This window comes from Dipodomys merriami, unplaced genomic scaffold, assembly GCF_024711535.1.
Source record: "Dipodomys merriami isolate MVZ:Mamm:240054 unplaced genomic scaffold, mDipMer1.0.p SCAF_10, whole genome shotgun sequence".
NCBI lineage: Eukaryota > Metazoa > Chordata > Mammalia > Rodentia > Heteromyidae > Dipodomys > Dipodomys merriami.
In genome coordinates, this window is record NW_027202271.1 from 31414708 (window position 1) to 31703065 (window position 288358).

The 288358-nt window shown below is 38.3% G+C and overlaps 2 protein-coding genes and 2 pseudogenes across 3 annotated transcripts; 2 read left to right on the plus strand and 2 right to left on the minus strand.

The window, feature by feature from the left end:
* Positions 1 to 32681: 32681 nt before the first annotated feature.
* On the plus strand, positions 32682 to 95370 carry Tbc1d15 (TBC1 domain family member 15). Of its 2 annotated transcripts, XM_069988725.1 has the most exons (18): positions 32682 to 32769; positions 41273 to 41371; positions 42301 to 42375; positions 48662 to 48800; positions 55175 to 55385; positions 64336 to 64438; positions 65820 to 65870; positions 66147 to 66344; positions 67586 to 67714; positions 68175 to 68278; positions 70366 to 70460; positions 76719 to 76835; positions 82224 to 82324; positions 87383 to 87482; positions 87825 to 87922; positions 92230 to 92346; positions 92860 to 92946; positions 94061 to 95370. In XM_069988725.1, the coding sequence occupies exons 1-18, from the start codon at positions 32740 to 32742 to the stop codon at positions 94277 to 94279; spliced, it is 2073 nt and encodes a 690-aa protein (XP_069844826.1). In that variant the 5' UTR covers positions 32682 to 32739; the 3' UTR covers positions 94280 to 95370. The 2 variants fall into 2 exon arrangements, with proteins under 2 accessions (XP_069844826.1, XP_069844832.1); XM_069988731.1 differs by lacking the exon at positions 65820 to 65870.
* Positions 45887 to 45986, minus strand: LOC138806620 (U6 spliceosomal RNA; annotated as a pseudogene).
* Positions 95371 to 107755: 12385 nt separating the features above from the next.
* On the plus strand, positions 107756 to 201261 carry Tph2 (tryptophan hydroxylase 2). The gene is made up of 11 exons (XM_070036803.1): positions 107756 to 107860; positions 110249 to 110401; positions 113212 to 113395; positions 113506 to 113606; positions 118109 to 118176; positions 138499 to 138695; positions 142223 to 142358; positions 162351 to 162477; positions 191875 to 191970; positions 200825 to 200958; positions 201087 to 201261. The coding sequence occupies exons 1-11, from the start codon at positions 107756 to 107758 to the stop codon at positions 201259 to 201261; spliced, it is 1476 nt and encodes a 491-aa protein (XP_069892904.1).
* On the minus strand, positions 146412 to 149192 carry LOC138835907 (small ribosomal subunit protein uS7m pseudogene; annotated as a pseudogene).
* Positions 201262 to 288358: the final 87097 nt, after the last annotated feature.

Genomic DNA, 288358 nt, shown 5'->3' on the forward strand with positions numbered 1-288358 from the left:
AGATGTTTATACTCTGGAGTTTCTTTAATTTTGGGGGGGAGGGTGTAGTATGTGTTGATAAGTTTTGGAATTGGAGTCACTTTGGTACCCAGACCTATCTGTACTGGGTTTTTTTCTGAGATCTTATCTTAGTGCTTGCTAAGTTCTTGCTTGCATTCTACTATTTGAGCTACATTTTTCTTTAATTATTTTTCATGTAGGGTCTCAGTTTTTAAAAAGGGATTTATTCAAGTAATTCTACAAAAGTATAGAGCATCAATGTCACTCCTTACATCATTCTCTCCCATCTTGTGGGTCTCAAGTTGTTGCCTGAGGTAGGCCTCACACTGCAATCTTAGACAGTAATCTTTCTACCTATACCTCCAGCCTTGCTAGGATTGGAAGTGTATGCTACCACATCCAGCTTAGTTAAATAGGCATTAATTTCTTCCTTGTTAGTGGTTTGTTGTTTATACTGTTTCCTAAGCTTCATTTGTTTTTTTAGCTAGTCAGACATTTTATACTGTATTTCCAGTTTTTCAGTGCTCATGATTTTTTTTTTTTTTTTGGGGGGGGTCATAGGCCTGGGCGCTGTCCCTGCGCTCTTCAGCTCAAGGCAAGCTCTCTACCACTTGAGCCACAGCGCCACTTCCAGTTTTCTAGTGGTTTATTGGAGATAAGAGTCTCATAGACTTTTCCTGCCTGGGCTGGCTTTGAACTGGGATTCTCAGATCTCAGCCTTCTGAGTAGATAGGATTACAGGCTTGAGCCGCCGGTGCCCAGCATGAATTTCTTTAGTTTATACTTAACATAGAAGGTCTTTATTTCTCTAAATTTAAAGGAAACATTACAAGACATAAAATTTTTGAGTCAGCAGTTTCTTTCTTTCAGAATTGGGAATACTTTAGCCTGCATTCTAACATTTAGGGTTTCTGCTTAGAGGTCCACTGTTGTTCTGAAAGGATTGCCTCTGTAAATAACTTGACATCTCAGTCTTACAACTTTTAGTATTCTTTATTCTTTATTCTCTGTATTTTAAGTATAATATGACATGGAGAAGTTCTCTGCTCCTCTGGGATTTTAGGTGTGTCATGTACCTGGATGTCCATTTCTTTCCCTAGATTTGAGATTTTTTCTGCTATGACTTATTTATTTATTTATTTATTTATTTATTTATTTATTTATTTATTTTATTTTATTTTTTGGGGTCCGGTCATGGGGCCTGAACTCTGGGCCTGGGCGCTGTCCCTCAGCTCTTCAGTTCAAGGCTAGTGCTCTTGAGCCACAGCACCACTTCCGGCTTTTTTCTTTTTGCTTATGTGGTGCTGAGGAATCAAACCCAGGGCCTCAGGCATGCAAGGCAAGTACTCTACCACTGAGCCACCTTCCCAGCCCCTCTGCTATGATTTATTGAATAAATTTTCCATGACTTTAGTATGTATTCATTTCCTCTTCTGTATTGTGAATTCATTAATTTGTTCTTATAATTATGTCCAAGAGATCTTGATTCTGCAGTTATAATTGCCTTTTCTTTTTTCTTTATGTCTATTCTCTGATACTCTTTTTTTCTCTCCGGTCTAATCTATCTGTGTTGCTTTCTATAGAGTTTAAATTTTTTAACTTATTGAGCTTTTTCAAAATTTCTGTTTGGTCATATGCCCTTTAGAATCTAACTCTTACGAATTTCTCATCCAAAATGTTTAATTTTCTTTTCCATTTCTTGAACTGAGTTCTTTAATACATCTGTATTCAGTCCTCTTTATAGTCATTGATCATTTTTAAGACTAGACTTTTGAATTCTTTGGCATCTCAACCCTTTCAATATCTTTGGGTTCAGTTACCGAAGGGTTATAAACTTTTAGGGTTGTGTTGCCTTTTTCCTATTTGTTGTGTATGTTGTACTGTGCATGTTTGTTGAGAGGTATCTCTTCTGGTTTTATGTGGGGATTTTCTTAGAGTCTTCTTGAGAGTTTAATCCCTAGTACTCTTCAAAGAGAAAACAACTTGCCATAACAGCAATGACACCAAAGAAGCCAGCTATTAAGATACAATAAAAATCAGATTTAAAGACAACTACAGTTACTATCTGCAACCATAGAAAGTCCCAAAAATAATGTAATACATGAAGTTAAAAGTTAATAAAGGAGCAGGTGTCAGTGGTTCATGCCTTTACCCTAGCTACTCATGAGGCTGACATATGAGGATCACGGTGCAAAGCCAACCAGGCAGGAAAGGCCATGAAATTCATCTCCAGTAAACCACCAGAAAAGAAGTGGCAATATGGCTCAACTGGTAGAGCTCTAGCCTTGAGCTGAAGAGCTAAGGGACAGCACTCAGGCCCTGAGTTCAAGCCTCACAACCACCAAAAAAGAAAAGGTAAAAGTAATAATAAAAGTGAAATAAAGAAGGGGGGGGCAGGGAAAGGGAAAAGAAAAGTTTAACTGAAATATGAGGAGAAAGACTGACTAAGAATAATGCAGCTGGGCATGGTGGCGTGCATCTGTAATCCCAGCTACTCGGAAGGCTGAGCCCAGAGGATCGCTTGAGTCCAGGAGTTCTGGGCTGCAGTGTGCTATGCCGATCGGGTGTCCTCACTAAGTTCGGCATCAATATGGTGACCTCCCAGGAGCCGGGGAACACCAGGTTGCCTAAGAAGGGGTGAAGCGGCCCAGGTTGGAAACGGAGCAGGTCAAAACGCCCATGCTGATCAGTAGAAAAATGCATATATTTGAAAATGTAAGAACGAAAAAGATAGCATTAAAGTAAAAAAAAAAAGTATTTAAAAAAATAAAAATAGTCTGGAAAAAAATAATTGGCAAAACTTCTCCCTAGGTGTTCTAATCATGGACTCTGCCAAGTCCAGGGTGGAAGTGCTGGGTGATGTCTGAAGTCTACTGTAGATCCTCTCTTTGCACTCTACCTACCGTTCATGCCACATATTGCCAGAGGACCCAGCAGACCAAAGAGTTCAGGCTGCACTCAGTTTAAATCTTGCTTTCTTTGCATATAGGAACCCCTGTTGGTGCCAATTAACTTGGCAGTCTGTGGGCCACTCAGATTCTTACTCCAGAGACCCGAAATATGTGTACAGATGGGCAGCAAATGTCCAAGGCACGGGGTGTCCCCTGAGTTGGAGAGTGGGTAAAAGAAAACAGTTTACCTCTGCACTGGAGGATAAGTCCTGTAAGAACCTGGCTCTCTGTTTATCTCAGCAGTTGCATATCCCACCATAGCTGACCTGTGTATGATTAACTATTGATTCCCAATGCTCTTCCTCTCTCCTTGGAATATAGCTTCAATTATTACCCCTTCTCATTCCCATAGGAAAGTTCTAGCCTGCCATCTTACCCTGGAAGTCTGACACTTTTTCATGGATAATATTTGTGATTTAGTCTATTGAAAGTTAAGGATCCAGGCTGGGAAGGCGGCTAAGTGATAGAGTGCTTGCCTAGCATACATGAAGCCCTGGGTTCAATTTCAGTACCACATACACAGAAAAAGCTGGAAGCCACACTGGGCTCAAGTGGTAGAGTACTAGTCGAGTAAAAGAAGCTCAGTGCCCAGCCCGAGTTCAAGCCCCAGGACTGGCAAAAACAAAAACAAAAACAAAAAAACTATACTGTTCTACTGTTATACTAAACAGGATTTATAAATGGTACTAAAAAAAATAGCTCTTCCCACAAATTACCCCCTAAACCAAGTACTTCTTTTTTTTAAAAAAAAGAAAATAACAAAAGAAAACAAACTCTTGGACTTAGTGAAAATGGAGAAGTTTGGGAATGTCACTACCCTAGTTCTGACATAAATCTGCTTAGATCACTGGGGAAGGTTAAGATTGATTCTATGACCTCTGGTCACTTGAGATTTAACTAATATCTTTCTGTACTCAGTAAATTAGGAGCTTTTTTAATCCATATTTTTTCTAGTGCTGTTGTTCTTCGATTTCCTAACCATCTCTGCTTTAAAAATACCTTAACATGAATTGAGCACTGGTAGCTCAAGTCTATAATCCTAGCTACTCAGGAGGCTGAGATGAGAGGGTTGTGGTTTGAAGCCAGCTTAGGCAAGAATGTTTGACTCATCTCCAATTAATCACAAAATGAAAGTAGAGCTATGTAACTGAAGTGGCAGAGTGTAGCTTTGATAAAAAAAGCTGGACAGCACCCAGAACTAGCAAAGGAAACTCTTAATGTGATGCTTGATGTTTCTATACTATTTCGTAGACTTTGAAAGAAGAGTAACATTGACTTGAGGATGAAGTAGGGATTAAAAGGAGCACATACACACCCGCCCCCCCATATATGTGGGTGTGGGTGTGTGCACTCAAAGATTTGTTGAACATTCAATTTGACAATCTATTTTCCTCTCCTATATAAGTCTGGGAACTTCATTAAAACTGGAACATTATCCTATCTCCTGGCTAGCATCTGTCCTGCCATTTCCATCCAGCAGATACTAGGGTGATAGATGAAATGTCCATCCAGTGAGATCTCATATTTAACATTTTAAAATTAAATAATACCAATACCACCATCAATCGAGGAATGAGTTTAATCAACAGACATGATTAAACAAAAAAATGTCTTCTCCATCTATTGCTTTTATAGTCAGATGTCCTACAGCTAGCTTAAGGGAATTATTGGAACAAATCAAAAGGCATATTCCAAGAGGTACCGTAATAGGGTATCAGGAGCAGTAAGATAAGTAGTTTTGGTAAGAGATGCAGGGTACTAGGAAGCAGTAAAATAAGTACACAGAGGAACTGATTCCTCTGTTTTGACAGGATTACTGTGGTGTCAAACACTTTGAGCCTAAGCAACCACACAACCTGCGGTTTTCCACTGGCATCAAATATTCTCTATGTATACTAATCATAGTTCCACAGGGCCCTAGGGACACACACTTACCCACTGTGTGTGTCAGTGAGTGATGCTGAGTATATGAGGAGTCACGTGTTACCAATATTTTTTGAAGACTTGAAGGCCTTGAAGAGTGATTTTTAAAATTCTGTGCAACTGAGTCTGGGAAGGTGGCTCAGTGGTAGAGCGCTTGCCTTGCATGCATGAGGCCCTGGGTTCAATTCCTCAGCACCACATAAGCAAAAAGAAAAAAGCTGGAAGTGGCCCTGTGGCCCAAGTGGTAGAGTGCTAGCCTTGAGCTGAAGAGCTGAGGGACAGTGCCCAGGCCCAGAGTTCAGGCCTCACGACCGGATCCCCCCCCCCAAAAAAAAACAACCCTCTGTGCAACTCCAGAGCTCAATAGAATTTTGTAAATGAGAAACATCTACATTGCCGAAATAAACAATTATTTATTATTCCATTATTTATAGAATTTCTTCGAACACGCTCTAATGCTGAAATGAATTTGAATTGCTAGTTTAGACCAAAGATATATGGAAAGAAGTACACAGACAGGTGATGTATTTCTCAACCCAGAGTGCACATCAAGATCATTCTATACTGATACTTAGACCCCACTCCCAGCAATATTGATCATGTCTAGAAACTGAACATATTTATATTTTTAAAAACTCATCAGATGATCTTTTTTTTTTTTTTTTTTTTGTCAGTGGTGGGGCTTGAACTCTGGGCTTGGGCTCTGCCCCTTTGCTCTTCAGCTCAAGGCGAGCTCTCTACCACTTGAGCCACAGCGCCACTTCTGGTTTTCTATTGGTTTATTGGAGATAAGAGTCTCACAGACTCTTTCCTGGGCTGGCTGTGATACTCAGATCTTAGCCTCTTGAGTAGCTAGGATTACAGGCGTGAGCCAACGATGCCCGGCTTCATCAGATGATCTTAACATGCAGCCAGGCTTGGGAAATATCCAAGTAACCAACATGTGAGAAATGGAGCAGGTTTCAAGAAATGACAAAAGTGAATCTGGTAAGAGAAGCAAAATGCCTTCAGTAATTGCTTACGGTCTTCATTAGTAATACTGGGGACAGTCATTGTTACTGGTTTTTGTAGGCATGATTAGTAATTGGATCCAGACACTTAAGGGGACATGAGAGTAAGACCACCTGCTTAATAGTTAGTCTATGGGACATTATTAACAACTAAAAATATTAAAAGAATTCTTCTTGAAGCTTTCTAAAAAGGTTAATAATTATTACCCAGTTCTTTCAACCTTTAAATTACTTTTTGAAAATGAAGTAGAAATAAGGCACGAATTCTATTAGAAGATTGTGCTACTAGTGTAGATTAATTCTACTTATTAAATGCTTCCCTGGCGTCCATTTTTCACCACAAAAAAGGCTAACTTAATCCTTGTTCTGAGCTTGCGTATTGAGCAATTCTGGACATTTGTGTGTAGAGTGATAAGCCTTTTCACAGGCGTAGTCCAATATAGAATAAAAATTCATTCTTGGAAAGCAATTTCAAATTCATAAAGTGAATCTTAGTATCTTGAAAAGACAGCATATGAGTTTGTGGTGTCACAGAATTATTATTCCTAAGGGAAATTTCCAATATTCTCTGATTCAATAAAGATGCAGGATAAACATTGATGCTGACATGACCTGAGGCATACTAACAAATCTAGTTCTATTTGACCTGTTTGAAGATAAGTATGGTTAATCAAGAGCTACATAGTTTTAGTCACAGATATTTTATTCTTTATGAAGAATAAATTTAATTACAGCCGGGCGCTGGTGGCTCATGCCTGTAATCCTAGCTACTCAGGAGGCTGAGATCTGAGGATCGCGGTTCAAAGCCAGTCCGGGCAGGAGAGACCGTGAGACTCCTATCTCCAATAAACCACCAGAAAACCGGAAGTGGCGCTGTGGCTCAAGTGGTAGAGCACTCGCCTTGAGCTGAAGAGCTGAGGGACAGCGCCCAGGCCCAGAGTTCAAGCCCCACGACCGACAAAAAAAGAAAAAAGAAAAAAAAGAATAAATTTAATTACAAAAATTCTCCATGTAAAGTAGGACATGCTATAATTCAGAGTTTTGTTTTTGTTTTTTTTTTGGGGGGGGGAGGTCTGGTCGTGGGGCCTGAACTCTGGGCCTGGGCGCTGTCCCTCAGCTCTTCAGCTCAAGGCTAGTGCTCTACCACTTGAGCCACAGCACCACTTCCAGCTTTTTCTGCTTATGTGGTGCTGAGGAATCGAACCCAGGGCCTCATGCATGCAAGGCAAGCGCTCTACCACTGAGCCACCTTTCCAGCCATATTCAGGGTTTTTGTAAAGAATATTTTCATAGGATGGGTTGGAACTATTTTTTCCTTCAAATTATCTGGTTTTTGTGAGTAAATAGTTTACCACAAAAATTGCTTTGTAAAATTTCAAAACAAAATCATTAAATGAAAGTTAACTTTAATAGAAATGTTCATTGCTTTATTTCTTCCACAAGTTCCTGTACTTTTTTTGTCATGATTTATATTCTCCAATATGCTTTATCTCATGCTTGACTGAATACAAATGTGAAGGGGGATTAAATGTGTTCACCATTGCAATTTGGCATTAATTGTAATACTCTGTAATTCACATTACAATATGTCATTTCCAGTCAAATTGTGAGAGACTGTAATTGTATTTTAGAGTCCTACTGCCATTGCTTATAGCTACTTCATTTGTGTTTTAATATACCATGACAAATTTGTGAATGGAAATACAATCTCATAACAATCCAAGAAACAAATATTGACCTTTTCCTCTAGTAAAATGGCAAGAAAATTATTTCTTAACAAATGAAGAGAAAGTGATGATAAGACAGTGCAAAGAATTCATTTAAGAATGAAAAATACACAAACACTACAATTTTCTAGCAATCCATAAAAAGATCTGAACCTACATTGTGGTGTATGAGTGGGAGCTCCTGTTTGCCTGAGTGCACACTGGTCCTGGGGCTTGAACTCAGGGTCTAGGCCCTGTCTCTAAGCTTTTTGCACTCACAGCATTTTACCCCTTTAACCACAGCTCTGCTTCCAGCTTTTTGGTGTTTAATTGGAGATAAGAATCACACAAACTTTGCAGCCTGGCCTTGCTTTGAACTGTGATCCTCAGCTCTCAGCCTCTTGAGTAGCTAGGATTACAGGTGTAAGCACTGGCCTGGCAAACTATAGATTAAAAAAAAACATTTAATTTTAGTGTAAAGATTATGTACAGAGGGGTTACAGTTACATAAGGTAATGAGTACATTTTTTGTCAACATTGTTATCCCCTCCCTTGTTTTTCTCCCGTTTTCCCACCCCAAGTTGTAAAGTTCATTTCCAACATAGTGTCTTGTGAGTATCGCTGTTACATTGGTTCACCCTTTATCCTTTGTCTCATCATTTTGTTATTTCCCTTCTCTTCTCCAAATCAGATGGATGTATACAAGACACAGAGTACCAAAATCAGAAACAGTGACAACAAAAAACATTTTAAACAAAACATTACAAGATATTGTCTAAATTGACATTATTTTTGTAATCTACCAATACTCATACATGTTTCCCATATAGCATTCTGCAGTTTACGTATCCAATTCCTGTCATAGTAGCCATTCAAGCTGTTTTTAAAGTTTATGCTATGACAGATAATGCTGCCATGAACATTGTTGTGTAAGATTCTTCATAGAGGCAGAGAATTCATTAGGAAGCATACTGAGAACTGGGATTTCTAGGTTGTGGAATATGCACATCTTCCATTTTAAATATTGCCAATTTCCTCCTCAAAATGTTTAAACCTACTTACATTCCCAGTAGAAGTATAATTCATTTCTCCATCTCCTTGTGTCAGATTTAAACAGTTTGCCTATTTGGTGGATGAAAAATGTATCATTTAGGGTTTAATTTTTCTTTGCCTAGTTAGTGTTTGAACATATTTCCATGTGTTTACTGGCTATTTGGGCCTGCTGTTTTGTGAATTGCATATTTACATTATTTTCCAATCTTTCTTGTTGAGTTGCTTGTTCTTTTGCTCATGAGAGTCTCTTATGAGTTCTACATTCTAGAACTCTGTTGGTTATTGTACCTCAGATATATTCATTGATTCAAATAACTTACTGTACTATCTTCTAGGCACCGATTTAGATATTGGGGACACAGAAGTTAGCACAAAACAGACAAAATCCCTGCTTGTATACATGGTTTTTTTTTTCAGTCTAATTGGAGTGGAAGACTAGGCAAATAAAATATGTGAGATAAATAAGGCATACAAGTACTGTGAGAATTGGAAAGTGGTTATTTGATTTGGCAATACATGTTATTTTTAAAATAAATTCAACAAGAATGATGTAAAAGTTACAGGTTGGACGAGTGAATGCATGGTAAATTCAAGGTTTAATATCAGACAAATAGGTTTTCTCAATTCCCGATGTTCAGATTTTATTAATAAAAACAGATCTCCAGTGGTCATAACCTCAGTTTTCTGTCTGAAGTAGGCTGCAATCTTTGATTTGCTCTAAATCCAACCATTGCCTTGCTTCATATTCTATCACAGCGACTATTTGGTACAGCCATTTCAGAGATGTGACAGTCATACTGTGAATTCAGACAATCTAAAACATTAAATCCTGACTGATCTGTCTCAGTGTTTAAGACATATTTAAGGGTGAGCTAGGAAATGGTAAAAAATGAAAACACTGTACCCTATTCTTCATATTCACCAGATGTACAGATGAACAGAGGAGCCTCCTGTTCTAAGTAAAACTAAAGATCTTTCAAAAGGATGTTAGTATCTCTTTTCCTTATCCTCTCTTTCTTTCTCTTTTTCTCTTTCTCTCCCTTCCCCTCCCTTATTTTCTTCCTTTTGTTCTCTCTCTCCCTCTTCGTCCTTTCCTCCCTCTCCTCCCACTCTCATTTATTGTTATAAAGGGCCTTCCTGTGTAGTTCAAGTTGCTTTCAATTTCATGATCCTCTTGCTTTAGCTTCTCAGGAATGTTTCTGAGATAACAGGTGTGCCACCAAGTCTGGCCCCATCTCTTCGCCTTTAAAAAACCTAGAGGTAAATAAACATGTTGCTATATTAGTGTTTATCTCAATGAGTAACTTTCATCAAGTTTTACCAAGCTTTATTATGGTGATAAAATATACTTAGATTCCAAGGAAATGATTACCAAAGTGCAGGAAATGAAAGAATGTAATTTTTCAAATAGCATATTAGCTGAATGATAGCTTCCTTTTGGTATGAATGATATACAAAAACCTATATGGGACTAAGATTACCACCTTATTATTACATACCCCAAAACTCTGATTTCCTTATTTTATTTATTTATTTTTGGCCGGTCATTGGGCCTGAACGCTAGGCCTGGGCACTGTCCCTCAGCTCTTCAGCTCAAGGCTAGCATTCTACCACTTGAGCCACAACACTACTTCTGGCTTTTTTTCTGCTTATGGAATGCTGAGGAATCAAGTCGAGGGCCTCATGCATGCAAGGCAAGCGCTCTACCACTGAGCCACCTTCCCAGCCCCTCCGTATTACTTTTTATGACTAGAATTATGAAACTATCCAGAATGTGTCTGCTTTAACTAGGTTTTAATCAGTTCTATAAAAAAGTCAATACAACCAGTTAAACAAGAAACATGGCTGATGATTAATAGGTATGTTTTACATTAGTGTTATGCAAAGGTCGCAGGACCCCCACCAAGAAGACCACCGAGAGTCAGACTCTACAGCTGTTTTATTTAAAGGGGCTGCAGCTTGGGCCTCACAGCGGAGCCCAGGAGGAGAGCCCCTAGCTAAGGATTTGCAGGTCTTATAAAGGCAGGTGGTTTAGCACCACGTGTTGCTCTGCTACAAACAAGCAACAAGTGGTCACTGCCTCAAAACTTTAACCCTTCATTTCCCCCCTTGACTTATGGTCCTGAGACACAATCTTGTGGCTCTGGCCCAAAACTAAACTCCAACAGCTCTTGATCTTGAATGGGTATAGTCCCTCTCTGACCTTAACCATACTATTAAACAACAATACCAATAATAATCAGTCCATTTTTCTTTTCTTGAGGCGTATGCGGAGTGGTTGGGTAGGATGCTTGGAAATTTCCTATGTTTCCCCACGGTCATCCAGGGCAAAAGGGTCAGCTGGTCTGGTGTGGGAGCAGTGGATCCAAGCAGCAATGCCATCCACCTTAAGGTCAGTGGGTGTAGCCAGTAGCACCATGTAAGCTCCCTTCCACTGTGGTTCCAGAGATCTCAAGTTGTGCCTTCGAACAAACACCCAGTCCCCTAGTTTAAACGAATGGGGCATAGGAATAGAAGCAGAATCATATAATGCTCTAAGCTGGGACCACATACTCTTATGCACCAGCTGTAAATAGTCAAGCTTACACAGAAATTCAGTATCATCCAAATCAGCAAGCAATTCAGTCTGAAGGCTAAGGATAATGGGTGGAGGGTGTCCATACATTATTTCAAAAGGAGTAGAGCCAAGCTGATAGGGTGAATTTCTTACTCTAAACAGGGCAAAAGGAAGGAGCGATACCCACTCTGTGCCAGTCTCCAAGACCAATTTAGTTAAGGTCTCTTTTAGAGTCCGATTCATTCTTTCTACCTGCCCTGAACTCTGGGGTCTATAAGCACAGTGCAATTTCCAATCCGGCCCCAGTGCCATGGCTATTCCCTGACTTATTTTTGAGACAAAGATTGGTCCATTGTCTGACCTAATGGTGGATGGGAAGCCATACCTGGGTAGGATTTCTTCCAGGATCTTCTTAGCCACGACGTTCGTGTCTCATGCTTTGTTGGGTAGGCTTCAACCCATCCTGAAAAAGTGTCTACAAAAAGTAGCAAATATTTATATCCAAATTTTCCAGTTTTAATTTCTGTGAAGTCTACTTCCCAATACACACCTGGCCTATCTCCTCGGAGGCGAGCTCCTTTTGTAACCGGTTGATTGGGAGCATTGGTGAGCTGACAGGCTTTACAATTTTTAACAATGTCCTCAATGAGTTGATTTCCTTGCCTAATTTTTACTTCTGAGTGTCAGAGCAAGTCCTGCATTCTTCAGGTTCCCACGTGAGAGACCCGATGGATTCTCTTAAGAATCCCCTTGCCCAATCTTTGTGGCAAGATGTTTCCCTTCACCAGTTTTCCACCAGTCTTTGTTTCCTTCTCTGTCTGGGGGGTTTATAGGCCATGGGAATTTTCATTATCCACTCCAAGTCTTCTTGGGAGTACTGAGGCTCTGGAGGCAAAACTCGTGGCCCTGGGACTACTAGAGTCAGTACTACCGCTCTGGGCTGGAGGGCCGCCTCCTTAGCTGCCTGATCGGCCAAGTTATTTCCTTTGGTTATAGAATCAGATCCCTTTTGATGGCCATGGCAGTGCATAATGGCAATATTTGCTGGTTCCCATATGACCCAGATGAGGCTTAAAATTTCTTGTTTTTTTTTCTGTTTTGTTTTTTTTTGGGGGGGGGGTCCGGTTGTAGGGCCTGAACTCTGGGCCTGGGCACTGTCCCTCAGCTCTTCAGCTCAAGGCTAGCGCTCTAGCACTTGAGCCACAGTGCCACTTCCGGATTTTTTTTTTCTTTTTGCTTATGTGGTGCTGAGGAATCGAACCCAGGGCCTCATGCATGCGAGGCAAGCACTCTACCACTGAACCACCTTCCCAGCCCCTTCTTGTTTGTTTTTAATAGTCTTTCCCTCAGCTGTCAGCAGCCCCCTCTCTTGGTAAATGGCTCCATGGACATGCATGGGGCAAAAGCATACTGACTGTCCATGTAAATGTTTAGTCTCTTCCCATTTCCCATTTGTAGGGCTTTTGTTAGTGCCACTAGTTCTGCTCTTTGTGCAGACGTTCCCTGGGGGAGTGCTTCTGCCCACACTATGTCAGTGTCCGTGGTGACTGCTGCACCCGTGCACCTTTTTCCATCTCGAATGAAACTGTTGCCGTCTGTGAACCAGGTATGCTTGACATGTGATAGTGGAGAGTCCAACAAGTCTGGCCTCTTTTCCTTGGCCCGGTCTCTCTTTTCACGCTCAATTTCACGTTCTCTGTCCTTCCTTTCCTGTCTTTGCTCCTCTGTCTCTCTCTTACTGTAAACCTTTTCCACCGTGGCTACTAGATCCCTAATAGACTTTTCACCAAGTCTGTCTAGAGCCTGCAACTTTTGCTTTATGTCTGGTGCAGCTTGATTTATATAGGCAAACAAAATCATCTGAGCTGACTCCTGGGTCTCAAGATCATACAGGGTATATTGACTAAAAGCTTCCATGAGCCGCTCAAGATATGCTGCCGGATGTTCACTTCCTCCCTGTCTAACATCATAAACCTTGGCCATATTAGTAGGTTGGCGAGCCACCGCCTTGAGACCTGGCAGTAGACGAGGAGTTGCTCCCTACCTTCAACCGTATTGTAGTCCCATAAAAGTTAACTGCAATCATCCCAAGTGGGCTGATGAGTAAAGAGAATAGTTTCAAGCAAACAACTTAAATCCTAGAGTTTCTCAGAAAAGGGGGCATTTTGAGTGCACCAATTGTATAGATCACTGGTAGAAAATGGCCAATATTGGAGTTGCTGTTGACCATCTGCATCCACAGGACCTACGGCGCGTAAGGGAAAAACAGCTGCACTAGAAGGGGGGCTGATTCCATGGCAACATCAAGAGACTGGCCCCTCAGAAACTATAAGGGCAGGTGCCCAGGGTTCGGCTGCTGGTTCTATAGCTCCCTCCTCCTCTTGATCATTCTTAGGCTCTTCAGAAGGAACCTGGGAAGGGGATTTGGGGGAGGAAACATTTCTTCTTCCAAGTTATCTCCCTGAAAAACCGGGGGGGGTACAATTTCTTTTCCTCTTTCTTAGTTTCTTTTTGTAAGTCTAGGGGGCTGGATGGAGTGGTGCCCATGGTTTCCAGTCCAGTAAGTCATACAGTCCAAAAAACAATAAACAAAACACATGCAGGCCTGACAGTTACGAAAAAAAGCTTAGGAAGTGGAGAGCTCCTGAATTGGTCTGCTGACTCCTGTCATGGCGGGGTTCCACACCCACGCCCCACAGCAGAAGGAGCGGACCCACAGTGGGCGAGTTGGGCCTTGGTTAGGAGGCCCTCTTGGTCAGTTCTGGCCCAACACTGAACCGACCCCCGCCCCACAATTCACAGGGCGGGGTTCGAAGGACCCCCACCCCACACGGTGGGGTTCCAACTCCTGCCCCACAAAGCGGGATTCCAAGGACACCTGCTCCACACGGCAGGATTACCCCCATCCCACAAGAGGATCTGGAATGTCTCCCAGTTCCTACAGGGTTGTAGGGCAAGCGTGTCCGCTTCAACAACTAATCGGAGAGGCTGTCCTCACAAAGGAAAACGAAAGTAAAACAGACAAACAGGACAAGACAAATTAACAAAGACAGAGCTGTTTTTACCTTTGGAGTCTGAGGTTCTTGGGGGTCTTTGGGGGGATCCCGGACGAGCCCCCACTAATAAGTTATGCCAAGGTCGCAGGACCCCCACCAAGAAGACCACCGAGAGTCAGACTCTACAGCTATTTTATTTAAACGGGCTACAGCTCGGGCCTCATCCTACACTCCGACACAGCGGAGCCCAGGAGGAGAGCCCCGAGCTAAGGATTTGCAGGTCTTATAAAGGCACACAACCAGGTGGTTTAGCACGTGTTGCTCTGCTACATACAAGCAACAAGTGGTCACTGCCTCAAAACTTTAACCCTTCAATTAGTGTATCTATTCAAAACCTAAACTAAAAACAGAAAATTTGTGCAAGTCTCATTTTCTATGAATAACAATAAATTAATAAGTAAATGATAATAGTAAAAATAATTAGATATTAAGAGCCATTTGAAGAGACAAATTTAGAGCACACCATCATTAATGAGACATGACCAAAAAATAATGAAAACATATTCAATTTATTGAAAGTCCTAGTGAGAGAACATTTGCTGAGTGCTATGTAGATATAAAGCTAAGCACTAATGGCAGCGATCTTTTTTGTAGTATAGAATAAGATAAACTGGATAAAATGAAATAATTCTATCCAGGCATATATTACTTCCTACAGCCTGGGATAACACAACAGAACGGAGCTAAGGAAATGAGGGGTGGGGCGGAGACCAACAAGGCTCACTGTGTACATAGTATATAACTGACTCCTTTATTGTTTGGGGGCAGAGGGAAGCTGTGAATATTCCAAATCTACAACTGTAGCTAAGATATCTTACCCCACTGTCTCAAGCTTCACAGGGTCCAGTCAACTATAACTTAGACATCATAGGGTCCATTAAATGGAACTTATTTATCTTGCCTTGTCTGTTTTGATCTTTTTAGGGTGACTTCTCAGCCTTCTGACAAAGCAGCATTCCAACCTTTTTGACCCTTTCCTGGTCTTATAACTCGGCGTCAGAGTTCCGTACAAACATGTATTTCATTTCACAACTATAATAACACTAAAATGAACTGAGAAAAATTATGGTTTTTTCCCTCAGCAAGGTTTTTGTTTTTGGGTATTTTTTTTGGGGGGGGAGGCTGAACTCTGGACCTGGGCACTGTCCCTCAGCTCTTCAGCTTAAGGCTAGCACTCTACCACTTAAGTCATAGTGCCACTTCCAGCTTTTTCTGCTTATGTGGTACTGAGGAATCGAACCCAGGGCCTCATGCATGCAAGGCAAGCACTCTACCACTGAGCCACCTTCCTAGCCCCAGCAAGGTTTTATTAGTGTCAGGACAAACTAGAATAATAATTTCTCTCCTTATGATACTAACAGAGCAACCTAACAAGAATTTAACTGAAATTTAATAGTCTGTATGAGCACTAATTCTATCTATAGCTGTGGTGTGTTCTCCAGGATACATAAGTTAAAAAAAAAAAGTATTTCAGAATATTTCAAGTTCAGCTCACTCTGTGTTACACATTCTTATTTTAAAAAATAGAAGAACAAAGGAAAGACAGTGTATGAGAGGTAATGTACTCATTACCTGACATGTCATTGTAATCAGTACATCACTTTTTTTTTTTTTTTTTTTGGGTCCGGTTGTGGGGCCTGAACTCTGGGCCTGGGCGCTGTCCCTCAGCTCTTCAGCTCAAGGCTAGAGCTCTACCACTTGAGTCACAGCTCCACTTCCGGCTTTTTTTTTTTCATTTTGCTTATGTGGTGCTGAGGAAACAAACCCAGGGCCTCAGGCATGCAAGGCAAGCGCTCTACCACTGAGCCATCTTCCCAGCCCCAGTACATCACTTTTATAATAACAATGAAGCAAATAAATAATAAAACAAACCCCCAAAATTTAAATGTTTGTTAAATTTAAATCTTTGTTGATATTAATTCAGAACCAAATTAATGGTTCATCTAATCATTAAACAAAAAGATGAAAAATATAACACCCAAATCAAAAGCAACACAAATGAATGTTCAACACAAATGAATATTCAACTAATTCAATTTTACCTGCCTAATGGAATAATTCAAAGACAAACCAAACTGATATTGTCTTCTGAAATTATTATATATTTCAAAGGATAAATAATAAAGTATATGTTCAACCACTTTGGAAAGCAGTATGGAGGTTCCTCAAAAGACTTCACATAGATCTCCCCTATGATCCAGCAATCCCACTTTTGGGCATTTACCCAAATGTTTACAAACAAGACCACACTAAAGCTACCAGCACAACTATGTTTATTGCAGCATTATTTACCATAGCTAAGATATGGAACCAACCCAGATGCCCCTCAGTAGATGAATGGATCAAGAAAATGTGGTATATATACACAATGGAATTCTATGCCTCCATCAGAAAGAATGACATTTCCCCATTTGTTAGGAAATGGAAAGGTTTGGAAAAAATTATATTAAGTGAAGTAAGCCAGGCCCAAAGAAACATAGGTCCCATGGTTTCCCTTATTTGCAATATCTAGTATAGGTATGAGTCAAGCGGAAAAGGTCAGATAATGTGATGTTAGGAAAATTAACCCTTAAATATGTATTTTAATGTTTTCGTTTCTTTCATGCATGTGTTTCTAACGCATTTACAAGATTATTTCTTTGTTGCTTTGTATGTCCCTCCCCCACAGTGTAACCCCCGCTTTCACTATATTTGATGTCAGTATAACATGTGGAGGAGATGGGGACAAACAAGTCGTTTAAGGATTCAGGTGGACCTGTTGCAACAATGAGAAGTACAAAATGTCATGTCAAAACCAGCTTTACAATGTCGGTGTGGGGGGGGGAGGGGGGTATAATTGGGTGGGGGGAGGGGGGTAAAATTGGGTGGGGGGAGGGGGGAGGCGGGGAAGGGAAGTGAAGGGTAAACAAAGGAGGAGGCTGCAATGCTTGGTAAGAAATGTATGCATTATCCTGCCCATGTAATTGTAGCCCCTCTGTACAGTATGTTCCCAAATAAAATAAAATACAATTAAAAAAAAAAAAAAAAAAAAAGAGACCGTATCTCCAAAATAACCAACCCAAAAAGAGGCTGGAGCTTGAGTGACAGAACATCTGTCTACCAAGCATGAGGCCCTGAGTTTAAGCCCCAGTACCACAAGAAAAGAATTACTTGGTAGTAAGTAATACAGTACTTGTTTTCCTTTAGGACTAACAGATCTATTTTGCTACTTTTTAGCCAATTATTTTTATCAATTATTTACTTGCTCAAGTAATGTAGTTGCTTGCCTGCTACTAAGGACTAAGACCTATATCAAAATACCCTACCTTTAAAATAAAGAGATTATTTCACTGGTAAAAAAAAAATAAATAAATAAAGTATAAAGTAACTTGCCTGCCTTCCTAGCTACTCAGGAAGCTGAGGTCTGAAAATTACAGTTCAAAACCCACCCAGACAGAAAAGTGCGTGAGGTTCTTCAATTAACCAGCAAAAAGCTGTAAGTGGAGCTGCACTTCAAGTGACAGAGCTCTAGTTTTGAGTACAGAAAGCTCATGGACAACACCCAGACCCTGAGTTCAAGCTGCAGAACTAGCAACCCCCCGCTCCCCACCCCACCACACAAAGTAATCACATGGAACAAAGATTTCTAGAATAGGGAAAAGACAAAAAAAGAAATTAGAAGCAGAAACTTTATAATCCTAAATTTAAATGGGAAATATCAATGTGAAATCATGTTGTTCTTATGATTGATGGATATGTCTTAGAAATGATGTTTTCCAAATTTGTCTTCTTAAAAATGTATCCTTAATACTTAGTCATTGTTGCTATTTTTTTCTTTTATTGATTTCTCTATAGGAAAGGGGACATCCTCAATACTCTTTTAGGTTAGGTTTTGGATAAATGACACTAATGTGGCAAAATATAATAAAGCATGGTAGCTCACACCTGTAATCCTGACATGAGAAGGACTGCTGCTTGAAACCAATCTGGGCAAAAAGTTAGCAAGACCCTCATCCAATAAAAGCTAGCTTTGTGATGTCTTAAAGTTATGAGGGAATTATAAATTGGAGGATTGTAATCTAGGACATAACTATAACAAAAAGTGGCTGGGGGTATGGCTCAATTAGAACTCCTGCCTAGCAAGCACCACGCTCAGAGTTCACCCATTAGTTGTCAAAGCATCTAAGTAATCAGCAAGGGAATGTTTTAACTTGAAGAGTTCCAACTCTTAAATGATGAAGGAATGCAAATTATGCCAGCACCAATTTCGGATCAGTAATGAAATAGTAGCTTTAGGGTATCATCAATGGCTGCTACAACTAATAGATGCAAGCTAATGGAAAGCATTATAATGGATGATGTTGCCAACAATGGCTGAAACCAGCAGTTGATCCTAATCTCAAGAAACAGAAATAACTAGACATATGTGTCTCCTGGTGAAAGTATAGACAAAACTACTTCTGGTATATTCTTTTAAAAAATTAAGATCTAAATCTGATCAAACCTCTTTATATATCCAACAGTTAGGCCAGATTTAGTTGATAAATATACAAAAAGAAACATCTAGAAAGTGGAAATTACTGAGCAGATGTCTTGGTTTCTTCAACAAATAAATATCAAGAAAAAGTCAGAAGCATGTACAGATTAAAAGATAATTATGCACTATACCAAACATAGAATAAATGATTTACAATTGGGATATTTATAAGTCAAGTGGATATTTGATAATGTTAATAATATAGTGTTAGTGTTTAGGTGTGACAATATTATAGTTGTGTTAATATAATCATTAAAATGCTTTAAATTACTAAAAGCACACAAAAATTTTCTAGTAACTAGAAATGTCATAGAGGAAATGCCATAGCATTTTTGTGTCTAAACAAAGTGGCTGTTATAAATTAATTAATTTTACACTTGTTCACATTGTACAACTTTAATTAACAGTCAAAACCAGAGGTTGGGCATAGCCAGAAATGTCTGTAATCCTAGCACTCAGGAAGCTTGTGCAAGAGGAACTCAAGTTTGAGGCCAGCTCCAGCTACAGGGAGACTCTGTCTTTAAAAAAAGTATTAAGTGGGGCTGGGAAGGTGGCTCAGTGGTAGAGTGCTTGCCTTGCATGCATGAGGCCCTGGGTTCAATTCCTCAGCACCACATAGGCAAAAAGAAAAAAGCTGGAAGTGGCGCTGTGGCTCAAGTGGTAGAGTGCTAGCCTTGAGCTGAAGAGCTGAGGGACAGCGCCCAGGCCCAGAGTTCAGGCCCCACCACTGGACCCCCCCAAAAAACAAAAAAGTATTAAGTGGCCAGGCACTGTGGCTCACGTCTATAATCCTAGTTACTCACATTTCAAAGCCATCCCAGGCAGGAAAGTCTGTGAGATTCTTATCTCCAATTAACCAGCAAAAAGCTGGAAGTGGAGCTCAAATGATATAGTGCTAGCCTTGAGCAAAACACCCTGAGGGACAAGTACTCAGGTCCTGAGTTCAAGCCCCAGGACTGGCACAGACACACAGACAGACACACAGACACAGACACAGACACACAGACACACAGACACACAGACACACACACACACACACACACACACCAATTCTAATGTGGAAACACAGAATTTAATGAGTGAACATAATAACTAATTTCAAAGTACAATAAGTTCTGGGAAATGATAGGGAAAGAGTTTAATTAAGTATAGAAAGGGAAGAAGGCATTGTTCTTTGAGATAAGAGTGGTCAGGAAAAGACTTTTTGAGAGGATTAGCATTGAAGCTGAAGTTTTCATTGTGAGAGCAAACTAGGCAGGACCATGAGCTAGAGACTGACAGCCAGAGACAATAGGAACTTCAAGGTATGCATAAGAAACTGAAGAATGTTGATGTTTTAGAGAATCTTTTTTTTTTTATAGTTCTAACAGTTTTTATTTCTTTTTTTTATTGTTAAAATACCGTACAGAGGGGTTGGAGAATCTTGAGAAAAGAGAGCAAAGTGGGAAGGGATAAGAAAAATTGCAACTGTAATAGTAAGCAAATTTAACTTATTTTGAGTGGAGTACAAAGCCACTGGAGGATTTTAAATAGAACATCACCAATCTCACACAGTTTTGAACGATTCGCTTTGTAGCTCTGTGAGAAATGAACTGAATGGACATAAGGAAACATGTCAAAGAAAGAGAAATTTGCAATTTTCATGCAAGAATTGAGTAGCTTCCAATAGGATGATGGCAGCACTGGAGAAGCAGAAAAGTAGGTACAGGTACGTTATATATGGAACTAGAAGTGGCATGAACTGATGATGGATTTGATTAGGGGATGAGAAGGAATATGGATCCTCTATTTACTAAATAACTGCTATACTTTATTTTTGCTAGTCGTGGGGCTTGAATTTAGGGCCTGGGCACTGTTCCTGAGCTTCTTTTTTTTTTTTTGGGTCCGGTTGTGGGGCCTGAACTCTGGGCCTGGGCGCTGTCCCTCAGCTCTTCAGCTCAAGGCTAGCGCTCTACCACTTGAGCCACAGCGCCACTTCCGGCTTTTTTCTTTTTGCTTATATGGTGCTGAGGAATCGAACCCAGGGCCTCAGGCTTGCAAGGCAAGCGCTCTACCACTGAGCCACCTTCCCAGCCCCTCCTGAGCTTCTTTTGCTCAAGGCTAGCACTCTACCATTTAAGCCACAGAGCCACTTCTGGCTTTTTCTGTTTACGTGGTACTGAGGAATCTATCCCAGGGCTTCATGCATGCTAGGCAAGCATTCTACCACTAAGCCACATTCCCAGCCAACTTCTACACTTTAAATTGAGGTACAGTAACATCTGGCACATGGAATTTTATGCTTTAGCTTTTCATAGCTGTTTTGTTGATGGTTGTGGGGCTTGAACTCTGGGCTTGGGCCCTGTCCCTGCACTCTTCAGCCCAAGGCGAGCACTCTACCACTTGAGCCACAGCGCCACTTCCGGCTTTTTTTCTTTTTGCTTATGTGGTGCTGAGGAATCGAACCCAGGGCCTCAGGCATGCAAGGCAAGCGCTCTACCACTGAGCCACCTTCCCAACCCTCATCTTATCTTTCTTTACATCACTTTGATTTTAGAGATCAGAAAGTAAGCATGCTAATTGCCGATAAAGTAAGAAAGACACGAGAATGGATAGGAGAAAAAAGGGAACGTTTCCCTTCCCCCCAGCAACTTTTACATTAGAGAAAGCTAGAAGGACACTTGAAACTTCAAAGCTGTTTTAAACAATAATTTAAAAGCTTATCACACACACACATGATGTGTACAGAACATAGAGTAGCAAAGTTTTACATTATTGTCACCTCCTGGGCATCTGACAGGTATAAACTTACAGTTTTCTGCAAGCATTTTTGTTCTAAGAAAAATGGCATTTCGGGGGCTGGGAAGGTGGCTCAGTGGTAGAGCGCTTGCCTTGTATGCATGAGGCCCTGGGTTCGATTCCTCAGCACCACATGAGCAAAAAGAAAAAAGCCAGAAATGGCGCTGTGGCTCAAGTGGTAGAGCGCTAGCCTTGAGCTGAAGAGCTGAGGGACAGTGCCCAGGCCCAGAGTTCAGGCCCCATGACCACCCCCCCCCAAAAAAAAAAAAAAGAAAAAAAGAAAAATGGCATTTCAGTTCAAATGCCAGTGTATAAAATGAAGTTTTGCTATGATTTATCTGGTAAAAATCTTAGAAATGCTAAGTATATCTTACAGCAAAACAGAGCACTCAGCAACTGAATAACTGCTTTATGAAGGAAATCATAGAACAATATAGTTTAGTATTCTCATCTTACAAAAGAAAGAACAAAGACCATGGACAATTGAATTCTTTGATCTAAGTATATTGTTTTGGCATTTTTTTTGGGAATGAAATATAAAACCTTTCACTAGCATCCCATAAGGAGGTAGCAGAAATAGGTCTAGGATTCAGATTACCCAATCACCCCTCTGTAAACCTCTGCACAGTGTCACATAAAGATATTACCTTGAAAATAGCCCCACAGGAGCTGGATGTGTGGGTTCAAATGGTAGGGGCACCTTAGTAGCAAGTATGAAACCCTGACTTCAATCCCCCAAACAACAACAAGAAGAATGTTTTTCATGCATACATTATTTGCAGCATGTATACTTTGTGAGGTGATGACCACAATCAAGTTAAACTCGTTCATCTCATCACACATAGTTCATGGTCAGTTATATATCTGTATGTAATATATCTCATGTAATCAGTGTTTCAAGTACACCATAGAATATTGTTAGTTGTAGTGACAATATTGCACATTAAATTAACACTATCCTCTGTAACTTAAAGTTTGCAGCCTTTGATCCAACATCTCTCCAACCCAACTCTGCACCATCCCAAAGCCACTGTGAGTCACCATTATATTCTCTAACTACATGAAGTAAATGTTTTATAAAGAGTGCAGACACTTAAGTTGTTTCTGTATTTTGAATACTCCTACAACAAACATGGGAGGGGGAAGGGTAACAGATATCTCTTTGAGATACTGATTTTATTTCATTTGGTTATATACTGGACATGGTTATATGCTGGACATGTAGAACTTCTAAAATTCTTTTTTCAAAATTGTTATTATAAAGATGATGTACAGAGGGGTTACAATTATGCAAGTCAGGTAATGAGTATATTTCTTTTTGGACAATATCACCGCTTCCCTCGCTTTCTCCTAGTTCCCCCCCCCAGCCCCCCATAAGTTGTATAGTTCATTTTCAACAGTATCTAATGAGTACTACCATTGTTGAATTTGTTCACGCTTTGTCCTAAAAGTTTGTGATGACTCTCCACTCTGTTTTCTATATTGATTTTACCAATCTACAATCTTAACAATAGTGTATTAAAGGGAAAAGAAGATTAAAAAAAACAAGCTACCTACTTCACATATTTGTGGAATTTAGTCCTAATATATACACATATGTGTATGTATACATATATGCATGTTTATATGTGTATATGTGTGACCTCTTTCAATTCATTGTGTTAGGAACCTGATTATGAAATAGATGATTTTGCTTTTCCTGACAAACTCTCCCACGCTCTTGATTTCAGTCATCCTATGCTTTTCAGTTTTGATTCTATAAAAATAAAAAAGGATGGGTACGTAGGATAAATTCCCATGTTAGAAATGGAAGACAAGCTAAAATTCTATCTTACTACAAAGAACTAATATATGACTCTATCATATAAATACTCTATCATATAAATACTCTATCATATAAATACTGTTTATCTCTGGATGATTTTATTTTTTTGTATCTTTTTCTATACTTCCCAAAATTTATGCAATTAATATGCATTACATTACCAATAGAAACAAATTAACCAAAGAAAATTGTTATTTCTTATCAAGTTTATGTGTTCACAAAGTTTCATAAAGATTGATTTCTTTTTCTGTTGTAATTACATGTTCTGAGTGGTTACATATTTTAACTGCAAAGACATTTAGATAATGGAGTTTGGAAAAAATTAACTTTCAAAACTGAAGACAATTTATTTCCTTCTCATATCTTTCTCATTACTATTGTTACCAAACACAATATATATAAAGCAAGAGATGGATTTAAAAACAAGTAAATGGATCAAAATAAATAAATCCTTATTCCAACTTTACCCTTGGACTGTTCCAGAGATGGTAACAGAGGAATGAGAAAAAAAATTATGGGGAATGAGATGTCCTCTGGAGGTAAATCTTTAAAAATACTTGCCTATTATTTGGATTTTGCTCATTGTAGGTAACATACATAATGAATCTTTGAAAAGCATTCTTACAGAATAAAAAGACCAGATGGTTACAAAGGAGTAGTCTCACCATACTTCTCATTTGTTCTGCTTGAGCTATTTGTTCCGCTTCGTTTCATTTGTTCTGCTTGAACTATTCACTTTACGCTAGAAGACTTGCCAAGAAAAACTAACTTCCAGTGACTCATACCTGTACGCTTGGTTACTCTGGAGGTGATCTGCGAATCTTGATTCAAAGCCAATCTGCAGAGGGAGTCCATGAGATTCTTATCTCCTATATACTGTGGAAATGGAGGTGTGGCTTAGGTAGTAGAGTATTTCCCTTGATTGAAAAAGCTAAACAAGAGTGTAAAGCCCTAAGTTCAAGTCCCAGTAACACACACACACAAACACAAACACAAACACACACACAACACTAACTTAATTTAGCTTAGCAACAGCATATTTTATTAGCCACATAATATATGTTCTTCATTTTTCATTCATACTGATATTTCCTAAAGTGTATTCATGGAACACTTGTTCTATGAGACACTGAGGAAACTGAACAATATTTCATAAAGCATTTTATAGTAGGATTCAAGAAATAATGCTCTAATTTACATAGTAAATAACTAGAAGGTAGCATTGTAATAAGAATCCCCAAATTTATTTGGCCACTAAACACTAGTGTTGGTGAAACCCATTATGGAGAAACGTGTTTTTCTGAGCTATAGATAAAGACCCATTTTTAAAATTTAGTCACTGTTTAATATTTAATGCTCAACATAATTCTGTTTATACAATCATCATTTTTCTATTACTCCAGCTAATTCAATTTTGTCGATGGGTATTGAGAAGAAAATTAATTAAGGACTCAAAAGCACTAGAACTGGGCCTAGAATTATCAGGCAGAAAATAGCCATTCAGGTTTTTTTTTTTTTCTTAAATCACTAGCTTTAGTTAACATCAAGTTTCTTTAAACCTTAGACAGTTAACATTCAAACAACTAATAGCAAGCAGTTTTTAGGACACAAAGAAATATCAGATATTTCATTATAAACTTTAAAATAAGATTTGAAGCTGGGTGATTGAGAATTCAAGTGCTAGGAACAGGATTAGAAGGTATGATTCCTGGATCTATCAGCTAATTGAATCTAGTTCTATATGTGCTGTATATCCTATCAGCTAATTGAATTGGATTCCATGTGTATTTTATGTCTTTTCTCAACATTGGGGGAACATACTAATTATGTATGAAATACTACCTTGTCAAACTTTGGATGTAGTGATTAGATTAGAACAGCTGTTATTGTCAAATGTTCAATTTATGCAAATACTTGAATTTCCTAGCTTTATTTTCCATTAGTATCATCACAGGAAAAATGCTGTGGATCTGTGCCAATGTAATGTTGCAGTGACATTCTCTTTTCTTCTCCAATAGCTTATAAATTTCCTCTTTTCCTTCTTCATTTTATAAAGAGCAAAAAACACTTAACAGAAAGCTTCATGACATTAAAAGAGAAAAATGTAAGTGGTTCAGCAGTGAAAGTAAATAAAATGATATTGGCAAATATGTGCTTGATAGAAGAAAATAAAAGTATCTCCTCAGGCTTCAACAACAATCCCATCTCTCCACAGCTATGTTATGATCCAGAGATAAATAGAAATAATTAGCAATTTGGGAAGCTATTTTTTGTTATTTGCTGTTCATTTGCATCAAGGAAAAATATATGTATAGGCTATAACTGAGACACAAACACTTTCCCTTAAAGATTCCTGTATATATAACCATACCTCAAGTTTGAACTTAAAATTCTTTTTTAATGATTCTTTATTGCTTTATCTGATAACTTATAATTTTATCACTAGAGACTCTTTTACAACTATCACTACTAGGATGAAAAAAACCTGCAAAATGAATTTCTTTCTTTTGGGAGGAATAGGACACAGAGATTTTTTTTCTTGCAAACTCATTCCTAGTTTGTGTACATTATTCCATTTTCTCTTCATTTGTAGAACAGCTATTGGGTATTTATTGTGTAGTTTGCATCAGGATAAGAATTTCTACCCTGAAGGAGATCAGTATCTATGCAACTTTGGATCAGTTGAACATACCAGACTGTCACTGGGGAATTAGAGGTTTGCATTTATAAATATAATTTTTAAAATGATCTTTCTTCCTCTCTCCCACCCTCCCTCCCTTCCTTTCTTCCACCCACTCTCCCTCCCACCCTCCCACCCTCCCTCCCTCTCTCTTTCTTTCTTTCTTTCTTTCTTTCTTTCTTTCTTTCTTTCTTTCTTTCTTTCTTCTCCCTCTCTTTCTTTCTTTCTTTCTTCTCCCTCTCTTTCTTTCTTAATTTCTCTCGACATTATACTGGGATTTGAACTAAAGGTCTTTGCATGTGGTACTGCATGCCTGATCCCTAAAATTATTGTTCCTTCAAAAATTTGATGCAAAAGTTGGGGTGTGATTGAAATGGTAGGTTGCTTACCTAGCAAATGCAAAACCTTCAGTTCAAATCATAACCTTTCTCCCCAACACAAAAAGAAAAACAGTGGTTTATGGCAATATTGGAATATCTAGAAACTCTTATTTATTTGCAGTATAAAATATTCATTCAAAAATGTAAAAGAGAAAATATTCACTTTCTGGAGATATAGCAAATATACTGGATATTATTTAAACAGCCTCAGAGCATGATATAGCTCTCAGGAGAAGCAACCAAATATTTGAGAACATGGTCTTCATAGACCAGAAAAAAAATTCAGTGTCTCAGCTAATTCTTAAAAGACAGGAAACATTTCCAAGTTGAAAAGGATGGATTTCAGAAGGAAAAACTAGGATGTTGCAGCATGAAAGGACCCTGCATATGCACAAGAATAAAAAGCATTGACTATAGAGAACATTAAACAGTTTGGGGTCATTAAAATATCAAATGTGTAAAATACATTGAAGAGTTAGACCAAGAAGGAGGAGACTGGACTTCATCCCAGCCCTGTTGATTGAGAAGTGGTGAATGATCTTCAGTCGTCAGATTTGGGATTTATAAATGATTTAAATAAGTTTTAAAAACCTCAAAACAATCACTGTTCTCCACTGTAGAGGAAAAATAGAAGGGAGCAATAGTTTTGGAAGGATTGCAAGGAAGCTATAGCAGTTTTTCATGGGAGAGATGACCATGTTTCAATTGCTTTAAGTGTTGAAGAAACTTGTGAACCTTAGCTGATCATATTGTTTGTGGACATATAGATTATTTACTCAGTAAATAATCTAGGTGAGTTTTTCCTCCTAACTGCTCCTTGGTATTGAATGACCATTTGCTTTAAGAGAGACTGGATACCCTCTCTAGCCACAGTAGGGTAAGTCTGGATTAGTTGAAACAGTACATGTCTTGTACTTCTACAGACAGACTAAATATAGGAATGAGATGCAATTCTATCCAATAAGAAAACAAGTAACATGACTAAGAAAGAGAAAAGGCCCTGAAAAAATATTTCTCAAAAGACGATATGAGTAGATAGCATTGGCAAGGCTCTGGGTTCAATCCCCAGCACCAGAAGAAAGAAAATAGTTGACATTGCTAATCAGTAGAGTAATATGTTAAACTACAAAGAAGTATCCCCTCATACCTATTGGAAAGAGAAAAGGTTCATAACTGTGGAGAAAAGGGAACCCTCCCTTTTACACTAGTGGTGAGAATGTAAATTAGTATGGCTTAATGGAAAGCTGTGGAGGTTCTTCAGAAAACTAAAAACAGAATTGCTATAAGATCCATCAAGCTTTCTTCTGGTATTTATATCCTTGCTTCTCAAGAATTTCTAAATTTGGTCATAGTGTATCATCCTTCTATTTTTGCTGCTAGTGTTTTGTGGAAGAGTTATGTACTAATGTCTCTATGTGTCTCATGGTAGCAATTTGAGACTTCTTTCCTTTTTCTTTTCTAAATCTACCTAAAAGTTTATCAATTTTGTTGATCTTTTTGGAGAACCAACTTTTAGCTCCATTGATTTTCCTTATTGTTTTTCTATCAGTGCTCTAATCTTTATTTAATTCCATCTGCTATCTGTTTAATTTGCTTCTCTTTTTTTCTGGTTCTATAAAGTCTAAGGTGAATTGGTTTAATCTTCTTTTAAAATTGAATTTTGATCTTTATCAATTTGTGTATGTATGGGTAAGAGTTCTAATGATTTTAGGATCTACACTTTCATGTATTATACTTTCTGAAGTTGGGATGTGCTTTACAATTAAAGTGAAAGACAACAGGTCTTAATTTAACTGGTACATTAAATAATATAGTTTAATTATGTCTTAGATGTGAGAAATGTAATTGTCATATAAAGATTATTATATAAGATAATTCCTAGTCCCTTCCTTTCTGTCATTATTTCTGTTCCTCAAAAGGCACAATTTCCAACTTCTGTTGTTACCTCTGCTTATCTCCAGATTTCTAAATTATACCATCATACTGTTATTTCTTGACTTTTTACCTATTTGTTGACTGAAAGCTCTTTTACATTTACAACCCCAGTATGTAGATATACCATCATTTCTAGTGTTTTTGTTATATAATTTTATTAGACAAAAGTTTGGTATTTATGCTATTGGGATTATGGTGATGTTGTTCACAGTTGAGCCATGTGAGCTGTTGAAGATTTCTTTCCTGTGTTGGAATTAAACTTGTCCTGGTTTTGTTTTGATAAGTTTTCAGCACCATCAATTTATTTCTATAAAGTCCTTGGAAGGGTAAATATTTCAGCACACTCACTACCTTGTGCTTGTTAAAGAGAGCTCTATTGCTTGAACCCAGGTCCAAGCCCTCAAGTAATGTTTCTTCTGAAGTTGAGGTTGAGACAAGGTCTTGCTATGTGTATATTCCAGGAAGGTCCTAGAACATATCATCTATTTCAAGGTGGCCTTAAACTTTGTTCCTTCTGCCTCAACCTTCCACGTGCTGTTATTATAGGCAAGTGTTTCTCATCAAGTAATCTTTGTCTTTCCCCGATCCTTTTGTGATAATCCTCTCCAAAGCTTTCATTGTTTCTGATTCAATTTTGATTTGGCTGTTTCACAACTGTCACCTAGAGATTCCCTTTTTTGCTATTGTCCTTTATGCAGAGGAAAGTTTTAACTTAATTCAGTAACTTTACTTTTATACCTTATTTCCGTATTTTTGTCTTTTTGGCATTCATTTCTTGGTATTTTCCTCATTTTATTTTGCAATCTACTTTTGGATTTATTCATTTATTTTTACTATGTTTTTAATTCTTGATAATTCATTCTGCTTCCCTGGATATTCTTATTTCATGGATGCAAACTCTCTTTTCCTCTAAAGACGTTTATTATTGTTAAAACTTTCCCCCCTCTTTTTCTGTGCATTTCTCTGTTTGCTTGAATAGCCTTTTTGGTTGGGTTTGTTTGATCCCTGCATTTCAAATGAAAGCTTCCTGCAAGTGTGAAATGACCATGCTTATCTGTTCATACTTATGAAATAAGCATTAAAAGCTGACTGAAATTTTGCATGTAAAAGAGGGGCAATTCTTGAACCTTAATGTTCCCTATAGGATAATATGCTTGGTTCATTTTCAATAGGAACTCCAAACTGTTAATACCTATAGGTCTGATTCATCTGTTAATTTTTCCAAAGAGGAATCTTGTCATCTCTTGAGTGTCAGCAAAATCCATGAAGCTACTTTGATTAATTAAGTACTAATACAGTTGCACTAAGCATGTTGTAATGATTAAGAAGAGGCAGAGATCAATGAGTGGAAATACTGTGAGAAGCTAAATAGGTTATTTTATGACAAAGAATAAGCTCTGGAAGACAAATAAGAGAATCAGAAACTGAGGTAAGAGAATTCAATGGAACGGAAATTAAATGCTGTAATTCAGAGAATGGATGACCATTTTCAGCTGATACTATTAACATATGTGGTTAAGATGTATATGTGGAATAAAGTGACTAGTCATAGTAACTTGTGACTTTGGCAGTTCACTAATGTCTAAGAGACTCATCTCTGAAAATGGTGGGGAGAGTATCTTTAAAGTCACTCCCAAGTCTAAAGTTTCTTTACGATACTTACCATTAAAACTTTTCCATAAAAAAAAACTTTTACACCATATGAGTTTCTGAGTGATGTATTATAACTAGGGAATGATTATGTAGTTCATCAAAGTGGCATGAGGAACTTTGAAAATGCTCACTCGAGAAAACAGGGATTGTTTTAAGTTACACAGAACTCAATTATTATTGTCATTAAATTAAAATTAAACAATCTCTTCACTTGTATGTGCATTGCATGATTTTTTTCCTTCTAATTTAGTAAAAAGCTAAAGCATGTAACAAACCACCATAGAATAGTTGTATTTCTTCTTGTTACATGAAGACAGAAGACATCATTGGAGAAAGAAAAATAGGTCTTTTTACTCCATGCAACATATAATTTATCCCATTCCTAAATGAGCAATTTAATTTAAAATGAATTTGTTAAACATTTTGTGTCACCAATATCACTATATTTTACTTCTCATATTTTATTTCTACAACCACCAAATGTTTTGCACAGAAAAACGGGGTTTCTATAATTGATGTTTGTTTTACATCGGCCAACATCACTCTTTTTTTTCCTAACAGAAATTCATACATTTTTTTCCCCCTGGGAATCACCCCTCCTCCTCTTTTTTCCCACTACCTTGAGTGGATCTGTGGGCATATGCTTAAAACCTGGCTAGTTAGAATGCCAAATACTTTGTGTCACATTGATTGACTCAAGGAAAGTTCCATGATCCAAGCCAAGCCAGTTAGGTACAGTCAGCAGCGATCTTGTAACCACAACACAGTATATTCAGGGGTTCTCAGATCTTGAGATATAGTTAGAAAATTAGGTATGGGGCTGGGAAGGTGGATCAGTGGTAAAGTGCTTGCCTTGCATGCTTGGGGCCCTGGGTTCGATTCCTCAGCACCCCATAAGCAGGAAAATAAAAAGCCAGAAATGGCGCTGTGGCTCAAGTGGTAGAGCGCTAGCCTTGAGCTGAAGAGCTGAGGGACAGTGCCCAGGCCCAGAGTTTAGGCCCCATGACCGGACCCCCACCACCCCCCCAAAAAAAAAGAAAATTAGGTAAACAGGAGGATTTAAGTAAAAATGATAAAAGCAAAAATGGTAGGCAAGAATAATTTGTGAAAGTCCAAATATACCATGCTGAAGAATTTGGATTTGTTCCTGAAGGTATTAGGAAACCATTAGAAGGATTTTAATTCACAGGAACACTTAAGAAAGGTTAGTATGGCGGGGGTGTGAATGATGAGCTAGGGGGAAGATGATGCAGAAAGCAAGGACTGAAGATGGCATAGTAATCCAAGGGATCTGGATATGATGTCAATAGTGGCAACAGGGAGAAGGGGCGTACTGTGAGTGCTTTCATCAGCTCTTCAGAAGACATTTCTGAAAAGGGTAACAAGTCGCATTTCCCCTGAAAAATTGGCTGCATCTTAATTTTAGGAGACAAAAACCACTTTTAATTCTGGAGTGATTCTATGCTAGCCTGGGCAGAAAATTGTCTGAGACTCTTATTTCCAATTAACCAGCAAAATGCTGAACTGGTGGAAAATTCAAGTTCAGTTAGCTTAGACCTTTACTCTACACCCAAGATGATATGAAAGTTTTAGGGAATTTTAGTCCAATAAAATTGGGGGAAAGTACTGTAGTTTTTCCCACAGTGCTGGTTACTAACTAGTAATACGGTTTTTTTCAACCTCATTAATTCCTTCCAGGTGAGCCCCTGTCTCCATTCCATGTCAAGCCTGGTTTTTAGGTCTCAGTGTTGGCTGGAATCTCTGCTGTCTAGTGTTCAGCTTCCCTAATGGCATACTCATTCTCATCTAAAGTCCAGCGGCTTTCATTACTGATCAGGTTTCTGAGATTCACTGAATCTGCAAGTCCGTTTTCTATAGTTGCCACTCGTCTCAAATATCTTCAGAAACTCTACTTTCCACTCAGTTACTGCAGTGGACTCAGGTGAACTTAACTGAATAAGAGGGCTTTTGATTCTTTCCCGGGCGGGCGAACTTTCAGATCTCGTACCAGAGCTCTCATTCATTCTCTGCACTCTCTTACAGCACTGAGAACGATGACTTTAATATCCTTACAAATCTATCACCAAGTGAAAGACAACTCCAAGCGTCATTCTCCGTTTACATACTCAGCTATTACATGACGATGCAGGAGGTCTCAACTGCGTGCGGGTCCTGTAAAAATAGATGCCTTGAAGATGCTGTTTGAGCAGACTTCAATGGAAGAACCTCGCACGCAAAGGAAGTTAGCTCCTGTGGGCTTCGGTTGGGGGACTTGGGATTTCTTTCATCTTCACAACGGTATACTGATGTTATAATGAAAATGAAAAAAAACCCCAAGTTCCTAGCATCTTGATAAACTTGCGTAGGACCACAGATCAGGGCCTCGTTTGCCGGCTCGCAATCTGTTGCACTTTCATTCACATCATACGATATGCTAAGCACTAAGCTCCTAGTAGAGCCTCCAAACAAAAAGCTCCATTGGCGCATGCGCACTTCGGAGTCGGAGCGAGCGCCCACTCAGGCAGCCCGAATCCCACTCAACACGCATGCGCCGGGAGGCTCCTCCCACCATCACCCCGCCCCCTCGCACTATTCCCGCCAGTCACCGCCCGCCCGTTTCCGGCCCCGGATGTTATTTTTGTCTCGCCGGATGTTGTTGTGAAGCTGAGAGACACGTGAGCTACTGCTACGTCATCACCAGGCCGGCGCAGCAAACATGGCGGCGGCGGGCGCTGTGAGCGGGAAGGTAAGTAACGGCCCCGGGTAGCACCCCTGGGTTTCTCCGAGACTGGGGTTTCTCTGCTCGCTGAGGGGGGCAGCCGGGGAGGGAAGCAGGTGTCCATGAGCATGGGGAGCAGCCCTCCGCGGGCGTCCGCTGTTTCGCCGAGCCTGCCGGTGTAGCCCGGGAGCTGGGAGACCGGGTCCCTGCCCCGACGCGGCCAGGGCTCGGCTCCCGTCGGCTCCGATTTGCCCCAGATACGGACGCCTTTTGACGCCTGTCTTTCTTTTGCGAAGGGCCAGGCGGTTTCCTGGCTCTAGTGTGAACTAGACACGGCAGTCCCGGCGGTAGGCCTCGGCCCGCCCTCCCGGCTACAATGGCTTCCCTGGCTTGGAGGCGCGAATCTCCCCGGCCGCTCTCGTGACGGCGCCGGGGACACCCGGCCTGGGGAGGAGCCGCCCCGCTGGCCGGCGTCCGCGGCGGGCCCCGCGGACCGACTGGTGTCTGCCGTGCGGACGGCTGCAGGTTGTCAGCGGCCAGGCCTCCGCCTCCCCCAGAGCAGCCGTCGGAAGGGATTTGTGGACACGTTTATTCCCTCGACGTCAACGAGGCGCTTCCGCGGGGGTCATCTCTCGCGGTGGTCAGGGTTCGGCCAGGTTACCCACGCCCCATTTCGTTAGGAGCGAGCGGTGGGTTGCGGAGGAGATTTCGTTTGAGTGTTTCCCAGGCTTGTGCTTGTGGCGCCCCCGCCCCCGCCCTTCCCCTCCCCCGCCCCCGCCCTTCCCCTCCCCCGCCCCCGCCCTTCCCCTCCCCCGCCCCTCCCTTCCCCTCCCCCTCCCCCTCCCCTCCCCCCCACCTCTGCTGTGTGATCGACCTTTGGCAGCTGCTCCCGCGGCGTGGGTATATCGTAAAGAGGGAGGGCTGACTGCTGATAATAGCTCCCTCTGTTCCTTGTTTGTTTGTTTGTTTGTTTGTTTTCCACTCAGGTTTCCCCCGTCGCTTTCCACTCCATTTTGAGTCCTTGGACGGCCTTTGTGGTTCGGTGTGTAAACTTCTTAGGCTGCAGAGTAACCAATATGGTCTTGTTTTTTTTTTTTTTTTTTCTTTCAGTTGACCTGAAGTTGAGCTTTGGGACATTGAGCAGTTAGGACTGCTTCATATTCTTTCTCTATAGGATAGATGCGCTATCAAGTCGTTTCTTGTAGGGGAGCGCGTAAGAATACAGGAAACTAGAAAAAAAAATTGCACTTATTTTTACTTTTTGAAATGATAAGTTGGACATTCTGTTTCAGATTATTAAATTTTTTTGTCTTTTTACAACAGTGAGTAGAGTTATCCTGTTTAATTCCCCCCCTCCCCCCAATTTGGACTGATCCAGTCTACCACTTTCCAAGAAGAAATCCTTTTCTTTTTTTTTTATCCAGTCGTGGGTCTAAACTCTGGGCCTGGGCGCTGTCCCTCAGCTCTTCAGCTCAAGGCTAGCACTCTACCACTTGAGCTACAGCACCACTTCCGGCTTTTTTCTTTTTGCTTATGTGGTGCTGAGGAATCGAACCCAGGGCCTCAGGCATGCAAGGCAAGCGCTCTACCACTGAGCCAACTTCCCAGCCCCTTCTTTTGCTTCTTTTGCTCAAGCACTCTACCACTTGAGCCACAGCGCCACTTCCGGCTTTTACTGTTTATGTGGTACTTCGGGATCGAACCCAAGGCTTCAGGCATATTAGGCAAGCACTCTATCACTATGCCACATTCCCAGCCCTAGAAGTAGTTTTTGACATTATACTATGCTAGTTATAGTTACATTAATTTACTCTCCAAATACTTCTTAAGCATGTGATTTGTTCCACACCATGTTAGATATTGGAGATATGTGTAACATATTCCTGGCCCTTGGAATTTATAGACTTCAGTTTTCAAAATCACTCCCTTACTTGTCTAAATAAGAAAGACAATATGAATTTCAACCCCTTTATGTGGATGCAGTTTTTATTGTTCATATTCTGGTAATGTGTAGATTGGCTTGTCATGTGGTTAAACCTTGAAATGTTTCTACTTTACCTAGCTCAGATCCTGTTACACAGAAGGTATTCAGTGAAGGGGAAAAATCAGGAAGTAAGAACAAACAAGCGGATTAGAATAAGAGAGATGGTTCCATTATTATTTTCTTGTTTTAGAATTGTAAAATCCTGTTGTGGAATATTTTCTTTCACTTTAGTTTTTTTGCTATGATTTTATTCTAATAAAGTAACTTGAAATAATTGGGAAAAATCATTGGTTAATTAATTTTTTTTTTGCTGGTCCTGGGGCTTGAACTCAGGACCTAAACCCTGTCCTTGAGCCTCTTTGTGCTCTAGGCTGATGGTCTACCACTTGAGCCACAGCACCACTTCTGGCTTTTTCTAAGTGGTTTATTGTATGTATGACTTTTCTTGCTAGGCACTGTAATCCTAGCTACTGAAGGAAGCTGAGATCTGAGGATCGCAGTTCAAAGCCAGCCTGTGAGACTCTTAGCGCCAATTAACCACCTGAAAACTAGAAGTGGCACTGTGGCTCAAGTGGTAGAGTGCTCCCCCTTGAGCTGGAGAGCTCAGGAACAGCACCCAAGCCCAGAGTTCAAGTCCCACGACCAACAACAACAACAAAGACTTTTTTGCCTGGGCTGGCAAAAACATGATCCTCAGCTCTCAGCCTTCTGAATAGATAGGATTACAGGTGTGAGCCATCAGTGCCAGGCTCATTGGTTATTTTTCACAATTAGGATTTGATGACTTTTTAGTAAGGGTTAGTAAGAATTTATTTTGTAACTTAAAAACTTGGTTCCGTCTATTTCCTTTTAGATATATTATAATCTTAATGCTTTAGAAAGATAAAAAATAGGGGGTGGGGTGGGGCGGGGCGGTGGGTGATGGGAAGGGGAAACAAAGAAGGAGGCAACAATGCTTGATAAATGTACTCATTACCTTGCCCATGTAATTGTAACCCCTCTGTACGGTATTTTCACAATTTAAAAAAATGTGAAAATTATCTGGAATAACTCACAAACTTGACTTTTAAAAGCTGTGTAATTTAAATATTCCTCTATCAAATCCAGCCATAATTAAATTAATATAGCAGATTTTAGTTGTTGATGCTTTTTTACTTAATTTAAAATAAATAGCAAATGACTTAAAATAATGATAGTACATTAAAATAAAGAGCAAAAGATTTTTCTCTTACACAGTTTAGAAACAGTGCCTTCACTTTTGGCTTAGTACTTTTTTTCTTTTTATCTTTAAGTTGTTTCTTGAAGGAGTTGCCGTTTAATAAAGTAGTTTATGTGCTTTTTTTTTTGGGGGGGGGGTCCGGTCGTGGGGCCTGAACTCTGGGCCTGGGCGCTGTCCCTCAGCTCTTCAGCTCAAGGCTAGCACTCTACCACTTGAGCCACAGTGCCACTTCTGGCTTTTTTCTTTTTGCTTATGTGGTGCTGAGGAATTGAACCCAGGGCCTCAGGCATGCAAAGCAAGCGCTCTACCACTGAGCCACCTTCCCAGCCCCAGGTATGAATATTTCATAAGGTTTTCTACCAGTAAAAAGTGAAATAAACTTTGAACTTAATCTTAGCACCTATGTCTTATCAAAACTAAGACATAATAACTTCATACTTTTTCCATTTAAAAGTCATGTTTTTACTAACTCACAAAATGAAATGTCTTAAAACTGAAAACTACTATACTGTGTAAAAAATTTTTTAAAAAACAAAAAAATTGGGGGCTGGGAAGTTGGCTCAGTGGTAAAGCGCTTTGCCTTGCATGCTGGAGGCCCTGGGTTTGATTCCTCAGCACCACATAAGAAAAAAGAAAAAAGCCGGAAGTAGCACTGTGGCTCAAGTGGTAGAGTGCTAGCGTTGAGCTGAAGAGCTGAGGGACAGCACCCGGGCCCAGAGTTCAGGCCCCACACCTGGAGAAAAAAAAAAAATTAAGTCTGGCTCATGCCTGTGATCCTACCTACTCAACAGTCAGCCTAGGCAGACAAATCTGTGTGACTGTCTTCTCCAATTAACCTGCAAAAAGTTAGAAGTGGAGATGTGGCTCAAGTGGCAGAACTCGAACGTTGAGTGAAATAGCCAAACAAGAATGCAAGGCTCTGAGTTCAAGCCCCAATGCCAGCACTAAAAGTCTGGGTCTGGGAAGGTGGCTCAGTGGTAAAGTGCTTGCCTTACATGAATGAGGCCCTGGGTTCGATTCCTCAGCACTACATAAGCAGAAAAAGCCGGAAGTGGTGCCTGGCTCAAGTGCTGGGGGGACAGCATCCAGGCCCAGAGTTCAGGCCCACAACAGACCAAAAAAAAAAACAAACATTAAAGTCTATTCAACAGCCCTATTATCAAAAAACTCAGCAATAAAGAATGCCATAAAATAAAGAAAACATCTGAATTATTTTCTGGTTATGTAACATGTTACAAGAACTACTCTAAAGAAAAGAGAAACTCCCCAGTATACCAGGAATATTTTTTATCTTTCTTTTTTTCTTTTTTTTGTATTCATAAACTACTTTGGGCTGGGAAGGTGGCTCAGTTGTAGAGCGCTTGCTTTGCATGCCTGAGGCCCTGGGTTCGATTCCTCAGTACCACATAACAAAAAGAAAAAAGCCGGAAGTGGTGCTGTGGCTCAAGTGGTAGAGTGCTAGCCTTGAGCTGAAGAGCTGAGGGACAGCGCCCAGGCCCAGAGTTCAGGCCCCACGACCGGACCCCCCCCCCTCCAAAAAAAAGAAATATTCATACCTTTTTATTGTTTTAGTCATTGGTATAAAAGAAGTTATTTTAAAATTTTCATAGATTTCTAAGTATGTCCAGATTCTTACATTGTTTCACACACTGATGACTTTAAGCAGTATACCTACCATTCATCAAGATGTGTACCATCTTATTTATATCGAAGATTCAGTCTTCTCTCAGAATTTCTGTGGTATGGTACCTTTATAATACATTTTCTTTTATTTCCATTGACATGACTAATAATTTGTCCCAAATAAATCCCATGGTTTACTTTTTTCCTTCTGTATTCCGTCTCAATAAATAATTTCTCAATTTTCAGTTTTGTACTTGAGTTCTCTCTCCTTTACCACCTCCCACATGTAGTCACAAAGTCTTGTCATTTTGACCTAAATATCTTTTTAAGCCTACTGCTTTTCCTCATCCCCACTTTCACTGCCTGAATTCAAGCTATCTTGAATCTTTCCTTGAATTATTACAGCTGTTCATTCTTGGCCCTGTAGCCAGCATGTTGACTTACAGAAGTTAAGTTTGAAGTGTCATTCCCTGCTAGAACTCTAGTGGCTTTTGTCTTCAGGATAAATTCCAATATCTTGAGTTCTTTTTTTTTTTGGTCCGGTCATGGGCCCTGAACTCTGGGCCTGGGCGTTGTCCCTCAGCTCTTCAGCTCAAGGCTAGCGCTCTACCAGTTGAGCCACAGCGCCACTTCCGGCTTTTTTCTTTTTGCTTATGTGGTGCTGAGGAATCAAACCCAGGGCCTCATGCATGCAAGGCAAACGCTCTACCACTAAGCCACCTTCCCAGCCCCTCTTGAGTTCTTTATGGCTAATAAAACTCTGTTCTGAACTGGTTGTAATTTTACCACTTGATATTGAGTTTCAGCTATATATTGAACAACTCTTTGTTTAGTATGTATGTTCTGTTTAGTATGTACCCTTTGCTAGGAACATACACCCTCTTCCTCCCTGCATGCTCTTAGTTAAAATTGCCATTACTAAGGTCTTAGCTTATAGGTAGCCAGTCTTCCTGATTCTCACTGCCTGACCCATCTGAGTCTGGTTAAGATACCATATTAAAGGCCTGCTGAATCAGCTTATTAGTTACTTAGATTATATGCTGTAATTGTTTTCTTGTCCTTACCCACAATTAGACTGTAAGTACTAAAGGCAGTCACTGAGTCTGGTTTATTGGCATCTAGGAATTACCTTCATGGCACATTATTGGCATTTTCTGTTATTCATTGAGGAATCAACTAGAAATGTCTTCTCTTTTCAGATTGGACACTTGTAAATCAGATTAAGTGGGTAGAAGAGTTTGGACAGGAAGGATTTCTTCTTTCAGTAGAAAGGAGTAGAGGATGTTTCAGGCAGAGGGAACAGTATTTGCAAAGAAAAGACACAAGGTTTTTAGGGACTGTGTAAGCTCAGCATGGCCCTAGGCAGGAAGAGTATGTGTGTTGGAAAGTGTTAGGAGATATAAGTCACAAGATGGTTGGCTGTGATTATTCTTATTTATATCTTTGTACATATATGACTATATCTATATGCTTTAAGAGTTTTCATCTTTATATAAACAACATAAAATTGTCCCATTTTGTCCATTTTCCAACTCATACTATACCATCTTTGTCTTTTGCTTAGATACTAATCTGGTGTTAAACAAATATTCCAGAGAAGTCCAGCTTAGGTTTTTTGTAACTTCCCTTGTGATCTTGATTAATAGAACTATTGACCTAGGTGATATAAATCCATATTACAATTGACTAACATCCCAAACATGAGAAAGTAGTAAAAATAATGTGACAACTTAGTGTAATTTTGTTATTCAAAAGACTAATATGATTATACCAATAAAAGGTTTACATAAATAAAAAATTCTCTGTTCCAAACTTAATATGTCAAAAATACTGAGGGTTATTATTTTATTTTCCTTATAGCAATAGAAATATTTATACTTAGGAATTAACTTGTCTTTACTATATGCTCATAAGATGCTGTTCAAGGATCATGTCTTAAATCTTCATGTACTGATTGTTTTTTAAAAACAGGGTTTTACTTATAGAAACAGTAATATTGCAAAATTCATTTCCTTTATACTCATTTCCAGAAGTTCTCTTCACTAATTTTAAAATTCCGTATGGTTACCTAAATTTCTAGATCATTTTGTTACAAAATGATCTTTTATAAACTAGGCTATTGTGGGAATATATAAAAAGCATCAGTTTTTTTATTATAATTCATGTGTTCTTATTTTTGGATAGTTTCCAGTTAAAATCTAGTATTTTATTATTATTACTATTAGTTTGTGGACTTTGCACTTGGTAGACAAGTACTGTACTACCAACTTATACCCTACTAATCTATGTGCCCCAAATATAAATTTTTTTTTTTTGTCCTGGGGTTTGAACTCTGGGCTTCGGTGCTATCCCTGAGCTTTTCAGCTCAAGGCCAGCGCTCTACCGCTTGAGCCCGTAGTGCCACTTCCAGTTTTCTAGTGTTTTCTTGGAGATAAGAGTCTCTCGGACTTTTCTGCCCGGGCTGGCTTTTTTTGGGGGAGGGAAGGGGGTCCGGTCGTGGGGCCTGAACTCTGGGCCTGGGCGCTGTCCCTCAGCTCTTCAGTTCAAGGCTAGCGCTCTACCACTTGAGCCACAGGGCCACTTCTGGCTTTTTTCTTATTGCTTATGTGGTGCTGAGGAATCGAACCCAGGGCCTCATGCATGCAAGGCAAGCACTCTACCACTGAGCCACCTTCCTAGCCCTGCCCGGGCTGGCTTTTGTCCGTGATCCTCAGATCCTCAGCCTCCTGGGTAGCTAGGATTACAGGCATGAGCCATCAGCATCTGGCTTAATTATTTTATTTTATTTTATTTTATTGTAGAGGTGGGGTACAGAGGGGCTATAGTTATATCAGTCAGGTCATGAGTACATTTCTTTTTGACTACATTTCTTTTCCCTCATTTTCTCCTATTTCTCCCCCTATTTCCCTACCCTTCCTCCCCCAAGTTGTAAAGTTCATTGTCCCTGATCTTCTGCTCAAGGCTGGCACTCTACCACTTGAGCCACAGTGCCACTTTCGGCTTTCTCTGTGTATGTGGCACTGAGGAATCGAACCCAGGGCTTCATGCATGCTAGGCGAGCACTCTACCACTGAGCCACCTTCCCAGCCCTCCCCAAATATAAATTTTAAGTGGAATTTATATATTGAGGAACATCACAATTTGTCTGACATTTGATTTTTCACTAATGAGCAACAAATCAAACTAACTTTCAGTTTACATTTGTTTGAAGTTTCTTTAAATCTGGTATGTATTTTTTAATAAAGATTGAACATTCCTAATCTGAGAATCTAGAATTTGAAATATTCTAAAAATCTAAAAAAATTGTTTAGTGCTGACATGATATTAGAAGTAGAAATTCCCCACTTGACCTCATGTGAACAGTTACAATCAGAATGCAGCCACACTAAGTATAGTGTACAAACTTACCTTCAGATTAGTTCTTGGCCATTTAGTTAACATCAAATGTAAAACAGCCCTCAGGCTATGTGTAGAAGGTGTGTATAAATTGTATTTAGACTTGGGTGCCATCCTCAAAACAAATATATATGTATGCATATGTATATGTATATAATGTGTATACAATTATATACATATATAGTTATATATAAATATGTATATATATGGTAATCATATACTTGGATAGTCATTATAAGAAAACATCTCAATATTTTAAACAAATACTGAAATAAAAACAATGATTATTCTTATTTTTGTTGTTCCAGATTATATATGAACAGGAAGGGGTATATATTCATTCATCTTGTGGTAAGACCAATGATCAAGACAGCTTAATTTCAGGGATATTACGTGTTTTTGAAAAGGTAAGTTTTTTGTAAATGATTTTATTTAGTAATAGTTTATAGTATTTTTTTTTTTTTTTGGGTGCTGGGGATGGTGCTGGTGCTTGAACTCGGGGCCTATGTGCCATCCCTGAGCTTTTTTGTGCTGAAGGCTAATGCTCTATCACTTCAGCCACAGCTCCACTTGCAGTTTTTTTTGATAGTTAATTGGAGATAAGAGTCTCATGGGCTTTTCTGCCTGGGCTGTCTTTGAACTGCAAACCTCAGATCTCATCTGTTTGAGTAGCTAGGATTACAGGCCTAAACTACTGGTGCCCAGCAGTGGGGGTTCTTTTAGGGAGCTTTATCAGTAAGTTTGAATTTTATATGTAAGATACAATTACATGATAGAACAGTTAAAAATTTAACATGGGAAAGAATAATGATAGAAGTAAAATACTTTAGGTAAACCAGTAAAATAACATGGAATACACACACACACACACACACACACACGTGTGTATATGTGTATATGCATACACATAAACACATATATTTACTTGTTTTTGTGTTGGTACTGGGGCAGCGTGCTGTCCCTTAGCTTTTTCACTAAGGCTTGCACTGTTTCACTGGAGCAGTGCCTTCATTTCTGGCTTTTTGCTGCTTAATTGGAGATAAGACTTTCATGGACTTTTCTTTCTAGGATGGCTTTGAGTGATAGTCCTTAGATCTTAGACTCCTGAGTAGTTAGGATTATAGTTTTGAATGTACCATATAAAAATTGTATTTGTACAATTTTCATAATGAAAAGTAAACAGAATTAAACTACATAATATTTTGTTAACAGTTAATGCATGATATAGGCATTGAGGCTGATATATAAGGGGATAAACTTTTAGGTTCAGAGAATTAAATAAGTGAATTAAGAATATACCTTATTACTAAATTCTAAATATAATTTCTTTCTTAAGGATACTGAAGTAATAGTGGATTGGAGACCATTGGATGATGCATTGGATTCTTCTAGTATTCTCTGTGCTGGAAAGGTATTTTTAAGATAAAGAAGTATGATTAAGGGAATAGCAATTTTTTCATGTGGTAACACAGGCATGTAATCCCAGCATTTTAGAGGTGAGACTGGAGGCTGGCCTTGAACCCATACATAGTGATATCTATGTAGTGAGATCTTGTCTAAGAAAAAAGGAAACCAAAGAAAATATTTTTAAAATTTTGTTTTTGCTATTTATTTATTTATTTATTTATTTATTTGTTGGTTGGTCATGGGGTCTGAACTCTGGACCTGGGCACTATCCCTCAGCTCTTCAGCTCAAGGCTAGCATTCTACCACTCGAGCCACAGGGCCACTTCTGCCTTTTTCTGCTTATGTGGTGCTGAGGAATTGAGCCCAGGGCCTCATGCATGCAAGGCAAGCACCCTACCACTGAGCCACCTTCCCTGCCCCAGCTATTTTTGAGACAGTCTTACTATGTAGCCCAGGCTTGATCTCTGCTCCTGTTTCTACTCTGGAGTGATGGGATTATAGGTACAATGCATTAGATTTTCATTTTTAAAATAGCAGATTTATTGAGATAATTCACATACCATAAAGCTCATTCTTTCAGAGTACGAAGTTTTATGATGTTTAGTTGTATTTACAGAACATACAACTCTTACCAGTATCTATTTTAGACATTTTCATCAACCTTCTTTCTGACTCTAAAGAAACTGTTCTGCTTATTCCTAGCCCATAGCAATCTCTCATCTACATTAAATATCTAAGGATGTATCTGTTCTAGACATATCAGGTAAAAGCTTTCAGATGTTATATATAAAGGCTGTTTCTTTTGTGTTTGTGTGTGTGAGTGTGAGTGAATGCATGCGTGTATGCGTACTAGTCGTGGGGCTTGATACTGCTCCTGAGCTTTTTTGCTCAAGTAGTGCCTCTACCACTTGAGCCACAGCTTCACTTTTGGCTCTTTGGTGGTTAATAAAGTGATAAAAATCTCATGGACTGGGGCTGGGAAGGTGGCTAAGTGGTAGAGTGCTTGCCTTGCATGCATGAGGCCCTGGGTTCAATTCCTCAGCACCACATAAGCAAAAAGAAAAAAGCCAAAAGTGGTGCTGTGGCTCAAGTAGTGTAGCGCTAGCCTTAAACTGAAGAGCTGAGGGACAGCGCCCAGCCCAGAGTTCAGGCCCCACAACCGGACCCCCCCCAAAAAAAAAAAAATCTCATGGACTTTACTATGAAGGCTGGCTTTGAACTTTGATCCTCATATCTCAGTCTGTTTAGTAGCTAAGATTATAGGTAGGAGTCACTTGTGCCCATCTAGTCTTGTAATTTAAAAATATTTCCTTTCATGTTTTCTAATTCCTTTAATCATTTTTTCTGAATTTTGAGAACATTTTTTCTATTCTTCCAAATTCTCATTCCTTTTTTCATTTCTGCTCTTTTTTTTTTGGCCAGTCCTGAGCTTGAACTCAGGGCCTAGGCACTGCTCTTTTTTTTTTTTTTGGCCAGTCCTGAGCTTGAACTCAGGGCCTAGGCACTGCCCCTCAGCTTCTTTTGCTCAAGGATAGCATTCTACCACTTGAACCACAGTGTCACTTCCAGCTTTTTCTGTTTATGTGATACTGAAGAATCAAACTGAGGGCTTCATGCATGCTAGGCAAGTGGTCCACTAAGTCACATTTCTAGCCCCTTTGCTCCATTTTTTCCTAGACTTTTTTTCTTTAGACTTGTGATTTCCATCTATGATTCATTTTGAGATAAATTTTGTGTAACAATGCTATTAAAAGTAGCATTCTGGGGTTGCTGGTGGCTCAATCTGTAATACTAACTACTTAGGAAGCTGAGGTCTGAGAATTGTAGGTCAAGGTCAGCCTGGGCAGGAAAATATGTCATATTCCTATCTCCAATTAAGCACCAAATGAAGCCAGAAGAACTGTGACTCACATGGTTTAGTGAAAGCCTTGAGCAAAAGAAGATCAGGTATAGGGCCCAGTCCCTGAGTTCAAGCCCCAGGACTGGCAGAAAAAAAAAGTAGCATTCTATTCTTTATGGATATAATGTTCTTGTTTCTGAACAGTTGAAAATTACTAAAGTTTTCATTTCCCTAAATAGTCTCTTTCATTTATATTCTCTTTTGTGTAGACTCTTTTTTTTTTTAATTTAATTTTATTTTATTTGAGAACATACTGTACAGAGGGGTTACAATTACATGGGCAGGATAATGCATACATTTCTTACCAAGCATTGCAGCCTCCTCCTTTGTTTACCCTTCACCTCCCTTCCCAGCCTCCCCCCTCCCCCCCACCCAATCATACCCCCCTCCCCCCCCCACACCGACATTGTAAAGCTGGTTTTGAGATGACATTTTGTACTTCTCATTGTTGCAACAGGTCCACCTGAATCCTTAAACGACTTGTTTGTCCCCATCTCCTTCACATGTTATACTGACATCAAATATAGTGAAAGCGGGGGTTACACTGTGGGGGAGGGACATACAAAGCAACAAAGAAATAATCTTATAAATGCGTTAGAAACACATGCATGAAAGAAACGAAAACATTAAAATACATATTTAAGGGTTAATTTTCCTAACATCACATTATCTGACCTTTTCCGCTTGACTCATACCTATACTAGATATTGCAAATAAGGGAAACCATGGGACCTATGTTTCTTTGGGCCTGGCTTACTTCACTTAATATAATTTTTTCCAAACCTTTCCATTTCCTAACAAATGGGGAAATGTCATTTTGTGTAGACTCTTGCCTTTGATGTTTTGAGATTTTTTTTTTCCTTTGGTTGTGGGGCTTGAGCTCTGGGCTTGGGCCCTGTACCTCAGCTCTTCAGCTCAAGGCTAGCACTCTACCACTTGAGCTACAGCACCACTTCCTGCTTATGTGGTGTTGAGGAATCGAACCCAGGGCATCATGCATGCAAGGCAAGCACTCTACCACTGAGCCACCTTCCCAGCCTTCTTTTTTTTGTTTTTTGGATTTTATTTTTGATACCACTTCTGGAGCTTGAACTCAGAGTTTGGGCACTGCCTCTGTACTTTTTTGCTCAAGGCTAGCACTAGAGCCACAGCTCTATTTCGGGAGCTGTAATGAATTGGAGAGAAGTCTCACAGACTTTCATGCCTGGGCTGACTTTGAACTGGGATCCTCAGATCTCAGCCTCCTGAGTTAGAATTAAAGGCATGAACCACTGACACCTGGCTGATGTTGTGAGATTTTTTGTGTGGAGGAGCTCAGATTTAATAACAAGTATCCTAAAAGATTGTCTGGAAGTATGGGTATGTACAAATACACAAATATTTTGCAAAAATTCAAATAATAGAAGATTGAAGTTCTGCTGGACCAGAATATTTTTTTTTATTTGTTCTTTAGTTAGTATATATCTTTCCAGACCTTTATCTCTTATGTATTTCATATCTTTGTAAATATGTGTATAGAAAACCTGTATTATGTTTCTCATTATATATGCTACATACATTAATCTACACACACAGCTTTGCAATTTCCTTATCGTATTTACTTTTTACTGCATCGAACTATATGGAAAACTTCACAAATATATATGTTATGGTTGCACAGGGGCGATGCTAATCTCTGTTTTGTTCTGATTTTAATATGTGTGCTGCCAAAGCATTGTATTTACTTATTTATGTATTTAACATATAGTAATACGTTACTTAACAGTGGCAACGTGTTCTGAGAAATATGCTTTAGGTAACTTCAGAGCAACTGTACTTACACATATCTAGATTGTATATGTCACTCATGCCATGTGCCATCTTGGTAAAATCAAGAGACATTAAATAAATTTTAACATATATGAGTCTTTAATCTGTTGCTTGTTATTTTATAACTACTTATTTTTTGCTGGTGGATGTCAGGATATTGTCAGGTTTTTTTTTACCCCCTGGCTGTAATGAAGTTTTAAATTCAGGACCTGGAGCTTATTAGACCTGTACCCTACCAATTGAAGCATACCTCAAGTCCTTCTTTTTTTTTTTTTTTTTGTCGGTTGTGGGGTTTGAACTTCGGGGGCCTGAGTGCTGTCCCTCAGCTCTTCAGCTCAAGGCGAGCACTCTACCACTTGAGCTATAGCGCCACTTTCGGTTTTCTGGTAGTTTATTGGAGATACGAGTTTCAAGGACTTTTCTGCCCGGGCTGGCTTTGAACCGTGATCCTCAGATCTCAGCCTCCTGAGTAGCTAGGATTACAAGTGTGAGCTACCAGCTCCCAGCAAGTCCTTTTTTTCTTTAGCTAGGTTTTGAAATAGGGTCTTGATTTTTGCCCAGGCTGCTGTGGTCCCAAATCCTTCTATTTATGCTTGCTGTATAGCTGAGATGACAGGTACAAATCACCAGCTTTGTTGTTGTTGTAATGATGTCTCACAATTTTTTTGCCCAAGCTGGCCTTTAACAATTCTCCAGATCTCAGCCTCCTAATTAGCTAGGATTATAGACCTGTGCTACCTACCATTCCTTGCACTGTTTCATTACTGCAGATATTACGGAAAAATTATTATTTTTAAATTCAAAATCTTGAATTTATTTAGTGTAGCTTAAAAATCTAAACTGTAGCCAGGCGCTGGTGGCTCAGGCCTGTAATCCTGGCTACCTAGGAGGCTGAGATCTGAAGATTGCTATTCAAAGCTAGTCTTGGCAGGAAAGTCCATGAGACTTTTTTTTTGTGTGTGTGGGTATGTTGGTCATGGGCCTGAACTCTGGGCCTGGGCACTGTCCCTCAGCTCTTCAGCTCAAGGCTAGCGCCCTACCACTTGAGCCAGCACCACTTCCAGCTTCTTCTGCTTATGTGGTGCTGAGGAATCAAACCCAGGGCCTCATGCATGCAAGGCAAGCACTCTACCACTGAGCCACCCTCCATGAGACTTTTATCTCCAATAAACTACTCAGAAAAAGCTGGAAGCAGTGTTGTGGTTCAAGTAGTAAAGCCCTAGCCTTGAGCACAGAGAGTCCCAGGGACAGAGCCCAGGCCCTGAGTTCAAGCTCTAGGGCCAGCAAAAAAAAAAAAAGAAAAAAAAAGTCTAAATTGCATAGCACTGACTCTGGCCAAGAACCTTTTTGATTATATTGCTTCATGGTATATAACATGCAAAGATAATTATTGTTTGTGCCGTCAGTTTCATTTTTTTGTTTCCATTAATTAGATAATGAAAAACAGTTATGACCAAATATATACATAGTTTGAATTTCAATAAATAGGGCTAAATTACTCTCTTACAGTCAATACCAATAAGTAGTCATTCATGGTGTAAGTCTGTTTTCTTGTCTTCCATATTTAATATTATCTTTTTTTAGTTGAATGAGGCAACAATTAGAAATCTTATTTTTAAATTACTTGCTTGGTTGCTACTGAAGTTGGACATTTTGGTATTTGTCACTTTATATTTTTCTATTTCTTTCTCGAATTGTAGTTTGGATATTTCTCTTTTGTCAGCCATATATTTTAGAATGTTTCTCTTTTGTCTGTCATATTTTTTTGTATTCCATTCTACATATCTTTAATTTATATATAATTTGTCTTATACAGAAAGAAAACTTGATTTAGTCAAATTATTGTTACATCTTAGACTTTTGAACTTTCTTAGACCTATACATCTTGATATGTACATCTTTGAGCTAATTTTGGTTGCCAGTAAGAAAATACACATTCAATACTGTTTTAAAGTCATAATAGCTATTTTCTGTAAATAATTCCCAGTGTCTGAAGATTAGATGTTTTTTGCACTGGCATATTTGCCTTCTCTTTTCATAAGATGGGTGCCATATATTTAGACATCAGAACTTTGCCATGACAATGAAGGAATGATCCTTTTATTATGAAACTAAAGCATTTCTAGAAACCCCTAGTTTACTTAGTATATCTATATCTATATATTTATAGACTAAAATACTCTACTTATTTATTAAACATGCTTCTATTCTACTACCTGGTGTAGACAATGTAGGTTTGGGTGTACATACAGTATTTGGAGTTTGGTTGTTGATCCCTTTCTGTATAAATGACATTTTAATATAACATGCAATGTCTATATAGAATTTCTTTCTTTCTTTTTTCCCCCCTGCCCCTCCTCTTATCTCTCTTTTTTTAGTAGATTTTATTGGCAACTTTAATTGCCAGGAAGTCTAGACAAACTTTTCTTGGTTATTTTGTAAAGATCAACATGGGAGAAAAGGACAGGGAAAAATACTCACTTGTCTGATATAATTTACAAACTTAATAGAAATTGAGATGTTATGGGTTAAAATTTAATTGTAGTTTCAGACTTTAAATATTGATATGTTGTTATTTTAGGACTCCAGTTCGGTTGTAGAATGGACCCAGGCTCCCAAAGAAAGATCTCATCGAGGATCGGAACATGTAAACAGTTATGAAACAGAGTGGGATATGGTTAATACTGTTTCATTTAAAAAGAAACCACATACCAATGGAGGTATGAATTAAATCTTTTGAAAACTGTAAGCTTGTTTGGTAATGTATATTATACTAGTAAGAGTTCAAAAAATTCTTTAATGCTCCTCAGGAGGGATCCTTACATATGAAGCTCTCATACTTAACTATATTGTGTTCTTGATTTGTTGTTTGTGACCTTGAATTAGATTTTAAAATACTTATTCTTTTACTTATTAACTATAAAAGATACTTTAAACATTATTTTAAAAGTTACGTTTCATACCATGAAAATTTAAAAATCATGTTATTTCATCTTAAAGCACAAGGGGGAGATGTAGTATTCTAGTAAACCAGGCCATTCTAATTTCAGCTCATTTCAGTATCCTTTTGGTACTAATCTTTCAGTTAATTTTCCCCCTTTCTATAAATATACTTTTGCTAGTTTCCTATATTTAAATTTATTTTTTTTACAATATAGTGATTTTAGTTTTTAGTTAACGAAAAAAGCCAAATAGCTCATATACCATAGAAATTGCATACTACCAAATATCTAACTAGCCCATCTGTATAGTGTGGCCAGTCTACCTAAGATCCCTTTTTAAACTATTAAATACTTGTATAGCACTGAAATGTTTTAATGTTAAAAATATTGATTTCTTTGTGTTTTATAATGGGAAGAATATTTTCTTTGAATAATTTTGGCCTAAATTGAGTTTTGCATGTTTATCAATTCACAGGATGGCCAGATCTTTTTTTTTTTTGTCGGTCGTGGGGCTTGAACTCTGGGCCTGGGCGCTGTCCCTCAGCTCTTCAGCTCAAGGCGAGCGCTCTACCACTTGAGCTACAGCGCCACTTTGGTTTTCTGGTGGTTTATTGGAGATAGGTCTCTCCTGCTTGGGCTGGCTTTGAACCGCGATCCTCAGATCTCAGCCTCCTGAGTAGCTAGGATTACAGGCGTGAGCCACCAGCGCCCGGCGGATGGCCAGATCTTATAGGAAATGTATTGCTATATTTATATGGCATTGCTATTAAACAAAATTGATTTGAATCAGCTGTCATACAGTAGCTTGCTTTTCAATTTTTCATGTGTAGGAAGCTGTGGCAATTAAGGAAATATTATTTCACAAGTTTTTGGTAAAATTCGAGCATGCTTGGATTTTTTTTTTTGTCACTGTGGGGCTTGAACTCTGCATCTGAACACTGTCCCTCAGCTCTTCAGCTGAGGTAGGCTAGCGCTCTACCACTTGAGCCACTGTGCCACTTCCTGTTTTCTGAGTGGTTTACTGGAGATAAGAGTCTTATGGACTTTCCTGCCCAGGCTGGCTTTGAACCGAGATCCTCTGGTCTCAGCCTCTTGAGTAGCTAGGATTACAGGTGTGAGCCACCGGCGCCCCGCTTGGGTGTATTTTTTTGGTGGGATGGTTTTCAGTGGTGGCATTTGGGCATTTCCTTTCTATCAGAAAGACAAGTGCTTAATGGGATCTGAATGCAAAGTGTCAAGGGAAGATGAAAAACTCTGATTTTAGAATATGGGACATGAGGTGGTACTTGACTACACTAGACTATAGCATCAGGCCTGGTATGTGTGAAATAATATGTTTGTTGTTGCTTAATATTGTTAGATTCTTGAAGGTGAAAAAATGACTGCCCACAAAAATGAGCAAAAGGAATGACTTTCAGAATTTCATTGTAAAGAAAAAGCATTAATGAAAGAAATATCTGACAATTAAGATCTGTAAAATTAATGGATCTTATTGGTGACTCCTTAAAGTTGCCTGGGATTTAGACAAAGAAAATTAAATAAAAATCAGACTCTGGAAATGGAGCCTGCTTTTAATGGAGCCTGATTTTAATATGTGGACAGAGTTGAAACTTTTGTGTAACTGTGAAGCTTAGTTAGAAACTGCAGATGCAAATAAATGCTGCTTATGCAAGTGACTTACTGTGTTCACAATTACTTTGTAGTTGTTAAAGATTTGGGAAATAATGTGTTATTACTATATAATTAACTATACAAAATAATGGGCTTTATTATGATATTTTTGTATGTGCACATATGTTTTGGTTGTATTTATCCTCCCCTATTCTCTTTTTTTTTTTTTATCCTCCCCTATTCTCTTTTTCCTCATTCCCCACCACTTGCACCTTTTGTTGTCCAAAGGAAGTAATTTTTTTGTTGTTGTCAGTTGTGGGGATTGAAGTCAGGGCCTGGGTGCCGTACCTGAGCTCTTTTGCTTAAGGCTAGAGCTTTACTATTTTGAGCCACAGCACCACTTCTGGTGTTTGAGTGGTTAGTTGGGAAGAAGAGTCTCATGGGGACTTTTCTGCCTGGACTGGCTTTGAATTGTAATCATCAAATCTCAGCCTCCTGAATAACTCCTGGCTAGGAAATAATTTTTAAGAATTTAATTTCTTGAGTATCTTACTTTTTGGAGTTTTTGCAAGTTCTCAGAGAAAAATGTTTATTTTTTTTTCACCTTTCCAGTTTCCCATTTTTTACTATGAATTTTCTTTTTTCTATGAGGCACAAAGGGAACTTGAGACAAACTGTAAAAATAGGATATAAACCTTCAAAAAATGGGCTACAAAGACTTAACTTTGTATTTCTTTTTTTAAATTTCATGTTTCACAAGTGCATTTAATATGTTTCATAACTTTCTATTGTTCAAACCTTTATCAGATTAAATATTTTAAAAATGTTCTTTCTTAGAGCAATAAATTGTCATCATATTCTTGCTGGAAACCCAATGTAATAACACGTCATGTTCTTGATGTTAATTCTCTCCAAGACATATGGAAAGTTACCGAACTGTTACTCGACTTTTCCATTCAGTTTTCTCATTTCCATGTTGAAGATAATCTTTACATGTGTTTACTGATAGTAAGTTCATTAGAGTTAATTTTGCTTACTTTCATTTTAAAGGATATTTTGAATTAACTCTTGGCTTCCCTTAGTTTTTCTTTGTAACTATTTCTATTTTCATTTATCTTTTGTAGGCAGACTAACTTGCAGACTACTTTTATGCCGACTTGGCATACGAAGTTATCAACTCATTTTTTGTTTTTGTTTTTGTTAGTCATGGAGCTTGAACTCTGGGCTTGGGCGCTGTCCCTCAGCTCTTCAGCTCAAGGCGAGTGCTCTGCCACTTGAGCCACAGTGCCACTTCTGGTTTTCTGGTGGTTATTTGGAGATAAGAGTCTCACAAGAGTTTCCTGCTCGGGCTGGCTTTGAACCATGATCCTCAGATCTCAGCCTTCTAAGTAGCTAGGATTACAGGTGTAAGCCACTGGAGCCTGGTTTCAACTAATTTTTTAAAATTAATTTACTTCTTTACACAAAACTGAAAGTGATACATAAGTTATTTACAACTGTGCAGTAATGTGTTGCAAAATAAATTATCTAGAAAGCAACAAAAGTACATTGTGAATGTATATAAAACTGTACAGCATTTGCAGATTCACTCAGGACTATTTTTAAGTATATCTTTGAGTATATCCCTACTGTATGCTAGCCACTTTCTAGCACTAGGTAAATACTATTAAACAAAAAATGTTATCTTCTTATGAGGCTTGTAGTGGAAGGACTCGTAGAATAGATTTGTAATGTTTCACCTTTTTTGAAATTTTAAGTGAGGAAATGTGAGTCATTTTCTTTCATATGTAGTATATGTCTTTCATTAATAAGGGAAAATTCTATGTGAAATCTTCATTTCTTTTTCTTTTTTGGGGAGGAGGGGGGAAGTCTGGTTGTGGAGCCTGGACTCTGGGCCTGGGTGCTGTCCCTCAGCTCTTCAGCTCAGGGCTAGCGCTCTACCACTTGAGCCACAGCGCCACTTCTGGCTTTTTTCTTTTTGCTTATGTTGTGCTGAGGAATCGAACCCAGGGCTTCATGCATGCAAGGCAAGCGCTCTACCACTGAGCCACCTTCCCAGCCCCTGAAATCTTTATTTTTAATGTACTATTTAGTGTTTTTCTTCTGGTTTTCTTGCATAATTTAGATTTAATACTCTGTACAAGTAAGGGGTTTAAAAATATTCTCTAGTTTTCATTGCTGTTTTTCTATGAAAATATTTTTAGTCTTTGCAAATAAACTAGTAGTATATACTGTTTGTAGGTAGTTCACCTACAGTCACTTTTTTTTTTTTTTTTTTTTTGCCGACTAGTCCTAGGGCTTAAACTCAGGGTCTGGGCACTGTCCCTGAGCTTCTTTCGCTCAAGGGTAGCACTCTACCTCTTGAACCACAGTGCCGTTTCTGGCCTTTTCTGTTTATGTGGTACTGAGAAATGGAATCCAGGGCTTCATGCATGCCTAGGGAAGCACTCTACCACCAAGCCGCACTCCCAGGCACTATACATTTAAATCATTCATAAATAAGTTAGCATTCTAGAAATGTTCTCACTTTGATATGTCTCACACACACACACACACACACACACACACACACACACACACACACACACACACACACACACATCACATCACACACATATATGTATTACAGCCCTATACTAGTGAAGCATTAGGTGGTCAAGTGGGTAAAATATAAATATAAGTTCATTCAAACTAGTGTGGATGTGAGACAGATGAGAGTATATAGATAAGTTACATTCATTTTTCTTTATCTTTCAAATGATACTTTTAAAATGTCCATGAAAATAGTGATGGTCCCTGTATTTCTTAGAGATAGAAGTTTCTGATTTTTCTGCCCTTTTTTTTTTTTTTTTTTTTCTGGTTCTGGGCTTGAACTCAGAGCCTTGAGCTCACTTGGCTTGCTTGTTTGGCTAGCATTTTACCACTTGGGCATGTCTCCAGCCTGGCTTTTTGCTAGTTATTTTTGGAGATGGAATCTTGAGGACACTATTTGGCCTTGGCTGCCTTTGAGCTGGTGGTTTCTGGATATCAGTCTCCTCAGTAGGTGTGAGACACTGGCCTGGCTACAGTTTAGGATATATTGTTGGAGATGATAGAGCTGTGGTATTTCTAAATTTAGAGGAAAATGTCCCACATACAGGTCAACACTGATTGGTCTTTTGATCACGTCTTTGTAAGAATCTATCTCCTATGTCATTTTCCTTGTGGAATTCATTCTATGGAATGGAAAAAGGCTGTCAGATAGAAGATAGTATAAGGGTTCTTCTTTTTTTTTTTGTCAGTCATGGGACTTTAAACTCTGTGCCTGGGCACTGTACATCAGCTCTTCAGCTCAAGGCAAGCGTTCTACCACTTGAGCCACAGTGCCACTTCTGGTTTTCAGGTGGTTTATTGGTGATAAAAGTCTCATAGACTTTTCTGCCCAGGCTGGCTTTGAACCATGATCCTCAGATCTCGGCCTCCTGAGTAGCTAGCTAGGATTATAGGCCTGAGCCATCAGTTCCTGGTTTGTATGAGAGTTTTTATGAATTAACATAAATGGCATTTAAAAAAGTCTTTTTTTGAAATTTCAGAGGTATTGTGTGCAATGTCTGAGTTAAATCAATTGATTGATTGATTGATTGCCAGTCCTGTTGCTTGAACTCAGGGCTTGGGCACTGTCCCTGAACTTTTTTTTTCTCAAGGCCAGCACCCTACCAATTGAGCCACAGCACCACTTTCGGCCTTTTCTTTGTATGTGGTACTGAGGAATTGAACCCAGGGCTTCATGCATGCTAGGCAAGCAGTTTACCACTAAGTCACATTCCCAGCCCTTAATTTATTATTTTTTAAAGTTATTTTTAGTTGTACAAAAGGGTTTGAATTCAATGTCAGTTAAAAATGAGTAATGCAATTTTGATCATTCCCTTCCATCATCTCCCTCATCTCTCCCAACCTTACCCATTCCCTCAGTTTACCTAGTTATAGGTTAAATTGTTATGATGGAATTTTAGATTAGAAATGAGTTATTAGTATTAGTCATTAGCAAGAAGAAAGATAAAGTTTTCATGTTTCATAAATTTTAATTTAGTAGCTAACCTTTATAACCTACTTAAAATTATGATAATGTTCATGGATCTAGGGTTTTAGCTTATATAAACACAATACAAACAAAAAATACTGAATTTTTTGTAATTGTACTTTGAACTGAGGTCTTGATAGAAATTGATTTAAATATACATTTCATTTTAATTTCTCTGTTCTTTTTATCGGGGGGGTGGGGCATGTTTGTATAGTCACTTCGGTGTTTTTTTTTATTGTGGGGCAAAGCTCATATTTTACACGGAAAATTTTTTCTTGAATTTGTATGTAGGAGGTAATTGTTTTAAAATCCATTCTTTTTAGGAAAATGTCATATTGCCATTTTTAATACAGGTGGAAGCCATACTGCTATACTGATCCCTTGGTTTCAACAAGTTTCTCTTAGGCAGTCATGAAGAGCATTGTTAGTACCTTTTAAAAAGGTGAACAAAAATATTTTGCCCCATTTTCTTGTTTTTAAGATGCTCCAAGTCATAGAAATGGGAAAAGCAAATGGTCATTCCTGTTCAGTTTGACAGACCTGAAATCAATCAAGCAAAACAAAGAGGGTATGGGCTGGTCCTATTTGGTATTCTGTCTAAAGGATGACGTCGTTCTCCCAGCTCTGCATTTTCACCAAGGAGATAGCAAACTACTGATTGAATCTCTTGAAAAATATGTGGTATTGTGTGAGTAAGTATTCGATTATTTTCTACTTATTAACACTGGATTGCTTTATTATTCCAAGGGTAAACTATATTGATCATCAGTGACCTATGTACAGAGTATGAGGGCATGAGCAGCTTTCCTTTTTTCTGGATCAATGATTGAGTAAAGTTTTGCCATTTTAGTATTTGAATCTGAGACTTTATTGATCTTATTTGAAGTTTGAAGAGTAGTCCAATATTTTTATACCATTAAATAAATAGTATTGCATTAGTAATTTATGAATTTTATGTTTACTGACTTACCTTTTATGTTATTTCTGTTAAGTATACAGTTTTATTTGTAAGGTTGGAACAGTAAGCCAGGAAAGTATGTTTCCCTTTATATAATTGCAAGTTGGGAGACAGACCTTCTCACCTTCCAAAAGTATTGTTTCACTTACTTACCTGTACATATTTATATACATATTCTCTTTCTTGCTCTCATGCTCCAAAAATACTTTCTGGGTATGTTTACTTTCCAAACACTGTTTTAGTTGTTGGATACTCAATTGTGATCAAAACAGGCATGTCCCAGAATTTTTAGAATTTATGATCTTTGAAGGAAACAAGCAACTCAAGAACTAAGATGAAGGAAGGTCAGTTTAGGTACTACTGGGGGCCCCCCAAAAGGAGGAGGAGTACCTAGTTTACTAGAAGACGGGAATGAAAGATGCTATTTCTGGAAGTAACATGAAGATTGAAAACTGAGAAATTGGTGTTAGAATGAAAGGGAAGAATATATTTCAAGAAAAATATATTTTATATGGAGGGAAGAGTACAAACATGATATGATTTACAGAACAAAATAGTTCCCTACTATAGGTCAGTAAAGTGTGGGGAAGGGTGAGTACCAAAATTAAAGATAAGGCCAAATACAGAAATGGAAGGATAGAGGCTGAAGAAATGCACCAGTGGTACTCACTAGACACTGTTGAAAATCAACTATACAACTTGTGGGTGAGAATGTGAGGGAATATCTAGAAGAAAGCAAAGGAAGGGGGTAACATTGTCCAAAAAGAAACACACTCATTACCTCACTTACGAAATTGTAACTCCTCTGTACATCATATTTATAATAACAATTAAAAAATATGAGACCTGGGGCTGGGAAGGTGGCTCAGTGGTAGAGCGCTTGCCTTGCATGCATGAGGCCCTGGGTTTGATTCCTCAGCACCCCATAAGCAAAAAGAAAAAAGCCGGAAGTGGCGCTGTGGCTCAAGTGGTAGAGCACTAGCCTTGAGCTGAAGAGCTGAGAGACAGCGCCCAGGCTGAGTTCCGGCCCCACCCCCACCCCCCAAAAAATAAATAAAATGAGACCAAAGAGCTGAGTAAAAGCTAGAGTATAAAGGATTCTGTCTGTCGTCTGTCTGTCTGTCTGTCTGTCTGTCTGTCTGTCTGTCTGTCTGTCTGTCGTCTGTCTGTCTGTCTGTCTGTCTGTCTGTCTGTCTGTCTGTCTGTCGTCTGTCTGTCTGTCGTCTGTCTGTCTGTCTGTCTGTCTGTCTGTCTGTCTGTCTGTCTATGGGGTGCTCTACCACTGAGCCACCTTCCCAGCCCTGAGTATAAGTCCTGGCAGAAGGAGGTTCTGGTCATTTAGATAAGATAAAAGTGTCCTGTACTAGGAGAGTGACAGCAAGGACAGTTGGTTGACAGTGAGTTTATTGAATATGTAGAGTTGACTATGGACTGGATGAAGTTTTTGATTTGAGAGAAGTGCAAGAAATGATGCTCACTTTAGTTAACACCTTGCCTACATTTAAATTATATAAGGTTGAGAGTGACCCAAAAACTTGGAAGATTTTGATGATTTATCTTCTGGCATGAAGTTCTTTATGATGTTGATCTTTGGCTGGTACTAAGCATGCTGTTTCATATCAGTAAGTGAAACAAAGTCAGGCCTCTTGGAGACATGTGAGTTTTTAATCTTAAAGCAAGAAACTGTGATAGGTGATTGTTGAAGTTAAGTGGATTTCAGGATATCAGTGTCATGCTGGAGTGGAAAGCTAAGGCTGTTGAATAGCAAGTGTAAGGATTGGGGGTTTTAGTACATGAGTAAGCCCAGTATTAATCAGTATTGTGACATAACTCAAGATCATTGAGGAAAACAGTGTTTAGGATAAGAGAAGTGTGGTCATCCCTATATACTCATTAGTGATGATGTTATAAGGCTTAGTTTGCAGTTCATTTTAAACATTCCAGACTAACTGTCCTGCACTTCAGTGTAAGGAATGAGATTGAAATGGTCTACTTGGAGGATGTGGGAGTGTAACCTGAAGCTGTCCCAAAGTTTTTTTTTGTTCAAGGCTGATGCTCTGCCACTTGAGTTACAACTTCAGTCCAGCATTTTGGTAGAGGTGAGAGATGAATCTCATGGACTTTTTGGTTCTGGCTAGCTTCAAACCTTGATCCTCAGATCTCAGTCTCTTGAGTTGCTAGGATTAGGATTTTAGGCATGAGCCACTAGGATTATAGGCATGAGCCACCAGTACCTAGCCTATTTTTTTTTTTTTTGTGAGTGAATAATTACAATCTTGTACTTTGAATAATTACAATCCTACAGCAATAAAGAACTGTGAATCATGAAAAATAAATCCCAACTTTATATGGTTAGTAAGGGCCTACCCTGTGTCAGACCTTTCTCTCTTTTTCTTTCTGTTTTTTCCCTCCTTCCTTCCTTCCCTCCCTCCCTCCTCCCTCTCTTCCTCCCCTCTCCCTCCCCCTCCATTTTTGGCGTTTGAACTCAAGGCTTGGTCATTGTCCCTGAAGTTTTTTGCTCATCATTTTACCATTTAAGCAGCTCCTTGTCTGGATTTTTGGTGGTTAATTGGAGACAAGTGCCCAGGTTGAACCCTCAGATCTTGGCCTCTTGAGTTGCTAGTATTATAGGCAGAACTGACACCAGTACCCAGCCTGTTTCTTTTACTTTTTTTTTTTTTTTTTGGTTGATTATGGGGCTTGAATTCGGCCTGGGTGCTGTCTCTCAGCTCTTCAGCTCAAGGCAAGTGCTCTACCACTTGAGCCACAGCGCCCACTTCCGGCTTTTTCCATGTATGTGGTGCTGAGGGATCAAACCCAGGGCCTCATGCATGCGTGGCAAGCACTCTACCACTGAGCCACCTTCCCAGCTCCAGCCTGTTTCTTTCTTTCTTTCTTTTTTTTTTTTTGGGTCCCGGAAACACTCTACCACTGAGCCACTTTCCCAGCCCTGCCTGTTTATTTCTTAAACCTCATCTCATACCACTTTTTTCTAACCACATGATTTCTTTGAGTTCCTAAAATCTCCTAAGCTTTTTTATGTCTCAAGGTCCTTTCACATCCTATTTTCCTGTTTGGAATTTTTTTTTCCTGTTCTGATATATAGGATTTCAGTTTAATATCATTTTCTCAGAAGTAATGATCTCCCCTGGATATGCCTTTCTCATCTAATGCAGATTTCTTTCTTCCTATCTCATTTCCTATTTGCTTGTTTCATGGTACATAGAAGCATAAAATAATTTTTTCTATTTTTTTGTGTGTTCTACTCTAGAAAATAAGCCTCCTAAGGACAAAAATTGATCATGTTTTTATTTTTTCCCTTGGGTCCTAGTCACAGTGTTAGGGATAATGGTACATAATAGTTGTAAAATAAATTTTTTATATGTTTTTTAATTGTAAAAATAACGTACAGAGGGGTTAGTTACATGAGTAAAGTAATGAGTACCGTTTCTGTCGAGCATTGTTACCTCCTCCTCTGTATTTCCCCTACCCTTCCTTCCTTCCTTCCTTCCCCTAAAATAAAATTTGAATGAATAAATGGCATGACAATTAACAATTAGATGGAAGTTATTTGTGAGAAATAAATTGTAGACATATTTTTTATTTTGTGAAACTCGAAAGAGAAACTAAGAGACATGTAAAATCCTAAGTGGTAGAATTTTAAATCCTAGATAGGTTAGTTGTTGACAGCTACTTAGACAGTTATAGGGTATGTGTACCTTGGTAGGTTTTTTTTTTTTTTTTTTGGTACCAGTCCTTGGGCTTGAACTCAGGGCCTACGCCCTGTCCTTGAGCATTTTTGCTCAAGGCTGGCACTCTTATCATTTGAGCCCCAGCTCCCCTTCTAGCTTTTTGTTGGTTAATTGGAAAGTAAGAGTCTCACAGACTGTCCTGCCTAGGCTGGTTTCAAATTGCAGTCTTCAGCTAGATTTACAGGTATGAGCCACCAGCATTCAGCCTTGATAGCTTTTTAATGAGGGTAGTAAGTGAAATCTAGTTTCCATTTTGAATTTATAAACAAGAAGTAAATATAAGAATTAAAGGTGGTGATAAAACACAGTGAGATTTAAACATGTGGTCTTATATGTCAAATTAGTTTTGAACTCAGTTCCTACTAAGGACAGACTACTTGCTATATGAATAAGAGCAGACTAGAAAGCATGTTGCAGGCACATGAGGAAGAGGGGGAAGAATGGGGGAGAGAGGGAAGGTGGGAAAGAGAGGTATGTGGCCAAGAGAGGGTTATGCCAAGCATGTATCTTACTCCTTCCTGGTCTCAACAGACAGATTCTTAGAAAGGAGAGTTTCTTTAGAAGTATTATTTCCACTTGGAAAAAAAATGAAGTCATGGAAATATTTCTTTACTCCTTTAAAATGTTTTTATTTAATATTTATGTACTTTTATTTCTTGAGGACCTGATGTGTCTTAGATGTTGCTACATCTTGGAGAAAACAGTGATCAAAAAAGATATGATCCTTGACTTCATAGGTTTTATATTGTTGTGGAGAGATTAACATCAGTGAGGCATATGTAAATCAGCTCTGATAAGTGCTCTGAATAAGACAGATTTGGTACTATAACATATTCCAAGATAAGGGGTGCGCTTGCATGCGTGCTTGCTTGTGTGTGTGTGTGTGTGTGTGTGTGTGTGTGTGTGTGTGTGTGTGTGTGTGTGTGTGTGTGTGCAAGCAATAGTAATTGGAACTCTGGGAGATTAAAATAAGGGGAGAATATAGTGGAGTGAGATTTGAGTATAAGTAACTCATTGCAACCTTTAGTGGTTCAAGAGAAAAGCTAGCAGAAGAGACTAACCTCTCTACACTTAGTTCTTTTCTCATTAGACTTACTCATTAAATTTGTAAAGCATTAGGATGTGTTGTTTTTGAGGGAGGAGATAGTTGTGTGAAGTGATTATTTCAAGAGTGACTCCCCTTTTTCTCGGCTCAAACTAAAAGAATTAGAGTAGATACAATTTTTCACCAAAATCAAGCTAAATTGACCAATATGGCTGTATCTCTGGCCATATTATGCCTCCTAATAATTAAATTTTCTTCCCTTCAGAAGAGGTCTTTGTTTTACAGATGAAGGCCCTTACTGTATGGATCATTAGCCTTACAAGAGCCAAGATGGGGCTATACTCACTGCATATAGTTTAAGTTAGCCTCAATAACCTGATTAATCAGTATAAAATAGCTCAGCTTTTTGAAGCTTAGTATTTCTTAAACTTGTCTTACCCCAAAAAGCAAAGTGCCATTGATATTTATAAGTGTTTACAATACTCACTTGGGTAAAAGAATGAGCCACAGTACATGAATTTCAATCTTTCTGGAAACAAGTTGGTTTTTCGGAGATAAATGAGGTTTGTTAATTCCATTTAATTATATTGCATATTGGGCCATTTTACAGTAATACGTTATTATCTGAGCAGTAAAATATTACCCTAAAAAACTAGATTGTATCATTATGTAGTGCCAACCATTTATAAGGTTCAGTTCTAGATATAAAAGTCTGTTACTGTCGAGCTTTACAATGTCGGTGGGGGGGGGGGAGGACGGGGGGAGGGGGAAGGGGGGGAAGGAGAAGGATTGGGATGGAGGGGAGGGGGGAGGCTGGGAAGGGATGTGAAGGGTAAACAAAGGAGGAGGCTGCAATGCTTGGTAAGAAATGTACGCATTATCCTGCCCATGTAATTGTAACTCCTCTGTACAGTATGTTCACAAATAAAATAAAATAAAATTAATAAAAAAAAGAATAAAAGAGATTAAATGAAGAAAAAAAGTCTGTTACTGTAAGTATTCTAAATCTTGCTATTTTTAAACTCACATTTTATGTTTTTTGTAATGTTTATTATAGCCTTGCTAAAAATGCTCAATATGGGTATTCTTAATAACAATATAAAATAGTATTGCTTTACTTCTAGTATATAAACATTGCTCAGATCATAGGTTTTGAATTTATTCTGTGGTCTTTGGCAGAGGCTTACTCAGACCTTCAAAGCATTTTAGAATTGATATGCTTCCATGGTTTTCTTTAAAGTATTTAGTAGGTATTGTTAGAATTATTAGTTGTTAGCATCATTAAAAGATCATCTTACTGTTGAAGTGAGTTTGACATTCTTAAATAATATTGGCAGGAGAGATCACCTCTTGGGATATATACATACATACATACATATGTATACATATATATGTATATACACATATAAAATCAGTGTGATAACTTGGCAGTTAGAAACATTGTACTGACATTCTGGGAACCAGTCCATTTGGAGTACAATTGCTTATCACTATACTCCTTATTCCTTGTTCCTTGACTGACATATATGTTTGCATTAACAAAGGTTTAAACTCAGGGTCTCACCCTTGCTCAGCTTGCTTGTTTGACTGGTGCTTTACCACTTGAGCCAGTCTCTAACCTGGATTTTTTTTTTTTTTTTTTTTTTTTTTTTTTGTTGTTGTTGGTCATGGAGCTTGAACTTTGGGCCTGGGCTTTATCCCTGAACTCTATAGCTCAAGGCGAGTTCTCAAGCCACTGTGCCATTTCCTTTGTGAGTTATTTTGAAGGTGGAGGTTTTGGACTTCTGCCTATGCGGGCTTTAAGCCATGATTCTCATGATCTTAAATTCCTTTAGCTAGGATTACAGGCATGAACCACCAGTCCCTGGCTGATGTGTATTTTAATGTTTGATGATTTCCACTAGGGCAATTGGGTCTTAAATTTCTCCATATTTTTCCTCCTAGAGCTCTCTCTACTCTCCACCACAGATTGTTAGGTTAATAAATGAAATATTTCAAATAAGGTTTTGTGGTTATTTGTTGATTTGGAAGTTGTCTTTAATTTAGTGGCCATTGTTGTAGATCAGTGGCCACTAAATTGATTTATGGAGCCATAGAGTTATCTGAGCCCAGGTATCTGGAAGTTGCATATTATGTTCCCCCACTACATTATATGAGTATTTTGACTTTCATGATCATTTTTTTTTTTTTTTTTGGGTCCGGTCGTGGGGCCTGAACTCTGGGACTGGGCGCTGTCCCTCAGCTCTTCAGCTCAAGGCTAGCGCTCTACCACTTGAGCCACAGTGCCACTTCCGGCTTTTTTCTTTTTGCTTATGTGGTGCTGAGGAATCGAACCCAGGGCCTCGAGCATGCAAGGCAAGCGCTCTACCACTGAGCCACCTTCCCAGCCCCATGATCATTTTTATTTTAGATTTTTAGAAATAATTTGATATGGGGCTGGGAAGGTGGCTCAGTGGTAGAGCGCTTGCCTTGCATGCATGAGGCCCTGGCTTCAATTCCCCAGCACCACATAAACAAAAAGAAAAAATGCTGAAAGTGGCGCTGTGGCTCAAGTGGTAGAGCGCTAGCCTTGAGCTGGAGAGCTGAGAGACAGTGCCCAGGCTGAGTTCAGGCCCCACGACCGGACTCCCCCCCCCCCCCCCCAAATTGATATAATTTACTGTTAGAAACAATCACAGCATCAGCAATGCTTTGGTAGGGACAATACTTGTTCCTATATTAGCTACTTTTGTTTTCTGAAAAAAACATTTAAAAAGTTGATCCCATTTAAAAAAATCTCTTAAGGGAATTTAGATCTTTATTTTTACAACCCTTAGAAATGTTCAAAACAATGTATTAAATGAAAATGGAATGTTTTCCTCTGTACTGAATGACTCAACCTTAGTTTCTTTTAAAAAGCCAACAGGCTTATTAACTACTATTGTCTCTTTAGCTTTAGATCCAGTGTTGTTTGTAACCATGTAAGAATAAGATCCTGTTTCGGATTTCATATCCTGTCTAGCATCACTGTTGCATCCTGCTATGTTAGAATTGAGAAGAGATAAATGTTATTAAAGATCTTGTCTCAAACATTTATAAGAAACTAGAGGTATAGAGCAGCAAAGTAACATTTAATTTTTATTTTAAGCAGAGAAAAGTTGTAGATTAATCAGAGCTGGCATACTGAGTCATAAAACTTACCAATTAGCAAAAAAGACTGGAAAATTTGTCTGATGACTTGAAATTTCCAAACCTGTATATCTGGAAAGCATGTTATTCTACTACTAAGAATTATGAATTAGAGTTTAAATAAACAAGAAAACAAAAGATACACCCTTATCTGAACTGCACATAGTAATTATGTTAGCAATGTTTACATTGTATGTATATAATTATGGTTAATGTGGTTAGTGATCGTTACCAAATAACTGTTGTATCTTCTATTTGTAACATTTAGTATTGTAATTCTACCAAGCTGTGGAATGAATTTGAAATCCATTTAAAAAGAAGACATAATTTCATGTCTATATTTTATGAATTGTACAAGTTTGATTTTATGTAATTTAATAAAGGCAAATATAAGACTTTCCTACTGTAATTCTACATAATTTAGTTTTATTCCAAATAAGCACCTTGGCTTTACCTAGAATAAAAATATATTTCATTTTTGTTTTTGTTACATAACTTTTTAAAATTTAGCATTTATTAACAGTGTTTCATGTTTTGTGTAGTTTTGGAGCCCATTTAAAATGGTTACTAAATATTTGCTAATAGTATATTGATGGGAAGTTTATAGAACTGGACATTAAGAAGTTTTGGTTAGTAATTAGGAATACTGTGCATTAGTAATTAAGTAGTTATGGATGCTTTGTGCTATTATTTTCTATAAATCCCTTTTGTATTTACAGATCTCCACAAGATAAAAGAACACTTCTTGTGAATTGTCAGAATAAGAGTCTTTCACAGTCTTTTGAAAATCTTCTTGATGAGCCAGCCTATGGCTTAATACAAGTATGTTTGTTAAATCTATCCTGTATTAATCTATTAATTTGACTTACTGTTTCCATACTCTCTACTCCTTGCTACCTCAGTGTAGACTATATGTATATGTAATCTTTTTTTTTTTTTTTTTTTTTTTTGCTGGTCATGGGGCCTAAACTCTGGGCCTGGGTGCTGTCCTCAGCTCTTCAGCTCAAGATTAGCACTCTACCACTTGAGCCACAGCGCCACTTCTGGCTTTTTCTGCTTATGTGGTGCTGAGGAATTAAACCCAGGGTTCATATGTGTGAGGCAAGCACTCTACCACTGAGCTGCCTTCCCAGCCCCTGTATATGTAATCTTTATGTCTCTATATTCTATAATTTTATAGAAATAATATATTTTATATTATTTTCAGGTCCTAGAAAATTCCTTTTTAATTCCTTTTTAATTACTGTAAAGGCAGGGTTTTTTTTTTCTCTCTGTATCATAATACTAGAATTAGCAGTAGATCTTCATTACATCTCATTTAGATGAAGAGTTGTGTGGGTAAAACACTGTGAATTAATTGATTAGGAAAAAATACCTGGTGGGTTGAGAATGTGACTTAGTGGTAGATTGCTTGCCTAGCATGCATGAAGCCCTGAATTCAATTCCTCAGTACCATTTAAAACAGAAAAAGCCAGAAGTGGCCCTATGTTTCAAGTAATAGAGTGCTATCTGAGCAAAAGAAGCTCAGGGACATTGGCCAGGACCTGAGCCCCAGGATTAGCCAAAAAAAAGGAAAACATATGATTCTATTTTTTATTTTCTATTTCAACAGGTTAAATAGGGTGAAGTTAGGATACATCTAATTTCCCTAGAAGTGCTTTAGTATGTTCTTGTATTTGGGTAAAATATGCACTGAATGTGAGCAGAATTTTACTCATATTACTATGTAAACTAGTGATACAGTTGTTTATTCATGTATTCATTTAACAAATGTTTGAGTACTTATGGTAGCTTAGGCTTTTTTCCCCCCTTAGTTTTGAAGATGTAAAAGATTAATCACATAAGGAGTTTTTTTAGTATGGAGGACAAGCAAGCTAAACACTTTAAAATAAATGTGGAGAAAATTTTTCTTAAAGAAACAGCTTATGCAGTAGTTATTTTTGTACTTATGAATGGACAGTCATTTTAGGCTTTAGAAATAATCCTAGGACTTAACTGTAGCAAAAACAAAAAAACTTGATGCTGCTTTCTAGAACAGCATTGTTCTAGAACAACTTATTTTGTTTGGAGTGTTTTTTTTACTATTAATATGACTGGTATGCCAGTTATTATTTAGATACTGCGTTTAAACTTAGCTATTAAATATTTTGTGTTAGATTAGTGTGGCAGTGCATACTTCAAAAAGTATTTCTTTTTTGTGAAGACAGGACTGTTTCACAGAAGAAAGCTGTTGTGGGCCATTCACCACTGGGAAGTAAGCACTGCACACATTTTTTGATGTATGCAGATTGAATGAAGCCTGCAAATCATTTGTTTATCTGCAATTCAATCAGTAGCATTAGCTTGCCATTTATTTTGCTGTTTTAAACAGAAAGGATTGGCTTTAAAAAATTAAATTTTCCTTCCAAGAGAAAATTTTATGATAATCTTAGAACATTCTGTTTTAGTTTTGATTCCTTTCCTTTTTAAAAGGCTTTGTTTTAGTCCACTTTGAGATATTAATAATGTTATTTGTCTTTCTACTACATAGAAAATTAAAAAGGATCCTTATACAGCAACTATGGTAGGATTTTCCAAAGTCACAAACTACATTTTTGACAGTTTGAGAGGCAGTGATCCTACTACGCAACAGCGACCAGCTTCAGAAATGGCTGATTTTCTTAGTGATGCTATTCCAGGTCTAAAGATAAATCAACAAGAAGAACCAGGATTTGAAGTCATCACAAGAGTGAGTGGAGATTTACTTTAGCATAGCTTTTGTAATTTAATACTGTAGAAATAGAAACTCAATTTTGGTCATATCTACCTATTTCACATAACATTCTTTACAGCTTTTCTTTGGTTAACATATTAACCATTACTGCCCATGACCAAATTCTTGGTATGCTTTCTTTTTATTGTTATTTTTATTTTCTTTGGTTACATTTTGATAATTATGAAAAAATTGTTTCATAGAGTGCCTAGGAGAGAATGGTGAGCTTTTTTGGCCTTATTACCTCTTAGTTGTATTATTTTGCAGGTTTTTTTCTTTAGGCTTTAGTAGACGTCATAATACTGCTTTAGGATTTTATTCTTATGTGAATCTTTTCCAAATAAGATAGATTTTGGCCTGATATTATGATAAATCTTTATGTATATTCAACAAGACTTTTGAAGCCTACAATTCTAGGCCTTTCCATGTTAGAAAATTTTAAATACCTAAATTGTGATACTGATTTGAAAGTTACCTTTTTTTTTTTTTTGGGTCCGGTCATGAGGCCTGAACTCTGGGCCTGGGCGCTGTCCCTCAGCGATTCAGCTCAAGGCTAGCGCTCTACCACTTGAGCCACAGTGCCACATCCGGCTTTTTTCTTTTTGCTTATGTGGTGCTGAGGAATCAAACCCAGGACCTCATGTATGCAAGGCAAGCACTCTACCACTGAGCCACCTTCCCAGCCCCTGAAAGTTATCTTCAAATGGTATTTTTAAATTAGCAATATCTATAGATTGAATAAAATAATTGTAGAAATTGCCAAGTAGAGCTAATAGATTTTGAATCCTTTTAACAAACTTTAGCTTGAAAGAGCAGATAATTTGGGAATATGATAAATGTAATAATTATATTCATTCTTTTTAATATACATTTGGTTTGAAGACACTCAAAATTTACATGTTGAATGCTTTGTACTTATGTAATTGAAACCCTGAATAGCAAAAATGTTTTTGTTTTATCAGATTTCTTTTCTCAGAATTTGTAATCGGGTTATTTTTGTGTTTGGTAGAAGAGAAAATGTATATAATGCTTACTAATATACTTCATAAATTAAACACTGGAAAATAAAGCTTTTAAGAGCTTCAGAACTCAACAAAAATAATATTTTAGAATATATATTTATGATTTTATATATATATATATAAAATATATATATTATATATATATATATATATATATATCTTGATTGTACTTCCATTGCTGTCTTCTCATTTTAGATTGATTTAGGAGAGCGACCTGTTGTTCAAAGGAGAGAGCCAGTCTCATTGGAAGAATGGACTAAGAACATTGATTCTGAAGGAAGAATTTTAAATGTAGATAACATGAAGGAGATGATATTTAGAGGGGTAATTTAAATTGTAATAACTCTAATACCAATTGTATTACCAGCTGCTAATATTCAGACTTCTATGGTTATTTTTATTTTTAGAAGAATGAACTCTGTTATCTGAAGAATGATTCCTTCAGATTTCTGTATTGAGTAGGACAGTATCCCTGTGAGTCAAGTATGTGTATACTCATGTCTAAAGGAAGATATTCATTCTTAATTGAAGTTCTGCAGGATATGTAAAGAGACTTATGCCCATTGACATTTGCCTGATCAGTAAGGACCACTCTACAGTGTACTAATAGTCCATTATTTAAGCTTTCTAGCAGCTGCTTATATAGCTTCAGATTCTAGAAGTAAAATATTTATACACAGAACTATCTCTTGAGTGTATTTTTTTATTATATGCAACTTTTATGAACTTAGATTATTATTATTTTTTTTTTTACTAATATGATTTTTATGAATGCTTTCTTCAGGGACTAAGTCATTCACTGAGAAAGCAAGCATGGAAATTTCTTCTGGGTTATTTTCCTTGGGATAGTACTAAGGAAGAAAGAACTAAATTACAAAAACAAAAAACGTGAGTAATGTTTTTGTGTATGTTCTTCAAAGAATGACAAGTAACCTAACCATACAAATGAGCTGTTAGTTTCTAGATTAGGATTTGGGGTAGATTAGGGAATGGAAATACTTCATTTCCTTGTTTCAATATAAAAATTATGAACATTGTAATTATTTCAAAGCAGAAACACTTAATAGAATGGTGGCTTTGCAGGTGTGTTTTGTAAAAATATGGAAGAAAATTCTAGACTTCGTAGTGATAACTTTGAACAAACTTTTTGCATAGTTACTGTTTAGCTAGGCTCTGATGATTCTTGACCATAATCTTTACTACTCAAAAGGCTAAGATCTGGAGGATAGAGGTTTGAAGTCAGCCTAGAAAAAAAAGTCAGTGAGACTCCTTTCTCCAAAATAGTTAGCATGACGTCGAGCTGGAGGCTGGCTCTAGAGATAAAGAACTAGCTGTGAGGGCTGGGAAGGTGGATCAGTGGTAGAGTAGCTTGCTTTGCATACATGAGATCCTGAGTTTGATTCCTCAGCACCACATAAGCAGAAAAAGTCGGAAGTGGCGCTGTGGCTCAAGTGGTAGAGTGCTAGCCTTGAGCTGAAGAGCTGAGGGACAGCGTCCAGGCCCAGAGTTCAGGCCCTACAACCAACCAAAACAAAAACAAAAACAAACAAAAAAAGAACTAGCTGTGATTTAGAAAGCCAGGTGAGGGCTGGGAAGGTGGTTCAGTGGTAGAGTGCTTGCCTTGCATGCAGTGAGGTCCTGGGTTCGGTTCCTCAGCACCACATAAACAGAAAAAGCCGGAATTGGTGCTGTGGATCAAAGTGATAGAGTACTAGCCTTGAGCTGAAGAGCTGAGGAACAGTGCCCAGAGTTCAGGCCCCCGACTGACAAAGAAAGCCAGGTGAGAGCATGAGGCCCTGAGGTCAACCTGTGGTACTGCCCCCCCCCCCGAAATATATTTAGATACATACTAAAAATATCTTTTCCTTAAAAAAATTATTTTTTGCCAGTCATGGGGCCTGAACTCTGGGCCTGGGCACTGTCCCTCAGCTTTTCAGTTCAAGGTTAACACTCTACCACTTGAGCCACAGCACCACTTCCAGCTTTTTCTGCTTATGTGGTGTTGAGGAATCGGACCCAGGGCCTCATGCATGCAAGGCAAGCACTCTCCCACTGAGACACCTTCCCAGCCCACCTAAAAATATCTTGCATCTTAAATCATTTTTGTAATATGATATTATAAAATTAGCTCATAGGTATGTATATTTGCTATTTAGGTTAGTTGCCTTCAAATTTATAATTTCATAATACTGAAACACTGAAGAGTTTATATTTTAGGTTATTTCTTACACTTGACATGAAACACAGATCATCTTTGCTAGGGCTTGAACTTGTGCTCTTGCTCTGCTTTTTCCTCTTCTCATGGCTAGTGTTCTACCATTCCTGTTCAGCTCTTGTGCTGATATTGGAGACAGGAGTCTCATGCACTTTTCTGCCCAAGTTAGCTTTCAATATGATTCTTAGTCCTCAGCCTCCTGAATAGCTAGGATTATAAGCATGAGCCACTGAACTGGCTTCATTTATACTTTTTAATTACCAGTTGTCAACTTAGCCTTTCATTTAAAGCTATTCTCAGTTTGTGCAAAATCAAATTCTCTGCCAGTCCTACTCCTAAGATATTTTACATTAACAAGTTTCTGCAGTAAAGTGGTTAGAAAACAGAACTCTCAGTGTCACATTAAAAAAATCATTTAGATTTATTTTTATTTGGAAGCTTTAATGACTAAAATACTTAATGACTAGAATAAATTTAGATATGATTTTAAGAAATGAGATGTTTAACCTTTTTTTCCTAAAATTATTCTAGTAGGTCAACAGTATCACGAAAACTTGGACATGTAGGAGGTTTTTTTTTTTTTCCTTTGATTTCATTTACTTACAAATATGTCATTATTATGTTTATAAATTTACATTCCAGCAGCAGCATCAGTACTTTGTACTATTTATTACAGTTTTAATGTTCTTTATATAAAAACTCAATTATGAAATGTTAAAAAAATTAAATAGCATTTTTTGGTGCTAATTGTTTTCTATAGTGATGAATACTTCAGGATGAAACTACAATGGAAATCTGTCAGTGAGGAACAAGAGAAGAGAAATTCAAGGTTAAGAGATTACAGAAGTCTTATCGGTAATTTTTTCTAAAGAACTTTGGAAATGCAAGCAGGGTTAACCTTAAATTCAGTGCACAGTAATGTATTAAGTTCAAAAGAATTCAGAATTGGGAAGTACATTAGAATGTGTGTTTATGTTCTTGGGTATTCCTTTTGCAGTAATCACATGAGCTCAATCATTGTATTAAGTACACAATACTTATTTTTGCTTCTATAATGGGACTTTAGAAAGCACTTCATTTTCCTGAGTTAATTTTATTTACTTTTTTTCACTGCTTTCTTCTTTACTATGAAAGTGGTTTGTGTTTCTTACAGAAAAATTAAAAACTACAGGTGAGTAGGCAAGAATATAGGATTGATTTTGCTTCTGCTACCCATAGATAATTAGAGTTAACAGGCTTTGGTGTGTGTATCTCAAGACTGTTTCCATCATGCATGTGTTTCATCATTTAAATTTAAAATTCTAAATAGAAAAATATTTTATTTGAAAATAAAATTTTAACTAGAGAATAACTACTAAGAAAAAATGCTTGATAGAATTTTATCATAAAACTACTAGATTTTATTCTAGGTACTCAGTACCGGATAATGTGGCTCTCATGATCAAGTGGGTATAAATTATTGAAAGATACGTAGTTGCTGCTTTGCATGTCTAGCTGACATGTTTTATGTAATAAACTATTTTATAGGTAAGAAAATGGAAAAATAAATGACTTGTCCAAATGTAGAGTCTTGACTGTTATTTTGGGGTAATATTAGAACTTATTTTTGAAATTCTTCTTTCTTTTTTTTTTTTTTTGGGTCCGGTTGTGGGGCCTGAACTCTGGGCCTGGGCGCGCTGTCCCTCAGCTCTTCAGCTCAGGGCTAGCGCTCTACCACTTGAGCCACAGTGCCACTTCCAGCATCAAACCCAGGGCTTCAGGCATGCAAGGCATGCGCTCTACCATGGAGCCACCTTCTCAGCCCCTGAAATTCTTACATCCTATTCAAATTTTAATATTTATGGTGTTTTAAGTATATAGGGATATATTACCATGAACCTACTCTCCAGTGGAAGAAAGAATTCTCTTAATTATATGAAGAAAGCTCAATATAACAGTGACTTTTAACAGTTACTAAGATCACTTTGGCAATTATGCTTTTGATTGAAAGAATTTTTTTTTCTCTGAAAGTAAATGATGCCAGTGCCAGAATATACTCTCCTTTCTCTGGCTTGGGGGTCCTGAGGCATGGAATAATCGAGAGAGAGAGAGGGGGGGGGAGGAGAGAGAGAGAGAGAGAGGAGAGAGGAGAGAGAGAGAGAGGAGAGAGAGAGAGAGAGAGAGAGTGAGTTCCTGGGGTTTGAACTCAGGACCTGGGTGCTATCCCTGAGCTTTATTGCTCAAAGCTAGCATTCTACCACTTGAACCATAGCACTACTTCTGTGTTTTGGTAGAGACAAGAGTGTCATGAATTTCTTTTGCCTGGCTTAGCTTCAAACCATGATTCTCCGATCTCAGGCTCTTGAGTAGCTAGAATTACATGCAGGAGGCACCAGTGCCCAGTTAAAGTTTTTAACTAGAATCCTCTGCTGTTTCCATTTTTAATAACAAAAGTAGTGATGGAGATGGTTTTTTAAAAGGGATTTTGACATTAACGAATTCAGTTTCTTTTTGTTTTTTGGGGGTCTGGTCATGGGGTCTGAACTCTGGGCCTGGGCGCTGTCCCTCAGCTCTTCAGCTCAAGGCTAGCGCTCTACCACTTGAGCCACAACGCCACTTCCGGCTTTTTTCTTTTTGCTTATGTGGTGCTAAGGAATCGAACCCAGGGCCTCATGCATGCAAGGCAAGTGCTCTACCACTGAGCCACCTTCCCAGCCCCTAACTAATTCAGTTTTTTAACCCTTTTCTGGTTATATTCAATATTATCTTTGATAAGCAGTAGTGATAATGACTCTCAGTTCAACTTTTCTTTTTTCCCATTCTCATTCTTTGAGAAGGCTGGGGAAAATGTACATATTTTAAATCTCCATGTTATGATTTGGATTTAAACATTTTCACACATTTTGCCCATTTTTAAAAGATAATAAAATTAAAGCCCAGAAAAGATTTGTTCATTGTAAGCCACCTATTTAAGCTAGGTAGTAAAGCTACACATTTGGATTTCTTTATATTCAGATATCTTCTTAATTAAGTGATTAAAAAAAACCTGTATCATGTTTTCCACTATATAACTAGTTTTTAAAAGCATTCTTTCCTCTCCCCCTTCTTTTCTTTTTCCCTTACTAGAGATTGAACTTAGGGCCTCACATGCTGAGCTTTCTTTCTCATGTCTGGCTGACACTTTACCACTTGAACCATACCTCCAAATCAGTATTTTTCTGGTTAATATTAGACTTTTCTGCTTGGGCTGGCTTTGAACCGCGATCCTTCAGGTCTCAGCTTCTTGAGTAGCCACTGACACTCAGCTTAGAGCATTCATTATCTATAATACTCTATTCAGTAGTATTTTTAAATTAATAATTAATAAATAACATAATAGTAATTAATAATAATTAAAACAATATAATAGTAATAAAAGAGTTTTGAGGCATATAAATTTATTTTATTAAAAGGAAAGCTACGCAGTAAGCTGTAGGCCTTATCAATGAGTTTTACTTTTTAAAAAATTACTTACATTAGTTATACAGAAGGAGTTTTCATTGTTAAATTTCCATATGTGCTTCCAATATATTCCTGTCAATCCCACCCCTCTGGATTTTGAGTATTATGAGAAGTTGTTGGAGCATTTTAGCCAACAGTATTTTGTTTACATTTTAAGATTATTTTTGGTTGTTGTGTAGAAATGGATTCTATCAAGATAAGAGTAAGAATGAGGAGACTAGTTAATAGGAAATAGAAGCCTAAGCAGGAGATGGTGGTAATGGAGATGTAGCCAGGCAGATTCTTGTTTCATTTTGGTGATAGAATTGATGACTTTCTAATACATTAGCTAGATGTAGGGTAATACCAAGGTGAAGATTCAGTTTCTTGACTTGAGAAATTGGGCTTTTAGTAGTGCTACTTATTGTGGAAGTAACAGGCATGGTGAAATTGAATTAGAGCTTAGGTATATATGTATGAAAGTATATACATCTTAAATGGATATAAATAGAACATCACATACCTAATTGAATGATCTGGAATTGTCTGATGGCAGATATAAATTTGGGTGTTAATAAATAGAAATATCTGTGAGCAAAAGATGTCACCTAGGAGAAAAAAGGGACACCGAAGGAGGCCTGGAAATCTCAGTGTTTATTCCATTGGCTTCTCAGTTTGGCTGTATGTTAGAATCATCAAGGATCTTTTGAATCACATTAGTTATTTTAAGCATTCATACAATCATTCAATAAAATAATTTACTTAGTGCCAGTTATGTACTAGACTTTCCTCTAGGCATTGGGGATTCAAGAGTCAACAAGGGGCTGGGAAGGTGGCTCAGTGGTAGGACGCTTGCCTTGCATGCATGAGGCCCTGGGTTTGATTCCTCAGCACCACATAACCAGAAAAATAGCCGGAAGTGGCGCTATGGCTCAAGTGGTAGAGTGCTAGCCTTGAACTGAAGAGCTGAGGGACAGTGTCCAGGCCCAGAGTTCAGGCCCATGACCAGACCCCCAAAAAAAACAAAAAACAAAAGAGTCAACAAAAAAGGCAAAATCTTGCCTCCAAGGAGCTTCCATTTCCTGTGGGAAAGTATAGACAGTAAACATGATAAGTATGTTAGTAGCAAGGTAGAAAAGTAAGGCAGGGAGGAGAGTAAGGATTTGTGTTATAGTGCAGTTTTAATCTGGCACTCCTATTTCTGTTCAAGGGAGTAAAGAAGTGAACTAGACAGGTAGATATGTAGGTAAAAAACATACACTGCAGAAAGAAATAACATGTATTAGAAGTATTTGTACCCAAGGACTTTTTTTATTTTTGAGGTACAGTGTGTAAGCAAGTGTGGTTGAAATGAGTTGAAGCAGAATATCAAAATAGATGAAGTAAGAGAGGAAATGGTAGAAGATTATATACAGATTATTGTAGACTTTCACTGATGTAAAGGCAGTAGAGAGTTTTGAGCAGAATAGATCTGACTTTTGTTTTAACAAGTCTCTGGTTGCTATCTGAAAAATAGCTGTTGGAGGGCAGAGAAGAAAGGAGAAAGACCATTTTGAATCTTTTGCTATAATCCAGGTGAGAGAGAATGTTTTGCTTGATCCAGGAAGCTAGAGTTGAGTGAGGTCCAATAGAAACTTGAAGATGCTGGGAATATAGCCTTGAAGCTATCTGAATGAAGACAATTTTAGTCAGAGGTAAACAGCAAGATCTAGACTTGGTTCTCCTTAGAACCTCTGCATGTTTGAAGAAGAGCAATAAGATCACTGTGTCAGGAATAGGGTTAGAGTGGGGAATGATTTGGCTTGGAGATCTCATACTGATTTCTATACGTATTGAAGATTTAACTGATCTTATCAGTGTGAATGACAAGGAAAGCAAGGATGATTATAAGGCATTTAGGGTGAGCAACTGCAGACATGGAGTCATGATGTTTTACTAAGGTGGGAAAAACTATGAGAGAAAAAAAGCTTGGAAGGGAGTATTTGGAATTCAGTTTTGGACATTAGTTTTTGGTTTTTGCCTATTGGATGTCCACAAGTTGATATGTAGAGTAGGAGGTAGACTATAAAGGAATTTGGGGACATTTTAGGGGATTGAAATAGGAGACTGTGTTAGGATGCTCAATAAAATTTCCAGGGAAGGATTATCACTAGCAAAGAAGTGGTTCAAGAACTCTTCCTCAGTGTACTTAAGTTTCCAAAAATAGTGTATGGAGAAAACAGTAAAGGAAACTGAAAATAGGGCCCTAGGAAAGTCAGAAAACATGAAAGTTTGATATCCTAGAAGACAAGTGACAAAAGTATTTCAAGAAAAGGTGATTGAGAGGCGAAGTAAGAGGAAGGCTTAGATTGACTATTCCAAAGAGTATTTAGATCATTGGAGATTTTTACTAAAAGGAAAGAAAGGAAACTATGAATTCACTTGCAGTTATGTGGCTAGAATAGTGGGAACCTGTAGAAGTTCTCTTTGAGTACATAAAATACTTTTCCAAGTTCTAGGATGTGGGAAAAGATGGAGCTTAAAGAGAAAGAAGATACAAACTAATTAGATGAATCAGGAAAATGAATAGGGAAATAGTGCAAGATTGCCAGGAAGCATAAAATAAAGTACCCACTTGAGGTTAGTGATAGTGAATGGCAAAGCTGTCAGCATGATGTTGTTTTTCTTCAGTCTTTTTTTTTTCTAATATCAAATGGAGAGGACTCAATTTGTTTCTAGAAATAACTTATGAAAGAACACATTTACATATCATTGAAAGTTTCTTTTGTTTTCTGTCTGTTTTATCAGTACTACACATCTATATATGAAGAAAGAAATACTGAAGAGTTTATAGGGGTGCAGACAACTTTTTACTGTGTTTAAATGTCTATTAAGAAATGGGAACCAATAGGGATATGAAAGAAAAAAGTGGGGAGATGGAGAGATAAGAAAGACTAATAGTGAATGTGATCAAAGTATAATTGTATGAAAATGTCAGTGCTTTGTACAGTTAAAAAAAAAGCATAAAACCCTGTACTGGCATGACCATATTAATTGTGCTTGAGTTAATAAAAACTATTTGTTTATTCCACAATTACAAAATGAGACAATTTTTGTTGTTGTTGTTGTTGGCCATGGGGCTTGAATTCTGGGTCTGAACGCTGTCCCTCAGCTCTTTGGCTCAAGGCTAGTAGTCTACCACTTGAGCCACTGCGCCACTTCTGGTTTTCTGAGTGGTTTATTGGAGATAAGAGTCTCATGGACTTTCCTGCCTGGGCTGGTTTTGAACCACAATCCTCAGATCTCAGCCTCCTGAGTAGCTAGGATTATAGGCGTGAGCCACTGGCGCCCGGCTATTTTGTCATTTTTAACCCTAAAATTTCATATTTATAGCATGATGGTTTTGGTGTTGCTTTTGCTTATTTAGAAATATAGCCAGTAAAAAAAAATCACGATGAAACCCCTTGAAAGTGTAAAGTGTTCAGTTTGGCCCCATAAAGTTTTTTAAAAAAAGAATATGCCCCCCCCTTCATCCTAAAAGCAACATATCCACAGTTGTATAGCAATAAGTGAAACTAATAATAAGAACATAAATTTTGTACTTGTAAGATGTAAGTTTTATACGAATATGTTTTTTGAGAAGTTTTAAAATGTGTGATTGTTTTCTTCTTTTAGAAAAAGATGTTAACAGAACAGATCGAACAAACAAATTTTATGAAGGTCAAGATAATCCAGGATTGATTTTGCTTCATGACATTTTGATGACCTATTGTATGTATGATTTTGATTTAGGTAAGTGATCCTCTCAAGCCTTACTTTGAAAAGATTTCTTTGTATTTTAGAATTTAGATTTATTAACCATTTAGTTTAAATAGGTAATAGCCTTCTCCTCTTCCCTCTTCTTTACATTTCTTGTGCTCTGTAGGTTTTCTGGCTAGTGCTCTGCAACTTGAGCCACACCCCCATTCTTTCTGGTTATTATTATTTTTTTTCTCTTGTGTCGGTTGTGGGGCCTCAACTCTGGGCCTGGGTACAGTCCCTCAGCTCTTCAGCTCAAGGCTAGCATTCTACCACTTGAGCCACAGCACTACTTCCAGCTTTTCTGCTTATGTGGTGTTGAAGAATCGAACTCAGGGCCCCATGCATGCAAGGCAAGCACTCTACTACTGAGCCACCTTCCCAGCTCCATTGCTGGTTATTTTTGATATGGAGTTTCAGACTTTCTACTTGAGGGTTGACTTTGAACTGTTATCCTTTAGGTGTTGACCTTTTGAGTAGCTAGAATTACAGGTGTGAGCCATTAACTCCTGGCCAGTGTTTTAAAGGACCAACAAAGTTTCTAAGCATTAGCCTTTAAATAAGCATGAAAAGAAAAGTGTTTTGATTTATTTGTGAATTGCTGCCAGCAAGGAAATAACAAAAATAGATGTTTTCCATATTACTTCAACAGAGCTTTGAACTCTTGGAGAAAATGATTGGATACTCAGCACTTTAACCCAAGTAATAATGGTGTATTTTCTTCATTGTTTATATCTGTGTAAATTCTCTTGCCTTTCTTTCTCTATGTTAGGGGAAGATACAAAGTTGGTTGTGGATTTTATCAGCCTCTTTGGTGATAACAAGCTTAAAAATCTCTTACATTCTCTTCAAAATATAGTCATATTTTATCATATATTCAGTAAACTTATTGAAAGCATATTGTTACAGTGACTTTTAGTCTTCAGAATGCTGTCATACTTGATTTTATTTTATTTTAATTTTAAAATTGAGAAAATAGTTAAATAAGCATCACCATTTTATGAGTTAGGTGATAATTCAGATAGTGACTTATGGTTGAAAAGAGTAAATAATAGATCTGAAGTTAGAGATCCAGGTATTTATTATAGGCTGACATTCTTACCTATATACTTTTAGCTCCCCAGTCCATTGCTGTTTTACTTTGTTATTAGTGTACAGCACAAGTCCATTGTCCTTGGGAGCAGGAGACATTGGCCATTCTCAGATGATAATTGAGATAGGAATTCATACACAGCTATGCACTGCTGCAGGAATACAACAATTTACCCTATCCATTTATCTACACAAATACCATTCTCTTTCTATTCAGACACTTCATTTATCTGAAACATAGTTAAGGTCCCACCAATTATGAGAAACCAAGATAGTTTTTATATAAGCAGTGGAACATATTTTTTGCCCTTAACTCATAGTAGAGCAACCTGTGCTATACATTTACTGTCTTATAGGGGATTCAGTCATGTTGAGTTGTTTTGCTTTTTAGCCCATTGAAGGGTGTATGTATTTACATTATCTTGTTAGTGAGGAGATAAAAAAATCAAAAGCAGAAAGAAAAACTTAAGAGTCATTTTTAGTTAGGAGGTGAAGATACTGTGCCTTCAGGAAGTGCCCAAAGGAAAAAGTGTATGTTCATACTGATGACACTGAATAGTCTATAAGAGTTTAAATAATACTCAGAATACTGTATGGAAGACAGGTGAGTGTCTAATTTTAGTTCGTAAAAAAATGATTTGTAATTCGTAAGTTGTTTTTCTTCCAGTATGATACCCTAGGGCTAAGCTTTAGTTATCTGGAAAATTGATTTGTATATAGGCTGTTTTTCTTTTCAACCCTAAGAAAGTATACATTAGGATGATAAGGGCTTATTTCTTACGCCTCTCTACTGAAACAGAATTGCTAAGAAAATAATTTTGGGAAACTACGGTAGAAAGTGTAGTAGGGCTGATTAAGATTTACACTAGTCAGCTGTAGTACAGGATCTGGCTACTACTGAATGCTAATTTAAATGACTTTAATCTTTTTTAATTAAAAAGAATTAGTACATAACTGTACTTTCACAACTGAGGACGTACCCAAAAGAACATCATGTATAAAATATAATAGTTTAAAGGCTACCAGAAGAGGATTCATTTGACTACTTGCTTCACAGCTAAGATGTGCCAAAGAAATGTGATAGTGATTGCATATGAAAGCTGAAGTGTTAAAGGATTAAATTAGTTTCTCAGAATTTTTGTTGTTGTTGTTGTGGTCGTGAGACCTGAACTCTGGGCCTGGGCGCTGTCCCTCAGCTCTTCAGCCCAAGCCATAGTGCCACTTCCAGCTTTTCTGCTTATGTGGTGCTGAGGAATCGAACCAAGGGCCTCTTGCATGTAAGGCAAGCACTCTTATCACTGAGCCACCTTCCTAGCCCCTCAGATTTTTTTTTTTTTTTTATATAACTTAATAGTAAAGCCCTTCCCCAGAAGAAAGGTGCTTTGTAAGTTTTTTGAGTAGCATACTTTGAAAAAAAATTTTTTTTTGGGTCCAGTCGTGGTGCCTGAACTCTGGGCCTGGGCACTGTCCCTCAGCTCTTTTAGCTCAAGGCTAGCACTCTACCACTTGAGCCACAGCTCCACTTCCGGCTTTTTTCTTTTTGCTTATGTGGTGCTGGGGAATCGAACCCAGGGCCTCATTTGCATGCAAGGCAAGCACTCTACCATTGAGCCACCTCCCCAGCCCCCATACTTTGAAAATTTTTATTATAGACCATACATAGTCAGACCCAGTAGAATAGTACTCTGCACTTTGTTGGATTCACATTAGAGTTCCTCCATGTGATGTGAAAACAATTTCTCATTGTCATTGTTTTTACTGTTAGTGATGGGTAGGAAAGTTCAAAAGATAGCACTTTAGTCTCCTTCCTAGCTTGGTCTTTTTGAACAAGTATACACTATTTTTAGAAACTATGTGCATAAATTTATGTAAATGCTTTATGTCTTATGCCATTTTTCTATTTCTTTTCTCTAAATGTCTGATAACTGTTGTCTGGAACAGTATTAATTGTTTGTCTTTCATGGGAACCCAGGTAGACTTTTTTTTTTGGGGTCCGGTCGTGGGGCCTGAACTCTGGGCCTGAGCACTGTCCCTCAGCTCTTCAGCTCAAGGCTAGCACTCTACCTCTTGAGCCACAGCACCACTTCCGGCTTTTATTCTTTTTGCTTATGTGGTGCTGAGGAATTGAACCCAGGGCCTCAGGCATGCAAGGCAAGCGCTCTACCACTGAGCCACCTTCCCAGCCCCCCAGGTAGACTTTTATGCTATGTGAATAGAGGCTTATATTCCCACAACGTTCAGTGTGGACATAACGAAGTTTTATAGTAGGCTACATGGAAAAGCGTAGCAATGGCTGATTGAGCAGGGCTCTGAGCACAGCAAATTTAGCTTCACTTATTTGTAAGGGGATCCTGAGGTGAACTGAGTACTAATTCTTTTTATTTCCTGTTTGGTTTGAATTTTCTCAAGAGGTATTTGGTTTAACTATTTTCTAGGGTCACTTAGGAACTTTTCTTCCAAAACAGAGTGATACATAGTTGTATATTGTTGCTAGAAGAACTTCCCCTATTTCTTTCTTTCTTTCTTTTTTTTTGGGGGGGGGTCCAGTCCTGGGGCCTGAACTCTGGGCCTGGGCGCTGTCCCTCAGCTCTTCAGCTCAAGGCTAGCGCTCTACCACTTGAGCCACAACACCACTTCTGGCTTTTTTCTTTTTTCTTATGTGGTGCTGAGGAATCGAACCCAGGGCTTCAGGCATGCAAGGCAAGCGCTCTACCACTGAGCCACCTTCCCAGCCCATCCCCTATTTCTTCTAAATAACATAGATGTTACTGAAAAAAAAGGTAAGCTTCTCTGAAATTGTAAAGCTGGGCTTCCCACTGTGGCAGCATGTAGTCAAGGAGCACGTAAGCTTTTGCTAGTTTGGCTTGAAACTGCTGTGAGTATGAATTGTAGATTAGCATAAAAAAGTGTAAAATGTTATTATCGTTTTATTTGACTGATAAGATTTTCTATATACTAGGCTGAATAAAAGCTATTACTAAAATTTAAAAAAAGTTTAAGCTTTTGATCTGCAAATGAAAGGTGGTTTGTTCCACAGACTTTCTAAGTTACAAATCAAGAAGTATATTTAGCTGGGTGCTGATGTCTCATGACTGTAATCCTAACTACTCAAGAGGCAGAAGTCTGAGGATTGCAGTTCAAAGCCAGCCCAGGCAGGAAAGTGTGAGACTCTTATCTCCAATTAATCACCAGAAAACCAGAAGTGGCACTGTGGCTCAAAGTGCTAGAGTGCTAGCCTTGAGCAAAAAGAGCTCAGGGACAGTGCATGGTCCTAAGTTCAAGCCCCAGATGGACCACCAAAAAAAAAAAAAAAAAAAGTGTATTTAATTTTAACACATGTACTAAAGTTACCAGAATTGACTGTTTAATTGTTGGCCTAGGAATTAGTGTTCAAAAATTAAGTTGCAAAACAAAACATTGAGTTTTTAGTAGAGTGGAAATATAAAAAGAAGCATGATACATCCACTTGGAAAGTATAGCAACACTTTTCATTTGTTTTAAAGCCAGGGACAAACTTTCCAGTTTGTCTTTTAATCATTGGGTGTTGAGTAATGGTTCAAAAATTATAACACTAGCAAAAGAAAGGTAATTAAATAATAACATTATCTAAAAAATGAGTGGACAAACCCAGTTGCTAGAATTGGTTGCATAAAAAGGAATAAGAATGAAGGACATGTTACTGCAACAACGTAGAAGAATTAAATACTTTTGTTTCTGATTTCTATTTTTTTTCCTTTTTTTCTTGTGAAAATACTGTACAGAGGGGTTACAATTACATGGGCAAGATAATGAGTACATTTCTTATCACGCATTGTAGCCTCCTCCTTTGTTTCCCCTTCCCATCCCTTCCCATCCTCCCCCTGCCCTTGTTTCTGATTTTTGTGGTTTCATCTATCAGTAATCAGTTTGTAAAGCATTTGAACCCCTTTTTACTTATTATCTTACTGAGCCAATTCATTGTTGATGGCTCCTTTTGGGTACACACTCATTTATATATGGTTATCCTCTATGTTCTTTCTTTATTCCTCATTTCTCACTGTTTTTAATATATTACTCTTCATTTTTTATATCCTAAGACACATTGTCAACTAAACACGAAGTTGACAACTCACACCAACTTATCTTTCTTACCTGGTTACCTGACCTCCTCTATTTTTACTTTTCTATCTTCACAAACACCCATGTCTTCTAGTTTTTAAATCAAAAGAGTAAACAGTTTTTAGTGAAATAGTGTCATCAAAAGGATTCATGAAGCTTAAGTTTTCAGAAACTTCTTATTCTCCTTTTTAGGATATGTGCAAGGAATGAGTGACTTACTTTCCCCTCTTTTATATGTGATGGAAAATGAAGTGGATGCTTTTTGGTGCTTTGCTTCTTACATGGACCAAATGGTAAGAATAAAGAGTTTTTTTAGTATCTTTACAATAAAAAAACATTTAAAAAAAATAGGAAAGATTTTTTTTCTTCAATCAAACTGATTGAAAGTTTTAGTTTTATAATCTTATTTATAAAAGTTTGATTTTTGTATTTAGCCAACAATGATGGAATTTTAAAAAATAACTCCATGCTTGATTTACTTCTTTTATTAGCCTTTGAAGAGGCTTGGAAATATTGGGATTATTTTTAATATAAAAAGGAGATAATATTGCCTATAATACAGAAATAATCAGGATTTAATATCGCTAAATACTTTTTGGTTCAGAAGAACTGATTCATACAGCATATTCATGAAATATATGAATTTAGTTTTGTGAGGTAAATTGAAGTAGTTGAACTTGCTAGTTTCAGAGATAAGGCTTGCTTATGCCAAGTATGTACCCTTACATTTTATGAATATCTTGGATTTTTGTCAAACATCTAATTTTTTTTTTTTTTTTTGGGTCCGGTTGTGGGCCTGAACTGTGGGCCTGAATGCTGTCCCTCAGCTCTTCAGCTCAAGGCTAACACTATACCACTTCTGTTTTTTTTTTTTCCTGCTTATGTGGTGCTGAGGAATTGAACCCAGGGCCTCATGCATGCAAGGCAAGTGCTCTACCGCTGAGCCACCTTCCTAGCCCAAACATCTGATTTTTTTTCACTATTTCTAACTCAGACATTTTCTTTGCAATGCATTGTTACTTTTCTAAAAAAATGTGATTATTAGATCTAAACTTTGTCTCCATATAAATATTAGTACAAATATTTTTATTATCAATATTCATTGAGACAGTACTAGAATAACAGAGAGCGCATTAGCAAAGATTAATATAAAAAGTCTTTTAGGGCTGGGAAGGTGGCTCAGCCGTAGAGCTGCTTGCCTTGCATGCATGAGGCCCTGGGTTTGATTCCTCAGCACCACATAAGCAAAAAGAAAAAAGCCAGAAGTGGCGCTGTGGCTCAAGTGGTAGAGCTCTAGCCTTGAGCTGAAGAGCTGAGGGACAGCGCCCAGGCCCAGAGTTCAGGCCCATGACCAGACCAAAAAAAAAAGTCTTTTAAAGCAATTTATAAGAAAGAAGAAGGCTGAGGGATATGAGTAGATAAAGGTGTGAAATCTAAAATTCTAACCATACATGTCACTATATATTTCTTTTCAAAATAGTGTTAATAAAATTGATGATAAGTCTTAATGTTGGATATTATTTGCAATAAGGTAAAAAGTGAATCTAATTATTTAACATATTCCTTGACAGAATGCTTCTAGGATAGGAATGTAAAATTTGAATGTTGTACTTCTTACTTCTTCTTTGTTTGACTGTTTTTCTTTTCTCTTCCAGTTTTTCCAAATTATTGTCAAGCTTATTTATACTTTGAACTCATCCTTGCTTCACTTAGTTCCTTCTTAGGTGTGAATTGATAAGATTTGATAGTTTTAAAGTGTCCTTTTACTATGAAGTTAGCAAATGTTCAAAAGAGTTTTTTGCCATAAATTAATGATTTTGGATTTTTTTGAAGTATTACCAATTGCAGTAACCTAGTAACATAGTTTGGGAGAATGACCAATTTCAGTAACCTAGTAATACCATAGCTTGTCTTCCTTACTCTTTTGATTGATTTGCTTACCTTCTTAGTTCCAATTTACTCTCAAGTACTCTAGAAACCTGAGGCATTTATTAGAAAGGTCTGTATAACAGTTACTGATTACATACAACTTTTGTTGCTTTCCTCATGGTTTTTTATAATTTGGTTTTACTAGAGCTTATATGTTCCTTTCTAAAGATTTCATGCCCTTGTTTCATTCGTAGTGTATCAGCATTTTCCTCCTGCCCTCTATGAGATGGCTCAAAAGATTTTTGTAGAAAAAAACATGAATCTTTGATTTGCTCAAACCTCCATGCACAGCAGCCATTCCCCCAATTAATGTGAACACACTGAGATTAATTTCTCATAATAGTTTTAAATAAAACTAAACCAATGTTGTCATGTTTAATTATATAGGCATATGATGTCACATACATGCATGCATGTATATGAATACATGTGTAGTCATATAAAGACCTACAGATTACCTTCTGAACAATTATCATGTACACTTTATAGTCAGATTACCTTCTGAACAATTATCATGTACACTTTATAGTCTGTTTATCTTTTTTTGTATATAAAGGAAGTTGCAGTGTCTTCATTTTATCTTTTTCAAAGTAAATGTCTATTTTTGCCTATTCTCTTGAGGAGGATGGTCTGGGGATATTTCTAGTCTTTATCTAAAAGATCTCTCTCTCTTTTCTCTCTTTTCTCTCTTTTCTCTCTCTCTCTCTCTCTCTCTCTCTCTCTCTCTCTCTCTCTCTCTCTCTCTCTCTCTCTCTCTCTCTCTCTCTCTCTCTCTCTTTCTCTCTCTCTTTTGGTCAGTCATGGGGCTTGAATTCTGGGCCTGAGGGCTGTCCCTCAGCTCTTCTGCTCAAGGAAAGGGCTCTACTACTTGAGCCACAGCATCACTCCCAGTTTTCCTGTGGTTAATTGGAGATAAGAGTTTCATGGCTTTTCCTGCCCAGCCTGGCTTTGAACTGTGATCCTCAGATCTCAGTCTCCTGAGTAGCTAGGATTACAGATCTCTTTTTAATAGATTGTCTGCTAAACCTTTTTTTCTTAACAAACACATTATTTGGTTAAAAGAACAATATGTGTCAATCAAAATAATCCCTATGGTTATTTGTCATTGCTACAGGGTTGTTTTGATGTTCTTAAATCTTTGCTGCTGCTTTTTGACCCCTTGTTTTTATTTTACAGCTTTACTTCATGTAAGTGTTTATTACTTTTGTGTTAGCTGAACCTAGTGTCCATAAATTTATGTTGACTGATGTTTATTCGCATCTAATACAGGTCTAGGCATAGACTGTCTAGATTATGGGAATGTTTCCAAAATGCAAATAATCTAATGTACTTTATGATATTCATCTACTGTTTTGCTATATACTTTTAGTTTCTTCCCTTTTTTCTCCCTGTGTACACACACACACACACACACACACACACACACACACACACACACACACACACACACACACACACACACACACACACACACACACATGCATACATACATACATACACAATACACAGTTTATAGATAAAATTGAAATCCTTATCCTTTGTATACACATTATTGATCATCCACTTTTCCAAGAATGAGTACTTTTTCACTATTATTTTGGGGATCCTTCATTTTTTTTTTGCCAGTCCTGGGGCTTGAACTCAGGGCCTGGGCACTTCTCTGAGCTTCTTTTGCTCAAGGCTAGCACTCTACCACTTGAGCTACAGTGGCACTTCTGGGTTTTTCTGTATGTGGTACTGAGGAATTGAACCCAGGGCTTCATGCATGCTAGGCAAGCACTCTACCACTAAGCCACCTTCCCAGCCCTTGGGAATGCTTTTATTGCTACAGTGGGTAGCAGTGGCCATGTTGCATTGGTATTCCAAACCAACTCTATAGTCTTTTTTCCACATCAGAATAAAAATTACTTTGCTGATCAGTGAATTAGTTCTGTCATTTCCTAATAGTTCCCACTGGTAATTATGGACAACCTATATCCTGGAGGCTTGACTTTTAGTCTTTTAAAGAGAAATAGCTCATTGAGAGTTAGTAGAGTTAGTAATCTTTGATTTTTTTTTTTTTGTCCCTGTTCTGGGGCCTGAACTCAGGTCCTGTGTGTTGTTTTTTAGTTTTAGTTTTTTTGCTCAAGACTAGCATTCTCCCACTTGAGCTGCAGCTCCACTTCTGGCTTAGTTTTTGTAGTTAATTAGATAAGAGTCTTACGGCCTTTCCTGCTCTAGTTGGCTTTGAACTGCCATCCTCAGATCTCAGCCTCCTGAATAGCTAAGATTATAGGTGTGAGCTATCAGTGTGCAGCTTGAATTTCTTTTTTTTTAATCAAGAAGAAATTGTTTTTGATCTGCTAGATAGCTCAACTAAATTACTTTTATTTATGCATTAAGGAAGAGATATAGTTCTGAGGCTTTTCACAAAAATTAGGATAGTAGGTCACTATGAGGTACTGGGGCACAAGAGTTAAAGGGGTCAGAATGATCTAAAAACCCTTTCAAAGCATTTGTTCTGGCACTTTCTGGCCCCTTCACTCAAGTGTTGCTAGTAATGTATTCACATTTGAAGACTGTTTAGGCATGTAAACAAACTCCAGCAGTTGTCAAACTTCATGACCTCATGGGCCCCTGATGCTTAATGTCATCTAGAAAAACCCAAGAAACTTTTGTTTATGTGAGCTATATGTGTTATGAAAAATTAATACTGATGAATTTTTAAATGCTTATTTAGTAATTCATTTAAAAATTACACTAATACAGCCTTACATATATTCTATTATTTTGGTGAAATATAACTTTTCCATATGAAAAAATTCACTGAGAAGAGGGATTGTTTTAAATTTTCCATTTAAAAAACCAGCTAGATTTCTATGTTGGCCCCTATATTAAATCTCTTGCTGTTTTACACATTATATATAGCCTTTGGGCCTATGAAAGTTTAAAAATGTGCAATTCAAGTAATGTTTTAGTATGATTTTGAAAATGTATTTGAACTCACAGACTCCATATTTTTATCAAATGTAAGAAGGAATTAGTTACTTAAATATACACATTAAAGTTAATTTTGTTTCCTGTGGTAATTTGAATAGAATATTTAACAATAGATATGATTTGATAAATGCTTATTTCCTAATTGTATTTCTTTTACCAAGTTTTTTATGCTGGGTAGGAAATAAACATACCAATTTGCTGCTGATGTTCTTGCATTCCTCTTTAAATCAAATGAATACAGGGAGAAAATACTAAGACCAAGGGTTTTGTTTTCTTCCATTTCTTTTTTTAGTGTTGTTTTAGCTTTCAAATTAGTTTAGTTTTGAAAATATAACCATTGTTGTAGCAGTCCAACCTGTGTCCTTAGACATTATGTTTTTAGTTATCAGTAACTTAAAAATATTTATTAAATATCTTATGTTAACCATTATTTCTTCTTAAAGCATCAAAACTTTGAAGAACAAATGCAAGGCATGAAGACTCAATTAATTCAGCTGAGTACCTTACTTCGATTATTGGACAGTGGTTTTTGTAGTTACTTAGGTAAGTTTAGGAAACTATAACTACCAAATTGGAAGACACACAGAAAAAAGTGTAAGAACCCTTTTAAAGATATAATGCTCTACTGCTATTGGAGAGTATATTAAGACCAAGCTATGTGTTTATTCCGCCTTAAAGCTTTTTATTCATTTGTTTTTGGTGAATTTAAAGGAAGTTTGTCTGCGTATTGATATTGTTGCCTTGAACTGATAGAATGAAATTAAATGTATCGGGCTTCTAGTCACCTAAGACTTAATAAAACAATTGAGTTTGAGAAAGGTACCACTGTTCTGACCTAATTAGCATAAGAGTAAGCTATATTCCCTCCTCCTCCTCTCTTTGTAGAATCTCAGGACTCTGGATACCTGTATTTTTGCTTCAGATGGCTTTTGATCAGATTTAAAAGGGAATTTAGTTTTCTAGATATTCTTCGATTATGGGAGGTAAGTTCTTAAATTATTATGCAAATACAGTAATTGTAGAAAGACAGTTTATTCTATATTGGGTATAAATAGATTCTCATAGTTTACCTGAGATTACTAAGGCAAGTAGGTTCTAAGATTCTAATAGATTTTACTCTGTTCTTAAAAGTTAATCATCTCAGGTCTAATATAGGGTATTTTCTCATCCTTTGAATAGCATATCTGTGAGATTTGAGACCAAGAGGTTTTCCAGAATGGGTATTATTTCTTTGAGAGACTTGCCTTTATTTGAGGCTCTGCCACATTCTAGTGTACATTGGTTTAATATTCCAGAATTTTTTTGCTTTTTTTATTTTTGCTGGTCCTAGGGCTTTGAACTCAGGGCCTGGGCACTGTCCCTTAGCCTCTTTGTGCTTAAGGCTAGCACTCTACCACTTCAGCCACAGTGCCATTCCCCACTTCTTCTGAGTAGTTCATTGGAAATAAGTCTCACAGACTTTCCTGCCTGGGCTGGCTTCAAACCACGATTCTCAGATCTCAGCCTCCCGAGCAGCTAGGATTACAGGTTTTGTTTTTTTTCTTTGTCAGTTGTGGGGCTTGAACTCTGGGTCTGGGCACTGTCCTTCAGCTCTTCAGCTCAAGGCAAGCGCTCTACCACTTGAGCTACAGTGCCACTTCCGGTTTTCTAGTGGTTTATTGGAGATAGGAGTCTCACAGTCTTTCCTACCCGGGCTGGCTTTGAACCGCGATCCTCAGATCTCAGCCTCCTGAGTAGCTAGGATTACAGGCATGAGCCACCAGCGCCCGGCTAGGATTACAGGTGTAAGCCACTGGCCCTGGCAAGTTTTTTGCTTCTTGAGTACAATGATTTGAATTTAGGACTTTGTATTCTACTCATTGAGCCACATCTTAATCCTAGGATTTAGGGTTCTGTGAACTTTTGGCGGCCAGTTGAGGTAGCATGTTAGTGTATAGCCTGAGGTTTTGGAGGGAGCTGATTTATATTTTGCTTTTTCAAAAACATTTAAGTTAAGCTGGGCATCTGTGGCTCACGCCTGTAATCCTAGCTACTCAGGAGGCTGAGATCTGAGGATTGTGATTCAAAGCCAGCCGGTGCAGGAAAGACCATGACAATCCTATTTCCAATAAACCACTAGAAAACCGGAAGTGGTGCTGTAGCTCAAGTGGTAGAGCGCTTGCCTTGAGCTAAAGAAAGAGCTGAGGGACAGCGCCCACGCCTAGAGTTCAAGCCGCACAACTGACAAAGAAAAACAAAACAAAACAAAAAAACATTTAAGTTATAACAAAGCAGTAAAAGGAAAACTATTACTTTTTCCAGATTTAAAATATGCAAATATTTTGCTGTATTTACTACTTGTTTTTTTTCTTTCCAAGAAAATAAAGTTATAGCTAAACTTTAATTACAACTCCAATTCCATTTTCCTTTTTCTGTTTCTGAGAAAAGTCATTGTTTTTGGTGTGCATCTTGCACCTAGAGCAACTTTCAATTAAAACAGATGACTACTCTTTTACTTTCAAGTGTTTTAAAAATATCAATGTGCTTTTTAGTAGAATATTGTAAGACTGATTATTATTTTGTCTTCATAAAAATTAAGGTAAGACAAACAAGGAAAAGAGTGGGGAGTTCAGACTTTTTTTTTTTTTTTTTTGGGTCCGGTCGTGGGGGCCTGAACTCTGGGCCTGGGCACTGTCCCTCAGCTCTTCAGCTCAAGGCTAGCACTCTACCACTTGAGCCACAGCGCCACTTCCGGCTTTTTTCTTTTTGCTTATGTGGTGCTGAGGAATCGAACCCAGGGCCTTGAGCATGCAAAGCAAGCGCTTTACCACTGAGCCACCTTCCCAGCCCCGAGTTCAGACATTTGGATAATAAAACTACATTGGAACTCTAATGCCCTCTGGGATTTTATTTAGAGTTGGAAATTGAATCCCATTCTATTGATGATTGCCTGTTAGGGAAAGAAGTGTGCTAATTGAAAGATCATTGCTTTATACTCTTGTTTTGAAATTAGAAGGAAAACATGCTCGCTCTGTGGAATCATACTTGAATGCTTGTCAGTTTTATTAAATTAGAATCTGAAATTTTTAAAGGATGAATTATTATTGTGACATAGCTACAGAACTTCTCAGTGAATTTACTAAATCAATTGAAGATTTCAATGAAACCTTTTAGGTTGCATTGTCTTTACACTTAATAAACTGAATTTAGTGTAAAAGGTATTCAACTTGATCACTTTTTTTTTTTTTTTTTTTGGTTGCTGGTCCTGGGTTTTGAACCCAGGGTCTGAGTTCAAATCACATTAATACATTTTAAGTACATTAAAAACAACAGCAAGAAAGTTAAAACCTCTTGTGTCCCTATCTTGGGGTTCATTTTGCTTAGCATCATCTTAGATGGTCATGTGTACATAACTTTTGACCTTTTCTGCTTGTCTTAGTCATATACTAGTTATTGCAGATAGGGGAAACCATGGGACCTTGTTTCTTTGGGCCTGGCTTACTTCACTTAATATAATTTTTATGAGCCTTTCCATTTCCTAACAAGTTGGGGGCGCTGTCATTCTTTCTGATGGAGGCATAGAATTTTATTTTATATATATATATATATATATATATATATATATATATATATATATATATATGTAGCACATTTTCTTCATCCATCCATCTACTGAGGGGCATCTGGGTTGGTTCCATATCTTAGCTATGGCAAATAATGCTGCAATAAACATAGTTGTGCTGGTAGCTTTAGTATGGCCTTGTTTGTGATCGTTTGGGTAAATGCCCAAAAGCAGGATTGCTGGGTCATAGGGGAGCTCTATGTGGAGTCTTTTGAGAAACTTCCATATTGCTTTCCAGAGTGGTTGAACAAGTTTACACTCCCACCAACAATGCAGTAGGGTTTCCTTTTGACCACATCCCCTCTAGCATCTGTTGTTTTTAGATTTCTTGATTCTAGCCATTCTAATTGAGGTGAGGTGGAATTTCGATGTTTTTGTTTTGTTTTGTTTTTACATTTTTTTATTATGAAAATACCTTACAGAGGGGTTACAATTACATGGGCAAGATAGTGAGTACATTTCTTTTTTAAAAAAATTATTATTATGAAAATATTATACAGAGGAATTACAATAACATGGGCAAGATACTAAGTACATTTCTCATCAAGCATTGTTGCCTTGTCCTTTGTTTCCCCATACCATCCCTTCCCCTCTTCTCTCCCCCACCCCCACACTCCCCTTCTCCCACCTCCCCTCACCCCTCCAACCTCCCACCCCGCCAAAGTTGTAAAGTTCGTTTTTCGACATAACATCTTGTACATCTCATTGGTGTAATGTTTTGATTTGCATTTCTTTTATGGCTAGAGAAGTTGAGCATTTCTTCATTTGTCTATTGGCCATTCTTATTTCCTCTTCAGAGAAGTCTCTCTTTAAGTCTTTAGCCCACTTATTAATTGGGTGGTTGTTTCTTTGAAGATTTGTTGTTGGGGGATTTAATTGAGTTCTAAGTGTATTTTAGATATGAGACCCTTATCTGTTGTATAGCTAGTGAAGATCTCCCGATCCATGGGCTTTGTGTTGATCTTGCTTGCTATGTCCTTTGCCATGCAGATGCTCTGTAGCTTCATTCAGTCCCATTTGTCCAACCTTTCTTTGATCTGTTGTGTTTCTTGGTCTTTATTAAGAAAATTTCAGCCTGTGCCAAAGAGACGTAGAGTTTCTTCTATTTCTTCCTGTAATGTTTTTGGGTGTCTGCTTTAAGTTCGAAGTCTTCGATCCATTTGGAGTTGATTCTGGTGCTGGGTGACATATAAGGATCTAGTTTTAGTTTTCTACAGGTATTTAACCAATTTTGCCAGCACCATTTACTGAAGAGGTTGTCTTCCAGTCTATTTTTTTAGCTCCCTTTTTAAACTTTTTTTCTAGGATTTAGTTTTTATTTTACCAAGGAGCTGAAGATTTATGTGGGAAAATGAAGGTTCCCAGAGTAATACCAAAAATGCATCTAATTCTTATATCTTAAATGTATCTTGTTACTGTACCTGATTAATAACATTAATATCATATTGGTTAGGCTCAGTTCATTTGTATATTATAGTTATCCAAAAAGCCACATTTCTAATATATCAGATGTCAAAGTTGGTTTAATTACTTGTTAGTTAATGGTAAGACCACTTCATTCATCAGTTGCTATCCAGAAAAACAGGGGACTATCTCAGACAATTCATTGCTTTAAAGTTTAGCACTGTATCTGTCAGGAAAATATTTCAGAACTGATACTGTTTATGAAATCACTTTTTTAAAAAATAGGTTATGTGGACTGAACTGCCATGTAAAAATTTCCATCTCCTTCTCTGTTGCGCTATTTTGGAATCAGAAAAACAGCAAATAATGGAAAAACATTATGGATTTAATGAAATACTTAAGGTACTCCTTTATTTTAGATTTTTAGCATGTTTTGGTTCTTTCCTCTGATTAGTCATCTTCATAAACATTTCCTTATAGTGTTAAGAATTGCTTGAGTAAGGTAAATTGTGTCACTAGCACCTGATGTTAGAACTGGCTTTCTGAGAATACCAGATTAGCAAGTATATATTTGATAGTTATTTTTTTTACACAGCTGGCTAGGAAGAAAAGGAAATTTAACAAGTTTTCTTTGTGGTTTAGCTTTTTAAAAATTGTCTTTTGTTTATAACTTTGAGTTTGGCAGACTTGGAACAGCTGCTAGATTTAATGTTCTGTAAATGTAATAGCTATTCTTTAATAAAACTTGGAATGATCTAATGAAAGTTATGTTGGATTTCTTATGTATTTGTAGTATATTTTTTATTCTAAAGGTTTTATTTGTAGTGGCATATATCTGGTAGTAAATTGTTTATATAGTAAAATATAATGTGCTTTCAAATTTGATTATCCTTTTATTTTATTGCTGTTTTTTAGCATATCAATGAATTGTCCATGAAAATTGATGTGGAAGATATACTTTGCAAGGCAGAAGCAATTTCTCTACAGATGTTAAAATGCAAGGTATACAGTGTTTCAAATAATTGCAAGATCACTTTTTGCTCTTTTCTGGGATCAAGGAAGATTTTCTTGTTTCAATTAAATGCCAGTGTTAGGAAATTAAGGGAAGATACAGAACATCAGCCAGTTTTTTTGTTTACCATTATTCATTTACAGCACTTAATTGAAAACAATTGACTAATCATGCAAGATGAGAAACATTTAATAATCTGGCAAAACGGTAAAAGTAATGAAAATATTTCTATAATTAATGAGGGTATAGAATTTAAGCCATGATACATTACCCAGTTTAATGAATACAGAACAGGATCTATTATTATATATACAGTATCTCCAAATAAAGACAGATGCTAATCAGAGATAATTAAATGAATAGTATTTAGCCTATGGCATTTATATGAAGTTTTTAATTATTTCTAGAAAGAAAGAAAATGTAATGAATTATCAGTATATTTCTGATATATTTTGGCGTGTCTGTTTTTGTTTTGTCTTGTTTTGATGCTGATCCTGGGGCTTGAACTCAATGAGGTATGGGTGCTGTCCTGGTGCTTCTTTTGCACCAGCTTGTGTTTGCTTACAGAAAGTTTGAAGAGAACTAGGAACCACATAGGAAAGAGAGAGCGAGAGTTAGAGAAAGAGGGGAAGAGAAGAAAGGAATCGAGAGGAAGTGATGATTAGGCCAGGCAGAAGTGGATCATACATGTAATCGCTGAGATCTGAGGTTCTCAGTTTGAAAAGTCTGTGAAATTCTTACCTTCAATTAACTGCCAAAAAGCCAGAAATGAAGCTGTGGCTCATTGAAGAGACAATGCTCAGGCCCTGATTTCTAGCCCTCCAGTATCAATATAGTAAATGATTATGAGTGAATGAATGAATGAATGTAGATAGCTAGCTAGCTAGCTAGCTAGATAGATAGATAGATGGATGGATGGATAGATGGATGATAGGGTTTCATTTGAAAGTGGAGAAGGATGGTGAGAGAAGGATGTGTTAATATTAGAATAAATGTTCAGCAAGTTTATATTCAGGAATCAAAATAGTCTTCAATAAGAGTGTTTTCTTTGTGATTGGTTTTCCTTGATGCTATTAAAGATCTTATGTGATTTTTCATACTTAGGAATTACCACAAGCAGTCTGTCAGATCTTGGGGCTTCAGGACAGTGAAGTTACAACACCAGATTCTGACACTGGTGAAGATGAAAGTACTGGCATGACTGATCCTACGTCTGCATTTCACAGTAGCACCTTGCCTGCCATTGATGCCAGTGGAGCTGTAGATGACAGCCTGACACAGCTATCAGTGCCCTCAAATGTCAGCAGATTAACACCTGCATGATCATTTGTCTTGCCTATTTTTTTTAAGAGACACTTTGTTGAAATTCTTTTTCAAGTACTTGAAAAGTGGATATTTAAAACCTTGGTATTGATCATGCTTTAAGATTTATGGAAAGACAGTGTACTGATGTTCTTGCATTAAAGCTTTACAAAGTTTTAAACTAATTATTTTTGTAGTTACTTCTACCAAATAGCCTTTCCCTTCAATAACATTCCTTACTATTTTTATAGCCAAGTACATTTATTTTCTTGCTGATAAACTGGAATTGGATAAATATTACAAGTGGATGAGTTGGAAATTATGCACTTTGAAAAACATTCTTTGTTTACTCTTTAGTGGGTTTGAATATGATTAAATGTTGACTATATAGTATTCTAAGATGAGAAGTAGATTGTTATCCAGCAATGAAATAAAAAAAATGAAAATTTTCTATTGTTTACAATAGTATTCAGCTAAAATATTTATGCTGGTTGAATGTGATTTAAATTGGGCATTCTCTTCAATGCAATTTAATGTATGGTCAAAGAACTATTTGGACCATGATAAGTGGATTGGCAGTATATTTTTTACATTGGATTTTTCTTCACTTGTATATAAAGACTATATAAATACTATTTATGAGTATAAGAAAGGATAGGCATATTTTATTTAAATAAACTTATTGATTTATATAACCCAATTCTTCAAAATTAATACGTGGCTTCAATATGAGATCTTTTTCAAAACTATTTTCTTAACTGAATATTAAATTCATGAGACTACAGTAGACCTTTTACCTGGTGTAATTTTAAAATTAACTGCTTGTAACCTCATTTTACTAGTGATGTTTATTACCTTTCCTAATAATGCATTAACTGATTAATCAGGTCTTTAAATTTTTATAAAATACTCTGAAAAGATGTGTCAAAAATTTAAGATACTATCATGAGTCTCAAAGTAATATTTTTTTTGTGTGTATGAAGCTGTTTTTTTTTTAACCATGCAGTATTGCATGATTTTAAGTTATGTGTAATTAACATAACTGATTCCGTTTTAATTGTAATTTGTTAACTCTTGTACATATCATTCAAATAAACTTGAAGTTGAAGTAATGTTTTCAGTTAAATTATACTTAAAAATAGTGTGCTAGTTCTTTACCAGAATCTCAAATACTCAAAATATGAGACTTCCATATGTCATATTTTTTGTTACTGATAAAAATCATTGGAATAAGTTGTAGTGAGTGATAAAGACACATGATAATTCTTTTTGTAATGGCAAATGTTTTCTTTTTTTATTTTTTTAATTTTTTGTGAACACACTGTACAGAGGGGTTACAATTACATGGGCAGGTTAATGCGTACATTTCTTATCAAGCATTGCAGCCTCCTCCTTTGTTTACCCTTCACGTCCCTTCCCAGCCTTCCCCCACCCAATCCTCCCCGATTGTAATGGCAAATATTTTCCATCAGCATGAAAATGGTTATAGTATGGCCTTGAAGGACATAATTACAGCATAGCAACTTACTATAATTGATGCTGAATGCAAAATAAAAGTTGTGGGATTCTAAAATGGCCCAGCAAATAGATCCTTCTCCCCCCCCTCCCCCCCCCCCCAAATTTAGACAACAAAGGAACTTTTTTTCTTGTGGAGTAGTAACTGACAATCGTAAGAGTAGAACCATTAGATTTTAGTTTTTAATATTGTGTTATCATTCATCAGTTAATAATGAGTAAGCCTATTCAGAGAAAATGTAAACTGATGGAAGACTCACCATCTCCAGCTTTTCATTTCCTGTTATTCAGGAAATTGCTTAGAACATCTTGATGTCCTCCTTGTTCTTCCTGGACAGTGGCATTTTGGGTTGTTTTCTACTACGTAATATGATGTCTACTTCAGATTTAGAAAAAAAAATCTTAATACATTTAATAAGCTAAACTTTTGTTAAGTTTTCATATAAAACTACTATTAAAACATAACATACACAAATGGTATGCATTTCTATCTAGTACATTTTTGAAATGGAAATGATAATATACTAAAGTCTTAGTCCACAAAGTCTAGTTAGAAAATGCTCTGTGAACTTGAGCTGCTGAGATTGCTAGAATACATAGTTCAAGTACATATCTTAGTTTATCTTTAAGTTTGCACACTCTTCTACTTGTACCCTTGTAATGTGTGTAAATGTGTGCTATACCCTGTGATATATAAAATTGTAAAACAGGGATTTCTAATATTTTGATAATTTCATATTTTATATTCTTCAACTCTTCATTTATAGACAATTTCAGACTTGGTTTTAGAGACTAAAACATTTTTTTTTTTTTTTTTTTTTTTGTCGGTCGTGGGGCTTGAACTCTGGGCTTGGGTGCTGTCCCTCAGCTCTTCAGCTCAAGGTAAGCGCTCTACCACTTGAGCTACAGCGCCACTTCCTAGACTAAAACATTTTTATTTTTACCTTTTTTTGGTCAGTTGTGGAGTTTGACTCTGGGCCTGGGCGCTGTCTCTGAGCTCTTCAGCTCAAGGCTAGTGCTCTACCACTTGAGCCACAGTGCCACTTCCAGTTTTCTGGTGGTTAACTGGAGATAAGAGTTTCACAGACTTTTCTGCCTGGGCTGGCTTTGAACTGTGATCCTCAGATCTCAGGCTCCTGAGTAGCTAGGATTACAGGCATGAGACACTGGTGCTCATCTAAAGCTATTTTAACAGTAAGGAAACAACCTTTATGGTAGTGAGTACTTCTTGAGCTTGACATTGCCTAAAGTTTTTCTGCATGCCAACTAACTCAAATGGGAGGTTCACATAATCATGCCTATTACTAAAGATAGATTATGTGAAGCAACCTAAAAATGTTTATCGAAGAACTTGGAACTTCATTTATATGCAGTTAATAGCAGGGTAGCATCATTCTAGTTTGGGCATCTTTGAGATTTTTCAGAGAAATGCACATACACACATACTATTGTGTATAGTGTCTTGTGTATATATGTACATATTTATGAGAGAAGTGTATTTTTTGTTTTTTGTGTTGGTCATGGGGGCTTCAACTCTACCTGGATGCTGTCCCTCAGCTCTTCAGCTCAAAGCAAGTGCTCTACCGCTTGAGCCACAACACCACTTCTGGTTTTCTGGCAGTTAATTGTAGATAAGAGTCTCATGGACTTTCCTATCTGGGCTGGCTTTGAACTGTAATCCTCATATACCAGCCTCCCGAGTAGCTAAGATTATAGGTATAAGCCTCCTGCACCCAGCGAGAAGAGTATTTTTTTAAGACCTGAGGACTGTGATAAATCATTTAGCATGAAGCTAGTAATTTTTTTTTAACTAATGGCAATGATTTTATGTGCTGAATCTCAGTTAAAATATCAAATACTCATTTCTAGGTCCTTGGTTGGGTCTTCCAAAATGCATGTTCTGGTTCTACTTCAGATCTACTAAATCAGAATCTTTGAAAGTATTATCAAACATCTTAGCTTTTAACAGGCTAATCTAGGCTAATCTTCAGAAGTTTGAGGACTATTAATACATGTTGTGTTTGTCATACGTTAACATTTTGATTTATGGTCAGACAAGTCTTAAAAGTTTTAAGCAGTAATTTAATTTTTTTTTGTCGGTCATGGGGCTTGAACTCTGTGCTTGGGTGCTGCCTGGGTGCTCTTCAGCTCAAGGCAAGCGCTCTACCACTTGAGCCACAGAGCCATTTCCGGTTTTCTAGTGGTTTATTGGATATAAGAGTCTCACGGAGTTTCCTGCCTGGGCTGGCTTTGAACTGTGATCCTCAGATCTCAGCCTCCTGAGTAGCTAGGATTACAGGCGTGAGCCACCAGTGCCTGGCCAGTTTCTTGAATTTCTAAGACCAATTTGTTCTGTTTGTCAGTCCACTTTAGACTGTCACTTTAATTCTAATGTTTTGAAGAAAACTGACTTTCAGGGCTGGGAAGGTGGCTCAGTGGTAGAGTGCTTGCCTTGCATGCATGAGGCCCTGGGTTCGATTCCCCAGCACCACATAAGCAAAAAAAAGAAAAAAAACCTGAAGTGGCACTGTGGCTCAAGTGGTAGAGCGCTAGGCTTGAGCTGAAGAGCTGAGGGACAGTGCCCAGGCCCAGAGTTCAGGCCCCACGATTGGACCCCAACAACAACAACAAAAAAACAAAAAAAACAAAACCAAAACAAAAACTAACTTTCAATGCCTTCTGAATATGAAACAAGGTTTGAAAGGTTCCTCTCAGTAGCTAGTGTCATGATACTAAACATCTACTTATTGGTACTTGTTATTAAATACATTACCTTTCAAATGATGCTTCTATTGAGATCTTAAAGGATTTTAAGTTATGTGGTTTTGAGCATTGTTCTAGTTATAAGTTTTTTCTTATTGCTTTGTAAGTAGACTCCTATTAGGCTGTCCATCTAGGCACAGCAAAAGAACTGTGTTGCTCTTAAGTGATAAGAGAGACATGGATAGTTTATATTGCACATATTTCTGAAACTCATGATACCTAAAGCACTTTGCACCTATGGGAAATTACCCTGTTTATTAACTCAATGTAAAGAAAAAATTGATAAAAAAATCTTTTTTCCAAGGTTTGTCAGGATCAAGAGTATCGTATTTGCGTAAAGATGAAATTGAAATGTTAGAATAATGAAAGGTCGGTTGGTAAATATACCTCTCTGAAATGTCTATATTACTCCTGATATCTTTCTGTGATAAAAAAAAAAAAAAAACAAAAGAATGAATTCTGGTAAGCTTAGCTGTGATCAATGAGCAATGGAATTTGAGTCAGCTTTTTTTCATTAAAAAGATTACTGACCTCAGTGATGGAGTTTTGCTATGAGAGTTGGAAATAGATATTTCCAACACCAAACTAATCTGCTTGAAGGCACAAGACCCAGGGAGTAGACCATTTAAAAAACAAATACAGCAGTGTATATAGATTCCATTAGAGGTTATATGGTCTCATTGTACAGGGACTAGAATCTTTTCTGTAGTTCAGATTGCAAAGCAAATTGTTTTCCAGTGTGGAGTCATGACAGCGCTTCTGAGTGCCCAGCATTTGAACTACATACAGTGGTCATTGCCTGTGGGACACGTGGAATATAGGCCAAAAAAATTTGGGTACATACTTTTTGCCAGTCAAGTATTAAATTATCTAGTGTATTTATAGTTAGTAGCATTTAATCCAAAGAGATGATATAAAATAAAATTTTCAGTTAATGAGTGAAGTTAAGTACTTGTATTTTTGTACTCTTAAAGGAAAGAACTAATGTTATTAGTTCCCCTCCTTGTAGAAAAAGACAAAATTTAAGATATGTTTGTTTACACCTGTCAGGATATAAAATAAGTCTGAAAATAAATTGACTAACTTGTTTAATTTAAGCTTCTGATTAGCTTTGAAACATATTATTCTGTTTTAGCTTCCCAGGATTCTTTATTAGGTTAGTAGATGCAAATGAAGAGAAACCTTCATGGTTCTCACTAGTTTCTTCATATCTTACTGCTTTCTAAACTTGTTTTGAGCTTTATTTAATGTGAATCATACCAAAGTTTTATTGACTGGTAAAGAAGAGAGAAAAGAATCTATTGATACAACTTCATAAATTCCAGCATATGGAGTTTGGTGGGCTGAGTTTCAGTGTTTCATTTCTTTAGGGAAGGGATCTAAGGAATAGTAATGCAGACAATGCAGAATCCTGGAGCCACCACTCAGAATAGATTCCTTTTCCTAACTTGTTCCTTTTGACCCCAGCAGGACTAGAATGGGCCCATTCCAGACATAAGAATACATCCTCCATTAAACCCAAGAAAAGGAGAAACACCTGTAGAAAAGCTCTTAGCTCTTAGCCCTGTCCAACTTCCCAATACCAATAGTGAAAGCCAATGTGAAGTTAGTGAGGGAGAGATGTGGGATGAGAACGAGGATACATCTGAAAGGGAAACACCAGTGTTTGGGGAGGGATTCAGTAAAAAGCCTGACTTACTTTTTCTTGAAAAACTTGTCTTCTTGGTTTTAAGCCAGTATTCCAGTCTACTACATTTGTGTTGTAAGCCTTTTTTGATTACCCACATGTTGAAGACAATAAAAAGGGATGAACTTCAAAATATACACCAACCTAATAGTTTGCTTGCATCTCCTCCCCCCATTGATACTCACTTCTGCAATTTATAATGTACTTTGGGTTCCTCAGCAAAAATTACTCAATATTACTAGCATCTACTCTTAATCTAACTTAACTACATAGTACACTAAAATAAGTTGTACCTTTTGTCTATAGTTTAAAACTATATAATTTATCAAGAGGAAGTAAGATTGCAGTGACACACTTATGACTAACCCAGACTTCTATGTAATGCTATTTTATTTGCAACGTGTTAACAAAACATTATATACATAGCTAATGAAGTTACTTAAACCTACACAACTGGACTTTAAAAAAGGCAACAATGCAAAGGGGAGATCAAAAATTCATTTGAGGCATTAGAAAATCCCACTCTCCTGACCCTGAGTGAAGTCTTTTTTTTTTTTTTTTTGCAGTTTATGAAAAGAATTTTTATTACTTTACTATATACCCTATTGGTGAATACACGAGATTGTATTTCTTCAAATGGAAAATAAAGAGCAGCATGATTCTCTCTTTCTCTCTCTCTGATTCTTCTTAGAACCTTGATATCGTCTATCTTTTGGAGGGTTCACTTTCTTAAGATGTCTGTGATACTGTCCACGAAGATACCAGCAACATTTTGCTAAATTGTTCTATCATGGGTCCTTGTTCAAGAGGTTGATTTTTTTTCTCCCAATCTGGTTTTCAGCACTTGATTGTGTGTTTCTTCATTATTATATACAGGATCTGGTCAAGGGATGGGTTTAGTGTGTTCATGTGGAATGTCTACAGAAGGGTGGTAACATACTATTGTCCTGCTATCAGAGGTCAAAGCAAGCTCCACTTCGCAATTATACTCATCAGGAAGAGAACAGGTGGATTTATAACAAACACAAGATAAAGCTCCATCACGGAACCTGCCATTTTGCTTTCCTGAGTGAAGTCTTTTTTTTTTTTGCCAGTCATGGGGCCTGAGCTCTGGGCCTGGGCGCTGTCCCTCAGCTCTTCAGCTCAAGGCTAGCACTCTACCACTTGAGCCACAGCGCCACTTCTGGCTTTTTCTGCTTATGTGGTGCTAAGGAATCGAACCCAGGGCCTCATGCATACAAGGCAAGCACTCTACCACTGAGCCACCTTCCCAGCCCCTGAGTGAAGTCTTTATAGCATTGTTGGTCATATTCAATAAGTGCCATACTGTGTTCCTATGAAAATTTGTGAGTGTTCATCCACTTCTATCCATATTGTAAATGGCTAGTGTTTATGACACCCAGAAATGTACTCATTCCTGTCCTCGCTCTTACATATTGTTTTGAGGGGAAAATATAAGCAAAGATAAAGTGAAGTTGATCTGTGAATGGAGACTATATTGACCATTCAGATATATAGATTATATAATCTGAAACTAAATCAAGAAAGGCAATTTGGTAACAATGCTACTGAAGTAACCTAATAACCCAAACCAGCAGCCTATATCTTTAATCATCAATTTGTTCCCTAATAAAATGCACATTGTCTTACACTGTGTTTTCTCACACCACAAACATGCCTGATGCAGACATGTCTAGGTTTTTAGTTTAGGGTACTTTTTCTGATTATTTGCTATATTGGCCAATAAGGTGGGTCTTAGACACAGATTTGATCAATTGTCAAAATATGAAATATTTAGAGTTGTCTTTTGTGTTTTTTAAAGCAACAAAGGAAGGATAGAATATTTAAGGCAAGACTATTTAATCCCATGTGAAGAAGATAAAACTGAAGTTAAGCGGAGAATGAGTTTATGTTAGAGTGAGACAGTGGTTCAGATGAAACCGGAATGCATGATTCAAATTTATGATCAACTGGCCTTAGAAGCAAAATAAAGGGTGCCCTAAGGCTGCAGCAGCAACATGGTATGGTTGGGAAAGAAAAACAGCTTTAAGCTTGTGTTAATGGCAATGTCTGTTTGGTTGCTGTATGGTAGCATTTGATGATGTTTTATCATTCCAGTAACATTAAAATTTTTATGTACTTCATTTACCCCTCATAAGTGAAGTAGGCAGCCCCTACCAATGGCTGTGTGTGTGTGTGTGTGTAATTAATGGTTTTGTAATAAGGTCATATACACATGATTTCCATAGGATTTGTTATGTGAAAACTGTCCCTTCTCTCTTTCTTCCATTTTTCTCTGCAGTGGCAAGACTTCTGACTTTCATCTCGTTATTTTATTGTTTGCTTCCCTGTCTCTCAAAGTCTTTGTTGAGATTCCCTAAAGAGAACCTTTTATATGGCTTGAGGGTGAATTCCTGGCTGTTCATCTTCTGAGACCTGGAACATTCAATAATTGATATTACCTAATTTTAATCATAGCCTCCTATATTTTCAACTAGACCTGATGCTTTCGAAGTACAGAGGCCTTTGTTTTATCCTTTCTAGAGAGTAACCTGCATTTATCTACCTGTGAGGCAGGAGAGGAAGAAGGGGAGTTGGTTTGGTTATCTAGAATAGAGAAGGGAAATAGGTTTTGATTTCTTATAAAAATCATCTTTATTGAGGTATAAGTCATGTGTCATAAAATTCACTTTTAATTTGTACAATTTGGTGAGGTTTAATGTATTCACGCAGTTGTACAACTATCCCCAATATTTAATCTTAGAAATTTTTCATCAATCTTAAACCGTATATCAATAATCCCTCTCTACTCCTGTCCTCTTGGTAGTCCCTGCCAACACATGTGCTTTTTTCCCTCAGTGTTGGGGATTGAACTTGGACCTACGCAAGCACACTACCATTTGAAGCATGCTCCCAGTTCTGCCTTTTTTTTTGCTAGTGTTTTTTAGATGGAGTCTGGTAATTTTTTTGGGGGGGGGCCTGGGATGGCCTTGAACCTCAGTCCTCTAGATCTCAGCCTCCCAAGTAATAGTAAGGATTGCAGGTCTGGGTTACCAGTACCTGGACTACCAATCTACTTTCTGTTTCTCTCTCTTTTTTTCTTTCTTTACATCTTCTAGACCTTTTTATAGAACTAAAACCATATAATACATGGAAAGTTTTTTGTGACTTTCACTTGTAATATTTTCAAGGTGGCTTCTCCAACATTGTAACATGTATCAGTATTTCTTTTTTTTTGTATTTCTTTTTTTTATAATGGCAAATAATACTTCATTGACAGCATTCAGCACTTTGTCTTTTCACCAGGTGAACATTTGAGTTATTTCCATTTTTTCACATATGAATAATACTACATTAGATGGTACCCTTTTTGTGTGGATAGCACTTTTGATTTTTCTGGTGGTATATACCTAGGAACAAAATTGCTGAACCCTATGCTAACTTTGTTTTATTATTTTGAGAACTATCTAATATATTTTCAAAGCAACTGTGTTCTTTTCCATATAGTAACTAAGAACCCTCAAATTGTTTTTCCAAAGTGATTGCACCATTTTATAATACCACCAGTATTGTAAGATGGCTCCAAATTTTCTGTTGCTTCACTAATACTTGTCATTATCTGTATTTCTATTTTAGTTATCCTAGTGGATCTGAAGTGGTATATCATTGTGTTTTGCTTGAATATTTCAATCAAAATTGTTTGATTATCATCATCACCAAATTGATGAATGATGTAAAGCATTATTTTTGTTCCACATGCATTTTGATTGTATCTTTGGGGAAATGTTTATCTAAACCTTTTACCCATTGAAAAATTGTCTCTTTTTTTTCTTCTCATTGATCAGTTGCAAGAGCTCTTCATTCTATGTTTTTCTATGACTCATGGGATTTACAAATATTTTGTTTTGCAATGTGGGATGTCTTTTTCATTTTCTTGAAGGTGTCCTTTGAACTACAGTTCTAAAATTTTTTAATGAAGTTCTATTTGTTTGTTTTCTTTGAATCTTTATGCTCTGGGTATGACCTGTAAGAATTGCCTAACTCAACAATACAAAGATTTATTATGTTTTCTAAGAGTGCTATAGTTTTTGCTCTGACATTTGTGTCATCTATGGTCCATTTTGACTTAACCTTTGTTTGTGATGTGAGGTAGAAGTCCACTTCATTCTTGTGCATGTGTAAATCCAAAGGTGTTCCAGAACCATTTAAGTAAGAGACAATTATTTCTCCTATTGAAGTGTCTTGGTGTATTTAATTTATATATATATATATATATATGTATATATGTATATATATGTGTATATCATAAGTATAAGGGTTTATTTCTAAATGATCAGTTCTCTTCCATTTACCTGTATTCCTATCCTTGTGAAGTACTACTCTCTTCTTGATTATAATTACTTGTTAGTTTTGTAATTGCCTAACTGCTTGGTAGGCCGGAACTATTGTTTTTCAGTCTTCTCTGTCTACTTCCATGCCCAGAGGTATTGAGTATTTAGGGGATTCTTTGGTGTAAAGTGAGTTGCCTTTTAATCTTCTTTATTGGTAGTTTGGCTTTTTTTTTTTTATGTCTGCTGTCTTTGATAATCCTTTCATTTCTCTCTAAAGCTGCAAGATTTTTGTTGCTGTTGTTTCCCAAGATGCTTTAGTAGGATTTTAGAGGGAACAAAAGGAGTTAAAACTTTAATAACATCAATAAATATCTTAAATAAATGTCTTTAAGTATTTTTTCTGCTTCCATATTGAAACAAGGACATTGTCCTATGGACTTTAACCCCTTTAATCTCTGGTTCTTTACATTGCATATTTTATGCTATTGCTTTAATTCAGATGATCACCTCCTGGCTACATTATTCCAAATTTTAGTGATTTCAGTCTTCTGGCTTTAAACCACAGCTAAAATGCTACTTTTCTAAAATATTAACATGTTTATGTAATTGCCCTGCATAAAGCCTTTGCAGTTGTTGACCTTTGCCTACAGAAAAAGATGATAAAATCTGTACAACGTTATTGAACGTTTATCATAATCTGGATCCTCCTTTCTTCCTTAATTATACTTTACTGGACAAACTTGCCCTGCACCTATACTCCATCACTGCTAAGCAAGAACAATTCTCTATATATTTAAAAAATGTTCTCTCTATCCTAAACTATCTCCTAACTATTCCCATTTCTTTATGTAACTAAGAAAACTCACTTTGTGATATTCTGTTTAGGCACTCCTTCCAGAAGCTTCTCCTCAGTATTTCAAGGTAGTGCTGAACACTACAGTATCTCTTGTTTCACCTAGTTATTCGTAAATAATTGTTTCTTCCCACTTGACTATAATATCCTTGAGGGAAGGCACTGTATCTCATTTACCTTTACATTGCTAGCATCCAGTGTCAATACTTAACACAAATGGAGTGTTTAACAAATGTTTGTTGTGTTACACATCTTCCCAAACTGGTACAGATAACATACCTTAGTTATGGTCTACAGAGTCTACTTCTGTTAATGTGTTTTTTCTTGTTACAGTACTAATGAAACTGTAAATGCAATGTTAAGTCCACAGATTCTAAAGGCAGACTGAATTTAAATACTGCTTTGGCCACCCTTTTCTTTAATTGTATAAACCTTTGCAACTTCTCTAAGCTTTTCTTGCCTCAGTTGATCTATTATATAAAATAGAAACAGCAATAATATTTGTATGTGGTGGGGTGGGAAGTCCTGGGGCTTGAAGTCAGGGCCTAGGTACTGTCCCTGGGCTTTTTTCTTCTCAAGGCTTGCACTGTACTCTACAGCCACAGTTCCACTTCTGACTCTTTGGTAGTTGAGATAAAAGTCTCACTGACTTTCTTTCCTGGGCTGGTTTCAAACTCCAATCTTCAGATCTCAGCCTCCTGAGTAGTAAGGCTTATAGGTGTGAGCCACCCATACCTGACTAGGAGTGATTATCTTATTAATGTTCTTGTGATGTATGATCATATTTTGACTTATAACAGTACATAGAAAGTACATAGAAGTTGGCAAATACTAAGTTCTTAACAGTTTTAGCTGTTTTTTTTATCATTACTTCAACTTATTTAAACTTGCCTTTCCTATTAGCTGATCAGAACTGATTATTAGAAGAAAATAAGCTACAGGAATATATCCAGAATTGGAACAGATAATAATATATGATCCAAAGATTCTGGAAACAATTAAAATCCTATTAATATTAGCTTATCTACTCTGGTTTTTGAAGAATTTTCCTCTTTTTTTTTTTTTTTGTCGTGGGGCTTGCACTCTAGGCCTGGGCACTGTCCCGGAGCTCTTCATCTCAAGGCTAGAGCTGTACCACATGAGCCACAGTGCCACTTCTGGCCTTTTCTGTTTTTGTGGTGCTGAGGAATCGAACCAAGGGCCTATGAATGCAAAGCAAACACTCTACCGCTGAGCCACCTTCCCGACCCCCTAATTTTCCTCTTTAAAAAATTAGTTTTCAACGGCAAGCTGAGCCACTACCAGATTTTGTTTACTTTTCCAATTAAACAAGAATAATTGGTTAGCATTTTTCCATTCATCAGAAGACTGGTAATGTTTTCCTATTGTTTACTCAAGTTTGAATAATAAGAACATCAATCTAAGCATATAAGATTGGTATATTTGATCTTGGTGTAAGTGCAGATGAAAAAATTCAGTGGCCATAAAAAGCATAAGGAATAATATATGCTTATGTACTGAATATTAAATAAACATGAATATTTATTAGCATATATAAATATATATTCATTTAGCCTCTCTATTTTCCATTTAGTGAAAATTATTCTAGAGTTAGTATCTGGGCTGTATTTACATGTTCCTTTCATGTCCTTTGAAATAGTATTGTCCAAACAATGATCTGCATGGAAAAATCACAGGATTCAGAAATAGCTCCTTTTATAAAAGTAGTATATATATATATATATATATATATATATATATATATATATGCACACAATTTGTTCACATGCAATAATAACACATCAGATCAGAAAAACATATCACATAAGGGTTTGGGAGTGATGATCTTTCCGAAACTATTTTCTTTCTTTTAGAAAGAAAGAAAAACATTTGGATTTATAGTTACCTAAATATTGAGGCTAACTTTCCTGTAGCAGGCTTGAACGATGAGTTAACATTAGAGGACAGATACTTTCTTGTATAAATAACACCCTCATATGTATTGTTCCTCACCACCTCCTCCCAAGTGGCTACTCGACCTAAGAAACAAAACAAAACAAAATCACATCATGAGCACAGATAACCCCAGGCTTCAGATCTGTAATCTGGCTGTGGCCATCAGCAACCAGAAATGAGTTTCTTTCTAATCAGCTTTCCATCAGTCCCCAGTCACTCATATAAAGGAGCCTAGGGAGAGGAAGATTCACATTGCTCCTCAGCACCAGGGTTGTGGACAGCGCCCCAAGCAGGCTAGAGAATCAGGCCTCTTTTCCTCTGTCTCTCTGCCAGCACTGCTTCTGTGCCTCTGGTCCCCCCTGCTGCTGAGAAAGAAAGTTACACTGGGATCCATGCAACCAGCAATGATGATGTTTTCCAGTAAATACTGGGCAAGGAGGGGGTTTTCCTTGGATTCAGCAGTGCCTGAAGAGCACCAGCTACTTGACAACTTAACAGTGAGTACCTGACTTGGTCTATGGTCTTCTGGGTACCTGACATGATCTATGGTCTTCTGGGTTATGTGGACCACTGGTACAGAGTAAGCACACATATCCTCCTTTATAATCTTGTTCCCTCATTATCCTTCTGTCTGCTTCTGCTGGCCATTTAGTAAAGTAAGTGTAGGGATGACTACGTGCAAAAGTTTCCTCAGAGTAAAATGTGAAGTTACTGAACACAAAGAACAAGAATTTATATAAATGTAACCAAAATAGAAGTATTGAATTTTCAATTTTCCATTTATTATAAGGAAGATTGGACAGATGAATTAAGTAGATTTTTGTGGTTTCCACAAGATCATGATGTCTCCTATACCCCTCCCCCAAGTCTACAAAGACCTATCGTTAAACACAAAATGAATATTTTGTATTGTTGGCTATAGATAAGTGTTTCGGAATAAAAAATGATCAGCTCCTTCCAAGTATAGTTCTGTGTGGCTGTACTTTCTTATTAATCAATTAACTATTCTCTATAAAAGCTTGGGTGTTTTAAGATAATATTATACTTCAGTTATTAAAAGGGAGTTTTATATTGAAAATATTAGAAAAATAAAAACAGTATCTATAAGACTTTAGACCCTAATTTGAGTACTAGTAATGGGATTTAATAAAAACAATAGTTTTTATTTCACTACTCTGAAATTAGAATGTATTTAGGTTCTTAATCATTAAAAATGTTAAATGACATTTCACTACTATATTATGAGTGTTTACTAATTCCCATTTTGTCACAGAAAAATTTGTTTTAATATCATAGCTCCAAGTGTGTGCCAGAGGGTTACATTGTACTGACATACTATTACTGCTAAAGTGTTGAAAAGTAATCACAGAACTTGTGAAGACTATTTAAATCAATTTGCAAAACCAAAACCAAAATGTAAATAGGTTTCCCCATATTTAAATATCATGAATATCTGGATGCAATATTGCACTGGAAGTTTGAAGTCATAATGAACTGCTAGAAGGAAAACAAAGAAAACTCAGAGTTATTGTTAATATATGACCCTTTTATATTAAAATGCTGATTAAATATATGGGGTCTGTGTGTTTGTGATGAGGAGAAGGCAGATAGTGAGAGTACATTTGAGCTTTTAATGACTAAACATACTGTCAAATGTCAATGTCTGCATTAACTTCTTCTCGCCCTCAAGTCATAAATAATAAAGTAGCCATTTTTATTACATATAAATCTAGTTAGTGTGGAAATGTGCAAAAATAAAGCCTACAGAGAAATCCAAGGAAGACAATAATAAATCACTAGTCACTAGGTTCCATACCCAGTGTACATTGCTCAATTTCCCCAGGACGTAATAGATTAGTGTGATTATAGTATATTTCCATTTGCTAGGGAGATAGTTCTCTACCCAACTCTGCATTTGCATATGAAGAATACAGAACAGACCATCATAATTTTGCATTGTATGTCAAGTGACCATTTTAAAAGATTTTACATTTCTGACAATGTGATCTAAGTTGTTAAAAACAGCCAATGTTATCTTTAGCCAGTGGGACTGGTAGTTATCACCCAATTTCAGCCTGCTCCTAATAATGAGTTAGTTGGTTTTCTTCCTTCCTTTTCTTTTCCTTTTTTTGTGGCTGAATTTTAACAGTCACTTTTCAGGTATAATATTCCTATAAAGTTGAATTGAGCTGAACACACTCCTCTGGGGTGAAGTTCTCAATGCAGAGGTAGATTTGTAGATTTGTGTTACAATTCATGTCACCAGTGTGGAACAAATTGCAGAATGTAAGTTTATCTATTTCAGGACACATTATGGCCAGTTTCATAATGAAATAAAGACTTTATGTTAAAAATTGAATTGTAATATACTCTCATCAAAAATACATGTTTGCCCTTATATTTGTTTTGTTTAATCAAGCTAAAATATCAGGTTTCTTGCTGTAAAATAAACTTACAAAGAAAGGTAGGGATTGTTCATATAAGATAGTTTATATTTAATGATGGCCAGATTTTGTGTGTGTGTGTGAGTGTGTGTGTGTGTGTGTGTGTGTGTGTGTGTGTGGCCACTAAAGTGAAGCACACCTATCTTCTTTAAATCTCAATCACTAGATGCTCTTTTAAAGTACTGGAAATCAGTATCTTACAGTAAATTAGACCAATATTTAGGACTGAAAGCTATAAGCACCAGGACAATCTCAGCTTGAGTTTGTGTGGTTAGTGGGACTTCTAGCCTGTGAAGGAAGGAATAGCTGAAGAAATGTGTAATTATGAAAACTGTGGAATCCTAACTCTGTGCGTGTGTGTGTGTGTGTGTGTGTGTGTGTGTGTGTGTGTGTGTGTGTGTGTGTGTGTGTGTGTGTGTGTGTGTGTGTACTTTCTTAAAGGCAAATAAAGCTAACTCGAACAGAAACGATGACAAGACAGGAAACAAAGGAAGCAGCCAAAGCGACACTGCTCCGGAGAGTGGCAGAACAGCAGTTGTATTCTCCTTGAAGAATGAAGCTGGGGGGTTGGTGAAGGCTCTGAGGCTCTTTCAGGTGAGTGCAAGGTGTCATTACATAACCTTAAACAACTCTGCCTGGCTACAGACCTGACATATATAAAGCGTTACTGAATCAAACTTCATGAGGTCTGCCAAATCATGTAATAAGCAGATCCACAGGAACTGTGATTTATTAATGGGGAATTAACCACTCAGGAATGCTGCAGACTGTGGCCAGATGAGAAGGTCTATAAAACTGTGAGCCTCACACTTGAAAATGAAAACACAAAAATGCCAAACAGGCATAAATATCAAGAGCCTGTAGCTTCCTTTGATTTGCTAAAACTGGAATTGTACCGGTGTCATGAGAGCATATTCATTACATTAAGTGGGACACAAGAGCATAGGAATGTGTTATTCTCTTCAGCTTCATTGTTTCAAGAACATTATGTGTGTTTTGCCAAGATGACTTATTCTCATATATGAGCTAGGGCTAACACTCCCGTTATCTTATAGAAATGTAGTTATATATTCCCAGGTTTAAATCTGTGGTTTTAACCCTCAAAAAAGGAAAATACCCTGTTAGGGGATGGGGCACCAAAGTCCAGAAGGGCTGTTGCCTTCTTATGAATCTACACGGACAGCTCCTTTGACTTTTTTGTTTGTTTTGGTGCCAGTCCTGTTGCTCAACTCAGGGCCTGGGCTTTGTCCCTGAGCTTTTTTTGTTCAAGGCTAGCCCTCTTCACTTGAACCACAGGTCCACTTCTGGCTTTTTTGATAGTTAATTGGAGAAAAGAGTCTCAGATTTTCCTGCCCAGACTACCTTTGAACCATGATCCTCAGATCTCAGCCTCCTAGGTAGCTAGAATTACAAGTGTGAGCTATCACCACCCAGCTCTTTCCACTTTTAATGAATACCCTCTCTTACAAATCATTTTGTTTGGGGGTACTGTTGACTGGAGCTGTAAGACAAGGGGCCTAGTTTTGCATGGTGCCTTGGACAGCTGTGAAGTACATAGGTAGTTCTAAGTGCAATGAGAGGATTTGCATTTGTATTCTGGTTTGGCTAACGACCAGCTACTTCCTGGGATCCATGTTTTTATTTGTTAAGTTGCAATCATAATTCCTGCTTAACTGGATCATTGGGATAAAATAATATGAGCAAAAGTGCTCATACATATTTGAGGTTTTATTATGATACCGTGATGATAATTATAGAATGGGAATTAGCAGCCTAATATTTCCTTGTTTTCTTTGACCTCGAAAGGATCAGGTACCATAAACAGTGGTAATGGAAATCTGGCGTAGTATTTTACATGTAATTATTTCATCTAGGGCTGTGTCCATTCAGTGCCCAAAGGCGAGCCAATTCAATTAGACAGCTGGGTGCAGTGGAAAACTCCCTAGAGAAAGAATTTTCAGCTCTGAATTTTCCATTGGCCATCAGTTAGTCAGGACCCTTTAGCTAAACCACTTAATTCATCTGGATCTCAGTTTCCCAGTCTAAAAATGCTTCAAACAAAGAACATTAAAAGCCCAAAGTGATACAATACTTGGGAAGTCTCATGAAGCTTAATATTTATTATATGTTCGTTATCAGCCAATCTAGAAAACACATTGTAAGGGTTAATAAAAACAGAAATAGAACATTTCGTTTTCTGGTCACAATGCTTTTTTTACACAGGAGAGGATGCAGTTTGATTTGATCCTATTCTGACATTGAAGACTACTTACACTGATCCTGTGTTGAAAACCCTGAGGTTGATGAATTGTATCAGAAATTGTGCTGGTAATCACAGTGTACCATCTGCAGCCATAGGGAGGGACCAGCTTATGGGGGGCAGGATAGGGTTAGAGGGAAACTTAGTCCTCAATTAATTTAAGAAAAAGGAAAAATAGCTACTGAAGATATTTTAACCTGATATATGTATATGTATATGTATATATTCTTCAGTATTTGTGATTATATTCAGGGCCTTGTACTTGTTAGGAAAGCACTCTATTATTTGAGCCACAACCCTAAGTTCTAAACTTGATTTTAAACACTTACCCTTCACCTTGGAACTGCTCATTGTAGGAGATTCTGAGATCCATCCCAGCTAGGTAGTTGTACAACCTATCCTTGGAAGAAGAGAAAGGTACCAAAAAAGAATGATACCTAAAGGGTCCTACTTAGGGGTTGTTTCAATACATTTTATCTTTCATTTTGCCTCCTCTTTGTACCCTAAGTTAATTGTTTTCCTCTTGCCTTCAGAGATTCATTCTTGGCTGCTTTTCTTGATTATTTCCTTTTCCTACACTGGGTTATGCTTTAGCCTGTATCATACTACCATTCCAATTTCTACCTCCTATTCCTATCATTTAGGTGATTTTTTTCGTGAAAAAATATTTATTTTTAAAATATTTCAAAAAGGAGATTTATATCATTATAAAATCAAAACTCTGTGTCTTAATTATATTTTCAGAAACACATAAAATTATAATCTTGGGACTAGATTATAAAAATTTTGTATAAAAATATACAAAATTCCCTTCCCCCAAAATAATCATGTACCACTACTGGGACATGGGACATGAGGATACTTTTATGCATCCTACATTCTATCTTGCCCTTTACCTATCTTTATGTACTCTTCTTTTTTTTAGTGAGTCAGAACACCCTACATAGAGATATTACTACTCACTTTTCTTGTTAATAGAAGTTGGAAACATTTTCACAAGTTAGTCAATCCAAGATTAAGAGAGATTGTCTTTTCCTCTTTGGTGGTATTTGACACTTCGTTGTTTGAGAATTGAACAACAAAAAAAAGCATTTTTAAAATTGTGACCTGATATGATTTAGAGATATTGCTTATGCTTCTGTAGGAAAAACACATCAACATGGTTCATATCGAATCCAGGAGGTCACGGCGAAGGAGTTCTGAGGTTGAAATCTTCGTGGACTGTGAGTGTGGCAAAGCAGAATTCAACGAACTCATTCAGTTGCTGAAATTTCAGTCCACCATTGTGACGCTGAATCCCCCAGAGAACATTTGGACAGAGGAAGAAGGCAAGGGCAAATTTTTGCTTGTTGGGTGATTTTGCAATCTGACAACTGTTGCAAAGGGGAAAATGCAATCTGTGAGCTAATATTTTTGCTCCTCGCTGTGTTTTCAACAGACCTAGAAGATGTGCCTTGGTTTCCCCGGAAGATCTCTGAGTTAGACAAATGCTCACACAGAGTTCTTATGTATGGCACTGAGCTTGATGCTGACCACCCAGTAAGTGTCTTATCAAATCCATTTTACACGTGCTCTTTCAGATCCGCCCAGTGCCAGGCCATGTACCATGTTCTATACTGTAATTTTTATTGTAGAATCATTTATTATTTTTAATCTCATGACTGAGGGCAGACTTTCAAATGATTAAGCTTCCCTGTGCACATGTGGTGGCGGGAAGCAGGTTAAAAAGATGATGTTTTCACATGGCATTTATTTTTTTTAAAAAGGGTTGGATAGAGGAGGAGAGGCTACACTCTGGAGAATATTTCTGTGGAATTAGACAGCTTGAAATACACTTGTAGATAGTACCCCTTGGAAAAACCATGCACTGAAATTGATCACCCCTATGGGAAACTAGGAAGGACTAGGCATGATGGGGGTCAGTGAGAGAATAAAATTCTTCTTGCCATTTTCCTTGACTAGAGGAAGTTAGGAGTAAAGTAATGTGACTGGCTCCGGCCTCAATGGAAAGGCAGAGGCTTTTAAAATAAGGCTGTGATGGAAGATGTATGTCTTCCCGCATCTACTCTGAATCTATCTACTGCTGTTCTCCCCTATACTCCAATAAAAATGACCACCTTTAAAGAAATACGATACTTGGGTAAGCATTTCCCATTATTTTCCTCCTCCCCTCTTTACATTAGCTTTTATTTAACACAAGAGACCTGAAACTTCTGTATGGTCAGAATGAAGTATAGTTGATAGTCTGAGAGAAGTAAGCAATGCATCCATTCATTACAGGTATTTTTTCTTCCCTAGTGCCCCTTGTCTAAAATCAGGCAGATAAAAAAGTGAAACCCAGGCAGATCAGGCACGCTTACAGGAATGCTTTGTTTTATGAGGCTAATAGTTTTCCAATATGCTTGCTATTTAAATGAAAGAAGTTTGGGGATCTGATGGTATCACTGCCTTCTGCAGTGTCTCTAAGTGTGATCATAAGTCTAATGGTGATGTCATTTGGGAATTTGCTTTAACTAGTCCACCAGGTAGTTTGAGAAACACTATTTGAAAGAAACTATGATAATATCAATGCTAAGGAAATTGTCAATCAAAGCAGTCATTTGGCATAATATACCAAGTCAAACCAATTCAAATATCAAGCAAATAGCCTGACAGACTCAATTTAGCTGCATTATTTTTTTTAAAGCTGAATTCTTGCAAAAAAAACTATATTGTATTTTCCAGCATCACTGAAAATTTCAGGATATTCCACAGTAAATCACATATAAGTCTCCCAATCATCACAAAAACTTTCAACAGTGTCTTTAATAATTTTCCATTTGATTGGAGGAAAAAGTTGAGCCATTTCAATGGAACAGACACAGGAGCCACTGACCTTGCTGTGAAAAAAATGTATTCCAATACCAAGCGTATTTTCCTGTGCTTAATTTTATTCCATTACTCCTAATTACATCCACTTTATGATACCTTCTCTTATTTTCTGTGTAGCCACTTGAAATAATTGAAAGTACTTAGCAATCCCCTACATCTCTTGTCATTTTTTTAACCCACGTCTATTTCTTTTTATAAGCACTCTAAATGGTCATTATGCAAAATTTGATATTGGTAAGTTGATGTTTTTTAAGCTTTTACTTGATGAAGATGGGAAGAGTGTCTAAGCATCTTTTCATGACTGAGAAAAAAAAGTTTTAGGATAGTTCAAAAGGGGCTCAGAATATATGTCATACTACTGAGGCTCCCAAGAAAGCATAGCAGTATACACACTAGAGGATGACAGCCATTTAGTGGACAAAGGAACTCATCTGGGAGATTGTTTCAAATCTAGAAAGTGACGCTACAGGGCTTGAGATTCTGAATTTCTATTGAGTTCCCAGTCCAGGCTCACACTAGATAATACGAAGACCACAGGATCTAGACTGTGAAGCATCTTTCAAAGTATAATTCAGTCTTTCCTAAGGTGCTTTTAAAAATGTAATATCATAGAGCTCAACTGGAGCCTACTGAATCTTCACTTTTAGGGGACAGACCCTAGAATTTGCTTATACAAAGATATACAGAAGATTCTGGTGTGATAACTAATGTCTCAGTTCAGTGAGTCTCAGCCCCAGCTTTCCATTCAGAACATCTGTGAGGAATTAAAAACAGTACTGATGCCAGGTCCTCACCCTAGATAGCTTAAATCAGAACCTCTGGGATATAGCCAGCTTTGGAGTAGCAGTTAAAGCTCTGCAGGTGAATCAAGTATTCGGGCTTTACTCTTTCAAATGGCTACTTGAGTGTCTTTGCAATCTGAGCTAGGCACGTCACTCCTTTGGATGTGTTTTCAGTTCCGTTTGATGTCAGTTGAGGAAAGGGTAGTCAATTTGTGCAGCAGACACTCTCTGGGTGTTGGGTTGCAAGAGTTTATAAATAAATATACAGGATACCTAGTTAAAATAAAAACATTTGCTGTTCAGCTGAAATTGGAATTAAACTTGGTATCCTGTATTTTATTTGGTAGCCATGTCTCTGGCTTTGGTTCAGAATGGATGGCCAAGGAATGTGGTGATTCTGTAATCACTGGTGCAGTGAGCATCCCTTCCTTTGCCAGTCTGTGGTTCAATCCAGGAAGCTCTGGATGGCCCACAGCATTTGGGTAATCACTGCCACTCTAGGCTAATGAGGCATGATGAGTAAATCTCTCTTGTTTCCCTGGAAAAGGTGCAGGTGTTTGCTAAGAAGGCACAGTGGAGATTCTTCTGGAAGCACAGTAGATTATGTTGCTATAACCATGGTGTCCGGTCTGTCAGGAACCAGGGACTCTTTTCATGGGACTCTTTCCCTTTTATCATAACCTACTTTCTTTGTGCATACTGAAGGTGCTTGGAAATCTTCAGTTTTCTCCCTTCAGGGAGCCTGGTTTTACTAGGGAGTGTAGCAACATTCACTTTCTAGTGTGCCCCTGTCTACCTTCTACAGCAGGGGGCTGTAGGTCACAGATCCATTTGTGAATGTGCTAACTATGCTCATAAATTTTTCTCTGTACCATGTTAGGATTTCACAAGCCTGCACATGAACCTCAGTCCAAAAAATGTTTTTCCCCAATTCATAGCACAAGAAAGAGTGTGTTGCTGGGCACAGCACTTCATTTCAACAGGGTCTTAGGGTGATCTGAGGGTCTTTTTCATCTCTCCCCATCATTAGTAATTCTCTTATTATTCCTGAAAGAGAGGTCATTCTCCATTTCTGTCCTGCAGAGAGTCTCCTGAAGATTCCTGGCTTTGAGGCTCATTCTTCTTCATCCAGACAAATGAAAATGGATGATTTTTCTAGTTTTTGGGTACCTTTTGAACAACCCCCTCCCCCAACTTGCAGAAAGATTTACATTGCTACAAAGGTAGTATAGACCTTTGTGGGTCTCATCCCTTCTCCTCCATTCTCCCAGGTCTTTGCATTTGCTCCATTTCTTAAATTACATCCCCAGCCCATCTATTTTCATGTTTTGTTTCTGAGATAGGGTATCAGGAACTTTGCCTGGGCTGGCCTCTAACTTGAAATCCTCCTGTTTCCACCTCACGAGTAGAAGTAGCTATTACAAGTGCTTTGTTTATTCCTCCTCATTTGGTCTAGAATCCCATGTTCCCTGTGGCTTATCTGGCATCTATTGTCAGTGCTCACTGCTTTCTGGTCATCCATGAGGTCTGTAGAGGTAAGAAGTTAAATGAAAACAGTTCCTCCAGGGGTTCTGTTAGCATGAAGAGACAATCCCAGAAAGAATCAATTGTGTGGAAGTATGGGAAGGAGGGAAAAGGAGAAATTGAGAAGGGGAGAGATGGTTGACTAAATGAGGAAGTCCTCTTTGAAGGAATCCACTTGATCGAAACAAATGCCAGGCAGGGTGTTTAAATTCTCAACTGGATGATGCTAGATGAAAACCTTGAAGTTGGCTAAGACATATTAAATTTGTAGTCACTCAGATGGAATGGAGTTAACTTTTTCCCCTGTGCATGCACCTCTTATTAGTTTTGCACCCTGTGGCTGAAGTCATAAAATACAGAAAAATCTCATTAATTCCACATTAATTTGGGGATTTGATGAATATTTGGAATGATGGGGGTTTAAGTAAATGGTACATTCATTAATTATTTACACAAAGCAATTAAAATTGGGTTAACTTACTCAATAACCATGTTAGAAAGACTTGTTTTAATTAATTGGCTAAGATTAACTTGTGATTGAGATCAATTACATGTAAATGATACTTAAAAACCAAAAGATATTGTTCAAAATATTAATTTGCTTAACTAAGCCATTCTGCTTACTTAGTGGAAAGGTAAACTCTAGCCTCAATTCCCACATATCCTAAATTAGTAGAGCCAAATTGAATGAGGTTTTACTGTAAGCACAATTTGCTTTTGCCTGTGTCATCAAGGCGGTCATCTGAGGATAAGATTTACATTTGAATTGAACACTCAATAAACACCACAGTGATTTTCTCTTAGGCCTTCTGCAGCTAATTTTTCGGCACTCTGTTAAATAACTTAATCTCTTTTCTGTTTAAGGGATTTAAGGACAATATCTATCGACAGAGAAGGAAGTATTTTGTGGATGTGGCCATGGGTTATAAATAGTAAGTACCTGTATAACTCTTTCTTGTCACTGGCTAGTTAGGAAAAACACATGCTGTGTTAAACAGGCCTATCTTCTCTTCACTGTAACTTTTGCAGAAGGCAGGCTTGAACCATTTTAAGCCCTCACCAATGCCATAGGCTTTAGATGCCAGCACTGATGGTTGACATCTACGTGTAACTGTAAAATAATGAGATCTGTGGTCAGCTTGCCAAGTACTACATTTACACCATTGTGTTTTCAGCTCCATTAAGGCAAGGAGCCATTTTTGTACATGCTGTAAAGCTCAGAAACTGTACTTTAATTTTACTTTTGACTTGACTTTTCACTAACTCCTTTTAGTGTCCAGATTGCCTAATGAAAGTAGAAGATTCAGGGGGTCACTCCAGCAGCCATAGTAGAAAAGAAATGCATTTGTTTTACATGGAAAGGGAAACATCCTATAAATTGAAAGGGTTATAGGACCCTCAGCACAGGGTTAGAGTGAAAGTAGAGAATACCATTTTGGGGGAGTGAAGAATGCACATGGTGTGTGCTGATGAATGATGGTGACAGGACAGTTTCTGTTTGGCCATGATGTAGTATGTTAACTGCAGGCCATTTCTGGAAAAATAGACATATCAAATGTGAGACTTCTGTCAATACTACTTTTACTGGGATTATGTACAGACCAGCTTTTTCCTTTTTCTGTTTAGTTACATGACATTTATCCTCAGAATAAAATGTAAATCCTGGTAGGGAAAGAATTCTTTCTTACTTTAGTTGAGACTAGAAGAGAAGTTTGAACTGACAAGCAAAGTTGTCGTTGGTGAGAATTTAGGAAGCGATATATGTCATAGAGAATATCAGTGTTGGCTTTTTTTCCCCAGGACTGTAACACCCAAGTATTTAAAATTTAGTCAGATAATTTCATAGCTCATTGGGCTAATATTTACTCATGCCAAGCTTCCCTTAATATCTAGATGTTTTTCTCTTCTTCTTCCCAAGACCCAAGCAGCCTTCATTCTTTTTCCAGCATGCTTATAAAACCATGTTTCTGAAAAGCAGAACTCACATGCTGTACCACATATGTCTACTCTGTTCCAAGCAATACTTGTGACTTCCTACCTCTTACCGTGTCAGCGCACACGAAGTGTGCCCTGGCCAAAGCACAACCTGACCCTCATGTGCCCTGTGATTCTCAGCAGCTCCACTCACCACACTCCCACTTCCCAGAGTGTCCTACTCAGCCCAGAGAGGACCCTGGGGGCTGGTCTGGCTTGCATGCTTCTTTCTTTCTTCTGAATAGCTAGGATTATAGGTGTGAACCACTGGCTCCTGGCTGTCATTTGTTTTATTTTTTTTTGTTTATTTTTTTATTAAAGAAACATACATAGAGGAGAAGGAAGGATGGTAAGGAGGATGGGGGATCAAGTTGTCAAAGTATTAAAAAGCATTTACCCTTACCACCTCCCTATACCTGAACAGTGAGATGGAGTTGTGGTGTCTATGGAAGAAAAATGCAGAACTTGCAGATGGGAACTGGTAGAAATATTATGGTGCATAGTGAAGAGTTAGGTAGAACAAGGGCATCTGGAGATGCGGTCTCCTTCTGGAGAGCCAGAGAGTGTTAAGACCCAAGAACTGACTGTTTAGGAGATGGAGGTAAGCAGCAAGCTTCCAACTCGTCATTTTACAGTGATTATTTTACAGCAACAACTCTCGGAGGACTCACAAACCCTCCCTGTTTTCATGAGTGCTGAGGAAGCCAAACTCTACCCCAGGGCTGTTGGGTAGATGTAGGATCAAAACAAGAGCGGACTGAAATCTAGGGACTTTACAAGTTGTTTCTTGGACTACTCAGAACAGACTAGGCAGAAAAACAAAGTGCTCAGAAATTGAGAGCACTGGAGCCAGAAAATCTGGGTTGGAGTGCTGACTCTGCTGTTTATCACCTGGGTGACTGTGACTGTGCTTCAGCTTCTTCATCTATGAGGGTCGAATGCAGGGCCTATTTCTTTAAGAGTAGTAAAGATTTAGAAAAAGAGAACGAAGTGCTGTGCTTTGCACTGTACCTGGCATGTGATCACACTCAAAAGTATCATCATTACTGTTTACCCACCAGGCTGTCTCCTGTTTCCAGTTGACCTATTTCTTTTCCTTTCAAGCTATGTTAATGCCATTGCCTGGGCTGTCATGTTAGCATAAACGGTAGCTTAAATGTCCCTGGAAGTAAGACTTGCAGGAAATTCCTTACCTATTAGCAGACTGTTGAGTAAACTGATGCTTTTGATCCTGACCAACATCTCTCATCATGAATTTCATGTAAAAGCAATCAGATTCTCATATTTATAGGGATGCAAGAAATTGCCAAAATAACAGTCGTAAATTGGGAGCAACTTGTGGATGGAGGGAATGAGGAAGGTGCCTCCCAGGAGTAGGTAAAGCAGGAAAACACAAACCTAAGACTTGTAGGAAGTAGAGGAATTTTTCTGCTCCTTCCTTCATAGGTCTCACACTGAGCATGAGTTTGAGGATGGTTAAGGAATAGCCAGATATGTCTGTGTGCACACACACGTGTGTGTATGTTTGTGTACATGCATATGTGCTGGCAAGCCCAATTTTTTTTTTTTTTTTTTGGGTCTAGTCGTGGGGCCTGAACTCTGGGCCTGGGCGCTGTCCCTCAGCTCTTCAGCTCAAAGCTAGCGCTCTACCACTTTAGCCACAGCGCCACTTCCGGCTTTTTTCTTTTTGCTTATGTGGTGCTGAGGAATCGAACCCAGGGCCTCAGGCATGCAAGGCACGCGCTCTACCACTGAGCCATCTTCCCAGCCCAAGCCCAATTTTTTTTTTAAAGAGGAAAGGTATTTGAGTCTGTGGACAGTTGGCAAGCCCACTTTTGAGGTCCTGAACTTGCTGTTGTGCTGTTGGGAGAGGGGCACAGTTACTAACAAACTCCACATGGGCTTTGCCCATGGTCTCCAGTTTGCCATTCAGCAAGCAAGATTTCTTTTTGGTTTACAGAAAGTAAAGATGCAATTGGAGGTTGAATTAGGTATTTTTCTAGTGCTGATGGCTTTGTAAGTATACAAAGTAGAAAGCTGTTAATACATACCATATGTATTTAAAATAAACTCATCTAGTGTACTTTGACTAGATTTTCCAGACCAGCGTTGAAACCACTGGTCTGAGGTACAAACTACTTGAAATTGAAGTATACTGAAAGAGTCCAGCATGTTCAGTCCCAATGCTGATAAAATTGGGACCATTCTGGGGCTAGGGAGAATGGAGACATATTTTAAGGGAGACAACGTTTAAATCAGACAGAAGGAGTAAGTGGTACCTACTCAGGACAATAGGTATATCAGCTCAATTAAATCATCCTGCATACACACTGACTGAGCTACATAAATATATGTGATTAAAATCTATTGATATTAAATAAAAGTAAAGTTAGGGACCATCTGACATGTGGAGAAAACTCAATTTCCTGTTGATAATTAGTTAAGACTTCCTGGGCCAAGAAGAAGTCAGAAATACAAGATTAGAAACAGAAAAAGATGGAGTACAGAGCTTTTGAAGTTGCAGGAGACATTGGCAGGATGGAGTCTGAGGTGTCTAAAGGTAAAAAGAAGGGAAAGAAATGAAATACAGAATAATATATATTGAAACCGCAGCCAAGAAGCCCTCTGGGGGATTCATGTTGAATACTATATTTTCTATGATAGTCTTGAAAGGATAAAACAGGGGGAAAGAATCAACACAGGCGGAGAAAAATGAAAAAATTCCATTCTATGATGAAAAAGCAGCAGGCTCAAAGTCTGTAATATGGTGAACTCGAAAGAGGCGAGGGAACGGGAAAGCGTGAGCACGCTGAGAGCCGCCAGTAGACGCCACTCAAGGCGAGTTTCTGATTGACAGCGCAGCTGAGAAACAGGATTGATTGCCCAGAGGCCCACAGCTGCCCACAGACTTGACTGCGCTGGGTGGCACACGTGTAGAGAAGGCCTAATTGCCTTACCAATAATAGCATAGGAAACATTCATTAGTGCAAATAGGATCTTCCTAGAAGACTTGAGATAAACACTGCATTCGGAGGGCATTGTTTCCGAAATCATCCCCGAGAGAATGTCTAACATGTGCCTCACACACTGGCCTCCCCCTCAAATAAGAGATATCTTAGTATAAACAGATATAAAAAAAAGTGCCCCATGATTCGTTAATGTGATGTGCACACAGACTTGCATTTCAGAGGAAATGGAAGCGCATGGGGGGCCGATGGCATGTGGAGGAGGAGAAAATTATGACTGTGATGTTGTTAGCACTTAGGTTTGTCTGAAACTATCCAGTTTTCTGTCACTGACACGGTCTTAATATTAACCTGAGCTGATTTCATAATGGCTAGATTGTTGCAGGGGGCGGTGGATGGGTAGAGTCAGTAAAAATTGACTAGAAATAAACATTTTCTTCTGGGGCTAGCATAATGATTATTCTTCAAACCACACGCATGCATATTTAATTTCATTCTAGTTTTGGTGGTAGTTATAGCAATCCATTTTATTCTCTCTGAAAGAGGCCTCGAGCTCTGACTTTAATTATGCTACTCTTGTTTGCGTAAATTGATTTTGAATATTAACTGTGATTATGTTTTGTTATGAATGCATTTTCTTCTAGTTGAAATTACGGTACACATGAAGCTCATGATCCTCTCATGGGTCTTTGAGTGAGTTAATCCCCTCCCCACCCCCACCCCAGCCAGGAATCAGAAATGTAGATGAGCAAATGAAAATGTTAAACAAATAAAAAAATTGACCTAAATTAAGATAGGAAATTTCTCTGATTTGCCAAGAAAACCCATTTGATTCCAAAGTTAGGGATCTAAGTATTTTTTTACATATCTCAGTTTCAGTTTTCTCCTCTGAAAAAAATGAAGATAGAGACTTCTCCTTTACTGATCTCCTGAGAGTCTTGATTAATTAATGAATTAGAGGGGATGAAATTAGGACTTTGTACAGGCATTTTACTACTTCACTACTTGTCCATGCCTCCTTTAGATACTTTAAGTATCTAAATGGCATTCTAAATGAATTTCTACATGAAATAACAATGTGCTTCATTGTCCTTTTCAAAACAATAACCAAGGAATCTAGACTGAAGACATAGGTTTATCACACCTCTCACCAGCTTGGAGGACTTTGGTTGCATTCTCTACTTCTCAATGGGGCAGAATTTGGATCCTCACTGCCTGGGGTGAACTCTAGTTTTACTGTCCACCAATGGAGCGATTTGGGAAAATTATTTAAGACTTCTGGGCCTCAGCCTCCCTATTTTTTTTTTTTTTTTGGGTCCGGTCGTGGGGCCTGAACTCTGGGCTTGAGCACTGTCCCTCAGCTCTTCAGCTCAAGGCTAGTGCTCTACCACTTGAGCCACAGCGCCACTTCCGGCTTTTTTCTTTTTGCTTAAGTGGTACTGAGGAATCAAACCCAGGGCCTCAGGCATGCAAGGCAAACCCTCTACCACTGAGCCACCTTCCCAGCCCATCAGCCTCCCTATCTTTGAAATGAGAATAACTCTCCTATGTCATAGGACTGTCATGAGAATCAGATGAACTAATTTACTATCTGCACTTAGAAACATTGTAGGAAGTGTTATATAAATATTTGCTATTGTTCTAAAGTACCATTTTCTTTTTTTAAATTTAATTTTATTTTTTTATTGTGAAAATACTATACAGAGGGGTTACAATTACATGGGCAAGATAATGAGTACATTTCTTATCAAGCATTGTAGCCTCCTCCTTTGTTTCCCCTTCCCATCCCTTCCCATCCTCCCCCCACTCCACCACCCAATCCTCCCCGCCCCCCCCACCAAAGTTGTAAAGTTCGTTTTCGACATAACGACTTGTACATCTCATTGTTGCAATGGATCCACCTTCCCCTTCCCCTCCACAAATTATACCGACATCAAATACAGTGAAAGCAGGGGTTATACCATGGGGGAGGGACATACATAGCAACAAAGAAATAATCTTATAAATGTGTTAGAAACAATCACATGAAAAAAAAATTTGAATACATATCTTAGGGTTCATTATCTGACCTTTTCTGCTTGACTCAGACATATACTAGATATTGCAAATAAGGAAAACCATGGGACCTATATTTCTTTGGGCCTGGCTTACTTCACTTAATATAATTTTTTCCAAGCCTTTCCATTTCCTAACAAATGGGGCAATGTCATTCTCAACCTCCCTATCCATAAAAGAAATGCAAATCAAAACAACATTGAGATACCACCTCACTCCAGTTAGAATGGCTAAAATCAAGAACTCTAATAACAACAGATGCTGGAGGGGATGTGGACAGAAGGGAACCTTACTGCATTGTTGGTGGGAGTGTAAACTTGTTCAACCACTTTGGAAAGCAGTATGGAGGTTCCTCAAAAGACTCCATATAGAGCTCCCCTATGACCCAGCAATCCCACTTATGGACATTTACCCAAATGTTTACAAACAAGACCACACTAAAGCTACCAGAACGACTATGTTTATTGCAGCATTATTTACTATAGCTAAGATATGGAACCAACCCAGATGCCCCCTCAGTAGATGAATAGATCAAGAGACTGTGGTATATCTACACAATGGAATTCTATGCCTCCATCAGAAAGAATGACATTGCCCCATTTGTTAAGGTACCATTTTCTCACTTGAAATAATCTGTGCCTTTTGTCTGCCTTCATGCTTCATATCATTTTTCTTTTAATTGTTTATTCTTTGGTTTCCCACTGTCTCTAGTCTCCTACGCTAAGGCTTACTTCAAGCCTTAACTTAAATGCTTTCTTGTGGTGGGTGTGAATGCATTACCTGCAGAGCTGGTCCCCGCAAGAGCAGAGGTCATATAGTGTCACTGAACCTGTGGCTGAATATATAGGCTTAGGGGATAGACAGAGCAGGGTCTGAATTCCTACCCACTACTTACAAGCACTGTGGCTTTGAGTAACCTACTCTCCCTGTCTCAGTTTCTCATCCATTTTTGTTTATTACTTTTTAATACATGTCAATTTATTTATCTTTTTTTGTGGCACTGAGGTTTGAATTCAGGGCTTCAAATTTGTGAGGCAGTTGCTCTACCACTTGAGCTCCACCCCCAGCCCTCAATGGCAGGGGCACAAGCTCTACCTTTCAAGGTTGAGATGATCAGCAATAGTTACATGACTCACAATGCTGACTGGCACAAGGATATGATTATTATTCTCACACTAACGTAGCTAATGGTTCCTTGATTCAATATAATCAATTGCTAAATGCATTTAAAATCCAGGTCACCTCAAAGAATGACCAAATTAAGGTATGTTCATCTCCAGGTCCAATGAGTTACAGAAATTTTTCAAAAGAAATTAGTGTGTATGAGGGAACAGCTTTTTAGTTTCTTGTAAAACATGCACATAATTTGTTTGTCATTCATTCTGAAAAGCTGATCCCTTCAAGGCCTTCTCAGGCTATGAGTCTCATTCTGGCTGAGGCTTGATGGTTCTGTCTAGGACTGGGCTATGACTCATTCATGGTGGTAGACACGGTCCCCATAGGTTGGCCTTTGAACACACATTTTCAGGTAGTTTTGGTTTCCCGTTTTTAATTCTCACCACATTCTGAGCACTGTGCCAAACATGTCACTTCAGTTCTGCCACTTAACCTCACAGTGAGCCTTTGAGGTGGATGCCATTATCATACTCACTTTGGAGGTGAGAGACCACAGATTCAGAAACATTAAGAAACTTGCTAGAGATGACAAGTTGATGGTACCACCTGCATAAGCCCCAGTAGTTAGTTGATGCTTTAGTTCCTCTGAAATGGAGCGGTAAATGGAAGAGTAGAACTAAAGCAGATATTTGAAGTACGGTGTCATTTCCTGGATGGTCGTAATAGTGTGTGAGTATGGGTCAGTCCCATTGGGAGTTTCAAGAATGCTGCTCTTCTAGAATCTAAATGTCTTTCGTTGACTGAGGCCACACCTTTTCTTTCCCTTGTTTCTTCCATTTTGCTTTGAAGTGTCTGTGGCAACTTCTGCTTGACAAAGGTAGTTTTATACATAAGTCGGAAACAACAGTGGCAGACTAGGAGATTTGGCATTTGAGAAAGCTATTCTTTTCCTTGTAGAATTCTCAACATGTTTGACATGCATAGTTCTTGTCAGCATTTTAATTCACTTAAGGCTTTCTGGCATTAGTCAATATTCCAACCAAGCCTTGTTTGGTTTCAAAGCCACATGGTCTCACCCAGATGGTTCAGGACATCTGCCTGGCTTTGGCCTTACAGAACTATGACCCAATCCTGTGTGGCGATTTTTCTCTGCACTCCCAGTTCACGGGCTTTTCTCCTCCCATCCAAAGCTCGACCCTCATGGGACAGAGACTGAATGGAAATAAACACAGCTGGGCTGAGGCTAGAAAAACAATTGTAAGGGATTTGTCATTATGTTTTTTTTTTTTTTTTTTTGTTAAACAGTTGCTAGCCTATTTATTTCTTGATTTTTTGATTTATAAAATTGCACCCTTTGTGATTCATTTGCTCCCAGTGTAAGTACTCAGCAAAACAGAGATCCTAAAACAAAACAGCCCCAAATGGAGATGAGCATATTTGAAAAGTGCAATCACTATCACAGCAGGCACATGCAATTTGGGTCAGCTTGTGAATACTCCATGTAGCTCCATCAGAGAGACAGAATTTTTCTCTTTCAACATGGAGTGATGTTGATTATACCCTCCTCTCCTCATCAAAGCAGTGAGGGACAATTTTTGTCACTCTCCTTTCCCTACCTATACCACCAAATACTAAGTGATGTCAAAACGAAACCCTGTGCGACTGAGGTTCAGTAATAGGCTGTGCATTTTCAGATGCTCGAACAGATGAATAAATGTGAAATGGTTGTGTGTGGGAATGAATTTATTGGACTTCTAAGCTAGCATCTCACTACATGACTCAGTAGTGGTCAGTCATCAGTCTGCAAAGTAAAGAGCAGAGTTAAAGAAAGGTTAGTCTCAAGGCTTTGAGTAGTTTTCCAGAACCTGCATTTTTAACCTCCCAGTGTCCAGCAGGAGCACTGGACATAACTAGGCCTTCCCCTGCAGAGGTATGGCCATTTAATTTTGTGTTTGAACTGGAGAATTACTGACGCCACGTCTTTCTGAAGAAGCATTTGCAGTTATTGCAACTTGCAAAAAAAAAAAAAAATAACTGAGGTGGCTCTACCTTGCCACCTTTCCAGAAATTTCAGTTGACCTTTAGCATTTCTCATTTCTTGAGAGAAGAGGCATGATTTATGGATCCTGTTTGGTTTCAGTATGTAGCTTAAAGGAATACATTCCTAACAGGCCTGAGTGCCACATTACCTATTTTTAGATAGGCGAATCTTAATTGGAAACATAACGAATAGAAAATGGGAGAATGGAAGGTAAGGTTCTGCTTCTCAACAGGGAAAAAGTTAACTAGAGGCTGCAGGTTTTTATCCTTAGTTGATGTTCTTCTCATCAGTTTCACTGGCAGATGGTCACTTTGATGAATTGTGGGCTCTCCTGTGATATGGGAGAAAGTTTTAATTTTTTTCTCTTCTATGTGTTTTTGAGAACAGCCACCTGAGAAGGCAAGTATGTTTTCTCCCCGACTGAGCTAATTTTATCCCATTCCATTATCCTCCATTGATTCGCTTTCCCAGCTTTTGAATGAAACTGGGATAAATGTGGTTGTTTAGGTACTTCGTGACTCCTGCATAAACACCAGTTGTTGGTGCGTTAATTTCTCTGAAATGGAGCGGTAAATTGAAAAGTAGAATAAAACTAAATATTTGTAGGACGGGAGTCATTTCCTAGATGACTAGAATCATTTCTGAGGAGGTCACATTAGGGGTTTTGAGAGTGCCTCTCTTAGGGAATCTAAATATTTTTCTCTGCCCAGGATGCCACGCCTTTTCTTTTCTGGTTGTTCTTTTTATAATTTTTTTTTATTGTAAAAGTGATATACAGAGGTGTTGCAGTTACATAAGTCAGTTAATGAGTACATTTCTTTTTTTTTAACTTAATATCTTTTTTTTATCGTGAAAATACTGTACAGAGGGGTTACAATTACATGGGCAAGATAATGAGTACATTTCTTATCAAGCATTGTAGCCTCCTCCTTTGTTTCCCCTTCCCATCCCTTCCCATCCTCCCCCCGCCTCCCCAATCCTCCCCAGCCCCCCCCCCACCAAGTAGACATAAAGACTTGTACATCTCATTGTTGCAATGGGTCCACCTGTATCTCTATTTAAACGATTTGTTTTCCGATGAGTATATTTCTTTTTGAACAGTGTCACCCCCTTCCTCATTTTCTCCCAGGGTTTTTCCTTCCCAAACCCTCCTCCACAAGTTTTGTAGTTCATTGCAACCTTGTGTCTAGTGAGTATCACTGCTGCATTAGTTCACCCTTTGTCCCACCATTTCTGTGCTCCCCCTTCCCCTCCCCAAATCAGATAAACTTATACACAAAAGGTACAGAAATCAAAACTATTTTTTTAAAGCTTTGTAATGACTTCCATTTGACGTAGGCGGTATCAGGCACAAATTGAAAAAAAAAAGAGCTTTTAAATAGTAGAAAGTCTGGTCTTTGCAGAAATGCATAGTTCTTGTATTTAAAAGACTCCAGGCTTTACAGGAGAATCATTTTCATGCCAAATGTTTCTCTCTACCTGAAGTTTAGCTCAATGGCGAAGAGGAAGGGAGCCTGAGAGCTGCAAAGAAAGACAAAGGGAAATTGATTTGGAAAAGGTTTCTCCTTTTCATGTTTTGGGCTTGGTGGGTCTTTAGGTGTGTGAATGCCTCTGTAGGCTGGTGTCTGATTATAGCCTGGCTCCCACAGCTGTGGAAAACATTAGCGCAGTATGGCCCTGTATCGCTCACCCACAAAGATAGCAGTTGCACCAGATCCGAAGGTGTTGCACAGAGAATGGGTATTTTGACTTTTAAATCATTTCCGTGAGCACGAAGGATTTAAATTACTTCCACAAGTCCTGTCTGAGAGGCAAATGGATTCATATGGAAAGTGTTATTTTGTCATCTCTAGACCTATTCCCAACCCTGCAGGGAAGTGATGAAATCTTATTCATTTGTACACCTGGCGGGAGGGAATTGGCTTCAGCGAGTGTCTGTCAGGGACTAGGTACCAGCGCAGGTGCTTTACAACTGACATCCTGTTCAGTCCTCACAGTGTTGTGAAGCACTTACTCCCCTGAGTTTCAATTGAGGAAACATAGACTCATTCCCAATTGTGAGTAGATATTGGGTGTGTAGCACTTCCTTTCTTCCTTCCCTCCCTCCCTCCCTTCCTCCTTCATTCCTTCCTTCCTTGCTAGCTTCCTTGCTTCCTTCCTTCCTCCCTTCCTCCCTTCCTTGCTTCCCTCATTCTTTCTCTTTCTTTCTTTCTTTCTTTCTTTCTTTCTTTCTTTCTTTCTTTCTTTCTTTCTTTCTTTCTTTCTTTCTTTCTTTCTTTCTTTTTCTTTCTTTCTTTCTTTCTTTCTTTCTTTCTTCCTTCCTTCCTTCCTTCCTTCCTTCCTTCCTTCCTTTTTATTGTGAAAATACCATATAGAGTGTTTACAATTACATGGGCAAAGTAATGAATACATTTCTTATCAAGCATTGTTGCCTCCTCCTTTGTTTCCCCTTCCCATCCCTTCCCATCTCCTCCCTCCTCGCACCCCCCGCCCCCGTGACCCCCACCCCCCCACCCCCCTCTGCCAAAGTTGTAAAGTTCATTTTTCGACATAACATCATGTACATCTCATTGTTGCAATGGGTCCACCTTTCTTTCTTTCTTTCTTTCTTTCTTTCTTTCTTTCTTTCTTTCTTTCTTTCTTTCTTTCTTTCTTTCTTTCATTCTTTCTTTCTTTCTTTCATTCTTTCTTTCTTTGATTCATTCTTTCTTTCTTCCTTTCTCTCTTTCTCTCTTTCTTTCTTAATTGTCCTGGGGGCTTGAACTCTGGGCCTGGGTATTTTCCCTAGGCTTCTTTTGCTCCAGGCAAGTGCTCTACCACTTGAGCCAAAGCTCCACTTCTGGCTTTTTTGAATAGTTTATTGGAGATAAGATTCTTATGGACTTTCCTGCCTGCGCTGGCTTTGAATGACGATCCTCAGATCTTAGCCTCTTGAATAGCTAGGATTATAGGCATGAGTCACTGGTGCCTAGCCAATGATTGTTGCTGGATTTCAGTTTCCTTAGCCATGAGGATATTAACAGCCACTTAATCACTCTATAAGAGGAACATAATCCGTGTAATGAACGATTGTATTATTGTTTCAGTTATATGAATGAATGAATGACTGAATGCTATTATTAACTCACATAAGGTCATGAGTCATAGAGTTCAATGTGCTCCATCATCTTCTATGGAAAAAGATTTGGGGAGCTAGGAGTTAGCAACATTCAGGCCATGTGGCAAAGTTACAAGATGTATCATTCTAAAATTGGAGCTCTCTTTGCCAGCAGCTGGTGGCTCACACATGTGAACTTAGGAACTCAGGAGGCTAAGATCGGAGGATTGTGGTTTGAAGTCAGCCTGGGCGAAAAGTCCATGAGACTCTTATCTCCAATAAACAACTCAAAAGTGGTGTTGGGCTCAAGTTGTAGAGAGATAGCCTTGAGAAAAAAAATCTTAGGGACAATGCCTAGGCCCTGAGTTCAAGTCTCAGGAACTGGAGCTCTTAGAAACTCTAGCTCTGTATTTCTTCATCATAGATTCTTGGCTGCCATTGATGACCTAGAAGTTTTAGCTGTTGTCTGTATTGGGTTCTTTGAGCTCACCTTCCTTATGTACATATTGAAGGATGTTCATTAAATCCACTGTTGGTGCTGCTGGTAGTTAATTTCATGCTAGTTTTTGCAGATGAAAGCCACTCCTCTGTAATGTGAAGAGGGCTTTCTGCAAAGTGAGAAAATGGTAGGGAGCCCTATCCTGTGGTGCACAGGACAAATAAAAACAAATAATTTCTGGGAGTTAAATGCTCACTCTTCCTGAGGCTCCCTAGGTGTAGTAGTTTATTTTCATTACATCTTTTTTAAAGGCAGCACCAATATTAGCAATGTGAGTGAGGCAAACTAACATTTTTGTTTGCTCCCATCTGAAAGTTCCTTAGGGCCCATAGACTCATTTAGGAAAATTCATGTGCGCAAAACTCATTTGCAGAACCAAATAAAATATGTGATCACATGTGCTCTTTACCTGAGCAGCCTAGAGGAGAATCCGAAAATGCCTTTTGCCCTTAGACTTGATCTCTGGGGTGGCTCAGCGGTCAGGGTCCTCCATACCTTGTGCCAGCTATAATATGTCACACAACTCAAACCTTTTGGAATCCTGATGTAACTTAGGTGCCTGTTACATTGTTGACTGATTTGTGAGTTTCCTTTTGTACAGTCGTGCCAAGTCATCTTTCCTTGTGTCCTTGAAAGAATCTTTGAAAATCCTTTCAGCAGGATAGCCAGGCAGGGAACTATCTCTGTATTTAGTTGTTTAATCTGTTATGCCTTTTTGGACTTATACATGCCATTTTCCTGATGACAATTTTGGTGACAAGTATGACTGGGTGACAGTTTCTAGACAGGAACTAGGAAATTGAGGAAATTAGAAAAAAAGAAATCCTTATGTGTTAAGGAAATAAAATACATGGATAATTGATAGTAAAGCAACCAGTAAACAGAGACCTCATACCTTTAGAGTTCTTTTTCTCTATAGTTTAAAATATCTGAGGCAAGATGGAGTTAGACAAATATATCTCTGTAACTTTCTGAGGCACAACTATAATTTTCCTCAACACTTAAAATTATGGCTTGTTGTTAGGCTTGTTAGTTGATTTATTCATTCAACAAATATTATTGATTGACAACCAGTATATTACATACTAATTGTCAGGGATATAAAAATGAACAAAGCAAAAATTCCAGCATTCAAAAGCATGTATTTTAATGAGGGAATAAGTTTAGAATATATTTTATATTTTTATTTATTCAAGCATTTTTGGTTAGCATGTATTACTTGTGCATATTAGTGAGGTTCAGTGTGGTATTTTCACAGTTGTGACTCATGTCTATAATTCTAGCCATTTAGGAGGCTGAGGTCTGAGGACTGTGGTTCAAAGCCAACCTGGGCAGGAAAATTGGTGAGACACTATGTCCAGTTAACTAGCAAAAAGCCATAGCTTCACTTCCAGAGAACCAGCCTTGAGGAGAAAGCTAAGGGAGAGCATCCATGCTCTGAATTCAAATCCCAATACTGGTACACAAAAAATTATCCTGGAAAGACCTTATCCACTGTATTCCTTTTCAGGAAATTTGTTTTTGTTTTTTGTTTTGTTTTTGGAAACAGTTTTCCCAATCTCAGGTACACACGTGATTTTCTTGTTGCATACTCTCTGGAGACACCTAGATAGGATATAGTTGCATGAAGCACAGTACTGGGTGATATAGTCAGGGGCTGATGGAAATTTCTACACACTTCAACTGTAAAAACACTTTATAACAATTAATAGTAATCTTTGTGATAATTAAAAATACATTCATCAAAAGCCTGGTTATTGTTATAATAATATTAGAATGCTATGAGTCCTATTGTTCTACATTTTTTGTGTGCTTCCTATGATAGGAACTGAAAAGGATAAATTACAGAGAGTTCCCTGGAATTTATGCAGAGATGAGCTCATTGAGAAGAGCAGCAAATGCCTGTCATAAATCAGGAAGGAACAGAGATAGAGACTACTAGCCTTGATGTTCCCATAAACTTTCTCTAAAGGCCCTGCTCAAATCCTTAGAGGAGCCACTAATTGCTAATGAGTTGCAAAGCTGATGTATTTTACATTTCATCTCTCCTCATTTCCCTTCTGCAACCCCTAGGTGGGAATGTCAATCAAGAGATACAAGCTTAGGTGGAGACAGAGAGAAAAGATGAAGCAAAGATGAGAGACAGAATCTATTCCAGGTAGATAAACAGTTCTTGAATAAGAGAGGCATCTTCTGCCCTAAGGAACATGTAGCCAAAGGAAATACAAAGTAAGTTTTTTTTCCCCTAACTCTATCAGAGCCACTCATCCCCTTACCCAATTCTCTGTCGTCTTGCAGTTTGTTGTTTTTTACCAAGAAAAATTTAACTGTTTCCAAAGAAAACAATTGGTGCCGTGATTCAGGCCAGCCTTCCCATCTTGATGTAAATACCATCAATTTCAGCCTGCCATGTCTTCTGCCATTAAATAAGTGAATTGCTTCTTCACAGTAGAGTTCCTCTAAAGATAACACCAGCAGCGAAACAGCTTCTCATGTGGGGAATTCTAACCCAAAGATTCCGAGAGGAGAGACCCATCAACAAATATTTTCCAATCCCCCAAATTTAAAAAAAAAATAAGGAAAGTAGCTTGTTTTTGGTCCTGCTGGAGGAGAGGATCAAAATGTGAAATGCAAGTATTGCTATTTATTCAGTTGACTATATAGAGAGATCCCACAAGTTCAGTCTCTCTTGGGTGGGGGTTCATCCCCGGATATCTGTGTCAAAGATGTACTAGGCACACACGTTTGCTCTAACAAGATCAGAACTTCCACAGACGAACTCTATCCATACTAACTCTTGCCATAGAGTTGTCTACACTTCCTACTCTCTCCTCTCTGTAGGGTGAAAGCAAGTTATTCAGAATTACCATTCCCCGTCCCCCTGCCACCTGCCGCAGTCTCTAGGAAAAGTGGGACTTGAACATATCAATGGAGAGATGCTTTCCTCAGCCTTCAGTATTCCCAGAGAAAGTTCTTCATTATCTCTGTATAACACAATCCACCAGGAGTGTTTCCTGTTGTCAAGAACAAATCCCTGAGTTGACCATCAGCCCTCTTCCCGTCCCATTCTCAATGACACAGGTTCTTGATCAGTGTTTATAAAGCTTCTTGTCATGCTGTGACAAGAAGACAGGATTCTCAGTAAATGAAAACGACCGACAGTCACATCTGCTTTTCTCCAGTGAGTTAGAAAGCCACGAATAATATTTTCAGCAGTTGTTAAGAATTCTGGAATTCCAACTAATTCTTCATAAATGGAGGCGACTCCCTAGATATCTAATTAAATATTTAAGTGTAATTAGTCTGTTGAGGAGTGTCATCTTGTTGGGATTTATATCAACATAAAATAGTTTCATTTTCCCACTCATTGCTTTCAGCTAGGTTGTGTTTAATCCCTGTTCTTAGACAGGGAAGCGAGTTCCTTAGCAACATCTAATTTCCTGTCATTTTCAATTATTAGTATAGTCTCATGTGGGTATTTAAGACATGGTCCTGTTCATTTAAAAAGATGAATCTCAGATTTGGTTCAAAGTGTATCCTTCCTCCTGAAACAGTTATTTGGAATGAGGCTGATAGGAGGGAGAGAGGAGGCCAGGAATTTTTATGTGATGGCTTGAATATTAGTGGTAGTCAGGTGTCAGGAAACCCTTACCCTGGTTCAAGGAGAATCTTTTTGTGAAAATACCGTACAGAGGGATTACAATTACATGGGCAAGGTAATGAGTACATTTCTTATCAAGCATTGTTGCCTCCTCCTTTGTTTCCCCTTCCCATTCCCTTCCCATCTCCCTTAAGCAGAATATTTTTGATGGTGTGCTCTCAGTGCTGATGTGGTATTCCCACAGTATAATCATTGTGTTCTGGGGCTGGCTTGTTCCCTCCATTTCTACTCTGTGCCTTGTCTCCCTTTTGGTCATGCCACTAACTCTTCTTCTAGGTTCAATACACAATAGCTTGGACAGCCTTTGGTGATTCTTCATGAGGTTAAGCAATGGGAATCTGTCTCTTGAGCACTAATCAGTACTAACGAGGCGGGGGTGTAGATTTCCCATCTTCTTACCTGGCATAAGACATTGGGTTTCACAGATACCTTTAGATTTAAATGGTTATTAGATTTCAATTTACATGGACCTCCCATTTCAGAGGACACATGCTAGCTTCTCTCCTAAAGTGTGCCATTTGCCTAGGCTTCCAAACAATCTACTGGACTAGGACTCTCCATCCCTGCTCATTCTTTCGGCAACACCAGGCAGAGGGTAAGGGCTCCTGGGATCCTGCTGATCAGTTAGGATCCAGCTGGTTAAGTTGGGAAAACTTCTGACAGGAGTCTGAAGACTTGTAGGATCTTTAGAGAATAGGAAAGAACTGCCTTTTATATCCAATGTTGTCCTCTCCACAGTCTGGCCATCTTTGATTCTCTATTAGGCTGGTAGGAAGGTCTTGGGATGAGGTGGGCCAGGTGGTATGGTGGTAAGGCCATTCCATCTACCTTTTAGTAAGCTTTTAAGGTGATTGGTTGGCTTTAACAGCTGGACGCTTTCTCTAGAATGTGGAGTGCTTTGGGTGATTTTTGCTTGAAACTTAGCAGAGATTTAGGATACTGAGAGATGAAGTTGTACATGTAACATATCTGTTATGCATGTGTCCACAGATGGATGCAAAAGAATATATTGGTGGTAAATGTCCTAGGCCCCTAGAAGGCCAGAACACCCCTGGAACACACTTTTAAACTCCTCTAACTCATAAGAAGTCCAAAGAAATGAGACTCATTGTGATATTTTTCCATGACAACAATTTTTATTTTAAAAACACATGATTGGCCCTACATTTTTGTTATCTCTAATGCATATTTATCCTCAGTTCAGCACCACCTCATAGTAATGAGGCTTGGCAGCTTGGCTCCAGTGGTAGAACACCTGCCTAGCAAGCGTGAAGCCCCAAGTTCAAACCCAAGAACCCCCAAGTTCAAACCCAAGGCGAGTCAAAATAGTTAAAAGGATAAGTATGTAAGAAAGGATGCTTTGAAATTCTCAAATGTATGGTAATATCATGGTGACATATAGTTATAGATGAGATTTTCTACGTATGACTGTAATCCCTACAAATCTTATTTTATACTAGAATTCAAAAATAAGTTGATATCTGGAACATTTTTTTTTTACTTTTATTGGTATATATAAAAATCAATTCAGACTACAGCATTTTAAGGTAGACTGATGAGGTTATAAGCCTGTCTCTATGATTTCAGACAAATTGATTCATCTCTTCAAGTATCAATTTTTTTTGTCAGTCATGGGGCTTGAACTCTGGGCTTTGGTACTGTTTCTGAGCTCTTCAGCTCAAGGCTAGCGCTCTACCACTTGAGCTACAACGCCACTTCTGGTTTTCTGGGGTTAATTGTAGATAAGAATCTCATGGACTTTCCTGCCCACACTGGCTTCAAACTGTGATCCTCAGATCTCAGCCTTCTGAGTAGCTAGGATTACAGGCACAAGCCACTGGCACCCGACTCAAGCCTCAATATCTTTATGGGTGCTCAGAGCAACATACCAGTTTCTTACCACAGTGGATTTGTGAGAACCAAATGAGTTAATTCACAAAAAGAGGTATATGGTCCATAGTAAACTCTCAAGTATTAGCTATTATACTGTGCACCTGTATGAATGGCATAGAAAACAAGATTGTTTGCTATAGTCTGGATATTTTTAGTAGAAGCGAAATGGATTAGAGTAGCCTTAACTTTGTGATGAAGTTTTAAATATTTACTCCAAAGAGTTTTCCCAGGCAGAGGGTTCGAGTGGTGTGAATAATATCTTTCTACAATCAGAAGTGACTTACCTGGGCTCCAGGTTGCAGCAGTGCCCATACTAGTCATTAACTCAAAGAGCAGGCCAGTTAGCTACTCAGACAGGGCGACAAGAGGAAACAGATGAAAATATACTCAGCCATCCATATTCCCAAGAGTGTACTGCTAGAAATTCATGATTAAGTAACAGACCTGTGTAATTCTTTCTTCCTCCCCTTCCTTCTGCACCCTGTTGGCTATATTCAGTCCCTTTGAAATGCTGCACATTTGCAGACAGATAGGGAAGGGAGAAGTTTGACCTAACACTTCCTTTCAAATGGCTTCTCAATATTTCATATATTGTTCCAGCCTCATGGCTTTCCTGCCTTCAGATTGCATGCAGCTCTTATTCACTTTATTGGTCTTTCTGACTGAAATTGATTTAGCTGAATGGGTTCCAGAGGTAACTCATTTATATATTTCCTTGCATAGTTTCTATTTTTATCTTTCCATATCAGGCTTCTACTTGAAATTCATCACAGATGCAAGGATTTAGCAGTCTTGATCTTCCCAGCAAATATTTGCCAGCTTGTAATTTTTTGTTGGTTATCAACAGCCAAATTTAAACAAGGCCAATCTTGTTTTAATTTAATTTGTATAAGCTCTAGGCCAACCAAATACTTTGAGAAAGAATGTTAATTTCTTGTTTTTTATTCAGTATGTGTTATTCTTCATGTACTACTGTTAAGTTTTTTTCTTTATAAATTATTATATATATATGTATTTATTTATTTTTTGCTGGTCCTGGGACACTGTTCCTGAGTCTGTATGTGCTCAAAGCTAATGCTCTACCACTTGAGCCACAGCGCTACTTCCTGCTTTTTCTGAGTAGTAATTTTTTGGAGAGTAGAGACTCATGACTTTCCTGCCCAGAGAGTCTAGCTGGGTGCCAAGGAATCAGGCCTGTGATACTAGCAACCCAGGAGGCTGAGATCATGGTTCAAAGCCAACTTAGTCAGGAAAGTCCGTGGGACTTTAACCACCAGAAAACTGGAAGTGGAGTTGTAGCTCAAAGTGGTAGAGTATTAACCTTGAGCAAACAAACAAACAAAAAAACCTCAGGGAGGGCTGGGAAGGTGGCTCAGTGGTAGAGCGCTTGCTTTGCCTGCATGAGGCCTTGGGTTCGATTCCTCAGCACCACATAAGCAGAAAAAAAAAAAGCAGGAAGTGGCACTGTAGCTCAAGTGCTAGAGTGCTAGCCTTGAGCTGAAGAGCTGAGAGACAGCACCTAGGCCCAGAGTTCAGGCCCCACCACTGGAACCACCCTCCCCAAAAACCCCCAAACCAACACCAAAAAACCTCAGGGACAGTGTCCAGGCCTTGAGTTCATGCCTACATGAGAATTCCAACCATGCACACAAAATTGGACATGTGATAGTTCCTTAAAAACAAAACACCAATACTTAGTGGGATGTTTTGGGGTCCTAAGGTGTTCTACTATATAAGAAAAAAGCCGGAAGTGGCGCTGTGGCTCAAGTGGTAGAGCGCTAGCCTTGAGCTGAAGAGCTGAGGGACAGTGCCCAGGCCCAGAGTTCAGGCCCCATGACTGGACCCCCCCCCCCACACACACACAAAAAAGAATCTAACTGACATTGAGGTTGGAATACCTTTAACCTAGTGGTCTAAAACTAGATTCATTTATTTTTCTGTCTCTTTCCTAGTGGGCAGCCCATCCCTAGGGTGGAGTACACAGAAGAAGAAACTAAAACTTGGGGAGTTGTATTCCGGGAGCTCTCCAAGCTCTATCCCACTCATGCTTGCCGAGAATATCTGAAAAACTTCCCTCTGCTGACTAAATACTGTGGCTACAGAGAGGACAACGTGCCTCAACTTGAAGATGTCTCCATGTTTCTGAAAGGTAAGACTGTACACAGTCTCTAGCTAGCATCCCCATTTGCTTTCCAAGAACACACGTTGTACAGTGGCCCCTTTTTCAAGCAGGAAAAGAACTGATTTGAAAAGGGGAGCTGAGCCAACAATTTTTATGGGCCACAGAACTTTCGGCTGGCCAAGTCTGAACTGCTTGGCCTCAATTCGGAGACCTGATCCTAGCGTTCCTGGTTTGCGTGCTGCTGTGACATGTTCTCTGCTCTTCTTGTAGGCTCTCCATAGATTTTCTTAAGTTCTGTTTCTTACCAGAAAAGCCATCTCTTCTTTACTTACTCAAATTTACCTGTTCTTTAAGCTCAGAACAAGTTTTGTCTCCTCCATGAATCCTAATTATAACAGCCACCAGACTCTCCCCTCCTGAAATTCCAATCTATACCAGTGTGTATCAGAAGACAGATATGCATGGCCTTACAGCCAGTACACTGAGAACTGCTGATCAGTATCACTTAACTAACACCTAATTACACAATGCCTTCTGTTATTGTTGAGGTAGGCTGTGTTCTCTCTTATGGCCCTGCAGGCCATGCATCCTCCTTGTTTCCCATAATTATATACTCACTATGTATTTACCATGGGACCTATTTGCCATGTAGGGGATTTAATTTTTATTGTTGTTTCATGTTTTACTATTGTTTCTCAAACCTCATGAATTAGAATATTATCTTACAGTATTTTTCATATCTATCTCTTGTATTAATATCTTCACAAGAAGTGGTACAGAGTTTGCGTTGCTGATTAGCACATAGCAAAAAGACAGTGCAATGCATGCATTTTTCTCCCACTCATTTTAAAACACCTAATTTAAAAACACTCATTAAAAACATGGGAGAGTGTTGAAAGGGGTGACAGTGATCAAGATGCAACGCATTCATAAATGGCTTTGTTAAATGGCACGTCTTTTGTACAACCACTTAAAGTTAATAAACATCCAAAATTGAAAGCACCTGACTTACTTAAAATGGACTTTTAAAGCAATGATGTATGAGAATTCAAAATTCTTGATGTCCTGGTTTCACATTTTTCTAACTCATAAAAATAAAATGCATAACTATTAAAATAAAACCATGTTTCTTAGTGTATCACCACTCATGTCTTACATGTGGGGCACACTAGCTTATTTGATTTAATATAGAAAAAGGAGAAAATACACTTGTCTTTTTTGATATTAAGTGAGGCAAAATCCCAAATAAAAATATTTGGAATGAACATTGTTCTGCTGGAATTATGGGTCTGAGGAGGCTTGAGAAAGTATGAGTTCTGTGTGATTACCAGAAAGCCCACGATGGACTCATTTTATAAACTTAATTGGATCTTGCCTTTTCTTCACTATTTTTATTTCTCCACTTACGGTTCTGAGGTACTCTCCTAATGAGTTTAAGTGTTTGGGGTGGAAGCCTCTATAATGGTAGTTAGCATCAAGGGGTTAAAAACAGCCCTCCTGGACATTATCTAAATGAGAGAAAACCAGAAAGACAAATATGACCTCCTCCTGCTTCTATGTGGAATCTGTTAACACTGAATACATAGAAACAGAAATAGAAAAGTGGTTACCAGGAGTAGGCGGGTAGGGGAAATGGACAGATGTTGGTCCAAAAGTATAAAGGTGAAGTCATACAAAAGGAATACATTCAGAGATTTACAGCACAATGACTATGGTTAGTAAAGCTGTTTTATAATGGAACTTTTCTAAAAGAGTAGATAATGTATTCTCTTGACACATATGATTATATGAGAGATGAGCATATTCACACAACTGTAATGATCATTATGTCTGTCAAAATATACCTTACATTTTAAATATACACAATTTTCATTTTTAAAGAACTGCTCTTAATATAATTTTCCAGGCCCAAAGAAACATAGGTCCCGTGGTTTCCCTTATTTTCAATAACTAGTATATGTCTGAGTCAACCAGAAAAGGTCAGATAAGTTGATGTTAGGGGAATGAACCCCAAGATAAGTATTCAAATGTTTTTTCCTTTCATACAATTGTTTCTAACATATTTACAAGATGATTTCTATGTTGCTTTGTATGTCCCTCCCCCATGATATAACCCTGCTTTCACTGTATTTGATGTTGGTATAATTTGTGGAGGGGAATGGAAAAAACAAATCATTTAACTAGGGATACAGGTGGACCCATTGCAACAATGAGAAGTACAAGTCGTTATGTGGAAAATGAACTTTACAACTTTGGTGGGTGTGGGGGGGGGAGGATTGGGTGTGGGGGGGGAGTATGGGAAAGGATGGGAAGGGGAAACAAAGGAGGAGGCAACAATGCTTGATAAGAAATGTACTCGTTATCTTGCCCATGTAATTGTAACTCCTCTGTACGGTATTCTCACAATTAAAAAAAAGAACTACTCTTGCAAGAAGAGGATAATATAAAATATAGCATAAATAAAATATGTATTTTTTCTCCTCCTCCTCCTCCTCCTCCTCCTCCTCCTCCTCCTCCTCCTCCTCCTCCTCCTCCTCCTCCTCCTCTCCTTCTCCTCCTCCTCCTCCTCCTCTCCTTCTCCTCCTCCTCCTCCTCGTCCTTCTTCATTTTTGCAGGTCTAGGACTTGAACTCAGGCCCTAGGTACAGTCTCTGAGCTTTTTGCTCAAGGCTAGCACTTTTAACACTTGAATCATAGCTCCACTTCTGGCTTTTTTTTCCTTTTTGGTAATTTATTGGAGATAAGAGTCTCAGGAACTTTCCTGGGTTGGCTTTGAATCATGATTTTCAGATTCAATCACCTGAGTAGTTAGGATTACAGGCATGAACCATTGGTACCCAGCTAAAACAAAAAGAACATTGTAATTTCTCTGAACTTTTTAGTAAGGAAGCATTAGATGTCATTTAAACTTAGGACATTAATAAACCCTGACTGAGTTAATAATGTAGGCAAGTTTCATAGATTTTATTTGTAGTTGGTATTGTATTGGTTTTTCTCTTACCACAAACCAATAAGGCACAGAAAAACCTTAGGCATACCTCCTTTTCAAGTTAGAGTAATTCACATACCACAGACTCCAGCAGCACAGGATTTAGTTAGGAGGTATTGACATAGAAAGGTGCAGTGGGGTCAATTCTAAGACATGAGTAGAGGTGGTAGGTAGCTGTGTGCTTCTGAGCACATGCATGTGGTATGGCTTTTAGAGAGATTCCAGGTGATATGTGGTAAGCATCATTTTAGATCGTGATCTTCTCCTGGGCATTTGGTATTTCTTACCCTAATTTGTGAATTTAAACCCCTTAACATTTTTTCACTTTTCTTTCCCTTTTAATGAATTGATTGTTCCCCCAGAAACCATCATTCATGGCAGTATTTTAGTCACTACAAGCTCCAACCATAGTAGCTAATTAATAAAACATGTCATTCAGTTGTCAGGAGGACCTTGCTTGCATGTTTCTGAAACATCCTTATAAATAATAGGAACCCTTGTGGACCCTCAGTTTCCGAGGCTACCATTTAGTTGACCTTTTCTTTTTCTTTCTGTTGTCTCTTCAGAAAGATCTGGTTTCACGGTGAGGCCAGTGGCTGGATACCTGAGTCCAAGAGACTTTCTGGCAGGCTTGGCTTACAGAGTGTTCCACTGTACTCAATATATCAGGCATGGCTCAGACCCCCTGTACACTCCAGAACCGTGAGTATCCACATTCAATTCCAAGCTGCATGGAGACCACTGCACTGTCAAGTCAATGCTCACTTGACTGGAAAGTGTGTTAGGCCCTCTTTGACCTTCGGAGTAATTTCATCTGACTAGCCAGTGCATCACAGCTCTGGCCTGGAGAAGAAAGGTCTTTGGAATGGTCAGCCTCCCTATCCGGGCACATGCGGCCTCTAATATTCTTGCTGAGTCTCCTCTGTCTAACTTTACAGCAATATGAAGCTAGCAGAAGCTTGGGCCTGATCTCTATTCCTAGTGAAGAAATAATGTCCCAAAGGGATAAACATCTGTACACAGGCAGGACACACACATGTGCCTCACAGTGGGAGGCCTATCTTGTCTCCAGAAGGTTCTCTCATATACCATAATGTGTCATTGATAATTCCCTTCCTTTCATCTTTTCTTCATCCCCTAAAAATCAGGAATCTGTATTGTGCTCTCCTTGTACTTTATTTTCTTAAATATTTTTCCAAAATTTCCCATCATTTCCAGATGTCTAGGAGGTTTGTGATTTTTTTTTTTTTACCTGACAGCTTTTCTTGAGAGAATCCTCTTTTAGGGCTTATATCTGTCCTCTCCTGGATAATAGATAGACTAAGAGTAGACAGAAGAGCTATATAGGGTGGTACCATCCTGGTCTACCATAGGTTGGCAGATGGGGGCAAATTGTGAATGCCTGTATGGTTAATCATTTGCCCTCAGCAAAATGGGATCGGGGTCTCCAAGTATGAAATGCATTGCATATAATTTTTTTGGTTATCCTTTAAAAATGTAGCAAATTATGATGTGCTGGCAATGTCTGGGAATGAGACAATAGACAACATTCCTGCCATTCCTGTGTGTGGATGCTTATTTATTTATTGGCTTGAATCATCAGGCCAGCCCTTGAAGTGGCCTTTGAGCTGAGATCTGAATGTGAGTATTATAGGGTAGAGAATTCTAAGCCAAAAGAGCAGCAAGAGCAAAGACACTGAGGCTCACAGCTATTATTCTCTGCCTCTTCCTGGGCTCAATTCAAATGAGTACCTCACCCTAATTTTACTCTAATTTGTTGCCTACTGTTCTTTAAGCCATTCAGATGATCATTTTTCTTGTAAGGCTGCTTTACTTGAATATGCTGGTGATTAATGGGCTGCCACTGTCTTCACTGGGGAGCAAAGAGCTCTTCAAGATTCAAACAGTTAAGGAGCTGATAATAGTATAAGTAGGCAGGGATAAGAGCTAAGTCCCTGAAGCTTCCTCTCCCTCTTAAGCTGACATGAGTCACTGGCCAGGTGGGTCCCATCAGGGTCACTACATTGTTTTTCAGACTGTTCAAATTCCCTGAAAGTGTTGGAGGATAAACAAAAGGTTACTTATAGGACTCAAGACATTTGGAAAAGAAATGCTTCTTAGAATGGAGTGAGTGCTCAAAGGAGCCTTGTCAGAGTTAGAAAGGCAATCTCTAAATCTCACCCAAAGGGTTTACAAATGGCCCTGTTTACAAATAGCAGGCACTTTGTTAGTTCCCTTTGAATAACTGGCCCTCTTGAGACCCGTGATAGCGTGCCAAAAGGTATGGAGAGAGAGAGAGAGAGAGAGAGAGAGAGAGAGAGAGAGAGAGAGAGAGAGAGAGAGAGAGAGAGAGAGAGAGAGAGAGAGAGAGAGAGAGAGAGAGAGAGAGAGAGAGAGAGAGAGAGGCAAAGAAATGAGATTTTAGCCACAGAGGTCTATAAAAATTTTGGATAATGTGTTTTATTTTTACCAAAGTACTTTCAGCCAATTCATTCAACAATATTTATGTGTGATGTTAGCAGGGAGATAGAGGAGATTTAAAGATGAATAAAATATAGTAGCTTAATCTCCCCCGCCCCCACTCTTTCTTTTAAAGCAGCTCACATTCTGGCAGGGGAGGTAGAAACATAAATAGGGAAGAGTGTGGTTAGGACTCTTGTTCGGGTATGTACAAAGTGTTAGAGGAACACAGAGGAGACAGCAGTCCTGAAGGGCTATTCAGAGATTCAGAGTTGGTATCGTCTGAGTGGAAGTCTGGGAGGATGGATGGAAGTTGCATTTTCCAACAAAGTCTTCCGGGAAGGGAAGGGAAAGAAAGCGCAACATTTGTGGAAATATGAAGAAGGGGACAATGAGCAAGGATAGCTCGACAAGAGTGGCCAGGATACGTATGGCCAGACCATATGTATCTTCATTATGAATCATTATTTGTCAAAGGAGGATGAACAGGCTTCATTTTGTAGGCAGCTGGGAGCTATCCAAGGTACTGAAGCAGTATCAGATAATTGTTTTTGCAAAAGATGGCTGGGGTGAGGAGGTTCCATAGAAATATGAATGGAAAACTAGCCAAAGAACTCACATTTCATTGATGGAGTAGAGTTTATAAGGTGTTGTGTCAAGAAATGTCATGGTATAGAACAAGAAGGGACCTATTTCATACCTTCAATACCTTAGAGCTACATGAGCAATATGTGGTGACTATAGAAGGGGCAAGGAGAAGGAAGCTCCCATAAGGTAAGGTTAAGGTTGTGTTGTTAAGGTAATATTGTTTTTATTATTATCTTTATTTCCTCCCCAATACTGGACATACTTTTCCAATGCTTACACCTCTGTGTGTGTAAGGCACACATTCTAACACTTGAGCCTCAGCACCACTTCTGGCTTTTTGGAGCAGTTTATTGGTGATAAGAGTCTCACAGGCTGGGAATATGGCTTAGTGGTAGAGTGCTTGCCTAGCATGCATGAAAAGGCCTGGGTTTGATTCCTCAGTATCATATAAACAGAAAAACCCAGAAGTGGTGCTGTGGCTCAAGTGGTAGAGTGCTAGCCCTGAACAAAAGCAGCTCAAAGACAGTGCCCAGGCTCTGAGTTCAAGCCCCAGGACTGGCAAAAAAAAAAAAAAGAGTCTCACAATTTTCCTGCTTGGACTGGCTTTGAACCATGATCCTCAGATCTTAGCCTCCTGAGTAGTGAGGATTATAGTGTGATCCACCAGTGCCTGGCTCCTCATTTATTTTTAATGTACTGGATGATTTTAAAGTTCACATATATTAAATTATGCATAGTAAGGACTTTCATCAACATATTTTCAAACATGTTTAAGACTATACATAGAGCTCTCCTATGACCCAGAAATCCCACTTTTGGGCATTTATCCAAACTATCACAAACAAGGCCATACTAAAACTACCAGCACAACTATATTTATCACAGGATTATTCACCATAGCTAAGATATGGAGCCAACCCAGATGCCCCTCAGTAGATGAATGGATCAAGAAAATGTGATATACATATGTGTGTGTGTGTGTATATATATATATATATATATATATATATATATATATATATATATATATATATATATATGATGGAATTCTATGCCTCCATCAGAAAGAATGATACTACTCCATTTGTTAGGAAATGAAAAGACTTGGAAAAATTATATTAAGTGATCTAAGCCAGGTCCAAAGAAACATAGGTCCTATAGTTTCCCTTAACTGAAATGACTAGTATATGTCTAGGACAAGCAGAAAAGATCAAAAGCTAAGTACATAGGATCATATAAGATGATGTTAAGCGAAATGAACCCCAAGTTAGGGACACAAGAGGTTTTATCTTTGTTTCTGGGTTTTTTTTTCTTCACTTTTGTACAATGACTGCGGTGGAGACACGCTCCAGTCAGCCAGCTGTAATGAAATGGCCACTCATCAGGTCAGGCCGAGCATTTCTAATAACTCTTTTCTCATACGAACACTGCCTTCTTTCAGTGTCTACATGGCTAGCCCCAGCTGAGGGAAGAGGAGATTGGCCTGAGTTTCTTGGAGGGAATCGCCGAGGGGCTATGTTCTTTAGCAGGGGCTGGAGAGGGATACCAGTTGTAGCCCTGAAAGAAAAATGGGCAACGAGCACACCGCTCCATCCTTTCCTGAAAGGAAGACGTCCTTCACGCACAGCTGTCCCAGGTCCTCTCCGGTGGGGCAGTGGATTCCTGCGTGGAGAGCCTGGCTCCTCCCTGGGCCTGTCCCCTCCTCTATCACCAGCGGTAGTGGGCCAGGGCCCGGTTGGCCTGGGCCATCTTGTGCATGTCATGCTTCCTGTTGATCACCGGGCCTTGATGGTTAAAAGCCTCCAGCAGCTCGCGTGACAGTTTCTCTGGCATCAGTGTTCGCCGGTGCTCAGTGACCATCCCCTTCATAGCCAGGTCGGCTATGGGCGCAGGGACCTGGTAGACATGGCCACCTCTGAGGATGGGTGCTAGCCCACTCACTGGCTCACAGGTTTTCAGCGCCTGGTGGAAGATGACAGAGGGGTTGCGTTCAATATGTCACTGCTGCCAGAGGCTGGTTCATGAGGGATCTGGCCAGTACCGTGTTTCCTCCTCTCCTCATCATGTTGGGGAGCTTACTGATCACCCGGTCTGCAAACACAGAGAGCTTGTTTTCGTTGATGGGGCTGAGTTTTCTTGAGCTCCTGCTCATGTTTCTCCTCCTCGGTGAGTTCGGCCTCAGGTTTGCGGTTATGTTCTTTGTCAGTGAGGGGATCCCTGAATTCAGGACCGCAGTGGCTCCATCTCACCTGGCTTAACCCGGGAAGCCGCCAAACAGCCCGTGGCACCGGGAGGGACAGGCCGGACCACCGGGCGCCGCTCTCAGTGCGTGTTGCTGTTGTTTTCAATGTGCTTATAATGCACTATGTGATGTTTTTGTTTCTTTTGTATGTTCTTCCCTCCATGGTATAACCCCTGTTTTCACTGTATTTGATTCCGGTGCCCTGCATCTTGTATATACATCTTTCTAATTTGGGGAGGGGAAGGGAAACAACAAAATGCTGAAATAAGGGTACAGGTTGACCCATTGTAACAATGAGATGTACAAGACACTATGTTGAAAATGAACTTTACAACTTTGAGGGGGGGAAGGGAGGAGTTGGGGTGGTGGAAAAGAAAGGGATGGTAGGGGAAAAACAAAAGAGGGGGTAACAATGCTCGATAGGAAATGTACTCATTACCTTACTGATGTAACCACTCTGTATAGTATTTGTATAATAAAAAATATATTACAAACAAAACAACAGAAAAACAACCCCCCAAATTTAAGTTTTTATTGGGAAGTCCAACTAGTTATTATTTTTTTTTTTTTGTCGGTCGTGGGGCCTGAACTCTGGGCCTGAGCGCTGTCCCTCAGCTCTTCAGCTCAAGGCCAGCACTCTACCGCTTGAGCTACAGCGCCACTTCCGGTTTTCTGGTGGTTTATTGGAGATAGGAGTCTCACGGTCTCTCCTGCCCGGGCTGGCTTTGAACCGCGATCCTCAGATCTCAGCCTCCTGAGTAGCTAGGATTACAGACGTGAGCCACCAGCGCCCGGCTCAACTAGTTATTTTTAATAATGATTGAGAAAACTGAAAGAAGGTAAGGTTTAGAGGGAAAGAAAGAAAGAAAGAAGAGGAGGATTGTGGTTTGGAGTATATTTTCTTCCAACTATCCATGGGTGAGATGTCCAGCTATAAGTCCTGGTCCAGATGGACCTTCTGGTAGTAGAAGTAAGGGTTGGGACTTGAGACGAATTTAACGCTTTGACAACAGATTTGTTCCTCTGACCACAGAGACAAGAGGGGACTAAGTCAGAGGATAAACATGGGGGATTTACTAATTTGGCAGTATACTTATAAGCCATTGTTTTGTGTTTTTAAAGTCATTATTTTATAAGCAGGTACTAATTGTACTTGTTTAGGATTTGAAGGGGACTCATGGATACACTATGGACAGTAGGTTCTTTTCCTTCCTCTGTCCTCTTCACACTTGTTTACCCACGGTAGAGGTCACTAGTGTTAACTGGTTTCAATTGCTTCCTTCTAGAAATATGCTCTGCAGACTAAATAAGAGATCTCTTTCATTTTTGTCTCTGACAAAATCCTGTGTCCTTTCTCAGTATGAAGTTTGAATGTATGGCACGCAAGACTAGAATAACTATTTCCAGCCCAACCACTTTCACAGGCACTGTCTTTATAATGAGAAATCCCATTTTCTCAATTGAAGACCAACAAGAGAGCAGATTTTTCAATTTGTGAAGTTCAACTTGGCTACTGCATTTAGTGCTTCTACTTTGCTTCAAAATAACCACCCCAAATTGCTGAACTGTGGTAGTTAAGGCAGCACTAATGAGACAGCATGAGCCATGAAGCCCAGGTAGAAATGGGAATGAAGCACACCATTAATAAGTGGATTTTCTTTTCCTTTCTTTCCTTTTTTCAGTCTGGATAGAATGCATTTTACTATCACAGCTTTCAACTTACATTGGACTTTTCTACCTGTGTTGGGCCTGTATTTGTATTTTGTACTTTAAAGACTCTATAGGTTATCTAAGCATGGTAATGAGACTTTAATTAAACATGTGATGTCAGGCTGAGGGTTTCCCTAGGGAATTTTTTTCTGGCCCAGAGAACAGTAGAGAAGAAAGTCCTAGTGAATTGGAAACTTGGTTATCTTGACTGAGTCATTGTATTGCTGTGTGTTTCTGGTGGATTGAAGGTCACTGATGTACCAGAAGCAAGAAGCAGCCAGTTTTCCTTCTCCCTTACAGCAGTGCCCAGGGCAGTGATGTCTCTTGTCAATGCTATCTAGCTGCTGCTGTTATCAGCTAGAATTCCAGCAATGTTTTGGCCAATCAAGTATCGGTGCATACAAATAATTCCTTCACAAAGTATCAATTAGGTCACATTTAAGATTCTTCCAGTAAGATCATTCCTTTCACTCACTGGAACAAGAGAGGAGGAGAAGCATGTACAATGTTCTGGGCATGTGAGCATCATCTGGCATGTTTATAGTGACAAGAAAAATTTGAGGAGGGCTATATTCTCTCTGGTCTGCTTTTCATCTCACCGGGAAAAGCCTATTGTGGGCCGTTCCATGTTGCACTTTGCGAATACTTGATCTTCTTTTCTTCTCAGATCTTTTTTTTTCTTTTTTTGGTACTAGTTGTGGGGCTTGAAATTGGGGCCTGGACTGGCTCTGAGCTCTTATGGCCAAGTCTGGTGTTCTGCCACTTGAGCCATAACTTCACTCCTGGCTTTTTGGTGATTATTTCTAGATAATATTCTCATGGACTTTCCTGCATGGACTGGCTGTGAACTGTGATCCTCAGATCTCAGACTTGTGAGGAGTTAGGATTATAGGCATGAGCTACCAGTTCTGGCTCTTCTTTTAGAACAAAGCTTTATAACTTTGGCACTATATATATATATATATATGTATATATGTATATATATGTGTGTGTATATATATATGCATGCATATATATGCATATATTTACCTATATACATATGCCAGGCAAGTTTTGCAGTTAGAGGATGCCTTTGCATTATAGAATATTTACCAGCATCCTTGGCCTCTACTCACTGGGTGTCAACCCCTATCCTACTACATATTTTAACAATCAAAGGAATACCCAGAGTGTTCATGTCAATTGGGAGAACCACTGTATTAGACAGAATAAGAAATCTGTCTGACAGTTCACATTCACATGGTTGTTCTGTCTGCCAATGATTGCGTTCCCTCCCTTTAGAAGCAATCTGTAGACCTTGTTTCCTTTCTAAAATATGGAACTCAAACTAGCATTCTTTTGTGCTTGGCACATATTAGTGACAAAAATATAGTTGGTTCCACAGAGTATGGCTTATTAAATCAAGAGTTCTAGATTCAGGGCTGCATTGGCATGATTGGCCACTTGGCACCAATTATGAAGCAATAGCTTTGTCCTCGTGGTAGCATTTTTCAAGTCAAAGATAGGCTTTAACCACTAGGAAATAATACACAATACCACCCATGAATACAGCAACATTTATTGTCATAATACAACTAAGTGCATTTGCATTAAGGAAAATCTTTTCTTTGTCTCAGTTGAACAGTTTAGGGACAATTAATGTTATTTTTAAATATAACTGCTTTAAAGTTTTAAAAAGGCTTTGCAGTCAGGTGATTTTTTTCCTTATAATTGCCACCATGTTTCAATTTTACAAGAAAAATAAAAGTGAATTATTTCTGACCATATTCTTTCATCTACTTCTAAGTAAAGTGAATGAATTTTATGCTTAGCCCTGGCTTATTAGAACAGAACCCTCCCTAAAACTGGCAGCAATGTCATTTATTTCCTTTTCTTGTGGCTCAGACATCAATCCTCATTTGTTAAGTAGTAATGCCATCAGGTAAAGGCACAGGCTTTCACATTTATAAGAAAGGTTGCTGCTCCGGTCTGATTGAACAGATAGGTCTTTAACAAGAGGAAAAGTACAACCTAACTTTTTCTTTTCTTCTTGTTTTAATCTGAGTGGATTCTGGGTCTGACAACCAGGACATCATGAGCCTTTCTCCTTTCTCTTTCCTTTTCCTTTCTCCTTTGTGCTCTCTCTGTCTCTGTCTCTGTCTGTCTCTCTGTCTCTCTGTCTCTGTCTCTGTCTCTGTCTGTCTCTGTCTCTGTCTCTGTCTCTGTCTCTCTCTCTCTCTCAGTAGGCTTCTGAAGTCTAACCTGAGCACAGTGTCACTGCAGAGCTGGGAAGATAATCTCAAGGTTTCTAGAATTACACAAGACCCTCTCCTTGCCCTTCCCCCCTCCAAGTGCTGTTTAGCTTTAATTTGATCTTTTCCATAGAACAAACAAACTTGGTATCAAGCCTGCCCAGACAAGGGCTTCCCCCATGGTACTATTATCTCTCTTTGCTGTTCAGGCTTTCTGAGCAGAGTATTACCAGGGACTTAAAGAGCCTTTCTCAGGAAGCCATTCCCTTCTGACCTCCATTTCCTGCTTTTTAAAAAGTTATTATCTTCATGCCTCTAATACTGGCTACTCAGGAGGCTGAGATCTGAGGATCGTGATTATACAGTGCTTTACAGTGATTGTAGAGCTCTAAGATGTGAAAATATTATCCAACATAAGTAATTTCAACAACAACCATCACAATAGAAACATTAACATCACTTTACCATTAATGCAAACATGTATATGCCAATGATACATGGCACAATATGTCAGCTATATATACTGCATTTTTGCTATTACTATGTCAAATACTGTTTTAAGATTTGTATGCATCCTAGCTTTGAGTCATTACTATTATTACTCTGAGCTTATGGATGAGGAAAATGAAGCATGGAAAAACTGAATTATGTGCCTACAGTAACACAGCTGGTAAGTAGGGGAACCAGTGTTTGAAGCTGGGAGTCATGTTGACATCTTTGGGTATAACAAGTACTTTATGTTAAGTGGTTAGAGTCAACATAAGAACTGTGAACTTACATGGATGCTGAAGTTGAATAGCTCTTGATTTTTTGGAAAATTACAAAGTTTGGATGAGTTTTGGAAGTGACACTTTTTAGCTACTTCAGTGTGGTCCTATCCAGTCATTGGCCCAACCACCAGGCTGTTAGAAGTTGACGCTCTCCTTTGATCATCATGGGGCGGTAGCAGCTCTGCCCTTTTATCAAGAAGAAGGCTCTCTTATTAGCCCAGGAAGAGAAAGGGACAACTCTGCTACACTACACAGTGATGCATGTAGGGGATGGCTGTGCAAGTCCTCCAGGCAGAAGGACCTGGGACTGTAAGCTCAAATCTAGCCTCTATTGTCAGCTCTCAGTAGGACATCAGCGGGACTTTTAACCTACATGTATGAAGGAGGATGAAATAACGCTTTCATCTCTAGAGAGAGAAAAACTTGTTAAAAATGACCAAATAGGTCCATTCTACTTATGCACCCCTTCAATTCACATGAAGGCTCTGTTGTGCCTTCATATTCCAACACATCCTTGGTTAGCAGGCAATGGAGTCCCAAGTTTTCAATTGTAGTATTTTGTCTTGTTTTGTGAAGTAGCTAAAAGCAAAACAACACCTAAAACATTTTACAGAGTCTTTTGTCTCAAGAGCTTGGAGCACTCTAAAATACACCTTCTATTTAAAAAATCCTATACATTATGAAAACCTATGTATGGTGAAACTAAACCTGTGCCAGAGTGCCTGCTAGAACTTTCGGCTCTTTGAGGTTATGTGTAGTGACTTGTGATAAAGCCTCAGTTGCTTTTCTTTTTTCACTTTAAAAAAAGTTGATTCAAAGCAGGATTCCTCCTGTGTCCCCTATCCCCACACCAACATTGTCTTTCTAATGTGGTAGCTATAATCCAAAATTAGCACTTGTAAGCACTGGCACCTGAATGAAAATTCATCTTCCTTCAGCCTTCTGTAGTCAGGGAGAAGTTCATTATGTAGCTTCAGGTGTGGAAGAGTGAGATGACCAGGGAGCAATTTTTCAAGAATATTTGCATTTTAAAATTGCAAGTTCAGAAGAAGAAATTCAAAATGATTGAATTCTAGGCAAGAAAGCGAGGTAATCACCCTCCGTGTCTCTTCACTGCTGTTTGGAGAATGATGTCCTGTCCTCAGACAGGCCAGTGGCAGATGCTGGCACCAGAGAGAAAGGGGAAGGGCCTGCTATCCCCACATGCTCATGCTGCTGGCCTCCTTCCAACTCATCTCTGTGAGGTTTATAGGACTGTCACCATTTTACAGATGGCAATTGCAAGGTTCAAAGACGTCAGATAATTTCCCTAAGGTCACACAACTAGAAAATAGCAAAATCATGATTTGGTCCAGAGCCCCTATGTTGCACTGGAAATTAAGAAAAGCACTTGAGTTCTTCACTTGGATTCATTTCTATTTGGAGCAATGGAGCCTCTCCACACCTGCTCTACACAGTGGAGTTCAAAAGGCAGTCACTGGACATTTCTCAGGTACCAAGCTTTCCTAAGCACTGAAAACCCAAAGAACATGTATTGTGGCTTCTGTTCTGGGTTTACAGCTGTAAAAGATATTTTCGAATGTCAGTCTCACTATCTAGCCTAGGCTGGCTTCAAACCTGAGATCCTTCAGCTTTAGCCTCTCAACTGTTGAGAGTATAGGTATGTGCACTGCACTTGGCTCAGCTTACAGCTTTTTGTTGTTGTTGTTGTTGTTGGTTGTGGGGCTTCAACTCTGGGCCTGGGCTGCCCCTTCAACTCAAGGTGAGCACTCTACCGCTTGAGCCACAGTATCACTTCCAGCTTTATGGTGGTTAATTGGAGATGAGTCTTATGGACTGTGCTGGCTTTGAACTGTGATCCTGATCCTCAGATCTCAGCCTCCTGAGTAGCTGGGATTATAGGCATGAGCACTGGAGCTTGGCAGTTTACAGCTTAAGTGATCAAATCTGTACTGTAAGGGGAAAAATCACAATTAAACATTATGTGAATACTTATGATAACTTACACTTTCAATATATTATTTTCTTAGCTCATTAAGAGCATTAAGATGTAGGACCTTTGTAATTTTCATCTTACAGATAGGAAAATGTTACATCTGTGCTTTTGGTATGGTAAGATGTAGTTATCTATGTTTACTTAGCAAAATTAGATGACATACTAATTCAAATCTTCATTGGCATTAGCCACATTTCAAGTTTGTTTGTTTTTTTCCTGGAGACACATGTGCCCTGTGAATATTACATTGGACAGCACAGACAGTTTCAGCTTGGCAGAAAGTCTTGTTGGATAGTGCTGCTCTGAAGTCATTTGCTTGCACAGGAAGGGGAATAGACTTAGGCCAGACTCTGTAATACATGCTTGTGAAAATCTGTCTGTCTGTCTGTCTGTCTGTCTGTCTGTCTGTCTGTCTATGTATGTATGTATGTATGTATGTATGTATGTATGTATGTATGTATGTATGTATGTATGTATGTATGTATCTATCTATCTATCTATCTATCTATCTATCTATCTATCTATCTATCTATCTAATCTATCATCTATTATTTGTGTGGTGCTGAACCAGAACTGGACCTGAATTTAGGGTCCTGCTCTACCAGTAAGGTCCACTCCTAGTCCTCCAATGGATGATTTTAACAATCGTATTTTATGACTGCCTTAATTTTAGTGGGATTGAGGCAGAAAAGCTTAATCTCTCTAAATTTTTTTTCAAGAGACAGGCAATATTTTAGAAATGGTATGGGAATAGTGACATACCAAGAGGATTTCTATTGCAAGTCATTTTTGTCCTTGTAAAAACCAGAAACTATTTATTTCACTGGATCAGGGAAGTTAATACTTTGTGTGTGTCCTTTTATGGTACCACCAGGTGATTTTGATGTTACTGTGAAATCTTTCTTTACTTTTATTCCTTGGTTCCTAATACAGTCCTAGGCACATGATGAATGTTTATGCAATTGCATTTTAAGAGAAGTAGCTATATTACCTGCCACTTTCAAAAGAACTGTAGGAAAGGGTAACATGGGTTATAATTCCGAGTGGGGCGGAGTGGAGTGGGGGGAGTAAAAGTTTCCTCCAGAGCAGCTGCAAGTGTTTCATTTTGTAAAAGACAACTGTGTTTGTATTTATTTGTGCTGTGATAAGGAGTGATCATAAATCTGGCCAACAATCATATCTGGGCCAGATTTTACAGTATGCTATTTTAAGTCTAAAGCAACCATGTATTTGACTCCATAGCAATCACTGATGGAAAAAGTTGCCTTGATGCCAAACTAAATCCTGTTATCATCTGAGTGAAAACAAAGTACATCACCCGCCCACTACAGCATCCTGGCATTTCACCGATTCCTAGCATTTTCCCACCAAATGCGGAGTGAAAGCTGAAGAAATACTCTTATCTTGGCTCCCAGTTCACTTTCTTGCTTTCTTTCATAAGTGCAGCCTCTCCGCCCCTCCCTCTGATCCTTCTTTTTTCTTTTAGCTGAAGTGTTGGCTTCTGTCATGTGGAACAAACAAAACCTATAGAAACATGTTTGAAAAGACAGATGTGCTAACTTGGGATAGGAAGCCAACATCGGTTGCTCACTCACTGCCTCTTAAAGGCTTTAATTTACAGGAAAATAAAAAAGGAGTTGTTCAACACCAAGCGCAAGGAGTCAGCTTTGAAAACTGATAAGAAGAGAAAAATGCCAGACACATTTTGAATTTGAACTTAACAACCAGGACCCTTATTTCCCTGCAGCAAAATGATCTCAACATTCTTAGAATGATTTAAGAATTCCTTGGAGACATTCTGCCCAGGCTCCTTTGTGGGCCTATCTCTCAGGCTTTAGAATCCCCCTAACAGAGCTTATCAGAGAAGATTCCAATTTACAGAAGCAAAAGTCTAGTGTCTGATATCAGCCCTAGTTTTTTTTTTTTTTTTTTTTAAAGAGACATGATGTTTTACAGTGTTAACAGTTTTGAAAGGTCCTACATTTCCAGTGAGCAGAGTGCTTTTGTGTAAAGGACTCTGAAGAGCCTTATTCAGGTGAAAATGCATCAAAGGGATGGGAGTGAAAAAGAGCAAAGTTTGCCAGAGTAGAGATGGGAGACAGCATGTACTGACAGCTACAATTATTGCCAAATAATGGCATCTTTTCAGAGAGATCTGGAGTGATAGGGCACTAGTTGTAGACCCACATTGGAAAACTGTTCATAATTAGATACTTGGGGGGTCTAGTTGTGGATGACACAACCAAGAGACTTAGGGCTCTTTGCAGGTAGGATGTTGCAGCAGTGGCAGCTACATTTTGTAAAATAGGGTGCAATGGCATGATTTCTTTATAAACGCTCTTCTTCCTCAGATTCTTCATAGCCTAGAACTTCTCTTACCTCCACTAACCAAAAAGTGGTTGTGAAGTCTACCTTCTAAGTTCTTCACTTTTGAAGGAAACCAAAGGCAATATACCTTTAAAATTTAATAATTTTTTGGAACTCAGGGCCTTGTGCTCTCCCTTGGCTTATTCGCTCAAGGATGGTGTTACACCACTTGAGTCATACCTCTACTTTCTGTCTTTTGCTGATCAAGTGGAGATAAGAGTCTCTCAGGTTTGACTGCCTGGGCTGGCTTGAAATATCAGTCCTCAAATCTCAGGATCCTAAGGTTATTTTAGGATTATAGGCGTGAGTTACCAATCATGAACTATTTTTTTACTAGGAATGTTGAAAGTCCTTCTCTGTTCCTGGGTTAAAGTGTTTTCAGGCACTTCAGTTTTTTGGTCCACAGTCTACTTTAGTCAGACTGTGGGATGAAAATGAGAATGTTCCACCAAAGGCATGATCATAATCTCATTTCTGGTCTTGAAAAACAGGAATTTAGACTTTTGGTACCATGAGATGTTGAGGTTACTCTATACATTGTATCCAACTTGTTTGGGAATCTCATAGTCTCTGCATAGAGATGGAGCTGAGAGAAGTATGCAAACTAGTGAAATGCAGTACAATCATTTCTACTTACAACAGAGCAAACGGCATCTTTAATTTTCCATTAATAATCCTGTTAGACAGTTTGCTTTAGGCTTTCATTTATAATGAAGCAATATCTTAATCTATTATATTGTATTATTTTTTTCTTCCAAATTCATAATTTCTTTTGTCTTCTGCATACTTGTATTACTTTTTAAAGTCCCTTAAGTTGGTAAGTGTGTTTTGGATTTCTGTTAACGACACCTTCCTTTAAAAATCTAGGGGATAGCTCCTTTTCTACTATGAAGATTGGACCTCTAGTATTCTTATTTTTCTTGAAGCTGGCAATGATTACTTTACCACTTACCAATAATCTTCAAATTCCATTAGCACCTATGTAAATAGCAGATTGTCTTTCTGCAATCAGGCTTTTAAAAGTGTTCAGCAAGTTCACAAGCCAAGTCAGGATTGTACCATGAAGCTACTTTTTCTTTTGCCATGACCTGCTTAGCTCTCTTACTGGCCCATACTAACCATTCACTAATTGTTCTTTTTGTTTCTGTCCATCTTGTTTATTTATATTATGAGTTAATACCAGTTTTAGTGTTTTCCTCGAGTTGGCTATCTGGACTCTTTGGAATTAATTACTGCCATATATTTCTTCCAGGATTAGTAAGGGTGCTTTAGAATTTACATTAAGGTCTAAGAGGACTGTATTGAGATTTTCCCATGGTGAGCCAGACATTAGTGTAAGCCACATGACCTAAAAAATTGAGTCCAAGAGTGAGCTTATAGGATCCACTCCCAATATAAAAGCATGACCTTTGTAATTGAATTATATGCATGTTGAAGAGTAATTAGTTTTCTGTTTACTGTTCAGTCATCACTTTTCATTATTATTCAGTATCATATGATACAATTTTGGTGGAATTAAATAGGCAGTTCAGAATTATACAAGCACATTCAGTTTTAGTTTTTTTGAGATTTCTTTTTTCTTTTTTTTTTTTTACATTTTCTTTTTTTTAATGTATTTTTTATTGTAAAGTTACTGGACAGAGGGGTTACAGAACATGAGTAAGGTAATGAGTACATTTCCTATTGAGCATTGGTACCTCCTCCTTTGTTTTTCCCCTAGCATCCCTTCCCTCCCTACCTCCCCCATGCCAAGTTGTAAAGTTCGTTTTCAACATAGTGTCTTGTACATTGCATTGTTACAATGGGTCAACCTGTAGTTTTAAGCACCCATTGCTGAAAGCCTTCTAGGATAGCTCCCTTACCACTGTCATCAGTTGTAGAAGTGAATTTCAATTCTGCCTATGTCTTATTTTCCCCTGGGGATCTTTAAAAAAAGACACTGAGATCTATCTCAGGGAGACTGATTGAATAGGTCTTAAGTGGAACCTAGCCATTTGGTATTTTTAAAAGGCTTCTCAAGTGATGTGAAGGGAACACTTTCTGAGAACTAAGTTCTCAGAAAGAGACTTAGGAAACACTGATGATGTATTTACTTGTGTTCACTGACTTGGTTAGATTCTTCCCCTATAGCCTAAGCCTTGGCCCCTTCTCATTTATGCTGTATTTACACATTAAAATGAGAGCAGGACGCATTTATTTTTGAACCAGAAGGATTTGATTTCAAATCCTTGAAATGGATGAATTTCAGTTTCTCCTTAAACATGTGTAATAAAATATATTTCACATGGTTAAATGACTAATGTGGTATGAAAATATTTACTACTTACCTAGTACAGAGAAGTCAGTATGTCCTTCGTTGACCACTGACACTAACCACGCTGCCAAACTTGCCCTGCCCTTGTGCCTTTTTGGGGGGCCCTACCCCCTTCTTCAGAGGGTTCTACCCGTCTCCTGCTTCCTGACCCTGAGTCCTGTGTGCCTGGGCCGAGATGCCTCACCTCTTCCCCATCTAGGGCTCTTCAGGAAGCTCCTGGCATTCCCTGCCCTCCCCACCACAGCCGGTGGGGGGATTCCAGGGGACTCCCCATGTATTTAGTTATTACAGTTTTTCAGCCTCCCTCTCAATAAAGGAGGGTTTGTAAAAAAAAAAAAAAGGAGGGGCTGGGAAGGTGGCTCAGTGGTAGAGCGCTTGCCTTGCATGCCTGAGGCCCTGGGTTCGATTCCTCAGCACCACATAAGAAAAAAAAGCCGGAAGTGGCGCTGTGGCTCAAGTGGTAGAGCGCTAGCCTTGAGCTGAAGAGCTGAGGGACAGCACCCAGGCCCAGAGTTCAGGCCCCATGACCGGACCAAAAAAAAAAAAAAAGGACTTGGCTAACACTTTTTTAATATATATTTTTTATTGTAAAGATACTGTACAGAGGGGTTACAGTTATATGAGCAAGGTAATGAGTCCATTTCCTATCCAGCATTGTTACACCCTCATTTTTCCCCCTACCATCCCTTTCCTCCTCACCTCTCCAACTACTTCCTTTCTTTCCACCCCTCCTTGCAGAGTTGTAAAGTTTGTTTTCAACATACTGTCTTGTACATCTCATTGTTACAATGGCTCATCCTATATCCTTATTTCAGCATTTTGTTATTTCCCTCCCCAAATTAGAAAAATGTATATACAAGGTGCAGGACACCAGAATTAGATACAATAGGGTTATACCATGGGGGAAGAACTTACAAAGAAACAAAAAAAATCACATACTACATTATAAGTACATTAAAAAGAACAGGAACAAAGATAAAATCTCTTGTGTGCCTATCTTGGGGCTCAGTTCACTTAACATCAGGTTATATGGTCATATGTTCATAGCTTTTGACCTCTTCTGCTTGTCCTAGACATATACTAGTTATTGCAGTTAAGGGAAACCATGGGACCTATGTTTCTTTGAGTCTGGCTTACTTCACTTCATATAATTTTTTCCAAGACTTTCCATTTCCTAACAAATGGGGCAGTGTCATTCTTTCTGATGGAGGCATAGAATTCCATTGTGTATATATACCACATTTTCTTGATCCATTCATCTACTGAGGGGCATCTGGGTTGGTTCCGTATCTTAGCTATGGTGAATAATGCTGCAATAAGCATAGTTGTGCTTGTATCTTTAGTATGGCCTTGTTTGTGATCATTTAGGTAAATGCCCAAAAGTGGGATTGCTGGGTCATAGGGGGAGCTCCATGTTTAGTCTTTTGAGGAACCTCCATAATGCTTTCCAAAGTGGTTGAACAAGTTTACATTCCCACCGACAATGCAGTAGGGTTCCCTTTTGGCCACATCCCCTCCAGCATCTGTTGTTATTAGATTTCTTGATTCTAGCCATTCTAACTTGGGGTGAGGTGGAATTTCAATGTTGTTTTGATTTGAATTTCTTTTATAGCTAAAGAAGTTGAGCATTTCTTCATGTGTCTATTGGCCATTCTTATTTCCTCTTCAGAGAAGTCTCTGTTTAAGTCTTTAGCCCATTTATTAATCGGGCAGTTGTATCTTTGAGGATTTGTTGTTGGGGGATTTAAGTTTTTGAGTCCTAAGTATATTTTAGATATGAGACCCTTGTCCATTGTATGGCTAGTGAAGGTCTTCTCCCAATCCATGCTTGCTATGTCCTTTTTTGCTAACACTTAAATGCTCCTTAAGTTTCTGATCCCAGTGAATTTGCTTCTCTCCCACCCTCCCTCTCTCTCTCTGTCTCTCAATGTACTTAGAGAATAACCAATTATATAATTTTTTCTCCAAGTTCAGTTTCTGTGTAAAGGAAGAGACTATTCACATATAGTTGTCAGAGGATGAACTTGGAGTTTCTTTCACATTTTATTTTTTACCTAACTGTGCATTCAACCTTGTGGGTCTATGAAGTGGTTGGCCCAGGTTGGGAATGTAATGTGAATTGTGGAAACAAACTGAGTTATATCATCTATTTTATGTGAGTATTGATCAATTCTGTGCATCTCACCACCATACTTACTTCCTATCTGAAGTGATGCACTTTAGAGCATCACAGGTGAAATCAGAAACATCTATCTATTTCTATCTGGCTAATTAGTATGTTTTTGTCATGTTAATAAAATGATTCATCATGCTGAGAGAGACAGAAGTGAAGTCATCCCAATATAGGTTGGTAGCAGGGAACAATAATTTGCAGCAATGATTCATTTTGTTGTGACACATACCCATGCTTTGCCCACTTACCCAGCTCCAAAAATGAAGGCCAGCAAACAAGAGAGGTTCCAAGCTTTTATAGTACCTGGTTGGGCTTCCAGAGCCAAAGACTAGAGATTCTTTCAAGTGAACTCTCCAAGGAGTTGCTCATGTTAAAGCAGATATACCTTCCAGGGAAAAGCCACTTTAATGATGACAAAATGATCCTCTGCTCTTTCCCAGTGCTTTCCAAAGCCCAATACAGCATGATTTAAGGATTTAGAACAAATGCTTAAAAACATCATGACAAGCTAAATCCTACTTTGGATTTCATCATGGTGGTCAAAGACAAAATTACAATAAATTGCTTTAAAATGTTAACTGAAATTTTTTTTAAGTTCCAGAATTGGACAGGACATGTAAGAATGACATCAAGTTAAGGAATCTGGAACTACCATGTGTTCAGATAACATTTATGGGCACAAGATGCAGTGACGTATATAGAGACAGTTTAAAAACTTTATTTGAATCAGCTAGCCACCTGTGTTTGAAACTCAGCTGCAGTGATTGACTAAGACTCAGCAATTTGTTACAAGAGTATACTTCTAAATTAGACTTCCAGTTACATGTCAGGTTGCAGTTCATTACATAAAGACTCAAGATCAGATACATCCTCAGGCCTATGTTGAGTTTAATGTAATGCTACTTAGAGCTGGAAGCAGCAAATATTTTCTGTAAAAGGCTTTCAAGTAGGTATTTTCAAATCTGCAGGTGCTAGGGTCTCAGTTCCTCAATTCTGCAGTGTCTTCAGGCCTTATAGAATCAAATGGGCATAATGATGTTCCAAGAAAACTATATTTACAGAAATAAGCAATGCACCAGTCTTGGACCAATGCCCATTTTGATCTCATATTAATAAATAACCTGAATTTTTAAGGCTGTCATAATGATTAAAAGATTCTATCTATCTATCTATCTATCTATCTATCTATCTATCTATCTATCTATCTATCTATCTATCTATCTATCTATCTATCTATCTATCTACCTATCTATCTATCTATCTATCTACCTATCATCTATCTATCATAAAACACCATGTACCTAGCCTATAGAAAACACTTGAAAATAATAGTAGCTTAATTGTGGTGTGGGCTCATACCTACAATTCAACAGTTTAGTAGGAGACTGAAGCAGGAAGATTGAGAATTTGAAACTTTGAAGCCAGGCTGGATTACATAACAAGGCCATCTTGATAACAACTACAAGATGTTAGGAATTATACCCATATTGTTCTGGGTGTTTAAAGAGAAGTGCTGACGGCTGAGCATACTGGAGCAGACCTGTAATCCCAGAATCTGGAAGGCTGAGGAAGGAGGATTGCAAGTTTGAGGCTGACCAGGGCTACATAATGTCAACTGACAACAACCATCCAACCAACCATCCTACCAACCCAAACTCTAAAACCTAAAACCACAACTTAAAGTTGACATCACAACATGCAGCTGGATTTTTTGGAGGTGTTAAAGGATGATGAGCACATTAGTTATAGCAACAAAATTATGTTTAGAAATGCAAGTCTTGTTCTACTAGTGGTGGTTTAAAGGCTCTTATATAACGTGTTTTGTGATATTTTCTCTTGTCAGAGACACATGCCATGAACTCTTGGGACACGTTCCACTACTTGCGGATCCTAAGTTTGCTCAATTTTCACAAGAAATAGGCTTGGCTTCTCTGGGAGCATCAGATGAAGATGTTCAGAAACTAGCCACAGTGAGTCAATTTTCAACTTAGGAAACTGTTCTGGTCTACGTGTAAGGTAAAGAATGCTTCAAAGTCATTAGCTATGAATTATAGACAAATGTTCTGGAGAGAGAAGGGCTTTACCTTTCCCATGTTGTGTTCTACAGAAGCCCAGTAAATGTTAAGTTCATTGGTCACCACCAAATGTTTGTATTTTATTAAGGGGTTACAAAAGTTACAAAATTTAGTTTATAAGTCATGATGTCTTTGTCACAACCACTCGGCTCAACCACTATGGTACAAAGGCAGTCATAGACAGTACATGAATGAATGAACGGGACTGGGTCCAAATAAAACTTTATTTATGAAAGTTTGTGATAAATTATATGTTTCATATGTGCTGAAGTTTTCTCAGTCCCATAGATATAGTAGTAGTAGTAAAAGATATGTGTGAATGTATATATATATATATGTGTGTGTACATATGTATATCTATTTATAACCCAGTAAGCATTATTTTTTTTTAAATTGTATTTTATTTTATTTGAGAACATACTGTACAGGGGGGCTACAATTACATGGGCAGGATAATGCATACATTTCTTACCAAGCATTGCAGCCTCCTCCTTTGTTTACCCTTCACTTCCCTTCCCCGCCTCCCCCCTCCCCCCACCCAATTTTACCCCCCTCCCCCCACCCAATTATACCCCCCTCCCCCCCCACACACCGACATTGTAAAGCTGGTTTTGACATGACATTTTGTACTTCTCATTGTTGCAACAAGTCCACCTGAATCCTTAAACGACTTGTTTGTCCCCATCTCCTCCACATGTTATACTGACATCAAATATAGTGAAAGCGGGGGTTACACTGTGGGGGAGGGACATACAAAGCAACAAAGAAATAATCTTATAAATGCGTTAGAAACACATGCATGAAAGAAACAAAAACATTAAAATACATATTTAAGGGTTCATTTTCCTAACATCACATTATCTGACCTTTTCCGCTTGACTGACTCATACCTATACTAGATATTGCAAATAAGGGAAACCATGGGACCTATGCTTCTTTGGGCCTGGCTTACTTCACTTAATATAATTTTTTCCAAACCTTTCCATTTCCTAACAAATGGGGAAATGTCATTCTTTCTGATGGAGGCATAGAATTCCATTGTGTATATATACCACATTTCCCAGTAAGCATTATTATGTGGGGTTATCATTGAATAGATGATGTGGTTGTAATCAGACACAATTTGAGTCAACAGTAAGAAATTTAAGCCCAGTCAGACTGTATAAGTAAGGGTCTTCTAATAACAAACATATTATTATGTTGGATGCTGTCTTTAACATTTTGAAGGGCCATATTTAGAAACTCATGTAATTTACCTTAGCATTGTTTCACAGACTGGAGAAGAAAGAAGTTTAGCGAGCTCACCAGAACAATCTAAATGAGCAAAGCTACTTGGAAAAGAAGAAGGGAATTTTTGATTATAAGTATTTGGCACAGGCATTCACCAAAAGTATATTAGACATTCAGGAATATTTTCTACTCCCACCAAGAAATAAGCTTCCTCTTAGCTTTCACATTCAGTTTGGTATTTCTTCTACTTTCTATGTTTGATAGAGACATGGATACTTTGAGATATTTCCTATAAAAGAAATAGTGATACAAACACTATGCAAGTAACAATGACCATTTGTATCAGCCTGGGGATTTACAAGGAGATGGGACTTTGATGGCCTTGGGTGTAGTGGGAAGCTGGTCCTCAGCTTCATTGATGTTTGTTGGAGCGGTGCATGGCTTTGCATTGGCAGATCTCCCAAATTTGTGAGAAAGCATGGCAATCTACATCTCTAAATGAAATCTGATACTTATTAAATTTTGGATTATTAAAAATACCTACTATTATGAGGTGAGGAGAATGTATTTGTAGCCTAAGTCTGGATCCTGACTTCCAATTTGTAACTTCTCCTGTAGGGATTTGCATCTTATATGAGTATGGGTTATTTGTTATTGTAAAATGAAAGATTCCAAAGCTTAGTGGCTCAAATCCTATCTCCATAGGGGTGTGTGTGTGTGTGTGTGTGTGTGTGTGTGTGTGTGTGTGTTGCGAGTGCTCTACCACTTGAGCCACAGCACCATTTCTGGTTTTCTGGTGGTTAATTGGAGATAAGAGTCATGAACTTTCCTACCTGGGCTGGCTTTGAACCCACGATCCTCAGATCTCAGATACCTGAGTAGCTCCGATTAACAGTGCTTGGCCTCCACAGGTTTTATAGTTAGGAATTTGAGAGTAGCTTAGCTGTGTGGTTCTGGCTCAGAGACTGTTATGAGGTGGAAGTCAAGATTTGACTGCATCTTTATCTGAAGGTTTGGGAGTCATGTTACTATTGGCGGGAGGGCCTTATCTCCTCAGGCCTCTCTGCTATTCTATGAACTCTCTTTCTCTCATACTCTTACTCTGTCATCTCCATCCATCCATAGAATAGAGTTTATGGATATGCATACTGAGTACTCCTTTTCCTACTCTTCTTCTTCCTCATCTGCTTCCTCATCCTTCTTTTTTCTCTTCTAGGCAGAGGTTTTACTATGTAGCCCAGGTTGGTCTTGAACTCTCAATACTCCTGGCATTAACTTCCAAGTGGTGGAATCACAAATTTGTACCAGCATACCAGGTTGTCTTACTCTTTCTTAAAAGGAATAACATGAAGGCAGGTTTATTCTCAGGTTATTTTTTAGTTTTTAGTCTTTGTTCAGTTGTGAGGCTTGAACTCAGGGCCTAGGAACTGTCCCTGAGCTCTTTTTCTCAAGGTTAGAGCTCTACCACTTTGAGCTACAGTGGCACTTTCAGATTTCTGGTGTTTAATTGGAGATAAGCATCTCTAGGACTTTCCTGATTGGGCTGACTTTGAACCATGACCCTCAAATCTCAGCCTCCTTAGTGGCTAGGATTACAGAAATTTTAGAAGATATGAATAAAATGATTTTTTTCAGAGGAGAGAAAATTTGTGCTGAATCTCAAAAGATAGGAAAAGTCAGCCAAGTGGGGAAGGGGAGAGGGGCCATTTTTGGTCATAATATGACACTTCTGTGGTTTGGCAAGGCTAGGGTCCCTTCTGGAGGTTCTGAAAGGACACTGTTTCCTTCCTTTTTCTAGCTTATAGAGGCTGTATACATTCTTTGATCATGGCTTCCTTCCTGTACCTTGAAAGCTAACAGCATTGTATCACTTTGACCTTTATTCTGTTGTAACATTTTCACTGACTATGGCTGGAAAAGGTCTTTTGCTTCTGAGGAGATATGTGATGAGATTGAGCCCACTTGGTCCATTCAAGGTCTTCTTCCTAGCTTAAGATTTATATCCTAACTAACATCTGCCAATGTAACATTTTCGTCCTTTCTGGGGATTAGACCATAGACATCCTTGGAGAGCCATTCTTTCCTTTTACTTTTGCAGTTGTTAAGATAAAAAACCCTAATACTTGTACTTCGAAATTTGTGTTACAAGGGCCAGCAAACTTTTAGGGTAAGTTTTCTTTAGGCACATGTATTTCTTAGTGTGATTTTAATATCTGCCTTAGATTGCCTTTGCGCCAACATCCAAAAACACTTCTACCTGGTAACGCTTCCATCTGTTATAGCTCATTAAACCTTTACTTATGCTTATTTCCCCTCTTTTATCAATGCCTATTCCCCCTGAAATATACCGACTTCCTTTAAAAAGCCAATTCAGGTTAGTTGATACTAGGTGACTAGTACATTTTAGGTACCATGGAGCAGAGATAGGAAAAAGCAAATAAGTAGCACCTACTTTAAGGAACTAACTAGCTAGTACACTGAAATACAGAAAACCCAGTGTCAGTATCATTTGATTTTCATGTACATAAGCATGTATGTAGGATAAGTGGATTTAAGGCCAGTCTGCTCAGCATGTGTAAGTTCTGTGATCAGTGTTAGAAAAGTGGGAGCAGGAGCCAGAAGAGACTGTCTTCTCTTTCTATAGGAAATGATTGGTGATGGAAGCAGGGGGGTGTATGCACCACAGAGACAACCTGCCTGCAATAGTGTGGTGCCTTTGATAGTTAAAAAAAGATAAAGTGAAGTTGGGTCTGGTGGCTCACACCTGTAATCCTAGCTACTCAGGAGGCTGAGATCTGAGGATGGCATTCCAAAGCCAGCCTGGGCAGGAAAGTCTACAAGACTTTTATCTCCAATTAATTACCAAAAAGCTGGAAGTGAGCTGTGGCTCAAGTGGTAGAGTGCTAGTCTTGAGCAAAAACGCTCAGGACATCATCCAGGTCCTGAGTTCAAGCCCCAAGGCTAGAACAAAAAAATACACAGTGAACCAGGTACTGGTGGTTTATGCCTGTAATCCTAGCTCTTCAGGAAGCTGAGATGTGAGGGTAGTGGTTCAAAGCCAGTTTGGGCAGAAAAGTCTTTGAGACTCTTATCTCCAATTACTCACCAAAAAGCTGTAAGTGGAGATGTGATTCAACTGGTAGAGCACCAGCCTTTAGCAAAAAAGCTAAGGGGTAGCACGGTGACCCTGAGTTCAAGGTCCAGCAATGGTTCTGGGTACACACACACACACACACACACACACACACACACACACACACACACACACACACGAGTGTAAACTTGTAAATGACTTTAACATAAAAGATATTGAGTCTCTTGGAAATGCAGCAGAGAATGTATGTGCATGTGTGTTTGTGTGATCCCTCATGCTTTTTTTTCTTGATGCTGCTTGAGCCACCATTACAACTTCCTCTGACTTTCTTTTCTTTTTTTTTTTTTCTTCCTCTGACTTTCTACTTCTCCTGGCACCTGGTTGACTTTCTACTTCTCCCAAGCCTTCTTTCTAATTTTGTAGACTGGCCACTTATTTGAAGAGTGTTTGACAAGCTGAAGAGAAATCTGGAAAGAATTTTCTGTGCGATGTGGAGAGTTTGGAAGGAGCTAGCTCACAGTGGGAGCAGGCAAGGGCAGCTTTTCCTGAAATGATAGCAAAACTGTGAGCGATATCCAGAGCCATGTGGAAACCTTCAGTTTAAAACAGAGTGAGAGGAAAATGTCACAAAGTGGTCTTGAAAAAAACTCCAAATTCCAACTGGGCAATTTTCAAAGTAAACCGTTGAATAAATAGCTTGTTGGAAGGATGCATATTAATTACCCTTGAGCTGTACCCCAAAATGAGAGGGCAAATTTAAGGACTCACTTTCAAAGACTAACTGATTAATAGTTTAGGCCTTTCTGTCTGGGGGAATGATGGTTGGCTAGTGCAGATGACAAATAGAGGTATTATTAGGTGGCTTCTTCAAGCTTGTTTGTATTAAGTCCCCTGAAGAAGTATTAGAGGAAGATGAGATACAAATTGCACCAAATGAGAACAATTCATAGAGAGAACAAATAGAAAACTATGCAAATTTCTATTTATGCAGATGGGCTGTATTTTTCTAGGTGTGACTTATTAACGATTCTGTTTACATAGTGCCTATTTTGCCTTGATTAGTGAATTTAAACACTTATAAAAATGGAGTCATGTCTCATGAAAGCAGATACTTAACTTTTTATGATGTACTGTCAACCATTTCCACTAGGACTTATTGGCACAGCCATATTTGTTTTTTTCCAATGATGTTTTGGACTTCTGGGTATGATTTTGTGAGGGACCAGGCTATATTGCCTGTAGCTACTATATCTCCTTGTTGTATTCTGCATGATATTTACTTTGACATTTTAATAATGCTCAGTTTTGAGGAAGCTATCTTTGCTGTTTTATGTGGGCAATGGTTTCTGTACCCCGAGAACCATTTAAATGAGACTCCTTTGTATGGAAAGAAATTGATGAGGATGCTTGGAAAATATATTTCCAGTGTATTGTTATTCACATAAATAATTTGCCCTGTGGTGGATAAGGAATCAGCCCCTGTTTTTGGCAGCTACATTCTTTTCATACTCCTCATAGCTGTCCAAGGTCTGTGCATGATAGATATGCAAAAATATTTCCAATAAGGGCTGCCTAGAGTGTGTCATAATTTTGAGACCAGGCATTTCCCCTGGTAGTGCTGGCTCAAGTGCATTTAATAGATTAGTGTGTATATTAGGGCTCTAAACCTAAATGTTTTCGGTGGCCAGGTAGGTAGCAAACATGTGAACAGCCTGATGTAAGATAATAATGAGTATTAAAGCCTTTGGGGAATTAGGGAATATATATTGTGATGAAAGACCTTCTAATGGTCTGTATATCACCTTTACAATAAAAAAAATAAAAAAATATATTTCAATGGAAGAATTAAGACACAAGATTCTTGGGCAATAAATCCCATCTATAAGCGGAAACAGAAGTATAAGCCCTCAATCACCAGTTCTTGCGTCTGCAGTTAGATTTCACCTTAACCTCTTTTAGGGACAAGACTGTGCTAGGTTCACCTTTTTATCACCTTGCGTGTTCTCAATTAGTATTTGCTAGGCTATGGAATATTTGTTTTAAGTAAAGATGTCCTTTTTAGTCTTCACTAGAGATAAGTATTTTATTGTAGTTGAAAGATGATTTGCTTTGAATTGTAAATTTAAACCATTGTAAATATCACTTATACATGTGCCCTGTGCATGTGTCAAAGATTTATTTAATTCACCAATGAAGGAAATGTAGGATAGTAAATGCAGCTCAAGGAGAAATTGAGAAACAGAGAATATAGAGTCACTTAAATAGAGAACCCTGGGATTAGATACAAAATGGCTTATATTCCAGAAGACAATAAAATTGTAACATTGAGGCTATCTTTTAAAATCATTTGTATGTCTAGTGGAAGAAAATACGTTGCAATTTTCCAAGCTTTATAAGTTAATTTTTAACTTTACAGCATCAATAGTAAGTCAAAAGTGTGAGTAGATTATATTCCCCAAGATCAGTGCTTTAAAAACAAAAATATATAAATAGTTAAAATTTATATATTTATAATATTTATAATACCTATATTTTGTATATTTATAATATGCAGATACTATAATTATATGTAAAAACATAAGTACACTGGAGATTTTGTTAAAATGAAGATTCTAATGCAGAAGATTTGGAAGTGGGCCTGAGCTTCAGTCAACATTTTCTGACAAGAAACAGGTGATGAGCAGAAGGAGTGATGTTTTAGAGAAGTGGGCCTCTTAGAAAAAGCTCTAATTTATTTTTCAAAAAGTATTCAATAATCTTGCAACCTCATTTCCTTAGTGTGGGTATCTTTTTCTTTTTCTTTCTTTTTTTTTTTTTTTTTGTTGCTTGTGGGGCCTGAACTCTGGGCCTAGGCACTGTCCCTCAGTTCTTCAGCTCAAGGCTAGTGCTCTACCACTTGAGCCACAACACCCCTTCCGGCTTTTTCTGCTTATGTGGTGCTGAGGAACCCAGGGCCTCATGCATGCAAGGCAGGCACTCTACCACTGAGCCACCTTCCCAGTCTGGTTTGGGTATCTTTATTCTAAAAACTATATTGCAAGGTATCAGCAGATAAACACTGTCTAGTGTAAAATAAATTTATTTATGAGTTAGTCATGGAAGGTTTAAAAAAGGCCCCTTGCATTTGTGAGAGCCAGATCATTGGTGCTGTTTTGTGTATTTGTTATAAGTCTCTTCCATCTTCTAAGATAATTTACTCATTTGTATAAGAATGTATGAAGAGAAATTTATTGATCAAGTAAAACTTAGGAACTAGTCCTAAGAATCTATGGATACCCCTTCTGCAAAATAGGAGAAAAAGTAGAAAGGCATCTTTCACCAAGGGTGCATCCCACCCTGTGATGCAGATGGCTTCAATTCAGTCTATTCATTCCTCATATCATAAAGGCATTTGCAAAAGACAAAGCTGTGCATCATCTGTAGGAGAAAGCAATCAGTATGAATACACCACAGATGTTTCCCTAGCAGAATAAATCAACCTCTGGCCCAGTTGGAATTTTCCCTCTACAGAGAGTTTTAGAGCCTCCTTTCAGATCTGCTGACCCCAAAACATGTTTACCTTCAGTTTTGTGATCGAAGGAATTATGTTACTGGGTCTCACTCAATAATGTGGAGAGTGTTGGCTAAGGGCAATGAAAGAATAAGCAGTTTTCTCTAGATGTGTTTCCAGAACGTTAGCTTTATGAGATGGCATCATGAGTTCTGTAAAAGAAGGCATTCATGGGCATAAATATATTTGGGAAATACTGGGTTAAATTACCACCTTTCTTTTAAATTGTATGACTTTTCAGAACTTTTAGTAAGTGAATTTTGGAGTGAATCTCCAAAATTGATAATACAGTTACTTTTCTACAATTACCCATTTCTTCCATTCTGAGATACCATGGAGTATAAAACATACCAGTAGTTTAATAGTAGCCTTTTTTTAGGGGAAAATATTTAGTAAAATTTGACACTGTTAGGTGAAATTTCATTTTGGAAATGTTAAAATATGAAATTGAGATTTAAGGAAATAGATTATATGGCAGGTCTTTTTGTAAGGACGGTATATGAGCAACCCCAAGCTATTAATGTTCCAAAGACCATTTTAGGAGATACAATCTAGGTTATGTTTTGAAAGGGTAGAATTCATTGAGCAGAGATCAAACAATCAGCTAAAATGTTATCCTCCCTCCCTCCTTCCTTTCCTTTCTTCCTTCTTCCCTCTCCTCTTCTCTTGCTTTCCTGCTTCTATTTCTTTCTTCTCCCTCCCTCCTTACATGCCTTTCTTCTTTTTTCCTTTCCTGATACCATCCCTTCCTCCCTTCCTTTGTTTTGCAGGAAAGAATTGTCAGGAAATTAACAAAACAGGATTTTGTTTCAGGTAAAATGATTTTCATAGGCTGGTGCTTTTGATGGCCATAAATTGTGGTTGAAGGTCCAGATATAACCTCCTATATACTAGTAATCAACTATAATCTACCTTAGAAGTATGATTGTGAAGGTGAAGGTAATATTAGTTTACGAATTGCTTATTCATATTTTCCTATTTGTCAAGGGCATTAGCCTGTTTCCTAGCCTGTCTTGTCTTTACCTACGTGGCTGTAAAAGCCCAGCTGTAGTTCTTTTTGAATATAGATGACATTAAAAATGACCACTTTAGTATCTTTACAGAAAGCTTGAAATAAGCCCCAGGCTTGTTTATTCCATGTAGAGTCTTTGAACTAGTTAGACTGGATCACTGGAGACAGACAAGGGCTGGAAGGAATGCACTTTTATACATCCCTAATTGAGATGTTTGGGTAGATGATCACTTTGTGTGTTATTTACAAGAGTATCTTAATTAAAAGTTAATAATATCTATTCTAACTCATTACTTTCACTTGCATATCTACTGTTTATATAGAATCTTGCAAAGAATGTTCAAATCCTTTAGCTCCAAAGGGCTTAACTTTTATACATTTTTGTTGTTTTCACTACCCTCCTTCTTTCATCTGTTTCTATTAGAAGCTCTGAGGCCACATTTCCTTCTGACTAATTCCCTTCTAAGAACATTTAATACTGTATCCAAGGCTGTCTTGTTCCATCCCTTTGTATATGTTACAATATTTGTTGCTGTCATTATGAGCTTTTGCCCTCTATTTATATTTTAATGAGAGTGCCACGGTTGTTTGGAATTTTAAAAATAGCTCTACATTGCCCACTCTGTTTAGAAAGAAATTTATTTGCAATCTAGAATAGTTGTACATTTCGATACTCAAATCTTTCTTTGTCATTAGTAACTATCTTAGGGGTTTTAGAAAGCCAGTATATGACTACAGAAGAGAGTAAAAAGAAAACAAAACAAATCTATTTTAGGTACCTGGAAACTTATCAAAACAGCTACTTTGGTAAAATTCTTCATTCTTCGAGTGATGAGTGAGTGCTTAGCCTACCTTTCTCTGTACCCACTTCATTCTATCCACACAATAGAATTAGTCTAGCTAGGGCCTCTCAGACCTTGTTGCTGGGGATGCTTTTTGGGGTGTCTTATGGAAGATTAGGGAAGTTGAGCTTTACTTCTGAAGGTTCAATATCTAAGTCTGCTGAAATAAAGTGGTGATACATTAACAGGAGAAAAAGGATACACATTTATTTACTCATGTGCACAAATATGGGGTCAATTATGATATAAAATATAACTATAAATGAGCTCCATCAGCAGTATATAAAATGACTAGGGCAATTATTGGGCTTGAGTGTGTCCTAAACTTACTTGTACTTGAGATAGACACAAAGAAACAATTTAGGCTTTCACGTATGGGAAAGATCTTTAAGATGGCTGTCTTCTTCAACCACCCAAATTTGCCATATCTTTTATGAGGCGATCTGCATCACATTTGGGTGTGCTGGCACTTTATCTCATTGTTGCCTAAAAAATCCTAACTGCCAAAGGAGCTTTGTTGCTGGTTAAAGAATTCTCCCATCATTTCAAGCACCTAAATTATCCAGTTCTTCTGTGATTTAAAAGTCTTGACAATGAAGCCTTCTTACTTTTTCTTTTCAAAGCGAACTTGAATGCATTTGTCAAGCACAGAAGACTTCTGCAGTCATTTTAATTTCCATAAAGATGTACCAAAGAAAGCGTTTTGTGGTTTAACTACAATGGGATAGGCTCTCAGAATCTTAACTTGTATTAACAGAAATATCTGTAGTGTAATTCCATTTCTAGTAAAAGCATAAAGAAGATGGTTGGGAATTTTTTTTTTCTCCTGAGCTACAATAGCAGAGGTAATGTGATATCAAACTATAGGAATTTAATTACCCCATTCCACAAATGTAGTTTTCAAATAAAGGAGTCAAAAGGATTTCCAAAGCCATTCTTCTGAACTGTGATATAAAAATCCAGAATACATTTAGTAGATGTAAAGTGTATTACTGTACATTATGAGCCACCACAAAGAATGGTAGTGCAATAAGAAACACGATATGAGATGGAACACACATGATTAAAAATCTTTTTGTTTTGCTTGCTTCTTAGAAATATTGCAATTTGCTTAGAATTTTATATGCTTGTCACTGTAAAGATGGGCATCTCTGAGATTTTTTTGGGGGGGCGTGTGATTTCATGCTGGGAACAGGTCTTCCAGAAAATGGAAATGCTGTCATTTGAGCACATAAATCCGGACTAGGTGTAAGGAAGAGGTGCTGTGATGATTGGGAGGAATAAATCACCCAGGGAGGGGGGCTCATCATTCTTTCCAGGGTCTGAAACTCTGTCCTCTATAATGTCCATAAAAAAATCATTCTCTCAGCAATAGAGAGGAGGCCGTACCTGAGTGACTTAGGGATGCTACTATTGGAAAGTCTTCACTAAAACCGTTGTTTTTCTTTCTTATTGCAAAAGTGACACATATTCATTATAGAGAAAATTCAAAAAAATGGATAAAAGGGGAAAAGAAAAGAAAGGCTATTTGTTAAATCACAGCAGCCATGACCACTGTTAGCATTTTGGCATATAGCCTCTGAGTTTTTCTGAACAGTCATTAAACATCAAATAGGAACTTAGGAAAAGGGAGTCCTGACATTGGAACAAGGAACGAGGTATTCATCTATTTCTCAAACACTTGCCCTGTCAGGAAAGACTGTATCTTTTATATCCACAGAAGAAAGAGCAAATTGGAAGTACACTAGAAATAAGGGGTTTATGACTTTTCACTCAGCTAAATTACTAAGGGCTTTAGGAAACACCATCTATGGCTAATCAGCTTTGGTTTGCTTTCGTGTGACTCAAGTAGTCCAGGGCTTGTCTAGCATGTATGAGATCCTGGGTTCAATTCCTAGTAGCACATGCAGAACAACAACAAAAAAAACTACGGCAGAAAAAATTTAAGAAAGATTATTTTAAATAAGTATTTGGTTTACACACACACACACACACACACACACACACACACACACACACACACACACACACACACACACACACACACACACACACAATTGCCTCAGTCCTTATATCTTGCATTTGCCTTGTCTCTATTAGCAAGTGTTACTTACATCCATTTTCATCAACATTTACAACTCCTATTGTTCTCTTTTGGGATGAGGTCCTAGGCATCTGCTAGGAGCAAAGGATTCTCAAGTTTCCTCATTGCCCTTGCTTAGAGATGCCTTCTGCAAGTATGAAGGAAGAAGAGGGGAGCTAGAATACATATTAACCATGAGGCATCTGTAAAGTAGAGTGAACTGTCCTGAGCCTATGTTCCTTTGGGACCTGCAAGTGAGGAGATGAATTCAGCAGTGCTGTGGGTCAGTGTGGGTTTCTGTCACTTATTGTCTTATCAAAGCAAAAATTATTTATGATGCTTCTTAAACAATGGTGAGGCAGATTTTATTCAGCAGTATCTTCGCTCTAGTAGGCAGGAACATCACAAGGTGGTCTTGAAATAAAGGCAAGAGATGGGTCTCAACTCCTAACATAGCAATGAAAAGCAGGCATGTTGAAGCCAGGGAGCAGGATGGGTGGATGAGCAGGATGGTCAGTGCATGGAGAATTTCTTTTTTTAATACATTTTTTTAAATTGTGAAAATACTGTACAGAGAAGTTACAATTACATGGGCAAGATAAACGAGTACATTTCTTATCAAACATTGTTGCCTCCTCCTTTGTTTCCCCTTCCCATCCTTTCCCAATCCCACCCCCACCCCAAAGTTGCAAAGTTTGTCTTTTGACATAACGTCTTGTACATCTCATTGTTGCAATGGGTCCACCTGTATCCCTATTAAAACAATTTGTTTTTTCCCTTCCCCTCCATAAAGTATACCAACATCAAATACAGTGAAAACAGGGGTTTTACTGTGGGGGAGGGACATAAAAAGCAACAAAAATCATCTTATAAATATGTTAGAAACAATCTCAAGAAAGAAAAAAAAAACATTTGAATCTTTATCTTGGGGCTCATTTTGCCTAACATCAACTTATCTGACCCTTTCTGCTTGTCTCAGACATATACTAGTAATTGCAAATAAGGGAAACCATGGGACCTATGTTTCTTTGGGCCTGGCTTACTTCACTTCATATAATTTTTTCCAAGCCTTTCCATTTCCTAACAAATGGGGCAATGTCATTCTTTCTGATGGAAGCATAGAATTCCATTGTGTATATATACCACATTTTCTTGATCCATTCATCTACTGAAGGGCATCTGGGTTGGTTCCATATCTTAGCTATGGTGACTAATGTTGCAATAAACATAGTTGTGCTGGTAGCTTTAGTATGATCTTGTTTGTGATCATTTGAGTAAATGCCCAAAAATGGGGTTACTGGGTCATAGGGGAGCTCTATGTAGAGTCTTTTGAGGAACCTCCATAATGCTTTCCAAAGTGGTTGAACAAGTTTACACTCCCATCAACAATGCAGTAAGGTTCCCTTCTGTCCACATCCCCTCCAGCATCTGTTGTTGTTAGAGTTCTTGATTATAGCTTTTCTAACTGGGGTGAGGTGGTATCTCAATGTTGTTTTGATTTGCATTTCTTTTATGGCTAGGGAGGTTGAGCATTTCTTCATGTGTCTGTTGGCCATCCTTCTTTCCTCTTCAGAGAAGTTTCTCTTGAAGTCTTTCGCCCACTTATTTTTTGGGCAGTTGTTTCTTTGAAGATTTGTTATTGGGGGATTTAATTTTTTGAGTTCCAGGTATATTTTAGATGAGACCCTTGTCTGTTGTGTGGCTAGTGAAGATCTTCTCCCAAACCGTGGGCTTTCTATTGATCTTGCTAGCTATAAACTTTGTGCATGGAGATTTTCTAAGGGAAGCATCAGGGATTCTGATTAAAGTGGTCTAATAGGACTCATCCCAAAGGTAGGTCAAGATGTGAGAAATCACTAGAGGGCGGTGAGAGATGGGGAGCTGGATCAGATACTCCATCTCAAAGGTGATAGGTTCCGGTTAAAGAAACCCAGCAGATTTTCACTAAAATTGGTCAATGCAGAGATGAATGGAAGCTCCAAAGGCAAGGCCCAGAGGAAGCTGACTAGAGTTTGGCCAAGGAAGGAATATTTGCTGCCAGTAACTTTGGACAAGTTACTTAAACGCCTCTTGCCCCTATTTTCATCATCTGTAAAATGAGGCTGATAATACTATCTAATTTTGTAGAGCTATTGTGAAGTCAATGAGAGAAAGCTTTGGGAAGCTGCTTAGCACAGTGCTAAGTGTTCAAAAACTGCCAGCTAGTGTATTCTACACGATTCTACTCTTATACATCTTGGTGGCTGTATCAGTAAGTACTGGTATACAGGAAAGGCCCCTGGAGAGAGTTTCTGTTTTTCTATGTGACCTTGGGTAATTCTCTAACTTTCAGCATCTTACACTTGCCTTTTGGAAATGCAGACGATGCAGTTTATTTTATAAAAGGGTTTTAGCTGGAGATAGCATGCTACTTTGCAATGTAAAGTGTTTTATGTATAAATAATAGAAGGAAGGCCTCTCCTAAAAGATGTCAAGCTGCTCCCTGGAGATGGAGGAGGCCTTCCTTGACTTAATAGCACACCTCTGCTGAGTGAACAGAGAAAAAGGCAAGTTGCAGGAAACAGCTTGGGAAAATAAATGAGAAAATATTATTTGTGCCAGGGAAAGCCCATGAAATATGAATTCCTGACTAAACTTCTCAAGCAGATTAGGAGTGATGCTGCTCATTGATACATGTAGCCCTCCTTTAATAACTAAACAAAGCAATAAATTTGAGGTTGTGGATCTTGGCAGCTCCTCCTTTTGGGCTCAAGCTTTTGATAACTTGAGCCAGGTGTTTGCATTTTGACTGTGAGGGACTGCATTCACATAAAAGTATGCCAAGAAGCTACTGGAAGCGTTCCAAAAAAGCTTGTTTGCTCTAGTTTTGATGCATTTGGGATTTGTCTCCATGTTTGCACACAGGAGTCTTATGGTGATGTCCAACAACAAGGCTTAAGTTACCTGTAATAAAACAAGAGGAGTCCCTCAAAATCACTTCCTTTAGACACATTAAACATTTAGTGCTCATGAAAAGGCTTTCTTCTTTTCTTTTTGTGGATTAATTTTCCTTTCTTTTAAAAAATTTAATTAAAATGCAGTAATTTTTCTTTTTTTGGAATTTTACTTTTTTATTATCTTCAGTTGTACAAAGGGGTTTCAATTCAACATGTCTGTTTATGACTACAGCACATTTTTTGAATTTAAAATTCCTGCATTTTTTTTCTGTTTACTTTTTTTAATTGTGAAAATACCATACAGAGGGGTTACAATTACATCAGCAAGGTAATGAGTAAGGGGAAACAAATGCAATAATTTTTCAATGACAAAGTCAAGGAAAGAATGAGTGAGAAGAGGGACATTGGAATCTGCTTCTTTGAAAAAGTATTCTAGCAAACCAGAAGAAGCTGTTTTTTTCTATCTATTTATCTATCTATCTATCTATCCATCTAATATATATTATATATTCACTGAATATATATGTCTGAATATATTCAATGTATATATATGTATATGCCTGTATTTTAGCCTACATTTACATATCAAAGGATATGACAGATACATTTCTCATTCTTAGTTTCTTTTAACAAGATCAACTTCCTGGCAGTCAGCCTATATACAGTGGACAGTGGGTGAGAGCTGAGTTATTATTGTGCCATTAGATGGTGTTTGTGATCCTTAATTTTCAATAATCAGTCATTGGCCTTCCTATCTCTACTGACTTAGGTGTAGGCCAATATAGGGCTTATCCTTCTAGGATCATTTATACCCATTCTTGGTAGCCAGCGCCAGAGAGGAAGATTGGCAAAATAGCTAGACATAAGCCATTAGAAATATGTCAAGTCATGCTATTCTTTAGTATCTTGTGAACGATCACTTTCTAGAATTAATTTTATACACAATCCAATGTAAGTATATATTGCTGTCCTTTAAGGTAATGCTAAGCAAATTTAGTTTGTGTATTGTTATCTCACTTTTTACTATGAAAATGGTATATTGTATTTCCAGCCTAGTCTCATTATTATAGTCAGGGCTCTCTTGAGCTTTGTTCATTGTAGCACTGTTTACCCCAATAAAACTCAGAGGACTTGGCTTTCTTTTAGGACTGGTTTATCGTGAATACACCTTGCTGGTTCCCAACAGTTCTGTGCTGTGCTATTCAGTGGATCCAGGAGTCCCAAAGAAGGTGAAGGGCAAAGCCATGGAAGGATGGCCACATCTAAGGAAAACAAATTCCATCACTCTTTCTGGTGCACAAATAGAACTGCTAGGAGCCTCAGTTCTAGAGTCTTAACAATTTGTAGTTGCTTTGGGAACAGAGAAAGAAGAGTGTGGCATGGTGCAAATTACTTAAAATAAATTGCCTGCACAGATGTATAGGGTCAGATACACATGCTTCCAAACTAGCTTAATTATCCCTCTTCAGCAGAAGTCTCATATGCCCTATGGCGGGATTTAGCAGTGGTACATAGTAAGACCCCAGTAAGTGGTAGTTATTGTAATTCTGTTTTACAAAGAACTCAAAAGTCAGAGTGGTTCAATAACTTTCCAAAGGTTGAGTTAATACCCAAGCCTGCCATTGAACCTTGATCTCTCAACTAAAGCCAGTTGCTCAAGCTCATATATTATAATGTCCTCATAGTGTCTGCCTCTCAGTGCTGTTGTGAATATGATGTGAAGCCCCTAATACCATGACTGGTGGAGTGTGGGCTTCAGTAACTGACACTAATTATTATTAGAGATGCAGGATCTCAATGGAGCTGAAATGCTGTCTAGAGTTTCAGATGTCTATAGATCCTCATGCGATAGGCACCCTGATTCACAAGTATATCTTTTCAGCCCCATTTATGCAATATGGATGGTGGGTGTCAACTCTGTGTGTGACAGATGATGATGGCAGTGGTGATGGTTAGTGACTAGAAAAGAAACATGACTCCATTAATAACAACTTAAAATAGAAGACGGCTCTGTGCAATGAAGCAAGCAAGGATGACTCTCCCTGCTAAAACATGCCTTTCAGTTTTCAGATATATAACCATCTTCCAGGATTCCTGGTCTTGTCTGGAAAGAACTCAGTGAGCAAGTATAAGGCCTTTAGCGCTTTAATGTCTAGAAAGGTGTTGCCTTTAGTAATGCAGGGGAAAAAATAAAGGCAAAGGTGACTACCCAGAGACACATGGAAGTCAGTACAAATCTCATTTTTCATACTAACGTTGGAGAGATGACCTTTCAAATCACCACATTTGGGGAGAATGTGTGATTTGATGCAGACGTCTGGGGACATGCCCAAGGATGAATGAAGGAAAAGATGGTCATCCCTTTTCAAGGAGCCCAGAACTGCTTAGAAAAGTTCTTGAGCAATGTGTCCACCTGTATTCCTAGTTAAACAATGTGTTTTTGTCCTTCCCCTCCACAAATTATACCAACATCAAATACAGTGAAATCAGGGTATGTTATACCGTGGGGGAGGGACATACAAAGCAACATAGAAATCATCTTATAAATATGTTAGAAACAATTGCATGAAAGGAAAAAAAAACAAAAATACATTTGAATACTACAAGGAGATGTATAAGTTGTTATGTCAAAAAACGAACTTTACAACTTTGGTGGGGGGTTGGAGGAGAATCGGGTGAGGGGAAGGGATGGGAAGGGGAAACAAAGAGGAGGCAACAATGCTTGATAAGAAATGTACTCATTATCTTGCCCATGTAATTGTAACTCCTGTACGGTATTCTCACAATAATAAAAAAAAGTTCTTGAGCACTTCTGAACATATAGCATTTGCTTAAAACAGGTCTTCTGGGTAATGCAGATTGATAACCTATATAGGTGAAATGCTGATCCAGGAACTTGTATAAAAATGATGTGTGTGTGTGTGTGTGTGTGTGTGTGTGTGTGTGTGTGTGTGTGTGTGTGTGTGTGTGTTCTTGATAAACTTTAGCCATTTCTAAATAGCTAGTTGTATAGTAGGTTCAGCAAAGGGTTGTTGGGGAAAAGATGGGATTGCTTTAAAAGAAGAGCCATATTCTGTGAATCTTTCTGTTATGTGTTATGGAGATGTTATATTGGGACACGTGCACTGCATCTGGGGTCCAAGAAGCAATCCTGTTGAATATAAAACCACCTTTTGATTTGTGAAACTCAAAATACTTGCATGTCTGGAAAGCATAAAGAGAAGCTTATTTGTATTCATCATATGCCTTTAAAAGAGCCATGAATTTTGTGGAAAACAGAATTGGATGGATGGACACCATATAGATTCATCTCCCAGATGAAATAGCAACTGTCTTTCTCACCCCATGTGGCATCATCTGCTAAGTGAAGTCTGGGTGTTAAGGCTGATAGAAATTCCTCTTAGCCACTAATTCTGAGTAGTTTGGGCTGAGAGATGCTGTGGTGCTTGAATCTATCACATCACAACCTCTTCCATACCCTGACCAAGCACAGTTTGCAGTTTTCCTGGCTAGGCTTCAGTTGGCTACAACCTTTGGAAACAGCAACTGAAAAACTTTCCCCCTGATATTTTTGGATGAGGATCCAGATGTCAGAATCAATGAGTTTTCAGAGTTACTGCTTATAATGAGGCCAGAAGCCACTTAACCACAAGGCTGCTGAGCTTCTAGAAGAGAGATACCTGCCAATTAGCCTCCATCCATGCTTCTGAAAGCCTACAATATGCAAAGCTTGGCTGCAGCGAGAAAGCTAGTGCTCCCTCACAGGGCTCAGACCTGAACCTGTAAGTGAAAAACTGATTGGATGGCTCCATAGAGGATTTTTCCTCTTTTCAAAGTGTATAATATTGGAAAAATTGCCTAGGCTTAATAATTACTGATCCAGGCTGGCATTCAATGCTGTTGGCATCCCCCTTGGGAAACTCTTCTAGCTAAACATCTACTTTATTCCTTCCGCATTTGTTGAGCACCTGCTACCTGTCAGGCAGGGGACAGGACAGGCATTAAACAATAACACAAGAAACTAGACCCTGCCCCCCCCCCCGACTTTGAGCATCTCTGTGTCTGTGGAGTAGAGAGGTTAGTGAGACTGGTGACTTCAGTCTGAATCCATAAGTGATACATCAGGCAGGCCAGGAGGGCCATCTAGTCTGGGAGACCAGTAGGAATTAGGCAAGAACATTCCAGAAGGAGAAAACACAGATGCAAAGGCCCAGAAAAAAAGAGAGCAAAATCTGTTACCAGTTCTCCAAGGCCATACTAGGAAGGGGGTTAAGAAGTTGTTGTTAGTACCCAGAGAAAGCAGGGCAGAACGGAAGGTCTTCTTTGGCCATCTGGGGAATTTTAGACTTATACTCTAGGACAGTCAAACAGTGAAGGTTTGTTATTAGGCTGCCACATGGCCACTGTGACCTATGAAGATGAGCTATGTGTTATGGAGATGATTGATATATTGGGACCGAGACTTTGGTGAACCAGTTGCTTAGATGGCACCGATGTTAATTGAATGTATTAACATTAGTTCACAAGTTGGAGGAAGAAGCCTCCCTCCCTTCCCTTCCCTTCCCTTCCCTTCCCTTCCCTTCCCTTCCCTTCCCTTCCCTTCCCTTCCCTTCCCTTCCCTTCCCTTCCCTTCCCTTCCCTTCCCTTCCCTTCCTTTCCCTCCCCCTCCCTCCTCCCTCCCTCCTCCCTCCCTCCCTCCTCCCTCCCTCCCTCATTTCCTCCCTCCCTCATTTCCTCCCTCCCTCCCTCCCTCCTTCCTTCCTTCCTTCTTCCTCCCTTCCCTTTTCTTCTTTTCCCCCTCTTTCTCTTTTCATTTTAGGAAATACTATTAAAGGCTAGTGTAGGAAAAGTGAATGGCAGATGATAGTGAGTTGGTATTTTTCAAGTTGAAAATTCTCCCAGATAAGCTGAAGAAGGGGCAATAAAGCTGATATGGCCAGAGGGTACTTAAACAAGGCCATTGGTTTGTTCTTAAAAGCAATGAAAAACAAACAGGGAGCAGTCGTTAAAACACACATAGGGAAATTCTTAATACAGGACCACTGAAAATCGCCTATGTTGACATTTTCTTCAGTAAAAGATGAGTTTTTTCTTTTTATTATATTTTTGGGATGGAGCCTTATGAACGTTTTATGACCAGGCTGGCTTTGAACCTCAATCCCCTGATCATAAAAGTTGTTTCCTGCTGGTGTTCCCATCCACCATGATTGATCTGCTTATATTTGATGATCAGTTTTCCACAAAGTTTACCATAAGGATTCCACGGAGCTTAAGATTTTACATTTTAGTTCAGATGATGGGTGTTCATAGCCTAAGACAGTGTATGCTATTTTCACAGCTTAGAGTCATTTTTCTAGCTGATAGGATGCCGCTCAAATCCCAGCCCTTCTCTTTCTTTCCATGTGTGTTTCTCTGTCTTGGTTTGAGGAGGCTCCCTGGCAAAGGATTTGGGTTTAACTGGTTCCAATGGAGCCTGTGATCTGATGTGTACCTTAATTTGACTTACTTCTGCCTTCTTGTGGTCCACATAAGTTCTCTTCATAACACCTCAGCCTCAGTGTTCTAGATGAGGAACCTTGTCACTTTTCAACAACTTCTATTTTCCACAACCTGTATAATATCCCATGAATACTTCAAAGTCTAGAACAAGCTTCAAATTCTTCCAATCTGGAAACAGATCAGCAAATACAATTTCAAAACAGAATGAGAGATTTATGGTAGGATTAGCATCGGTTTACTATTGTTACCAGTCTTCTCTCTCTTCCCATATTGTGCCTTGTTTTGAGCATAGAGATAATCTAATTCAGATATGTTTCCTTTCTATTTTCTTTTTAGATATAAGATCTTGTTAAGTTTGCCTATATGACCTCAAGCTCACTATCCTATTGTCCTTGCTTCCTAGGTGGCTAGGCTTATAGGCATGTAATATCATGCCTAGCCTTGTTTTTGTATATATACACATATATGTATATATACAGATATATATAGATATATTTTAGCTATGTTTGTACTCTCAGCTAGAACTTAATATAGTAGAATTTAATATTTTTTTTAGTACTTGTTATCAAGTTCAAGCTCTATGCATTCTAAACACATGCTCTATATCCTTGCAGGATACCCCAGATCCACCAAAATATAATTTTAAAAATGTGGGCCCAATGCCAGTGGCTCATGCCTATAATAACCCTAGCTACTCAGAAGGCGGAGATCTGAGAATCAAGGCTCAAAGCCAATGTGGACAGGAAAGTCTGTGAAACTCTTATCTCCAAATTAACCACCAAGCCAGAAGGGAAGCTGTAGCTCAAGTGGTAGAGTGCTGGCTTTGAGAACAAAAGCTCAGGAACAGGGCCTAGGCCCTGGGTTCAAGTCCCAAATTCCAGCCCTGGCACACAAAAAATAATGGGGTTTAAATAGTGACCTGCTAGGAGTGGCCCTCAGTAAAGTAATGAAGTGTCCAATAAAACTCCCTTTCTGGGGTGACACTGATCAAGATGGATTTGTACTCATGAACTGACATGTTGAACTGAAACTCCTTTGCACAACCTTGTAAAGGTAATAATGACATAAAAGTAAATAAAAGGTTTTCCTCTTGGGGTGGGGGGCGGAGGGGGGAACTCCCGTTCTGCGGCTTATACAAGCCTAGTTTCAGTGAATTTTTCCTTCCGGAAAATTTCTCTGCAAATCAAGGCATATGTATTGTTATTGACGACTTAGCATGATTTGGCTTCATGCGTGACCCAGGAACATTTAAACTCTAGCTCAAACGGTTGAAGAAATAGCAATAAAAATAGTGGCTTGGGGCGACATTTCATTTGAGAGAGTGATGGGAAGGAAGTGGGAAAGGAACTTCTGGAACAGTGTGACTTCCACGATTAAACAACACAGCCTCCATTTTCACTTTTATCCCCCAGTGTTTATTCTTATTGCCTCACTCTTTCTATTCTCTCTGCTTAGCAATAAACCCGATTCTTATTCTAACCACATTATCATTTGCCATGTAAGCCAAGATTAAGCAATCTTGGCTACAGGTACAAGTAGCTGCTTGTCCGTGGAAATTCTGACATGCTAAATGTTAACCTGGTAGCAGAGGGTAGGTTACAGATGAGTTGAAAGGGACCTTTTCAACAAACCTGTGAAAAAAGGTTGTGGGTGCGAAGCTTTGCTTCTCATATGTTTTTATCTCTTCCTCTGCCCATTTACTAGGTCCCCTTTTATTGTTGAGGTAGATTTTCACTAACTGCCAAAATCTGCCTTCTAACATGGGATCCTCTTCCCTCTACCTCCCGAATAGCTGGGATTACGCGTATGAACCATCACATCTGGCTCCTTTTATATGTTTTTATCTTCACTGAACATCTACTGATGTTGGAACATCTTTGAGAAGCATTCTTTTTCTCTCAGATTTTTCTTTTGGATATGATCTGGCACCTAACCAAACAGATGCTTGTTAAGTTTGTGTTGGAGCAGTGTCCCAGCTCTGCAGGTACTGAGCCTTTATTTACTAGATCAGAAAGATGTAGTTGCTCTGTGTGTGTGTGTGTGTGTGTGTGTGTGTGTGTGTGTGTGTGTATGGGGAAGGTGTGGGGAGACAAATGCAGAAGTAGACTAGGAAAGCATGGGCTGCCAGGGACACTTCAGGAGGTTAGGGTAATGTGAGCTAATGGCTCTTCCGAGTCCTTGTGGGGCTATTCCAAGTATTTCAACATGATGCATTGCATTGCCTGTACGACTGGCAATTACAAAAGAGGATAGATGGTAGATTTGAAGCTGGGGACATGAGTTTGATTCCTAATTTTTCCCGCCACTAGTTGTGGAACCTCAACTAATGGCTTGAACTTTGAATCTCATATTTTCCACTTGTACAATGGAAATAATATAGGTTGCTAGACTTATTTCTACTGCACTTCATGTGCAAGAAGAATATATATGTAAGATTACTTTGCTAAACCAAGACCCCCCAGGAGAAAGTAATATAATTAGTTATTTAAAAGGGTGCAGTGAGAGGTGGGAGGCCAAAGAACCCTTCAGGAAGGAAACTGGAACTATGAATTTCATTCTTCTGGCTCAGTTTTCTATTAATTTGTAGGGCCATTGTGAATTCTGTTGTTTAGTGACAACTTCAAGTATGGAAGCATTTAGTTCTATCTATCTATCTATCTATCTATCTATCTATCTGTCATCAATCAATCAATCAATCAATCAATCAATCAATCAATCAATCTATCTATCTATCTATCTATCTATCTATCTATCTATCTATCTATCTATCTATCTATCTATCTATCTATCCATCCATCCATCCAGGTAGGAAACAGGATCAATAGGAAACAAGAACATGAGGGATTCTCTTTTAAGTAACACGATCTGACTTATCATATCATTCTTTATTATGTTAACATGTTTTAGTCAGGGCTCTTTCAAGCTCCTGTGTGCTTAGATGTTTGAAAATGGGATTTTAGATTCAGAATGATATATATGATTACTTAAAATATATATTATACTACTACTACTACACAAGACCAAGTTTATAGGAAGGATGATAGAGAAAACACAATTAATGAGTGATGACTAAATTACTCCTACTCAGAATTTATTAAATGAGATATAGAAGTCAATTTACTATAGACAGTTTATGAAGTAGGGTTCTCAGTTTGGAAGTTTGTATGTACTATTTTAAACCAATTTATGAACACAAAATGGCTCCCACAAAGAGGTTATATAGAAACTGGAGGAATAAATTTAATACTGTCTAGTGTTCTTTGACCACGTTGGATGTCTTTTTTTTATTGTAAAGAATTGGATGTCTTTTTATTTTTCTTCAAAGCTAAGGCCCTTGCATTTGACAAACAAGTGCCCTTCCACTGAGCTAAATCCTCAACCCTATATATCTCTTTTTGTGCTGGTTCTAGGGCTGTCCCTGAGATCCTTTTTCTTAAGGCTAGTTTTCTACCGCTTGAGCCACAATGCTACTTCTAGTTTCTTTTTCTGAGTAGTTTATTGGAGATAGGAATCTCATGGACTTTCCTGCCTGGGCTGGCTTTGAATCATGATCCCCAGATATCAGCCTCCTGAATTGTCACCAGTGACCAGCTGATGTCTTTTTAGTTGGAGTACCTGATCTTAGGAAGAGCTTCAAGGATATTCAGGGATCTAACATAAAACATATGAAAAATGTTTCATGAAATGCATTTGTAAATTACCATGTGAGACATAATTTGTGGGTGTGATTCCATGTCTATGACCTTTTATTCCTTCAAACTTTTATCATTGACCATCTGGCTAGGCCAGAATCAGTCTTTTGAGAATACTGTAGTACCACTTATGATCTGAAGATGGCAGCATTGGGTGACCTATCTCCTTTTCCCACAGCAATTTGAATTTGTCACTCAGGCTTTCTACTTAATGATGGTGTGTATGTAAATAACTGCTTTTCTTCTAAGGAAGAAGTCTCATCTATCATTCTTGTTTTGGTTTTCAGTTAATGATCATATGTAATTATGTTCAAATAAAATATTTATAAATAATTGTATATTATTAGGGGCACATAAAACTTGAAATTCAGAACATCAGTGTTGATGAAAGTTACCCTTCAATTTGGGAGGTGTTAGCATTAGCATTTGTTTCTGTTTAAAAAAACAGTAGCAACCAAAAATCAGCAATTCTCTCTTGCAGGTGTTTTTTTTTTTATGAGGCTTGGGATATTTTTTCCCAATTCTTATTTATTTGTTGTTTTTGGTAATAAGTAACATATTTGTTTTGAAAAATCTCTAGGGAACATATTATAGATCTACATCTGGAGTGTTCTATGAGAAAAATAAACTATCTTTCCTTAAGATTTCAAGAAGTGATTCGTTAGTCCTGAATTCTGAAGGGTCATGAGGGGCTCAGTCAGTTCAGCTCTAAGCTGGCTTTGCATCTATCACCAGACAATAGAAATGTGTGGTCATTTCTCTCCCTCCAATTAAGGTTCTAATTGAGGTCTCCACCAATATTCAAAACAAAAAGAAGATTACCCTGAGCAAATCTATAATTCAAATTTTGCCAATATTTGAGTTTCAGGTGCAATTTACCAGGTCTCATCTGTCAGCCACATGCAGAGCTGCAAATGGAAAATTGTCTAAAGCAAAAGGCTTAATTCTCTGAGGGCCAGCAGGCTGCAGAAGCAGCATCAGGGGCCCTCTTTGGTTGATAAAGGCAGGGAACCAAAGGGAAAGGAGGAAAAGGAAACAGCAGATGGATCTGTATATGGTCAGAGTTGCTGGAAGGACTCCCAGATGAGGTAAAAGGATAGAGAGCCTGCTAAGCCAAGAGCAGGAAGAGACAGAGTGACTCTTCCCTATGAGCCATTCCTGATTCTACTTGCACGTTGACTAAAGACATGATAGATTTAGTTTCTTGCATCAGATCCCTTTCATTCCTGTTGTAAAAGAAGATGGAAACCCAGATCCTTGTGAAGACCATGTGAATGGCACAGCCAATTTTATCAAAGGTCTTCTGTACCTGTTTTGACTTGGATCATAACTGTGATGGACCATGAAATATGTACGTAACTATATAACTCTTCATTGCGCCCAGAATTGTGCAAACGGTTTTGGAGGGTAGATTTAATCTTTCAACATGCGTTCAAATCTTTTATCTTGGATTTTCTCCGGGAAACTGACTTTTTCCAATGGCCTGAGGCCCCTGGCCCAATTCATATGTCTAATCATGTAGTCTTGTCTTTTGCCTGGCATTCCCTTCTACCTGTGCTTTCTGACTCCACAACATACAACATAGTCTTCACAGCACCACTCCATCAGTGAAAAGAAGAGTCAGACGGTGCCTTTCTCCTGCCTAATGATGCCCAATGACTTCCCACTGCCTTTGGAAATGCAAATTGATTTTTACTTCAGGACACTCCTTCCTTAGATCTTTGCACAATTACCCTTTTCATATCTCAATCCACTAAAGTTGTTTTTTTAAAGCAGATTGTAGCTTTTCTTGCTAACTAAAATAAATCTGTCACAGAATCTCACTGTGTAGGTTAGGCTGGCCTTGAACTTAGATGTATTTTAAACCGGCCTCGAACACTCAGTCCTCCTACCTCAGCCTCCAGAGTCACTATACGTGGTTTTCTGACTGTAGTTTAAATATCCCCTGACTATCTGACTATTTTGGCTGAAACAGTCATGCCCTCTTAATAGCTGATGTACTACATGGCTTTATTACCTATAGAGCATATTCCACTTGAAACTTTCCTGTCCATTGGTGGTGGTTGTTGTCTGGCTCATCCAAGTACCAGGGACTTCTTTCATAAGATTAGGGACCTCATTGCCTTGTTCATTGTTTATCCTTAGCATCTAGAGCACAGTCTGGTATATAATAGTTCCTCAAAAATGGTCTGTGAAGTAGATGTGTGAGGGAATGGATGCACACCACTGTCAGGAACATTACAGCTCAGATAGGGGGTGGGTGGTTACCAAGTAGAAACAGACTTTACATTGGCAATTAGGTCCCTGGGTGCCTTTCTTTTCTTCATGCATAAGATGCATGTTTTAGACTTTGTTATTATAAATCCATTGTTCTCAACTTAGGGTGCTATCATCTCCCATTTGGCAATGTCTGGAGATATTTGGTTTATTAAAACTTAGCTGGAGGACACTGCCAGCATCTAGAGGGCAGCAGCCGGGGATGCTGCCAGACATCACGCAGTGCACACCACTACTTCCCATGAAGGAGGCTCGTGTGCCTAAAATGTCAATAAGCTCTAAAGTTGGGGAAAAAAAGTTGAGGTGGAGAGGGAGAAAGAGGAAAGATCTATTGTCCTGGAGCTTACAGCTGGGGAGACATGAGATAAACTGTATACCACAAACAGTGTATAGACACTGAAGACCGTCAGAAAAATGGTGTGCTAAAAAAGAGTCAGTGTGGCAGAGGAAGGAGGAGCTGGTGGGTGCGGTGGGTAGGATTTATGGCGGGTAGGATGGGCTGTCATTTTGGCCTCTTTGGAAAATGATTCACCTGTGAAGGTGGAATGAACTCTGCGCCCTGGAAATGGCCAGTCTTTTGGGTCACTTTCAGGGGTGCTGAGCACTGGACCATGCTATTCCAGACATCACCCGCACATTAAAAATGAATAAAACCGGGGCTGGGAAGGTGGCTCAGTGCAGAGTGCTTGCCTCGTATGCATGAGGCTCTGGGTTCGATTCCTTAGCACCTCTTAAGCAGAAAAATCTGGAAGTGGTGCTGTGGCTCAAGTGGTAGAGCACTAGCCTTGAGCTGAAGAGCTGAGGGACAGCACCCAGGCCCAGAGTTCAGGCCCCATGACCGACAGAGAAAAAAAACAACAAAAAACTCCAAACCCTCCTGAACCAAGGGATGTCTTAACTGACCAAAAAAATAGAGCAAATGGTCATGAGTTAGAAATAATAATTATTTTTTACTCCTTTTCAGGAGTGGTTTTGTCCTCTTCCTTCTACACCTTTGCAGCCTCCCTCACGGTGAAGGCAGGGCAGTGTTAATTCCATCCGTCTTTCCTGCGCATTATCAGCTTCTCACTTTTCTCTCAGAGTAGCAGTGTGATTTCAGCCCCTCAGCCGCACTGTGAGTTTTTGTAGGTTGTGCAGAGATTTTTCTGTCTGTCTAGGCTGACTTCTTAAGTCCAGTGGAAGTAGATTTTAGAATTCTGGGAAACCTGCATTAGTTGATGCTCATAAAATGTGGGCCAACATACATACATACATACATACATACATATATACAGACAGACAGACAGATAGACATACATACACAAATCCACAGATGTATATGCATACATAAATATATATTTAGGATTTTGCTAAAATATGTACTAAAATTGTTTTGATAGTTTGGTAGATGTATCCTTGCTTTCTTTATCTTTTGCTCTCTTTCTTTTTTTTTTCCTTCAGCATCTGGGTTTGAACTCAGGGCCTCATCTACCATCACCTACTACTTGAGCTGCTCCCAGACCCCTCTCCCCCATGGTTTTCGTTTTTGTTTTTGTTTTGTCAGTCATAGGGCTCGAACTCAGTGCCTGGCACTGTCCCTGAGCTTCTTTGCTCAAGGCTAGCACTCTACCACTTTGAGCCATAGCGCCACTTCCAGTTTTGAGTGGTTAATTGGAGATAAGATTCTCACAGGGACTTTTCTGCCCAGTCTGGCTTGGAACCTCTATCCTCAGGTCTCAGCCTCATGAGTAGCTAGGATTAGAGGTGTGAGCCACTGGAGCCTGCCCCCCACATTTTTTTTGGGTCTGATCGTGGGCCTGAACTCTGGGCCTGGGCGCTGTCCCTCAGCTCTTCACCTCAAGGCTAGCACTCTACCACTTGAGCCACAGCACCACTTCCGGCTTTTTTTTCTCCTGCTTATGTGGGGCTGAGGAATCGAACCCAAGGCCTCATGCACGCAAGGCAAGCGTTCTACCACTGAGCCACCTTCCCAGCCCCCCACATTTTTAAAAGATAAAAGTCTCACACTTTTGCCTGGAGCTTGCCTTAAACTCTGATCATCTTAATTTCAGCCTCCCAAATAGCTAGGATTACAAGCAAGATCCACTATGGACAGTAGTCTATTTTTTCATTACCACACCTCTTCACCATGGATTATCACAGAGTAGTTACTCCACAAATGTTTGTTCAATGAATAAACACATTTAAGGAATCAGTTGGAGATGACAGGATTGTACAATATATGCCCACATGAATGCATTTATGCCATAGAAACACAACTTGGTAAGTACAGTAGCATATTCTTATGGTGTTACCACTATGATATACTTTTTTTTTTTTTTTTTTGGTCGGCCATGGGTTTGAATTTAGGGCCTTGGCACTCCTCCTGAGCCTCTTCATGCTCAAGGCTAGTGCTCTACCACTGGAGCACAGCACAACTTCCAGGTTTTTCTGAGCAGTTTATTGGAGATAAAAGTCTCACAGACTTTCCTGCGCCGGTTGATTTTGAACTGCGATCCTCAGATCTCAGCCTCCTGAGTAGCTAGGATTACAGGCATGAGCCACCAGTGCCTGGCTCACTGACTTTTAAATTTCTGTGTGTGTGTGTGTGTGTGTGTGTGTGTGTGTGTGTGTGTGTGTGTGTGTATGTGAAATCACTGCAGTAGATATGATTTGACCTCATGTAACTCTTAGTAGTAAGCTGGGCACGGTGATAATGTATCTGTAATCCCAACACTCAGGTAGTTGAAGCAAGAGGATTGAGGATTTGAGGCCAGCTTGGGCTATATTGCAAGACCCTGTCTAAAAAACACACCAAACACCCTTAATAAAACCCAAAAACACCCACAAAAAAGCAGCCAAACAATCCAGACCCCAAAGTCTTAGTAGTCTGTACTTTTTCCATGCATCTTAAAGTAATGATTATTAAGCAGGAGGGGAAGTTTTAATAAGTGGTCTTGATTCAAATATATGTAAATTGATAGTGTTAAAAATTATGCAAATTATGGACACTGTGACATTTGATTTTGGGTGCCATTTTACTCTAATAAAGAATTCACTGACCACTTCACTGAATATGTGTCTATTTTTTTTTTCAGTGTTATTTCTTCACAATTGAGTTTGGCCTTTGCAAGCAAGAAGGTCAGCTGCGGGCATATGGGGCAGGCCTACTTTCCTCTATTGGAGAACTGAAGGTATGAAGCTGTGAATGAAAATATCCTTCCCAAACAAACTGGTTCAAGGTCATAGGAAATATTGATTTGTTTGTCTGAGCATTTCTGCTCACAGATAACCCATAAATATTTAATAGAGAGGATTTGGCACCTCAGATATGGGTGCTGACCTAACTTTTTGCACTTCTGAAAATGGGTCATGCCTTTCTGGGCTTGTGGTGTGACTCTAATAGATGAGCAGCCATGTGTACAGATCAATGGGAATGACAAGTGCATGCTCAAATGTTAGATAACAAATGGCCGGCCTACATTTAGTGTTGAAAAATGGGCAGTGAGCTAGTGGCAGTCCCATAGGTGGGAACTCGCTGGCCAAGTGGCCTTGTGACTCTGATTTCTGCCACTTCCACGGCTCCCGTGGACTCCTCACTGTCTAGTTCACAAAAAAGGAAGTTTAGAGCTGTTTTAGCTTCTTCCATATTAGTACACATTAAAATGCTTGTGAAGGGGCTGGGAAGGTGGCTCAGTGGTAGAGCACTTGCCTTGCATGCATGAGGCCCTGGGTTCCATTCCTCAGCACCACATAAGTAAAAAGAAAAAACCCAGAAGTGGTGCTGTGGCTCAAGTGGTAGAGTGCTAGCCTTGAGCTGAAGAGCTGAGGGACAGCGCCCAGGCCCAGAGTTCAGGACCCACAACCGGACCCCCCCCCCCAAAATAAAATAAAATGCTTGTGGATGCACAATTAAAACACAACTTGTCAAGGAAGTATATAGTATGTAATAGTGATGCACAAAAATAATTTCTTTTGCCTTAAGATAGAGTAAAATGACTAGAAATGGTGGGATTTGGTAGTTTTATTTTTTAATTTAATTAAAGAGTTATCTTTAAGTAATTGTACAACGGTGTTTCAACTCAACATATCAGTTTATGATCACAATGGGTCTTGGTCATTGATTGCTATACCACTAACTGCTAATTAATTGCTATACCATTAATTGCTATACCACTGGGGGAAAAAAGAAACCAGTTTTAAATGTAAAACAAAAGCATCTAATAATACTTAATACTCATTCATGACAAATAGTAATGGATTACACTCTCAACTCTATAACTACAGCTAATAGTAATAGATTACATTCTCAACTGTATAACTATAAGATACATAGTCTGTATCTTAGTCCTTATGCTACTATACCAGATTCCCACTCACTGAATAACTTACCGAGAATGGAAACTGATTTTCTCATAGTTCTGGAGGCTAGGAAGCCATGGTGAGTGGTCTAGTAGTGAGGGTTCAGGTGGATATTCCAGAAGAGTTACATGTGTGTTCGCAGGGTAGGAGGCAGAGGCTCAAGTCCGTCTCTGAAGTCAGCTGTGCAGTGCTCAGGAAAGGACTCTTCATGGCCTCTTCACCTCCCCACAGCCCTCATGGCCTCACACCATCCCATCGGCAATACCTGAGTTTTGGAAGGAGCATATTCAACGTGTAGCAAATGGGAAAGACTAGATGTGGGAAAGCAGGTTTTGATACATTTAACATGCAGTGAAATCATTCTTTGACTAGTTAGCCTGAGATCAGAAATATGGACTATTCTAATTTAAAAAAGAACTGGGCATTATTAACCTTAATAGAATTGGTAAATCTATAGGTATTGGGTCTTTGTGCTTGTTTATATTCTTGAAAGACAAGATTTCATTGTAGTTTTATTGAGTCTGCTCATTTTATGACTCCACTAATTAACAACAAACTCCTCAAAACTTTATTTGAGCACCTACAGTGTCTACTGTACTGTGCCAGACACCAGGGACAAAAAGGCAAATGGTAATTATGAAGAATAAGGATATGAAAAATAACACAACCTTTAACAAATATTTAAATAGATTTTAGTATTTTGGTGCTTTAGCCATATTAACCCACTTAATCCTCTTAACAACCTACTTAGTGCTGTAAGAGGTATCATTGTCACAGATGAGAAAACCGAGGGAGGTATAAAGACATTAAGTTACTTCCTTAAGTTACACAGCTTAAATGTATTGGAATGGAGCCCAAATGTAGGCCTTCTAGGCCCAAGGATCAGGGTTCTTAACCACTAGCTGATACTGTCTGTGATCCTTGTTGTCCAGAATTTAATGCCTAGTGTGAGAAATAATCAGATAATAGAAAAGGTGAGAGAAATATGTTTGGCACATAGCAGGCCATTCCTGAGAAGGTTTCTGATGAAGTCTCTGTAGCCTATGCTCAAGGCTAGTGCTCTACCACTCTACCACTGGCTTTTTGGTAATTGAGTCACCAAAGATAAGAGTCTCACAGACTTTTCTGCCTGGGCTACCTTTGAACTGTGATGCTCAGATCTCAGCCTCCTGAGTAGCTAGGATTACCTACCCAGCTCTATGCTTATTGTTAAGGGATGGAAGGAAATATTAGGAAAGGGCAAGATAAACTGAATGGTTAACGGGCAGTGGAGTAACTACTACATGGTCTATTGTCACAGCCTGCCTCATGTAGGGGACTCTTTGAGGCTGAGCATAGCTGGAAGAGAGGATAATGTGATATAAGTTTTATTCCAATTAAATCCTCAACAAGACATCTATTTGCAAGTAATCTTATTGCAAATGGCTGAAATCCACAGCAATGGCATGAAGGCATTGCCCCATAAGACTATCCCCTTTACCTACTCTTGAGTTCCTCCACAGAAAGAGTTAGAGAGTGATGTATCTCCTGGGCTACCTCTGTTTTACATTCACTTCAGATAGTTTATATATTATAGCAGAAACAAAAGAAACAAACCTCTCTCATGGCCCCCAACTTTTGACAGGGTCTTCTGGTTAGGTTAATGAGGCATATGTGGGCAGCACTGGGGTGAATCTGTTGGTTTTGTTCTTACTGATGTGGACAGAATCGTGTAGAAATGGAAATCAGCCAGAAATATATACACCGAAGGGCATTGTCCTCCGTGCAGCCTCTTGTTCTGGTCCATCACCTCCAGTCATTAGCATTCTTCCATTCTCAAATTTCAACACTCCAGCATCCTTATGATGGCTACTTTGGACCATTTTTACAATTCAGAAATCGACTATTCACAGAGAATACATAACATTAGCTTCTTTGGCACCCCCTCCTGCCCTGCTCCTGGTAGCACTCAGGCCCTCTCACATCAACTCTGAATACTTGTTTGAGTGAAGAAGCTCTGGTCCTGGACCTAATACAAGGATTTATTAATAGCATTAGTGTAATTCTATTTAAGCATCTTTACAGTTTTGAATGCAGTTACGTTTTGTAGTAAAATATCTTTAGCTCTTCCTAAAGCAGTTCCAAAGGTAGATCCCAGTTAATTTTGTTAAATATTCTGTTCTATAGAACACTAGCAACAACTCCAAAAGTATATCAGGGTGGGACTTTTCCACCACTCGGGAGAGAGAGCAATTAATCGTGAGTGAAGTCATCTGGAAAACTGACTTTGAAAAGTGGGTTGGAAATAGGATAATTGATTGCCATTTACCCACAGTCTAGCATGTGTCTTTCATTATACACTCTTTTTTTCCCTCTCTGTCCTAGAGATGATCTAACTGTATTATGCTATCATTTTTTCATTTATTGTTCACTTGCTTATTCATCTATTTTATTTAACAAACATGAAATTGATGGTCTAGGGTTTCATAGAACATGGACTAGGAAAGCTCTAAGAAGGGATTGATATGGATCTATGTTGAATCCAATTCTCTTGGAGACACAACAACGAAGTTTGCTCATATTAGGTGGCAAGGGAATGATAGCTAATCAATGAATTGTGAGTCTTATCTAAAAATTTAATCCATCACAAAAGTAAAGGCAGTTTCTACTTTTTTCCCCGCTATGGCTAAGAATAAAGTCTAGTTCTTTATTTCCTTCAGAGAAGAGAAGAGACTTTTTTTTGTAAGTGGCCTTAGCACCTACCCACTCCATAGTATTGCTAGAATATATATATATATATATATATATATATATATATATATATATATATATATATATATGTTTTGCTTTTTGGGTTTTGACAAGGCTCATGGTTTAAACAAATGTAGTTATTTGCTTTTAAGAATGTCCTTGCATGTGGAATTTGTTGTCTGGTCTTTATTTAGCTATCAATCTGTAGTCTCAGAACAGCTTTCTACTTATCATGATGACTTGTATTTACTATCATTTCCGACATCTGTGGGAGGTGGTCAGAATTACTGCCAGTCTGTTGAGAAGAGCCTCGAGGGACCTAGAGGTTTTCTGAGGTTATCCTGTAGGTCTGTGGCTTGCTAGAGCTAGGACTTGGGGCTGCTGAACTCCCATTCCTTTATCTCATCAGCACAGCTCACACCTTCCTTTGTCTTTGTGGTTCCTTCAGGAATCTGGCACTATTACCAAGAACTGGGCAGATTCCTGAGGACTGAGACCTGGAAAGTCCCAAGCTGTGCTTCTGACCTCTAGGAAGGCATTGCTTGAAGAGGGAGGCTGTACTCTCATTCATGCATCTTATTCAAACTGATAAAGCAATAGCATCACTGATTAAAAAGCTTAAGTGTTCTGCATCATTGCCTAATTTGGCAATAGGGATGTATATGACACGTTGTGCCCAGTTATCAGGAAGAGCATTGAAAGGAGGCTAAAAAATTATGTATCCATACAAATAAGTATGTATATGTAAACGATGTATCTACTTGTTCTGATGTGGGAGAAGATGATTATGGTGTAAGTCTAGGAGTGTTTGCAAATTTTTGTTCAGAATCTAGGTCCCAAACTACCTGTAAACCTGACTTCACACCTGAGTATTACTTTTTTTTTTTCCTCAAACTTTAACCAGGCTTAATTTAGAGAGTGAGGATCACAAGGTTTATATCTAGAGTAGTTGAGATAATAACTCTGTGTCATTGCAAAAAAAAAAAAAGGGAGTTTGGGAGCAAGATTTCAGGCTGATGAACTAGGGCAGTCACTATTGGAGTCTAGGACCTGGAAGACTCAAAACTGGGACAAGATTTCTTCCTCCATGGATTCTAAACCCTTGGGGGAGAGGAGCTTACCACAGAGTGAAAGGTATGGTCATACACATAGGTACTGGACTGAATTAGTAATGATAAGTAACTCTATTGAGTACTTTCCATGCCAGGCATTCCTACATACCTCTTCATGTAGTTCTAAACTGAGCTTATGGGTACCATTCCCATTTTCCAGATAACTGGTAGACTAGGTTTACAGAGTGAAGTAATTTGACCAAAGTCATCTAGGTAGAAAGGGATGGAGTCAGATTTGAATCTTTATTCTTTATCTTAACTTCCACTCTAGTGTCTTGTAATATTTGCTAACAATTGAGTTCTGGGAAATTGTTTTGATGTTATAAAGAGATGTTTATATTTTAATAGGTGGGAATGGCAATTAAGCTTTAATTTGTCTCCTAAAACCAATTAATTGCTAGTGGCCACCTATGTGAAGGGTGGCAAGGTCATCCCCAAGACCCAGTGGGAAAGTCTGTCATGGTCAATTTGCATTGGCTGGAGAGGTGGGAGAGGGTGGGGCTAGGAGGGCTGGCTATTTACAGGTCCTGTTAAAATTGTACTGCAGGTACAGCCTTAGAATCTGTGTAGGTCAACGTTTTCAGTTGATCCAGGAGGAAATTGCCCCCTAAGCTGAGGTAGTTGCACTCATTTGGAATTATAGATCTAGACCTCCAGGGAGGCAGAGGAGAACTCCAGTCTGCCCCTTTTAGTCCTGTGCCCTTGTCTCTAGCATTATGGGTAAATCCAAAATAATCCCTCTGGAAGGTTCAGACAGCAGGAGGCTTCTCTCAAGAACTCCTTTTCTTTTGCACTGATGTGAGAATAAAATACTGTCAAGCCAGACTCTGTCCCGCATTACAAAGCCTCTCTCTGCATGAAGTTGGACCAGTTCTTGCAGACTCCAGGATTTCACAGGCGTGACCCTTCAGCAATGATTTACCCCAGAGTCTCCCTAGGGACATCATGTAATTTGGCCCAATGTTGACAGAGAACCCACTCAGAACATAGAGGAGAGGGCGAAATAGCTGCTCCCTCAAGGGCTCGTGAAGCAAACTGCCGATTGGAGCATGAACTTTGGAGTCAAGGGAGACAATATCACCATTTTATAACCTCCTGAGCCATAGGGTGGTATTCAGAGATGGTGAGCTCCTGGGTGGCGTTGATATTCCGGGCAGACAGCACAGAGGAGAGCCCATGGTCAGAGAGCTCCATTCCAGGCTTTCATTACTTCCCAGCCTCTTCTGGAGGTTCAGTGATCTTCATATTCATTACCAGTCAAGGAGTACACTGGCCCCATTCTCTGAGGGTGCAGAGATTCGTGTCAGCCAACATAGCACCTACAACAGGCTTCTGAGAGCACATGGCATTTTTGAGCACTTAGTCAACTTCCAGTTTTTCACTTATATGTTGCACAGGCAAGTAAGATCTATATTGCCTCAAAGTATATTCTGTGAACCCATTGAGTCCCCCTCTCCCTCAAAATCTGAAGCAGGGTACCTTGTCTTCTGGCCTTTTCTTGATCTATTTGGATGCCCTTTCCCTGCTAAAACGACTAAATGTAGTCCTCTGTATAAGCGGTGGAATTGTCACATGGTATGTTTTCCTGAACCTACCCTGATTTTAGTCTTAGTTATTGAAGGGCCCTACCACACAGCCATTCAGGTTGTTAATGCCCTACAGAAGAACTGGAGACCCAAGTGGGAGAGTTCCACTTCCTTTCCATGCTTGTCCTAGACCCAGTGCCATCTTTGCTTGCACAAGCATATCTCAGGAAGTCATTGCTTTGTTTTAGTAGCCTATGTTGCTATCACTGTGCCCGTTCCTGATGCAGGGATGGAAGAAGAGACTTTATCAAGATGCAATATACTCATAAACTCACATGTGAATTGTAACTCCTTTGTACAGCTACTTAAAGATAATAAAAACATAACTTAAAAAAGAAGAAAAAAAAAAAGAAGAGAAAGATGGAAGACACTGAGTCAGCCTGCCCCTTTCCTTGTGTACTGCTGGATGAATGGGCCATGCAAATAACACCCTCCAGTTAAATGTAGCCATAGCATGTGGGTGCACAGAAAGGCGAGTCCTCATTCTGATAACCACTGCTAGCCAGTTGGAGGCCAATTGTTTGCAGAGGAGCAAGAGCTCTCATCAAAGGACAATTTTTTTCCCCCCGAAACTCTGAAGTTATTTTTAAAAGGTGGACAGAATTATTGGTCTTTGTGGAACCCAAATCCCCCGATGTTCACTGCACTGTATTGAATGTAACACAAACACATTTGTAGGTGTACTGACCTTCTGTTCTATAATGAAGTTGTTCTGTGGGCTAAAAAAATGAGTTCACTCTGAGAGGCCCTCTGTATTCTGTGATTCATCTATGCATTGATCTAGACAATGGAACTTTGCAGGAAAGCAAATCACACACTGGGTAGATCCACGTGCCCCTTGGCTTTCATGTCAGTGTTGGCTCGCAGTGGCATTTTCAAACTTCGGGGACCACTGTCTCCTTCACCAAGGATGGTACATCACAGCAAGCATTTTGAAATGGTTGAGGGGGGGGACAATGCACCAAGAATATTGATCAGGAAAGGATTTTCAGAGTTTTCTTCTAGGAAATCTTAGTTGTTAGATTAAGATGGCAGTAGAGTGCTTTGGGTGGAATCCAGAGGTTGCATTAGAGACTATCATTAGGATCATTCAGTTCAAACTCTTCTCACTTAGTGTTGAGGGAGCAGAGGCTCTGGGAGGCTAAATGATCCACCAAGGTTATGTAGTTGGACTTCAGCAACACTTGGACTAAAGGCAGTTGTGCTTGAACTCTCAGTTAAGGCAGGTGCTGCAGCTCCTTTTCTCTTTCCTCAACAAACCTTCTCCCTTAAATTAAGAATAAACCCTAAAGGAATAATCCTCAAGGTGTGCTTCACAACTCCATATGTCAGACTCTCAGACTCACCATGGGTATCTTTCCCAATGTGCATTTCTGCTGTTCATCCTGACCTGTCGAAGTAAGGTCTGGCTATCAGCACTCTCAAAAACGCCTTAATGACTCTTATGTATATTATGCTTTTAAATCACCCAGCCAGAGTGTTGACTTTGGACACCACTGAATTCATCTTGAGCAGACAGCCATTCATGGTTCTTCACTCTTCTCAGTGTCTGTCACGTGGAGAGCTGAATGACACTAATGACAATTCAAAGAGCAATGGCACCATTTTTTTCCCCCTAATACCTGCTTTGGGCATTAGTATAATTTTTAATATTAGTTCTTCTTTCTCCCTCAACTGGCAATATTTATCTGCTGCATATTGCTCTGTTGAACTTCATGAAAGGTAAATGAATGCTTTGTAAGCATCTTCAGCTACCGATAGGCACTCCAGGCAGTGTTGATACACAGTGCCTGGCTCAAAATGTCTCACAGTGAGTCCACAAATAGTTCAGTCAGAGTCCCAATTACCTTTCCACGCAGGTAATTATTACTTCTGCCATTTAAGTGAGATTTCAGCACATTGCTTATAGCAACAAATTTAGGAGCATATTTATGCTGTACTGGCTTCTATTCATAGCATAGATTTAAAATTCCATTTCTGTTGGGGGTGTCACTGGGAACTGTCCTTCAGCATGAATTTTCCTGATAATAAAGAAAACATACCTCCTTCAGCACCTGAGACTTTTCAAAGGAAAACAAGCAAGCAAACAAGCAAGCAAAATTCTGCCCAACACCCAAGTTACTCCCCACACAGGGGGATTCTGTATTTCCTGGCTCTGTAGGATTACTGAGATATCAAATACCTTGTAGGAATGTGATATCATGGCATGTTGGAAGCGTCATTATGGAGTTGAATGGGTTTTTTGGTGTGTTTTCCAGCATGCTCTCTCTGACAAGGCGTGTGTGAAAGCCTTTGACCCAAAGACAACCTGCTTGCAGGAATGTCTTATCACCACCTTCCAGGAAGTCTACTTTGTCTCAGAAAGCTTTGAAGAAGCCAAAGAAAAGATGAGGTAAACTTCCTTCTCTACCATCGCTAGCAAATAAAGGTTTCATTTGTTACAAGTCCTGTTCTCTCCTCCTATCTATCTCTATTATCCATGGGTGCTAATCATCTATCTGATTTCTGTTTATTCTGCAGAAACTTTGCGAAGTCAATCACTCGTCCTTTCTCAGTATACTTCAATCCCTACACGCAGAGTATTGAAATTCTGAAGGACACAAGAAGCATTGAAAACGTTGTGCAGGACCTTCGCAGTGATTTGAACACAGTGTGTGATGCCTTAAACAAAATGAACCAGTATCTGGGGATTTGATGCCTAGAATCGATGTGGTTACCATCATAATATTTGTGTGTGTATGTGTGTGTGTGTGTGTGTGTGTGTGTGTGTGTGTGTGTATGTGTGTGTGTGTGTGTGTGTGTGTGTGTGTGTGTGTGTGTGTGTGTGTGAGCTCAGCAGCAATTCAGTCAATATCAAATAACATCAATACTTTTCTGTGTTATGGCTTGACTTGTCAGCATGCAGTTCTGTACATGTACATTCACACCCACTTGTAACTTGCAACATCCCAAGGAACCCAGTGTCAGATAACCACTAATGGAGAGATGGTAGTATGTTTAAATGTTTTAGTAGATTTGACATTCCTTCTTGATATCCTTAGGCAAACTGCATCCTTAAAATTGGTAACAAGTCATCTTCTTAAACTTCTAGATTTCAACCTCTTCTTCCGGGGACCTGAGCTTTCCTTGGTGTTCATTAGATACATTACAAGTAGCAGTGAAGCAGTTTCCATATTTAATAATATCAGTGAACGTACAGCATTATCACAGATACACCTAGAGCTGTAGGAAACTTCGCATCATAATTACAAAAGTCATGATATTCTATTGCAAAAGTCATTTAACATGGTAGTTGGAATGATATTTAGATTGAGTATTTATACAATGCAAGAAAAGCAGACTTTAACAGGATATATAGGTTGCATTGACCTTGTAGAAACTGAATTACGGCAAGCTTCCTCAAGTCTTCTGGAAGACAAAACTTCCAGAAAGAATATTAGCAGATACTGGGACTATGAATTTCATGCTGAAATAAAGTGAATGATCATCTTGGTTGTTGGACCCATTTCTCTGAACAGAGGACTATAAAATCACTTTTTATTTCAAAGATGAAGAAATTGTGTGAAGGAGGAGTTAAATGATTTGCCCAAGGTAGCATTGTTAGCTGTGTGCCAACATTCATAGCCCATTTTCTCTTGTATTGCTGAGAAGTTCAGCTTGGTGTATGTGTATGTTTGTATGTAATCACAGAATGGAAACTAAAGTCTATCAACACGAATCATTATCACTAAACAGAAAATGGTTTGTGATTAAGGGTTACCTATATAGTACACATATTGTTTCCCTCACAGCTCCAAAACATGCCAGATCTGTGGAAGGTTGTCTACTTTCTCAAAGTTTGAGCAACTTGGGAAAAACAAGATGGTCTGAATTTTGGGTGGTCTTTGTCATAAGAAATAAAATCAAGTGGTCAACTGAACAAATAAAAATCTGAACAAGAGAATAAATTTCATCTTCTGGTTTCTTCACCAAGCATGACTACTGCCCCCCTGATTGTGCTTTTGGTAGGTCATATAGGCTCCTAGATAGGAGCCTATAAAAAAAGTAGAAAGAAAAGATTACAAAATGACTTTAGTTACTACTTCTTAGCTGAGCAGGGTGGCATATACTTGTAATCCCTGCTATTTGGGAAATGAAGCAAGAGGATTGTGAGTTGAGGCTAGTCTGGGCGAAATTAGTGTAACCTTATCTCAGAAACAAAATATAAATAATGCCACTCAAGTCTCAAATGAAAGAAGGTTTATCTAGCATATACAAGAACCTAGGTACAATCCCCAGTAGGGCAAAAAGAAGAAAAATAAAATTGTAATTCTTAAATATTTACCCAGCTAATTTTCAAGAATATTATTAGTAAGAAATTATGTTTAAATTTAAGCTAGTCAGTATTCTTTAATTTAAATTTTACTGTAAAGGTGATGTACAGAGTGGTTACAGTTACAGAAGTCAGGTAATGAGTACATTTCTTTAAGAATGGTGTCAACTCCTCCCTCGTTTTCTACTAGGTTTTCCTCTTCCTATTCTCCTCCCTTCCAAGTTATATAGCTCATTTCAAACATAGTGCCTAGTGAGGATCACTGCTGAATTGGTTCACCCTGTGTCCCACTGTTTTTGTGCTTCCTCTTCCCCTCCCCAAATCAGATAAACTATATAAAAGATAAAGGGTACAGAAATAAAAAACAGTCACAAAAGGGAATAAACCATAGGGGAAAAAAGAGAGAAAAAAAAGAAACACTTGAAAACAATATAAAACCTCTTTTTTCCATTTCTCAGAGTTCATTTTATTAAGGATCATTTTATATGATGATGCATTCAAAATCTTTGGGCTAAATATATGCAGGAGAAACTTTTTTTTTTTTAAAGCTCAAACACACAACAAGGAAAGGTCAAATTGAAATGAATACCCATTCAGAGATTCGAATAATGGTTATCTTAACTGAAAAGGCTCTTCCTTTTCTGAAGCATTCTCAGAACAACAGACTTCTCGAGAAGACATTTGGTGGACAGAATGTGAGAGTCCTGACATTTAATTGCTATTCTAGGAGAAGAGGATGGTGCCGTGGAAAAGTATGGCTGGTAGAGAAATGATGAGCAAGCTGAACCCAATTAAAAGGATCTAGAGTGATCAAGAAGTTGTTTATTTTACTAGTTTTCTAGAACTAGTAAAATATATAACTTGTTATATATCTTGCTTTGCTGCATCTAGATGATCTTTAATAAGTACCTATACATAATAATCCAGAATTATTCCTATAAAGAATAATCCCAAATTTTCAGGGCTAGTTGCTGAATTTTCTTGGAGGAGAAAATTGGCCAAAGTGTCTGCCTTCTTTATTGTTTCCATAAGTCAGTGTTGCCTTAGATACAGTCCTAGAGAATTCTGTCATATTCTTTCTCATGAATAAAGGACAACAAACAACCATAGTGTAGCCATCAAGGTTTTCTCTTGTAGTTCTATGAAGGGTTAACTTAGTTAACTGTGCTTGCAGGAGAGTTATGTTTAATTGTAAACAAAACCCCTTGACTAAAATAACATTTGAGGTGTCATCTGCTTTGGCTTTTTGTGGAATCTTCAGTTTTCTTACATGTGCGAAACACTGTCTTGTTTCAAAAATAGAAGAGCTGCAATGTAAATAAGCTTTCCCACAGAGCCTATATAGGTATCATACAATGAGAGGAATGACTTGATTCTTTTCAGATTTGTTCTCCACTTGAAACAGCCGTAACCATGGTTTTCACCCTGTGAAACAATGGAATCACGGTTTCATTTGTTGCAAGCATTTAACGTGCAAATGCCATTACAGCCAATGGTGGGAAAAATCCTATAAAATTTAATAGCCATCATAGGAAAAGAGTTGGCAGAACAAGTCCTTGAATGGAAGTAGTACAACAAAATGCTCCAGCCAGCTTTTTGTCATCTGTGCTACCTGCTCAGGGCACAGGACTTAAAGCAAAATTAAACAGAGCCAAGGACAATTATAAATTTGAAGACACTTGCTCACTGTCATCTCACTGTGAGTTGTTACTTTATTTCAGTTTTGCTGCTAACTTCTATAATCAGCTCATCAGAAACTAACAGAGAAACTAACAGAGAAACTAACAGAGTTCCTACCAACTTCACAGTTCTTGTGCTTCATACTTTTCTGATGATACAGAAACCTGATTAACCTAGATTTGTTTCTGGAGCATTTTTGGTCTGGTTTAGGGTCCAGTTTCTAGTACAGGAATGATTTGAATGGTTAGTTTATTTGATACAATAAGAACAAAATACATTATGTATGAATTGTACCTTTTAAGAGTGGGGAACTTTAAAAAAAAAAAAGAGTGGGGAACTTTGACCTAAGTTTATTTATGTTTACAAACACAATAACGGTAAGGGTAGTGAGACTTAGGCTTCTGGCTAAGTCTCATTTATTTACTGTGTAATTTAGAAATTATGCACTATAGGGACAGTATGTCTGTGTTTGTCTTGCTTGCACAATAGTAAATGGGCTTGAGCTTAATGAATATAAAGTATTGCAACATTTACCAACATGGAAAGTCAAAAATGAAAAACAATATGCTTTAACATCTAAGCAAATAGAAAAAGTTTCATTTTCAAATGGAGTCATGGCTCACATCATCTCATTTTCTTCATTCGAAGAGGAAAACATTAACACAAGATGTAGTTGTCCTCCAATTCATTTGATCTAATTTTCAACTTCTAAAGAATCAAGCACTGATGCTTACTCTCATGAACCTTGTCTTACTTATAATGAAAAGAAAGCAGCCTAGAGCTTTCTGGTAAGTCTCTCTCTCTCTCTCTCTCTCTCTCTCTCTCTCTCTCTCTCTCTCTCTCTCTCTCTCTCTCTCTCTCTCCCTCTCTCTCTCACTCTCTCTCTTTTCCTTTCTCTCTTTCTCTCAGTGACTCTCCCTCTTTCCCTCCCTTCTTTTCTCTCTTCTTACCTCTCTCCCTCCCTCCCTCCCTCTCCTTCCTTCCTTGCTTTCTTTCTTGTTTTCTGGCTTTCTTTATCTTCTTCAATTTCTAATGGCATTCACTTATTCTGGAAAATGATTCTTGTGCAGCTTGCTATGTTCTGCGAAGAGTGAAAGGAATTAACAGTGTGACACTGTTTCTTCTAATATTAGATTTGCATATTCAAAATAAACCTGTTCTGGAAGATGCTCTGGTGATTCTTTATAATGTAACTTGGCACCTTATAAACATTCTTTCAGTGACTTAGAACATAGCAGACACGATTCCAGACCCTGAGGATGTAGTAGGACAGAAGAGCTTTATGCTCATTTTGAATTTATCCAGGTAAAGCATCCACATGATACTGACACAGGTAAGGCACAAATATTGATACAGGTAAAGACACAGGTTAAAAAAATACACAGGTAAAGCACCCATAGGATATTGAAGAAAATGATCAAGATGATCTGATTAATAACAATTGGAGAGGAGGGAGTGTGCAGTAAGGTGGCCAGACAAGTCTTTTTGAACAGGTGATATATGACAAAGAACCATGTGGTAAGAAGAAGCCAAGTATGAAAGGGTCATGTGAAGAATATTTCTGGAAAAGAGAACAGAAAGACCAAAGGCCCTAGAACAATGCATGACGTATTTGAGGAAGACATTGATTGCCAGTAGGCTGGAGTGGAGTGATGTGTGCGCAGTCTGGGAAGCCAGAGTGAGAGAATCTAGGTTGAATAGTGGCCAACGGGCATCCGAAATACAGTGCTAAGAAGAAGACATTGATCGGAATATGATGTTAACATGTAACAATGAAAGACTCCCCCATATAGCTGACATAAAAATAATAAATTCAGAGGAAAGTCACTGCAGAGATCTCAGGAGGACAGTGACAAGATCTGACATTTTAAAGAGTGTTTTGAAGCTTCTGTGTCGAACTAGACTCTGAAGAGGTAAGAGGGTGGGTGTGTAGACATGAATCTAAGCAGTAAGGCCGGGTATCAACAATCTGCAAAAACTGGCTGTCACCAGTGGCTCACGCCTGTAATCCTAGCTACTCAGGATGCTGAGATCTGAGGACTGTGGTTCAAAATCAGCCTGGGCAGGAAAATCCATGACGCCTTTATAGCCAATAGAGTACCAAAAAACCAGAAGAGGAATTGTGACTCAAGTAGCAGAGTGCTAGTCTTGAGCACAAAAAGCTAAGGAGCAGGCCATGATTTTAAGCTCCAGGATTTACACATACACACATGTACATGCACGCATACATGTATGTGTGTGTGTGTGTGTGTGTGTGTGTGTGTGTGTGTGTGTGTGCGCGCATGCGTACACACACATACACACACAAGAATCTTTCTGGACCATGGTGGACACCATTAAAACTGTAATTACAATTAAGTGGATGGCTGAGAAGCCCCACATGGAAGACTGGGGGAAAAGTGTAATACTGAGATTGGGCTTGATTCTCATTTGTCCAGAAAAGCCATCATCAATGAGATCCTTCATCTTTCATAAACATTTTTTTTTTTTTTTTTTTTTTTTTGTCGGTCGTGGGGCTTGAACTCTGGGTCTGGGCGCTGTCCCTCAGCTCTTCAGCTCAAGGCGAGCGCTCTACCACTTGAGCTACAGCGCCACTTCCGGTTTTCTGGTGGTTTATTGGAGATAGGAGTCTCATGGTCTTTCTTGCCCGGGCTGGCTTTGAACCGCGATCCTCAGATCTCAGCCTCCTGAGTAGCTAGGATTACAGGTGTGAGCCACCAGCGCCCGGCTATCTTTCATAAAAATTTAAAGCTCTGACCAAACAAGATGATGTTAATTTTTCCCTGGCCAGCAAGAAAAACTAGACTGGAAAGCAAAGGCAATTTTTTTTTCTTTTGACTCACAGATGATAGGACAGGGACAAAGATAAGGGGTATTACAGTGAAAGTGGTGGATGATTTTTAGGATGAATTGTTGAAGTCAATTGGCCAAAATTTTGTTGAGAAGTTTTGTATCAATGTTCATCAAAGAAATGGGTCTATAGTTCTCTTTCTTTGATGTTTGGGTATAATTTGTGGAGGGGAAGGGAAAAAACAAATTGTTTAAATAGGGATACAGGTGGACCCATTGCAACAATGAGATGTACAAGATGTTATGTTGAAAAATGAACTTTACAACTTTGGTGGGGATCGGGGGTGGGGGAGTGGGAGATGGGAAGGCAGGGATGGTAAGGGGAAACAAAGGAGGAGTTAACAATGCTTGATAAGAAATGTACTCATGCCGGGCGCTGGTGGCTCACGCCTGTAATCCTAGCTACTCAGGAGGCTGAGATCTGAAGATCACGGTTCAAAGCCAGCCCGGGCAGGAGAGACCGTGAGATTCCTATCTCCAATAAAACCACCAGAAAACCGGAAGTGGCGCTGTAGCTCAAGTGGTAGAGCGCTCGCCTTGAGCTGAAGAGCTAAGGGACAACGCCCAGGCCCAGAGTTCAAGCCCCACGACCGACAAAAAAAAAAAAAAAAGAAAAAAAGAAATGTACTCATTTCCTTGCTCATGTAATTGTAACCCCTCTGTATGGTATTTTCAGAATAAAAAAACTTATTAATAAAAAAACAAACAAAAAAACCCATTGAAGTTAAAAAAAATCTTTCACCTCCAGGCAAACTAACCAGCTTTATTTGATGTTCACTCTGGCCATTTCTATAGGAATAGGACATATAAATGTAAGTGAATTAGTTAAGTTGATTTCCACTGTTCTTACTGCCTCCTATCTCCCTAAGTGTGTATTTTAGATACCCCAGAAAAGGCTCTTTTGCTGTGATTTCTTCCTCTTTCTAAGTAGGATGGCTCTGGTACAACAGCTGGAAGTATATTTCCCTCTTTGGGATTATTGCAGTGAGCCTGATGTTCAACCCAAGGGCATCTGTGGCTCTGGAGCCTACAAACAGTATTCTCATAATCCAGTCTGGATACAGTGTTTATAACTGAACAACAAAATGACATCTAACAGATGTGGGCAGGATAATTTGAAAGCTATATGACAGGAAGAAGTCAAGTTCATTTTCTGTCAATATCATTTTCTGTTAAAAAATGATACAAAGCTAGCCCTCATTTTTTAATATTTACCTTGAGAAAGGGAATATTACAGGAAGTTGATAGAAATTAGTTTACCCCCTTCTTGTTTCATTTCTTCTAGAACCTTTGCAGTCTCCTTACTTTTTGGCTTTTTCATTTCTATAGAAGTAGCAAGATGCTGATTCAGTAGGTCTATTATTCCCGAAGGTTTGCAAACCACTGAACACATCTAATGTACAGCTTGCCCAATTTTAGTGAACAGCTAACTTCACAGACGTTAATGAGGCCAATTATTGGCAAGTGAATTTGAAGTGAAGAGCACATTAGGTTTGCCACTATAGCAGTTATTTGTTTATCGGGATTGATTGAGGCAAACTTCCTTTTGATCATTACAGCTGATTGATCACAGCACATGGCATTATGAAAGAATGAGACTCCCACATCAGATAGCAACTTGGAAGAAAAATCTCTACCTTGCAAGGGCAGTACATGTTTCCCTATCCATTTCAGTGTGAAAGCCTCACCATTAAAGCAGAATCGTTCCTAATTAGTCTGCACAAATCTCTAAAACTTTTTGGTCTTTCCTGTTGGGCACAATTTGAAAGAAGCCTAAATTCCTCCCCCTCCCCCTTAGTCCACGTAGAGTCAATATGAAAGAAAATAACTTACACGGTAGTACTTATTGCCGAAAATGAGTGCAGACATAGCAATCCTGATTTGAAGTGGCATTGGAAAGCATAATTTGATTCACCCAGCCAAATGATTACTGCAAGTACAGATCATCAGCAAGGCCCACTCCAGGACATTTGAATTGGTGATCAGCTGACAGCTAATTGCCAGACTGAATCTGCCTCTTGAGCTCTTGCCTAGAAACAGAAAATTCCCCACCACTCCTACAGGACCTTGTTTGGGTGGAGGCCATTTTTTCCCCCCATGTTGGAAATACATATTTTAGAGTGTTTGTTGCTCTGGTTATAACTACCACCTGTTATTTACTGAGCCCTCCATATCTTTTTTATTCTATCACTAGGTCCCCATTTCCCCTTTTGTGAATCTCACCCCTCAATCCTTAGTTCATTCCTTGGTTGGGACTGATACCACCTCTTGGTTCTAGAAGAGGACTTATGACAGGGTTTGGTCAATGAGATTATATTCCTTGTGCCTACAAGGACTGGTTTAAGGATGTCCATACTCTGAGTTAGACCAATTAGGGTTAAGCCCAGGACTTTTCTGGGACTGTTGAGAAAGATATGGACTGCTTTTTTTTTCTTTTGGTCGGTGGTGGGCTTGAACTCTGGGTGCTGTCCCTCAGCTCTTCAGCTCAAGGCAAACGCTCTACCACTTGAGCTACAGCGCCACTTCTGGTTTTCTGGTGGTTTATTGGAGATAAGGGTCTCATGGTCTCTCCTGCACGGGCTGGCTTTGAACCGCGATCCTCAGATCTCAGCCTCCTGAGTAGCTAGGATTACAGGCGTGAGCCACCAGCGCCCGGCTATGGACTGCTTTCTTATGGAAATATAAATTGGTAGAATGTGAGTTCAAATATTACATGGGCCCCCACATAGAGAATATAAGACCAAAGTAAAAGGTAGAGATGGGGTCTTAACAACATTAAGTTTGCAGGTTTTGTTACATATGTAGCTCTATGTACTTCAGGTCTGTGACTCCCTTCTCCCTGCACTCATTTACCTGCTGGCTGCTGTCACTGGCATAAAAATGTGCTAACACCCAGGAAAAAATCACAACAGGCAAGGAAGGACATTTTAGATCAGCATTTTCCACATTTTCACTCTACTGGGAATGACAACATCTATACTGCTGGTGTCCTTTGAGTTTAGCCTGTACCATAGAAATATGGGAGTCCTACTGGTTTATCCTTCTCTAATTTCGAGAATGGTGGAACTTCTTCTGGTGAAATAGAGCAAAATTACTCAACAACATGTACAGTTGAGTTTTAGATGACAATTTGAGATTCAGTTTGCAGGTCACCGATTTATTCTATGGAATGTGAATATTAGGGCAAATTCAACTTAGTTTGAGAGGCAACTTAGATAACTAGATTAGGACTTTCCATGTCCCAGTTTTCCACTATAACTCTTGGGAGGATATGGTTTTTTTTTTATTATTATTGAATAACTCTCTCCCAGAGTATAGTAGAGAGAATATGGGCTATGAAATCAGATAAACAGAGGTACAAATTCTGTCTTGTTGTTAGGAGATCTTTGCAGATTAATTGGCACTTTCTGAGAGTCAGTTTAGTTTTCTGTAAAGTTGGAAGGAACATACTTTGTGCTGGCAAAATTTTCCTGCAGATGAAGTATATATTTAATCACTGGTCCCTTAACAATAAGGCCACTTCTGAGAGATGCTTTTGGGGGGAATGTTTTCAGTGCATGAGCTTCGTGGAGTGCACTCACAGAAACCTCAATGGCATGGCCATTAACTCCACGTGGCCTCTTAATGCAACCAAAATGTGGCAGACTCGTGTATGAAGTTGCTGCTGTGTGTGATATATTGTTTCATGGCAAGCTTTTTTAAAATGAATAAGAGCTCACTCAAATAATGCTGTAAGTCTAGTTTAGTAGATACATAAATCAGGAGCAAAGTAATGTATTATCATTAACAAGTACTATTACTTACATCACTATATTTGCTCTATTTCTATACCACTGGCATACGTTTGTCTACACCACTTTCACCACAGACAGGGGAGTAATGCATTATGCAATGATATTACAATGACTTCATCATAAGGTGACAGGAACTTTTAACTCCAGAATAATCTGTTGGACCATTGCTAGCTATGGAGTCTGTAATTGTCACCATGTGGCCCATGACTATAGATTAGATAGGAGATGTAAATCCCCTTCCCCCCAAATTGTGGCAAATTGACTCTAAGCCATTTAATAACTGCTGAATTGAACACGATGAATGAGAAGGTTTCACCCACTAGACCATCTCTACTAAAAGAAAGGCCTACTAGAGGAAAGGGAACATGTTGAATTCATTCACAGTGCATTGACACCTGGGTGGAAATATCACAGTGAAACCTCTCCATCTTGCAAATGTATGTTAACTCAAAAACCAAGTTAAATTAAAAAAAAAAAAGAAAATCAAAGCAAGGTCCAACCAATGCCATCTATGTGAGAGATACCATTTTTCCAAGGCTCTGTGTCAGAATAGCATTTGTTTAGGGCTATCTCTGATGAAAATAAAGCCCTAGTCAGAGGGAACAAATTAAATGCAGAATACAAATGTATTTTATTTGTCGAGCCGGAAAGGGAAGTGCTAAGTGAAAAATGGGAAATTGGAATATGATGAGTTGGGAAGAGCAATTCCTTTCATCCTTGAAGCTAATGGACTGAGCCAAAAGTGAACAATTTGCTTCGTGTGATGATTCACTAACACTAACTGACAAGGTTTCCATTTCTGAGTCCTGCTCCACATTAGCTGCTTGTTTTGTAGGGCAATCATGCAATTATCCGTCTGCCTTTTGCCTAGCATAAACAGCATGGCTGAAATATAGGTGAGAAACAACTATAACTGCTTAAATCCTTCCTGAGAGAAAGGCAATGTGGAGTTATCTCTGACTTGTCTCATTAACTATGTGCCGTTCGTAATGTCTTCTCTGAAGAATTCATCTTGAGAAAAATATTCTGAAAAGGGGTTCAAATTTTACTTTGAGCTTCCTTTTTCGGCCTCCTTTTCATCTTTGTTATAAATGAAACACAACCTTTAAACAAGCCCTATATCTAATCACCAGCCTTGGCATACAGCTTCCTTTGACCTGATTAACCAGGTTGCTCCTGGAGAGACCTGACATGTGTCAACTTACCATTTCAGTAGGGTTTATAATTAAAGAGGGATCTAGTCTTAACATCATTTCCATTCCTGAACACTTATTTTACTGACTTTTATGTCTGTATTATTTGCATAATTTGACTTGGAACACAAAGGGGAGATTTATCATAGATGAAACACAAAAATAAGGACATGGATGTAGTAAGCCTCCGAAAGATACAAGGTTTATTAACTGGAAAGATTCTAGAATTTTCTCTGTACCTTCATGGCACATCTGATCCATTTAATCTTCTCTCTGTGGCTTTCTTTTTCATTCCTTCTTTTTTTTTTTTTAAAAAATGGTGCTAAGGCTGAACTATATCCCCAGTCCCCCATATCTCTCTTTTCTTTTCCCTGAAGATAGAAAAAGAATATGGTAGAATATGATTCTTTATCTTCTTCTTCCTCCTCCTCTTCCTCCACATCCTTCTTTTTTGTTTAGGTGGGAGACTGGAACTCCATTATTTGGCCAATAGGCTAGGCTCTAGCAACAGAGCCATCTCTTCAACTCTTAGAATTGGATTCCTTTCTAACTTTTTTTTTTTTTGCTAGTACTGGGACTTGAACTCAGAGCCTGGACATTGTCCCTGAGCTTCTTTTGCTCAAGGCTAGCACTCTACCACTTGAGCCACAGTTCCCTTTCTGGATTTTTTTTTCTGTTTATGTGGTACTGAGGAATCAAACCCAGGGCTTCATGCATGCTAGGCAAGTACTCTACCACTAAGCTACATTCCCAGCCCCTCCTTTTACCTTTTAAAAAAAACATATAACTATGTTATAGTTTTAGACAAAAGTAGATTGATAATATGAATTGTAAATCTGAATACTTGAGAATGAGAATCTGATGAGTCCATTGATTCCTAGTAGACTGTGGCCAGTGCTTAAAGATGGCTACAGAGAACCCAGCCTGTGCATAGGGTGGCACTTCTTGGAGAAGGTGGACTAGGCAGAAACCCAAATAGGGTTTTATAGTCCCAATAACTGTTTTCCTAGTTTGAAACTTTCAGTGACCCATGAATCTTATCTTGGGTTGTAAGTGATCGGACGTAAGGCTGAGTTTCTTTTGTCTTTTCTGGATTTCCATTCAAACATTCCACTTTTTGGAGTGGGCCCAGTGAACTGTTACTATAGCATCAATGCCTTTTCCTCCTTCTCCTCTCCTTTCTTCACATTTGATTGACATCAAGTGAGATACACAGAGGATGCAGTGCAAACAGAGGATGTATATTTAGAGAAGTGGGAAGGTTAGGAAGGTGTGATCCCAGAAACCAGACAGAAGCACTTTAAACACAGCTTAAGGAAGGGTTGTGTGCTGAGCTGCACCCCCCCCCCCCGCCCCACTCCCTTAGAAGTGTCTGTTCATAATGATCACTGTTCATAATGATCAAAGCCAGAGACGTTCCATGCAGGTATAATCTATGTTCCTAGTGGGATTCCTACTTCATTCTGAGCGTGATATTTTTAAGAGCTAGGTTAAAATTTTATGTCTGTCTTGTTTCCATCAAGATATACAGGCTGACACAGCACAACTAAACCTCTGTGATTAGCTAGATGGGACGGTGTGAGAGGTTTATCGTACCTAGTCTGGGTAAATTGGGTCCTGCTTCCTTTTTTTCTGGCTCAGACTTTTCTAAACCAGTTTCCTTTAGAGAACTGTGACCTTGTGGATGTGACGGTTCAGGCTATACAGCTTAGAAAAATAAAGGCAGAAGCTCAAGCTTAAGAGCTCTATACAATGTCAAGTGCCTCCTTTAATCTTCAAAAGAAGTGGACTCATTAACTTCACGAGTGTGTCGAGGAGCAGTCTCTACTCTACAAAAAATGTTGTCTTTGAATGATCACACTCAGTATTTGAAGGTATTTCTTTTTTGAGATAGATAGTATTTAAACATATTTTATTATCTTTAAGTGGTTGTACAAAGGTGTTGCCATTCAACAGAACCATTTATGAATACAACGTGTATTAATTACCCCATTCAACATTCATACCCATCCCTCTTAACCCAACCCTCCCCTCACTTTTCTTAATTTTGTAGAATGTACTATATGTTATTTTTTTTTGTTTTTTATTGTAAAAATACTGTGCAGAGGAGTTACAGTTACAGGAGTAAGGTAATGAGTACATTTCCTATCAAGCATTGTTGCCCCCTTTGTTTTTCCCCTACCATCCCTTCCCTCTCATCCCCTACCTCCCCCCCCTCCAAGTTGTAAAGTTCATTTTCAACAAAGTGTCTTGTACATTTCTTTGTTACAATGGGTCAACCTGTATCCTTATTTCAGCACTTGGTTATTTCCCTTCTCTTCCCCAAATTTGAAAAATATTTATACAAGATGCAGGGCACTGACATCAAATACAGTGAAAACAGGGGTTATATGTTGGGGGAAGAACCAACAAGAGAAATAAAAAAAATAAGTCGAGGACACACAGAAAAGATCAAAAGCTATGTACATATGACCATATAAGATGATGCTAAGTGAAATGAACCCAACTTGTTTTTTCTTTCTTGTTATTGTTTTTAACGTATCTAAAATGTACGTGATTTTTTTGTTTCTCTTGTATGTTCTTCCCTTATGGTATAACCACTGTTTTTACTGTATTTGACATCCGTGTCCTGCATCTTATATATACATTTTTCTAATTTGGGGAGGGGAAGGGAAATAACAAAATGCTGAAACATTGAGATGTACAAGACACTATGTTGAAAATGAACTTTACAACTGCGGGGGAGAGTTAGGGAGGTGGGAGGGAAGGGATGGTAGAAGAAAAACAAAGGAGGAGGTAACAATGCTCGATAAGAAATGTATTTACTACATTACTCATGTAACTGTAACCCCTCTGTACACTATTTTTACAATAAAAACATTTAAAAAAGAAAAAAAATCACATAGCACATTTTAAATACGTTAAAACAATAGCAAGCAAGAAAAAAAAAACACTTGTTTCTCCATCTTGGGATTCATTTTACTTAATATCATCTTACTTGGTCATATTGTACATTGAATTTTTGAGTGCATTCTCCACCTCCTCTTTCTTTTCATTTGTTGACCGGCTAATCATGATTTTTCATTTAAAATTACCCACCTCCATTCACAGAAAATATTGATTTTTTTTGGAGTCAGGATTAGTTTAAAAGCTATTACTTTTATTATATCACCATATATAAAATGAAATCAAGGAGAACCTAGTGGTGGATTTGTATGAGCACATCACACTACACTATTATTATTATTTTTTTATGTTTGAATTACCTGTATGTATGTTAAAATTGAGACAATATAAAAGGTTTAAATTAAACTATCTAAAATGAAAGAGAAGGAAGTGAGCCTGGCTAAAGGAAGAGATATTAGCCAATCAATCATTGCATTGTCCTTTATTGGGCCAATATGTATGACCAGGGCTTTCTCCCTTCCCTTGTCACAGTCTCTAGATACAAAAGCACAGAAAAAGTCATAATTTCACTCATTTAATTTAATTTTATTGGAAAGGTGATGTGCAGAAGGGGTACAGTTACTAAGGAAATGAGTACAATTTTTGTTGAACATTGTTACCCCTTCCTTCATTTTCTCCCACTTTCCCTTCCCCCGAATCCCCTTCCCCTACAAATTGTAAAGTTCATTTCCAACATAATGTCTTGTGAGTATCGCTGTTGTACTAGTTCACCCTTTGTCCTTTGTCTCACCATTTCTATGATTCCATTTCCCTTCACAATTCAGATAAAGTTATACACAGGACAAAGGCTAGTGAAATAATAAAAAAAATAGTGACAACAGGGGATATACCAAAGGAAAAAAATGAAAGAAAAAACTGCAAACAATACACTGAAAAATAAACAAAAATCCAAGAAACTCTCGTTTCTATATCTTGAAGTTCATTTTGATTAACATCATTTTATATGGTCATAAACACAACTAATCAAAGAAAGGTTGGACAAATGGGATTGCATAAAACTGCAGATCTTCTGAATGGCAAAAGACATAGCTAGCAAGACAAATAGAAAGCCCACAGATTGGGAGAAGATCTTCACACTAGCTATAAAACTGACAAGGGTCTCCTATCTAAAATATACTTAAAGCGCAAAAAATTAACCCCCTCAAAACAAATCCTCAAAGAAACAACAACCCCCATTAATAAGTGGGCTAAAAACTTAAAGAGAGACTTCTTTGAAGAGGGAATAAGAATGGCCAATACACATATGAAGAAATGCTCAACATCTCTGGCCATTGAAATCCCACCTCACAGCATTGAAATTCCACCTCACCATAGTTAGAATGGCCATTATCAAGAAAGCTTATAATAACAGATGCTGACAAGGATATGGCATTGTTGATGGGAATATAAACTTGTTCAACCACTCTGGAAAGTAATATGGAGGTTCCTCAAGAGGCTAAATATAGAGCTCCTCTGTGACCCAGCAATCTCACTCATGGGCATTTACCCAAGTGACCACAAACAAGGCCACACTAAAGCTATCAGCACAACCATGTTCACTGCAGCATTATTTACCATAGCTAAAATATGGAATCAGCACAGATGTCCTCCAGTAGATGAATGGATCAAGAAAATGTGGTATATATAAACAATGAAATTATATGGTTCCATCAGAAAGAATGACATTGCCTCATTTGTAAGGAAATGGAAAGACTTGGAAAAAAATCATAACAAGTGAAGTAAGCCAGGCCCATAGCAACATAGGCTCCATGGTTTTCCTCATTTGTAATGATCAGTATATGTCTAGGATAGTTCTAGCAGAGGATTACACTATTATTTTAGAGGTACAATTACAAAAAGTAAAAATGTCTCTTATTTTATAGACTCCACTTTTGGAATCTTGTTTAAAGCTTATAAGTCATTCAATATTCTGTAAATGTGGGTGAGAAAACAGGTTTGCTTAGGCTGATGTGTGGACTTCACTTTTTATGTCATATAGTAGCACAGGGTTTATTTCTTGGATAGCCCAGCTGAATACTGAGTTCTGCAAAAATTGAGGTATTTTGCATATTCTATTTTATTCATGAAGTGGAAACTAATAATATTGCTGGTTTCTAGACTATCTGTGATTGTGAAATGCAATGATATAAGTGAAACATTTTTCAACAACACTCACTTTCCCACAGAATTTTTGTGAATATATGATAAACATTTGGATCAATGCCTGAGGACACACGATATTTCTGCACAATAAATGTGAGCATTATTGTTCTATTCAATGTTCTATTCTATTGTGATTTTTATTTATAAAATTCTTATTTAACCATTAATATACCAGCATATATCTTTTTTATTTTTTAAAGCCCATGTGTATTGTTTTCTTTCTTTTCTTTTTTTATGTGAAAAATACTATACAGAGGAGTTACAATTACATGAGCAAGATAAGGAGTTCATTTCTTATCAGGCATTGTTGCCTCCTCTTTGTTTCCCCTTCCCATCCCTTCCTTTTTTAAAATCAGTGAGAGACAAAGAAACAGAGAGTGGAGATAAAAATGCAAAAATTACCACATCCTCACCAAGTCCAACAATTTACTGCTTGGTTTAGGGAGATTTTGATCTTCTCTTAATTGATCTCTATCATTCCTTCCAAATTATTCTTTGATAATATTACTTTCTCTTACTTTTCAATTTATTGTAAGATTTCAAACTAAACACAGTTTATAATGGAGCGTATTGTTAAATATTTTTGATCTCTCAATCTGCTTATGAATCTATATCTACAATCTTTCTTTGTGTGGGTGTATTGATGTAACATATTGTGTGTGTGTGTGCTAACATTTTTTTAAAATCATGAGTTCTCTTCATGTCAAATTGTGTAAGTCTATTTCATATATATTTAAAAAACAACATCATATCTATAGTACAAATAGAACACAATTCATTAACTATTTCTATTTAACAGACAATTTTATTTGTAATTTTCCACTACTATAGCTATTGCCAGAAATAACCTTTATGTAGTTTAATATTTATTTCTGAACATGTGTGGCAATTTCATGAGATAAATTTATTTCTAGAAGTAGTAGTTCAGCATCAATGAATGTGCACATTTATAATTTTGATAGCAATAGCCAAATGCTGTTCAGAAAAAGCTTCACAGAAAAAAACTGTCACTGGTTTTAACTGCCACTAGCTGTAAGAATTCCCATTTCTTTTATATTCACTAAATGAAATATTATTGACCACAAATATATTTGCCAATTGAAGAAGCCAAGAACAAACATCATCTTATTGTTCAGTTTGCTTCTTAATTAGTACTGAAGCTAAAGCACTATATTAATTTGAAAGTTTTTGCTACTGTTTGAGCACATTTATTTTTTTTGGTGCCAGTCCTAGGGCTTGAAATCAAGAATTGATTCTATCTCTGAGCTTATTTGTGCTCAAGGTTTGCACTCAACCACTTGAGCCACAGTTCTACTTCCAGTTCTTTTTTTGTAGTTTATTGGGGGTAAGAGTCTTGTGGACTTTCCTGTTCAGGCTAGCTTTGAACCATAACCCTCAGATCTCAGCCACCTGAACAGCTAGGATTATAGGTGAGAGCCACCAGTGCTTGGTTGTTTAAGTACTTAAAGAAAAATCCTTGTCTTCTTTCTCCACTCATGAGATTTCCAGTCTTTTTTTTTTATCCTTATTTCAACGTTTTGTTATTTCCCTTCCCCTCCCCAAATCAGAAAAGCATATATACAAGTTGTAGGGCACCAGAATCAAATACAGTGAAAAAATCATAATCATAATCATACCTTGGGGGAAGAACGTACAAGAGAAACAAAAAAATCATGTAACAGGCTGGGAAGGTGGCTTAGTGGTAGAGTGCTTGCCTTACATGCATGAGGCCCTGGGTTCGATTCCTCAGTACCACATATGCAGAAAAAGCCGGAAGTGGAGCTGTGGCTCAAGTGGTAGGGCATTAGTCTCTATTAAGAAAATTTTGGCACTCTTGAGGTGTTTAAGTTGCTAGCTTTTCTAGCCTTCAGATCTGGGATATAAACCCATGGAACCTCCTGCTGCTGTAAGGCCCTGAAGTTTTTAGCTGATTTTACTTCTGTCACTCTTGTAAAATGTTTTTATGTTTGTTTTATGTGACAAACAAAGTGAGAAGGGGGAGAGAGAGAGAGAGAGAGAGAGAGAGAGAGAGAGAGAGAGAGAGAGAGAGAGAGAGAGAGAGAGAGAGAGAGAGAGAGAGAGAGAGAGAGAGAGAAATGAAGAGAAGAGAAGAGAAAAAAGGGAGCAAGCCAGAGGAAGAAAAGCAGAGACACAGGCAGATAGAAGGAAGCGATGCTGGATGCCTTTATTAGGAAATGACCATGCTTAGGATGGGAGTGAGTGCTCTATGCTTCCAGGTGAGTTGTAATCCTGATCAAAAACAGAGAACTCCAAAGATGTGGGTGAATTCTTTTTCCTTTCCTCCCCTCCTCCCCACACCCCCCCCGCACCCCCACCCCTACCATGTACTGGGGATGAAATCTAGGGCCTCACACATCCTAGGCAAGCACTCTACCACTAAGTTACACCCCACCCTTTGCTTTCCCTCTTTGCTGGTTTCTGTTTATCACACCAATAATAATAAGAACCAAGGTATAGGTGAGTTACAGAATAGATTGCTTGTTTATGATGTTATGGCCCTTACAAGTGCTGTTTGGATGCGCTTATTCCCAAAACATATCTTATGTCTTCTTGGGACGGTAATATAACAGAATGGTTGACAAATTGAAAAATTTCTCCTTGGTATCATTCTTATCAAGAATCAGCCATGTTCTGGTATTTTCCTTTAAGATTCATGGATAAAATTTATTGAATTTATGCTAGGCACCAGTGGCTCACAGCTGTAATCCTAACTTCCCAGGAGGCTGAGATCTGAGGAGCACAGTTGGAAGCCAGCCTGTGCAGAAAAGCTCATGAGACTCAGATCTGCATTTAATTACCAGAGAAGTGGAAATAGTGCTGTGGCTCAAAGTGGTAGTGTGCTAGCCTTGAGCAACAAAGCTCAAGGACAGTGCCTAGGCCCTGAGTTAAAGCCTCATGACTGACAAAGAACATTGAATTTATTCATTCAAAATACTTTAGCACCAACTACATGCATGTATGTATGTATGTATGTATCATAGAGTAAGCTATCTTGTGTATGTGTTACATGGATCTTGTGTTTCTACTTGCATGCAATACAAACATGCACATACATATTGCATTCATTGCCTTATGATACTAATTTAATGGTGTTCAAAAGAAGATCTCGTCTATTGTATTCTTGCCAGCAGTTTGCACTTTTTGGCTGTTAATATCATTTCAATTAGAGAGAAATGATCTTACTGTAGTTTTGATTTGCATTTCCTTGGCCATGTTAGTGATGCTGAATCTATTTTCATATATTTACTGACAATTTGTATTTTTTCTTTTGAGAAGTGTTTATTTAGGCCATTTGTCCCTTTTTAGTTTCATTGTTATTATTATTATTATTACTATTGAGTTTTTGAGTTTGCTATACATTCCAGATATATGGAAGGCAGTAAGGAGATTTCTTAAAAAAAAAGTAGAAATTGAGCTGTTATATGATACAGCAGTTCTTCTCTAGGGCATATGCCCACAGGGAGGGAAATTAGTATGTTGAAGATATAGCTGCATATTCCTGTTTTTCACATCATTAATCATAATAGCCAAGATATGGAATCAACATTATGTTTATGGCCAGAATGAATGATAAAAGAAATGCATCTCATATATATTGTAGGATATTACTGATCCATAAAAAGAATGAAATCTTGTCATTTTTGGCAACATGGATGAATCTTGTATATTAAGTAAAATAAGTTAGGTATGGAGAGATAAATACTGCATGTCCTCACGTATGTGTAGAAGCTAAAATGTCTCATAGGAGCAGAGAATAGAATAGTGGTTACTGACAGCTGGAAGTATGGGGATAGAGAAAGAATGATTTTAACTGGTACATGGGTATAGTTCTAATGTTTTATGGTGCAACAGGATAACTATGGTTGATGACAATTAATTGTGTATTTCAAAATAGATGTCAAAGAGGATTTTTGAATGTTTCCAACTATAAACAACAAATACTTAATGAGATAGACATGTTAATTACCCTAATCTGATCATCACATATTGTACACATGTGTAATATCACCCCATGCTCCAGAAACATGTACAATCATTGTTAACTAGACATCCAAATTATACATGCATATTATGTTCATATATGTAGTATCTTATTTGAAAAACAGATACATAAAATCACCACAAAATTAATAGACAATGTTGATTTGTTAGTTATAAGAATTACTAGTAAGGGCAGATACTAGTTTTGGCAATGCCCAGGCTATCTGGAAAACCTTCCCTGAAGGAGTTAAGTACAAGCTGGAATCCCAACGATGACAATGAGATAACCTGGTGAAAGGACAGATGGACATAATGGGGGTAGAAAAGAGCTTTCTAAGAAGAGGCAATGGGATGTGCCTCTTGGAAAGATGAATAGTTAGAACAAGTGAACATGGACAGCACTGCTCTTTCCTGGTTGTGCTTGGATCTTACTATGCCTTTTGCAAATATTAGTCCCACATAAACCAGCTTCTTGATGTGTATGAGTGTGTGTGTGTGTGTGTGTGAGAGAGAGAGAGAGAGAGAGAGAGAGAGAGAGAGAGAGAGAGAGAGAGAGAGAGAGAGAGAGAGAGAGAGAGAGAGAGAGAGAGAGAGAGAGAGAAAGAGAGAGGTGGGGTGGGGGAGAGAGAACATGTATGTTGCTAGAAAATGAACCCAAGGCTAGGAAATCACTCTACCATAACAAGCTGTGTTTTAGGTAGTATGAACAAATAATTGAGTTTGTTTATGTTTGGATTCATCAGACATACAGGGGAAAATTATGAAAAGTCAAATATTATAAAATCTTTAACTTCAGAGAACAATGTCAGGTATATCTAATATATAGTAGATACCTATTCATCTAATCACTGTTAATTGTGCCTGCTTATGAATGATATGGAAATATGCCATTATGTGGGCACTTCCCTAAACAAATTCCCAAGGTCCTCAGGAGATAGCGTTGCAAATAAGCTTGTTATCCTAGAATGAGGTTTAAACTCTTGTAAGGAATTAGTGCATTTTCCTGAATCCTGGTCATTCTCAATCTTACAGAATAACTGCAGAACTGACCATCCCCTGAGAGAGGTCTGTCACTTCATATGAAGAGCTACTGCCAGTAGTGACTAGCGTCAGAAATTAAAACAAGGCCCACTTAGCTTTTTCTTGGTGTTAAGTCTATGCACTTAATGATTGTAACTATCTAGCATGGACAGGATATATTTTGTCTTACTAAGTAGACTATATCTTCCTTGAGGATGAGTATTGTGTCATGTTTTGTATCTACAAAGTCTAGCATCATGTTTTGCACATACATAAAAATATTCAATAATATTTCTTTGATGGAAGGTCAGGCAAGTTCTGGGAGCTAATGTCACATGAGTAGTGTTTTCTGAAGGAATAGGCGGATTAATATGAAAGATATCTACAAGAGAGTTGACTTCTCTAGATAGGAGAACTGTCTTCAGCCCTCTGAGTGATTTGGTGGATACTCACTTATGAACATTCACAAAAACTTGCATTTTGTCAGCCCTTTTCCATTTGTCCCTGCCAATGTTATTATATCTACTCTGAGGAAGTCTAACTTCTTCTTCTTCTTCTTCTTCTTCTTCTTCTTCTTCTTCTTCTTCTTCTTCTTCTTCTTCTTCTTCTTCTTCTTCTTCTTCTTCTTCTTCTTCTTCTTCTTCTTCTTCTTCTTCTTCTTCTTCTTCTTCTTCTTCTTCTTCTTCTTCTTCTTCTTCTTCTTCTTCTTCTTCTTCTTCTTCTTCTTCTTCTTCTGCTTCTGCTGCTGCTGCTGCTGCTGCTTCTTCTGCTTCTGCTTCTTCTTCTGCTTCTGTTTCTGCTTCTGCTTCTGCTGCTTCTGCTGCTTCTTCTGCTTCTGCTTCTTCTTCTGCTTCTTCTTCTTTTTTTTGGTCAGTCATGGGGCTTGAACTCTGGGCCTGGGCACTGTCTCTGGCTGTTCAGTTCAAGGCAAGTGCTCTACCACTTGAGCCACAACACAACTTCTGTTTTTTCTGGTGGTTAATTGGAGATAGGAGTCTCACGGACTTTCCTGCCCAGACTGGCTTTGAACCACCATCCTCAGATCTCAGCCTCCTGAGTAGCTAGGATTACAGGAGTGACCGGCACCCAGCTAGTCTAACTTATTTTGAGTGACGTTTACTTTCTTTTTTCTTTCTTTCTTTCTTTCTTTCTTTCTTTCTTTCTTTCTTTCTTTCTTTCTTTCTTTCTTTCTTTCTTTCTTTCTTTCTTTCTTTTCTTGCTTGCTTGCTTGCTTGCTTGCTTGCTTCCTTTCCTTCCTTCCTTCTTTCTTTCCTTTCCTTTTTTTTTTTGCCAGTCCTGGGGATTGAACTCTGGGCCTGGCACTGTCTCTGAACTCTCTTTCTTGAGGCTAGTGCTCTACCACTTGAGGCACAGCACCATGTCTGGCTTTTTCTGAGTAGTTTGTTGAAGGTAAGAGTCTCTTGGTCTTTCCTGCCTGATCTGGCTTTGAATCATGGTCCTTAGATCACAGCCTCCTGAGTAGCTAGGCATGAGCTATCAGCGGCCAGAGTAAGATTAGTCATTATGTGCACTTTCATGGTACTTGGAAGAGGACTTTGAAGATGCTGAAGTTTGAGGGACAACTGAAGAAATAATTTTGAAAGTCAAAGGAAGCTAAAAATAACTTCAAGTTGTACAGAGCCTTGTTTATTATTTATCAAACACACATGCTGGGCTAAGCCCTTTGAATGCACTATATTGTTATATTTACAACTTCTGGAGGTAGATCTCTATATTATGCTCTTTTCTTTTTAAGATACACAATAGAAAATTCAGAAAGGTAAATAACACTTACACAAGGTCATACCTAATATCTGTGATATATATATGTATATATATATATATATTTTTTTTTCACTTGGAAATGGCTAACTCTAAAGTCTACTGTCTGAGCAGAAATGATGCTGGGCATGGGAAATGCATAGATGAGTAAAACCCAGTTCTTGTCTCCATACAGCTCTTTCTTTACAACAAAAGCTACAGCAAGGCCATCCAATAGCTTACTCAAGGGAGACTTTATAGGCTCCGATGCTCTATCTACCACTGGTTCACTGACTTTAAGAAATGTGACATTTGCTTATTTTCTTATACCAATCATTTTGATTTATGTATAGGTGAGGGTATATCTCCTTAGAAAAACACTGTACTATCAAGGGACTGTGACACCCTGTGGAAACCTGTCATCTTTGGTTATAGCCATAGTTTTTGGTTTTCCATTCCTACAAACCGTCCTTGAAATGACCTACTGATTGACTCCTAACAATGTATTCAACTTCTTTGTGTTTTCATTTTCTCACATGCAAAAATGAGAATATCAATATTTACTACTTCACAGTGTCATTGTGAAGGTTAAATGGATGAATCCACATGAAGCATTTGAAATGTTACATGGCAATACAAATAGCAAGTGCTCAGGATTGTTAGTTGCTATGATCACTATCCTTGTCATTGTGATTTAGCTTATCCTGACATACACTCAGGTAGACTCCTGTAGTCACAAGAGTCCTCCAAAGTGGACAAAGGAAGCAGGGAAGCATGAGAAACCACGATGATGGAAGCCAGTCAGCTAGATGCTATGGAGGAGACCCGATCTGCTCCTGCAGCTTTGACAGTGGAAAAGGGAGTCATAAGCCAACAGTTGCCATTTTCTCCAGTAGCTGGAAAAGACAAGGTGTTCCATTCTCTCTTCAAGCCTCCAGAAAGGAGAACAGATCTGTCAAGATCTTGATTTTAGCTTAATGAGACCGGAGGGGTCAAACTTGTAAACCTCTGGGACTTAGAATAATAAATTTGTGTTGTTTGAGATGACAGGGCTTGTAGTAATTTGTGACAGCAGCAAAAGGACAGTAACTATTCATGGGAGATAATTGCTAGTGAACGTAGGTATATAAAAATTCAAAGCTGTGCTTCAAGATGGCCTCCGGGGAGGTTTTGTAAAGGAGGCTGGAGGGATTGATAACTAGTGATTGGGAGAGAGAAGCGAAGGGACTGACACAATCTGAGGGAGGGCACTGGAAAATGTTCATTTTAAATAGACTTTCTGCAAACACATAAAAAATCTTCAATAATCATCTATGTCAGAGGTTTTTTGAGCAGTGTGGGAAAAATATGACCTATATCTATTGGCACAGAAACAAAATGACAAGATTATGTATTAAATGAATTTTGGAAATGAAAGCAGTCTTGGAGACTGTAATCCAATTCTCTTTTCATACACAGAAAGAAACTGAGGTTCAGTGACATGAAATGGTATGCTCAAACTAAGTTATATCACCGGCAATACAAGAACACATTTCTCTCAGCCAGAAGATTTGTACTGAAAGTCTAGGATCTGTTTACAACCTCCTGTTTAGTCTATTTCCTAATAAATGAAAAAAGTAAACTATAGAAGAAAAATAGTTGCCTTTGACTTGTGAGGAAACGTGTTACTCAGAGCACCAACCAAAACGGGTTATTAACATTTGGCCTGGAAGGAGAGAACTAAGCTAATGAGGCACACTGTGTCCTTGGGGGAAGAGTGACTTTTTCAGAGTCTTTTGAGCTAAGCACCATGAAAACTGCAAGTAATTGTCCCAAACAAGGACTATTCATCTGCTCACACTTGGAGGATGGGAGACAGCCCTGTCAAGACCTTAGAACTGGTCTGATTCCTTCTAAGGGTATTTAGTACAGCCAAGGCATTCTAAGCAAGTTGAATGGCAATCTTAATCTTGTCAGAAGCCTTAATTTCACCAGTAACCTCAGTTCTTTTTCACCATGTAACCTAAAATATTCAGATTCTAGAATAGAATAGGACAGTAGTATATTTGAAGTCAATTAGTCTGTCTGAAATAAACAGATATCTTTCAAAATGATAGCTGTACCATCTAGACTTATTGTATTGTTTCATGCACACTTTACACTTCTTCATAAAACAATGAAGATTTGAAGGAATCAACAGATGGCACTGGCTAAGAGTTGCTAGAAGTATCAGGATGGTGCTACTACATTTGCAAGCTCTTTTTTTCTTCTCTATTACTTATGAGCTGAACCTTTTTCCAGGAAGAAGTGAGTCCTTTGCTTTCTGCTTTCCTTCCCAACATTTAATGCTTATTAAGTCAGAGTTTCTCTTCTGTATTGGTCTTAAGAGATTTCAGAGTCTTCATTAATGAATGAAAAGGTATTTATTTTAGTATCTTTGGGCTTATTCAGGCTGGTGTTCATTTTTGCCTTACTATTGCTCAGCAGAGTAGTGCTAAAGCGGCATAGTCCCAATTATTATTTTTTATTCTGAAAATACCATAAGAGGGGTTACAATTACATGGGCAAGGTAATGAGTGCATTTCTTCATAGTCCCAATTATTAACTACAGATGCTACAGTGATAGAAAAATGTTCCTGCATTTACTTCCTAAACACTTTCATTTCTGAATAGCTTCCTATAGCCTGAGGTTACCAGGATAATCCTTGCAAGTTTCAAGTTTACTGTAATGAGGGAGTACAAGGGAGTAAACATCTTTAGTCCTTGTTTTACTTCATGTTGTGGCAATAATAAAAGACTTGATACCAGGCAACTTTACCCAACTTGCTGGTAGCAGAGTTTGAATCAGGTCCTCATTCTTGCTTGCCTGGCACTCTATCACTGGAGATATGCCTGTAGCTTGGATTTGTTTTTGTTTGTTTGTTTGTTTGTTTTGCTGGTTACTTTGGAGACCCAAATTTCAAGGGATTTTCAGCTCTGGTTGATTTTGGATTGTGATCCTCCGGTTCTTGACTTTGTCAATAGCTAGGATGATAGGTTAGAGCAAATATGGCAAATTTGCAATCAAAGTTTGTTTGGCTCATGGTTCTGGATGAGATGTTGAAGAATACGGTACCCGTCTGTGCTTCATATGTGGTGAGGAAGACTTGCTTCCTGCATCATAATGTGGTTGATATTACATGGCAAGACACAGCAGGAAAGCCAGCTCAAGTCTCTTGTCCTCTTTTTCCAAAGCCTCTCATGGTATCAGGGAGCTTTGTAACCCCACTTAATCCTAGTTAAGTTTTTACAAGCTCTACCTCTTTCTATAGGAGCAAATATAGTTCTACGCTAAGAAAAGGTTGAGTGGGCCACTATCATGTAAACTTTTTTCCTCTCTAAAGTATCGGATTTCTATTGCCTAGCAACTAAAGATTGGCTCAGTCTTAACTCTGAATCCTAATTATACCTAATTTGAATCCGAACTCTCTGCTAGCCATTAGCTTTGTGACTTCGGAAAGCTTCTCAACTTGTTAGCACCTCAACTTCTTTATCTGTCAAGTGGAGCTATTATTTTCCTCATATATCTGGCTCAATGATTAATTCAAATATCTTAAAAATTCCTGGTGGCCCAATGCCTCTTTTGATCAGTAGTAGACATATTAGTATGATTGGTCATGTAATATCTGGCATGCCCACACAGAATATGGCAAGAGATAATTCTATTAGAAGGGTTATTTTTCTGATTCCCCTCCCCCCCTGATTAAAGCTCTTCGCTATAACTTTTCTTCTATTAGAAAATAATAATCTAACACCGCCCATTTGTTAGGAAATGGAAAGACTTGGAAAAAATTATATTAAGTGAAGTAAGCCAGGCCCAAAGAAACATAGATCCTATGGTTTCCCTTATTTGCAATGACTAGTATATGTCTAGGACAAGCAGAGAAGATAAAAAGCTATGTACATATGACCAGATAAGATGATGCTAAGTGAAATAGGGACACAAGAGGCTTTATCTTCCTTGCTGTTTTTTTTAATGTACTTATAATGTACTATGTGATTTTTTTGTTTCTTTTGTATGTTCTTTCTCCATGACACAACCCCTGTTTTCACTGTATTTGATTCTGGTGCCCTGCATCTTGTATAGACATTTTTCTAATTTGAGGAGGGGAAGGGAAATAACAAAATGCTGAAACAAGGATACAGGTTGATCCACTGTAACACTGAGATGTACAAGACACTATGTTGAAAACAAACTTTACAACTTCAGAGGAGGGGGAAGGAGGAGTTGGAGAGGTGGGGAGGGAAGGGATGGTAGGGGAAAAACAAATGAGGGGGTAACAATGCTTGATAGGATAGGTACTCATTACCTTACTCATGTAACTGTAACCCTTCTGTACAATATCTTTACAATAAAAATATGTACTAAAAAACAAAAGAATTATCTAAAAACGAAAAGAATTATCTTTTTAGTATAGGATGTTTGAGAAACTTAAAAAAATTACAACACAAATGAGGTGCCATGCATCTCGACTACATAGACACGGCATGGTTTGCTCTGTTGGTATATTTCTTGCTCTTGTGGCCTTAGCTGGAATTTTTCCTAGCTATAAGTGATGGAAACTCAAACTAGTTTAAGCAGAATTGGACATTTATTCAAAGATGCTTCATGAAATTCAAGAGGATCCAGAAGGAATGGAGCTGGTAAATGAAAATGTCAGCAGAAACAACTTGTTTTCTTCATTTCTCCAAGGAAGAACATTCTCTTCTCTTTGCTGTCTTTTAGCAATTTTTTCCCCTGTAAGACTAAGTTTTTTCAACTTGGGAATGCTTGTGGCTTTACAAGTCTCTTGTTCATATTTCACTCAAGACTGGGCTATTGTATTAATTATTTCATCTCCAAATAGTGTATCTTAAAAAAGTTTATTTCTCTTTCACTTCAGGATCTATTTATGGGATGATTCTAGGATTCAGCTTTCTTCCATCACTTTTGTCTGAGTTTTGCTAGATCGTGGCCTAGTTGCCTGTTGGAAGCTGGTTCATAGGCACATCCAAGTTGTCATTTATGAGAGAAGGCAAGGGGAGCTAGTATAGGAGAGATGGCTTACTTTTAGGAGATAATCTAATAGTTACAGGCCTCATATTTTTAGTCTTTAGGAGTGAGCTAATTGACATAACCATAGCCAGTTATAGGAGATTGAAAATTATTAAATCTCTCTGGTCTATTGTGGGTTCAGCCACAACTCAATTTTTAGCAAAGAAGAGGACAGGTGCAGAAGTATCACCTTCATGAATGTCTTCCTAGTTCAAACTACACTGCAGGGTTTAGGGCATGGGCTCAAGTGGCTGGGTGCCTTCTTGGTAAGCACAAGAACCTCAGTTCAATTCCTAATACTACCAATCCCACCCACCCCCCAAACTCAACATTAAATACCTCCTCTGCCTGACTCCCAGATTCATGAATAGATTATGGTTGGTCTAGCTTAGTCTAGCTTGAGTAAAGCCTACTCAGTTTACTCAGTCCTTATCTTAGAAGGCAAAATCACGTAGACTAGGACAATATCATAGCAGTTCTGATAGAAGATGAGGATGAACAAAACATTCAAGGTACCCATCTTTGTACAATTACATATCACTTCTAGAAATCTGGGCATATAAATATATAGATAAATACTTGGGGACTTTCTTTTCTCTCTTTTTCAAATTATGTATTTTAATTTGCATCTTGCCCATCTACCCTCTACATGTTGTCCATTACTTTGAGATTTAAAAAAACTCACAAACTTACTGAACCAGAGAAAATGGTTCTCATTTCCTCATGGGTATACTTGTAGACTATATTTCTTAGCTTTCTTTTCTTTTATTGTGAAAATACCATATAGGGGGGTTACAATTACATGGGCAAGATAACGAGTACATTTCTTATTTTCGTAGCCTTCTTTATGGTTAGGTATGGCCATGTAGCTGTGTGATGGCTAATAGGACACAGAAATATATATCTTGTATGATTCTCACTCTCCTATCTAGAAGTAGTGAATGCCCCTATCGATTTAAAAATTCATATGTTGCATCCTCTGGTAACCTGGGAAGTCAGAAACCATAGATCAGAGCTCCTCCCCTCTCCCTTCCCACCAGCTGAACTGTATTTTGAAACAGAAAGAAATTTCTATTGCTTAAACCACTGATCTTAGGATCGCAAGTAGAGTTAATATACTCACTAATTCCTGACTTAGAGAGTGTCTAACATCTTAGCTATGATTTTCATCTTTTCTTTGAACTTTACATTTTTATGGAATCATTCCTCTGATTTCCTGTTTTATTAAAACCTTGAAACACTCACATCTGTCAATCTTAGAGTGGTTCTCTTCTTCCTTTATCCACAGCAATTCAGGTGGAAGAGCACACAACTCCTGTCCTTTGAATTTCCCAAAATACCATCATTCAAGGCATTTATGTGCATGGCCTACTTTGCTGAAGTTTCATGGAACTCCCAGTGAACTGAATATTTAAAAGTCATGTTCTTAAAAGCCTTTATCCCATCTACTGCTATGTTACTTGATTTCAAATTCCCTCCTCCCTCTTTTCATACACTTTCCTCAATGTCTAATCTTTTTTCTTTTTTTGGTCAGAACAGAAGTTACTTGTTGACTACTTCGAATCGCTCCAGGATTTTCCCTACAGAGCCTCTCTGTCTCTGTCTCTGTCTCTGTCTCTGTCTCTCTCACACACACAAACATATTCACTAGAGGGAGCAATTTATTTTGACCCCTTGCTGGATGCAGAAGCAAGCAAGCAAGCAAACAAACAAAATATCCTTCACCTGTCGAGTGGGTATAAATTAGTCCTTTACTGTATTGATTATTACACAGGAAGAATGGCAAAAGCAAGTGGTTAGTTTGCAGCCAGGGATGGAGACTGGGTGCCTGATCTCAGATGTTGCTGCTTGTGTATTGGCTGTCTGTGTAGATGGACAAGGACCCTGCAGTCTGTTTCTTGTTACCTTTTAGACCTGGACCATTGCACTTACTTATGACACATACTTCACTTAAAGGAGTTTTTGAGGTTGCTGTGTCTCTCACATCTGGAAAATACTTCTATCTTGATAAGAAAAAAATACTTAACTCTTTAACAGGTATTCTCCCTGGTACAGACACAACATTGGCCATCTTACTATTTTCTTCGTGCTGGAAACTTGAGATCAACTTAAATATGCCATAATGTAAGCATTTCTCTAAAGTAGCTTTCACTTCTTTGTATATAATTGTTTATTTACATTTCATTTCCATAGTTAAAGTTTCTAGATGTAGTCTAATTTGGTAAATGGCTATGAAGAACTTATGGTACATGATATATATCATTAAATTGTTCTGAAAAGGATCATATAACAAATGAGTACTAGAAATTTACCTCTGGTAGTTAATAGGGTTACAACTCAACCTTGATTCACAACTCCTACAATACCGGAAGGGTTCTTTGTCTTTAAACTTTAATTTTGGTGAAATTCATAGTTTGATAAAAAAAAAAGCTATAGAGAGCTTAAAATTGAGTTAACCTAAGTAAAATTATATATGTTAAACCATAAATGAAAATTATGAGAGCTGTGTTTCAATTCATTCTCCCCAAAGAATGCATATAAACCATAGCCAGATGTGGCTGAAAGAACAGTATGGCTATCAGATTTTGCCCTACACTATCCAAGTTTTGTTGATCCTTTTGTGTAAATTTCATAAGGTTCTTGTTCCCCATTAGAAGATTACTACCTCCCAACAGGACATTTCTTACTATTTGTGGCAAATTTTTGAGTTTCCCTCTGCTTCCTAAGCACAATGTTGCAAGGAGACAGTTTCTTCTACTACTTTCTGCTACTCTTACCCCTTATGTTTTCTTATGTCTTATGTTTTCTCTCTAAGGCCTTCTGCAGAGACTCTGCCCATGGCTTGTCTTGCTATGATAGTTTTGTCTAGTGTTTTGGATTTAGCATAAATACTGGATAGTTACATAATCACGTGTGTGTGTGTGTGTGTGTGTGTGTGTGTGTGTGTGTGTGTGTGTGTGTGTACCTATATTGGGGCTAGAACTCATACTTATATTTTTGTGGTGTATATATGTATGCATCTTTAATACAGTCACAACAAGTAATTGGTTAGTTAAACTGGTTAATTTCTGAAGCAGGTGGTTAAATCAGGAAATTACTTTGAAATGACAACTTGTTTGTGTCTTTAAGCAATAAATTTGTATTTATTTGCTTTTTTTTTAAATTAAATCTGTTGTCGCTTAGCACGGATCCCTTGAGTAAGCTCCGCACTGTCATAATTCACAGTCTCTGAGGACTGTTTGGCTTGTAAGTGGAGAAATAACCTAAAGACATGGTAAAGCAATCCAAGTGCTGACACCTTCCACATTTTTATGATTCTTTAAAAATATTTTATAGCTGTCTTACTCACACCTAATCCAACAGCATATTTCTTAGCAACTCACCTTTTAAAAGTCTTTCCAGCATTCAGTATGATTTCTCAGAAGCTACTCTTCTATTTTTGCATTTATATATCACTGGTTTACACAGTATTTAATTAAATTATGTAGGAGTATAGTACAAAACCATGTTTTAGAGGAGTACATAGTATTGAGCACAAACAGAACTGACTTTTGGCAAGCATCCAGGTTCAATAAGTGGGGGCAGAACCAGAAAGTAATGCGTCCAGCACCTTGCTCATGGCTCTGGCCTTTGCAGAATGCCTTGTTGAGAATGAAAAGCAACATCTGATCTGAGAGATTGGTTAAGTGGAAGAGAGGTCAAGAGTGTTCTAATGTACTTCTAAGATCCTTATATGAATGTTTTGGCAGGAAATCTGAATGCTACTTGTGGTTTAGTGAAATAAAAAATACTTTGTACAAACTCAAAAGGTTTTGAGTTTCTGGAAGATCTTACATTTCACTTCATTGGCAAGTTCTCTAACACTTTTCTTGACCCAATTCTTGGCAATTTTACCTAGATAAAGCTTCCAATGCACTGGTGTCTCCATTTCTTCGTTGCTCCTTCACCACCGACTTAGTTTATCACCATCCAAGGAGTCCTCTATCTTCAAAGTCATACTTCAACTTTATTCCTGACTGCGTGGTTCAAACCACTGTTGCCTGCCTACCTTCACCATGCTGCTCTGAAGCTCCTTTCTGTAACCACAGTTCCAGAAAGTCATTAAAGCCAATCTTTTCACTTTTCCCTACTCCTCTTGTGAACATACTTGCCTTTTCTTCCAGCTTGAATTCTATGGTCAATCATGATCATGTCCTTGCCTTTACCATAGAGGTACATGATCTTCTTGCCTTGTAAATTTTACTTGGAGAAATCTGAACCCTAGTTAAATTTTAATCTGTAACATAGTATGATTATAGGCAAACACACACTAAGTAACTGGTCTCGGTTAAATTTACCACTAATCATGTTAGGTGGGTTTTGTGAAACCTGGCCTCTTGTTAATGCAAGTAATTTCCACATCGCAGATGATTATTTTATACTTTCTTCTCTTTCTTTGAACACTCATTTCCTTCCTCATTCTCTCTCTTAGTTGATCTTTTCTCCCTTTCCTTTGAGAAGCTAGAGGCATTCAAAAGAAACTTTGTATAAGCTCCCAACAACATTATTCACTCTGTAAGATTGGTTCTAAATATTGTATTTACTGTTTATTGAATGATTCTGTCCTCATCAAATTTTCCTCTCCTGCTGTATTAGTTTAATCAGTATTTGAAAATAAATGACATTAATTTCATCAAAAACTATATCATCACCTATCTATCAATATTCCAACCTCATTCTTCAAGAAAATAGTAGAGGCAATCCAAAAATTCATATGCAACAATAAAAGACCCCGAATAGCAAAAGGATCTTTAACAGAAAGAACAATGTTGTAGGAATATCAATACCAAATTTCAAACTCTACTACAAAGCCATAGTAATCAAAACAGCTTGGTACTGGCACAAGAACAGACCCCAGGACCAATGGAATAGAATTGAAAACCCAGAAATGAACTTAAAGACCTATAGCCATCTAATCTTCGAAAAAGGGAGCTAAAAAAATAGAATGGAAGAAAGACAGCCTATTCAGTAAATAGTGCTGGCAAAATTAGTTAATTACCTGTAGAAAACTAAAGCTAGATCCTTATATATCACCCTGCACCAGAATCAACTCCAAATGGATCAAAGACCTCAAAGTCAAAGCAGACACCCTGAAAATATTACAGGAAGGAATAGGAGAAACCCTAGGTCTCATTGGAACAGGCTGAAATTCTCTTAACAGAGACCCAGAAACACAACAAATCAAAGAAAGGTTGGACAAATGGGATTGCATGAAGTTGCAGAGCTTCTGCATGGCAAAGGACATAGTTAGAAAGATCAATAGAAATCCCACGGATTGGGAGAAGATCTTCACTAGCCATACAACGGACAAGGGTCTCATATCTAAAAGATGCCTGGAACTCAAAAAATTAAATCCCCCAACAACATAACCTCAGAGAAACAACTGACCAATAAATAAGTGGGCTAAAGACTTAAAGAGAAACTTCTCTGAAGAGGAAATAAGAATGGCCAATAGACACATGAAGAAATGCTCAATCTCTCTGGCCATAAAAGAAATGCAAATCAGAACAACATTGAGATACCACCTCACTCCAGTTAGAAAGGCTATAATCAAGAACTCTAATAACAACAGATGCTGGGGGGGGGTGTGGTCAGAAGGGAACCCTACTGCATTGTTGGTGGGAGTGTAAACTTGTTCAACCACTTGGAAAGTAGTATGGAGGTTCCTCAAAAGACTCTACATAGAGCTCCCCTATGACCCAGCAATCCCACTTTTGGGCATTTACCTGAAGGATCACAAAGACCATACTAAAATCTACCAGCACAACTATGTTTACTGCAGCATTATTTACCATAGCTAAGATATGGAACCAACCCAGATGCCCCTCAGTAGATAAATGGATCAAGAAAATGTGGTATATATACACAATGGAATTCTATGCCTCCATCAGAAAGAATGACATTGCCCCATTTGTTAGAACATGGAAAGGCTTGGAAAAAATTATATTAAGTGAGGTAAGACAGGCCCAAAGAAACATAAGTCCCATGGTTTCCCTTATTTGCAATAGCTAGTATATATCTGAGACAAGTAGAAAAGGTCAGATAAGATGATCTTAAGCGAAATGAACCCCAAGATAAAGACACAAGTGGTTTTTTTCTTTCTTGCTATTGTTTCTAACATATTTATAAGGTACTATGTGATTTTCTTTTGCTTTGTATATACCTCCCTCACAGTATAGCCCTTGTTTTCACTGTATTTTATGTTGGTATAATTTGGGGAGCAGAAGGGAAAAAATTGTTTAAATAGGGATGCAGGTTGACCCATTGCAACAATGAGATTTACAAGATGTTATGTCGAAAAATGAACCTTTACGTGATGTTAGGAAAATGAACCCTAAGATATGTATTTAAATGTTTTTTTTTCTTGCTTGCTGTTGTTTCTAACATATTTATAAGATTATTTCCTTGTTGCTTTGTATGTCTCTCCCCCAGGGTATAACCCTTGCTTTCACTGTATTTGATGTTGGTATAATTTGTGGAGGGGAAAGGGAAAAACAAGTCGTTTAAATAAGGATACAGGTGGACCCGTTGAAACAATGAGAAGTACAAGTTGTCATGTCAAAAACGAACTTTACAACTTTGGTGGGGGAGGGGGAGGATTTGGGGGGGCAGGAGGGGAGGCTGGGAAGGGATGGCAAGGGGAAACAAAGGAGGAGGCTACAATGCTTGATAAGAAATGTACTCATTATCTTGCCCATGTAATTGTAACCCCTCTGTACAGTATTTTCTCAATAAAAAATAAATTAAAAAAAGAAAAATGAACCTTACAATTTAGGCGGGGTCGGGGAGTGGTGGTGGAGGGGGGAATGTATTTGTGGAGATAGGAGGGAAGGGATGGTAAGGGAAAATCAAAGGAGGAGGCTGCAATGCTTGATAGAAATGTACGCATTATCCTGCCCATGTAATTGTAACCCCTCTGTTCAGTATGTTCACAAAAAAATAAAATAAAATAAAATAAAATAAAATGAAAAAAAGAAATGTACTTATTACTTTGTTCATGTGATTATAACCCCTCTGTACAGTATTTTCACCATAAAAATCTTATTTATATAAAAAGCTATATCATTACCATTGTCATTCTCCTCCTCTTCTTCCTCCTCTTTCTCTTCCTCCTCCCCGTCAGCAGCAAAAGGTATTTGCAAAAATGCTATCTTATTAGTGAGTCCTCAATTACTAAATTTTCTCTCCCCTTACACCAAAATCTTGTCACCTGTAGTACTCCCTGCTACCCTTTGATGCCTTTTCCATAATATTTATTGTCTTGTACTATGCATGTTTTATTTATTTTATTCACTTTTTATCTTTCTTTACTGAAATATCAATTCTATTTTATGCCTTTCTAATTGAGTGTCCCCTTCTCCTGTTCGCTATTGTATATTCAGTATCCAGAAGAATGCTTGGAACTCATTAGACAATTAAGAAACATTTTTTTTTCTGAATGAATGGACTTTAGTTCTAAACAACATTTAGTTCCTAATGGGGAAAGAGATTTCTCCTTTGCTTCTTTGTGAATAAATCCCAGTAGATATCTTAGAAATGCTTAATTTCAAAATTTTGTTGGTTGTTTATAGTTTCCTGCAGTCCACTATAGATTCAGGAATTATCTTGCCAGAAAATTGTTATAATTTTCAGGCCAATGAGTTAAAAGCATAATATTTGAGAATATATTCCCTGAAATTACTATCAACTGAGCGTTATTTTCATTTTTCTTTCTTCTGGTTTATCTCTGCAGTATTTACTCTGGATTGCACAGAATCTTTATGATTTGCTTCTTTTCTTTTGTAAAATGACTACTTTTGCAATTTCAGCAAAAATGGCCTTAGTTGTGGAAATAAATAAGTTTAATTCTCCTACAGGTTTTTTGAGATGATTAAAATTGAGTCTAGGTAGGATGTTTCTTTCATATGTTATTTTCTTCAGCTTTATAATTTTGTTTTCTAGCTAGTTTATTTTTCTAAGCCCTCCCTTCTCCCCCCACCTTCCACGTAGAGCAAAGTAAATAGCTTTACCTTGCAGAACTGAGCTGGCAACCTCCTGCAAAAGTCTTTGTGGAAGCTTATCCATTGTCATTAATTTTGGGAGATTCATGGAGCTCTGTAAAAGGCATAAAAAGTCAGTGCTTGGTAGCTGGTGATTATTATTTTTTATTTTCCTCTCCTTTCATATGTAGGAGGTGGGTGGGCATATTGCCTTAGTTTTAATGATAGTGATACATGATCAGAGATAGTCATTCTTCCCCTGTTCTAATGGGAGGGAGTGACTGCTCATCTGTAAAGATAGAGTTTGGTCTGCAGTAAGAATTATATGTGTCTTGATGAAAGGAATTGGTTTGGGTCTTCTAGCATATATCAATAAGTTTAGTTCCCTTTGTATAGCTTACAAAGTTCCTTTCATTTCTTTTACTTTGTGAAAGGTGATTGAAGTAGAGGCTTAAAGGCTCTAAATATATTGCAGCAATTCTGTGTAACTATTGTGTTTCTCTCCATATGTCAGGCAGAAGACAATTATCAATAAAACGTATAGAATTATTCTTTAACACTGAACACCACTTACATGCTTTGGTAAAGGTACTGGGGATAGGTTGGGTTAGGTTTACCAAGTCTTTACAAATAGCTCTTTTGATCTTGGATTGTTTCCATTCATATTTAAATGCTTTTCAATTCATATTTTAATTTCTAGTCAGTTGAGGGGAAAAAATCCTCATTATTCTGCTTCTTCGTGTTCCACATCCCAAAGGAGAGTATTTATTTATTTATATTTTTAGAAGAAAGACACAATCTTCTTTTTATCCCCCTGAAATGATCAAATGCTAGTTTCTCTTTATATGAAAAAAAATCCTGAACTTAAATGGTATCAGTTTTAGTGGATGGGCTATATTAAGAAAAATAATTTGCATTCAGTATTGGTGATTTTCTAAAATAAAAGAAATATATCAATGTGCTTGTGAGAATAAATAGTCAATTGGTACTCCTCCACAGCGCCCTTTCCGTTTGTCACTTGGGATATTTTTCACTTTCTTTGGGGCTTAGTTCTCCTTTGCTTCCATATCTGGTCCAGAAAAGAAACGGGAGGCTCTAACTTAAACAAATGAGAAGAAATCTATACAAACATACTGCCCTGGTTATACTTTACAGCATTTCCAAAGTTAATTTCTCCTAGAGGATGGGCAGTGAGCAGTCATTCACTTTGGAAGGTCGAAGTCTTATTTTCAGTCATTTAAAGATGGGAATGTTAATAAGAACACAATTAGAGTAAACAGTCTATAGCCCATGTGAGAATCATCAAAGTTATGAACAAGAGAAGGCATTTGAGAGATAACATAATTGTTGAAATCAGGTTGCAGAGAAAAAAGAGATTAAGTTGAGAATACACTGTGGGATTTTCATCAGAATTTTGCTTTTTTTTTTTTTTTTTTTTTTTCAACTTTCCAACTCTCCCTCACCCCACACACCACCAAATTAAGTAAACTCTGATTTTCCTCTTGGGTCTAGAGGAAGAGAGTGTATGCTTCCTAGACAAGGTGGTGAATGAATGTCTTCTTTGCACTGTCTATTGGTCCAGCTATTCCTCCTGAGTTGACCTTCTTACTGTGGCCATGCCCACTTTCCCACATGGACAGGGCCTTTCTTTCTGTGAAGTCACTTGGGACTTTAAAGAGCACGGAGGGAGGGGCGGGGAGAGACAGACAGAGAGAGAGAGGGGCGGGGAAGAGGGAGAGAGAGGGGAGGGATAGGGGAAAGATGGGAGAAGGGGAGAGGGGAAGAGAGGGGAGGGAGAAGGGGGGAAGGGAGAACGAGGGTAGAGAGGGAGGGAGGGAGAGAGAGTCCTCAGACCTTGGAAAACTTTTTTTTTAAACTTAAAATCAGTGGAATAGGCAATATTTTAGAGAGAAGCTTTAAGTTTTCTAGGTTTGGAGAATGTCAAGGCAAACATTCAGTTAATCAACAGCTATTCACTGCAGCTTATTTTGTTTTCATGTTCAGTTTTCACATCTGCTATCTATGGCTACATGTCACATGGGAGTCCAATGGAACTCCCACATCATTTAGACTTCACGCATGTGAAGGCAAGGGGCTGAGCCTGTCTGAAGAGCTAGGGAAGGAGCCAGTTAGTAAATACCATGACTTTTGCAGTCACTTGTCTAGCTCTGAGTACTATTTCTTTTGTTTATAGTCTATGAATCCTTAGTAAGTCATACCTAACCTCAGTTTCCTCCTTGGTAATATGCAGGAAGTAATAGTATCTCAATCACAGGATGGAGGCAAAGTACTTAGAACAAACAGTGTCTGACACATCATAGCTCATGAGCCAGAAGTGGAGGAGGTTGAGAATAGAATGATTCTACTTTGCATTTAATGTGCGATGTGACTGAACTGTATAAAATTAAAGTGACTCATTAAAAAGTGCTACAGTAATGATGAATTTTATTCCACCCCAACACTTAGGTGTAAGAAATTTCTTTTTTCTTTTCTAAATCAAATTTAATCTGATTCAGGCTTTCACCTCATTATATCTATCAGTAATTCAATTTCCATAGTTATTGGATTTTGCTCCATTTCTGGATTGGGCAAACGTGCTGGTGCTGGTGCATGGGTGCAGGGTAGCTCTCCATTCAGATGGGTCTATGATCTCAGTCTCACACCAGCCCTTGCAGGTCAGAGGCTCTGCTGCTCTTGTTTTAAAACCTGGTCTCTGTGAGGCTGAGTGCCGGAGTTCCTTGTGTTTGATCTTACTTTGTAGGCCATGTGGTCCCTCCTTTCCAGTGTATGCCTGTCAACCTATTTTGTGGAGATTTCTTGTAGAATCCACAGATCTCAATCCCTTTTCTACACTTGGGAGAGGCTTTGGCTGCAAGTATTCACTCGATTTTCCTCCTTTCTGTTCCTGAAGACCTAAATGAGTTTAGACTTTTAGGGAAAAAAGAAAGTCAGAAGCTGAGTGCTGGTGGCTCATGGCTGTAATCCTAGCTATTCAAGGAGGGTGAGATCTGAGGATCCCAAGTTGAAGTCTGCCAGTCAGGAAAGTCTATAAGACTCTTATCTCTGATTAACCACCAAAAAGCTAGAAGTGGAGGTGGTGCTCACATGGTAGAACACCAGCCTTGAATAAAAAACAAAACAAAACAAAACAAAACTAAGGAACAGTTTCCAGGCCTTGAGTTTAAGCCCTAGTACTGGTGGGAGTGGGCACACACACACACACACACACACACACACACACACACACACACACACACACACACACACACACACACACACACACACACACACACACACAGTTCAGAAAACCACATAATTTTGGGGAAAATTCCTCTTCAGCCAGGCAGCCTATTGTAAGAAGAGTACATAACACCTGATGTCCATTTTGGAGCAAGGAGGGGAAAATAAGACATCTTCATTTTTTTTAAACCCCTTTGGCTTCCATTTTGGATTCAGGGTGTAGAATCTGAGAGACTTAACTTTTTGTGTTCTTTCAAGACCCTTGGACACTTTCAAGGACCATCATCTACATTACCCATGGAAATCTGTGAGTCAAGGTAAAAGGCTTGTCAATAGATTTTGTGAATTCTAACTTATCTTCTGGCCTACATAGGTATTCTTGTTGTCACATACAACATGCCCCTTCTCACAATCAGACATCTCAAATGATGGGGATGAAACTGGCACCTATGCAGAACTTGAGGGACTCAAGCATTCCAATATAGGAGTTAGAATCTTTTTTTGTCAAAGTGGTTGCTTGACATTACTACTGCTATTTAAGGGTAGCTACAATCTCACAAGATAGTCTTTTAGTTAAGCTACATCCTTTGCTTTCCTAACAAGTTTGTGCTTTGGCCAGGTGTTCTCGTTTTGATGGATTGTTTGGATAACCTTTTAATTCTTTTCAAACCAGCCAATCACATAGGATTGTAAGGCTAAGTTCTACCAATTGAAACAGGGGAAATAATGAGTTTAGCGATAAAACCTGGCACACTGCTCGCCTGTTTGCTTGGCTTCCTGTCCATAGCATACCTTCTGCACAAGTAGTCTTTCTGAGTTCCATTCAAGTTGTCAAGTGTCCTCATTCCTACATGACCCTTCAATATTCTGAGACATTTCCAACCCAAGCTGAGAACCAATTATATTTGGCCTGAATTTAAAAGTAGTTTTTTTTTTTTTTTGGTCGGTTGTGGGCCTTGAACTCTGGGCCTGAGTGCTGTCCTTCAGCTCTTCAGCTCAAGGGAAGCTCTCTACCGCTTGAGCCACAGTGCCACTTCCAGTTTTCTAGTGGTTTATTGGAGACAAGAATCTCACGGACTTTGCTGCCGGGGCTGGCTTTGAACCTGGATCCTCAGATCTCAGCCTCCTGAGTAGCTAGGATTACAGGCGTGAGCCACCTGTGCTCGGCTAAAAGTAGTTTTTTTTTTTTTTTAAATAGAATTGAGATAGTCAATTACTTTAATCCTGTGGGGGAAAATCCTGTGGAGTACAGTTGTAGAAGTACTTTGAGCCAGGCTGCCATTATTCACGACTCTTGAATCTTTGCCTTGACTTTGCAGGAATTACTGATCATCTGCCATCCTCTACCACTGGCTCACTAATCTCTTCTCCTGTATTCTTTATTTCTCATCATTTCTTTCCCTAATGTTCTCCCAATAGCTTTCCCATGATTAATATTACATCCCTGTGTTTCTTGCCTCCTTTTCTTAATTTTATATTATAGAGCAGTTTTTCCCCCAGCCTTATCAGAACAATTAGGACTAAAACATTTGTTTATTTTTATGTGAAGGTATTTTTCTTTCCTATAATCCATAGAACTGCTTTTTCACCTTACTAATAGAATATTACATATGTAATTTCATATGCTGTCCATTTTTTAATTTCTTTTCCCCCAATCCCTAATGCGACACTACTATTAAGGGTAACAGCAGCATCTACTAAATATCATACTTAGAGTTTTCATCAAAAGAAACAAGGTACAATTTCCCTACAAAGCATTATTTAATTCTAAATGTGCATCTCCTTGAATTTTTTTTTTTTTGGTCAGTTGTGGGGCTTGAACTCTGGCCCTGGGTGCTATCCTTGAGCTCTTCAGCTCAAGGTGAGTGCTCTACTACTTGAGCCATAGTGCCACTTCTGGTTTTCTGGTGGTTAATTGAAGATAAGAGTCTCATGGATTTTCCTGCTGGCTTTGAACCACGATCTTCAGATTTCAGACTCCTAAGTAGCTAGGATTATAGGCATGAGCCACTGGTACCTGGCTTCCTTGGAATTTTTAAGAGCAAATAGTGGTACTCAGAGACTTCAATAGTCTGAGTCCAGAGATTTTTGTTTCTATTAAGAAGCTGTTAAAAAGAATTGTCTCATTCCATGTCTTCTTTTGCAGCAATATTTTTCTGGAAGTGGTTAATGTCAGGTGCTATTACTTTACGTCTACATTTACCTCCATCCTTGTCTATTTATCTCTCTCTCTCTCTCTCTCTATATATATATATTTGCATATATATGTATGTGTGTGTATATATATATATATATATATATATATATATATATATATGCTTACATATACCTATATGTCCCAAGTTAAAAAGAGGATAAAGTGCTCCCAAGAGTTCAAGTGAACAGACTACACAAATGATTTAAAAAATACTTTCCATTGTCTAGAACTATGTTCAGCCAACAATGGTCCATAGGCTTGCTCACTGTCAATAAAGTTTTATTGGCACACAACCATACTTACTTACTTCCATTTTGTCTATGATTACTTTTGTGTTATAATAACAGGATTGAAGAGTTGTGACAAAGATTGCTCTTTGCAGAAAATGTTTACTGATCCCTGCTGTACAAAATTATATTTAGTTGGAGGAGTGGCACTGAGAATAACTGGTAGGGAGAAATGGAAGCCCTTTTCGTTCACCTATATTATATGTTGTGCTTAATAAGAAGGCAGTGTTTCGCTGTGCTTTCTGTATACCTCCCCTTAAAGCATTTGTCACTGTGTTCAATTTATGATTATTTTAAAAATAGAATAGCTATTTCAAAATAGCTATACTGTTAGACTGTCTCTACTTAACCAACATTTATTGAGGACTTATTGCTTTAGGCATGTTCTAGGCAAGGAAGATATACCAATAAACAATCAAAATGGAAACATTGTTTCTTTTTCTACAATATTTGTAATTTATGCCAAGTGTTAGACAACTACATGCTTTCAGGGACCAGGCAGGTAATGGGAAGGAGCAAAGCAAAAGATAGATCTGCTTTCTTTGACTATTAAATGTGTATAAATAGCTTTTACTTTCTGCTATGTCCTGGTTCCTCTTGGATTATTTTTAATTTTTCCAAATTTGATGCATTTCTTTTCTATGTGAAGACAATCATGTGTGATGATAAATGGGGAACAAGGCTTGAGTGTCAGAGTGGGGAATACGGAGAGATGAGGTCAGTGACATGCTTGAGACAAATGGATTCTGCAGAAGGACACTGCCTACTCTCCACCAGGGCAATACTTATCATATGGGAACATTAAATAATCCTCTTGCTCTTTCCTCTTCTGCTGCTTCTGAGGGGGAGTGCAAAAGCCTGGTTAGCTGCTCTTGATTTTAGGTAAGTTTAATTTTTTGATGTTGTTTAATTAAAAAAATACTTTGTAGGCCACGTGTAATACATGCTCCAGTAAAAAAAAAATACGTACTATTAGTTTGTATTTTCTGCATAAGAATTGTGTAAAGTCATTGGGATTAAGTACTTTGGTTTAAAAATAAGTTTATTTTTAGGTGTGGTGTTACATGTCTACATGTCTATAATTCTAGCACTTAGAAGACTAAGGGAAAAGGACCAGCCTGGGCTTCATAGTGAGATTCTGTTGCAAAACAAAAAAATAACAAATTAGACAAAAATTACTTTTTCCTCAAATACCTATGGTTCCTTAATTGTGTATCATTCTGGTTTTATAAACAAAGATATTTGGACAGAAGTAACTTGTCTGAGGTCCTGAAATATGTCTTCCTCATTGCCCAAGAAAATAGTGATAGCAATACAAGCCTTTTGTGGTAATTTGAGCAACCTACCAGGCATTGGGAAGCTTTGTCCATCTAGGAAGACAACCAACACTGTACAAAGTTGATCATCTATATATCATATATATATGATATATCATATATATCATATGATGTATTTCTATATCGTATGATCTATATCTATATATCTATATCTATATCTATATATATTTAGCTGGACCTGGGTCTCGAACTCAGGGCCTGGATGTTGTCTCTGAGCTTCTTTTGGCTCAAGGCTAGCATGCTACCACTTGAACCATAGCCCTACTTCCAGCTCTTTTGGTAGTTTAATGGAGATAACAGTCAGAGATATGAGTCTCACAGACTTTTATGCCGAGTTTGGCTTTGAACTGTGAATAGATCCCAGCCTGCTGAGTAGTTAGGACTACAGGAATGAATCACTAGCACCTAGCTTACAAAGGGTGTTTTGTACTGAAGAGACTGGGAAAAGTTTTCCACGCTATTTCTCTTATCTTTGATAAATGTAGAGTTTGAGGTTGATGATAGATATATGCTCGGATATAGTGGTAGATGGATTTCTGAGAGTCCAAAGAACTGATAGACTCTTGAACTGGATATTTCTGAAATTGTAGTGAGAGAAATAAAAATCATAGAATTGAAATAAAATATTACTCTGATTAGAGAAATTTCAGTATGTGATGAAACCTCCATTTTGATGGTAATGTTCAGTGGTTGGATGTTTCTGAAATTGGGCAACACAGTGCTGGATCTGAAATAATGGTGTATCTGCCAGGCTGTTCATGGGAATCCCTTTATACCCGTTCTCCTGTTCTTTCAGTGGCTGTAATTAGTCTTTGCTTCATTTACTTATTTCAGAATATTATCCAGGTTAGCAACTCGTACTGACTTGTTTTCTTATCAGTTCTGTGCTGCTTAGGCAGGTTGTTTGAGTTATGTATATTTTTCATTATTATTTTCCCTGTGGAATCTTTTATCTAGCAGATAATAATAATAACCTGTCTGCTGCTTTTGGTAGCTTGTTCTCCAAGCCTGCTGGCAACAAATATTAGGATAAGAAATAGTCCAAGGACATTTGTTTCAGCATAGTTCGCCCTCGGCTCCTCAGGTGAGCATCTACAGATGTTTAAGGACTGTAGGTGTCTGATAGCTTTTTGCAAGATGCTTAATTTTTACTCTACCTTGTAAATAGATATCTCGAGAGAAAATTAGGGAAAAAAGGATTCAGAGTGAAAAGAATTTATGCAGATGGATTCAGATTAGCATTATTCATTAACCTCAGCAATTTGTGCTCGTTAATAATTGCTAACATTCCACACTTTGGAAGATTACTTATTAGGTAATATAAATGTCCCTTCAAAGACATTCTTGCTATTCCATTTAAAAGGTAATGAATTACACCTGGACATCTGCCATCTATAATTTCTATCTAGTGGAACTGTCCTTCTATATCACATCTTAGATTTTAATGATGGGAAAATTTCCCCATCAAATCACATATTGTTTCTCTAGTGGGAAGAAGAATGGAAGATGTGATAATATCAAGAGAGGATAAAATTTGCATATGATTATTTGGGCACAGGTTGTTTTAATTCTATTCTAAAGTTCTCAGTATGTATGTAGATTAGGAAATATATACAGTGTGACACATTATTTTTAAATGGGCTCAATTACTATAGACTGGGGTGTGGATAGTTCAAATTTTGCAGACAAATAGACCTGGGTTTCATCTTTGTTCAGTCTCCAGTTACGTATGATGTGAGTAACAACATTGAGGTTCATTGAGACTCAACCTTTCTGGGCTTCAGTTTCCTTGGTACAAAATGAGGATAGTAACAGCTGCCTTATAGGATGAGCTTGAATTCAGGGCTTGGGCCATGGTGCTGTCCCTTAGCTTTTTTTTTAACTAAAGGCTGGTGCTCTACCACTTGAGCCACAGCTCTACTTTTGGCTTTTTTTCTTTTTTTCTGATTAATTGGAACTGAGAGTTATACAAACTTTCTTGGTCATCTGCCTTCCATCTCCTAAGTAGCTAGGTTACAGGTATAAGCCACTGGCATTTGACCTAGGATGGTTTTGAGAATTAAATAGAATCTTTTTACAAAGCAATTAGCAGAGTATATAGTAAAGGATAGACTCTGTAAATGGTAGCTCTGATTATGGAATTGATTGGTAATAATATGTTGAAGTTTGTAGTGATATTGTGTGCATTTTTCTGTATATGTTATTTTATAAAATGTAGGTAAGGAAAAGAATCAATAAGATAATAAAGAAGTCTGCAAAATAGTCTATGGAGGAGATGAAGATAGTATGTTTCAGATGTGTAAGAGTCATGCCTTCTTTTCAGAAATAAGGTTAGTACTATTAGATCCTTGTGTTAATATTTCTGGTTTTGTCTGTGACAGGCAGGTCCAGGTTCAAGCTGACATTTCAGGACCCCCAGAGGTTTAGGCCTGGCTGAGCAGGAGAGAACAGGGCTGGGCTGTCACACATGAGTCTTGTGAGGCAGGCCAGCAGGTGGGTAGTGGGATCTGAGAGGCCTGGCAATGGTCTATGGACAGATGTCTTGGCTGGTGGGTTATGACTCTAACTGGCAGTAGGCAGGCAGTGAACGTCCAAGCAGGCAGGTGGTTGCTACTGGGAGGACTTATAACAGGTATTTTGATTGTGCCATGGTAATAGGGCATAGGCATTGGCCCTCATATCATGAGAAGAGTGAGGGAAAAATGATGAAATTCAGGTTCTAGAGTGTGAGGCAGAAAATCAGGCAGACACTCGGTTCTTGAAAATGGGTTACAGTGTGGAAGTTTGGTCCTAAGAGTCTCAGTGCCTGGAGCTATTTTGAGCTTACAGGTGGGAGTAGAATATTTATAGCTGTGCAGCTGGGAGGCTAGGAGAGAGAACCAGGCGGAGACACAATTTATAGTGCCTAGGAAAAAAATAATAGAAACATAAAATGTTAGCACCAGAAGGGACCTTAAAACTCATCTGATTTAAGTCTTACATTTTATAGGAAAGGAGACTAATTGAGTACCACCAAGATGAAGTACAGTTTATTGCTTGTAAGCTAATATCTGGTCATCCTAATCACCTTGTGAATTGCACAGTATTATTTCTGTTTACAGATGGATCAGAGAAGTTAATTCCTCAGTGGCAGACAGCACAGTCAGTATGTTTGCTCCTTTATGCTGTTTGAAAGCCTGTGCTCTTTCACTTTATGAACGAGCAAGTTTGGTAGAGTTGGGGCTAAAATTCAGCCTTCTTGACTTGTGGGTTTGCTCTCCCTCTAACACAAAAGAAAGGCTGTGATGTTATTTACATGGATTGATTGAAAAGCAGAGGATCCACAATTTGACTGATAATTTATTGGAAACATTAGTTCCTGTGTTGGAGGGTTGCTGAAAAATCTGATTGGTACCTGAAATGGCTTCAAACACACAGGGACAGATGAATGGATCAAATGGTGTTTTTAGTTGCTAGTTGTTGTTTTTTCTGTGTGAAACCTTAGTTCAGGAAAATCGAAGCATGCTAAAGTGAGAAAAAAAATCAGCAAGACAATCAACTACAAAACTTCTAGCCAGCTGTTCTGAAGATCTTTTTGGCAAGAGGTGAACTGGTACAGGGGAGAAGCTAATGACACCCTTGTAGCCTACTATCAGGGAGCTATTAGCCCCACAGTAAGAGCCGGGAAGACAATGGAAGCGCTCTCCTGGGATGGAGGAGGAGAAATTTCCAAAGCCCCCTGAAAAGCTAAATAATTACAGAGAGTCACCTGAAATTTAGCCAGACACATGGCATGGACAAGTCACTTAACACCTTTATTCACACTGTCTGAATTGCAGATAAAAGCTCTTTATCTACTTACCTATGGAGACATAAGAATACCTGTAATTTTTGTTGTAAGATTTTCCCCCCAGCTATTTCACAATGAATTCTATCTACAGAAATATATTGTTATTATCATTTCTTTCTACTTTGTGGTGGGAAAAACTTAAAGGTATTTTAAATGGTTTAGATGCATGATGGTTAACATGGTCTTTTTCTGGTGCTTGAAGTGTGTAGATGGTAGATCACCCTCTCCCTGCTCATTCCCATGCATCTACAAGTAGAAATTAACAGGTGGAAATACGGTTGATGAGATATAGAGAAGGGTTCATTGTTATATTGTTTGGCCATCAATCAGATCAGTTTTCTTTTTGTCTATGTAGGACATGCTATATGCACTTTAATCCTTTCTCTCTTCCTGCCTGTGCCCATGATGTACTTTTGTTTAGAATTCCTGCATTCATTGAGATGCTAATCTACTTTTGAGGCCCTTTATTAATCATGAACGTTCCCTCATCTGCTCAGTGGGTCCTGACAAGGAACTTTTAGAATATAATCTAGGTACTAATTGTTTTCTAGTTCTTTGACATGTCACAGCTCTGTGATTCTTTTTCTTTTCTTCTGGTACTGTGGTTTTAATTCAGGGCTTGTGCTTTCTTTCCCTGATTACTCAATGGCTGCTCTACTACTTGAATATTGCTTCCAGCCTGGCTTTTTGCTAGTTATTTTGGGGATGGAGTCTCTCAGACTTTTCATCCTTGAGCTCAATTCTATCCCCTACATATCAGCCACCTAAATAGCTAAGATTATAGGAATGACCCATTGGCACCCGGCTCTTTGACTTGATTTTATTTTTTAACTTTTAACCTTTTTATTTTATTAATATTTTTTTCCATGGGGCTTCATCTGAGCATCTGAGTGCTGTCAGTTCTATTATTTCCTGCTTTTTATTTCTATAGTTGGTTGCTAATCACACTTGATCTTAGCCAAAAGGCCAAGAAGCAATTGGTGGTTAATTGGAAATAAGAATCTCATGGACCTTCCTGCGTAGGCTGACTTTGAACAGTGATTTTCAGATCTAGCTTCTGTAGCTAGGATTATGGATTTGGGCTTCTGGAACGAGCTTGGAACTTCAATCCAACAAGTCAATTCGTGAGTACAATGGATCCCCTTACATTACTCTCCCCCATTTCTCTGAACCCCACCCATCTCCTCAATTTTCCTAGTTCCATTTTCACAGATATACATTAAATCTTATTTCATTCATATTATAGCAACTTATTTTATTTATTTTGTGACAGTCCAGGAGCTTGAACTCAGTGCCTGGACACTGTCCTTAAGCTTTTTATGCTCAAGGCTAGCACTCTACCACTCGAGCCACAGCTCTTGTTCTGGCTCTTTGGAGATAAGAGTCTTACACTTTCCTGCCTGGGCTGATTTCCAACCGCAATCCTCAGATCTCAGCCGCTTGAGTAGCTAGGATTAGAGGCATGAGCCACCAGCTTCCAGCTCTCTCTCTCTCTCTCTTTTTTTTTAACATTGAATTCTGGTATTCTATTTTGCCAAACACAGGTCCAGGAACATAAAAGTATTTGTTGACCAGTCCTATCTTTTCCCTCCCTTCCTCCCTCCCTCCTCCCTCCCTCCCTCCCTCCCTCCCTCCCTCCCTCCCTCCCTCCCTTCCTTCCTTCCTTCCTTCCTTGCTTGCTTCCTTCCTTCCTTCCTTCCTTCCTTCCTTCCTTCCTTCCTTCCTTCTTTCCCTCTCCCTCCCTTCCTTCTCTCCCTTTCTCCCTCTCTTTGCTTTCACCTTCCCTCCCTCCTTTCTTTCCTCTCTTTCTCTGTTACTCCTTCTCTCTTTCCTCCTCTCTTTTTTCCTTGCTAATATATATATTTTTTACATGGAGATGTTTTTTCTATGTGATGCCATATATTAAAATGTTCTTAACATCTTCAAATTTGGAAGATTCTGATGTATTGTGGAATAATCTGTAGTTTATTTCAATCCAGGTTTGGGGTAAGTATCACAAACAAACACAATGCCCTGAAGGTGACATATAATGGCTCTCTCTGTCTCTATTTCATTTTCTCGTGTAGTGAAAGGTACTCATAGAGAGAAAAACATAGTGTACACCTGACAATAAAAATAAACTGTATACTTGATGATAAAGAATTATTATTGGGCATGATTGGGAGATGTTGGTAAAAGCATGCAATGTTTCAGCTAAAAGATAAGTAACTGACTATCCTTTGTACAGCATAATGACCATAATTAGTATTAATGTATGACTTGAAAATTACTAAGAGATTTAAATGTTCTCACCATAAAAAAGTAAGTGTGTATGGTAGATAGGTTTTTTCTATTTTTCAATTTAAAAAAGCATTATCTTTATGTAGTTGTACAAAGGGGTTTTAGTTAAATATGTTTCAGTTTATGAGAACAATGCACCTTGATCAATGTCACACCTTCCATTGGTCGTCCCCACCTCTCTCAATCCCACTTTCTCTCTTACGTGACCTGGTACTAGTTTTGCGTATGTACATTAAGTGTTATGACTATATTTGCCCACTCTTCCTCTCCCTCTCTTTGTCTGCCCCCTCCCTTTGACATCTCCCTCCTGACAATACATGATTCAGCTTCCCAGTAGGAAGATATGTTAATTAGCCTGATTTTCTAATTTCTTGAGTACACATAAGATTAAAAAATAATTCTTGTTTGCTATCTATCCAGGCTGGCCTAGCATTCATTACACCCACTACAGATTCCTCAGTACTGGGTTTACAGGCATGCAGCACCATGCCCTACTAGCAGATTATTTTCAGATATGGAAGAGCTTTTGGTTTTGTTATTGACTTCTTTAATTGCATTGTGGTGGGGACTTAGAGTCTGTCCAAATTCTCTTTTATGTATTTATTGATATTTTTATTTTTGTTGTTTCTTGTATAAAGCTGATGCTTTTGCAAGAACTATTATTTTCTCTCCACTTCACTTTATCAAGCCCTTTAATATCCTAAAAGTCTTGTCACAATTTTTTTTTCTTTTGGTCATGGGGCTTGGACTCAAATCCTGGGCGATATTCCTGAGCTTTTCTGCTCAAGGTTAGCACTCTAAAACTTGTAGCCATGGCTCCACTTCCTGTTTTCTGGTGGTTAATTTGAAATTAGAGTCTCACAGACCTTCCTGCCCCAGTTTGGCTTTGAACTGCAAGCCTCAGATCTTGGCCTCTTTAGGATTACAGGCGTGGGCCACCAGTGCTGGGCTCTTGTTACAATTTCTTACACAGAACTAATTCAAGAAAGTAATTTCCTTCTCTTTAAGGAAGGACATTTTTTTGGGTTTATTTTTAGTCATATACTTAATAAATTAACTAAATTAATTTTGGGAAAGGTCCGGTTGCATCAACATTTAAAATACAAGCTTCCAAGTGAATAAAGTGAACATTCACAATACAGACATTTACTTCTCAGACTTCGACCAAAGCTGAGTTCATTTTGGACTTCATCCAGGGGAGTTTGCCTGTGTGCTAGGGATTCAAGCAATGAAAGCTAGCATGTTACAGTCCCCAGGACGCTGTCTAAGCACCCCTTGGTTCTGAACCTTGCATAACCTGCTGCTCTTTCCCTCTCAGATGCCCCCTCCTGTGGGCACCTCCTTTGCTTGCCTCAGATTCCCTTTTACTTCCTCCTTTCACAAACTCATTTTCTTTGATGGCATCTGTGAGGTACTGACTCTTATGCACATAGATCTCTTGTGATTTCCCTTCCTGCTAAATATTTTATAACTACTCAGCCACAGAGTAGCAACCTTGTTATCACTCTCATTGTCTGGCCCTTAAAAAAATCTCTTTCCTTTTAGAAGGCAATCAAGCAGATCACCATCTTATATTTTGTGCTTTCCCCATGATTCTTTTGATTTTCTTTCCTCCTTTGATTCCAGTATGAAATCACTTGGGAAAGTAGAAAATGTTTGTTTCATACGCTTTGGGAGTTAAGAAAACTCATTATAAGAAGATATTCAATAGTAAGTCTCTTAACTTCACAGTATTTTAGATGTCAACCTACATATTATAGTAATCTCTTCATGAATGGTTGAATTCCATTTTCAGTAGAAAGAAACCATTAAAAGAATGTGACGAAGTGTATTTGTGGTCTAAAACTCATGTAGGAGGAGACCCTCTATAAAGTAGATTTTGAAATATCACCAAAGACAAGGAATCTATTTCAATTTCTCCCCTAGCCCCAGCCAATATTTCTAATGTGCATTGAAAGTAAAGTAGTCTACCAGTTACTAAGTAGGTTTGAATACATTATTATAGGAAAAATGATATGGGATTTACTTCAATCTTAGGAAGAGAGAGACCTAGCCTAGCATTCGAGTCCTCTCTGGTCCCCACTTAGTTTCAGCTTGCTTCTGAAAGAAGCAATCAACGGTGGTTTATGATGCTCAAGCATTTCTATGATGTGTGCTTACTGAAAATCATTGATGTTTCCGCTTTAACTAGATTTAGCTACTTTGGGTTGAAAGCTCTATGCTGCCTGAAATCCCATTTTACTAAACCTGCCAGCCAGTAAAACCACTGAGTCCTTCAGGAAAATTCCATTGCACAGTTAGAGGAAGCTGTTAATTACAGCTACAATCAGCTCTAAAGCTCTACCTTAAAGGTACAGGAATTCTGCCTGCTCCAGCCGGTCTTTGTATCTAGCCCATGTGGTGCCATTCAAGTGGCATCATGTGGCTTAGCTTCTTTTCATGTGTTTCCTGGGAACCTATGATTACTATGTCCCTGCAAAATGCTCTGAGAGCAAGGCCACCAATCTTTCAGGCATTTGTCCTGTTTCCATTTCTGAGACTCTGGGCTTCTGCCTCATCCCAACTCTCTTTAGAAAATAGCTAATTCGTAAAAAAACCAAAAACCCCAAAAAACCTCCCAAACGCCCTAAACAAACAAACAAACAACAACAACAACAACAACAAAAACCAAAATGTAAACGAGCCCTACATTCAATTATTTGTATATCTGGTCCCTTTGCACAAAGAATGTTACCTTGGTAACTGAGACAAATTGTAGGCTTATAGATTATGAGGAATTTTTTTACCTTAATGAAAATTTAATTTGTTATGAATGGTTCATCATAACATATGCCAAGAAGAGCGTGCCAGAAATAACAATCTGAAGGAACACACGGGATCTAACGCTTCCATACTTTTCCAAGAGTAAAAGAGATCATTGAAACAACACATGTCAGATGCTATTACTGTCATATTGTTGAGGCCATCTGTTAAAAACCAAGATCAGGACCTGCTGCATTCATTGAACTTGCAGTTCTGGAAAGGACAATGTCATATAAAATTAAGATGATTCTGTTAAGAGGAGTGGAGTGTACCTGAGGGATATGTGTGTGTGTGTGTGTGTGTGTGTGTGTGTGTGTGTGTGTGTGTGTGTGTGTGTGTATTTGAGAGGTCAATCTATGTTATTTGTGTAGAAATCCATACAAACATAGAAACCCTTATAAAAGGAGCATTCAAGTTTACATCACTATACTAGTTATGCAGCTTTTGAAATACACAAAGATTACAATAGTTTCTATATTTGGATAGATATTTGAATGTATGCATGCAAAGATACAGAATATGGTCTAATGTCTGATAAAGTTGGTACTTAGAATATTTAGGGGACTTTCAGAATAAATCAAAGATGGCCATAAAGGAATATCTGATAGTTCCTAAATGAAAAATAAAGTACTGCTTCCTTTGATATTCTGATGAGGCTTGAAAAGTGGAATGTAAGAGTGGTTTTTAATGAGATGCTTGCTCACTTTTCAGCCATTCTTGCTTTTATATTGAAATATCAAGCTGCTTTTATTAAATAATAACTACATGGGCCTCCCATTTCCTAGAATGTTTCTTTGTGTAGCATTTCAAGTGTTCCTGCTAGCATACCATTTATATGTTCTCTATGCCCTTTTACACTCTTCTCAGTACACTCTCCTTCCACACAAATAACAAAAGAGTAGAACTTCTCTTTCTCCCATTTCTTAACTCTGTCCTGGCTCTGTGGAGGAGGTTCTTTAGTAAAAGCATATTTGCCAAATACATTATTTCTTAACCAGTGGCTCAAAGTATTAGGTAAGTGATGGGTAATCCTTCTATCTTAGTTTCCCAATCTATAAAGTATTTAGAATAGATTTTATGATCTGTAAAGGTCCTTCCATCTCTAACAGCCTAGGATTCTATGAAAGTTAAAGCTTTGCATGTTTATAAAGATCAACATAAAGGGCTATATTTTATCTCTATAGATGATGTAGAGTTAAGTATGTGAGCAAAATTGTGAAGAGAATCAAGAACGATGTTTAATATATATCTTAGGGAAGATAGGGACACTCTTTTGTGAGCATTCTTTCATTTTATTTTACATTTCACTACACATTTATCCTCTTCCATCCATGTCCATCCATCTATAAAGTTTGTTTTGAGGAGAGTGATGAGTTAGGTGCAAGAAGCTTCTCACTTTCTGTGTATGAAGGTGCAGGCTATTTGCACACTATAACAAGTCTAAGGACTTGTTGCCAGTCTTTTCTTACATAACTATTGGAGATTGAGGAAAAGGAGGCTTTATGTAGACAAGATGAAGTATATATGGATACAAATCAATCATAAGTCAGCACCAAAGTAGTAGCACGGGTAAAGAGGCTCATTTTAAGAGTTTTGGGTGACTTTTCTGGTGGAATCCTATCATTTATTACTTTCTTCCCTAAGACTTCCAAAAGAGGGAGCACAGACACTATGAACCAACTTTAAATATGAACTAACTTTAAATGACATCTGACTATGGTCCTGTGCTCTTCCCTAACAAATACTGGAACATTAGACTTACACTTGGAAGCCCAAGTGTATTTCCCCATTGTTTCTCACCTGATAATCTTCAGGGCAGACCCAATATGACTTACTCAGCTACAAATTGAGAGAGTCTAGTTCTAGTTCTGGTGATCAGGAATTTGGAAGTAGGGGGAGTGTGTGATGGCTTCTATGTTCCCTGTTTTCTGATGACATGGAAGGGCATGGGGGCTTGGAGTGCTGGTGGTGAGAATGCAAAGATTCACTCAAATGGCAAAGACTTGGAATAACTTCTCAGAGGATGGGACAGAAAATTGCATTATGTCTTTTTATTGTTATTGTAAAGGTAATGCACAGAGTGGTTACAGTTACATAAGTCAGGTAATGAGTACATTTTTTTGGACAGTATCATCTCCTCTTCCCTCATTTTATCACAGATTTCCCTCTCCCCCTCCAAGTTGTATAGTTCATTTTCAACATAGTGTCGACTGCTGTATTTGTTCACCCTTTGTCCACCATTTCTGTGCTACCCTTGCCGTCCTCAAATCAGATACATTTACAAGACAAAAGGTACAGAAATCAAAAACAGTGACAAAAGAAAAACTAACCAACCAATCAACCAACTAACCAGCCAACCAACCAACCAACCAACAAAAATAACAAAAAAGCCTCTTGCTTCCATTTTTGGACTCATCTCAATAAACATCATTTTATATATGACCGTATGCATGTAACTCTTGAGCCTTTGTGATCCTCTCCTGAGAATATCTACCTTTGGTCTCACTGTGTGAATGTTTAGAGTTCTGTATGATTTCTCATGTCTGAGTGTAATTTTTTTTTCTTTTACCATCCAGTGCATTTACTTGTAGATTTATAGGTACATTTTAATTATCTAATTATCTAATTATTCGAATGAGGGAAACCATGCAACATGTATTTCTTTGGGTCTGGCTTACTTTGCTTAATTGTTTCTGAGTCTTTCCATTTCCCGGGGAATAGTGCACTAGAAAAATGTATTGCGAGAAAACTTGGAAGGTCCATTTGTGATTTGGAAGCAAATCTTATAGCAAGGTGTACAATTATGTCGCCACAATGGCCTTACTTATGAGTTGAGCTGCAGGATCACACAGAAGTTGAGTTTTCCTAGAAACTCAGCAGTAAGAAAAAGGAAGTGATTAGAAGGAAGTGGAGGGGTATGAAGGGATTTGTGACTAAAGTTTGTGGGAAGGAGGGAGTGAGCAATGTAGAAGAACAGAGAAATAGCATCTTGAGTACTTGGGCTGAGTAAAGTAAAAGCAGGCTTTTTATAGGCATCCACATCAATATCAAATTAACTCAGCTTCCTACTCCTTAATAGATCTTGAGAAATGATCTAGGGGTAAAGAGATGATAACATTTAATGCTGAAAGACTTATGAGAGAATCAAATATACCTTGAGGAATAAAGGCATAGTTAACAAAATTGAGAGTGGAAAGAAATACCTAGAAGAAGCAGTGGCTAGATGGAGAATGATATCTGAATATTTTGGCCTTCAAGTACATGGGCTACAAAGGAATGATTATTTATGAAACATGTAAAGAGAAAGACTATTTTGAATGTTAGAGAGATAGCAGTTTAGCATTCTGGAGTATGGATTGCAGAGTTAGATAAAATTGAGTCAACCAGGTTTATAGAGCTGTTTGACCCTGCGCAGCACAACTTTGGCTTTGTGCACAACTTGGCTTGTTCTATATTCTATCTGATGGAAATAATAGCAGTGTTTGGTCATGGTATGGATTAAACATTGCTTTTCCTACTTCATGTACTTTTTTTTTTGGATCTGGTCGTGGGGCCTGAACTCTGGGCCTGGGTGCTGTTCCTCAGCTCTTCAGCTCAAGGCTAGCACTCTACCACTGGAGCCACAGCGCCACTTCCTGCTTTTTTCTTATGTGGTGCTGAGGAATCGAACCCAGGGCCTCATGCATGCAAGGCAAGTCCTCTACCAATGAGCCACCTTCCAGCCCCCACTTCATGTATTTATTATCTCTTGTTCCCTTCCTTGGTTCTTTCTTAACCTTGGGATTTTAATGTTGAAGATCTCATATTATGTTCTTTCCTCTCTGTCTTCTTTTTGTCTTATTTTCTTTGTACTGCTTTTTCCCTCATCAGGTAGCTTCATGGCTTTACATGTCATTGACATACTAATGATTCCTTAATTTATCTCTAATGCAGATCTTTCTCCAAAATTTAAGACCCACATGTCCACTTTCCAATTTAGCTGTCCATTTAAGTGACTGTTTGGGTATCTCCAAATAAATTATGTACCCTGAATGAAAATCCTGGTCTTTCCTATCAAACCTGCTTTATCTCTAGCCAATTCCATCTCACTGATGGCAATCTCTCCAGTTGCCAAGAGTAACGTGTTTGAGATCATCCTTATTGTCTTATTTTTTTTAGAATCCACATGCACTTGGCTCTGTCTTATAAAGAGTATTCTGAATCCATCCACTTCCCACCATTTCTGCTACTACCATCTTCATATGTGCTCAGCCCCTACGCTGTCGCCAGCATCTCCCTCTCCAGTCTTTTCTCCAGGTAGCTCAGACTTGCCAAAGAGCTTGTTAAATTTAAAATCAGACCATATTCTTCTTCCAACCTGTACCATGGATTCTATTTCTCTTAGAAAGCTAAAGCCCTTAGAAAGATCTACAAGCTCTCTCTGCAGTCCATGTGTTCACTACTTCTCTGGAAGTATCACCTCCTTCTCCCTTCCTTTCTTACGTTGCTGTCACATTCTGTTCAGTCCCCTTGAATCTTGGTGACATCTGGGGCCCATGCTCATGGTATCTCTGCTCTTCTTTCTGTTTCTTCCTCCACATTTCCTGTTAAGCTTCTTCACCTTTAAATATTTTGTTCAAGTCTTATTTTCTCAAGGAAGCCTGTGCCCGTCACCTACAGATCAAGACAGTAAATATCAGCTGCCTTCCCTTCCTCCTGCTCTTAATCTCTAAACCCTGTTTTCCTTTTTATCCTCATCTACTTATACACTATATAATTGACTAATTTATCGTATTTATTCTTAAGGCTTCTGACTGGCTGGGAAAATATTCTACCACTTGAGCCATGCCTTTCTACCTTTTTGCTCTGCTTATTTTTGAGATAATATCTTGCTTTCTGTCCAGGCCAGATTGACATCCTCCTATTTGCATTTTCTGCCACAGATGATGACAACTTTTTCTGTTGGAGTGGCATCTCCTTATCTTTTCTTCCTTGAGCTTGGTCATAAACTGCAATTCTGATTTAAATCTCCAAAGTATCTATATGTGATCCACTATGTCTAGGTTATTATATTTATTCTTCATCTGATCTCCTAAGCAATGAACACTATTGAGTGAGCAGAAATTTCTTTCTACTTTCTTGACTGATACATATCAAAGAACCTAGTGTGGTGCTTGGCAAGAGTGGATATTCAATAAATATTTGTTCAGGGAATAACATGATAAATAAATAAAAAGGTTACTCTAGAGCACTTTCATTCATTCTTTCTTTCTTTCATTTTTTTTTTGGTCGGTCATGGGGCTTAAACTCTGGGCCTGGGCACTGTCCCTCAGCTCTTCAGCTCAAGGCTAGTGCTCTACCATTTGAGCTACAGTGCCACTTCTGGTTTTCTGGTAGTTTATTGGAGATAAGAGTCTTAGACTTTTCCTGCCTGGGCTGGCTTTGAACTGCCATCCTCAGATCTCAGCCTCCTGAGTAGCTCGGATTACAGGTGTGAGCTATTGGCACCCAGCTTAGAACACTTTCTGTAGGTGGTTATTCTACTAAACAAGACCATTAATGCTACATTATCACTGTTACTATTCTTTCTTTGTGCCAGTACTGGGGTTTGAATTCAGATTCTTGTGCTTTTCTTTAGCTTTTGTCTATCATGGATGACACTTTAGCACTTGAGCCATGACCCAACTTTAGGCTATTTGCTGGTTAACTGGAAATAAGAGTCTCTTGGATTTGTCTGCCTGGGCTTGCTTTGAACTTTGATTCTCATATCTCAGCCTCTTGAGTAGCTAGGATTATAGGCAGGAACCATTAGAATCTGACTCTTTTTTTTTTTTAATTTGGGAAGAAGAATGTAGAGTTCATCCAAGGAAGATATGAGCAAAAGGAAGAATGGAGGGCAAACGTGTGGGGTTAACATGGACTGGAAAATGGATTATGACCTTAATATAAACCTTGGTAGGCTATTGAGTTCTCTGTAGGAGCTCTTTGGGAGAAGTCACCTTAGGGAGAGAATCATTGGAAATAATTTACCCAAGGATAATTATCATGAACAGAAATGAGTCTTTTCCTACCCTGACTCACTCATTGGAGACTACTTTTTAAAGTAATTATTTTGATTAAGTTTTATTAATCTTTTGGCACTGAACAAAGTGGTGTGTTTTATTGGAGGACACTTTCCACCATTGAGGTTTTTTAAAGCTCTTGGGGGAGCATTTGAATAAGAATAGGATTTGACAGAAGGATTGATTCAGGAGTGAATGTTCACATTTTCTATACAGCATATATATATATATATATATATATATATATATATATATGGCACTTGGACCATTAGTAACTTTAAGGGAGAATTGCAAAATTTTCGTTCAGAGAATATAATATTCTCTGATTAGTCTGACTGAGTCTTTATGTCTTTTGAATTTTGATGTTTTGTATTCTCTTACTACCCATTGCTGTATAGAAATGGCTTAATTGCTAGGCTGGACCTGAGAATTTTACAGTAGACTTACTTACACAGGTAAATTAAAAAAATTAAATCAACTTTTTATATTACTGGCATAGCTTGTATTCATCACACAGAATGTTAAAATAGAGATAAGGGTAAAATTAGCCTTTATACAATTACCAGAGATAACCATTGTTAGCCTACTCATGCATTATGCATCTTTTACCTTAAGTTACTTAAAATATTAGGCATGTTTCCCTTGGCATTTGTCGTGAAGATATCAAAATAACCTCATAGTTTCCAGGGCAGTGATTCCTCACTCATTCTTATATATGCCACAGATAATCTGAATCTGATACTGTTGTATGGCATTCTAGGTTAAGAACATCCACAAAGCACATATAAGCCCTAAAATCTGATAAATCAGGAAAACTTAAAATATGTTCCTATAATGCTCCCAAATGTTATTTACAGTTATTATATTACCTTCCTAGTACTCATTTTGTACCTTCCTTCTGGAAGAAGATTCTTTTCTTTTTCATGCTTTTATTTTTATTTTTAAAAAATATACTTTATTTTATTGTAGAGGTGATGTACATAGGGGGTTCAGTTACATAAGTCAGGTAATGACTACATTTCCTTTTGAACCATGTCACCTCTTCCCTTACTCTCTTAGTTTTTCCTTCCCATCCCAACTCACAGGTTGTATAGTTCATTTTCTACACAATATCTAGTGAGTACCACTGCTATATTTGTTCACCTTTTGTCCCTCCTTTTCTTTTTTTATATTTTCTTTTTTTAATTTTAATTTTTTGTGAACATACTGTACAGAGGGGTTACAATTACATGGGCAAGATAATGAGTACATTTCTTTTTTTTTAATTTAAATTTTATTTTATTTTATTTGAGAACATACTGTACAGAGGGGTTACAATTACATTGGCAGGATAATGCATACATTTCTTACCAAGCATTGCAGCCTCCTCCTTTGTTTACCCTTCACCTCCCTTCCCAGCCTCCCCCCTCCCCCCCACCCAATCATACCCCCCTCCCCCCCCCCACACCGTCATTGTAAAGCTTGCTTTGACATGACATTTTGTAATTCTCCTTGTTGCAACAGATCCACCTGAATCCTTAAACGACTTGTTTGTCCCCATCTCCTCCACATGTTATACTGACATCAAATAAAGTGAAAGCGGGGGTTACACTGTGGGGGAGGGACATACAAAGCAACAAAGAAATAATCTTATAAATGCGTTAGAAACACATGCATGAAAGAAACGAAGACATTAAAATACATATTTAAGGGTTCGTTTTCCTAACATCACATTATCTGACCTTTTCTGTTTGACTCATACAGTTACTAGATATTGCAAATAAGGGAAACCATGGGACATATGTTTCTTTGGGCTTGTCTTACTTCACTTAATATAATTTTTTCCAAGCCTTTCTACTTCCTAACAAATGGGGCAATGTCATTCTTTCTGATGGAGGCATAGAATTCCATTGTGTATATATACCAAATTTTCTTGATCCATTCATCTACTGAGTGGCATCTGGGTTGGTTCCATATCTTAGCTATGGTAAATAATGCTGCAATAAACATAGTTGTGCTGGTAGCTTTAGTGTGGTCTTGTTTGTAAACATTTGGGTAAATGCCCAAAAGTTTGTCCCTCCTTTTCTGTGCCTCTTCTTATTCTCAAATAAACTAACAAAACAAATAAACAAAACGAAAGGAAAAGACAGCAAAAACAGCAATGATAATGAAAGATTTCTTATTTTTGTTCACCATTCTTGTTGGGCATGTAAGAGAATGCATGCAATCCATGTTGTACCAAGAATGTCTGACCTTAGAATAGCTAAAGTAAGACTTGAAATTAAAATACATACTGTAATTTTTCTAAATACATAAAAACCTATGTATTTGATGAGTATCTCTCCTATTATAATTACCTTGGGTGATTTTATTTATAATTATGTCAGGGTTTAATATTTTAAGAGTTCCCCTTCTAGAATTTACTTTTAGGGTAATTTATTAACTGTGAAAAAACAAAGTCATATCATCAAAACTCGTGGTTATAAGTCACAGAACAACTTACCCAAATGAATTTAAGCAACAAAGCTAGGACCTAGTTAAGTGAGCCTAATTTCTTAGGCCTCTTGGCAGATGATTCTAGTGGCAGGATCAAGGGTAAACAGGGCTGTGTGGGAGTTTGTAGGGAAGCAAGCCTATCTGTGGATCTGTATCCCAGACCACGGTTGGCAAATCTGCTGCCTGGATAGCAGTTCACTCTCTCAAAATGTCTCCCTTTAGTATTGGCCATTGGAAAGGTTTCATAACTTTTTGTCTGAATCTCAAAGCTCTCACTTATATCATGGCTGTCCTGGGGACATGATTCCTCTCTCTCCCTGACTTTATTGCTCTCAGTTTTTTCTTGGTCACCTTAAAAGATCCTTTTCTTTTGAGTAGGAACTTCCTAAGAGCATGATAAGTTCTGTGAGGAGGGGTAGCCAGGTGGGTTTTGTCATCAGTTCTGTCTCTGGGACCTCATGTGTTTTCTAATGGAAAAGCAAAAATGTCACCTGATACAGCTGAGAAAATCTTTCAGTGTGGGCTGCCTGTAGTGGCTCAATGTTAAGTTTGACTAGGCTGCTGCCAACACCCACGGGGCCCCTGTCAGCATTCCCTGAAATGCATGTCCCACTTTTACTTAAATAGCATAAAACTTGGAGCTAGAAAAGAGCATGATATCTAGTTTGGCATTTGAACTAAATATAATAAATGTAGAGTCTCATACAGATTGTAGGAAGGAAGAAGGTGAATGGGTCTGATGAGAGAAGAGATTACAAACATGACATAATTAAATGTTAGAATAGAAGGTAACTTAGAGGTCACTAGTTCAACCTCTGTCCACCTCACTTTACTCATAAGGAAACTGAAATCCATCTTGGTGATATCACTTGGTTACCTTAGAGGCCAGACTTGTCAATGCATCTTACTTGTGAGGCGATACGCTTCCTTTTTTCCTTCCTTCCTTCCTTCCTTCCCTCCTTCCTTCCTTCCTTCCTTCCTTCCTTCCTTCCTTCCTTCCTTCCTTCCTTCCTTCCTTCCTCCCTCCCTCCCTCTCTTCCTTCCTTCCTCCCTCTTTCTCTTCCTCCCTCCCTTTGTGTTGAGACAGGGTCTTGATATGTAGCTCAGATTGGCCTCAGCCTCTCAATCCTGTTGTTTTAGCTTTCCAAATGCTGGGATTACAGACTTGTGTCTTTATGCCTTAGGGCCATGCTCTTTCTATCATATCCAGTTGTGCTTTCTGGGTCTTTCAGGCTTAGAAGGAATGATAATATACTTGAAAGTGTGTGTGTGTGTGTGTGTGTGTGTGTGTGTGTGTGTGTGTGTGTGTGTGTGTGTGTGTGTGTGTGTGTCTTATGTTTCTATTTCCCTATAGAATTCTGACTAATACCTGTAGTGAAACATTTATTTCTCCAAACCAGCGTTTGTACCTTAAATATTTGTACTCAGAGAGTATCTTCTCTGATGTTTTAGATAATCATGTGCTATTATCTGTCTCTTTAGTGCTCTATAAATACAAAGATGCTTCTCTTTTATTCTGGTTATAAAAGAGAACTTAAAATTGTGTTCCATAGCTACTCATATAGTATTATTCATAATTATTCATAACAAAATCCATCTTCATCAAATTCTGAGAACAGTGGTGCTGACTGTCGCTTGATGGGCAAGGTGGATTTGAAAAAAATTTCTGATGCCAAAACAAGTAAGGAAACAAACACAGAACAACTCAAATTTTATTCTCTCTCTGAAATGTTTTAGTCACTCTCTCGATAAGTCCTCTATTTTGTTTTCCCAAGATCCTCTAGATCTTCTCTATCCTCCTTTCTCTATTACTTAGGGTACTGGTCAGGAATGAAGACTAACTAAATGTACCTTAAGCTAAAACAGAATTTATCTGCTTATGTAATAAAGATGTTTGAGAGGAGGTCTTTGATATGTGAACCAGACCCTCAAACATTGTCACTAAGACCTAGAGCCTTTTCCACCATCAACTTAGTTTTCTTTTACGTTGGCATCCCTTTTCTGCTGGTTTGCTATTAGTATTAGAAAGATACAGTCAGTGGCTCCTAGTACCCATCATGTGCTTTCCAAGAATGCTAACAAAATTTTTTGGCCTGACTTGTATTGATCATTTAGGTTATATGTCTATTCCTGAATGTAATGCTTAGCTTACTTCCAAATCAAATGCCTACCTTCACATTTAAACTAGGGTGGACCTTAATCAACCAGCATGTGAAAACTGCCTCAGAGGAGGAAAATAGTGATTGCTAAATTTCCCCAAATTTCTAGAACACACACACCATCCTTGTCAAGTGTGGGGAGAGTATGTCTTGCAAGTAGATAAAAGCAGTAGAGAAGGGCATTTAGGTGTCCAGGTCTGAGGTGCCTGTGTTTCTGTATAGTAGTAGTCTAGAAGCAGAAAAAGGACTAAGGCAGAGTCCTCACATGATTTCCAAAACAATTTAAATTTCTTGGAAAACTGGAAATTTCTAAAATAGATAATGTGACTATATTTGTTTTTCTTATCTTGAAACAGTATTTTCTCATCATGTCAATTTTCAGACTTACTTATTTTTCATTACTTTATGAGGTTTGCCATAGATTTCAGAATTAAATTCTATTAAATAATACCCTTTAGGAAAAGAGTGTTAGTCTTTTTGTTCCTTGCTCCAACAGGAACATATTGAGCTTCTGTTAGGCACTTAAATATATTTTTAAAATAAACAATCAGATCACTGTATATGTTGTATATTATATTTTCAGGTGACTTCACTATGATTGATACGATAAGGAATTCTGTTTCATTTACTATGCCTTTTATATTGAGATTTATGCTAGTTGACCTTTATTAACATTTAATTTGAGATAATTGTAGGGTTTTATGTTGTTTATAAGAAATAACAGGAAATTCTCATTTAATCTTTATCATGTTTCCTCCAGTAGTCACATCTTACAAAGTTAGCACAATATCCCAGGTAAGATATTGAAATATTAATGTCGATACAACAGAATGTAATTGCCAGGTGTGTGTGTGTGTGTGTGTGTGTGTGTGTGTGTGTGTGTGTGTGTGTGTGTGTGAGAGAGAGAGAGAGAGAGAGAGAGAGACAGAGACAGAGAGAGACAGAGAGAGACAGAGAGAGACAGAGAGAGAGACAGAGAGACAGAGAGACAGAGAGACAGAGACAGAGAGAGACAGAGAGAGACAGAGACAGAGAGAGACAGAGAGAGACAGAGAGAGAGAGAGAGAGAGAGAGAGGGAGAGAGAGATTTGTTTTGTGTGTGTGTGTGGTGTGTGTGTGTGTGTGTGTGTGTGTGTGTGTGTTTGTGTGGCTGAGAAGAATTTTCCATGGCTAAAGTTTCTTCCCTTCCAATATACATATTTTGTGCAGTATCACTTTAATTTCTTTATAATCCAGAAATGGAATCTCTTTGCATTTGGGCCATTCTTATTTTCCTCTAGTTAATATAGGATGGCAGAAGTTACATTTCGTGAGTCCTAGTCCTAGTCCTTTTGCACTGTTAGTATCATTTGTATTGACATGCTTTTTTTTTTTAAAAACTTTTTTCTTTCTTTCTTTTTTTAGATTCCCTTTTACAGAAGGTAGTTTAGTTTATGGGAAGATTAAAGACCAAGAGTAAGTAAACTGGGATGCTTCAGCCAATAGTTAGAAGCAACTGCCAGACATGTGAGCAAGGTCATCTTAGGCCTCTCAGCCTGTCTTGCTGATACATGAAATCCCCATAGAGAATCTGAATAGTCAAAACCTACAGACCTAATATTAATAAACTACTGCTGCTTAAATCATAACTTTGGAATATTTGTTGCACAGTAAGGATAGTAAAGGTGACAGCATTTCACAGTGAGAATCTTTAGGTAAAAAGATGGTAGTTTTCTCACAAGTCTGTAGTAATAAAAAAAAGCTTGGCAATGGCAAAAGAATAGGCCTGAGATTCAATGGAATAGAATAGAAGACCCAGAAATGAACCCACAGATCTATAGCCACCTAATATGTGATAAGGTATCCAAAAACACAGGATGGAAGAAAGATTGCTTCTTTAACAAACGGTACTGGCAGAATTGGCTATACACATGCAGAAAACTGAAGCTAGATCCTTATATACCACTTTACACCAGAATCAATTCCAAATGGATCAGACTTCAATGTAAGACCAGATACCATGAACACGTTACAGCAAGGGATAGGGAAAACAACTAGGGCTCTTTGTCATGGGTCGAAACTTCCTAAGTAAAGATCCAGAATCACAACAAATCAAAGAAAGACTGGATTAAGGGGATTAAGAGTTTCTGCATGGCAAAGGACATAGTAAGCTAAATAGAAAGTCCACAGAATTGGAGAAGATCTTTACTATCTATGCATCAGACAAGGGCCTCATATCTAAAACATACTTGGAGCTCAAAAAATTAAACCCCACAAAAACAAATCCTCAAAGAAACAACAACCCAATTAGTAAGTGGGCTAAATATTTAAAGAGACTTCTCAGAAGAAGTAGTAAGAATGGCCAATAGATAGGTGAAGAAATGTTCAACATCCTTGTGTATTGTATATATGAATATCTGGATTAGGGAAGGGGAACAATGAAATGGTGAGACAAAGTACAAAGGGTGAACCAATGCAACAGTGAAGCTCACAAGACAATATGTTGGAAATGAACTTTACAACTTAGGGGTCATTAGAGGGGTAGGAAAATGGGAGAAAAGTCAAAGAGGGAATAACAATATTTGACAAAAAATGTACCCATTACCTTACATATTTAACTGTAACCCCTCTGCATAGAACCTTGACAATAAAATTAAATTAAAAAAATGCAACTCAAAACAACATCGAGATTCCACGTCAGCCCAATTAGAATGGCCATTATCAACAAAACTAGCAATAACAGATGCTGGTGAGGATGTTTTCAAAGGGAACACTACTGTTGGTGGGAATGTCAATTGGTTCAACCACTCTGGAAAGCAGTATGGAGTTTCCTTAAAATACTAAACATAGAGCTTCCCTATGACCCAGCATTTCCACTCCTTAGCATTTGTCCAATTGACTACAAACCAGACCACATTAAAACTACCAGTACAACCATCTTCATCACAGCATTATTTACCATAGCCAAAATGTGGAATCACCCAGATTCCCCTTAGTGGATAAATAGATCAAGAAAATTATGGTATATATACCCAATGGAATTCTATGCTTCCATCAGTATGAATGATATTGCCCCATTCATAAGGAAATGGAAAGACTTGGAAGAAATATATTAAGCAAAGTAAGTCAGGCCCAAAGAAACAAAGGTTGCATGGGTTCTGACATTTGGAGTAATTAGAATATGACTATAAATCTACAAAGACAAAAAAATTACACTTGGACCTATAAATTAAACAGGATTCTAAACATTCATGCAGTGAGACCAAGGGAGGGTATTCTTAGGATCAGAAAGGCTCAATAGCTCTGTGCATATGATTATATAAAATAATGCTTACTCCAACAAATGGAAACGAGAGGTTTTTTTTGTTGGTTGGTTGGGTTTTCCTTTGTCACTGTTTTTGATTTCTGTACCTTTTGTCTTGTATATAAGTTTATCTGTTTTTGGGAGGGGAAGGAGAAGCACAGAAATGATGGGACAAAGGGTGAACTAATTCAGCAATGATACTCACTAGACACTATATTGAAAATGAACTATACAACTTGTGGTGGGGGGGGGTTGGGAAGTAAAACATGGGAGGAAACAAGGGAAGAGGTAACACTGTTAAAAAAGAAATGTACTCATTGCCTGACTTTTGTCACTCCTCTGTATATCACCTTTACAATAAAAATAAAAATTTAAAAAATTGAGAAAAAGGTGGTGATTTTGTTCTTGGATTATGATATGGCAAATAAGTTTTAACTATAGGTAGTTTAGATTCGCTTTCCTTAAATACATGACCTGCCAGATGATTTCACCTTTTCGCATTTCTACTCGGTTATGTATCAACAAAATTTTTTGATACCACACACATCAATCTTTGTTTTATTAACACACAGAATTTTAGAGGTAATAGGGAAAGTAATTTAATAGTATCATATAGATATAGACTAATACCTGATTTTTCATGTTAATATTTGTGTAGAATAAAATATATGAAACAAATATTTCAGTAGAAAAAACTCTCCATCACAAAATTCTAAGACAAATATAGAAATACAGAGATCAGGCTCAAGAACACAGTTCCATTTTTCTGAAAACCATATACTTGCTATCACTTTGATTCTGGTATTGATGCTTATTTTAATATCAATGATAAAAATCTTTAAGTAGATGTATCCTATACACAAGAGAATATGTTGGAAATGATCTGTATAACTTGTGGGGGTGGAGATAGGGGGAGGGAAAGTAGGAGAAAAATGAGGGAAGGGGTAACAAGTTTGACAAGAAATGTACTTATTACCTTACTTATGTAACTACAACCCCTCTGAACATCAACTTGACAATAAAAAAAGCAAAAAATAGATGTATTCTGAAAGGATTAATTGTTTTAGAGCTCTTAGGAAAATATCTTAGCATAAAAGGATTTCTATAGATAGTCAAGAGATGAATAAGGGTTTGTTTACTGGCTTTTAAAACATTTTTCTTTCATAGCTATTAAGGATTAATCAAATATGTCTATTTATATAACTTATAAACTATCAGGCCATAAGTAGGTTTTATAATCTTATTGTGTCTGAAATCCTACATCTGTAAAATAGCAATGAAAATAAGACCTATGTCAAGTTTTTTTTTTTTTTTTTTTTTTGGGTCCAGTCGTGGGGCCTGAACTCTGGGCCTGGGCACTGTCCCTCAGCTCTTCAGCTCAAGGTGAGCGCTCTACCACTTGAGCCACAGCTCCACTTCCAGCTTTTTTCTTTTTGCTTATGTGGTGCTGAGGAATTGAACCCAGGGCCTCAGGCATGCAAGGCAAGCGCTCTACCACTGAGCCACCTTCCCAGCCCCTATGTCAAGTTTTTATGATTATTACCTAAAAAACATCTAATCCCTTCAAACAATAATAATGTACATGTCACTCAATCACTGTGTCTCCTCTTTACTTCTTTGCTACCAATATTACTCTTTATTGGTCACTTCCTTACTCTTAGTTTCTTGTCATAACTTCAAGGTTCTGAATAACAAACATAAAGCAAATAGCTTTTCTGGTTCAAGTGTTTGGTGATTATATTCAATAGATGTCCAGGAGGAGGTCAGTATAGGGCAGAAGTAAAGAATCTCTCAGCAGGTTCAACTGAGTTCAATGTACTGAAATGGTGTGTTTATTGCCATAGTTATTATTATCTCTGGACATACCTCTAATTTTCTTAAGAGAAGATGCATAAATAAAAAATTTCTGAAGATAGCTTTTCCTAGTCTCTTTGGGATCAGGTAAATAAAAGGTCTTTGAGTATGGAGGTTCCTCAAAAGACTCCACTTAAAGGTCCCCTATGACCCAGCAATACCACTTTTGGGCATTTACCCCAATGTTTACAAATAAGACCACACTAAAGCTACCAGCACGAATATGTTTATTGCAGCATTATTTACTATAGCTAAGATATGGAACCAGCCCAGATGCCCCTGAATGGATCAAGAAAATGTGGTATATATACACAATGGACTTCTATGCCTCCATCAGAAAGAATGACATTGCCCCATTTGTTAGGAAATGGAAAGACTTGGAAAAAATTATATTAAGTGAAGTAAGCCAGGCCCTTATTTGCAATATCAAGTATATGTCTGAGTCAAGCAGAAAAGGTCAGATAAGGTGGTTAGGGAAATGAACCCTAAGATATGTATTCAAATGATTTTTTTTCTTTCATGCGATTGTTTCTAACACATTTATAAGATTATTTCTTTGTTGCTTTGTATGTCCTTCCCCCACAGTATAACCCTTGCTTTCACTGTATTTGATGTCGGTATAATTTGTGGAGGGGAAGGGGAAAAACAAATCATTTATATAGGGATAGAGGTAGACCCATTGCAACAATGAGATGTACAAGTCGTGATGTCGAAAACGAACTTTACAACTTTGGTGCGGGAAGGGGGGGGTGAGGATTGGGTAGGGGAGGGGGGGAGGATGGGATGGGAAGGGGAAACAAAGGAGGAGGCTGCAATGCTTGATAAGAAATGTGCTCATGGGCTGGGAAGGTGGCTCAGTGGTAGAGCGCTTGCCTTGCATGCCTGAGGCCCTGGGTTCGATTCCTCAGCACCACATAAGCAAAAAGAAAAAAAGCCAGAAGTGGCGCTGTGGCTCAGGTGGTAGAGCGCTAGCCTTGAGCTGGATTGCTGAGGAATAGTGCCCAGGCCCAGAGTTCAGGCCCCACGACCGGACCCCCCTCCTCCAAAAAAGAAATGTACTCATTATCTTGCCCATGTAATTGTAACCCCTCTGTACAGTATTTTCACAATTAAAAAAAAAAAAGAAAAGGCCTTTGAAGTGGAAATGGCCTTTCTTTCTCTTGGTTGTACTTACCTCTTCAATTGGTCATTATGGTCATGACCAACTTATTCCATCAAAGTGTTCTCCTTGGTTCTGTTTTTTGGACCATTGGCTCAGTCATTGACAACCTAACATATATGGTAAGGTTGTATTAACTTAGGGAATTGATTCTTAACAAGATTTTTCATACTATCCTCTGAATAGCCACAATTTGTTTTGGTTGCTAAATTCATCACAAAGTATATTCTAGGTCTTTTGGGTGCAAAGAAATCTGCATGGAATGTATCAAAACTCAGAAGTAAATGAAGAGTAAAGTGGTCTGCTAGTGTGACCGCTGTCTGACTAATTTGAATCTATTTGCCCTCCATCATTTCTGTGTCATCATAGCTATACCAAAGTGGAGTCTGTGAAGCTGATTGAATCACAGCATCTAAAAGCTTAATAAGCTGCTAAAATGTAAATCCTGACCTGGGGAATTTTGCATGGCTAATGAAGCTAAGAGTTTGGACTCCATGATTATATTGCACAGCTTTACCAAAACAGCCAATAAAGGTTTACAAATCCATTTGATCTACTCAGTTTATCTGCTCACAACATAGGTGAGGTGAATACATTTCTATAATGACTTAACTCTTTCAGTGAAAAATGACATGAAAGGAATGAAGCAACTAGCTTCATTTGAGTGTCTGTTTTGAGTCTTGGTATTAAGAATGGCTGATATACAATCCTCAAAGTATTTTCCTTGATGATTAGAGTGTCAGCTGTAAGAGCAAGGAGCTTTCTGCCAATAAGTCTTGTAAATAGTTTTGGTTCTGGAATAAAAGCTGAGGGGAGATTCGAAAAAAGAGAATATAAATGCTTTGAACTATGAATGTTAGATCTTTCTACTTGAAATCAGTAAATAGAATATAGATTTTCCTGGCATTGAGTTAGATTTGGCAGATCCTTCACTTCATTGATCTTGCGGCTAATAATATTTATCATAGGGTGATCCTTTAGTAGAAGCAAAAATACCAACTGAGGAGACATTCCAATTACTCATGTCCCTTTGTTATTGTGCTATTATCTTTTGTTTGTTTTGTCTGACTGTTTTAGTGGTGAGAGAACAGGCTGAGAAAAATGTAGAATTTAAAATGGTGAGGAATGTGTACCTTAGAAAATGATAAATGCGTATGTAATTTTTTACTTTGGATTAGAGGCAGAGTTCATATCCAAACTAAAAACATAATTAGTTATAACAACAGCCTATTTTGTTTAGATCATTTTAAATTTCAAAGTATGTGGTTAAATGCATAGATCCTTTCTTTTTCATCTTTTCTCCTGTATGTGTCTTTGCTCAAAGCAAGGAACTCCACAATGGAACAGAAGAAGTCTTTATAAAGCAGTAATCAAGCATAATGAACACAATTGGTAGTGCAAATTTGGTTTGAATTATGCTGTTCATAAGCCTCTGGTGTATTTTGGTATATATATATATATGCTCAACTCATCTCACAGATGCCTGGAAATTTGGGTACCCTTCTGCCTCTTCCCCCTTTCATCTCTTAGCTAATAGCAGTGCTTTGAGTAGGACATGGGTGTGGGAATGAGAGAGTAACATATTTAAAGCTATAGTGACTTCAAAGAAGATTTCTCTGGAGCCACACTAATGTATTTGTCCAGAGATATTTCACCATGTGGAAGAGGGATTTGGCTCCCAGGACACAGAAAAAAATAATAACCAGTAATTTGATAGATCTACTTCCTACTCCAATAACTTGACTATCCTAGATGACAGAACTTAATTAATTGCTTAGATCTGAGCTGCTAAGACATCCAATTCTTTGTCCTAGCCTAACCCTCATCCTAAACTTGGTTATTGATGTTATTAAAATCTAATCTTATATATTAGCTTAGCTGATAATAGCCAGAAGATGGAAACTAGACATGTTAGCAAAAGCTTTGGGAATTTATGAGCCAGAGCAGGTGGAATCATGGCTAGTCATTTACATCAAGTAGTTCCAAACTATAACTTTTTAAAGAATGCGCCTGTGAAGGCAGACATGAGACTGAGAAATTAGGCACATCTCAATGTATGATGAGTAATGGTGGAAGCACTAGATAGACTACTGTGTAAAGAAAGACTTGCTGCCTCAGTTGGTGAGGAATCCTCTCAATAGGCAACAGACTGTAGCCACTACCTTCGTAGCAAAGGATGAAACATTCACCCAAGATCAACTTCCTACCTATCCATAGCCACTGACTGATCCTACCCATTGGCTAATTTGAATCAATACAGAACAACTATGGAAAGGGTGCTTGTTTCAGATCTCTCAGACGTTGACCTGTTTTTTTTTTAAATTTTATTTTATTTTATTTGTGAACATACTGTACAGAAGGGTTACAATTACATGGGCAGGATAATGCGTACATTTCTTACCAAGCATTGCAGCCTCCTCCTCCTTTTGTTTACCCTTCACGTCCCTTCCCAGCCTCCCCCTCCCCCCCCAATCCCAATCCTTCTCCTTCCCCCCCTTCCCCCCCCACCCCGCACCGACGTTGTAAAGCTCGTTTTGGACATGAAAACTTGTACTTCTCATTGTTCTAACAGGTCCACCTGTATCCTTAAACAACTGGTTTTTCCCCATCTCCTCCTCAAGTTATACTGACATCAAATATAGTGAAAGCAGGGGTTATACTGTGGGGGAGGGACATACAAAGCAACAAAGAGATAATCTTATGAATGCATTAGAAACACATGCATGAAAGAAAAAAAAACATTAAAATACATATCTAAGGGTTCATTTTCCTGACATCACATTATCTGACCTTTTCCGCTTGACTCATACATATTCTAGATATTGCAAGTAAGGGAAACCATGGGACCTATGTTTCTTTGGGCCTGGCTTACTTCACTTAATATAATTTTTTCCAAGTTTTTCCATTTCCTAACAAATGGGGCAATGTCATTCTTTCTGATGGAGGCATAGAATTCCATTGTGTATATATACCACATTTTCTTGATCCATTCATCTGCTGAGGGGCATCTGGGTTGGTTCCATATCTTAGCTATGGTAAATAATGCTGCAATAAACATTGTTGTGCTGGTAGCTTTAGTGTGGTCTTGTTTGTGATCATTTAGGTAAATGCCCAAAAGTGGGATTGCTGGTCATAGGGGAGTTCTTTGTGAAGTCTTTTGAGGAACCTCCATACTGCTTTCCAAAGTGGTTGAACAAGTTTACATTCTCACCAACAATGAAGTAAGGTTCCGTTCTGTCCACATGCCCTCCAGCATCTGTTGTTGTTAGAGTTCTTGATTTTTGCCGTTCTAACTGGGGTGAGGTGATATCTCAATGTTGTTTTGATTTGCATTTCTTTTATGGCTAGGGATGTTGAACATTTCTTCATGTGTCTATTGGCCATCCTTCTTTCTTCTTCAGAGAAGCTTCTCTTTAAGTCTTTCGCCCACTTATTTATTGGGCAGTTGTTTCTTTGAGGATTTGTTGTTGGGGGGTTTAATTTTTTGAGTTCCAAGTATATTTTAGATATGAGACCCTTGTCCGTTGTATGACTAGTAAAGATCTTCTCCCAATCCGTGGGCTTTCTATTGATCTTGCTAGCAATGTCATTTGCCCTGCAGAAGCTCTGCAACTTTATGCAATCCCATTAGTCCAACCTTTCTTTGATTTGTTGTGTTTCCGGGTCTCTATTCAGAAAATTTCGGCCTGAGCCAAGGAGACCTAGGGTTTCTCCTATTCCATCCTGTAATGTTTTCAGAGTGTCTGCTTTGAGTTCAAGGTCTTTGATCCATTTGGAGTTGATTCTGGTGCAGGGTGATATATAAGGATCTAGCTTTAGTTTTCTACATGTAGTTAACCAATTTTGCCAGCACCATTTACTGAAGAGGCTGTCTTTCTTCCATTCTATTGTTTTAGCTCCCTTATCGAAGATTAGATGGCTATAGGTCTGTAGGTTCATTTCTGGGTTTTCAATTCTATTCTATTGGTCCTGAGGTCTGTTCTTATGCCAATACCAAGCTGTTTTGATTACTATGGCTTTATAGTAGAGTTTGAAATTTGGTATTGATATTCCTCCAGCAGTGTTCTTTCCATTGAGGAGCGTTTTTTGCTATTCGGGGTCTTTTATTGTTCCATATGAATTTTTGGATTGCCTCTTCTATTTCCTTGAAGAATGAGGTTGGAATTTTGATAGGTATCGCGTTGAATTTGTAGATAGCCTTGGGAAGTATTGCCATTTTCATGATGTTAATCTTTCCAATCCAGGAGCACGGGAGGCTTTGCCATTTTTTTAGTTCTGTGTTTATTTCCTTTTTCAAGATTTTAAAGTTTTCATCATAGAGGTCCTTCACTTCTTTAGTTAAGTTAATTCCTAGGTATTTTATTTTTTGTGGGGCTATTACAAATGGAATTGCTTTCCTAATTTCAGCCACACTTTTCTCATTGTTGGCATACAGAAAAGCCATTGATTTTTGGGGGTTAATTTTATAACCTGCTACTTTGCCAAAGTTTTGAATCAGCTTGAGTAGTTTGGGAGTGGAGTCTATGGGATTCTTTAAGTACAGGCTCATGTCATCTGCAAAGAGGGAGAGTTTTATTTCTTCTTTCCCTATTTGGATCCCCTATATGTCTGCATCTTGTCTTATTGCTGTAGCTAGGCATTCTAATACTAGATTGAAGAGAAGTGGAGAGAGTGGGCATCCTTCTCTTGTTCCTGAGTTAAGAGGAAATGGCTTTAGTTTTTCACCATTGAGTATAATGCTGGCTGTAGGTTTGTCATATACAGCCTTTATTGTATTGAGGAATGTTCCATGGATTCCTAATTTTTCCAAAACCTTCATCATGAAGGGGTGTTGGATCTTGTCGAATGCTTTTTCTGCATCTATTGAGATAACCATGTGGTTCTTATTCTTGCTCCTGTTGATGTGATGAATAATATTAATTGATTTGCGTATATTGAACCAGCTTTGCATCCCTGAAATGAATCCTGTTTGATCGTGGTGTATGATTTTTTGGATGAATTGTTGAAGTCGATTGGCCAAAATTTTGTTGAGAAGTTTTGCATCAATGTTCATCAAAGAAATGGGTCTATAGTTCTCTTTCTTTGATGAGTCCCTGCCTGGTTTTGGGATGAGGGTTATGATGGCTTCATAGAATGTGTTCGGTAGTGAGCTTTCTCTTTCAATTTCATTGAAGAGTTGGAGGAGTATTGGTGTGAGCTCTGCTTTGAAGGCCTTGTAAAATTCCGCTGTAAAACCATCTGGTCCTGGACTTTTCTTAGCTGGGAGGTCTCTTATTGCTGTTTCTATTTCAGTGCTTGATATGGGCCTGTTAAGATAGTTTAACTCATCTTGGTTTAGTTTTGGCATGTCAATATTTGCTAGGAAGAGGTCCATTTCTGTCAAGTTTTCAAACTTATTAGCATAAAGTTTTGAGAAGTATTCCCTTATAATGTTCTGAATCTTGGTTGTTTCCGTGGTGATGTTTCCATTCTCATCTCTGAGTTTATTAATTTGGGTGTGTTCTCTTCTTTTTCTGATAAGATTTGCTAAGGGTCTGTCAATTTTGTTAAGTTTTTCAAAGAACCAACTCTTTGTTTTGTTGATTCTTTCTATAGTTTTTTTGGATTCTAATTCATTTAATTCTGATTTAATTTTAATTATTTCTTTCCATCTACTGGATTGGGGTTTATCTTGCTGCTCTTTTTTTTAAGGAGGTTTAGATGTGTCATTAAATTGTTAGTTTCAGATCTCTCCAATTTGTTGATGTAGGAGCTCAGAGCTATAAACTTGCCTCTGAGTACTGCCTTTGCTGTGTCCCAGAGGAGCTGGTAATTTGTGTGTTCATTTTTGTTGAATAGCATGAACATTTGCATTTCCTTTCTAATCTCTTCCATGATCCACTCTTGATTCAGCAGTGTGTTGTTCAGCCTCCATGTGATGCCGGACTTTCTTTGGTGGCTTTTGGTGTTGAGTTCTAATTTTATTCCCTTGTGGTCAGAGAGGATACAAGGTATAACTTCAATATTTCTGAATTTAGACAAGTTTGCTTTGTGGCCTAAAATGTGGTCTATTTTGGAAAACGTTCCATGTGCTGCTGAGAAGAACGTGTATTCTGATGCTGCTGGGTGAAATGTTCGGTAAATGTCTGTTAAGTCTAGTTGATCTATGCAGTTGTTTAGATGTGCGGTTTCTCTGTTGAGTTTTTGCTGAGTTGATCTATCTAGTGGGGAGAGTGGTGTGTTAAAATCCCCAACAATTAATGTCTTTGGATCTATATGGGATTTGAGGGAAAGTAGTGTTTCTTTGATAAATTTGGGTGCTCCATTGTTTGGCGAATAGATATTTAGAATTGTAATATCCTCCTGAAGGAGAGATCCTTTAATTAGTATGTAGCGACCTTCTTTATCTCTTCTTACGAATTTTAATTTGAAGTCTATTTTATCTGATATTAGGATTGCAACTCCCACCTGTTTATGGGGGCCGTTTGCTTGGTAGATTTTGTTCCAGCCTTTAACTTTGAAAATGTGTTTGTTTTTACGGGCAAGATGTGACTCCTGCAGGCAGCAGATAGAAGGGTCTTGTTTTTTAATCCAACTAGACAGTCTATGTCGCTTAATTGGAGATTTCAGTCCGTTAACTTTAAGAGATAGTACTGAGAGGTATTTGGGAGTTCCTGCCATGTTATCCACCTTCTTGGGGGCTGCGGAAACTGGGTTCTTCCTAAGGTTCTTGGATTCTCAGTTTGGGTGCAGTTTCTTGGCCTTTATTGCGGTCTTGTTGGTTTTCTATGTGTAGGACATCTTTAAGAATCTTTTGTAGGGCTGGTTTGGTGGAGATGTATTGTTTCAATTTTTCTTTGTTATGGAAGATTTTTATTTGGCCTTCAGTTATGAAGGAGAGTTTAGCTGGGTACAGTATTTTTGGTTGATAGTTGTTTGTTTTTAGGGCATGGCATACATCATTCCAGGCTCTTCTTGCTTTGATTGTCTCTGCTGAGAAATCTGAGGTGATTCTAATTGGTTTCCCTTTATGGGTGATTAACCTTTTCTCCTTGACAGCTTTAAGGATCTTTTCCTTGGTCTGAGTTGATCCTGTGTGGATTATAATGTGACGGTGGGATGTCCTATTCTGGTCTGGTCTATTTGGGGTTCTAAAAGCTTCTTGTATCTGAATAGGCCTATCTTTTTGTATGTTTGGGAAGTTCTCTGCTAGGATCCTGTTAAACACATTTCCTAGACCATTAACTTCTGTTTCTAGGTGCTCATCTACACCCATTATCCTTAGATTAGGCCTTCTGATGGTGTCTTCCAGGTGTTGGATAGATCTATCATATTTCTTGGGCTTGTCTTGGATGGTTGTATGTTCTTTCTCTATAATATCTAGGCTGTCTTCAATCCCTGAGATTCGATCTTCTGCATGGTCTAACCTGCTGTCAAGACTCTCTACTTTGTTTTTTTATCTCTTTTCCTTCTAGTTGGTCAGCTTTGATGGCTTCAAGTTCTTTGTTGAAGCTCTGTTTTAGGTCTTGTATGAATTTCTTTACTTCCTTAATTTGGTGTTCAGTGTTTGTTCTCAAATCACTTAGTTGATTGGTTATGGTTTCTTTGGACTCCCATTCCTTCTGTTGGGTTCCATTCAGCATTCCCTTTGTGGTCTCCCTAACTTCCTTCAGCTCTTTGTTAATGGATTCCATGAATGCCTTTAGTGATCTTTGTGTATTCTCTACCTGGTCTCTCAATTCCTGTATTACTCTTTGATTAGCTTCTTCCCGTTCATGGGATTCCTGTAGTTTTCTTTCCTCTCGTTCATGGGATTCCTGCAGTTCTCTTTGAGTGTTCTCAGCCTGCTCACGCCATTCCTCCCTTTCTCTTTGAGTATTCTCAAGTTGTTCACGCAAATCCTGTATCAGTTTTTGAGTAGCTTCCTCACGCTTATGATATTCCTGTATAAGCTTTTGGGATGCCTCCTCTCTCTCCCTTTCACGCTCATACAGAGTCCTTTGTAAGTTGTCAAACTTCTCATTTATCATGTTTGCCAGCAGTGTTTGTAGAGCTATTTGGGAACTCTCCTCTGGATTATTCATTATCTATTCTGACCCCTGATTATCAAGATTGGGACTTGAGATATCCCGATTTGCCATTTTTCTAGTGTTTTTTCGGCTTACTCTGCCCATTTGAGATGAAAATTGCACCAGTTTTGTGCTAGAACACTATCTTAAGGCAACCATCAATCAAAGTTTGCATTTGTACAGTCAATAGTCTACTGATACAATCTAGTTCAACAGATACATCTATTCAACATCAAACAACTATATGTTAATTGGCTTTGAACCACAGAGAAGAATTTGGAAAACCAGAAATTATTAGGGTTAGGGAGAGATGTGGGTAAAAAATAGGAATAGATTGGTGTGGTGAGGCACAGGGAGAGTTAACTATGTCCTAATCCCAATGCAGGAAATAGGTTGGGTAGGATGCATGTAGAGAGAGAGAGAGAAAAAGAAGAATGGGAATGGGAAATGAAAAGAGACCAGAAAAAAAATAGAAACGTAAAAATTAATATTATTATGGAGATTAAAAAACCATCTAGAGAGGAATGTGAGTATATTAATAGAAGGGTAGGGACATAGAGGAGAAGTGAAAAACTTAAAAAAATGCTTAAAATATTATATAGGTATAAAGAGGTAGTACTGCTATTAAGGAATTTAAGTCTCAGAGGTTTTGAATTGAGTAATAAATTTGTGGATTAAGTGTGTACAGAATGGGGGATAGGGTCTACTAGTTAACTACGGGTTTATCTGAGGATGTGCAGGACAAGAGTTAAGTCACATAAAGAGGATCAAAAGAGAAGAAAAGGTGAAAAGGATTAGAAAGGGAGAAAAAAGATCAGAAGTTCAGTAGAGCTAGACAAAAAAAAACAAAAAGATAGTTAAGAAAGAAAGAAAAAGAGAAAGAAGACAAGAAAAGGAAGGAAAACGCACATTCATGTGTTCCTAAAATAAAAATTATAAGAGGAAAAAAATGTTACTGGAAAACAATTATTTTTTCAAAAAAGGCTAAAATTAAAGATTGATAAAATTTTTAGAAAAGGAAAAAAAAAATATATATATAAGGTACCGAAAAAAAAAAAAGAAAAAAAGAAAAAAAAAGAAAAGAAGAGGAAGACAAAAAAAAGTTCTTTGATTTTTTTTTTTGATTTTTTTTGGGAGGGGTGGGAAGAATCCTGTATCTCCCTTTTGTCTGTAACCAGCCTCTTGTTGGAGTCTCTGGTCAGCTTGAGGTCCTGTGGCTTGATTGGTTTCTTAAGTCAGTTTGTTCGAACAGGCAGAAAAATGCTCTGCTTTACCCAAGATTTTGAGATTCCCCCTCCCAGATTAGTTTACTGGGAGGGTGATCTGCTTTGAGAATCACAAAAGAGGGGGATGCAGTGGTGAGGTTAGGTTCTGGGTAGAGTTGAGGCCTTTCCACAATCAGTAGCTTTTTCCTGGGGCTATTTTGTGAAAAAAAAAAAACAAAAAACTCACAGAGCCCAGCCTGGAGCTGTTCTCAGGGTTTCTGTTTTTCAATTGATTGTTGAGGCTGCTAGAGGGAGGGGCAGACTCTAGCTCTGGTTACCCAGTGAGGAAAGCCACTCCAATGGCTGGTGCCTGAGCTGGGAGACTTTTCCCTGGGTGGAGCCGAGTCTGGCAGGTCATTTTGCCGTTAAGTTCTTGTGACCTGCTAAATGACTCATTTTATTCCAAGGCCTGGGTTGGAGCTGGCAGCTCCTCTGAGCTTTGTCGGTATCCAAGATGGAGATCACCGGTGCTGGGGGGGGGAGCGGTGGCCTTCCCTCCTCTGCTCCCAGAGAAGGAGTGAGGGCTTCTACTCACGTTGAGTCTTGGATCCTGGGTTGTCTCTGGTCTGCAAACTGCAGGATGAAGATATCCGCTCCTTGTCGGTTCTTGCTGGTGTTGAGTAGAATCTGCTCGTCCGCTGCGTCTGGCTCCTTCATCCCGGACTCTGTGTGAGCGCTCAGTTATGGCCCGGGCTGCGGACTCTGCCGCGACTCTGCTGCCGCCACCGTGGCGGCTGCTGGCAGGCGCTCAGATGTGTCTCTTTGCCTTGGCTTCCCCTCTCTTGTCTAACTCTCTGTCCTGTGATGGCACACTTGGTGTGATTCTCTGGCTTAGGACTGTTCACTGGAACTCTAAAACTGCTTTCTATGCGAGAGCTTGTTCAGATTCCAGCTTCTCCTCCGCCATCTTCCCGGAACTCCGTTGACCTGTTTTGAAGCATGACCTCTTTCTCGGCTCAATTCTGCTTTTATCTCTCTTTCCAACAGTATTTCCTGCACAAAAAATTTTGTCTTGGTGTCAGCTTTCTCAAAAACCCAATCCGAGAGACAATGTGAAGTGATAGGATATAGCGAGTTACAATAAGTGGGCCTTGGTTTGAGAGGTGAAGGAAGGGGAGATTAAAGTCCTTTGTTCATCGATCCTATTTACCATGCCTGATTTTTTTTAATGTTACTTTATATTAATTATACAAAACAATAGTTTTTCACGCTGACACGTTCATATATGCATATCATGTACCTTGACCATATTTGTCATATTTGTCATCCTGATAACTCTTTCATTATGCTTATTTCTCCAGTCTCCTTCTTTATCCAAATAGTCTTTCCTTTCTTTTCCTTTCTACTTTCATGTCTCTCTAAAATTAGTTATTCTATAGAAGTTTTGTATGAGAATATCACTAAATATTATTCCTATGAATTCAGTTGGAATCTGAAGTCTACCCCTTCGAAGAATCTCACTTTCAGAGGACAGAGTTAAGAAGGCTCCATCTTGGTCATAAGGAAAAGGAAAAAGAGACTGATATGGAAGAAGGGAAGTAGGCATTAATAACAGCAGCAGTAATAAAAGACAAGTCCAGCAGTAATAAAAGACAACATCCTTTGCCTAATAGATGCATGTGCGGTGACAGTGTTTCCCCTGTATATGGGAAAAATCTCTAACAGTTATAAGAATGGAAGTATTATTTGTTTTTGTAGTCCTTCTTTTTCTATTAAAGGATTATTACTTGCAAGTTTACCTCTCTCCTGAGTGGAAATTATTTTCAGCAGTTTTTCAAGCAGTTAGTGAAAGCAAAAATTTAAACGCAACAAGTTTTTGTTTTGTTTTCAGTGGAGATATAGAGAGTACTGACAGGGAAGTGCAAAAGTAATAGAGCAAAAGGGAGATCAATAAATGTCCATTATTAAGTTTTTGTTAGTGGGACACTTCTGGTCTCAGCCTTGTGCCCCTTGAGTGTCAAGAGAGCTGGAGTCTTCATAAATTTACTTTCATTAGTCATTGGTTGAGGGCTGTAGGAGGTAGAGCATAAGAAGTGGAAAAGGCATTGAGAAGTGTTAATTCCTTGGCACCTCTAGACTGCTGTGATCTGGAATATTTCCTCACGCTCAGAGATGCATACACTAGCAGACAGATGTTGGAATACAAGAGAATGGTGAAATCCAGAATACCTGGTGTAAGGATAGAAACAGAAAATGGCTGTTCTGGCACGAATTTTTTTCACTTTTATATTTCCTCTGTCCTGCACTCTGTATGGTTGAATTACATAGACTCAGCCATTGTTGTTTCCTGAATTCCTTAAAGATGAGACTAAATCAGCTATGTGTAATGATCTGGAGTGTAAGGATTCAAGACTTTCAACAGGCTAGGGAAGATAAATGTGCCTGGCTCAGGTCATCTCTTGTTTCTGGTAGAGAGAATGATGAGGGTAAAGCACACTTGGACTCAGTTCTTAAAGATTAATGTAATACTCACTTTTCCTGATAAGCTCTAAATTAAAGTTGGAAATTGCCTAGTGCAATTCACCAAGGTGCATACACAAGAAGGGAGAAAAAAATTCTGATTAAGGTTTTATTTGCTGACACTTCTTAACAATTTATGTTCAAGTGCTATTTTGCTAATTAATGGCTGTTCAAGAAATGCCATGTGTCAGCAATGAATCACTTACTTTCGCAGCTCTTCAATAGCTATATGGATAATGAACAAGGACAAGTCATATAATTAAAGCTGAAAATAGCCTGGCTTTGGGACAGAGTCCTGTCAATAGGAAAAAAGATGTATTTGTCAGTATCCATGCCACACTGTTAATAGTAAAGCTAGTTAAAGCCCAGGAGAGGACTTCATTGCCATACAGACCCAATAACCAAAAAACAAGAACAGGGAGCTAGCCTCAGGGACATTGGAGAACTAGGAGTGGAACACCATCCAAATTCCCTTTCCTCTCATTTCATCTGGCTTTGTGTCTCCTCCATTCTTTCATAGTAGGTTTTACATGGAGTTGGGGCCATGGATGTTGTCAGATCCAGGTACATGACAACTCAGTTCTATGCTTAGAGAGGAAAGTGTTCTTTTTTGACTCACCTATTTTATTTATTTGTTTTTATTATTTTTTTGCCCTCCCCCCCAAAGTTGTAATGACTTACCTATTTGAAGTACAGTTTTCCTTCTGCAGCTGTAGGTTTTGCTTCTGTAAATCGATCAATTGTGAATCAAAAACATTCGAGAAAAATGACTAGTGCGTTGAACACGTGCAGGCTTATGTCTTTCAATTATTTTCTAAATAGCATAACAACTACTGATACAGCATTTATATTACCTGTCATTTAGAGCTGATTTAGAATATATGAGAAGTCTACAGGTTAAAAGCAAATAGTATGCCATTTTATATAGGGGACAACAACATTAGCATGTTTTTGGAGCCTGGAGTGGAGATTGGAGCCATTCTTAAGTCAATAAAAGAGACAAAACAATGCTTAATAGGAAATGTAATCATTACCTTACTCATGTAACTGTAACCCCTCTGTACAGCATCTTTACAATGAAATAAAATTAAAAAATAAAAGGGACAACCATCTTATAAGGAGGGACTCTGGACTGAAGAGTAGTCTAACGAAGTAGATTTCAGTCTTTAGAGCTACAGAGTTTGAAGGAAAGCTTCTCAGAATGGGAAAGATTCCTCCGTGGGCAAACAGGACCATGACTTGCAATAAGTAGCAGCATAAGGAAATAACATCATTGTAATTCTAGGTGAACAGTCCGGATTAAAATTGTCATTGTGATTCAGAAAAGGGAACGAACATAGCTAAGTGGTTGGGGAGATAGGACTTGAAGAGGAGTGTGATTAATGGGTACATCAGAGAGAAAGGGCATGATTGCAGATAAATGAAATCAATGAGTAAGTCACTGATTCAGGATTGGACTTAGGCTCCTCAGGAGAATCATCTAATTGGAACAGAGCTGTTCTGTGTTTGGGCGTAAAAAGAAAATGGAGGACAAAAGAGAGATGTTCAGCTGTAAATGTCAACCAAGGAAATTATAGTAGAATTGCAGCCAGAGAGAAATTTTACAATAATAATGGCAACATTAAGAAAGATTTATATGGCATTTATTCTGGATCAGGAACTCTTTAAAATGCATTATATACTATTTGCTTATTTAATTCCCACAAAACTCTGTAAGTAATTTATTCTTGTTTAAAAGAAGAGGAAACTGAGGCTAGAATCTTTTTATAAATATACATTTCCTGTTGAGCATTATTACCCCCTCCTTTGTTTTTCTCCCACCACCCCAACTTCTCCCCCCTCTCCCAGCCCTCCCCCCATCCCAGGAAGATGTAGAGTTCAATTACATCCTAGTGTCTTGTACATTTCATTGTTACAATGGGTCAACCTGTATCCTTATTTCAGCATTTTTAAATTTCCCTTCCCCTCCCCAAATTAAAAAATGTGTATACAAGTGGCAGGACACAGGAATCAAATACAGTGACAAACAGGAGCTATACCTCAAAGGAAAAGATGAAAGAAAAAAGAAATAACTGCATACAGTACACTTAGAACCTCCCCTACCCCCAAGCCCTCTTGTTTCCGTATCTTGTAGTTCATTTTGATTAGCATCACTTTATAAGATCATATGTACAGAGCTATTGAGCTGTTGTGATCCTCTGCTAGGACCAGCCTAGGCATACTAATTATTACAAATGAGGGAAACAAGGTAACCTATGTTTCTTTAAGTCTGGCTTACGTCACTTAATGAAAAATTTCCCAAATCTTTCTATTTCCTTACAAATGGGTGATGTCATTCTTTCTGATGGAAGTATAGAATTCTAACACACACACACACACACACACACACGCACACACACCACATTTTCTTGATCCATTTATCCACTGAGGGCCAGTTTGGTTTCTTCCATGTCGTGGCTATGGTAAATAATGCTGCAAGGAATGTAGTTGTGCTGGTACCTTTAGTGTGGCCTTTAGAACTCATTCAACTGGAAAGTAGAGTTTTGTGTTTAGACTAGAGTTTAGAACTCTGAAATTATTTATCGTTTTGTTTTTAACTCATTGAGTGGACACTGAAGTACTTCTGTGGATAGTCCATAGAACTGGCTTGAAATTATCAAAGACCGTATGGGTGAGTTATGAGACTATGACATCCAAGACGGAGATGATAAGAATATGAATTATGGTAGTATCATTTGACATTCTAATCAGTAGTCTTTTTTTTCCAGTTAAAATTAAACTAAATGGTTTTTGACTTTCTGATAAATTGTATGCTTGTTTTCTCTCTGCCACGTTGAGAATTGTATGAGGGACAGTACCACAAAGAATAGTGTGAATAGGAAGTGGTGCTGTAGCTCAAGTGGTAGAGTGTTTGCCTTGAGCTGAAGAGCTGAGGGACAGGGCCCAGGCCCAGAGTTCAGGCCCCATGTGAATAAAAAGTAGATGATCATTGAATATGTATCTATTCAATAGATTAATTTAGTAATGGAAGTATTTTTCCTAAGAAAAAAATTATTGAAAGTATTGAAGTAACCTACTTTAAAAATAACTTTAAAACTTTTTCCAGTAAGTGTGAAAATGACTGAATTTTGTTTAGTTTTTAATTAATTTTAAAGAAAAAAGTCATAAAAAGAGAAGAAGAGATGAGTCAAAAGTAAATATACATTGCAACAGAGAAGAAAGAGATAGAAGAGAGAGGGGAAAGGACAGAGGAAAGCAGGATTTTGTGTGAATGAAGCTTACATAGACTATGACACATTTTCTATATCTAAGGATAATTAAGCAATTTTACATTTTTAGAATGTATTTTGGTTTGCAGATATACAGTAAATGACCTTATGGTATTGGTTTCTCAGAGAACTTTTACTTATTTGAAACCTTGACTATTTATAAATCTGACTCAACCATAAATCTGAATCAATGACCCACAGAATAATTCTCTTCTCTAAATAGTAAAGGAAAAGCTATGATCCAGGTTTACAAATTGTGTGTTGAACTTCAGAAGATATGATCAGATAAGGAATCCCATCCTGAGACTGTAGAATTAAGCCAATGCTGCAACGGAATGTTTTCTACTCATATTATAAGTGTGTTGGGATGGCACTGGTATTGTAATTAATTTTGTGATTAGTCTAATTCATTTATGGACTTTGTTGTTTTTCAGGTCAGAACAAGTTATGAGACTCAAGCAAGGAGCAAGAATAAATTTTGGGATAATCCATCCGAAATAGGATGGTGTAAAAATCCCCACAAATTTCCCTGAAGCATGTTATAGTTTTCTTTGTGAGTTCTTTCTAATTACCCTAAGATACTTAGAAATTTATCTGGCAACATGAACTCTTTGGTACCAGTGAAGTCAGTTTTGTATCTAAATTTGAGAAGCAAAGTGCAATAGTATAACTATATGATAAAGTATGGAAACTGAGAGATGTCTCCAGAGTTTAGCTATAACCCCATGATTTCATCTATTATTTATTAGATAAAGGTAATTAGGTTAATTCTTTCCTTGTGAACCCTTCAGTGTCTCCAGCAAATTGGACTTTCTTCTGTTTGCTGTGTTTCACAAAGACTTCTGTATTATATTGGTTTAGCCTGGGGCCAAATTCTAAAGATGCCCATGGCATTTGAAAATGAGGAATTTTCAACCTTCAAAGCTTCCGTGGCTTCTGAGTGGCTCACTAAAGTGCTGGATACCACAGAGACACTCTGCAGGACTGAGGATTGCCAGTGACTTTGATCATATTCTGGGAAGTTAAAGTGAACTTAATATTATAGGTCCTATTTAGACATTGCTTTGAAATCTATTGAATGAATTGGCTTAAAAGTATTGAAGAAAGAATCACTGCTTCACTTGTTGATTTGTAGGACTATCTATTGGCCCCTCTGAAATAGAATATACTCTATTAGTACAACTAATGACATGATCTTTTGCTTGACTTGCACTCCTCTGGTAGTTTCACAGAGTACAAAGAAGCTCCTGCACATCAAATTACAAAATTATGGTTTCCTAGTAAAAGGCCAGGGGCAGTCTAGAGATGGCACAGCATTGATATTTCATTTCCCTAATTCTGGAGAGTATTCTAGTCCCTTAAGAATAAGTGAGAAATACAAGTATCATCTGTTCAGGGCAATAAGAATCATTACAAATGGAACTAATGAAAGCTGGATGCTGGTGGCTCACCTCTGTAATCCTAGTTACTCAGGAGGCTGAGATCTGAGGATCAAGTTTGAAGCCAGCCCAAGCAGAAAAGCCTATGCTACTCTTATTTCCAATTAACCACCAAAAACAGAAAAAAAGAAGAGAGAAGACAAGGTAGTTAAAGTGGTAGATTTACAGTCTTGAGGAAAAAAAGCTAGGGGACAAAGCCTAGGCCCTGAGTTTAAGCCTCACTATACATACAAATAGAACTGATTATGGTAAAACTGTACTTTATCCAAACAGGTGGATTTATAAGAGCAAAGTGTGTTGTGCCTATAGATTAAATTTTCTTTCAGTTAATGCTGAAGCAATGAGAGCACTGGTTCTTATAGTTTATCTGAATACAAGGTATGGATAACTTTCACTTTTAACAAATATAGGCATTTTTTGAAAAATCAAACCTATTGTATTTATGTGATTGGTTTCAGAGCACTGATATGTATGTGTGTATATATATATAAAATTTTCTCCCCCCCCTTCCCCCAGGCAAACATCATCCCATTTCCAGAATGGGCAGACGCTGTTTATTTTGCAGGTAGTCAACTAAGCTAATGTGAATGCCAGCTTCTTTGATGTTTCAGCTTTAAGAAAGTTGCATTAATGGAGGGCAATTATGGTAATTTGAATTAGGAATGGAATTATGGTAATTGAAAACTTCTATGCTGACAGGTATTTGTGAGACCCTGGTGTTCTGGTGCAGTTCAGAACTGCTATTAAGCCCACGGTAATTAGCATTTTTCCCCCTGAAATGGTTTGAAAGAATAAGGGAACATAAAACAAAATTTGACAGTAGGAGAAGGGAACTGGCAACAACATCAAAACCTACAGTCAATACAAAGAAACACAAACATGCACCGACTTGGGCTTTTTAAAAAGTAGAGAATCACAAGGAAATCACAGCTTTGTCTAGGGCACAGGGGAGGCTAAAGCATTTGTGTTGTGGGTCTGTAATACAGAGCCATTTGCAACAGAAAGATGGAACGCAGAAAGCCATTCTTGTTTTCTGGCTTTATTTCCAAATCCAATTGTTGCAGAGAGACTGCCTCAGTACAAAGCATGAGATAACAACAACAAAATTAGATGGCTCCACACTGGTGATGCAGCCATTTTACCAATTTCTATCCGTTGTCTTCTAGCCTGGCATTTTGCCAGGACTAGTTATATAACTAAGACCAAATTCTTGTTCTTACAGAGATATTTCAGTTGAGTGTAAGAATTGAGATCTACTCGAACCCACTTTAAAGGAAAAAAAAAACCATGGTTAGATACAGAATTTAATCTTTTGCCTCCTTCTTCCTGGAGGAGACAGGATTAACTCTTAATCATTTTAGTCTTGGTGATTTCTCATGATGTTTCTAAGAATAGCAGAAAGATATGATGCTATAAATTAGGATAGGGTTGGCTTACAAATAGCATAGTCCTGACATTACATTCATGCATACATATACAGGTGCATGATTTAATCTCACATCAGTAGGAAATCCCAGTGTTGGTGTAGCAGATCGATAATTTCACTAATACCACATATTCCCCCATATTTCTACTC

Excerpts from the sequence above, each read along its gene's own strand:
- Tbc1d15 (XM_069988725.1), top strand. The coding sequence starts at position 32,740 with ATGGCGGCGGCGGGCGCTGTGAGCGGGAAG. Across the intron at positions 55,386-64,335 it reads AAATATGTGGTATTGTGTGA|ATCTCCACAAGATAAAAGAA; the intron begins GTAAGTATTCGA and ends TTGTATTTACAG. Across the intron at positions 67,715-68,174 it reads AGGAGATGATATTTAGAGGG|GGACTAAGTCATTCACTGAG; the intron begins GTAATTTAAATT and ends TGCTTTCTTCAG.
- Tph2 (XM_070036803.1), top strand. The coding sequence starts at position 107,756 with ATGCAACCAGCAATGATGATGTTTTCCAGTAAATACTGGGCAAGGAGG. Across the intron at positions 113,396-113,505 it reads CATTTGGACAGAGGAAGAAG|ACCTAGAAGATGTGCCTTGG; the intron begins GCAAGGGCAAAT and ends TGTTTTCAACAG. Across the intron at positions 191,971-200,824 it reads CCTCTATTGGAGAACTGAAG|CATGCTCTCTCTGACAAGGC; the intron begins GTATGAAGCTGT and ends TGTGTTTTCCAG.